The following is a 245280-nucleotide window of genomic DNA, read 5'->3' on the forward strand; positions in this document are numbered from 1 at the left end:
AGGCAGAGGTGGTGGAGTTGCATCAATTTTTATTCCTCGCTAGAATTGAGCCCTAAACCAAAAATTATCTTCAATTCATTTGAAAGTCTTAGTCTGAGCCTATCAAACCCAATCCAGAAACTACTTCAGCCCCTATTATTTGTCATCATCTATCATCCTCCTGGTCCATACAGTGACTTTCTATCCGAATTTGCCGATTTCTTAACTAGTTTAATTCTTAAAACTGCTAAGGTCATAATTGTTGGTGATTTCAATATTCACGTGGACGACAGTAATGATAGCCTCAGTAGGGCATTTATGTCATTACTAGACTCCATAGGCTTTAGTCAGTGTGTACAGGAACCTACCCACCAGTTCGAGCATACTCTGGACTTAGTCTTGATTTATGGGATTGAAATTGAGGAGTTGGTCATCTTTCCTCCTAATCCTATCCTTTCTGACCACTGCCTGATAACTTTTGACATTCGGCTATTGTGTAATTCTCTTCCTGCAAAAAGCGTTTGTACTAGAAACTTATCAGATCATACTATTTCTAAATTCAGGGAAGAAGTCCCAAGTATGCTTAATCTAATCCCACTACTGAACTACACAGCGGGTCATTTTCTGAACTCAGTTAATGCTAGCCCATCTCAAATTGATGAATTTGTTGATGTTACTTCAGACTCTCTGCGAAAAACCTTAGATTTAATTGCTCCACTAAAAAATAAGACTATAAAACAGGGGATGCGAGCTCCCTGGTTTAATTGTCATACCCACCAATTAAAGCAAGAATCCCGACAACTTGAGAGGAAATGGCGTTCTACTAAATTAGAAGAATACTGCACTGCGTGGCATGATGGTTTACATAAATACAGGAAGGCACTTCGTTCCGCTAGAGCAGCCTATTATTCATCATTAATCGAGGACAATAGAAACAATCACAGGTTCTTGTTCAGTACTGTATCCATACTGACAAAGAACCACAGTGCATTTGTGCCTAGTATTCCATCAAGTCTCCACAGCAATGATTTTATGAATTTCTTCAATAATAAGATCCTGCTCATCAGAGACAAAATTAATGGTGTCCTATCCTCAAACTCTGGTCCTTCTTTAGGTCCCTTAGATCCGGAAAACACACAGCTGACTCCGGAACCCTTTGGTTCTATGGATGTCTTTTCTCCAATACAGATCAGTCAGCTGATTAAAATAATCTCCTCAGCTAAACCATCCTCCTGTCTGTTAGATCCAATTCCAACTAAACTCATCAAAGAAGCCCTACCTTTACTTGGCAACCACTTCCTTAATATAATTAACATGTCTTTATCTACTGGATATGTACCGCGGTCCTTTAAAGTAGCTGTAATTAAGCCACTTCTCAAAAAACTTAATCTGGACCCTACTGTTCTAAATAATTATCGACCCATCTCAAATCTCCCGTTTTTATCTAAGATCTTGGAGAAAATAATTGCTATTCAGTTATGTGATTTCCTTAAATCCAACAGTTTATTCGAGAATTTCCAGTCAGGTTTCAGGGAACATCATAGTACGGAAACAGCACTTGTCAAGGTTAGCAACGACCTTCTAACCGCTTCAGACAGAGGACTTGTTTCTATACTGGTTCTCTTTGACCTTAGTGCGGCGTTTGACACAATTGACCACAATATTCTTCTGGCACGACTGGACAAAACAATTGGTATTAAGGGATCAGCACTGATGTGGTTTAAGTCCTATTTAACTGACCGTTCCCAGTTTGTTCACGTTAATAACAACTCCTCTCAGTCAACTACAGTTAGTTATGGAGTTCCCCAAGGCTCGGTTGTTGGTCCAATACTGTTTATCTTGTACATACTTCCTCTGGGTAATTTGATAAGGAAACACTCCATCAACTTCCATTGTTATGCCGATGATACGCAATTATATCTCTCGATTAAACCTGACGAAGTCAGCCAGTTGTGCAAATTACAGGCGTGTATCAAAGGGATTAAAGATTGGATGACAAATAACTTTTTGAATCTCAATTCTGATAAAACTGAGGTTGTTGTACTCGGCCAAAAAACTGTTAGGGATGTAGTGCCCAGTGATGTAATAACCTTGGATGGCATCACGTTTGAGGCCAAAACCACTGCGAGGAACCTAGGTGTCATCTTCGATCAGAATCTCTCGTTTAACACACACATTAAGCAGGTTTCTAGAACAGCCTTTTTCCATCTCCGAAACATTGCTAAAATCAGGCATATTTTAAAACGGAGTGATGCAGGGAAATTAATCCACGCTTTCATCGCTTCCAGACTTGATCACTGCAACACACTTTTTTTAGGCTGCCCCAAAAAGTCGCTGAAGAGTCTTCAACTAATTCAGAATGCTGCCGCCCGTGTTCTGACCAGGACCAGTGCCAGGGACCATATTTCTCCTGTGCTGGCTTCTCTGCACTGGCTTCCTGTGAAAGCTAGGATAGATTTTAAAATACTCCTCCTCACTTACAAAGCCCTTCGTGGCCTATCTGAAGGAACTTTTAGTTCCTTATAATCCATCTAGAGCATTACGCTCTCAACATACTGGCCTACTAGTGGTTCCTAGAATTTATAAAAGTAGGACGGGGGCTAGAGCCTTTTGCTATCAAGCCCCTCTATTGTGGAACCACCTCCCTACCTCAGTTCGGGGGGCAGACACCCTCTCACTATTTAAGACTAGACTTAAAACTTTTCTTTTTCATAAATTTTACAATTAATGGCCACTTAAGTTACTACGTTTATTTTCATATAGACCTACACTGCTGGAGACTCAACATCCAGACTCACTGAGTTCCTCTCTCCTCCCCCTTCTCTCCAACCATCTCTGTTACTCCTCCTCTTCTCTGATCTCACTTTCCAAGTCTCCAATCACATCGTACTAACTAAACTTCTTCCCTGGAGTGTCTGTGCTCTATGTTCTCCCAGGTTTTTCTCGGGTTCACCCCTCATCCACCCATCTGCTATGGACCTGCTCTTCCTATCCCACCAGTACCACCCCTAACCTAATTATCGGCTGGGGTCCGGCTTCCTTTTTCCTCCGCGCCAACATGTGTCTGTTAGTGTAGTGTATGTCTTGTGGTATGTCCTGTGATGTCACTTTCTTTTTCTTCCGGTGTTCTTCCAATATTTATTCGCTATGTAATGCCTGAGACGTGGATATGTACAATTTCCTCCGGGATTATTAAAGTATCTATCTATCTATCTATCTATCTATCTATCTATCTATCTATCTATCTATCTATCTATCTATCTATCTATCTATCTATCTATCTATCTATCTATCTATCTATCTATCTATCTATCTATCTATCTATCTATCTTTAGTATTCATTTTGATTGAGAGTCTGCTTATGTGCCTATTTGAGACTCAGCCTTATTTTATTTCTGAATTTTATTTATTTTATTTAACTTTATTTGTATTGCGTTTTTGAGAAATGCACCTGGCCTAATTGGTTTGCTGATGTGCTTGGCCTTTTTTCTTTTGAACATCATTTATAAAGCACACATAACCAATAAAAATGTGGATTTCAAATCTTCTCTTCTTGGTGCATTGTATTTATAAGTCATGCACTACAATTTTGTAATGTCCAAGAATTCAAATTCTTTATTTGGGGGCCTTTAGCAGGTATGAGATTAAAATGCGATTAATTAGATTAATTAATGCAATTTCCTCCGGGATTATTAAAGTATATCTATCTATCTATCTATCTGTCTGTCTGTCTATCTATCTATCTATCTATCTATCTATCTATCTATCTATCTATCTATCTATCTATCTATCTATCTATCTATCTATCTATCTATCTATCTATCTATCTATCTATCTATCTATCTATCTTTAGTATTCATTTTGATTGAGAGTCTGCTTATGTGCCTATTTGAGACTCAGCCTTATTTTATTTCTGAATTTTATTTATTTTATTTAACTTTATTTGTATTGCGTTTTTGAGAAATGCACCTGGCCTAATTGGTTTGCTGATGTGCTTGGCCTTTTTTCTTTTGAACATCATTTATAAAGCACACATAACCAATAAAAATGTGGATTTCAAATCTTCTCTTCTTGGTGCATTGTATTTATAAGTCATGCACTACAATTTTGTAATGTCCAAGAATTCAAATTCTTTATTTGGGGGCCTTTAGCAGGTATGAGATTAAAATGCGATTAATTAGATTAATTAATGCAATTTCCTCCGGGATTATTAAAGTATATCTATCTATCTATCTATCTGTCTGTCTATCTATCTATCTATCTATCTGTCTGTCTGTCTGTCTGTCTGTCTGTCTGTCTGTCTGTCTGTCTGTCTGTCTGTCTGTCTGTCTGTCTGTCTGTCTGTCTGTCTGTCTGTCTGTCTGTCTGTCTGTCTGTCTGTCTGTCTCTATCTATCTATCTATCTATCTATCTATCTATCTATCTATCTATCTATCTATCTATCTATCTATCTATCTATCTATCTATCTATCTATCTATCTATCTATCTATCTATCTATCTATCTAATTACAAATCGTATAATTAATTAGATTAATTTTTTTTAATCACCTGACAACACTAATTCCAATATATTGCAATATATGCATAGACCATATATGCGTATATATTGATATATATAATAAAATATATTACAAACAAACTATATTTTTTATATGTAATAGTTTATTTATATGCTCCAATATAGTGCAATATATGCATGTGCCATATATTGATATATATTGTACCGTATATTAATATATATTGTATCATATATAAAAGGTCACTATATTTTTCACATGTAAGTTTGTCTTTATATGATCCAATATACTACAATACATGCAAGTGCCATTATTGTGGTATATATTGTGTCATATATGCATATATGCATATATGCACACACACACACACACACACACACACACACACACACACACACACACACACACACACACACTCACACACACACACACACACACACACACATATATAAAAGTAGTTCCTTTTTATAATTTTTTCAACCATAAATAATGGGGGGGGGGGAAATAAAATAAAAAATAAAGTACCGTATATGGACCATACAGTACATGGCTATAAGCAAAATAGATCACAGCGAAGACATCTGAATTAAACCAATGCTTATAGTTTATTGAAGCAAACTTCCATTGTCAATCCTCCACACTGGATCTTGGGGGTGTACATGCATAGAGGCTTGCATATTTTGGCAGATCAATAAGCATACATTTGAACGTGTGTATATTCTGCTTCGTTGACTAGTTGTTCTGGTCTGATCGAACATGACTACTTCTACCAGAATGCTTAGCGCGACTCGCGCGTGTGTAGAACCAGCTTCCTATCCGAGCCAGCTAATCAGAGCCCAAACACACATCATGCGCTCATGCGCAATGCTTGACCGGGACGCTGAACGGAAGATGGGTCTGTTGGCGCCAGCAGCATGCATGCAATGTGACAGGAAAAACAAACAAGAAGACACTTATATTTTTTTCCACCGAAAAGAAACAAGCAGCCGGACAGGTTCTGTTCAGCACAACGAGGAGGCGAAACATCAAGTAACAAGTCAAGTATGAAAGAATATAGGTTTGCCCTCGTTAATTGGGCGATGGGATCAGAAAAAGATAAAACTAGCATTATTCCCGTCAGCTGGATAATCGATCTTGACCCAGAAGATAATTGCAGGACATATCTTGTTGAATGTCGAACATTTAACCGCAAGAAGCCTGCTAATGGGTGGCCTGTCGAAGATGCTGAAGTTCTTCTGTTAAGCAGGCAAGTTAGTCTATACACACACACATACAGTTTCGCGTGTTTACACCAGTTATAGCAAATATAGCAACATAATGTTTCTTAGTTGTTCTGTAATATCTATCAAAATGTGGATCCCATATTTGACTGTTAAGCAATTGCCACCCTACAACTAGCTCTACAGATATGCATGGAAAGTATTTTCAAATATTAGAGGCATAAATTGATAAAACAGCCAATCTACACTCACCGGCCACTTTATTAGGTACACCTGTCCAACTGTCCAACACTTAATTTCTAATCAGCCAATCACATGGCGGCAACTCAGTGCATTTAGGCATGTAGACATGGTCAATACATACTCCTGCAGTTCAAACTGAGCATCAGTATGGGGAAGAAAGGTGATTTGAGTGACTTTGAACGTGGCATGGTTGTTGGTCCCAGAAGGGCTGGTGTGAGTGTTTCAGAAACTGATAATCTACTGGGATTTTCACGCACAACCATCTCTAGGGTTTACAGAGAATGGTCCGAAAAAGAAAAAATATCCAGTGAGCGGCAGTTCTGTGGGCAGAAATGCCTTGTTGATGCCAGAGGTCAGAGGAGAATGGCCAGAGTGGTTCGAGCTGATAGAAAAGCAACAGTGACTCAAATAACCACCCGTTACAACCAAAGTGGGCAGAAGAGCATCTCTGAACGCACAGTACGTCAAACTTTGAGGCAGATGGGCTACAGCAACAGAAGACCACGCCGGGTGCCACTCCTTTCAGCTAAGAACAGGAAACTGAGGCTACGATTTGCACAAGCTCATCGAAATTGGACAATAGAAGATTGGAAAAATGTTGCCTGGTCTGATGAGTCTCAATTTCTGCTGCGACATTCGGATGGTAGGGTCAGAATTTGGCGTCAACAACATGAAAGCATGGATCCGTCCTGTCTTGTATCAACGGTTCAGGCTGGTGGTGGTGGTGTAATGGTGTGGGGAATATTTTCTTGGCACTCTTTGGGCCCCTTGGTACCAATTGAGCATAGCTGCAACGCCACAGCCTACCTGAGTATTGTTGCTGACCATGTCCATCCCTTTATGACCACAATGTACCCAACTTCTGATGGCTACTTTCAGCAGGATAATGCGCCATGTCATAAAGCTGGAATCATCTCAGACTGGTTTCTTGAACATGACAATGAGTTCACTGTACTCAAATGGCCTCCACAGTCACTAGATCTCAATCCAATAGAGCATCTTTGGGATGTGGTGGAACGGGAGATTCGCATCATGGAAGTGCAGCCGACAAATCTGCGCCAACTGTGTGATGCCATCATGTCAATATGGACCAATCTCTCTGAGGAATGCTTCCAGCACCTTGTTGAATCTATGCCACGAAGAATTGAGGCAGTTCTGAAGGCAAAAGGGGGTACAGCCCGTTACTAGCATGGTGTACCTAATAAAGTGGCAGGTACACCATGCTACTTTATTAATGGTGTACATGCTCACAATTATGCCTCGCATTGTGAGGTGTTGTGAGCATGTAGATTGGCTGTTTTCACAATAGAACCATGCTAAACCATTGTAATACCTCTAATCTTCCGACACCAAGTGCTCACCATGGTGGGGATTCCCCAGTTCTAATATGATTTATTTTGGGGGTAGCAGCCTGAAATGGTTGAGAAACACTGGTTTTCAGGACTAATATCAATTATATATATAAAAATAAAGGAAAAGAAACAATTTATGGCACTACCTGTCTACCGACAATTATGTTTATTTATTCTAACATGTATTCATTGTTATGGTGTTGATTTTTGGCATTAAGAAAGTATAACTTTAATTCTGATTGTACAAAAAGTGGCTCCACTCAAAGCTGCTGTAAGGGAACTCCATTCAGATGACGCCAAGCAAGAGTGTGAGAAAAGAAAAACACCTGGACTGTGGTGAAGATATGTGGGCTGAGTCTGGACTCTGTGGAGACCGTTCTAGGGAGCAGGACCATGTCTAAATACAGGGCCATCATGAACAACACCAGCCACCCCCTGCACACCACCTTCTCCCAGCAGAGGAGCACCTTCAGCGGCAGACTGCTGTCATACAGCGCCTCCACAGAGAGGCTGAGGTCCTCCTCCGTGCCCCGTGCCATCAGGGGGTACAATGACTCTCTCAGGAGGAGTGGGGGGGGGGGTGGCGAGGTCAGCACGCGGTTAAATTGATTTAATTTAATTTTATACTGTTTATATTTTAATTTTATACTGTTTATATTTTAGTTTTTTCACAGATTGAATGACTTCACTAATTGAACTCCACACTGCTAATTTTTTGAACACGCCCCTTCAATTCAATTATACAGACTCAGGCGCATACATATCATGCATTTTGGCTCTGTTGGTTTTTTATGACCCTACTACAGCGACTTGTAAATTATTTGCCATGCAATAATATAATTTCTACCCAAAACAGGTTATTCATTTTGGACTGCTATTATTTTGAACACAACTGTATAAGTTGGTACATTTAGAACAAACATTTAAACTGACAGCATTATTGGCATTTCAATTGCAATGTGCTTCATTTTTTCCCCTTCTATTCAGCCTTCAATTGCTTGTGGTATTTTTGCTTTTATCTTTTTTGTTGTGCTCCTATTCATTTAATTTTATGATTTGAAGGTGAAAATCGGGAATGATGGAACCGTCACTGTCTCGATGCATTGCTGGGAGACTGCAAAAGCTTGTACTACCGCCAATGGCATGGCACGGGTGCTACTGATGGGGCTGTTTGATGTGGATGTCCTCCTCAATTCTAACGTGAAAGGAGGGGTCAGCAAGTTGGATCCCTCTGCTGAGCGTCGGCAGGTTCTCGACCCAAGGAAACTTCAAGCTTTACAAGGTAAAAAGTTCTCAGAGCTGGTGCTTTCCCATAATAATTGCATGTGGGGGAGGGGGGCACAGGAGGTGTGAAGAGGGGAAGAGTAATTAATTTTCATCCTTTTTGTTCCACAGATGCTGTTCTAAACCAGTTTCCGGCAGCCAAAGAAGCTGATGTCAGAAAATCCATCAACAGTAGAATCTGCGAGCTAAGACACCAGGTGAAGCGCAAAAGCAAGTGAAGTTAAATAAGAAGTCCCCCTTTATTCAAGTTGTATTGTTCCGCAACATGTTTAAATCACTGAAGAACCACCAAGATGGACTGTTAACCTGGATTAATGGACTGTTCGTTTGGTAGTTTTTCTTTGCATTTCCTTCACAGTTCACAAAAAAAGAAAGGTCTTGGATGTTTGTTTTGAAAATAATTGTTCATTGAAAGTGCCAGTTAAGCTACAGAAACAGCATTTTGGAACAATGTAAAGTTGTGACGATTGTTTTAATTTATATTTTGTATATTTTCTGTTCAATGTGACATTTTAAAAAATGTTTCATCAAATTGCACTGTTAAGAAATGTTGCACTGTTAAATGTTGCACTGTTACAAAATGTCTACCTCAAATCCTCAGGGTTTAGTATCTGCCTGATAAAGAAAATAAAGGTGGCTATTGATAGATTACCCATTAGTCTGTGTTGATATGTTAAAATGTTTTGCATTGCTCATACAGGTTGTATTAATTTAATCTTACCATATAATATACAGTCAACCCTCGGGTTTTCGAACATAATCCGTTCCAGAAGATTGTTCGAAAAGCGAGTTCGAAATCTGAAACTATTTTTGCCATTATAATTAATGATAATTAATTTTAATTCGTTCCAAGTCTAAAAAAGAACTTTTTCTAAGTTTTTTTTAAACTATTTTAACCATAAACTGCGTCGCGTTCAGGTACGCTCGGCTTCTTTCGTTTTACACCATAAACTGCACTGTATACTGTTTACCATAAAGAAAAAAGGGTAGAAATAGACACTGTTTTATTTTAATAAAAGATATCCTAACGAACTTTGAACACGAATGCGCTACGGAGGAAGCATCCTGGGCATTCGAGTTCGCTTGGCTCCCGAGTGAGTCGCGTTCAGGTACGCTCGGCTTCTTTCGGTTTGGTTGAGAGCCGAATTTAAAAAACAACATCCCTGATTCAGCCCATGGACCAAGGCAACATCCGTGCTTTCAAGGCTCTCTTTACACGCAACACCCTGCATCATCTTGTTTACGCTTTGGACTCGGATCAAGATTTCTCACTAAAGGACTACTAGCGTGGATACACCATCGCATCATGTCTCCAAAACATTCAGAGGGCCATTCAGGGGATGAAAACTGAAACTTTGAATGCCTGCTGGAAAAAACTGTGGCCAGAGGCAGTGTAAAACCCAACCGGAGGCTCGCTTGAAGAGGTCCATCACTCTGCCGTAGGTACAGCTGTGAATCTTGCTAAACAGCTTGGAGAAGACGGCTTAATGACATGAGTCCGGATGACATAAATGCCCTGATTGATGCAGACGCAGATCCGCTGACCGATGCAGACCTGGCAGAAATGACAAAGCGACGATGAAAGAGAAGAGGGAGAAGAGGACACAAGTGTGGCTAAAGATGAGGAGGAAGGACTTACACTTGGTCGCTTAGCAACCATGGTGAGAATGGCCACTGAACTTCAGCGAGTAGCTCAAGAATGGGACCCTTTGATGCGCCGTTCATTACAGTTCTCCAACATAATCGATGGTGGCATGTTGGTGTTCTTTTTGCAAAGAAGAAAAAAGAGCGACAACAACTGCCCATCACTATGTTCTTCTCCCGAACAAACACACCTGCACCGCGGGCTTCAAAAGAAGAAAACACTGCAGAGCGGAGTCAGGATGCAGCGACTCAGTCTGAAGAGCAGTGAAATACACCTGAGTCACTATTTGTCCGACTGTACTTTGTATTTTTTTTCATAATCATTTAAATTTTCTTGCGTTTAATCCAATTACTTACCAATTACGTGGTGGGCGGTGCTAATCTCTGCAATTTGAAGCCTTCTGTTCACATTGATGATTAAAATTATTATTTGACAGTACAGTACAGAAGTTATTTGTTGAAAAAATATTTCTAAAGTACTTTTATTTGTGAAACAAATGTTTGAGCCTTTAAAATGGTTTGGTTTTTCTTTTCAATGTACATAGAGTATTTAATTGTATAATAATTGTAAAAAAAAAAAAAAAAGGTTTCTACTTCACAGATTTAGCCTATCACGGGTTCTTTTTGGAACATAACCCCCGAGAAAAACAGGGGATTACTGTATTACAGTACATTTCAAATAATACATCGGTACATACAGTATATTTTCCTTTCATAAGGACTCCTTCCTGATCCTATCCACTTGCAGAGAGAACCTCAGCATCTTCATCTCTGTCATCTCAGATTAAGAAGGTGGGTTCTGTCCTAGGATGCTCCCTGGACTCAGTGGGGGTGGTGGTGGAGAGGAGGATGACAAACAAGCTGTCATCAATGATGAAGAACCACTCCCACCCTCTACAGGGCACACTGAGATCACTGGAGAGCTCCTTCAGCGATAAGTTGCTTCACCCGAGATGCGTGAGGGAACGCTATCGCAGGTCCTTCCTGCCCACGGCTGTCAGACTGTACAACCAGCAGTCCTCCCAGCAGACCACTCAAAGAACTCAGGGAACTCCAAGAACTCACCAAACTCAAAGAACAAAACGTTCTAATTCTGGATGAGCAATGTAAACATCAGCCTGTAGTGTATATTCTTTTCTGGTGTGTGAATATAATGTACATTCAGATAATATGATATATGTTAATATGTTTCCAATATGTGAATATGTAAATTTCATATGTTGCAGATGTTAATATGTATGTATATTATTTAACTATTTATGTTTGACCCTCCCCCCTGCTGCCACGATCGCACAAATTTCGCACAATATCGCACAATAAAGGTCTATTATTATTATTATTATTATTATTATTATTATTATTATTATTATCTCTGCTACCTCCAGCTCTGTCTCCTGTCATTTCCTCAGTGACACTGTCTCTAGTCTAGACCAAACAACATTGCTGGTCTCACCACAGTTTTATACACCTTTCACTTTAGCTGAAACTCTTCTATCACACATCTCACCTGACACTTTCCTCCACACGTTCCATCCTGCCTGTACGCGCTTCTTCACCTCTTTTCCACACTCTCCATTGCTCTGGACTGTTGATCCTAAGTACTTAAAATCCTCCACCTTCTTGATCTCTTCTCCCTGTAACCTCACTCTTCTACTTGGGTCCCTCTTATTCACACATATGTACTCTGTCTTACTGCGTCTAACCTCCACCTCTCTAGCTTCTCCTCCACCTGTTCCCTGCTCTCACTACAGATCACAATGTCATCTGCAAATATCATAGTTGTTGTGTATGTAGATGGAGGGAAGTAGATTGCAGGACAGACACAATTCGTAAAATTCACAACGTGTTTACTTCACTTCTTCGTGCATTCATCTCTTCGTAAGTTCAAGGCTACTCATTACAATACAGTAGTGCAGTGCCACTGCTGGATGGGGAGTGTATTGCAAGATACCACAATAGTCCATGGAGATTCCTGTCTAACCTCGTCTGCCAGCCTGTCCATCACCATAGCGAACTAGAAGGGGCTCAGCGCTGATCCCTGATGCAGTCCCACCTCCACCTTGAACTCCTCTGTCACACCCACAGCACACCTCACCACTGTCTTACAGTCTTCATACATGCCCTGCACTGCTCTAACATACTTCTCTGCCACTCCAGACTTCCTCATACAATACCACAGTTCCTCGCTGGGCACCCTGTCATAAGCTTTCTCCAGATCTACAAAAACACAATGCAGCTCCCTCTGGCCTTCTCTGTACTTCACTATCGACATCCTCAAAGCAAATACTGCATCTGTTGTACTCTTTTTTGGAATGAAACCATACTACTCCTCACAAATGCTCACTTCTGCCCTTTGTCTAGCTTCAACCACTCTTTCCAATAACTTCATTGTATGACTCATCAGCTTTAGTCCTCTGTAGTTGCCACAACTCTGCACATCTCCCTTGTTCTTAAAAATGGGCACCAGCACACTTCTCCTCCATTCCTCAGGCATCTTCTCACTATCTAAGATCCTGTTGAACAACCCAGTCAGATACTCTGCTGCCACCTCTCCTAGACACTTTCATACCTCCACAGGTATATCATCAGGACCGACTGCCTTTCCAGTCTTCATCCTCTTCAATGGCCTTGTGAAAAAATCTTCGTCCACACAACGCTCTTCCTCCTGGATAACAACCTCCATCACAGAGTTCTCCCACCAGCAGACAGCGCGTCCCGGTCTGACCCAGAACTGGCGTCGGCGTCTTTGGCTAGGAATGTGAATGAATGTATAAATAAATAAATAAACTTTATGACTCATAAAGAAAACAGACGAACAAATATTAATGTGACAAGCATGTTTATCAACGCATCTTGGACGTGGAGCTGTTATATGTCACAAAATAATCAGTTTTAACCCTTGGGTACCGGGTTACATGCATGACGTCACAGCGGTTTTCGTCAAAGGAGATGCCCCTTGGATAGAAAAAGTTGCAGATGCAGAGTCCACACGACAACGCAAACACGGCGTTTTCAAAAAAATTTCACCTTGGCCAGCGTTTTCAAAAAGTTGTGTTTTCATCCTGGATATTTGCGTTGTCGTGTGGACGAAACGCAACAGAAAACTTTTGAAAACGGGGTGGCACGGTGGCGCAGTGGGTAGAGGTTCTGGGTTCGAGTCCCGCTCTGTGCAGAGTTTGCATGCTCTCCCCGAGTCTGCGTGGGTTCTCTCTGGGTTCTTCCTCCCACCTCCAAACAGCACGCGCTTCAGGTTGATTGGCCGATCCCAAATTGCCGGTAAGAGTGAGTGTGTGTGCATGGTTGTCTGTCTTTGTGTGTGGCTCCGCGGCGCACACGCCCGGAGTGTCCCACGTGTCATGCCCTATGCCAGCTGGGATAGGCTCCAGCTCCCCATGACCTGCCACTGCGGATATAGCGCAGAAAATGGAGGGATGGACCTTTTGAAAACGCCGGGTATGCTTTGGTGTGTGGACACTGTAACCAAAACTTTTTCCAACCAGGGGGCGTCTCCCTGCGACGAAAACCGTTGTGACGTCACGCGTGTGACCCGTGTCTAGATGTGCAGACAGAATGGACGGAGTTAAAACCACCTATTTTCTGACGAAAAACAGCTCCAACTCGAAGACGTGTTGAAACATGCTTGACAGTTGGATATTTGTTCGTCTGTTTCTTTCTCTATGAGTCATTCATTCATTCACCTTCCTCACCAAGACGCCAGTTCTGTGTCAGACCGGGATGCGCTGCCCCCTGGTGGGAGAACTCTGTGATGGGTGCGCTTCGTTTATAATGCCAATACATTTGTTTTCATGTTTGTTATGAAATCTGATTAATATCAGAATTCATAACAAACATGAAAACATAACAAACGTGGAAATTCTAGCGGGAACCCATGGAATTTCCACGGGTTCCCGCTAGTGTTTATTTAATATATTTAAAGGGGCCCTATTATGAAAATCACACTTTTTCAGGTCTCTACATATACATAGTGGTCCTCCCTAACCCGACCAACTCCTAGAATCTGGTAAACAAACACTTCCTGCATCAATAGATATTTGGACTTTTAGGAAGTCATGGCTCTGAACGACTCGATTGCTAGAATAGGCATCCTTGACGTCAGACTTTGCACTCTGCTATTGGACAGAGTATTGGACAATATGGATTGGTGGACATGCTCAGGGGCGTGGACGATATGGACTGGTTGACACGCCCAAGGGCGTGGTCATCCCCAAGACGGAGTTCTTGTGTCGGACGAGAGGTAGCAGTCTGTTGAAATGGCGTCTGTGACAAGGAGACAAGGTAGTCGCTCAGTTGTTGATTGTACAAATCAACACCAGTGTTTATTTTTCATCCCATCCAATGAAGAACAGAAGAGACCAGCATTTCATTTTTAATGGCTATGTGCAGCTGCATCACCTGCACGTTTGTTTGTGTGTGGAACCACTTCACTCCAGCCTGTTTTAGAAATGAGGGTCAGTCCAGACAGGGCTTTGCCTGAGACTGATCCTCATTCAAGGATCACTCCCAACCATACGGGACCAAGGAACTGCACCCTGGTTACAGGTTAAGTCTCACCATATTTATCTTTTTTGCAGTTGTCTGTTAGTATGAGTGATCGAGTGCTATTTGGCTAATTAGGTGGTACTGCTTTGTTTTGTGTTTGCGTGTGTGCGCTGCAACGTGTGTGCTAAACCTACAGTATCTAGGTACAACGCACATGAGTTGGGCTCACATTTTATCTTTTTTCTTTTTGTCGGTTAGCATGAATGAAGTCATGCTATGCTAGGCTATGTAGGGAGGTCTCCTTTGTTTCGCGTTTGCGTGCTGTGTGTGTGCGTGCACTCCCACACGTGTGTGCGTGCTGGACCTACAGTATAAAACTAAAACGCACGTAAGTTGGTCTCATATTTTCTTTTCTATTATCTGTCAGCATAAATAAAGTCAACTTATGCTAGGCTACGTAGGGAGTTGTGCTTTGTTTCGTATTGTGTGTGTGCGCGCACGTGTTAGAGTCGATTGTTTGTTGGTCGTCATAGCGACAACGCACACAGGTCTGTCCTCCTTATCCAATATCAGAACATTGGTGTCCTGAAATTAGTGTCCCTCTTCCTTGTGTATCCTTTCAGCCTACAGCTTCAAGTGTCGTGGCGTGCCAAACTGATCCAGTGGACACCCATACTGTTGGTACACAGCTGTCCTTCAGGACTCTTCATTCCCACTATTGAAGTAAAGGTATGTACAACTCATATTCCATACAATGTTTTAATAAAGTTGGTTACACTAATTTTCTAAATATAGTTGTCTATAGGTCTTAGTGAATGCACATGTGTTGATAGTAGTTCAGTAAAAAAAAAGTGTTGTGTATTAGAATATTCCAGCAAGACAGTAAGTGAAGACTTTTTAGTATAACAATTTTTGAGACAGATTCATGTATGTCATATATTGTTTTGGCTCCTTATTTCGTTACGTTTGGTGTACCCCTCTACAAGATCCACTTTTCCAAAGGCTTTTGAAGGTACAGTGCGACAATGAGTCAAACCTCACAAGACCGAGCCAACATTCTGTTAGTGTTGCAATATTTTAATATTTCAAACAAACATGTTTTGAAATTCTGTTGGTAATTGTTCGCACCAAAACAGTGAAAAGTAACCATACAAATAAATAAATTAGTATCAAGTACCAGGATGTATTTTGAACAAAATTTTTCTAAACAAAGAAATGAATCAAACAATATCAATAACAGTAAAGATCTATCTTTGTGTTTTATTGAACAGGTTTTGTAGCTGACATGTTGGACCTCATATGTGACAAAGTCTTGGTGGACCCCGTGCCATACACAAATGAGATGTTGTCCATTCCTCTCCCCGAGAATCTGTCTGCCCAGTATGAGCGTCCTGGCAAGGAGGAGGTCATTGCCAGCTACATGACCAGGTTTCAACCAAGACTCGGTCTAAATCCAGCGTAATGGCCTTTATCTTCAAGAAACTCCTGGCGTATGTGAGGGACCACACATGCTGGGATGACAACCCGGATTCTGCGTCCTAAGTAGTCCCAGCACCAGCCAACAAAGGTGCGATAGGCCAGATGTCTGCACCATCTACAGAAAAAGGACACAAATCTATTTATTTCACAATGTTTTCAATCCCGAGTATTACAACTGTTGTTGATTTCCTGATAGGATGGCCCTGTGTTCTCATTATTATTATTGGATGTATTGTTTTATGTAAATAAATGCTTGTATATGTCAACATAAATGGATTGTGAATACCAAAAAATGTTCAACATGTCTATTAATAAGATAAAAATCAAGGTATCGCAAATACAATATATTAGACATTGTACCTATATATGTCATGTTACTGCATTAATGAAGGAATGCCTAATGAAGCAAAATAAGACATAACTAGTTTTTATTCCGACATTTTTCAAAGAACGACTTACCGATGTATTGGTCTCAGACGTGAAGGGCCATACTCGGCCCTCAGTACGTGACTGGCCGTTTGTAGGGTGTACACGTTTAGGCACACAGGCTGGAACCCAGGATGTTGAGTCATGCACGGAACTTCATCAACCTCCTGCAGACGGCTCCTAACCTACAGTGCAAAACATGGTAACGGTCATTTGAATTTACAGTTGTAAAAGTAGCCAAATACCATAGAGATGTAACTTTGTGGTTTAGCTGTGAGCTTGCTACTTGTATCTCCAAACAGCAGTAGTTTTCTGCTTCTGTTGGCATACATTCAGTGTCCACCTGTACAACAGGTGAAGACACCACAAAATAGAGTATATAAAGGCATCACTGCAATATGGTTACATCATTTCACCATTAACCTGGTGTGATGGTAGCAGGTGTTAGCTTCGTGTGTCTTGTCACAGAGGACTGCCTCAAATATTTAGCAGCTTAGTAATGGGTTAAATCAATGTGATAGAAAAATAAAGTAACTTAGCCGTGAGCAGAAGCTAGCATTAGCCACATGGTAATAACTATCAGAACCACCATCAGACTTTACTGTCACTTATAGAAATACAGCAACATTTTGACAGTAAATACATCTGTTCATTTACAAAATACATAATAAGACATGACATTATTACTGTGTGATAAGAGGCGGGAGTAGAAACAAAAGTAGCTACCGGACGATGCTAACGTCCTGTGATGACGTAGGTTACACAACAAAACACAACGCAGAACCAACTAAGTAACGTTCACACGTACTAACCATTCAGAAACGTCCTGCTGCAGCCGCACAGTCGGTGTTTCTTTAGGAGCTTCTGGGTCCGACTCAGGGTCATAAATGTACAGCGACACGATGGGTCCTCCAAACGCCATAATGATAACAAATGTAATGCCGGTCAGTGTCCCGTTAGCCTAACGCTCTACTTCAGAGGGGCGTGGCCCAGGTGAAGGAGGCGTTGACCAGCGGAGCTCATTAACATACTGCAGCCGGAGGCCTGAAACGAAGCGTTTTGTGAGTAGCTCAGATGAGCGATTTTGAAAACCTGATATTTAGGACCACAGATCACTTTAGGTCAAAATATTTGGAATACAGTCTAGTTGGACATCTGGCAGCTGAATGACATTAAGTTAAAAATACATAATATGGGACCTTTAATGTTATTTATATTTCAATATGCTAATTTAGGATATGTTTCTCATTTAAGTTTCTAATTTAGTCGGCTGATGTTCTCTCTTCTGTTCCACCTGTTTCATTTCATATCTACTCTCTATTTCAGTTTGAAAGACTCAAGGAGCCATCAAGAATACCACAGTAATACACCATATTTGAGTGAGGAGGGACTTTAATACAGAGAGCAGTACCTTATAAGTATATGGAGTGTAGTGCATGGACTGGGGCCGGGGTCGGGGCGGGTATGCAGGCAGATGTTTGGCAGTGAGGGTTTTTGTTGGGGGGATGGAGTTCCTGCGAGATGCAAGTCTGATGGAACTCCTGACCTGGCTGCTGCGTGGACTGTTCTGTCGTGTCTCTCTGCAGCTGGTCACAGTGGAGAACATTGCTGAGGTCTTCAGGGTGTTGACCGTTTTTCAGACCTGGCTTCTGTTGGTGTAAGTATATTAAAAAATATCAGTTTTCAAGAACTACTGGGATTTTCTTCAACAAGTGCTAGGAAGTAATGCTGATCTTTTAGATGGTGGTGATGTCATACTACATTACTACAAGACTGAGGAATTTTATACAGGACATGTTCTGTTGCAAATTAGCAATGTGCATGTTTTGAGTTCTTCTTGAGCCTCCCAAGGATACATTTCTGCTGTGCCAGCAAATACTGCTTTCAGTGTGGCATGAGGCTTCATCAGTCAGACGTGGGCTGATCAGTATCCGTCATGCGACACTTATTACACATGAAGGGATTACCACTAAGCCTCAAAATTAATCGGAGACAGACCAAAGAGCACGATGGATTTGAAAAGATTATAGACTGCATTTGTCAAAGGTTTAGTAAAGATTTTTTGAGATAAACTGTGGAAACTCACTTCTTTCTTGTAAAAATGTTGAAGAGATAATCAATTATCTGATAAGACACAAAAGATTAAACATTTGTAGTTATAACAAGGCAAAAACATTTTCAACATTAAAGTTTTCATCCTGGGTCTTCCCTGAATTCCTGTCTATTGTAGCTGATTCAGGGACTAACCGTTTGTATGCCGTTCATTTCTAGACATGCATGTGGGGAAAAGATCTGCACATAATAAAAAAAGTTAACATGTCATTTGCTAAAGATTTTTTCTGTACTCATTGTGAGATTTCTCAGCAGGCATAGTTCTTACAACTCATTTTAAATTTAAGGTAGAAATGTATACGGACAAGCCAATCAAGTTTTATAAAACCCCATAAAAATTAAACAAGAAAAAAAAAAACAGAAAACAGGGCAACTTTTGTGTATTCAGATTATTTCTTTTTCATTGCACAGTGACTAAAATACTCTACTGCTTATGGTTAAAATGAAGTTAGCACAAGTCCTTTGTGTAGATAGAGATTTTAATAAAAATTGATGAACACATCCTGATGAAAGGATTTACTACATTTCCTCACCTTGAATGACTGTGGGACTGGTGAGAAGGCAAAACAAATATATTTACAGACATAACTTTTTAACCAAACTCTTATTTGAAAAAAATATCTGCAGATTAAACTAGAAAGAATAATCCCCAACTGTAACACTTTCTGAATTTCAGATCAGAATATGATGGTTACATTATACCGAGGTACACTGGCGTTGTGCCCGGAGTGCCCCCCCCCCTCACGCCCTGAGACTGCCGGGATAGGCACCGGCTCCCCCGCGACCTGCGTTAGCGGATTAAGCGGGTTAGAAAATGACTGACTATCATTATAACATGACACATTTCAAAGATGGAATAAAATTAGATATTCAGATGAATCCTGACCAGTATTATAATTTAAACACAGCTTGTGCTTCATTAGTTCCAATAAATCTTTCTGATTTTATATCACACTTTTAGTGAAAACATTATTGGAATTGGATATGCTGTAATTATGACATACCTGTGAAGCATAGCCCTGGTGAACACAGTTGCAGTCTGATTGGAGATGGTCCAGATGAAGAAAACGTGGAGTCAGAAGAAGCTCTGATTGTCCAGCTGCTTATCTCCTCCCTCTGCCTCAACTCAAAGCAGAGCTGGTGGCTGTTTATGTCCATAGAACAACTCTGTGTCATTACATCACTGAGAATATTATTGAATATATATATATATATATATATATATATATATATATATATATATATATATATATATATATATATATATATATATATATATATATATATATAGTATGTGTACATACACACACACACACACACACACACACACACACATACACACACACAACCCTAAATACAATAGGATTGTTTGTGTTTAATTAGCTGGCACAAGGAAACATCCACTGAGGTTCTGTCAGCATCAACTGACAAATTTCTTTATTTATGATTGAAATAACCAAAGTACATTATACAGTAAAAGAATCAAAATGACTATTGTACATGACATCTAACTCAAGTCCCTGTGATGTTTTAAGATGCAGAATGTTTTAGAAAGGTACCAACACACACTAAGATCAGTGACCAACAACATATTCATGAATAAATAACCATTTACAAAAGGTTCTGAAAAGTATTATATTTTCAATTATATCAATAAGCAATAAATACATTATAGAAGAGCTCAATTTCGGAGTGTGGATTAGTAAAGACATATACAGTAGGTGTAAGGTAGCTTTGTTAGAGTCAAATGGGTATTTAGAGATGTTTAAGTCCAGGCATACTCCCTCCTGAAGTAACATTAGTCCAGACAGGATGAGGAAGGAGGAACAGATGACGTTTAATGAACATGTGCAGCAGCCTTAACCCTTGATACGACATAATACCTCAACAGATGGCAAACCACTAATTACATGTCAGTTGGCTTTGTAGAAATAAACCACAAAGCTATACAACTGATGCTATAGGATGCTGATTTAAAGAGGACATAATCTATATAGAATGCAGTATTTTCTGCACTAAGGTGCACCAGATTACACGGCAGCGTAGAGCTGCCACACCAAGAAAATAAAAACCGGGACGTGTCACGTTATTTCGTGATACGTATCACGTTATTTTGTGATAGTATCACGTTATTTTGTGATACGTATCACGTTATTTTGTGATAGTATCTCGTTATTTCGCGATACGTATCACGTTATTTTGTGATAGTATCACGTTATTTTGTGATAGTATCACGTTATTTTGTGATAGTATCTCGTTATTTTGTGATAGTATCACGTTATTTTGTGATAGTATCACGTTATCTTGTGATAGTATCACGTTATTTTGTGATAGTATCTCGTTATTTCGTGATACGTATCACGTTATTTTGTGATAGTATCACGTTATTTCGTGATAGTATCTCGTTATTTCGTGATACGTATCACGTTATTTTGTGATACGTATCTCGAAATAACGTGATACGACTTTTTAAAGTGGTTTCATTTACTGTCTGCTGGCCATCAGTAAATCATGGCTCCTTTACATGATGCCATTGAATTATATTTCATGCTTGGCTTGAGACATGGTGAGATTTTACAGTTATTGGGCTCTGTGGATGACATTTATACAAGCATGCGTACCCTAAGACGACATTTGAAAAAGATGGTGCTATACCAGAGGAAAAACGAGTCGGACCCTCTTGAGGTAGCGTCGTTCCTCATTGATGAGCTGGAGGGACACGGCCGGCTGCATGGATACAAGCTCCATCATCTCAACATAACATTCATTCATTCATCTTCTAAACCGCTTAATCCGCAAACGCAGGTCGCGGGTCTACATAACATTTTATCACGAAATAACGTGATACTATCACGAAATAACGAGATACGTATCACGAAATAACGTGATACGTATCACGAAATAACGTGATACGTCCCGGTTTTTATTTTCTTGGTCTGGCAGCTCTACGCTTCCGTAAGATTATATGGCGCATTTAATAAAAAAAATCTGAAATAAATGTAAAAAACTATCCGTCCACTAGCTAGAGCATTCATGACTCAGTTATGAATCCTTTAAGTCGGGGCTAGTTAGCACTAGTTAGTGCTTCGCCTCACAACACGGCGGCTCCGGGTTCGAGTCGCGCTATGTGGGGAGTTTGCACGCTCCCCCCGTGTCTGCGTGGGCTCTCTCCGGCTTCCTCATCTCCAAACGCTTCAGGTTGACTGGTCTGTCTTTGTGTGTGGCTCCACAGTGCAGTGCCCAGTGTCCCCCAGCCTCACGCCCCATGCCAGCTGAGATAGGCTCCCCGTGACCCGCTACGGCGGATGAAGCGGCAGAAAACGAACGAATGAAAATGAACGGCTATTGTTATGGCAATCAAGGAAACTCGATCACTTTGCCATCTTAGAAAGAAGTCAATACTAAAAACTGGTTAATTCATTACGAGTGGATCACTCAGTTCGAACAGGGCGTTTTATTTCCTTATCTGAAGTTCGCAGCAGATATTCATATTCACTTCATTCACCTTTATGGCAGTTTCTCCGTTTTTCCACAGACTTCCAGCACAATGGCATTTTTTAGACCAATTAAGTTTAAAGTGGGTTATTTCCGGTGCAGCAGTGTTTGGGAAATACTGAGATCAGTCAGTCAAACTTTATTGATAGAATTGTTGAAAATTCCCTATGTTTTGCTACGTTACCGTAGCTGGTCACTGGAGTTCTCCGCAGGCTGCTTTGCCGTCAGACAGGTGAGAGCCGCCACTTCAGCAACGCCCCTTGACTACCGTTGTTAGGGGGCATAGGCCAGAATACCTTGTGAGGGTGCCCCTGGTGGCGTAGTGCGGCATGACTGCCGGCCAGACTGCCGGCTTTTTTTCAGTGATCTTGTTTTTAGCCAATACTAATATTAATATTAATCCATATATATGGCGCATCGGATAATCAGGCGCACAACAGGTTAATGAGAAAATTATAGGCTTTTAGGTGCGCCTTTTAATGCGGTAAATACTATACAGACTGATTATAAACAGCTTATACCCTCAACAACACCACCTCTATCAGACAGCCTCTTCACTGAGACAAATGGTTCAAAATCAAGGTATAATGGAAATGTATTAACAGATGAATGTTGTCAGGACAAAGTGTTTTAGTATCTATTTGATTTTGGTCAGAGCTACAGCTCTCCTCTCTGTGTTCTGGAACAAGGCTCGGATCAGATTCTTCATTTCCAAACTGGAGAACTCAAACGCCAGAGGACCTTTCCCATCAGCCCACCTGTGGAAAGGAATCTCAGAACAATCAGCCAATCACCACACCTCAGTGAAGTTCTTCTAATTTCTGCAGTCGTGTTTATTCATCTTAGGATGAAAGAAACGCAAGAATTGTCAGACCAATGTGCGTTCTAAAATCTACTGTTCAATAAATCACATTTTTAAATTTTGATAGTGAACAATGTCAGGATATAAGCAGAGGGCCAAATGAATTACCTGTCAACGATCTCCTGCAGGTTGGCTCGCAGCACGATGACCAGCTCCTTGAAGATGCTCCACTTCTTCATGTAGAGAGGTGCTTCCTCCTGGTACTTCTTGTTGTCTTCAGTCAGGGGAGTAAAGACCAGTGGACCTTCCTCGATGATGGTTTGGCATAGAGTGTGGAGGTGATCCCCATCCTCAGATGAAATATCCTTCAGACAGTTGAGTAAAAAACAGAATCCTTCACGGTCAGCAGTGGAATAATAACATAAACTATGAGCAAACATCAGATTATCAACAGCTTGCTTTTTGTATCATTTTTAGTGCTTGCTGCAAAAAATGTAAGCCATTCTGATTTGGATAAATTAAATATTAAGCTACTGAATCATTTAACCCCGATTTGTTTTCCTTTGCCTGTTCTTTAGCATGTCAGCCTATTTTCTGCATCCTCCTCTCTGACACCATTTGCCCTCATGTCTTCCCTCACTACATCCACCCACCTGTCGTCTCTATAAAATGTAATCCACTTGCGTGCTTCTACCTCCACTCTTGTAGGTCACCAAATGTTCCTGCCTCTTCTGGAAGGTGTTCACTATAACCATGTCCATCCTTTTAGCAAAGTCTACCAGCATCTGCCCCTCCAAGTTCCTTTCCTGATGGGTTACTGCCTTTCTACCTGCTCTCCTGCACACAGTAAATATATCTTCCTTCTGATAATCAAGTCAACCAACTCCCTACCTTTTCCTGTCATAGTCCCTGTCCCTTGTCAAAGTCACAATTTTCAGATCTTGGGGCTTTCCATTTGTTTCCTCTTTCTGTTTCCTTTTTCCCTCTTATTAGCAATCTTAATTTATTTGTTTGCGCCAGCCACTGACTCTCATTAACATTCATCTTCTGAACAGCTTTATCCACCATAGCGGGTTATGGGAAACTGAAGCCTCTCCCAGCTGTCTTAGGGCTTGAGGCGGGGCAAATCCCGGGCACAACGCCAGTACACCGCGGAGCCACACAAAGACAGACAACCATGCATGCTCACACTCACACACTACGGGAAATTTGGGACCAGTCAATTAACCTGAAACGCATGTTTTTTTGGAGGTGGGAGCCGGAGAACCCGGAGAGAACCCACGCAGACAGGAGGAGAACATGCATCAATAACATTCACTTTTTAAAAATGTTTAAATTTATAGTACCTCATAAATCCTGAGTTCTCATTAAATGTTCAGAACATGTTTTTATACTCTAATAAAAACAGTCACATTTATATCTTTAATCTAAATACATGTTAATGTAGGTCAGAATTTATAAACTAAACACAGACAAACCTCGAGTGCCATAATTTTGGCAATGATTTCTGTGATGGCAGTGTTAAGGAGGTTTCCCATCGCTTTACAATAGATGCTGACTGGTAGGACGTCCTGCCACACCGTGCCCAGCTGCTTTAACTGATGGATGACCTGTAATCAAGTCAACAGCGTCACCAGAGAGACGAAAAAGAACTGAATGATTGAAGGCAATGCAGCCAACTAAATGACCACATGACAAATAAAAAGCATTTTCTCTCACCTGTCTCACAGCTTTGCTGGCTGCAATGTAGTGGTCTTCATCATCCAGGTTGCCAAAGTTGTGAGCAGTGGAAAGTCTCTCCAACAGCTCAGCTCTCTGGATGTTCATTTGTGCCAGAAAGCACCGGGCACCTAGAGGAGAATCACAAAAGGATGTTCTGCATATTTCAGAGACAAACTGCAGATTACTGTAATTTCGACATAGAAGTGGACATTACGGGCACAAGATACATAAAATAGTCGACCAAACAAAAGGAAATACCAATGAAATGAATCCTTGAGTTATAGATTTTCAATTAGACATTTCATGGAAATCTATGTAGGAATTAAAGGGAGAGTAAAGTTAATTTTAAGTGACATATATGTTATTCATCATTGTGAAAAATAGGGCACGGTGGCGCAGTGGGTAGCGCTGTCGCCTCACAACACAGGGGTTCCGGGTTAGACTCCCGCTCTGTACGGAGTTCGCATGCTCTCCCCGTGTCTGCGTGGGTTCCCTCCGGCTTTCAGGTTGATTGGCCGGTCCCAAATTGCCCATAGGAGTGTGTGTGTGTGTGTGTGTGTGCATGATTGTCTGTCGGTGTGTGGCTCCGCAGTGCACTGGTGTCGTGCCTGGAGTGTCCCCCACCTCACGCCCTATGCCAGCTGGGATAGGCTCCAGCTCCCCGTTACAGCGGAGACAGCGGCAGAAAATGAATGAAAATAGAAGAAAAAATAAATTTTCTATGTGTAGCATCAACCGTTTGGTCAGAAAACCTTAAAGTCTGCCCTGCAGCAGCTTCCTTATTCAGTGGTCACGTGGGCATCATATGTCACTGGCGCCCAACATAGCTTTGGCAGCCATAAGAAACATTGCAATCCATGACGCGATTAACTCCACAAATATCGTGGTTACCTGCGCAGTGAACGGTTGTGTCAACAGAACATCAAGAAAACACAAAGAGAAGGGCCTATCATTCCTTAGCATATTAATTCCACACAGTAACGAATGGTGGGTAGCTCAATGCTAACATAATATGGAAAATCCCATTGACAGGCTAGCGCGTTAGCATTGGTAGCCGTCAGAGATTTTCTCAGTAAAATGACCTGTCTGTGGATATTTACTTTTCATGAGTGCCATAATCGCATGATAATCTGGTCATAAAAACATTTATACAATGCCTTCAGTAGCTCCAGACATTAATCATCCACTAAACCTTGGGAATTCAGAATAGTATGGGTTGTCTGAAAATGATCTTACCGTCAAATCTCTTTGGAAATCCTCCGAGGTAAAGTGCTCATGGCAGTTCCTCAATCCTTGGTCATTTTGACCCAGTTTATCAGTGCTCTTCATCTCCTTCCTAGCTTCCGAGAAGGTTTTCTAAAGAACGATAGGTCCTTGTCTGTGTTTTCTTGATGTTCTGTTGACACAACCGTTCACCAAGATATCTTTGGAGTTAATCGCGACGTGGATTGCATTGTTTCTTATGGGTGCCAAGTTATGTTGGGCGCCAGTGACGTATGATGCCCATGTGACCACTGAATGCAGAGGCTGCTGCAGTGCAGACTTTAAGCTTTTCTGACAAAAGAGATGATGCTACACATATAAAATTTATTTTTTCTTCTATTTTTCATAATGATGAATAACATATGTCACTTAAGATTAACTTTACTGTCCCTTTATTTGTTAGTTTACCAAGTTTCCTGAATCCGGGAACCATGTCAATAAATGTTGCAATGCCTTCATTCTGGGGTTGTGGTAGGTGTGCTTTGAAATGGTGGCCCAGGGTTAGTAGGTGGTGGGCCAGGTACATGCAATTGTTGTGCTGGATGGCAGCCAGGTGAGGGAATTTCAGCAGGTTCTCCCTGATTGGAGTAAGAGGAATAATAAAACCGTCATTTACACATTGCCTGGAAGGCAATGCTGTTTGACCTGCTGTTTTCTGGTGAAAACATCCATACTTGTGGTATGTTGGGACAACATCATAGAACAACTGGAAGATGTTTCTCACAGTGAAGAAGAGTTGCAATGCACTGTGAAGAAGAACACACAAAGAAAATCCTAGTTAGATGCTGAATAGTGTAAAATACCAGACAAGCATCACCACATGATCTCCAGACAACATACCAATATGTGGAACTTCCAACGGCTTCAGACAGGGTGCTGAGAGCAAGATCCATCAGCTGCTGCACCGACTCACTGATGCGACACGCTGGCAAACACAAACTCCATGCCGACAGCTGCTTTGTGTTCTCCATCATGACTTCCTCCTTTGTATTTTCGTGCTTCACCTTCCCCTCTGAAGCTGGAGAGTCAAGCTTTGGAAGATGCAACTTGTAGTCTGGTGTGATCTAAAGGAGGAATGAATAGAAGGAACTCTTTAAACCAGACAAAAACATCTGCTACAATCAGATAGGTTAGATCAGTGGTCCCCAACATCCGGGCTACGGACAAATACTGGTCCACGGGTCAATTGATACGGAGCCGCACAGAAAGAAAATATAATTTGCATTATTTCTGAACAATGTCTTTGTTTGGGAAAATAGCCTGATTCTTTTCTTCACATCTATGAGTCTCTCTTGATGCAGATCAAGATGCTTGCCTCAGTCACATGGCTATATTCTTGAAGGGGCCGGTCCGGCCAGTAAAAAAAAAAATCTTTAGAAAGTTACTTTGTGCAGGATAAAACAGCCAGTGAGGAGACAGAAGAAGAACCTACGACTTTAAAGAGAAAGCTACACAATACCAGTTGTTATGCTTGTATTATTTATCCGGCAACTTAAAGGCTGGTCTGTCTGACGTTAAACCAATATGTAACGCCAAAAAGGTTGGGGATCACTGGATTAGATCACACAATTATTTAGCATAACAGCATAAAAACACAGAAAGACTTGAGTTAATGCTGCAATAACAAACACATACATTGTGTTTGAACAAGTGAGGACTCTACTGTACTTGAATTACGTACAGCACCGCTATGGAAGACTTGTTCATGATAAAGACACTAAGCCCCAGCACACACATACTTTCACTGTGTTGTGCATCTTTGAAGTCATAAGTTTGCGAGCAGCTACAATGACGTCCTTGCATTTTTTGGTGATAAAGTGACAGTTGACATCTCTGGCGTATTTGAGCAGATCCGTGGAATCACTCTGTAGAAACTCCATTTCCTTCAGTGACTTCTCAAACTCCTCCGTTTCCTTGATGACCTTAACCACAAATTAAATAACATTTTAAACCTCAGTGAAACACATCAGACCCATTATTTTGTTTTAAAGAGTTCTTCTGTACGTGAGAATCACTTACAGAAGAAAACAAGTTATGTCCTGTATATTTAATTTTACTTTCTACCATACAAACTACGTCATACAGTGTTGTATTTCTCCAGCTGGCTGCTGTTGGTGGGGATGGAGTACAGCAGACATTCGTGGATGATGCACTGGGAAAGGTCCTCCCAAATCAACTCCCCTAAGATGGTAGACATTTTTTTACCACTGATGGGTACATCTGAAAAACACAGTACACGTGACATGTACAGTAGTAAGGGTTATGTAATCTTCCAAGGACAAGGGCAAAAAAAATGTCAACAATTTTTTGGAGGTAAGCAAAGACAAATCTCATTGGTCTAAGAACAACAACTCAAGTTTGACATACTGCCTCATGATGTCATGACCTCCTGTGTAAGCAGAGTGATACTGAGCAGTCCTCACAACATCATACAGTACACCCTGTCTGTACTGTCCCCACCATACTGTACCTAGGAGGTGTGTTTGCAACGTTTTGAGCACCAGCAGCAGTTTGATGTAGACCTGAGACGGAGTGCATCGGTCTTCTTGACTTTCTTCCAAACAGTGTAAGGCCAGGATGATTCCCTCATCCTGCTGCTCTGTTACTGTCACGGACAGCGATGGATACATAACGAGTGGCCTCAGTATGAATTTCAACAGCACCTGACCTGGGTAACAATGACAGACCAATGTTGAGAAACGTATGATGGGAGAAACATTGTGCTTTAAACCTAAATTGTTTAAATTAGCTGATAAGTATAAATTCAATCATCATTCAACAAGGTACAAGTAACTTACAGGTCCTTCTCATAAAATGAGAATATTGTGATAAAGTTCATTATTTTCCATAATTTAATCATCTTTTCCTTTCGGCTTTTCCATTCAGGGGCGCCACAGCAAATCAATTGCCTCCATCTAACCCTGTCTTCTGCATCCTCTTCTCTCACACCAACTACCTTCATGTCCTCTTTCACTTCATCCATAAACCTCCTCTTTGGTCTTCCCCTAGGCCTCCTGACTGGCAGTTCAAAACTCAGCATCCTTCTACCAATATATTCACTATCTCTCCTTTGGACATGTCCAAACCATCTCAGTGTGGCCTCTCTGACTTTATCTCCAAAACCTCTAAAATGTGCTGTCCCTCTGATGTACTCATTCCTGATCCTATCCAACCTGGTCACTCCCAAAAAGAACTTCAGCATCTTCATCTCTGCTACCTCCAGCTCTTTCTCCTGTCTTTTCCTCAGTGACACTGTCTCTAGACCAAACAACATCGCTGGTCTCACCACAGTTTTGTACACCTGTCCTTTCATTTTAGCTGAAACTCTTCTATCACACCTGACATTTTTCTCCACCCGTTCCATCCTGCCTGTACACGCTTCTTCACCTCTTTTCCAGACTCTCCATTGCTCTGGACTGTTGACCATGAGTACTTAAAATCCTCCACCTTCTTGATCTCTTCTCCCTGTAACCTCACTCTTCCACTTGGGTCCCTCTTATTTACACACATGTTCTCTGTCTTACTGCAGCTAACCTTCATTCCTCTCCTTTCCAGGACAAACCTCCACCTCTCTAGCTTCTCCTCCACCTGTTCCCTGCTCTCACTGCAGATTACAATGTCATCTGCAAACATCATAGTCCATGGAGATTCCTGTCTAACCTCCTCTGTCAGCCTGTCCATCACCATAGCGAACAAGAAGAGGCTCAGAGCTGATCCCTGATGCAGTCCCACCTCCACCTTGAACTCCTCTGTCACACCTACAGCACACCTCACCACTGTCTTATAGTCCTCATACATGTCCTGCACTGCTCTAACGTACTTCTCTGCCACTCCAGACTTCCTCGTACAATACCACAGTTCCTCTCTGGGCACCCTGTCATAAGCTTTCTCCAAAAACACAATGCAGCTCCCTCTGGCCTTCTCTGTACTTCTCTATCAACATCCTCAAAGCAAATACTGCATCTGCAGTACTCTTTTTGGCATGAAATCATACTGCTGCTCACAAATGCTCACTTCTGCCCTTAGTCTAGCTTCCAATACTCTTTCCCATAACTTCATTGTATGGCTCAACAGCTTTATTCCTCTGTAGTTGCCACAACTCTGCACATCTCTCTTGTTCTTAAAAATGGGCACCAGCACACTTCTCCTCCATTCCTCAGGCATCTTCTCACCATTTAAGATCCTGTTGAACAACCCAGTCAGAAACTCTACTGCCACCTCTCCTAGACACTTCCATACCTCCACAGGTATATCATCAGGACAGACTGCCTTTCCACTCTTCGTCCTCTTCAATGCCCTCCTCACTTCATCCTGACTAATCTTTGCTACTTTCAGGTGACAAGGTAACAGATATGGGTCAACTTCTAACCCTAACCCCTTCTAACCCGAACCCCTTTTATTTTATTTTTTTTATTATATCATTTTCCATAATGTAATGATAAAAATTAAACTTTCATATATTTTTGATTCATTGCACACCAACTGAAATATTTCAGATCTTTTTATTGTTTTAACACTGATGATTTTGGCATACAGCTCATGAAAACCCAAAATTCCTATCTCAAAAAATTAGCATGTCATTAAAAGGTACTCTCAATGAGCTATTAACCTAATCATTTGAATCAACGAATTAACTCTGAACACCTGCAAAAGATTCCTGAGGCTTTTAAAAACTCCCAGCCTAGTTCATTACTCAAAACCACAATCATGGATAAGACTGCCGACCTGACTGCTCTCCAGAAGGCCATCACTGACATCCTCAAGCCAGAGAAAGACGCAGAAAGAAATTTCTGAGTGAATAGTCTGTTCCCAGAGTGCTGTATCAAGGCATCTCAGTGGAAAGTCTGTGGGAAGGAAAAAGTGTGGCAGAAAACGCTGCACAACTAGAAGAGGTGACCGGACCCTGAGAAAGATTGTGGAGAAGGGCCGATTCCAGACCTTGAGGGACCTGCGGAAGCAGTGGACCGAGTCTGGAGTAGAAACATCCACAGCCACTGTGCACAGGCGTGTGCAGGAAATGGGCAACAAGTGCCACATTCCCCAGGTCAAGCCACTTTTGAACCAGAAACAGCGGCAGAAGCGCCCGACCTGGGCTACAGAAAAGCAGCACTGGACTGTTGCTCAGTGGTCCAAAGTACTTTTTTCGGATGAAAGCAAATTTTGCATGTCATTCGGAAATCAAGGTGCCAGAGTCTGGAGGAAGACTGGGGAGAAGGAAATGCCAAAATGCCTTAAGTCCAGTGTCAAGTACCCACAGTCAGTGATAGTCTGGGGTGCCATGTCAGCTGCTGTTGTTGTTCCAGTGTGTTTTATCAAGGGCAGGGTCAATGCAGCTAGCTATCAAGAGATTTTGGAGCACTTCATGCTTCCATCTGCTGAAAAGCTTTATGGAGATGAAGATTTCATTTTTCAGCATGACCTGGCACCTGCTCACAGTGCCAAAACCACCGGTAAATGGTTTACTGACAATGGTTTACTGTGCTAACCCTAACCTGAACCCAATTGAAAATCTGTGGGATATTGTGAAGAGGAAGTTGAGAGACACCAGACCCAACACTGTGGATGAGCTTAAGGCCGCTATCGAAGCATCCTGGGCCTCTAACACCTCAGCAGTGCCACACGCCGATTGCCTCCATGGCACGCCGTATTGAAGTCATTTCTGCAAAAGGATTCCCAACCAAGTATCGAGTGCGTAACTGCGCATAATTATTTGAAGGTTGACTTTTTTTGAATTAAAAACAATTTTTTGAACTACTTCAGCTGTGTGTAATGAATCTAAAATACATGAAAGTCTAATGTTTATCAGTACATTAAAATAATGAACTTTATCACAATATGCTAATTTTTTGAGAAGGACCTGTAGGTGCAAAAAAGCTACAAATGTGCTTGTGAACAACTTTCAACTGCAGCTCAGTATGTTGCTGACCATGTTCTACCAAACATGAACTGGAATTAAGTGTAATGTATGAAAACAACAGTATTCCTGGCTCTTACTGAAAAGTTTGATCTTGTACTGAAGGTCTCCCTGGATGGCGAGAGCTTGTAGGACACAGCACATCAGAGCAGAAGGTTTCTGTTCGCCGTCCTTACTGCCAGAATGAGCCAGGTTCAGCTCCACTTTCAGAAAAGATTGCACACCTGCAGGCTCTAGAGTTACACATCCATCAGTCACTGATTACAAGGCAGTTTGTGAATGAAACAACAAAACAAATTCCTGTTTATTAAAGTTACTGTAATGAATGCGGTCACTTGACAAACGGTGATAAAAAATCAGCTCTGGATCTTCATTTAATTTGGGAATGAATAAAGTTAACATCTTATCTCACCAGCTTTGACAAAGGTCTGTAGCGTTATTATCACATGACAATATATGGTAGGAATGTAAAAGTGAGTAAGGTTTGGGTACCTTTACATAAGACTTAGATAGATGTGGTATAATGAAAGTAAATGAATGATTATTTCAAACAAATCATCAGAATCCACGTCCTTCCAGAAATCAGATAGCCACAATAAGCCACCAACTGCTAGTCTATCATTACTGCGAAGACCAAAGATCTCAGATCTGATCCTTGATGTACTCCCACCTCCACTATGAAAACCTCCTTTACTTCCACAGCATACCTTACTGCTATCAGACTTTCTTTATGCATGTCCTGTGCCAGTCTGACACATTTCTCAGCCCCTCCTAACTTCCTCTAGAAAACCACACTTCCGCTTCCAGGAGCTTTTCATATGCTTCCTCCAAATCTCCGCCTGGCCTTCTATGTACTTCTACATCAGCGTTCTCAAAGCAAAAATCACATCATTACTGGCATCAAAACAGACTGATGCTCACTGATGTTCACCTGTTCTCCACAATGCTTTCCCAAAACAATCTGCCCGACTGATGACTTTACTTTAGTAGTTTTCTGGCGAAGACTTACCCTTTGTAGATGGTAATCTCCAGATAACAAGGCCTTTCCATCGATCTCCAAGGTGGTAAATTAAATTTTCTCTCTGGACTGTTAACTCAGAGTTGAGAGCACTGAGCAGTGGTAGCTGGGAGGTCTTCCATTCTTTTAGTGAATTCACACTGGCCCTTGCCTGGAATATCAATGATCAATATATTAACATGCATTTAAGACACTATGTTATTGCAATTAGCTGTATGTACACAGGATTGTGTCCTTATTTTAATTTCACAAAACTGTATAAATCATATCAACACATTTAAGCTACATTTCTCAGGTGTAAAGTTTTCACTTTTCACAGGATTGTTTGGATTTTTTTCTGGTGCCGTTTAACAGGTCACTGAAAACACATACTAATTCCAATACCAATATCCTGCTTTTGCTTTTCCAGCTTCATCTGTGCACTCCAAAACAAATTACCTCCCAAAATAACCTGGCAGGGAAAACATGACAACCACACACTATGGCTGCATCAAGATTTCAGGTGCCTGATATAATATCAGCTTTAATCTGTTGTTGCATGTCAGCCTCCACCCTGTCCCCGTTTTTTTCTTTCTGCCAGAGAAATATATAGTATATACTAAAAATAACCTTCCTTTACCGATTGTACCTATTTACCGACACAAACTGAGCCAGAGTATTCCTCAAAAGAGTCTGAAGTAGATGTATGGCTTTTAATCATTGTAGATTTGAGGCTTACTTAAGAATATAATGTTTATATGAACCTATGTGTCTGCAATACACTGACAGCAATTCGTAAGGTGAAATCCCATTTTCATTTTATGTTCTGGTTTGTTGTAGATGTAGTAGGAGTACTAGTCGTAGTCTCAAGAGATTTTCGATTGTCACACACAGGAATTTGAATAAGGTTGATTAGCATATCACACTTTATGAATTTGAGTAATTTTCACAGCCCAAGTTTAGAGAAATTCTTAGGTTGTGTAGGCATGATGTAACAAGCTCTGACCAGTTCCAGGTGTTTGGCAGCATCCACATATTTATTATCCGGTAAGGCCATGGCGAATTCTGTCATTGCGTTATGAAACTGAATGAAACAGAAGAGATAACAGCTGAAGAGATATCCCAACAGGTAAATTTTAAATACTAAAATTACCATTGTATCTCCCTGCAAATACATTTCTGAGACCAAGACTACTGTTTAATGTATGGCAAACACAAAAAAAGATATTTTTAACTTGATGTTTTCAGGTAATACAATAACTTCATGGTCTCATACAGAATCAGCAATAAAATATTAATAGCTATAATCTTCTGCAAGAAAAGTGCCATTATCCAATAAAAAATATAAAAAAACCTCCCTTTAATATTGATTATAACAGCATTACATAATGTTTCACAAATAAAAATTACATATATGTTGTACCTCTTGTAAATGTCCCAACATTTTTATGATGATAGCATTTTTTTCCAGCTGCTGCTTCAGCTTTGTATAGTCAGCCACAGCCACGTGGATATTCTGTTGAACCTGAGTTACATACACAAACCAGTACTGCTATAAATCTGTTAATCTTTCATTCTCCATAAGATTTCAAATGTTGCTTTGATTTATAAATTCAAACCTCAGTCTCAATACAGTTTTTAAGGATATCCATTTCTCTGGAAACTTCGCCAATCTGTGACATTAACTTCTCTGATCCTTGAAGACTAGGTAAGAATTCAGCATACCTTTTGTTTATCATATCACACACTTCTTCCTGTTAAAAAATTGTGAAAATAGTTATTAGAAAAAAACCCCAATGAGGTAAATACTATTTACAAATAATTATGTGCTGTTATACACATAATCACAAAGGTCTGGATACTCAATTGAAGAAAATCAACTCTTTACACCATTTTAATGAATTGATGCATGTTTTTATATTGATTGCATGCATTGTTAACGATAGAACTGAGTAAAAGGCATGCTACTGGCAATCAAACAAACAAAAATACACAAGACATTCCATGAGAGGTTGCCCATGTTATTACTGGCATCTATTTTAGAAAAATGGTTCAGCACTTGGTTGTTTATATTATAGTAGTTTATCCTACATCGGGGTTTATTTACTTATTGTGTAATACCACATACATTTAATAAGTATTATTTCAATTCTCTCTGTCAAGTGATTTTTGATGCCTCAGTGCTTAAATCACTATAACCATATCCGGTTAAATGAACGAACAGGAGGTCGAAAAGCTTTCATTGTAAGGTAAGGATTTCTTTGATTACGTTGCTGGATATAAAAGCTATTTTTTAACGTTTTTTTTCTTTAAATAAAAAGAGAAATTAAACAGAATCGTGGTGGCAGCTGTCATCATACCGAACCACATACGGCTAATGTCAGCCACTAGTTTTGATAACAAAAATGAACTTTAATACACTGAATCAAACAACTTTTGCTGGATACGCCACACTGTAGCCACGAATTATTTTATGGAGAACTGTATAAACCTCTGATCAAATAATGAGTGATCTATGTTAGCACTAACAGCTAAACATAATTCAAACTTTTTAGCGGGGCGATAGTTAGCTAGTAGCTTACCTTCGTATCTTCTACCTTGCGCGACATTTTACTTATTTTACTAGACAGATCTTCTTTCTCCAGTTTGCCAGAGCTGGCGAGCACTTCGGTCACAAATGACGCCATGCCTTAAGCTAATTCTGATTATTTTAATAACTGTAAAAACTCAGAAAAACAACACGCGAAGGACCCGCCAGGTGATCTGATTGGTTCATAATGCCATGTCAGCAAGTGGATCCGCTTCCACGGTCTTCTTCTTCTTCTCCGCCTCTTCTCTTCTTCTGTTTGGTTTAATGGCAGTTTACCCCTTCGTGTCTCGAGCATTACCGCCACCTACTGAATCTACATTGGAACTGGAGATTAGGCAGTTACAGACTAGAACCCCTTAGTGACGGATCCTCCTAAATTCTGTCCATTAACCTAGTTTCCCGCATAAAGTCCATCAGTCGCCCCAGCCTTGCATTGTTATCAACTTTTTGCAGGTTTCCTAAATTAAACGGTTCCTTATCCTTCTCCATCATTGCGTTCAAGGTCTTCCTCTCCTCTTTGTATCTCTCACATTCTATCAACACATGTTCCACTGATTCTGTTACCCCACACTGTTCACATTTCCCATTTGTGTGTTTACCAATTTTATACAATGTTTCATTCAACCTTGTATGCCCGATCCTTAACCGAGTTAATGTTGTTTCCTCCTTCCAGTTCCTTCCAATCCTTCTTCCCTCTCCCACCTGTCTCTGTATTGAAAATAAATGCCTGCCCGTTTCTGCCAACTCCCAGTATTCTTGCCACTGTTTCTGACTGTATTTTTTAATGAGTGCCTTCCCATCTGCTTTGCTTAAACTGATTTGCAAGTCTATGTCTTGTTGCCTCAATGATTGCTTTGCTAGCATGTCTGCCTCCTCATTTCCCTCTATTCCCACATGGGCTGGAACCCACACAATACTCACCCCCAGCCCTCTCTCCCAGATTTCATATAGATTACTGTGTGCCTCAAATATTAGATCTTGTCTACATGAATTCATTGCTTGTATGCTTGAAAGAGCTGCCCAGCTTTCTGATGCTATGACTGACTTTTCCTTCCCATGTGTTTTTATCCACTGTAATGCTTTTATTATCGCTACTATTTCTACTGCATACACTGATATATGATCTGAACACCTCTGCTTTATTCTAATTTTTCCTGTATGGATATATACTGCAGCCCCAGGTCGGCCAGTATCTGGGTCTTTTGATCCATCTGTGAATATCATTTGATTATTGTCATATTTCTCTTCCAAGTATTTCATGGCAATGAACCCAGCTGTGCTTTGTCCCTTCATTTCCTTAAGAAGTTTCTTAATTTCCAAATTTACTTCTGACATCACAAAAAACCACAGGGGAATCCTTGATACAGGAACCGTTTTACCTACATGAATCCGGCTTAACCCTGCCCTTTCTGCCGCTCCATTCCCAATTCTACCAAAACTGGCTGCACTGCTGTTTTCATATTCCCAACAGTCCCTCAGGATATTCTTTATGGGGTGATGCTCCCCGTGCCCCTTTATATTAATCCATGCTAACATGATTTACTTCTTCTAATTCTCAGTGGCTGTTCTCCTGCTTCAACCTGTATAGCTGTCACCGGGGAAGTTTTAAATGCACCACAACATATTCTCAACCCTTGAGCTTGCTGCACCTCTAATTTCTTCAAATGAGTATCTGCAGCCGACATACAGTATATGCTATACACCCATAGTCTAATGTGGCTCTCATCATGGCTTTGTATATCCCTAACAGTGACAATCTTGATGCTCCCCAGTCCCTTCCAGCTACACACTTTACTAAATTATTCACTTTTTTGGATTTATTAACAAGCCTGTCTATATGCTGCCTCCACGTTATTTTTTCATCTATCCACAACCTCAAAAATCGTACTGTTTCAACCTGTTCTATTTTTTGCCCATATAGATATAATTCCACTTCCATACGTCTTCTTGCAAAGCATATTGTCTGTGTGTTGCTCTCTGAGAATTTAAATCCCCAGCATTCTGCCCACCGTTCTACTCTCCCAATAGCCCTCTGCAGTTTCTGCTGTAAATATTGTATATTTCGCCCCCTAACCCACAGAGCCCCATCGTCCGCAAATAACAACTTCCCTACGTTTGGTTGTATTTGCTCAAAGATATCATTTATCATAATATTAAACAATGTTGGACTGCACACACCTCCTTGGGGAGTTCCATTCTCTACACTGTACTGTCTGGAGTAATTTGTACCCACCCGCACCTCAATCTTCCTTTCAAACAAAAAGCTCAACACCCAGTTGTACATATTTCCTGTGATTCCCAGTTTGCTCATTTTCATGAGAAGACCTTCCTTCCACATCATATCATATGCCTTTTCAATGTCAAAGAAGACTGCTAGAACTATTTCTTTATTAGCTTGGGCTTTTCTAATCTCCGACTCTAACACTAATACACTATCCATAGTCCCTCTTCCTTTGCGAAAACCACTTTGGTACTTTGACATGAGGTTTTTGTTCTCCAAATAGTAATTTAGCCGCTCCATAACCATTCGCTCCATTATTTTCCCCAACTGAGATGTCAGTGCAATGGGTCTATAACTTGCTGGGTCTGACTGGTCTTTCCCTGGTTTTGGTATAGGGACTATGATTGATTCCTTCCATTTGGCTGGGATTTTGCCTGACTCCCATACTTTATTGTACAACTTTAGCACAGTATTGAGAGCTCTCTCACTCATCTGTGCCAGCATACCATAACAGATTCCATCCTTCCCTGGTGTCGTCTGCTTTGCTTTAGCGACTGCTCTCTTTATTTCAAACATCCTAAACGGCACATTTATTCCCTCCCTAGATATTGTTTTTTTACTCTTAACACCCTGGTTTTGTTCTATCATCTTTTCTCCATTAGTTTTAGCATTCGGAGTTAAGTTTTCAGAGCTATGTACCCTGACAAACGTCTTTGCTAGAACCTCCGCTCTATCTTTCCCCACTATTATTTGGTTATCGACCCGTAGCCCTGGGATTTCGTAGTTTCTGTTTATTCCACTCATTTTCCTTATCACTCCCCATATTTCTGTTAATTTTGTTTCTCGCCCTATCGTATTACAATACTGTCTCCATTAAGTCCTCTTTGCTTGGCGTATAACTCTGCACACTACTGCCTATGCTCTCTTGTACTTAGTCAACAAGCCCTTTGCCGCCCGAGTAATGTGCTTTTTGTTTCATCTTTCTATCTGCAAACTTTGTGAAGATATTTGGTGGACTAACGGACGGATGGACAGACGGATGGATGGATGAACAGACTAATAGACGAACACACAAACACTGACAATTACAATACATCACCGCTTTAAAGCGGGATGTAATGAGAGAAAGATTCTCTCTAAACCAGGAACAGATTTTCGAATCTCTGACAGTCTAGGAAGTAGCAAAAAACAGTTTCCCTGCGAGAATAGAACGGACAGTTTTCCGACACATTTGGATTTAAATTTGAAATAAAGCTGTTGACGGCCGAGCACCATGTAAAATTCTTCATTAGAGATCTCCAACCTTCTTCGTTAACATTGTCTTGTAGAACTCCCATGAAGGGCTCACACCCGATGTCAGACCAAGGTGAACCCTCCTTAGCGTGTCAACCTGATCATTAAGTTTATCTTTGTTTAAAATCTTTACCATCAGTTTACACATATTTTTACCATTGCTGTCACTGAGACTGATTGTGTCTTTGTTGAAACAAAGAGACAAACTCTACAGGGTAGGGATCCCTATCATCTGGATTTAAAAGGCCTGTACAGTAAAAACTGATCACAGTGAGTTGCTGTGGAGTGAGTCGGCTCCTCCAGTTCCTCAACAGGCTTTCGATGAGCCTCACTGAGGTCACACCCACAGCGGAGGACAGAGCAGCAGCGTCATCCAGGGTGGGTCCAAAAATCCCCACCACAATTCCAACAGTGGATTTTAGCTGCAATGAATTTGGACTCCACTGATGCTCTTGCTATAGTTCTTATATTAAAAAGTCCTCCTCTAATAACTGGCTCCTTTAAAATCCAATAGAGTGATTCAAAAATCCTGTGGTCTCCTCTTGGATAAAAGTCCACAGATTCCAAAAACACTGATAAAAACATGGAAGATCTTTCAGTCCGTCGTTTCTCGGGTCCATTAAAAACAACGAGCAATCAAGCCCAAGGTAACTAGGTAGTAGCTTTCCTTCGTATCTTCCACCTTGTTGAGCCGCATTTTGTAATAACGGTGCATTTTGTAATAAACGTCCAAAATGTAATAACTTTTTCTTCTGCTTGTTTAGAGAGCTGCTGTGACCTGCAAATTTCTCCACTAAGATTAATTTTAAACAAATATGAAATTGCTTCAAAAGGCTAAACCAACAACAAAATTTCTATTTCCAAAATATATCCATAATTTCAAATTGTCCATGTCTAATATGTCTAATTACCAGCCAAGCCATAAACCACTTGGAATGTTTCCCTTGAGTTTTAATGCCACACCACTAAAGTGCCCTGCTGCTTTGTACAACCTTTGTACATACACTAACTGTGTGTTTTCCAACGACGTCCAATCCAAGGCTTTGGCTTAATGTTTACCTTAGATAGATTGATGGATGGAATCGATCTGCAATGTCTTTAAAATGTTGAGACACTCTGTTAAACGTCCCAAGCATTGACATGTCATTGTCAAGGGTTATTTTGATAACAGACTGAAACATTTCAGTTGGTAGGACAGGCTGGTAGTTGGTAGTCAGAACAGGGTCCTCAGGCTGAACAGGGGGTGTAATCAGAACAGGGTCCTCAGGCTCATCAGGCTGGATAGGTGGGTCAGACTCATCTGGTAAGGTAGGCTGCAGCGGTGAAAGTGTGTTGTTGTCATATAACTGTCCTACTTGAGCATCCAAAACATGTTCTATAAATGGTGTGACTGGTCCCTCCAAACTCAGATAATGTTCTCCATGCCCCTCTGCCATATGACCAAGTAGTAGTACTGGATGGTTGTGACAATACATGTTTGACTCTGATACAATAGTTGAGGCATTGATTCCCAGAGAGGAAACTACAAGAAACTGGACCTTGAAGATTTCAGATGCTCTTTGCAATGTAATGTGGTGACCATAGGTTCCAGTTTGGGCCATTCTTTCCAAGTATCCATCCCAGTCATTGCCTTCGACAAAGTTGAACAAGAGTGTTCCCTTTCCATTGTATGGATAATTCCTGAGGTCTTGGACAATTTCATCTCTTAAGCTTTCTGGTGATCTAAATATTCCAAGGGTGGATAGCTGGTCAGCCATGGCTGCAAACTGACAATTTCCATCTGGGTCAGGGTCATAGCGAATGCTTAACTCCATGGACATAAATTCCTCTAGTCTGTCTGTGTGTGTGTACTGAAACCAAAGTGGGTTTAGGCCTCTCTTTGATGGTGCTGTCTTGGGTTTTTTAGTGTGTGTCTTTTTTCACAACCGGGTAGCACTAGTTGTATCCGACACGAAGAACCATTTTTGTGTTTGTCGGAGGGTCTTTGGGTCCCTAAAACCCACTTTGTATTTTGAGAGCTTTCGATTTTTTTTTCACAATTTTACCACGCCTTACGTGATACTTTTTGGAGACTCGATGGGCACCATCCCTCATTCTGACCAAAACAGCGTCCTTAACATTGTAGCGTTGTGATAGGTTTTGTTTGACTAGTTTTGTTTGATTAGTTTAGCACAGTGCTCAGAGGCGTTCCCTGCCATTCTTCTCACCCTTTTTCGTTTATCAAATCTTTCTCGATGTCTCAAGGATGGTAAAGTTGAATGTAGATTCCTCATAGACTCCTTCCGAACAGAAGATGGAGAACCGCATAAGGGATGCCTTATGCTGTTGCTTTTTCTTCCATAGTATACTTCAAATGGAGACCTTCACCCTAAAACTTCTTTAACGTCCTTATTTAGCACTCTTAAATATACAGGTAGGTGCTTGACCCGGTTAACTCCGTTCCCTTGAAATTTCACCAGATCATACATGATCTTCTTTCTTAGCCACCTATGTGTCCTCTCAACCTTTCCCTGACTTTGTGGAAGATATGCTGAGCTTTCAATTATTTTCACTTGCAGACATCTCATTAGAATTTTCACCCCCCCTTTAAACTCAGTCCCTTTGTCGTGTTGTAACACTTTGGGTGGTCCATGTTCATGATAAATCTTGTTAAGGTGTTTGGCAATTTCAACACTACTTTTTCTTTTCAATGGTTTCAGCCACATGTAACGACTGAACACATCCATCACTGTGAGAATGTAACGGTATAAAGCCTCAGCATAACTAATTTTCATTTTTCCCATGTCCAATAGATCAATTTGGTGTCGATCTTGCACTTCTTTGGCTTGAATGGTCATCAAAGGGGGCTTATTCAGAAACTTTGCATTTTGAAGTTGGTACCACTCAGTTTTGTTTACGATTTCCTACACCTTTCTTTCACTTATGCCACTATGATGCATTTTCAGTCCTTTGCTCAACTTTCTTGCTCGGAACACTTAGTATCATCTAGACCCTTTTTAACAACACAATCAACATTAGACTGTAGCATGACTGGCTTGCCGGCACACAGCAGTGTCTGCCCATCCTCACTGAGAGAATAGACCCCTTGATTTCTCCAGAGACGCCCCAAGGCTTTTTGTTGAATTCTTGTGCGTTCAGAAACTGGAACATCAAACTCTCCTCTCAACTTACTAGCTATGACATTGTACGTTTCCTTGGTCATTGCTTGCTTTTGTCCGTGGCCTTCAATGAGCCCCAGCAGGGTGCAGGTCAGGGTTATAATTAGCAGACCTACAAGGGTGACAAAAGAGGGAAAATGTTTAACTCCCAAAACTAAACTGCATTTTGTGCCTTTTTTTTTGCACTTTTATTTTATTTGTGGAATTCCAATTCACGTACTAAAATATTTTATCTTTAATCGATATTTAAGAAGGTATTTTAATTATTACAAGTTTGATAACCCACCACCATCTGCGGCATCACAGTACCGTAATTCAAATTGCACTATGAATGTTGATCTTATGTTATAGCCCTAGATTTGTCTCAATAAAGGATGCTTTTGTAGGAATACTGAAAAACAAGGTTTTAACAAATTTATGGTTTTCACACCTGTTATAACATTTTTAGCCTTTTAATAGCTATTTCGATGCTTACTATTCATGACTGTGTTAATTCATTGCATGGAATGTTAGGTATTCAGCTTCACTCATTCAGCCAATGGTTTTCAGTGACTTCACACAGGGAAGGTATTGCTCTCTTATCCAACATTCTCCATATGGCTAAACTAAGAAGTGAATAGCTAAGTTAAACTAGGTGCTTCACCCTATAGACTTACAGTGAAGGGTGAAGCACAACTATCAAAGCTGTTGTTCACAATGAAGATCTACCTACCGAATAACACATGAGAGGGGTGAACCGAGGCAAGCTTTGAAACAGCTTGGAACTGTAAAGTTTGACATTCATCTTAAACCATTTTAGACCAAAATGACAGATCCTCAGATCCTTGGACATAATGACCCAGTTTATCCATGCTCTCGATTTCCTTCCTAGCTTCCCAGAAGGTATTCTTAAGAACGATAGGCCCTTGTCTTTGTTTTTCTTGATGTTCTGTTGACACAACTGTTCACCTTGCAGGTAACCATGATATTTATAGAGTTAATCGCATCGGGAATCGCATTGTCTTCTATGGCTGCCAAGTGAAGTTGATCACCAATGACGTATGACGCCCACGTGCCCACTGAATGCAGAGGCTGCTGCAGCGCAGATTTTAAGCTTTTCTGACCAAAAGGATGATGCTACACATATAAAATTTATTTTTTCTTCTTTTTTCATAATGATGAATAACATATTTTCTTCTTACAGTCTTTCATGCTTTCAGTGAGTGTGGGAGACTTGCAGTGCTCTTCACTCTTCTAACGAATGTTTTTAATTTGTTCAGTGAAAATTTCAGTATCAGGAAATTCATCTACGGTGCTGGATACAATAGATCGAATCAGAGAAAGTGGCAGATTTTAAATTTTATTTCTGGAGAAGCAAACTTGCAATTTATGTGACCAGGAAGAGGAGAATTGAAAACAATACTGCTCAAGAAGCAGCTACTGTTTTTTGCTGTAACATCAGATGTCGCTTAAAACTACAATATGGTTTCTATAAATTGACAAAAGACCTGAATAACTTTAGGAACATCTGGTGTTACAAAAATGTCCTATGCACTTTAGTTGATGACCACCTTCACTTTTTAAACTTCCTGTTATAATGTACTAATTTTTATATTGTATTTCCCTTTGTTTATTGGTGTTTAGTGTTTTTGTCTGTTTAGTGTTTTTGAAGTTTCATCTAATGAAAAATTGTAAAAGGTTCTAAATGTTGTAAATGTGATTGAAGTTTTTTTGCAAAAAATCTTCTTCTGAAGCACTTTAGTGCATCATCTAATGTAAAATTGCAAAATGTTTGAATGTGATTAAAGTGCTTTTGCAAAAAAAATAAAAATCTTCTCCAGGAGGGGGAGAAGCCTCCTCCTGGACTATAGTACAGGGACTGTGCCTGACAATAAAAATCCTTTCCCTGAGGTTCACATCAGTCCCCTGTTTGGACAACTGGAGGGTCCTCTCCTCGGATATGAACGACAAATCAGCCTGCACACGGCCAACAAAAAAATACTGTACAAATACTGTGTAAAAGTAAACAAGTAAGGCCTTGTGTGACAGAGCGCCCACTGCCTGGACCAACAGGATGACGGGAAATGGACCTGACCCACAGTGGAGACTTTTATACAAACCTCCCCTCAAGAAAAAACAGCCGACCTCCAGTGGAGAATTTTACACGATGCCATCGATTCCAATGCTTTTATCTCTGCTTTTAACCCTGTCATGATCACTCCGTTCCTGCAGTCTGCTCCACAGTCCATAGTGCAGCTGACCTCTGCACTGAGGTTTTGGAGTGGGGTCATTCATCCAAACTGGCGAGCCATCCAGGGGCTCTCAGGACCCTGGGACCTTCTTCACCAGCGCTTCTGGTGGCCGTCTCTGGAGAAGGACGTCAGGGACTTTGTTAAGGCCTGCCAGGTCTGCACCCAACACAAGGCGTCCCACCAGGCTCCCGCTGGTCTCCCGCAGCCTCTGCCCGTACCTCAGCGCCCCTGGTCTCACATCTCACTTGATTTTGTCACCGGCCTGCCAGCCTACGAAGGTAACACTGTCATCTGCACCATTGTAGACAGGTTCAGCAAAATGGCTCATTTTGTTCCTTTGCCGAAGCTTCCCTCTGCCAAGGAGACCGCTCAAGTGATAACGCAGCACATCTTTCGTATTCATGGACTGCCCCTGGATGTGGTGTCGGACCGTGGTCCCCAGTTTGCCTCTGCATTCTGGAGGGAGTTCTGTCGCTCAATTGGTGCCACCGTGAGCCTGTCCTCGGGTTTTCACCCACAAACCAACGGTCAGACGGTCATGAACGGTCATGAACCGTCATGAACGGTCATGAACGGTCATGAACGGTCATGGTCAGACGGTCATGAACCAGGACCTGGAGGTCGCTCTGCGCTGCATGGTCTCTCGGGAGCCCGCCTCTTGGGCTTCCCATTTGTTGTGGGTTGAGTATGCCCTCAATTCACTGACCAGCTCCGCCACCGGTCTCTCACCCTTTCACTGTGTTTATGGTTACCAACCGCCTCCGTTTCCTGCCCTGGACGCCGAGGTCTCCTGCCCCTCTGCCTCTGCTCACGTCCGCTGCTGCCGTCAGGTGTGGTCCAGGGCCCGTGACACCCTACTCCGCACCGGAGAGTGCTATGCCACCGCTGCTAACCGCTGCTGGACTCCTGCACCCAAATATCAGGTGGGCTAGAAGGTGTGGCTCTCCACCCGAGACCTTCCCCTGCGTGTAGAGTCCAAAAAGCTGGCCCCCAGGTTTGTGGGCCCATTTCCAGTCTCTAACATAATCAGCCCGACATCAGTAAGATTACTCCTACCTCGCACTATGCGGGTTCACCCCACTTTCCATGTGTCAAAACTCAAACCTGTGCATGAGAGCCCTCTGTCCCCAGCTCATCCCCCTCCGCCTCCTGCCATCCAAGTGGAAGGAGGACCAGTCTACGCGGTCCGTCGCATCATTCGTTCCCACCACCGGGGTCGCGGACTGCAGTACCTGGTGGACTGGGAGGGATACGGTCCGGAGGAGAGGTCTTGTGTCCCGGGTCGCCACATTGTGGACCCCCTGATGGTGAGCGATTTCCACCACCAACACCCGGAGCAACCAGCACCTCGGACCCGTCGGCGGCCTCGTCGAGAGGAGTCAAAGGGGGACAGGCCTGCATCCAAGGGGGAGGCACTTGACCCCGGGGGCATGGAGTCCTCGGGGTCCCAAGAATTCTAGCCCACCTTCCTGTTTTCCCCCGCCTCCCGCCACGAGTCGGTTTTTGGGACGTCAAGGGCAGTCCCTTGCGGGGGGGGACCTGTCATGATCACTCCGTTCCTGCAGTCTGCTCCAGTTTCCACTGTCCCACCTCCCAGCCTGACCACACCTCCCGCTGATCACCCACACCTACAGCCCATCTGCAATCAGTCCGGTATTTAAACCCACTTCTCACACTCAGTCTCTGCCAGATTGTATTTGACCCATGTCCTACTCTCCAGCGTTATACTCCGGATTGCCTGCCCGATCACGACCTGTTTTGTCCCTGGACTCTGCCTCTCGTCTGCCTCCCAGCCAACCTACCCGCCTTTCATCCAGGGATTCTGCCTCGTCTCTCTGTGCCGGTAAACCTGACCCTCGCCTGTCCAACAACTCTGCCTCATGTTCCAGCCCTGGTAAATTGACTAGCCTTCTGTCCCTTGACCTCGTCTCCTGCCTGCTCCCTTTCTCTGGAGGGATCCATTGTGTCTCCAGCGTGCTCCGCTGGCCCATGGGTTACCTGCCTGCCTGCTACCTGGGAGACCCAGGTTCAACTCCCACTCTGCCTGGCCTGAAAATAAACACTGTTGAACTTAACTCCTGTCTTGTCTTTTTGTGCTGCACTTGGGTCTTGTTCGCACCCCGTGACAAACTCCGCTGTGTCAAGCCAGTGTCCCTTCTGTCCCCTTCGTGAGACAGTCTTTCATGCTTTCAGTGAGTGTAAGAGACTTGCAGTGCTCTTCACTCTTCTAACAAATGTTTTTAATCTGTTCAGTGAAAATTTTAGTATCAGGAAATTAATCTACGGTGCTGGGTACAATAAAGCGAATCAAAGAAAGTGGCAGCTTTTAAATTTTATCTCTGGAGAGGCAAAACTCGCAATTTATGTGACCAGGAAGAGGAGAATAGAAAACAATACTGTTCAAGAAGCAGCTACTGTTTTTTGCTGTAACATCAGATGGTCGCTTACAACTACAATTTGGTTTTTATAAAATGACAAAAGCCCTGAATAAATTTAGGAACATCTGGTGTCACAAAAATGTCCTGTGCACTTTAGTTGATGATCATCTCACTTTTGCAAAATTCCTGAATTAATGCACTAATTTTTAAATTGTATTTAATTTATTGGTTTTTAGTATTTTTGAAGCACTTTAGTACTTACATCTTGTGAAAAATGGTAAAATGTTTGAATGTGATTTAAGTATTTTTGCAAAAAATCTTCTTCTGAAGCACTTAAGTGCTTTCATCTAATGTACAATTGTAAAATGTTTGAATGTGATTAAAGTGTTTTTGCAAAAATCAAAAATCTACTGCTTCTTCTGCTTCTGCTTCTTCTTCCCTGCAGGGGTCGCCACAGCGAATCAATTCCTCCATCTAACCCTGTCTTCTGCATCATCTTCTCTCACACCAACTACCTTCTTGTCCTCTTTCACTACATCCATGAAACTCCTCTTTGGTCTTCCTCTGGGCCTCCTGCCTGGCAGTTCAAAACTCAGCATCCCTCTACCAATATAATCACTATCTCTCCTCTGGACTTGTCCAAACTCCACACCATACGTCACTTAAAATTAACTTTACTGTCCCTTTAAGCGTCAGGTCCGTACTCCAGTTCAGTTGGTGGCAGTAAAACATTTCTGTGAAATGACGTCATGATACATTGCAAAAAAAAGAAACGAAGAAGAATTCGAATCAGAAGACGAAGAAGAAGTAGAAGAAGGGGAAGAAGAAGATAAGGACGAATACGAAGATTTTAAGGAATTCAAAGGATTCAAAGCGTTTATTGTCATACACATAGTGAAGATACAGGGTTTCCCTGTACAATGAAAAATTTACTTGGTCCGTTGCACGTAATATCACCAGGGTTTTACAAAATGTATAGTATATAAGGACAATCTCCATGGCAACAGCAACCAAACATTTCCTGTTTAGCGCTTGACTGTTCTGAACTTGTGAAAAACAAAAATCGTGCTGGCTTTGATTGTAGCTAACAAAGTGTTTTATTCAACTTCATTTCGATCAGAACAATAGTGCTTCGAATATTTATCGTTAGTAAGTAAAGAATAATGGCAGACTGTTGGAACTCAGACACCGGGGAGGCTGTGTTTCGGACCAGGGATGATGTCAAAAACATGAGAATAAAGTAAGTTGAGAAAATTGTAACGTCAACATAATTTACAAACACCCAATGAGATTTGGGATCAGGGCGCATTTCTGTTCCGAGTATGAGTCTACTTTTGCTTATTGTGTTTGTCAAATTCAGGGTCCGTATAGAGAGGGTGACGACCGCAGCTGCTCTCTCCCTGCACCTCCAACAGCAAGTTCTGTCCCAGCAGGACAGAGGAGCCATTGAACTGGAAACCCTCAAGCCACAGGGCCATACTGGTATGAGGGTTTTAACGCTGCACAGATAAGGATTGATAATGACGACCAGAGGAGGAAAATAACATCCTGAAATCACATATTTTTTATTTGTCTCTATTATATTACTATTAAACTCACCTCCTTAGGTTTTTCATTAGTGATTTTGCTCTTTTTCCTTAACTTTCATACTATTTAACTGGTCTCTTGAGCTTGTAATACATTACACAACCTACTCAAAACATACAATTTTTGCTATTGTGTGAAATACAATTTTTTGGACTGCTCAACATAGAATTGCTTTTTTATATTATTTTGTTTGTTCTGCTTTTCACAGAAAATAATGCATGGCAGAACAATACAAAAACCATTGTGAATAAATTATATTAATCATGCATAAATTTTAACGGTTTCATAGTTCCTTCTAAACATGCTTTAATAATTCAATAATTGTACATGTGTGTTTGTCTCTTAGGTGACAATGAGGAAGAGTTGGTGGTGGGCTGGCAGGAAAAACTCTTCAGTCAGGTTAGATCTTTGAGTTTTTAATATCCTCATCCAAAGGGGAAAAAAAAGATGGTAAACTTGATTCAGCACAACATGTTTTGAATTGTTATTTTTTATATTAACTTTGATATTTCTGTGCAAAAATCCTAATCCTACTGTGTCCATCTATGGTCTCAGTATGAGATGGAGCTGTTCCAGAATGAAGCAGCATGTCAGACCCCACTGGATCGACAATATCACACAGAAGTCAAATCCCTGAACAGGACCAAGGGCCGACGAAATAACAGGATTTTCACATACACTGACCATGACCGTTACACCAATTGTCCTCCATTCAATGAACTTGTAAGTGACTTGTGAGTTCCTCACATAACAATTGTGATTATGTCCATCATTATTAAAGCTCATTTTTTTCTGTTAAGAAGAAGAATGATACTTTATTGAAACTATTTTTTTAAAATGCTTTTTAACAAACATGCACATCAGTCACATTTAGGCCTGTAAGAGGATATATACTGTACATTCATTCGATTTACATATCCATGATTATTGTTGAAGTACCTTCAAATTTATATCTTGGTATGAAATCTGTTTAAATAATACATCACTGACATGTCCATATCCAAGCATACTGGATTAGTGGAGGCATCCTTGTATGTTTCGTAAAGCATTCAATGATTTGTGTATGACATTGGAACATCATCCCAGACTGACACACACATTAGAACAGTCTGAGATGAAAGTCCCAAATATTGAGAAATCTTTGTTGAATCAGAAATCGTACCATTATTTGTACCCTTTTTTAATTAGCTTGTTATATTTGATTTTGATTTTGAATCAGTATTCCGCTGAATTATTGAACACAACGAAATCCAGCCCCACTTCCCTGGCTGAAAGGATGGCAAGCATGAGACTCAGACGGCAGGACAGATGCACCATGTAAGTGAAACAGACTTGTCTGTAAGAATGAAATTATGTATTTAGTGATGGAATCACAGTATACAACTGTAACTAACTTTTACTCTGTATTAATTACAGAAATTACATTGTGTTAGAATTTTCAGATGCTCATTGATCCCCAAAAACAGACCTTGTCCTGTTTGCTGTTTTAGACAGCCAAGTAATGAGATCTTCTGGCATCTTTGCAGGGATTATAATATCTCAAAATCAAAGATCATCAACTGGGAGCCCACAGAGGAGTTTGTTAAGAATAGCCATGTGGTGAACAATGCCATGCTGACCATGCATATCATGGCAGACCTGGGTCCCCCGGGAAGGTAGGACCATTTTCACAAAGACCCTTTTTCTATTCAGTTCAGTTGTTGTCCCACATGGAAATTTAGACTAACAGCGTGGAAAAACTGACACAGCAGAACAACTCATCTACCAGTTTTCACCTGTGATTTGTATATTAATCAATAAATTGATTCAGCCAACATTGTTAATAAAACCTCAGTAAGTTATGAAGACAGAGGAGTTGAACTCAGTCAGTAAACATGATGTATCTGTATAGATGCCTTCTTTTCCTGCTCAGAGGAAGTGCTAGGTTAGTCAGCCTTTATTTCCATAAGAATGTGGTAGCACTGTGCAGTAATGTCCACCTGGCTGAGATCTCAAAACAGTGTTAAGACATCTTCCACATATGACAAGAGCAGTTCCACAGCATTAGGATTGCAATATGTCACATGAAATCTACAACTGCATTAATAACTGTCCAGAGACAGAACTTCAAAACTTGGTACTATATAAGTGTGTATTATATGTACTGTACAGAATTAAGGCTTCTATTCTGAGCCTTAGGAAGTTTACATTTTAGCATTGAAGTGGATGAAGTGAAAGAATTTTTTTATGTTAAACTTCACTGAAAAAGTAAAGGGTCTAACTGCTGTTTACCTGTGATTTTGTTTTAATGGATTTATTTTCTCAGACTGGGCCAGAAAGAGAATGAATATTTGCTGGCCACCATAAAAACAGATGGTCACAGAACAGTCATTGTAAAACCAGACTTCAACAAAGGCAAAGAGCCCTACAGGTAAGTTCACATAGTGCTTGTTTTAAAACTACTATACGACCTGTTAAAGCTGTAACACTAAATTCAAGGTCCACCTAGTCTCTCTTTGACCTGGACTGAAGAAACCACCACTGTGGAATAGATTGCAATGACACAGTTATAAGAATAAAGGGGTGTCTTGATGACAAATTTAAAGAAATAGCGTGCTGTGTGATATTGTGCAGAATAGTGACAGACGGGTACTCAGATGTTTGGCATCTCACAATGGAAAATGTATCCACTGCCATGAAACCAGAGGAAAAGGAGAGGGAGCAGAATATGTACAAAGATGTGAGTCCACTTTTGTTTCAGTTACTGCAAACCCAGAGCAGCATGACAGAGCATAGGTTTGAATGCTGATTTTGCTGACATCTCTTCTTGTCTAGCTGTATGTGCGACACAAGGAGTACCTCAGTGGTCTTGTTGGACAGGACTTTGAAATGGTAAGCTATGTAACAAATTGCCATTAATTTAATATGCAAACATAGATGCTCAGTTCTGCACTATACTTCCCCAGAGGCTGAGGTTACATAACTAAAGCAACCAATTTTCTGTTGTCTTTGACAGTGAAAAGCAACAGATTGTCATTTTTCAGAATCAGTATATTTGATGGCTATACTTGAAAAAAATCAAAATGACTGCTGAAATATTATTGTTCTTCAAAAAATATTAGCTAAGTATACTGCATATACAGTCTTCTTTTCCTGAAGGGAAAAGGCGAAAGGAAAAGAAGAAGACTGTATATTTTTTTTCTTTTCTGCTCATGAAATATTTCTCTTTTAGCCTCCTGCTGGTGTTCTGCGTTACCTGATGAATGGAGAAATAGGTGAGCATGAAGCCTGTCGTCATGACCACTGTATTCAGTTGTAAAATATCATTTCATTTAAATGTTCTTCTTCCTTTCTTTACCCAGTCTCAGGCAAAGGCTTTGAGTATGATAACTTATACATCCACTTCTTATTGGAATTACCTAAAAGTATGTCGCACAGAATCCACTGCAACTTTTACACCATGATATGTTATTGAACCATTTCAGCCCTTTATTATAAAATAAATCTAAAACTTGTATTAATATTTCTTTTAAGGTTGGTCCAGCTTGCCATTTCAGTCTGTCTCAGGAATTACCCAGACTTGTCGAACCAGAACATCAAGGACGGTGTGTATACTGGACAGTTATCAGGTGACCAGCTTTGAAATGTGCCTACTGAGATTCATTAAACCCTCGAACTTCTGTCTGCTAACAGGAGAATGTTGCTTTCTGGAGTCATCCCTTCAGCTTTGAGGCTTTCTGCATGTGTGAAAAAGAGAGCGAGGGTTAGTATCAACTATGAAATATTGTGTAAGAATTTACTTCATGTATTCGATAAATGTGTTTCATTTATTTAAACATACATTGCTCTACTCTTAAATGTGCAGAGTCAGTCCTGCAGTGGCCAGTGCTCTACTTCAGGGTTCTATCTCGGGACTGGTTGGAGTGCTATAGGACTGAAGGCTATGGCTATCTACTTTTTCCTGCAGTACCTGGTATGCCTTGCACATTACAAATGTTCTCAGATAAAATTAGTTCTGCAGCAGTTATTTTAAATGCTCATCAACTAAATGTTTGTGGTTCAAAGATTGGTTGCTTGTAATTGAAAATGACATTCAGTGACAAAGACACAAAGCAGCAGATGAACCAGAGGCTGAAAAACCAGCTTCATTTCAAATATTACAAAAAAAACCATCATCAGTTGGCATTATAATTTAAAAATGTATAATCATGTATCCTTAAATGTTTGGTCTTATCATGAACACTTTATATTTTGCATGCATGCATACTTTTGCTTGTTTGTGATAGGTAAACATACAGTAACCTGCCATACGTGGAGACCTGTTCAGACAGGGACAGTTTCTGAACTCAGACGCTTCTTCATAGGAGGCTCACCGGAGCTTGAAGACCACACCTATGTCAGAATACCAGGGACCTTCAAGGTAGGGTCAGACCTTCTGCTAATTTACCTGAATTTGATGTTTACATACACTGAATTTGCACTAGTACCTGTGGAGGGAAAAAAGGTAGAGAACACCATTAAGAGGCGGGTTCCATTTCAGTTGATCATAGCATAAACATTATTTACACTGTGAGGATACAGAATATATATAAGAAATGTTTTAGCTATTTTACCACATATCTTTCAGGGAGAGAGGTTGAGTCGATTTGGCTTTTGCACAGAGACAACAGGAAGTGTCACCTTTAATTTGCACTGTGTGCAGCAGTCCAGGTGAGTACAGAGTGAATGACACCATCACTAAATGGAAGAAAAAAAACAATATTTCTGACTTTGTACGCTTCAGATTTGATTTGTTGAAGATGAATTATTAATGCATTTAAAATCATTACAACATTAAGTCATTTTCAAAACGAGAATAATCATAAATTCATTTAACTTTCCATGCTATTTTTGAGATGATATTGTTTACCTGTGACTCTGCACAGAATGAGTAGTTATAGAAAATTGGTGGAATAGACTGATAATTCGTCCTGTAGTGGGAGATGGGGAGGTAGGTCTAGGCAGGGTGTCCTGACATTTAAATGGCTGTTGATGTAGAATATAATGAATTTAGAAACTGATCTGCCGTCAAAAGTAATCCTTAAACCAGACCTCTGAACATGGTAATTCAAAGAAGTCTCATGCTGAATTATTTTCAGAGTTCACGAAACATTTCTCATCATCATATGTCATTCCTTTAAATGTATTAATTTTCTGTGCAACTGCTGCAAAATGCATATTAATGTATGTGGTTTTGCATGTCTCAGGGTATTTGTTGATGCAGCCCGGTTGAAAAAAAGAAGGCAGAAAGTTTCTGAGCAGCTGGGAGGATTCAGTCAGCAGGGAGCTGTCAGCAACATCCTCGGTAATGACACTCAGTTAGTTATTGAAAGAAACCAGGCTTCACCTGTGTTCTGGCTTCCAAAGTCAAAATATTCAAACACATTCTTGTTTTTGACCTATTTTGTTTGAAATTAAAACTAGTGGGAACCCATTGAAATTCCACGATAAAACAATAATATCAGACTCCATACCAAACATATGAAAACAAATGTATTGGTATTATAACCCACTGTAGTCCAAAATCAACGTAGTGACGTAACGACTTTGTGTGGGTCGAATCATTGATTGCACTGGGCGGGCATTGCGAAGCCGTAGATGAATGTTAGCATTCATCTGGAGAAAGAAAGCTAACTAATCGTGAGGTTGGGAAAGGAGCTAACGTTAAAGGAAAGGGCATCTGTCAAAAGAGTAAGTGGAAAAGAAATTTTAGAGAAGCGATAGTTCTGTTAGCTGACTACATGAACAGAACTGCATGTAGTTACTTAAAGACTGTTTTTTTCAGATGCCCAAGGAGCATTTTGGGTGCTACATCGATTTTCCCATTCCAAACGGAAACCATAGCTGGACAGACTGTTAGTGCTAGCCAGCTAGTTTCACTTAGAATTCGTTGCCGTTTTCTGTGTCATTCCTGCTGTTTGTACTCTCTGCTCAAAAACATGAAAATTGTTGGAACATATATGACACTCTACAATTATGTTAACTGGGAAGCCCATGTATAGTTGGTGATGGGCAAATGAAGCCCCATGAAGCACTGAAGCTTTTCATCCCAATCTGTTCACTGCGGTTCAAAGCTTCATGAGGCTTCATTTGCTCTAGTTTGACATCTACTGGATGCTAAAATATCAGTTGGCGTGAGTGAAGTGTGTGGCATTTTGCAGAAAGCCTGTGAATAAAACTGTCAGAAAAGTAAGGAAGTATGCAAAACATGTATATTTTACGGATGGCAGTACACTCTGTGTTTGTGTTGGTGTGTGTGAATAAAAATAAAAACTTAAATAAATAAATGTATTAATAATTCCAGTAGGAAAATTACTTTTAACTCCAAATCTGTCCCTATCCCCCCCCCCCCCCCCCGTCAACTCAGGGACTGCGCACACGTCACTTCCCCTATGGGATTAGAGTGTATAGAGATGTTAACCATCCCTTGTGTTTCGTCTTATACTTCGTGCTGTACTGTCTGTGTTGTACTGCTTTTTGTCCTGCCTGTGTTGTCCTGCCTGTGTTGTCCTGCCTGTGTTGTACTGTCTGTGTTGTCCGGTGGTGTATTACCTGTGTCGTACTGTCTGTGTTGTACTGCCTGTTGTACTGTCTACCGTGGGTCAGAGAAGACTAAAATTTCATCTGTGCGGTTTGTCGTGCATATATGGTACATTTGACAATAAAGCTGACTTTGACAAACGCTTGCACACGTACAGTATACAATACACACACACACACTGGCAGTATGCAAAATGATCATTTGAGCATGATAAAAATGACTACAGTAAACATGTACAGTGAGGGGAGGGTAGTTGGGGTTTGGGTATGGACAATGATTGTGGTTTTGTAACGTTGAGGTGTAGCCAGTGATTATGCTTGGGTCATATCGTTTTTATTTGAAAACAACATTTTTGTCCATTGTATAAACTTTGACTCATAAAGAAGGAACCAGACGAACAAATATCCAACTGTCAAGCATGTTTATCAACGCCTCTTCGACGTGTAGCTGTTATACGTCGGTATAACAGCTACACGTCGGTTTTAACCGGTTTTAACTCCGTTCACTCTGTGTGTACATGTAGACACGGGTCACACACACTAATAGCGGTTTTCGTCACAGGGAGACGCCCTAGAAAAAGTTTCGGTTACAGTGTCCACACAACAACGCATACCCGGCGTTTTCCAAAAACAACACTTCGGCCAGCGTTTTCGTTACGGATATCTGTGTTGTCGTGTGGACGAAAGGCGTAACCACAACAAAAAACCTCGTGCCCGATGCCTTGCGCCATATTGTTCACGTGATTCCTTCTGGCTGGAAGTATGAAAAACATATATTTTAGGGATGGTTGGACGCCGTGATTGATTTGGTGCTTGATTGACAGGTAGTTGACCCCTGGAGTTAAAGTGTGACAGTGTGAGGCTTTCAAGTGAGCTTATTAAAATATATAGGTGGGGAGATGGCAAACGTTAATGTGAACATTTTATTCATCGTTCACATTCAGATATCCAATTGTTGATGTTTTTACTGTGGAGTTATACCAAGTTCAGTAGACATATTATTGTTTGATTTTAATGTCATCTGTTAGATGCCTTCCAGAGGGCCAGAAGAAGGATGCAAGAGGCTCGAGAATCATTTTCCAGAGATCTCATCGACACCACCTCCTAACTCAAGATCAACTCCTCTCCTTGGGTGAAAAAATTAAGGAAAGACTTTAATTCTATTAAGTTCATAAAAACGTTGAAAAGCTTTAAAATCACATTTTGCTGTTGAGAACAGAAGGAATACTACCGGAATGATGAGTTGCCATTTAAGTCACTGTTTCATATTTGATAAAATCATCTCGTTGTCTTTTAAATACAATGAAGCTTGAGAAAACTGATGTAACAGATTAGGATTGCGTTATTTTAATAATAATGATAGATTAGATTTATATAGCGCTTTTCTAGGCACTCAGTTGCGTTTTACAGTGGATCCATTATTCATTCACTCCTTATTCATACTTTGTTCATGGTAAACTACATGTGAAGTCACATACTGTATAACGTAGCAGGAAATCCACATCAATGATCTCTCCGACCACTACCGGAACAATCATACACATTCAGACAACAGCGAGTACCTCACTAGAGGCAAGGAGGGTAAAGTGTCTTGCCCACTGTATTTTAACTGTATTTTATCAGTTTTAACTTTTTTTTATCATTTATAGTCTGACAATGGTATTGTATTTGTTTGTCCATTGATAAATAATAAAATTATGCTATAATTTTGACAATTTCTTCAAACATTTATGTGCCAATCACCTCCAAAGAATACACTATCGTCTTGATGAAGTTCAAATAGTTTCTCTAAATTTTCTTGAAGAGTTGTGAACTACAAAAATGGTAAGCAAATTTACCTGAGTAAACAAATGCTGAGATGAGAGAAACGAACATCTTGATGAGAGTGTATTCTGACCAAAGCTTTTTCGTAGCTCTTTTATAGATCCGTCTTAAAGTCCTTCTCACACGTCACAGCACCATATTTAGTATAATTTCACATTTTGTAAACAGGACTTAATCGTGATTATGTGAAGCCCTATTGCAATGTATTTTTTAAAAATCCTTTTTTCAACTAACATGAGAAATGAAAGCATATACTGTGTACTGTATTTACAATGTATGATTTTGTGAAGAATTAAATAATTTGTTCAGTTCACAGCAAAGTTATAACTGACGCTGACTGAAACTGTAATACATTAGTTTTATTTATTATCATGATTATTAATATGATTATAAGTATGACCAGCGGGAACCCGTGGAAATTCCACGATATAACAATAATATCACACTTCATACCTAAACCAAAGGCACCCATCACAGAGTTGTCCCACTGGCAGGCAGCGCATCCCGGTCTGACCCAGAACTGGCGTCGGCGTCTTTGGCGAGGAACGTGAAAGAATGAATGAATAAATAAATAAATAAATAAATAAATAAACTTTATGACTCATAAAGAAAGAAACAGACGAACAAATATCCAACTGTCAAGCATGTTTATCATGTAGCTGTTACGTCAGTAAATAGCCGGTTTTAACTCCGTTCATTCTGTGTGAACATATCCAGTAGATACGGGTCACACACACTAACGTTACAGCGTTTTTCGTCGCAGGGAGAATGTAGCCGCAAGAGGACACAAGCCAGTGTCTTATTGTGCCGGTCCCAAGCCCGGATAAATACAGAGGGTTGCGTCAGGAAGGGCATCCGGCGTAAAACTTTTGCCAAATCAAAGATGCGAATCAAACCTATGACTTCCATACCGGATCGGTCGAGGCCCGGGTTAACAACGACCGCCATCGGCGCTGTTGACCTACAGGGCGCAGGTGGAAATTGGACTACTGTTGGTCGAAGAAGGAGAGGAGGAAAGTGCGTTCGCACGAAGAAAGAGAAGAGGAACACCAAGAGTATAGGACTGAGAGTAGGGACGTTGAATGTTGGAACTATGACAGGAAAAGGTAGAGAGTTGGTTGACATGATGCAGAGGAGGAAGGTAGACATACTGTGTGTCCAGGAGACCAGGTGGAAAGGTAGCAAGGCTAGAAGTTTAGGAGCAGGGTTCAAGTTGTTCTATAATGGTGTAGATGGGAAGAGAAATGGAGTAGGAGTTATCTTGAAGGAGGAGTTTGTTAGGAATGTCCTGGAGTTAAAAAGAGTGTCTGATAGAGTGATGAGTCTGAAGCTAGAAATAGAAGGTGTGATGTTCAATGTTGTTAGCGGGTATGCTCCACAGGTAGGATGTGAGCTGGAGGAGAAGGAGAAATTCTGGTCGGACCTTGATGAAGTGATGCAGAGCATGCCTAGAAGTGAGAGAGTTGTCATTGGAGCAGACTTCAATGGACATGTTGGTGCAGGAAACAGAGGTGATGAGGAGGTGATGGGCAGGTTTGGTATCCAGGAGAGGGACAGATGGTAGTTGACTTTGCAAAAAGGATGGAAATGGCTGTAGTGAATACTTTCTTCCAGAAGAGGCAGGAACATAGAGTGACCTATAAGAGTGGCGGTAGGAGCACACAGGTAGACTACATCTTGTGTAGACGGTGTAACCTGAAAGAGATCAGTGACTGCAAAGTAGTGGTAGGTGAGAGTGTAGCCAAACAGCATAGGATGGTGGTGTGTAGGATGACTCTGGTGGTGAGGAAGATGAAGAGGGCAAAGACAGAGCAGAAGACAAAATGGTGGAAGCTGAAAAAGGAAGAGTGTTGCATGACTTTTAGGAAGGAGTTAAGACAGGCTCTGGGTGGTCAGGAGGTGCTTCCAGATGACTGGACAACTACGGCTAATGTGATCAGGGAGACAGGTAGGAGAGTACTTGGTGTGTCATCTGGAAGGAAAGTAGATAAGGAGACTTGGTGGTGGAATGAGGAGGTACAGGAGTGTATACAGAGAAAGAGGTTAGCCAAGAGGAAGTGGGACACTGAGAGGACTGAGGAGAGTAGACAGGAGTACAGGGAGATGCAGCGTAAGGTGAAGGTAGAGGTAGCAAAGGCCAAACAAGAAGCTTATGATGACTTGTATGCTAGGTTGGACAGTAAGGAGGGAGAGACTGATCTATACCGGTTGGCAAGACAGAGAGATAGAGATGGGAAGGACGTGCAGCAGGTTAGGGTGATTAAGGATAGGGATGGAAGTCTATTGACAGGTGCCAGTAGTGTGATGGGATGATGGAAAGAGTACTTTGAAGAGTTGATGAATGTGGAAAATGAGAGAGAACAAAGACTAGAAGAGGTGACTGTTGTGGACCAGGATGTAGCAAAGATTAGTCAGGATGAAGTGAGGAGGGCATTGAAGAGGATGAAGAGTCGAAAGGCAGTCGGTCCTGATGATATACCTGTAGAGGTATGGAAGTGTCTAGGAGAGGTGGCGGTAGAGTTTCTGACTGGGTTGTTCAACAGGATCTTAGATAGTGAGAAGATGCCTGAGGAATGGAGAAGTGTGCTGGTGCCCATTTTTAAGAACACGGGAGATGTGCAGAGTTGTGGCAACTACAGAGGACTAAAGCTGATGAGCCATACAATGAAGTTATGGGAGAGAGTAGTGGAAGCTAGACTAAGGGCAGAATTGAACATTTGTGAGCATCAGTATGGTTTCATGCCAAAAAAGAGTACTACAGATGCAGTATTTGCTTTGAGGATGTTGATAGAGAAGTACAGAGAAGGCCAGAGGGAGCTGCATTGTGTTTTTGTAGATCTGGAGAAAGCTTATGACAGGGTGCCCAGAGAGGAACTGTGGTATTGTATGAGGAAGTCTGGAGTGGCAGAGAAGTATGTTAGAACGGTGCAGGACATGTATGAAGACTGTAAGACAGTGGTGAGGTGTGCTGTAGGTGTGACAGAGGAGTTCAAGGTGGAGGTGGGACTGCATCAGGGATCAGCTCTGAGCCCCTTCTTGTTTGCCATGGTGATGGCAAGGCTGACAGACGAGGTTAGACAGGAATCTCCATGGACTATGATGTTTGCAGATGACATTGTGATCTGTAGTGAGAGCAGGGAACAGGTGGAGGAGAAGCTAGAGAAGTGGAGGTTTGTCCTGGAAAGGAGAGGAATGAAGGTTAGCCGCAGTAAGACAGAGTACATGTGTGTGAATGAGAGGGACCCCAGTGGAATAGTGAGGTTAGAGGGAGAAGAGATCAAGAAGGTGGAGGATTTTAAGTACTTAGGCTCAACAGTCCAGAGCAATGGAGAGTGTGGAAAAGAGGTGAAGAAGCGTGTCCAGGCAGGATGGAACGGGTGGAGGAAAGTGTCAGGTGTGATGTGTGATAGAAGAGTTTCAGCTAAAATGAAGGGAAAGGTGTACAAAACTGTGGTGAGACCAGCGATGTTGTTTGGTCTAGAGACAGTGTCACTGAAGAAAAGACAGGAGACAGAGCTAGAGGTAGCAGAGATGAAGATGCTGAGGTTCTCTCTGGGAGTGACCAGGAAGGATAGGATCAGGAATGAGTACATCAGAGGGACAGCACATGTTAGAGGTCTTGGAGATAAAGTCATACGGGCCAGACTGAGATGGTTTGGACATGTCCAAAGGAGAGATAGTGAATATATTGGTAGAAAGATGCTGAGTTTTGAACTGCCAGGCAGGAGGCCTAGAGGAAGACCAAAGAGGAGGTTTATGGATGTAATGAGGGAAGACATGAAGGTAGTTGGTGTGAGAGAAGAGGATTCAAAGGACAGGGCTAGATGGAGGAAATTGATTCGCTGTGGCGACCCCTGAAGGGAAAAGCCGAAAGGAAAAGAAGAAGAAGAAGAGGAGATGCCCCCCGCCCGGATAGAAAAAGTTTACAGCGTCCTCACGACAACACAGACCCGGCGTTTTCCAAAAACTTCACTTTGGCCAGCATTTTCGTCCCGGATATCTGCGTTGTCTTAAGAACGAAAGGCGTAACAGCAACAAAAAGCCTCACTGCCCAATGCTACTTTGAGGCATATTGTTCACGTGATTCCTTCTGGCAGATGTGCCGTGAGTGGTCGGGCACTTGATTGACAGGTAGTGGGTGGAGTTAAAACGTGACTGTGAGGTTTTCAAAGCACACTTTATTGTCCACGCAAACGGGGAAATTGTCTTTACACACTCTTGTTTTACATGCATATATACGTATTAGTAGCATTAGTATTAGTATACGTTAGTATTAGTATACGTGTTAGTAGCACAGCTACTAAACAAACACTGTATACAGGCCCCTGTAAACACACTAGGGGCCTGCTGGCATGTAATTAATCAACGTGATTAATAATCACACATGACTGGGGGAGGTGGAGTGATAGGTCGCCACTTTGGGGTGCACCCCAATGAGCATCTTGTGGGGGGGACGGCGCCTTGCGCAAGGGTGCCTCGGCAGTGGCTGGGAGGTGTGCTGAAGCCCCCACTGTCAGCTAACGCCCCGAAGATGTCCGGTTGGAGTGGGATTTGAACCACCGATGGCTGGGCGATGACTGGTCTTAAGACGTTTTGCTCTACCGCTGAGCCACTGCAGCCCCAAGAGACCTTATTCAAATATTTAGGTGGCGACATTGTATTTGTTATTACAACAGTGAAAAAAGACACATGGAGGAAAATTAATTCTATTCTATAATTCTTTATTCTAGTATAAAGCCTTTTTTTGAAAAAAAAATTCAGACTCTTAACTCAGATTTCCCAGAATAAAATAAAAAACCTGGGAATAAAGTCAGAACACTAAAATATTGTTTCGTTTTTTTAAAAACTTTTGAAAAAAATATTCGGAATTCTTACTTTATTTCTTAAATACGACCTTTGTAACGTGACTAATCCTTTTCATCACTCTTGCAGTCACTTTGACACAGCCGGCGTGGAAAACCTCATCCTCAGTTCGCTACAGAGTATGCTGAATCATTCCACTCTTGTTCAACACTACAAGGATTTCGTTGCCTCTGTATGACCATCTTGGTTTACACATGTAATACTGAAAACAAAGCAACGTACATTTCCACAACACTTCAGAAGGAATCATTCATTTTCTCAACCGCTTGCGCAGATCGCGGGAGCTTATTCCAGCTTGTCTTGGGGCGGGGAAACTCCGGGCGCGACGCCCCACACACCTATGGTCAATTTGGGACCGGCCAATTAACCTGAAGCTCATGTTTTTGGAGGAAGCCTGACCCGGAGAGAACGGGACTCGAACTCGCAACCGCCTCGCTGCGACAGCGCTACCCACTGCGCCACCGTGCCGCCCCTTCAGAAGGATCTCAACACAAAAGGGAAGTTGTCTAGCTTCCGCCGACAGTGAACGCACCATTACAATCCACATTCTCCATCTTCGTCTGAGTAGGCAAGGAACCAACCTCCGTCTGGCACCAACCGCAATATTGTCTCCCAGACACACACTCAACCAGGTATTTTTAACATTGAAATCAATATTTCTGTTGCGTCATTATAATTACTTTCATTCCGTGTGAGTCAGGCGGCGTTACGTTCACTCAAACCCGGTGTAAACCTCAATGGGAAACGGGCCGCCGATCGTGATTCAGTTTTCCTGTCAAATATAACCGTTCATGCTTGTAAGACTGGAGATCACATCCAACTACAGAAGACGTCTTATGCTGCTTTCAGGACAGTTATTTACCTTTTCTTAATGAGCGAGCCAACATGTGAGTGTTCGCCTTAGCGCTAGCCCCTTATCCCCTCATTTAACCTTAGCATGCGGCAAGCTAACGTTAACATTTCGATGGTGCTGTTGGGTTGTAGCTAAACTTGCAATCAGATCCGGCACGTAATCACAAATATTACAACAGATTAGAACGACCTGTAATTTAACAAGGGTTTGAATGAGAGTAATACAGAGTTGACGGTTACAGCTGGTGTTGAAGATGTAGGCTAGTTTAGCCGATAAATTAAAATGAATTCATCTGGGCGTAAAGTCATTCTGGTAGATGAAAATTTCGTTAACGTTAGCTAACTCACTTTTATTTTACATGGATATTTTCAGTATAGATGAAGGTAATTTATAATAAACACAAAGTACTCAACACTCTGAAAGGCATTTTAAAAATAGTTTAACATTAGCGCCTTGATAGATTTTGAGGAAAACGACACCGTCTTCAAAAAGCTGTAGTTCACAACAAGCTGTTTCGTCTTTATTGCTGAATTCCCTGTGTATTGTCAATGTGTGTTGTTATTTATCTCGGATAAACTGGCAAATCTAAATTAGACGAAGCTGATTGAAACTACGGACATGGTTATGAGTCTGTATCTGTTTCTTTAGTGACAGGTTAACATGTCTTTCTCACTGCAGCAGAACAGTGTTCCCAAACTGGGACATTAGTTTGGTATAATGCCTGGCTCCCAGTTAATGTTGCCATTAATCTAGAATCATAATAAAGGTAAAGATGAGGTCACCACAAAACTCCACTAAATAGTGGAAATACGTTGAAACAGGACAATGGACCGTGAATTTGCTCACAGGCAGGTTATAACAGGTGTGTTTTAAATTTGGGCAGGAGGAGTGGGAGTGACTCAGTGTTATGGTGGTCAAAGGGAAGTGAATTCCAGAGCCGGGATTGTGTGTCGAAGGTGAAATATAAGTGAGGAGGATGGAAGAAAAAGAGCCAAGAAGACGGGCAGGTGTGGCAATGTGGAGGAGTTTAGGGAGGTGTGGAGGCGTTAGGTTAAGGATGTGTTTGTAAGATCTAATGTACTGTAGTCATTGTATGCTGTGTGTGATTGAGCCAGTGGACCTACAGCAGCACCAGCGTGTTGTAATGTGTGGATGGGGTGCTTTTAATGACACGAACTGTTGACTTCTGTACCGGTTGCAGCTTAAGAAGTGTTTTATGAGGGGAAACAAACCAAAGGGTGTTCCAGTGGTCAGTCAGAATGTGGTACGATCGTGTACCAGTATGACATCAATGTGAATTGTGAGAGCACGACATGGGCAGGATATGGTTGGGCCAGTCCTGTTGTTCCTAACTAAACTTTATTTTTATTTGTTCACAGAGCATTGCCGTGTTCAAACAAGAAAGCCCCCTCTTAAGATGATGCCGCAAAGCTGAAAACATTAACCTATACATTTTTTGTCACTATATAATGAATTTTTTGCCTTTTTGGATAAAACTGTTCAAAAACACACCCTGAGTGTAATTCTGTGTCCACTTAATGTTGTGGTTGGTGGTGGTGGTGTTGATGGCATAGAGCATTCAACCATCAAAAAGACTACCATGTGTGTGAGTTTACTCCTGAGAGATGATGATGATGTTGTTCTATAATCCACGAATAATGTATTTTACACTCCTGTAACAGACTATGCTTTGCAGTTTTCAGCCTGCATTTCTGTTCCTCACTGTGGAAACCCATGCCTGCTGATGTATAGTGCTGACACAGCTTCCTGGGGCAGTTAATACATTTAACGGTCCGATTATGCAGTCTTTTGTGTCATTCCACTTCGCAAAGAGTCTTTGCGTTGATCCACGTTCCCACTTTTTGCTTATTTGTCCAACTCGAACAGCACATGGGATCCTGTGGTAATAAATACTTGTTATTATGACACATTCCACAGCAGATGATTGTCAGTAAGGCTTACATAACTCATTCCTGTGTTAGGTCATGCACCATTGATTGAGCATTCTAATTGAATGGGGTATCCACATGCTATTAGCCATTAAGTGTTATTACCTGGTATTTATTACAGAGGTTCAGACAGGAACTAAAACACACATTCAGAACATCTGATTGAGCAGTTCTGAAAAGCAATTTTGCTCGAAATGCCATTCCTGAGAATAATCGTTGTTTCTTCTGCCCAGATTTAAAGGACTACAGTCATGACAGACTCCAAGTACTTCACAACAAACAAAAAAGGTGAGTGAGGAAGGGGTTGGTGACAACTTCAGGTTGCTCTTTCATTTTCAGTTTGTTTTGTGATTAATTTAACCATCAATCCATATATATTATTTATTTATTTATTATTTATATATTATATAGTATTTTCCGCATTATAAGGCGCACTAGACTATAAAATGCACCTTCAATGAATGGCCTGTTTTAAAACTTTTTTCATATATAAGTGCACTGGGTTATAAGGCGCACTGTCGGTTTTTGTGAAAATCAAAGGCTTTTAGGTGCGCCTCGTAGTGCGGAAAATACTGTATAGATTGTTAGATAAAATCTATTCACGTCTTGATGCTTTGTCCCTACTTTCAGGTGAGATCTTTGAACTGAAGGCCGAGTTGAATAATGAGAAGAAGGAGAAGAGAAAAGAGGCCGTGAAGAAGGTTATCGCTGCCATGACTGTTGGGAAGGATGTCAGGTATTCTTGATATTTTAAACTCTGGCATAAACTAGATTTTATTTTATGCTAGTTGTATAAATAATCCATTGACTGTTGTGTGACCAGCACACGCTACAATTATTCGGTTGATGTGATGTTCAGCATTATATATTTGCATGTATCTATTGTGTTGAGATCCACACCTTGTTTCTACATTTCTTCTCCTGCATTGGAAGTAGTTCATGGAATTTTTGTGATTAGTCAAGTAAACTAGTCATTGCAGTGGGAACACTATAGAAAAATGGTTTCCTAAGCACAAGTTTGTAAAAAATGAAAACTGAGGTGACAACAGTCAGTGGTTGAAGAAAAGATGTAAGAATAAAAAACAGTTTGGGGAGTGATGTTCTTTTTCACATTTTCTTACCTCTGGCTTCACAAATCAGACATTTATTACATCCCGCTTCAAAGTGGTGATGTACTGTAATTGTCAGCATTGTGTGTGTTCGTCCGTCCGTTAGTTAGTACACCACATATCTTCGCAACCGTTGCTGATAGAAAGATGAAACAAAAAGCACATTACTCGGTTGGCAAAGGGGATGAAAATGAGATGATGACCTTGAGAAAAGTAGGCCAGTGTAAGACTGTAGATCAAAGCTACTGCTTTGCTATATGAAAGTAGTTCAGAGCGCTAGCTTTGATCTTTGACCTATGCAAGTAGGTCAGGGTAAAATTTTGAATTCGGGTGTGTTGTGGGATGTTACAGTCTGACTGGATTTGTTTTTATTTGGGAACTGTTTTGTAAAGATAAATGTTTTTTTTTAATCGAAAAAAAATGTTCCATTGACATCTAAGTCTTCTTTTTTTCAGTTCTTTATTCCCGGATGTGGTGAACTGCATGCAGACTGATAACCTGGAGCTGAAGAAGTTGGTCTACCTCTACTTAATGAACTACGCCAAGAGCCAGCCTGACATGGCCATCATGGCCGTCAACAGCTTTGTGAAGGCAAGGCCTGAAATTAGCTTTTTAAGTGACAGGAATAAGGGAATCTGTAGCTGTAGCAACACCAACACTAGAGCTTGCTATCTTCTTTTCCTTTCGGCTTTTCCCTTCAGGGGTCGCCACAGCAAATCAATTGCCTCCATCTAACCCTGTCTTCTGCATCCTCTTTTCTCACACCAACTACCTTCATGTCCTCTTTCACTTCATCCATAAACCTCCTCTTTGGTCTTCCCCTAGGCCTCCTGCCTTGGCAGTTCAAAACTCAGCATCCTTCTACCAATATATTCACTATCTCTCCTCTGGACATGTCCAAACCATCTCAGTGTGGCCTCTCTGACTTTGTCTCCAAAACCTCTAACATGTGCTGTCCCTCTGATGTACTCATTCCTGATCCTATCCTTCCTGGTCACTCCCAGAGAGAACCTCAGCATCTTCATCTCTGCTACCTCCAGCTCTGTCTCCTGTCTTTTCCTCAGTGACACTGTCTCTAGACCAAACAACATCACTGGTCTCACCATAGTTTTGTACACCTTTCCTTTCATTTTAGCTGAAACTCTTCTATCACACATCACACCTGACACTTTCCTCCATCCGTTCCATCCTGTCTGCACACGCTTCTTCATCTGTTGTCCACACTCTCCATTGCTCTGGACTGTTGACCCTAAGTATTTCAAACCCTCCTCTTTCTTGATCTCTTCTCCCTGTAACCTCACTCTTCCACTTGGGTCCCTGTCATTCACACACATGTACTCTGTCTTACTGCAGCTAACCTTCATTCCACAAACCTCCACCTCTCAAGCTTCTCCTCCACCTATTTCCTGCTGTCACTGCAGATCACAATGTCATCTGAAAACATCATAGTCCATGGAGATTCCTGTCTAACCTCGTCTGTCCATCACCATAGCGAACAAGAAGGGGCTCAGAGCTGATCCCTGATGTAGTCTCACCTCCACCTTGAACTCCTCTATCACACCTACAGCACACCTCACCACTGTCTTACAGTCCTCATACATGTCCTGCACCGCTCTAACATACTTCTCTGCCACTCCAGACTTCCTCATACAATTCCACAGTTCCTCTCTGGGCACCCTGTCATAAGCTTTCTCCAGATCTACAAAAACACAATGCAGCTCCGTTTGGCCTTCTCTGTACTTCTCTATCAACATCCTCAAAGCAAATACTGCATCTGTAGTACTCTTTTTTGGCATGAAACCATACTGCTGCTCACAAATGTTCACTTCTGCCCTTAGTCTAGCTTCCACTACTCTTTCCCATAACTTCATTGTATTATACAGGTACTGTATATCATCAGGACCGACTGCCTTTCCACTCTTCGTCCTCTTCAACGCCCCCCCCCCCACTTCATCCTGATTAATCTTTGCTACTTCATGGTCCACAACAGTCACCTATTCTAGTCTTTGTTCTCTCATTTTCTACGTTCATCAACTCTTCAAAGTACTCTTTCCATCTTCCCATCACACTACTGGCACACTAGAGCTTGCTATACTAATTGGATTCGCTCTCTGTCTGTCTGTCTGCCTGCGTGATTGACTGACTGACCCACACAGACACATACAAGAAAGATGGGATGATGATAGTAATAAAAGAGTCTTCTGACTGGAATGATAAATACACATTTAATAATAATAATGTATTACACAGTATTATGAAGATAGACACAGAATAAAACTATGAACCAAGGCAGTCAGAAACTGAAACATCCCGCGACTTAACCTGACCTACATTCAGGGTAGGTCAGGGTACCCTGAAAGTAGTACCTAACTAGTGCATAGCTTTGACCTACCGTGAAAGGTCAAAGCTATTGTCACTAGCTTTGCACTGGCTTTCATCTACGGCCTTTGACATACGGTCTTCTTTTTATCCTATCCGGTTCCTGAATGTACAGAAGTTGAAATTTGACCGTGACCTACTTTTCTCAAGGTCATTATCTCACTTTCATTCCCTTTGTCGCTCGAGTAATGTGTTTTTTGTTTCATCTTTCTATCGGCAATGGCTACGAAGATATTTGGTGGACAAACGAACGAATGAACGAACGGACAAACACACAAACACTGAACCAATGTAGTCACAAACTGCAACAACACCCCTGCATTCCAAATTTTACCCTGACCTACTTGCATAGGTCAAATATCAAAGCTCCGGTTCCTGAGTCATAGTCACATAGTCAACTTTATTGTCAAATGTACCATACCTGTATATGCACTACATACAGCACAGATGTGTACAAAAGTTGAAATTTGACCGTGACCTACTTTTCTCAAGGTCAAGGTCATCATCTCATTTTCATCCCCTTTGCTGCCTGAGTAATGTGCTCTTTGTTTTTACATCCTGCTTTTAAGCGGTGATGTATTGTGATTTCAGGACTTCAGGATTGTGTTTGCCATGTCGCAGGATGTTGCAGTCTGTGACTGCCTTGTTACATCCTGCTTCAAAGGGATGATGTATTGTAATTGTCAGCATTTTTTGTGTGTTCGTCCGTTTGTCCATTCATCCATCCGTCCATTAGTTAGTCCACCACATATCTTTGCAACCGTTGCTGATGGAAAGATGAAATAAAACACACATTACTCGGGCAGCGAAGGGGATGAAAATGAGATGATGACCTTGACCTTGAGTAAACTAGGTCAAGTTTTCTACACTCGGGAACTGGATAAGATAGAAAGACGAGGAGATAGACGAGGAGATAGATAAGATAGAAAGACGAGAAGGCCAGTGTGACTAAGACTATAGATCAGTGGTTCGTAACCTAGGTGCGATCGAACCCTCGGGGTTCGGTGAGTCGGTCTCGGGTTCGGCGGAGACGGAGGTCAAGACATACACGAATCACTGTGTACGTTTGACACATTTTGTCAGTTCGTGATGACACTCCCCCCCTTAGCCATCACTGGCTGCAGGTAATCACGCTACATCGATTAGCCTACCTGGTCTACATGGGATTTTGCGCACTCGGGCTCCGTCCACACGATGCCGGAACTTTTTGGAAACGCAACTTTTTTCACCCCGCATCGAAAACGATTCGTGTCCACACGACAGCGTTTTCAAAAAGATCTCCGTCCACACGTATCCGCATAAATGTGTTGATCAATACGCGTATAAGCAGAACAACTCCGAGAACGACAGGAGAGAGGACTGGGATGTGTGGAAATTCACGCTGTTCCTTCTGGAGGACGACCTCCATCACAAGAGTTCTCCACCAGCGGGCAGCTGACCCAGAACTAGTGTCTGCGTCTAAGGCGAGGAACGTGAATGAATATATACATATATAAACTTTATGACACATAAATAAAGAAACAAGCAAATATTTCAGTGCAAAGCATGTTTATCAACGCATCTACGATGTGGAGCTGTTTTACATCAGAAAATAGCTGATTTTAGCTCCATTTGTACATGTAGACACGGGTCACATGCATGATGTCACAGCGGTTTTCGTCACAGTGACACCTCCCCTGCATAGAAAAAGTTGCGGATACAGCGTCCACACGACAACGCAGACCCAGCATTTTCAAAAAATTCCCCTTTGGTCAGCGTTTTCAAAAACTTGGATTTTCGTTCCGGATATCTGCATTATTGTGTGGACGGAAGGTGTAAACACAACAAAAAAGTTGCGTTTTCAAAAGTTCCGGCATCGTGTGGACAGGGCCTTATGCCTGTTATGATGATACGTCATGTGATTGCTTTCTTAATATTTTAATTCATAGTAACTATGTTGAGCAAAAAAAGAAAGTGGTCGGACATGTGCAACGTGAATTTACATGTTCCTGTGCGGTGCACTGGCGTCGTGCCTGGATTGTCCCTTTGCCTCACGCCCTGTGCCAGCTGAGATAGGCTCCGGCTCTCTGTGACCCGCTACGGCGAATGAAGCGGCAAAAAATGACTGAATGAATTTACATGTACTGTATAATGGAACGTGATGGGAGTCAGCGTTCTGCATGATTTGCAATATCAAGTTGAGCAACTCTAGTCTCACACTGGCAAAAATAAAGGAACTAATGGAAAACAAAAGAAACAGACTTTGCTGTGAAAATGACATAAGAGTGGCACTTGCCAAGGCACTTGCATATCTGAACTGGTCAGGCCCCGTCCACATGATGACGGATTATTTTAAAATGCAACTTTTCGAAAACGCCGGCTGAGGTGGATTTTTAAAAAAACGCTGGGTCTGCTTTGTCGTGTGGACGGTGTATCCGCAACTTTTTAAAAACGTTGACGTCTTGCCTGCGACGAAAACCTCTGTGATGTCATATTTATGGGCCTGGAGGCCCGGAGGATTCCTATTGGATAAAATTTGACTGAATACTGCGACCACATGGTTTGGCATGCTTATAGCCGTCTTCGAAAACGCACTGGTGCGATTACGCGTGGACGAAGATTTTTTTGAAAACGCTGTCGTGGACGCGAATCGTTTTCGATGCGTTTTTAAAAAGTTGCGTTTTCAAAAAAATCCGTCATCGTGTGGACGGGGCCTCAATAACAGCAGCAGAAGTCACACTGATTTCCAGGTAGGTCATTTCATGTGAGTTCATGCACTGTCTTGGTTTTGTTCTTTGAGAAAGGTGACATTAATGCACAATTCATTAAACACACCAGCAAAAAATATACTTATGTCTTAAATTTGAAAAAAAATAAAATATTTTTTTGCTAAAATAGGGTTCAGTGAGTGAGCATATGAAACCGGCGGGGTTCGGTACCTCCAACAAGGTTAAGAACCACTTCTATAGATCAAAGCTACTGCTATCTATGAAAGGAGAGATTTTTGGAAGGAGAGATGCTGTAAATGAGCATAAAAATAAAACGAAACAAGTTAATTATACACACCCTCAAACAAAGATGTATGTTAGCGTGTGTGCACGCGTGTGTGTAATTTAGTGCTGATTTTTTTCCATATTTATCCATTCTATTTCCTGTACTTATACAGGTTTGAGTCAGACAGAGACCAAACACACTGGTCATCTGTCAGTTGGTCATTTGTAACTTGACATGTCTTATCTTAAGATATGACTGATGCTCTTGAAGTGAAAACATCGTGTGCTCGTAATATCACAGGCCAGATAAGTGGGTCGTTTCGATCAGGCACTGCACCAAGAAATAAAAAGAAAGTACAGTAATCCAACAAACATTTTTTTCCCCACTCTGATAAGCGGAGTGGTAACAAAAATATATTTGTATGTTCATCTTAATATCTACTTTCATCTTAGTCCTAACTTGTTTGCATAGCTGCACAGTTAAAACGTCAGGTTTGAATTTTTTTGATTATATTACCCTCCAGGACTGTGAGGACCCCAACCCTCTGATCCGGGCTCTTGCTGTTCGCACCATGGGCTGCATCCGTGTGGACAAGATCACTGAGTATCTGTGTGAGCCTCTGAGGAAATGTCTGAAGGATGAGGACCCCTATGTGAGGAAGACGGCGGCTGTTTGTGTGGCTAAGCTTCACGACATCAATGCCCAGATGGTGGAGGACCAGGGCTTCCTTGACTCCTTGAGAGATCTCATTGCTGATTCAAATCCCATGGTGAGAGTCACTTTTTGTCATCTTGAACCTTTGTTAGGCTTTGGGGTTATTGTAGTGACTTGAACAGATTATAGATTAAAACTTTAGCATTGATGTTTTTTTAATCCAGTGTTCAATGCAAACCAATTAGCTAGTCTTAAATGAAACTGGAATGCATTTCGGTGTTAGGGTTAGGGTTAGACAGGCAATTCTCGGTTTCCGACCACGATTCGTTGTGGTCGAAGGCTGCTCGAATACCGATTTGTTCTAATTTCAAAAACATTTTTCCCATTTCAAATAATATAAATGGTCTTAATGCGTTCAAAGACGCTTGAAAACTACCTATTTTCAGCATTATATGTTATTTCATAATGTCATTTATACATCAAATTGTATAGTATAACATGTCCAAATAATGTATAATAAAGGAGCAAACACAAGAAAGAAAGAAAAAGAATATCGACGTAATCAGGTTAGCCTAAGGTACGAGGAGGAAGGTAAAGTGCCTTGCCCAAGGACACAACGACAAATGACTCGGCGGGAGCGGGAATCGAACCACCGATCTTAAATCATCGGATGACCTGCGATACCACTTAGCCACGGTCACCCCAAAAAGGCGTTCGTTTCGCATTCAACTTCCAAAATTTGTTCGACTTGTAAGACAAAAAAAAACCCTAGAATAATTTGGTCGAATTCCGATTTGTTCGATGTCTAACACGTTCGAAAACCAAGGTTTCCTTGTACTTCATTCAAGTTCCATGCAACCAACTGCCATCTGACATGTTCCTTTGATGTTGCACAGCACATGTGTAACTACACAGATATGCATACAGGCTGTATATGGCACCAATTTTTACATCCTGCTTCAAAGTGGTGATGTATTGTAATTGTCAGCGTTTGTGTGTTTGTCGTTAGTCTATCCGTCCGTTAGTCCACCAAATATCTTCGCAGTCGTTGCAGATAGAAAGATGAAACAAAGAACATATTACCCGGACAGAAAAAGGGGATGAAAATGAGATGATGACTTTGACCTTGAGAAAACTAGGTCAAGGTCAAATTTTAAAGCTACTGCTTTGATCTATAAAAGTAGTTCAGAGCACTAGCTTTGATCTTTGACCTATGCATGTAGGTCGGTAAAATTTTGAATTCAGGGATGTCGCGGCATCTTGCAGTCTCTGACTGCATTGGTTCTTGTTACCACTTGTGAGTATTTCGGATTTGTCCTTTCTCCAGCTTTGCACGTTGTTACACTGTGTAATTAATGCGAAGCAAATGTCCAAGTGATAGATTTGTTATTCGCCTTTGCTGGCTCTATTTTTGATGGATCTGTCAGTGATGTTTGACAGTCACACAAAAACACAGAGTAGCTTCGCTCTGTCAATTTGCAGTTTGCAGTGCCTCTTATGTGTTTTTGTGGACTGTGTTGTATCTAATAATAATAAAAATAACGGCTGGTTTTTCATCACAAAATGTCTCTCTGCTTTAGGTTGTAGCCAATGCAGTTGCTGCTCTATCTGAGATCAGTGAATCTCACCCCAATAGCAACCTCTTGGATCTGAACCCCCAAAACATCAACAAGCTGCTGACAGCCCTGAACGAGTGTACAGAGTGGGGGCAGATCTTCATCCTGGACTGTTTGTCCAACTACAACCCCAAGGATGAGCGTGAGGCACAAAGGTTACAATCTCACCCTTAAGTATAGAAATATAGTTCCCTCCAAACTCACTTGAAATGCAGATTAAACATGATGCCGACTATTCATCACTGAGGAGTTGTTTCCTGAATACTCCATTTCGTTTTGTTATTCACCCTTTTGTATGGTGGGTTAAATGGATTTGCATCTGAAAGGCCTCCTGACACAACCTGTTTCTCTTTCATCAGACTCTTTGGTCTTTAAGGCCCTATCCACACGATGAGGGATTTTTTTGAAAACGCAACTTTTAAAAACGCATCGAAAACGATTCTCGTCCACGACAGTGTTTTCAAAAAAAATCTCCGTCCACACGTAAACGGCTATAAGCATGCCAAACCATGTGGTGGCAGTATTGAGTCAAATTTTATCCAATAGGAATCCTCCATGTTTTGTTGTCACAACACACAGGCCCATAAATATGATGCACAGAGGTTTTCGTCACAGGCAAGAAGTCAGCGTTTTTAAAAAGTGCGGATACACCGACCACATGACAATACAGACCCAGCGTTTTTTTAAAAATCCATCTCGGCCAGCGTTTTCGAAAAGTTTTGTTTTTGTTCCTGATATCTGGGTTGTCGTGTGGACGGAAGGCATAAACGTAACAAAAAGTTGCGTTTTCAAAAACTTTCGGCATTGTGTGGATGACGGACACACGATGACACACGATAATTGATTTTTTTGAAAACAATTCCCGTCCACACGACAGTGTTTTCAAAAAAAATCTCCGTCCACACGTAAATGCATCAGTGCTTTTTCAAAGACGGCTATAAGCATGCCAAACCATGTGGTGGCAGTATTGAGTCAAATTTTATCCAAAAGGAATCCTCTGTGTTTTGTTGCCACAAAACGCCTGCAAGAATGCTGCCATCAACAAGGTTCGTACATCCATCATGTTTGTACACACGGGCCCATAAATATGACGTCACAGTGGTTTTCGTCGCAGGTAAGACGTCAGCGTTTTCAAGAAGTTGCGTTTTCGTTCCGGATATCTGCATTGTCGTGTGGACGGAAGGCGTAAACGCAACAAAAAAGTTGCGTTTTCAAAAAGTTCCATTATCATGTGGACGGGGCCTTAGACTGTTGTATGTTTTGGGAGTGGGGCTGTTGATCCACATACTTGTGGTTTCAGCCATCTCATCCATATCTGTAACTTTTTGAGGATGTTCCCAAATATGCACAAATGTAACACAGAGGATTTACAGAAGGCTCGAGCCAAATCCATGTGTGTCTTTAACATACATCATAAAAGGGCTCGGAGACTCCTTGTGGTCTCAAATCATTACAATTGATGACAGTGCCATTTTTCCTGCAAAAAGATCAAAGAAATTGTTATTTTATCTTTTGACAGGTAGTTGTGCATTCCTTTTAGCAAGACAAATGAATTACATTGACATGTGTTGGGATGAAGTCAAATATTTGATTGTTAACTCAAAAACTCAAGAAATTAATACTAAACTGTCTACATAGAGATTAAGAAAGAGAACTTGAAAAAAATTACTGTAAGTTTATTTTCCTTTTTTTGTGCAATAATTATTTAAACAAAAGTAGGCAGGTGCATAAATTTGGGCACCCCAACACAAAAATGACATCAGTATTTAGTAGAGCCTGTTTTTGCAGAAAGTCAAAGTTAAGTCAAAGTCAGCTTTATTGTCAAATGTACCATATACGCACGACATACAGTACAGATGAAATGGTAGTCCTCTCTGACCTACGGTGAACTGTACAACAGGCAGTACAACACAGATAGTACAACAGGCAGTACAACACAGATAGTACAACACAGGTAGTACAACATGGTAGTACAACACAAGCAGGGCAACACAAGCAGGGCAACACAGGCAGGGCAACACAGGCAGGGCAACACAGGCAGGACGACAGGCAGTACAACGCAGACAGTACATCAGACAGTACAGCACGAAGTATTATACGAAACACAAGGGAAGGTAAACATCTGTATACACTCGTTAATCCCGTAGGAGAAGTGACGTGTGCGTAGTCCCTGAGTTGACGGGGGTAGATAGAGATAGGTAGTCAGGTGCTGGGGAGAGGGCAGGGCAGTGTTCAAGGCTATGGCAGGGAGCAGAGCAGGGAGGGAATTGAGCCTCCTGACCGCCTGGTGAAAGAAACTGTCCTTGAGCCTGCTGTTTCTGGCCCGCAGACTCTGCAGTCTCCTACCTGATGACAGCAGGCTGAAAATGCTGTGAGAGGGGTGGGATCACCTGCAATGCTGATGGCTTTGCGGGTGAGGAGGGTGTTGTAAATGTCTATGAGGGAAGGGAGAGAGACACCAGTGATCTTTTCAGTTGCTCTCACGATGTGCTGCAGGGTCTTACGGCAGGAAATGGTGTAGGCGTCGTACCACACGGTGCAGCTGGTTAAGATGCTCTCAATGGTGCCTCTGTAGAAGGTGAGCATGATGGGGGGTGGGGCTCTCGCTCTCCTCAGTTTGCGGAGGAAGTAGAGGCGCTGTTGGGCTTTTTTGGCCAGCGATGAGGTGTTCTCGGTCCTCGGAGATGAGCACACCCAGGACCTTGGCGCTGCTGACCCTTTCCACTGCAGCACTGTTGATGGTTAGTGGAGCATGCTGAGTGCGTGTTCACCTGAAGTCCACAACAATCTCCTTCGTCTTCTCCACATTAAGATGGAGATTGTTGTCCTTGCACCACATAGCCAGGCGGCTCACCTCATTTCTGTAGGTTGTCTCATCATTGTTGTTGATGAGACCCACTACAGTCTGCAAACTTGATGAAGAGGTTGGAGCTGGATGTCGGTTTACAGTCATGGGTTAGCAGAGTGAAGAGGAGGGGGCTCAGGCCCCGTCCACACGATGCCGGAACTTTTTGAAAACGCAACTTTTTTGTTGCGTTTACGCCGTCCATCCACACGACAACGCAGATATCAGGAACGAAAACTCAACTTTTCGAAAATGCTGGCCGAGATGGATTTTTAAAAAAACACTGGGTCTGTTGTCGTGTGGATGTTGTATCCGCAAGTTTTTAAAAACGCTGAAGTCTTGCCTGTGACGAAAACCTTTGTGACGTCATATTTATGGGCCCGTGTGTTGTGACAACAAAACACAGAGGATTCCTATTGGATAAAATTTGACTCAATACTGCCACCATGTGGTTTGGCATGCTTATAGCCGTCTTCCAATATGCACTGGTGCGTTAATGTGTGGATGGAGATTTTTTTGAAAACGCTGTCGTGTGGACGCGAATCGTTTTCGATGCGTTTTTAAAAAGTTGCGTTTTCAAAAAAATCAGTCATCGTGTGGACAGGGCCTCAGTACGCATCCTTGGGGGGCTCTCGTGTTCAGCGTGATGGTGCTGTAGGTGCTGTTACCAACAACACCTACAAGCTGCGTTCCGACCCTTCAGGAGCCTGTGGTCTTCTCCTGTCAGCCATGGCTTCTGGTTGGCTCGAACGGAGATGGTTCTGGTGACCGTGACAACATCCTTGCATTTTTTCATGTATGCAGTGACGGTCTCCGTGTACTCTTGGAGGTCTGTGGTGGTGTTGTGGGTGGCTGCGTCTTTCAATACGCTCCAGTCTGTGGTTGAGAAGCAGTCCCGGAGTGCCTTAGAAGATCCATCAGGCCACACCCATATCTGCCTATTCACAGGTTTGACGACTCTAATGAGCGGTCTGTATGCGGGCGTTAGCATAAGAGTGGTGTGGTCTGGCACCCAAGGTGGGAGAGGGCACGGGCCTTGTAGGCATCTTTATGTGTTGTGTCGACATTGTCCAAGAAGTCAAGAAATACATCCTTTAAATGCTTTATATAGTTTCCAATGAGGGTCTGCATTTTAGTTGGTTATTTTTGAATATTTGTCTTCACAACACCCAGTTCGGTTAGTTTGATGGTTGTTAGTTTGATGGTTTGATGGTTGCCAGCTTGGTCAGCCCGCTTTAAATCGCACCAAAAAATTTTTGACCCCGGACCGGGAGTGAGATGTCTATTCCGGAACATTGTAATTGTTCCTCTACATCTACATCACATATGTAAAAGTCAGGGCCCACGGGCGAGATCTGGCCCGTGACGAATTATTTATGTCCTGCTGGATGATTTTTAATTACTATTAGAACAGGCCTGCAGGGCCACATCAGCCCACTGGTGTTTTTCATGCACCAAAAATGCATTCCCCAAAATGCAACGATAGCACGCTTTGGTTTCATTGTTTATCAGCAGTCAAAGCAGAGGTTGAAATTAGCTACTCCCCTCCTCAAAAATGGCTAAAAGGAAGGTGGGCGCTGTGAGCAGGAGGTTTCAAGCCAGGTGGGAGTCAGGATGTATGTCCAGAGAGGTAAAAGGTAAACCTGTGTGTCTTCTCCTGAGTTTGTATGTTTCATCCTCACCACAATGTCCCAGCTGGGCATCCAACTTTCTCAGATGCTCTCCGCACATATGTGTGTGAACAATATTTCTCTGATGAAGCTGAACAAAGCAGCACACAGGAGCTGCCTGATTGATAAACACCACTCCATCATGAGGATTTCCTCAGCTCAGAGTCTGACCCCGAACATTGATGAACTTGGATGAAAGATGAGACTCCATAAAATATCAGGCTCAGCCTCAGACAAGTGAGCATTACCGAGTAGTAACGTATTTTCAGTTTTAAATTCAGTTACATTTTAAATTTGTTTCTACAAGACATGATGTCTCCTTGAAGGAAGTATTGTTTTGTTTGTGTGCCATAGATTTTTGTACTTTATTTATTTATATTTATTTCAGTTGAATGGACTCAGGGAAAATTGCAGGTAAGAGCCATGAGAAAGGAGACAACTGATTTGATTTTTTTTAATTTCACTATTTGTACATTTTCAAAAAAATTTTTGCACAATAATGTTAATTATTGTGCATGCACAACATTATTATTGTTCATGCAATAAGGCATGCAAATTCATTTATACATTTTTTTTTTTTTGAAGGACATTTACAGTACTTTTTGCTGTGAAAAGTTACTGACATAGCCATAAGAAAATATTGCTTTATTTAATTATGCAATTTCCTCCGGGATTAATAAAGTATCTATCTATCTATCTATCTATCTATTAAACAATATACACTGTGTTTGCTCTTGATTCAATAGGCTATGTTTATTTCAATATGTCTTAAAAAACATTGAACCAGCCCGGCCCTCGGCTTGTAGCAGATTTGTTTTTTTGGACCTCTGCTCCAGATGAATGTCTTAGTAGAATTTGAACAGCGTTTAGGGTCGCTGTCCTGTTGACGTATCCAGCTCTGGTGTAACTTCAACTTTGTCAATGATTCTTAAACATTGTTGGCAAGAATCTACTGATACAGACTGGAATTCATGTCAGCCTCAACTTTAACAAGATTGCCAGTACCTGCACTGGACACACAACCCCACAGCATGATGGAACCACCACCAAATTTTACTGTGGGTAGCTTGTATTTGTTTTGAAATGCTGTTTTCTTCGTCTGCCATGCGCACCACCCCTTGTTATGTCCAAATAACTCAATTTTAGTTTCATAAGTCATGAATACTTCATCCCAAAATGAAGCTGGCTTGTCCAACTGTGCTTTAGCATACCTCAAGCGACTCTCTGTGTGGCTTCCTCACTATGTTCCTTACAGTGGAAACTGACAGCAGAAATCTTTGAGATAGCTTTTTGCATCCTTCCCGTAAACCATGACATTTGAACAATCTTTGTGTTTTGGTCATTTGACAGTTGTTTTTGAGGCTGCCCTGTTGCCACTCTTCATAGAATATGCAAAGAAGACAACAACTTACAATTGGCCACCGTAAATACACTTTCTCATGATTGGCTTCACCTTTGTAGATAGGTCAAGGGTCAATGAGCTTACTAAACAAATTTTGTGCTGCAGTAATTAGTGCTAAAGTTATTTAAATCAATAAAACAACAAGGATGCCCAAATTTATGCACCAGCCTACCTTTGTTTAAATAAGTATTGCACGCTTTCTGTGAATCCAATAAACTTCATTTCACTTCTCAAATATTACTATTTGCTATATAATATATTAAATGAAATTGTTGATCCAAACAATCAGTGATTTATAAACGAAAATCTGGAAAATTATCAGGGGGGCCCAAACCTTTTCATACCACCGTATAATTTTTATTATGTGATGTTCACCTCTGACTCACCTTTCTTGTGTCATTTTCAAAGCATTTGTGAGCGTGTCACTCCTCGACTGTCTCACGCCAACTCAGCCGTAGTGCTGTCTGCTGTCAAGGTGCTGATGAAGTTCTTGGAGCTGCTGCCGAAAGACTCGGACTACTATAACACCCTGTTGAAGAAGCTATCCCCACCACTGGTCACCTTACTCTCTGGAGAACCTGAGGTTCAGTATGTGGCTTTAAGGAACATCAACCTCATCGTCCAGAAAAGGTGCATGATCACAAATGATTGAAGCTGTTTTTTTATCTAGTATGAGAACTACAAACAGCCCATGTTACCAACTTCTACAGAGAACGTATTCAGATGTTATTCTGACAAAGATAAAACATTGTCAGATGTCGAGACTAGTAACAATTATGTCTTTGCTTCCTTGATAGAAATGTGCGTACATTTCACAATGTCTCTTCTGAATCATGTCTCCCAATAATCTCTTGCATATCGTGTTGTATGTATTCTGCTCAGGCCAGAGATCCTGAAGCAGGAGATCAAAGTGTTCTTTGTGAAGTACAATGACCCCATCTATGTGAAACTGGAGAAACTGGACATTATGATCCGCTTGGCCTCTCAGGCCAACATTGCTCAGGTAACTTATTTGAAACATAACTACATGTTAACTTTGTTAGTGTAATTTTTGTAACATTGGATTTTTCTGACATTAATGATAGTGGTGCATATTGACAAATATACATTGTAGCTATGTGCATAGAGGACTTGTTTGCGGAGGTGGGTCAAATATATTCATGTTCACAATTCAGCCCTTCAGGGCTCAAGTGAACCAGTATGTGATTTTATCCTTGTAAATCCACTGAGTAGTTCTACTTTCTGTTCAAATCATGTTGTCATTTGTGAATAGAATGTAAAAATAATATGTCTAACAAATTTGATTCACAACCGTCAGGTGCTGGCTGAGCTGAAGGAATACGCCACGGAGGTGGATGTTGACTTTGTGCGAAAGGCTGTACGAGCCATCGGACGCTGTGCCATCAAAGTGGAGGTCAGAAATGTTCTTGTTTTGCATGTGCATTGCGCCCAGTTTTCTGTAGAGTGCTTCTCACAACAACAGTTAAGAGCAGGTCCAGACTTCTCATATCACATCAGACTTTCATTAGAATATTGTGATGGTAGTGATATTAAAACACAAGTGACAAAGTAATTCTTCTCCACACCGGGTAAGATTAAAATGATCCAGTGAATAATTCTTTTAATGTCTCCTTAGGGTTGTGCTAGCGTCATCTCTGTCTTGTTCTTTAAGAGTCGGCTTTTGATGCAGATATCTTCTTTTCCTGATCTGTTTGGATTACTGTTTGCTAAATGCAAAGACATGGAGTGAGCCTGACTGAGAGAGTAGACTGTCATTTAACAAGAGAAGAGCAGAACTCTGTGTTGTCAACACTTGGAAGTGTCAAGACTTAGACCTTTCAATGCCTGTTCATGTAGCATTAGGATGAAGTTATGGCTCATAGCCTGAACATTTTCTACCAATGATGATAACAAGGAGTCTCTGTATTGTTCCTTTCCAGCAATCAGCTGAGCGCTGTGTCAGCACTCTGCTGGACCTTATCCAGACCAAGGTCAACTACGTGGTGCAGGAGGCCATTGTGGTTATCAGGGACATCTTCCGCAAGTATCCCAACAAGTATGTGCTTCACTGAGTGTGTTAGAACTTCTCAGTGAATGAATAAATAGACCTTGACATGAACTTCATTGGTTATGTCAATCCAGGCCTATGTACAATTTACATTGTCAATTTCTGATTTATATTCCATGTAAAATGTCTTCATTTTACATGGAAACTGGAAGCTGCTTGTTGGTTTTCATGTGGCCACTGAGGTATTGTTGTTTTTCAGGTATGAAAGCATCATTGCCACGCTGTGTGAAAATCTGGATTCTTTGGATGAGCCTGACGCTCGTGCTGCCATGATCTGGATTGTTGGCGAGTATGCTGAGAGAATTGACAATGCTGATGAGCTGCTGGAGAGCTTCTTGGAAGGCTTCCATGATGAGAGCACTCAGGTGACGTCTCCAAAAAAAACCCAAATAACAACCCCAAAAACACAAGTGCTGTTTTAATCTGTATTTTCTGGGTGTTTTTTCAGCTCACCTTAGTTTTCTGAGGCTTTACACAATTATTGTTAGTTTATTTAATCACTTCACTGAGAGTATGGCTAATCCATCAACTTGTTCAGGTCTTAACTCTCCCTTAACTGAATGACAATTTGCTAATCATTTTAATTTGCATGATTAGTCTTACATTTTTATTCTCTTAGAATGTAAACTAGGTGATTCCAAATGTTATTCCTCAAAATTGAGCTATTTCATATTCCTCTACATAATCTAGATAAAAAGATGCAGTTTATTACAGTGTGGTACTTAAATTTTATTTGTTTCAGGTTTTCCTTCCTGAAGCCAAAATGTTCATAGATAAATTAAAATTGTTTTGTTCAATATGTTTGTTTGTTTATTTATTTATTTTCTACAAAACACATGTACGTATGGCGATTTTGTACATTATGCCAGTGGATGTATAATGAAAATATAATAATACACCAAATGTCCTGTAATATCCAGGTCCAGCTCACTCTCCTGACTGCTATTGTCAAGTTGTTCCTGAAGAAGCCCTCAGAGACTCAGGAGTTGGTGCAGCAGGTTCTCAGTTTAGCCACGCAGGTGAGTCTTCTGAAGATGTCTGATGAATACCTGTTCACTGCTGAATAGTTTTACTGTCCTCTTCATCTATAAAGGTCAGGTTTGTGGCGTAGATCTTTATCCTTCACTTTCAGTTTGTCCCATTAGGGTTCGCCACTGTACATATCCTACCTGTGGGGAATAACCACTCATATTATACATAACACCCTCAATTTCAAGTTCCACCCTTATCACTCGATCTGACAATCTTTTTACCTCTAAGACACTAAACTGACTCTTACTTTGAAAGGACTCCTACACAATTTCTCTTGTCATCAACACAGTAAATCAATTTGAATCCTGCTCCTGAGCTTTTAGACTTACTGCTTGTCCACCTGCTCTCTTGCACACACAGTGCAAGTCTATCGTCCTTCTGATCATCATGTCAGCCAACTCCCTAGCTTTTCCTGTCATAGTCCCTACATTCAAAGATGCCATTTTCAGATTTTAGGACTTTCCTTTATTCTTTTTCTGTCTAAGAATCCGCTCTCCACTTCTCCTTTGTCTTCGACACACAGTATTTGAATTTCCATCAATGCCGTGTAGGGTAACGGCGCCATTGGTGGATGTTGTTAACCCGAGCCAAGTCTGATGGAATTCTTTAGATGAACGCTCATTTTTGTTTGGCAAAGTTTTACGCCAGATGCCCTTCCTTCCACAACCCTCTATATTAATCCGGGTTTGGGACCGGATTAATATAGAGGGTTGCGCCCAGTTGACACTGGCTTGTGCCCCCTTAGGGCTGCGCTATCTGTAGCATATCAAATTATTTGGGGTAATACTAATAATAATGGATTAGATTTGTATTGTGCGTTTTTGGACACTCAAAGCACTCACAATGGTTCCATTATTCTCATTCATTCATACTGTGTGATGGTAGAATACATGTGTAGCCACAGCTGCCCTGGGGCAGGCTGACGGAAATGTGGCACCCAATCCGCACCAACAGGCTCTTCAACCATCAGCAGAACATTCATACACATTCACACACCAGCAAGTCCCTCACTGGAGGCAAGGAGGGGTGAAGTGTCTTACCGAAGGACACAGCAACATAACTGGGGGAATGGGATTTGAACCACCAATCCTCCCATGATTGGACGACCTGCTCTACCACTAATCCACTGCCGCCACAACCACTTTTGTCTTAATAATAATAATAACGAGGACCAAGCCAGTCAGAGACTGCAACATCCCGGCGACACCCCTGAACTCAAAATCTTACCTTGACTTTCATAAATCAAAGCATTGGCTATGGTCTTACTCACACTGGCCTTCTCCCTTGTCCTTCTATCTTGTCCGGTTCCTGAGTGTGCCAAAGTTGAAATTTGACCTTCACTTAGTTTTCTCAAGGTCATCTCATTTTCATTCCCTCTGCTGCCCGAGTAATGTGCTTTTTGTTTCATTTTTATATCTGCAACGGTTGCCAAGATATTTGTGGACCAGGAAACAAACGTACAAACAAACGTACAAATGGACGAGCACCGACCATTACAATACATCACTGCTTTGAAGCTGAACTCTTTTGTTCCTCTGCAGGACTCGGACAACCCTGACCTGCGTGACAGGGGCTATATTTACTGGCGTCTCTTGTCTACGGACCCTGTGACCGCCAAGGAGGTGGTGCTGTCAGAGAAGCCCCTGATCTCAGAGGAGACAGACCTGATCGAGCCCACCCTACTGGATGAGCTCATCTGCCACATTGGCTCCCTGGCTTCCGTCTATCACAAACCGCCCAGCGCTTTTGTCGAGGGCAGCCATGGAATTCACCGGAAACACCTACCTGTGCAGCACAGCAGGTCAGAAATACAAACACTGTGAGTTGTGACATGGCCACATGTCATGTTTCCTCCACTTGATCATATTCAGGTGGTTCTGAAAACGTTGGGACGATTTCTTCTGTATTCTTTTACGTTCACTGTGAAAAAAATGATCTAAAACCAAAAATCTGATGTTTATCAGAGTGGTAAATATCAATGTAATATTTCTGCTTGGTTTGGGGAAAAGGAAATTTTTTGTATTTATATGTGAAGCAAGTACCCTGGCGTGAGTGCGTGATGACAAGAAGTTACACACTGGTATGGGAACCTAAAGGACTTTGATATATTAATAAGGAACAGAAAACAACCACTAAATTTTATTAGATTTTCACCCCGGTTACATATGATTTACAGAAAATACCGCAAAGTATGAAATTGCTTATTGTGATTGATGAGTTCCATGTGACCTGATTTTTTTCTAGAATTACTCTGTTTAATTGCTAACCCTAAGGCTGTCTCCTTATCATTAGACTTTCAGTTTAAAGATTTTGTGTATTTCATTGTTGATTCCATCAGTTCCTTCATGCTGTCTTATTTCAAATACATCATGTATGCGGCACAAGCAAAAAAGAACCCAAAGACAAAAATTATGTGTTCAAATCAACAAATTTATATTTCAAGGTGTCATTGAAAAGTTCCAAAATGGTATCTGTGGCTTAAACTGAGGCTTCATATTGGTGATAGATTTCAGTGTCTGACATACTTCACTGCAACTAGTATCAGCCATTGAATAGCCTGAACAGCAAAAACACATACTTGCCATTTTTGAACGGCTAGGCTACAATAGCAATAAAGAATTGCAGCTGTTATATTGAGGATGTGTTGACATTCCATTTTGTAATGGTAAGAGAATCATCCACCAGGGGTGAGCTGAAGGTGTGTATCATGTTGAAGTTGACACTTATGTGTCGGTCATGGAATTTTACGAGTACTACTATTTTACTTATGACAGCATTGACACAGGCGAGAGCCCGATGAGCAGTGGGCCAGCAGCGGCCATGGACCAGCCTCATGTGATCCCCAGCCAGGGTGACCTGCTGGGAGACCTGCTGAACCTGGATCTGGGCCCTCCAGTCAATGTTCCCCAGGTTTCCTCCATGCAAATGGGTGCGGTGGATCTTCTAGGAGGGGGCCTGGATAGTTTGGTAAGTCTGAGCACACAGAAAATAATTGTCTGTATTGTGAAAACAATGGCTAAATCAGGCCAAAAGCCATTGAGCTTTTTATGCTTAAACGATGGTAAAGTTCACAAAACAAAAATGTGAACAGCTGTTTGGCATGAATTTCATGCAACGGTATTTGCAGATGGCAATTCTTTATTTGCATTTTAATTTAATGTAATTTAATATACTTTAGTAATCCCCATAGGGAAATTAAGAGCACACTCCAGTTAGTCCAATCAAATCACATGCATATGGTAGTGTGTAGCCCTGAACAAACAAACACACACAGGGGGCCTGTACGCATGCATAGGAGGTAGAGTGGCGGGCAGCTCCTTTGTGGTGCGCCCCAAATGAGCAACTTGTAAGGGGGACTGTGCCTTGCTCAAGGGTGCCTCGGCAGTGCTCCGGAGGTGAGCTGACACCTCTCACTGTCAGCTCACCTCCGGGTGTTTCTTGTGCGGCAGCGGGAATCGAACCGCCAATCTCTGAACATTGGACGACCCGCTCTACCACGCGCTCTACGACTGAGCCACCGACGCCCCAAATTTCAATTATTTAAAATCAGGATATAGGTTTTTACCCATTGTTAAATCTCTCACTGGGAGACAGTTTGATGTACTAAGAGAGGATGTCTGTGAAGGCCGTCGGCTCTACAAGTTGTGATAGAGCTCTGTGGGACGCTAATGTCTCAACCATCATCCGGACGACTACTATGTGACTCCTGGGTGTGACTTGGCAACCTTAACCTCTCCCACTAGGTTAAATATCTTGACCCCCACTGCCAGATGTTCAAAACTGAAGCCTCTTGGACGAGAAGAAAAAGTTTCAAGCTTTCCCTATAAGTCCTGCGGACTCTTTTCGACACAAATAGAGAGCAGTCCAAAGCTCTTGCACACTTTAGGATTTGAGGTTTTCTGTGGGATTTAAAAATGACAAAAGAACAGAGCGTTATGGCAGCCTTATCCATATAATCTTTACATCTGATCAAACTCTTACTGCTTCACAATAGTGACTTTTTGCTGATTAATCCAATCCAATCCACTTTATTTATAAAGCACAATTTAAATAAACCATGTGAGGCTGTCTACGGTCATCATTACCTGTTCCTCTTTATTGCAAAGGAAGCTAAATAAGCTGAACTGTCAACTTCCATCCAAGTCTCACATAAAAAAAACAACTTCTTTGAAAATATACAGAAAGTAGGTTAATTTCTCTCATGATCTTCTTTGGGTTGCAGTGGTCGTATAAAGATGTTTGTAATTAAATTAACAAGGCAGTCAGAGACTGCAACATCCCGCGACATCATCACATTTTTGTGCCTCTGGCTCCCTGAAATTTCGCTTTTTGTTTTGTGATTATATTTCATCAGGTTGAAATATCAACCTGTTCTTAATTGCTTGCCTGGTTAAATAAAGGTTAAATAAAATAAAAGGTTCAGAGATGTTAAACTAAAAAGACATAAAAGTGAAAATTTGATCTTGATTTAGTTTTTTGAGGTCAAGGTTGTGATCTAATTTTCATCCCCTTGCCTCCCTGAATATAATGCCTTTTGTTTCGTCTTTCTATCTTATCCGGTTCCTGAGATACAGTGGTATGAAAACGTTTTGCAGAGATGGTGTAATCTGAAGGACATGAGTGACTGAAAGTAGTGGTAGGCGAGAGTGTAGCCAAACAGCATAGGATGGTGGTGTGTAGGATGACTCTTAATGGTGAGGAAGATGAAGAGGGCAAAGACAAAGCAGAGGACGAAATGGTGGAAACTGGAAAAGGAAGAGTGCTTCATGACTTTTGGGAAGGAGTTAAGACAGGCTCTGGGTGGTCAGGTGGTGCTTCCAGTTGACTGGACAACTACAGCTAATGTAATCAGAGAGACAGGTAGGAGAGTACTCGGTGTGTCATCTGGAAGAAAAGTAGATAAGGAGACTTGGTGGTGGAATGAGGGGGTACAGGAGTGTAAACAGAGAAAGAGGTTAGCTAAGAAGTGGGACACTGAGAGGACTGAGGAGAGTAGACAGGGGTACAGGGAGATGCAGCATAATGCGAAGGTAGAGGTGGCAAAGGACAAACAAGGGGCTTATGATGACTTGTATGCTAGGTTGGACAGTAAGGAGGGAGAAACTGATCTATACAGGTTGGCAAGACAGAGAGATAGAGATGGGAAGGACGTGCAGCAGGTTAGGGTGATTACGGATAGGGATGGAAGTCTATTGACAGGTGCCATTAGTGTGATGGGAAGATGGAAAGAGTACTTTGAAGAGTTGATGAACAAGGAAAATAACAGAGAACAAAGACTAGAAGAGGTGGCTGTTGTGGACCAGGATGTAGCAAAGATTAGTCAGGATGAAGTGAGGAGGGCATTAAAGAGGATGAAGAGTGGAAAAGCATTCGGTCTTGATGATATACCTGTAGAGGTATGGAAGTGTCTCGGAGAGGTGGCAGTAGAATTTGTGACTGGGTTGTTCAATAGGATCTTGGATAGTGAGAAGATGCCTGAGGAATGGAGGAGAAGTGTGCTGATGCCCATTTTTAAGAACAAGGGAGATGTGCAGAGTTGTGACAACTACAGAGAAATAAAGCTGATGAGCCATACAATGAAGTCATGGGAAAGAGTAGTTGAAGCTAGACTAAGGGCAGAAGTGAGCATTTGTGAGCAGCAGTATGGTTTCATGTCAAAAAAGAGTACTACAGATGCAGTATTTGCTTTGAGGATGTTGATAGAGAAGTACAGAGAAGGCCAAACGGAGCTGCATTGTGTTTTCGTAGATCTGGAGAAAGCTTATGACAGGGTGAACAGAGAGGAACTGTGGTATTGTATGAGGAAGTCTGGAGTGGCAGAAAAGTATGTTAGAGCGGTGCAGGACATGTATGAGGACTGTAAGACAGTGGTAAGGTGTGCTGTAGGTGTGACAGGAGTTCAGGGTAGAGTAGAGTATAACTTTATTTATCCCTTAAGGAGGTTCCGTCAGGGAAATTAATTTCTCCGTCGCACACAGCATAGTAATTACACAAAACAGAAAAACACACGGAACGCACAAGCACATAGAAAGTAATACAACACCAAATAGAAAGATTAATAAATAACCCATCAAGAACATACAAATACAAAAAACCCTTAAATAGGTATGGAAATAAAAATAAACAGGCCTAGTTAAGTATGGGTATATTGAAATGTCTATAGTGTTTGTATTGTTTTTGGTGCATTGTTTGTGTCATCCCTCAGCTCTTGTGTGGACTCTCTTCTTTATCTCTCCCATAGAGGAGTTGAGCAGTTTAATGGCTCGGGGGATGAACAAGTTCTTAAGCCTGTTTGTCCTTCATGTTGGGAGGTGCAGCCTCTGGCTGCTTAGGCTTCTCTGGTTGTTTGCTACGGTGTGGAGAGGGTGGCTGACATTGTCCATGATGTCCAGCAGTTTGTCCAAGGTTCTCTTCTCCACCGTTGCCAGAGGGTCCAGCTTCATCCCGACCACCGAGCTGGCCTGTCTGATCAGCTTTTCCAGCCTGGAGAGATCCGCCTTAGTCACGCTCCCTCCCCAACAAACCACTGCAACGACAGGATGCTGGCCACCACAGACTGATAGAACATCCAAAGGAGCTTCCTGCAGATGTTGAATATCCTCAGCCTCCTCAGAAAGTACATCCTGCTCTGTGCTTTCTTGTACAGCTGCCTCGTTTTGCTGGTCCAGTGTAGCTCGTTGTCCAGCCACAGTCCAAGATATTTATAGGTCTGCACAATCTCCACCTCCTCCGTTCCTATCAGAACTGGTCTAGGCTGGGGTATGTCCCTCCTGAAGTAAATGACCAGCTCTTTAGTTTTGGAGGTGTTGAGCTGTAGGCTGTTGCTGTGACACCAGTCAACAAAGTCCTTCAGCAGGCATCTATACTCCTCCTCCTCATTGTCCCTGATACATCCCACAATAGCTGTGTCATTTGTGTACTTCTGGATGTGACACAGTTCTGAGTTGTAGCAGAAGTCCGCAGTGTACAGGGAGAAGAGGATTGGGGACAAGACAGTCCCCTGTGGAACACCGATGCAGCTGACCACAGTATCAGACGTGGCATCCTTTAGCCTGATGAACTGTGGTCTATTGGTGAGGTAGTCTTGGATCCAATCAACTAGGCCACTCGCATTTGTAGGAGTTTTTCCTGTAGTATACAGGGCTGGATGGTGTTAAAGGCACTTGAAAAATCCAGAAAAAGGATCCTCACAGTGCCGCTTTCCTTGTCCAGATGCAAATGGGCTCGGTGTAGCATGTGGAGGATGGCGTCTTCCACGCTGACCTTTTCCCGGTAGGCAAACTGCAAAGAGTCCTCAGCATGTTTCACCTGAGGCCTGAAGAGATTGAGGAAGAGCCGCTCCAGAGTCTTAATCAAATGCGATGTGAGCGCCACCGGTCGGAAGTCGTTCAGTTTGAGCCCCTTCTTGTTTGCTATGGTGATGGACAGGCTGACAGACGAGGTTAGACAGGAATCCCCATGGACTATGATGTTTGCTGATGACATTGTGATCTGTAGTGATAGCAGGGAACATGTGGAGGAGAAGCTAGAGAGCTGGAGGTTTGTCCTGGAAAGGAGAGGAATGAACGGTAGCCGCAGTAAGACAGAGTACATGTGTGTGAATGAGAGGGACCCAAGTGGAAGAGTGAGGTTACAGGGAGAAGATATCAAGAAGGTGGAGGATTTTAAGTACTTGGGGTCAACAGTCCTGAGCAGTCCTGGAGAGTGTGGAAAAGAGGTGAAGAAGCGTGTACAGACAGGATGGAACGGGTGGAGAAAAGTGTCAGGTGTGATAGAAGAGTTTCAGCTAAAATGAAAAGAAAGGTGTACCAAACTAGTGAGACCAGCAATGTTGTTTGGTCTACAGACAGTATCACTGAGGAAAAGACAGGAGACAGAGCTGGATGTAGCAGAGATGAAGATGCCAAGGTTCTCTTTGGGAGTGACCAGGATGGATAGGATCAGGAATGAGTACATCAGAAGGACAGTACATGTTAGAGGTTGTGGAGATAACGTCAGAGAGGCCAGACTGAGATGGTTTGGACATGTCCAGAGGAGAGATAGTATTGGTAGAAGGATGCTAAGTTTTGAACTGACAGGCAGGTGGCCTAGAGGAAAACCAAAGAGGAGGTTCATAGATGTAATGAAAGAAGACATGAAGGTAGTTGGTGTGAGAGAAGAGGATGCAGAAGCCAGGGTTAGACGAAGGCAATTAATTCGCTGTAGCGACCCCTGAAGGGAAAAGCCAAAAGGAAAAGAAGAAGAGTGGTATGAAAAAGTTTTGGCAATTCAGTTAAATACTGTATATAATATAATAGCAGACAAATAGAGTGATATTTGAGAAGTCAAATGAAGTTTATAGGATTTCCAGAAAGTGTACAATAATAATTTCAACAAAAGTAGGCCGGTGCATACATTTTGGCACCCTTGTTGTTTATTGATTTGAATACCTTTGGCAGTAACTATTGAAACACAAAATTTGTTCAGTAAGCTCATTGACTCTGACCTAATAACAAAGGTGAAGCCAATCTTGAGAAAGGATATTTATGGTGGCCAATTGCTGTCGGCCACCAGTTGTTGTCCTCTGTCCATTTTCTATGAAAAGTGGCAACAGGGGAGCCTCAAAACAACTGTCAAAAACAAAGATTGTTCACTATCATGGTTTCAGGGAAGGATGCAAAAGCTATCTCAAAGATTTCAGCTGTTTCATCTTTCTATTTGCAACGGTTGTAAAGATATTTGGTGGACGGATGGACGGATACACTAACACTGACAATTACAATACATCACCGCTTCACAGGATGTAATTAAAAATCATTTGTCTTTCGCTGAATCTGTTGGTTTGTTTAACAAGACAAAAATTTATTGAAGTAGAATTAAATTTTGTGTTTTGTGTTAAATATTTTACAATCGTGAATAAATTTGGTGCTTATTGTTAACATGGAACAACACACAATGAGCCTTATGATGTTGTTTTACTTTGTAAACTGCTGGTGTTATTGGAACTCTTAAAAATCTTCTTTCAGACTTATAAAATCTTATTTTATTGTATAAGAAACCACATGGAGTTCCTATTTTCCAAGAAAGTGATGGCTGCTCCTGATGGGTTGCGGTTGCTAAGGAAGTCTCTGTCTCTGTCTATGTTTGTGTGTTTGTATGCTGTCTTTGGGGGCCTGTCTTCTCTACTGTAGCTGGGGGGAGACCTGGGCGGAGGTGTTGGGGGAAGTCCAGCAGTAAGTCAAGCCCTTCTGTTTTGCAGTCTGCTTGTCTGCATGCTGCATGCTTCCGGTTTTTAATCCACAAACCAGCTTTGCCAAGTTTTTAAACAAGGAATTCTCTGACTCATTCTTCACATTTCTTTTAGAAGACCACACTAGTGTTTTGCATGTTTTAGCCCAATTTATTACTTGGAATGTTGATCTCAGTAGAATATGCATGAACTAGATGGAGCAAATTTCAAGCAGGTCATAGAAAAGAGGATTGCAAGTCCAATTTGGACATTAATATGAACTCTTTTACACCTGGTTTATGTTTTCTTCTTCAGATTTTCTTCTTTAATTTTGTTTAATGATATCCTCAGTGTTACTTAAAGCTATCTCATTGTAAAAAATCCTATGCAGTCAGATTTAATTATTTTGATTTTATCTCTTAGAAACTATTCTTCTAAGACTTAATTAAGAAGAAGAAAGTTTATTAATTCCCTGTAGGGGACATTATTTGCCTACTCTAGCTGTAAGTTATCACACACACACACACACACACACACACACACACACACACACACACACACACACACACACACACACACACACACACACACACACACACACACACACACACAGGGCATGAGGCATGGTTGTAGAAGGCTGGATGATGGGAACTAAAGTATTAGCAAGTTGAAATTAGACTGTCATGTGATTTTGCAGAAATGTTGATGTATGACAGTTCATACAGTATCAGTTACATGACATAAATATACTAATACCACACCAGGAACTCATATCCATAAACCACCCCAAACCCAGTGTACTGTATATCTGACAGTCTGGATCGATGATTCATGGATCAGAAGCAAAGCTTACATGATCTTTTTCAGCTCTTTAATACATTTCGTATAACATAAATGATGACACGTTTGGAAAATATATCAGCATCTTATTATTGAAATGGATTTCATATCTTTTAAGTTACAGTCTTCGCTTAAAGTATTTGAATTAATTGAAGCACTATTAATGGGCTAAAACACAAAACCTACTGGTAATGGTAACGCTGTTGACCTCACATTGGATGTTCTCACACCATCTGTCTCATAAAAACTTTGACTAATCACACAGTTTGCTGTAGCTAACAAGTAGTATATTTCTATAAATGTTTGATTCATTGTTTTCTTTCTTTGGATATGCCTTTAGATCATCTTCCTATGTGTACAGTGTGCCCTTGTTCTTTGCGGTCAATGCGTTCCAGGAACCCCACGTGATTAACAAATTCTGCAATCGAGCGACAAACTATCTTATATTTACGATAATTTGAACTTTTATGAACCTCCCCATACTGATATTAAACTACCTTCTATCTGTATTACCTTTTCCCACACTCTGATAGACTGTTTAAAGCACATTTTCACTCACGTAAGTCTGAAACACACGGAACCGAGCGCACTTCCGGTTGCCGTCAGCCAATAGAATGCACGTAAGGTATCACGTGACTGCCTAACAAAAATCCCGCCATGAGGTGAAGTCGCAAGCGTTAATGCGCGAGGGCGCACTGTAGGGCAAATTGTCACCTTGCGAGCGATGCTTGCTAAAATTGTTTTGACAGAGATTGTGTGTATTTACTGTGATTGCTTTAGGTGGGGCAGAACTTCATTCCTTCTTCTGTTCCCAATACCTTTGCTCCGTCACCCACACCTGCACCGCCTGCTGTCAGCAGTGGCCTCAATGATCTGTTTGAGCTTTCCACAGGCATGGCCATCACCACTGGAGGCTATGTGGCCCCAAAAGCAGTGAGTTCACACTTCAACCATCAGCATCTGCACCAGGCGTGACTTGAATAATGGATGACATGACATCAGTCAGTATAGCATGCAGACTTCATTTAGACAGCCTCATAAATCTTGTGCTCTGATTACATGATTAATGCAGTATCCAGAAGTGAAGTACAATTGCACAATGCAGTTGCAAAGAAACACAAATTGAATAACATTTTCAACGTTGTGCAATTAGATCAACAGTGAGAGGCATTTCCAACCTTGTGTATTGATAAAATGTGTACATGTTTAAAAGTATGTACCATACTACCTGTAGAACTGACCACACCAGGACTTTTTCTAGGTGTGGCTCCCTGCGGTTAAAGCGAAGGGACTGGAGATCTCCGGTACGTTCTCTCGCCGTCAGGGCCACATGTACATGGACATGACGTTCACCAACAAGGCCCTGCAGCACATGACCGACTTTGCTGTCCAGTTCAACAAAAACAGGTCAGTGAAATGACTCCGGAAATGGTCATCATTTCATGCTTTAATTTTAAGAAGTGAAACCTCAGAATTTTGGTGTACAATAAACATTAAATAGAAACTGAACACAGGTACTGGCAGTCAGTGTTTTTTTTTTTTTTCTTTATGTAGTTTTGGGATGATCCCTACAAGTTCTCTACCCATTCACACTCCGCTGATGCCAAGCCAGAGTATTGACGTCTCTTTGCCAATCAATACGATTGGGCCAGTCATGAAGATGGACCCACTCAATAATCTGCAGGTACCGAAGTCCTCAGTTGTCATGTCGTGTAAGGTTGCGTCACGTCACTGAAGTTCAATTAAATGCAACTGTACAATCATCCATCTTTAATAAATAATACATATAAAATAATTGTGATGAAATAAGCTGATATAAGTGGAGTAATTTACTGTTCCAGTTAGTTCACATGCTTACACAAACAGTACTCCGCTTTGAGGGTTACTAAATCTGGTAGTGACACACCACTTTTTATAAAGATGGACAACACTCCTCATCCTCCCTCTGTACTAAATTTACATGAAAATACCACAGATAAGAGAATTGTCCCCTTAAACGGTGAAATTCTGAATTATTCTTAGCTCTGAGAGTCAATCCTTGTCTTTATAATTAACCACCTGCTCACAATAAGTGCCGTTTAGCAATCTTTATAATTAACGGCATAAAGAGGAACCTTTCCGAGTAACTTTCATTTAGTTTCTCAGGAGAAGAACGGAATACTTGGACAACTGCAACAATAGCACTCTAAGCAGGAAGAGCAGAAAGCTTGACTGACAGGAAAAGAGGAAATCAAATGAATGTTTTTGAAGAGTTTTTCTGTGAGACAACATACTGACTTGGTGCTGTCTCCAGAACCCTAACCACCTGTCCAAAGTGGACACTTTTCTTCAGTCCCGTGTAGTCTTAGACAGGTTTAACTGAAATTACAGTACTATTCGCTAGTTGAGAAGTACAGATAATCTGTGATCGTCCTTGTCTTTTGTTTCCTTGTCTACAGGTGGCTGTGAAGAACAGCATTGACGTCTTCTACTTCAGTGTACTCATCCCTCTCAATATATTCTTTGTCGAGGATGGAAAAATGGGTATGTCACCCTACAACTTTATATAACAGCAGCACATTGAGTTTTTTCCCTACAGTTCGTTTCAAGCCTGGTGGTACCCATCAAAGAATTTTAAACAGAGGACACCTGTGGAATGATAAATTGATGCAGTCAGTTTTGATCACATGGTGCAGCAGACAGTCAGAACTTCATATTTGTGTGACTTCACTAAGACTTAGAAGGCAGTGAGCACAAGAAGATGAAGTGCCTTTATTGTACAGAAATAACTGATCTATTAATGATGTGCACTGCGTTAGCACATCATGTACGTCATGCGTGTTCCTTGTAGTGGCTGACTTGAATGGCTGACTTGAATCTATTTTTGTCTTCCACAAACCCTAAGAGATAAATAAGTAGTAGAAGTTACAAATTGTAAAAGTGACCATAGCTGGCAGTGTTCATGTGCGCATAAATATGTGTGCATGGTGGCACCACATAAAGAGTGGTGTGTAGCAGGCACTGACAGAGGAATGTCTCTGGCAGCTGTGTGACATGAATTAAAAACAGGGTGATATGGGACCTTCAAACCAGAACTCTTTACTGTGACGGCTACATATTTCAAATGGTAACTTACATGCCATTTTTTTATGTGTGAATCGGACATTAAGTTGTGAGTAATATTGCTCCAATATTACTCACTACTTTAATTCTTGTCTTTATAACAATTTTCAGAGCGACAGGTGTTCCTGGCTACCTGGAAAGACATCCCTAATGAGAACGAGCTCCAGTACCAAATCAAGGAGTGCCACCTAAATGCAGGTACTTAGTCTTGTGAATAAACAAACACTTTTTTACAGACAAATTAGAACATATCTCTGGTTCACACAAAAAAAATGAATGTTTTATTTTTATACATTCCAATGACAAGGAAGTTTATGGAGTGACTGTACTTATACCCATTTTAATGTAGCAGGGAATTTCTTGGATTGTTCTTCTAAGGACTTGTCTTCACTAAAACTGGTCACCTAAAGACAAAAGCTTGACAGCATTAAGCAAGAAAAAAAATCTTGCCTTCCATACATGTAGTGATTTATTTGAACTTGTGATGTGTAGATGTAAACAGTGACTGTCAGGGGGGGCCGTAGAGAGTAACATTCAGACTCTGATACCAGAATCACCGCATGTTTGGACCTTCTAACTGTATATCCAGCCACAACTCATGAAATGTCCCTAAATGCCTTTCTGTTTGTTTTTCCTCCGCCAACATGTCTGTCTTGGGATACTTCAACGTTTCTTCTTCTTTGCTTGAAGGACAACAACTTTTAGAGTCTACCCACAATCATGATGCTGTTGTCCTGGCAGCAGGATGACTCATGTTGTAGAATACTTGGTGTAGTCTTCCAAACACACCTAATTTACTGCCAGTTCCCCAATAAATCTTTTTTCCCTTTAATCAATGCTGAGGTGTGCTCTAGTATTAGTACCTGTAGTTATTATGGCTTCAACAGTGATTCTAACCTCTAGGTTATGACCGTTGCTCTGACTTGACTTTGATTCTGCTCTTGCAGACACAGTGTCAGGGAAACTGCAGAATAACAACATCTACACAATTGCCAAAAGAAACGTAGAAGGACAGGATATGCTCTACCAGTCCCTCAAGCTGACCAATGGCATATGGATTTTGGCAGAGCTCCGTATCCAACCTGGCAACCCAAACTATACGGTAGAGTCCTCAACAATTGCTAACAGCTTTTATGTGTGTTTCCCCCTCCAGTTATGCATTTCTTTGCATGAACTGTCTACATATGATTCTAGGTGACAATTAGATGTCAAACCCAATCCACTGCATTCACTAAGGAAATGAAACAAAGAAACTTAGTTTTGAAAACCATGTCATATGGTCTGTATGGAGGTGAAAAAACACCAACAATTCAATATCAAATCCAGTTGACTGTGAGGTTATGTCAACTTGTTCCAAATGAATTGTTCTACGGTAACTGAAAAGTCTTCGACAAGCAGCATCTGTACATTGAATTATTGCATGTTGGCTGCAACTGGAATTTTTAAAAAAAAAATTTGATTCATAAGTTAAACCTAATTTTTTGAATGAATGTCATAACGTAGTTCCAAGATCATTTAGATATTTATGTCTTTAAATTTTGTAACACAAACATATAAAATCAAAGAAAGGCAGCAGCAGTAGTTTCGACTGTGACAGCACCAATGACTTAAAACAGAATGACATGATAATCAGTTATTACCCATATTTATTATCCATGTGTAAACCATGCATTCCATATTATCATTATTATTATTATTATTATTATCAATTGTAGTATTATTGTCAATGCTTCTTTTCTTGCTGCTATTAGCACACAGTAGTGATGATGTCTCACGGTGTAACTCTATTCCACAGCTGTCTCTCAAGTGTCGGGCCCCTGAGGTTTCTCAGTATGTCTACCAGATGTACGACTCTGTGCTGAAGAACTGACTTGCTCTCAGTGATTACTCGGCTTCATTCTAACAACAAGCAACAGTGTTTTATCTTTTCTGTTATCTACAGCGAACTGCTAAAACAGTGGATTCAAAAACCATAACGGATAAAATAATTTGGGTTATTGGATTCAGTTTGCTTCTATAAAAGCAACAAGGCAACTGACGGTAAAACAAACATTTGATATCTTGCTGTAGTTCTTTATATAGAACTGAAGGGAAATTAGTCCTTGTTTGTGTTTCCTTGATTTTGGTAGTTCAGAGCATTATTAAATCTTGTTATACACTCCTCATTTTATATTTACCACTCCAATTCCCTCCTTAACTTTGTGTCTTAATGTTATAAAAATGTGACTGATGGTTAAATAGCTTGAGTGAGATAACATTGTTTGTTTTGTACTGTTTGTGGCTCCTCTGTAGTCTTCACTTGTTTAACTCCAGTTTTAGCTACAGAATGATTCCAGTGTGATCATTTCCTTTTGCCTTCAGTGCGCAAAGAGATGTAACCAAGACTGTCTTCTCTGGCAGAATGTTGACCTGTATGGATCACATGGTGTATTCACACATGATTTTGTTATGCATGAAGAAACATTCCTTTTTCCTTCGTATGTGTGTAACATAGCGAAGCAATTAAAGAAGTGGCTGAAGAGAATGTCACGCAGAAATTACACGAGTAAACTCTGTAGTCACTGCTAAATCCTGATTCTTCACCTCATCCTCAGCTGAATGTCCTTATAATATTTGGCTCTTGCTCAAACCACGATTTCAAGTTCTTACAGGTGCATCAAACATAAAATGGATACAATGGAGGATTCTAATAGCCAAAAGAAAAACACTGCCACCATCAAACACCTTCCCATTGCCATATATTTCCTTGTTATGTAAATGATGAAGTCTGGTGTGGTGAGGAATCCATTTATTCATACACTCCGTCTAGTGAAGTGTTGATTTAAATTCCTCCATAAATAGTTTATTTCCATTATTTGAACGTTAAAGTCTTGGCTCGTGAGCTTGGAACCACTACACACACCACCTTCTTCATGCGTTAACACACCAGTGCCACTGAACGATAACTGCTTGTTCACTCCATGTGATTTCTTTTTGTTGTAGCCCTGATAACTGCAACTCCATAGTTCCACAAGGCTTTACCTTCATTCTCATTCCTGTTTAATGTGCATCTACCTCTGTGTGCTTCTTATTTTTTCAATAGTTAAAATTCTCAAGTGCGCTTGAATGTTTTTATTTTAATGCCATTGTTGTTTTTGTAATCTTTTGTAACGTCAATCCAAAATAAACCTGTGGCAAGTCAATCAAACTCATCTCACAGGACCAAGTGTCCATGTTCAACCTAAATACTGGCTTATTTCCATTTTTTAGCACCATAGGTATCAACAGAACCTTTTAATGTTGGTGTTGATAGTGTTATAGAACATTAGGGTAAATGTGCCCCCAAGCCCAGAGTTGCTTTGTACAGTGTGGTAATGTGATGGTATAGTTTGTGTACGTAAGAAATTAAAATGTATTGCTAAGATCAAGAAAATGAGTTGAAACTGTCTCTTCAACAGAAATAGCCCTTTTGAGTATCAGCTGTGTTGATGACACTATTTTCCAACATATAATTAAAATATTTATCCGTGCTTGTTTGAGATAAATTGTCATTTTATCATTTTTTTTTTCCAATTAGGGTGGGAATTTTACCCATTTAAATACTCACCTTCCAACTACATCTTTGTCATGGCTTTAAGCAGCAATGTTTTTGCACTGCATAACTTTATATACGACTAAGTATCAGTGTGTACCAAGCTGTTGCCAGCAATATGCGCAGAGCTGTCAGAGCATCATGTGAAATAGAATATTTTTGCAGCATTGCTGTTATAATTGATTGGTTATTGTCACAGTTCCACATCTTATGTCAATAAATTGTTCAACACATCATTTCTCACTGTTCTTCATATGTATGATACGTGGTATCACTGGACAGCAGTGGAGACCAAGATGTTTTCCCTTCCACATACTGTTCACCACATCACCACAGCTCTCTTTCAATAGTACTGGATGAGACGGATGTGGTTTACAGTAGTTTAATAATCTGCTTCGTTCCACACTTGTGAAATATTTAACATGACAGAATACCCAACCTGATTATTTGTGGTGATTTAGAATCAATTTTTTATGGGCCAGTCTAGAATGTACTTTTTGGAATTTATGTACCACAATAGGGCACTGGAGGGCACCAAACGAAAATAACCAAAGGCCAGTTCCACCAAATTTTATACTGGTTTCTTAATCTTTCTACTAAAATCTCTTATACTAACACGGCTCCAAATGCAAGATTAAAAAAAAGTTGTATGCACCCCCCCCCAACCCCACACATGTGCGCGTGCACACACACACACACACACCCACACACACACCCACACACACAGTCACACTAACAATTCACATTAAAGCACTTATTGAATGTTTGCTCTATTGAAAATTTGTTTCAATCAGTTGTGTACGGTTACAAAAATAAATTTTGTTGAATCATGTTTTTTTGTGCATATTTACTTCTTTTCCTTTCGGCTTTTCCCTTCAGGGGTCGCCACAGCGAATCAATTGCCTCCATCTAGCCCTGTCCTTTGCATCCTCTTCTCTCACACCAACTACCTTTATGTCCTCCCTCATTACATCCATAAACCTCCTCTTTGGTCTTCCTCTAGGCCTCCTGCCTGGCAGTTCAAAACTCAGCATCCTTCTACCAATATATTCACTATCTCTCCTTTGGACATGTCCAAACCATCTCAGTCTGGCCCGTATGACTTTATCTCCAAAACCTCTAACATGTGCTGTCCCTCTGATGTACTCATTCCTGACCCTATCCTTGGTCACTCCCAAAGAGAACCTCAGCATCTTTATCTCTGCTACCTCCAGCTCTGTCTCCTGTCTTTTCTTCAGTGACACTGTCTCTTGACCAAACAACATCGCTGGTCTCACCAGAAGTTTTGTACACCTTTCCTTTCATTTTAGCTGAAACTCTTCTATCACACATCACACCTGACACTTTTCTCCACCCGTTCCATCCTGCCTGTACACGCTTCTTCTCTTTTCCACACTCTCCATTGCTCTGGACCGTTGATCCTAAGTACTTAAAATCCTCCACCTTCTTGATCTCCCTGTAACCTCACTCTTCCACTTGGGTCCCTGTCATTCACACACATGTACTCTGTCTTACTGCGGCAATCCTTCATTCCTCTCCTTTCCAGGACAAACCTCCACCTCTCTAGCTTCTCCTCCACCTCTTCCCTGCTCTCACTGCAGATCACAATGTCATCTGCAAACATCATAGTCCATGGAGATTACTGTCTAACCTCGTCTGTCAGCCTGTCCATCACCATGGCAAACAAGAAGGGGCTCAGAGCTGATCCCTGATGCAGTCCCACCTCCACCTTGAACTCCTCTGTGACACCTACAGCACACCTCACCACTGTCTTACAGTCCTCACACATGTCCTGCACCGCTCTAACATACTTTTTTGCCACTCCAGACTTCCTCATACAATACCACAGTTCCTCTCTGTTCACCCTGTCATAAGCTTTCTCCAGATCTACGAAAACACAATGCAGCTCCGTTTAGCCTTCTCTGTACTTCTCTATCAACATCATCAAAGCAAATACTGCATCTGTAGTACTCTTTTTTGGCATGAAACCATACTACTGCTCACAAATGTTCACTTCTGCCCTTAGTCTAGCTTCCACTACTATTTCCCATAACTTCATTGTATGGCTCAACAGCTTTATTCCTTTGTAGTTGCCACAACTCTGCACATTTCCCGTGTTCTTAAAAATGGGCACCAGCACACTTCTCCATTCCTCAGGCATCTTCTCACTATCTAAGAGCCTGTTGAACAACCCAGTCAGAAACTCTACCGCCACCTCTCCTAGACACTTCCATACCTCTACAGGTATATCATCAGGACCGACTGCCTTTCGACTCTTCATCCTCTTCAATGCCCTCCTCACTTCATCCTGACTAATCTTTGCTACATCCTGGTCCACAACAGTCACCTCTTCTAGTCTTTGTTCTCTCTCATTTTCCACATTCATCAACTCTTCAAAGTACTCTTTCCATCATCCCATCACACTACTGGCACCTGTCAATAGACTTCCGTCCCTATCCTTAATCATCCTAACCTGCTGCACGTCCTTCCCATCTCTGTCTTGCCAACCGGTATAGATCAGTTTCTCCCTCTGTACTCTCCAACCTAGCATACAAGTCATCATAAGCCTCTTGTTTATCCTTTGCTACCTCTACCTTCACCTTATGCTGCATCTCCCTGTACTAATCTCTTCAGTCCTCTCAGTGTTCCACTTCCTCTTAGCTAACCTCTTTCTCTGTATACACTCCTGTACCTCCTCATTCCACCACCAAGTCTCCTTATCTACTTTCCTTCCAGATGACACACCAAGTACTCTCCTACCTGTCTCCCTGATCACATTAGCTGCAGTTGTCCAGTCATCTGGAGGCACCTCCTGACCACCCAGAGCCTGTCTTAACTCCTTCCTAAAAGTCATGCAACACTCTTCCTTCTTCAGCTTCCACCATTTCGTCTTTTGCTCTGTTTTTGTCCTCTTCATCTTCCTCACCACCAGAGTCATCCTGCACACCACCATCCTATGCTGTTTGGCTACACTCTCACCTACCACTACTTTGCAGTCACTGATCTCCTTCAGGTTACACTGTCTATACAAGATGTAGGCTACCTGTGTGCTCCTGCCTCCACTCTTACAGGTCACCCTATGTTCCTGCCTCTTCTGGAAGGAAGTATTCACTAAAGCCATTTCCATCCTTTTTGCAAAATCAACTACCATCTGTCCTTCTGCATTCCTCTCCTGGATACCAAACTTGCCCATCACTTCCTCATCACCTCTTACCTGCACCAACATGTCCATTGAAGTCTGCACCAATGACAAGTCTCTCACTTCTAGGCATGCTCTGCATCACTTCTTTTGTGCATATTTACTTAAAGCTGTATATTTATTCAGACCCACCATGTTTGATAATTATTTGAGAGGGAAGCATTAATATTGTTCTAAATTAATGTAATGATCGAAAGAACGAGATTGCAGATACAAGCGGCTGAAATGGACTTTCTCAGGCGGATAGCTGGTGTCTCTATTAGAGATAAGGTGAGAAACACTGCTGTTCGCGAGGGGCTCAGAGTGGACCTCTGTTCTTCCGCATGGAGAGGAGTCAGTTGAGGTGGTTTGGGCATCTGGTGCTGAGGCCTCTGGAGCGCCTCCCTAGGGAGGTGTTTCTGGCACGTCCAGCTGGGAGGAGACCTCGGGGTAGACCCAGGACCAGGTGGAGGGATTATATCTCAACACTGGCCTGGGAACGCCTTGGGATCCCCCAGTCAGAGCTGGTGGATGTGGCCGGGGAAAGGGAAGTTTGGGGCTCCCTGTTGAAGCTGCTGCCCCCGCGACCCGACTACGGATAAGCGGTGGAAGATGGATAGATGGATAAATTAATATAAAATGATCACCACACCAATCAGGTTGAGTATTTTCTTGCCAGTTTTAGTTTACAAAATACTTCACTGTATGGGCATGACAAACCCTAAGGTGTTACGGGGAATTTTTACTCCAGAAATCCAACTCCAGAGTTGAAGTATTATTTAACTCACTCTTTGTTTTATAAGTGTTCTGAGATCAAATGGTTCATTCTCCACAGAACTTACGTTCCTATTTATACACAACACTCCTATTTACATAATTTCACCATAAACCCGTGCACCTACAGGCTAGATTTCTCCATAACATTTGTTAGACAGGAAACACCTTATTCAAGATAGTTTCATGTTCAGCTTAGACTCCTCTCACAATGTGATCACCTGTTTTGAGCCAATCTCTGGTTTAGGTTTCATATAAAACTTTCTTCACATCTACTAGAAAGCAGATTTGGTTATCAACAGTTTCTATTTAAATTCAAATTTATTTAATTCAAACTAAATTATTTAAAGTTAATGCAGGACAAAATCATTAGAACCACTCAAGCAATTCAGTTAAAAAACAAAAGGTACTGTTTGGCCCATTTTTTTGTTTACTTGCCCTGGGATTTTTATGATGACATCCAGGTTTTCAACTTCAACATGTTGTAGTGGTTTACACAGGAGTTTCATCCATACGTACATGTACTCATAAAGGAAGTGAAACAGGCCCCACTGGATCTGAGTCTATGAACAGGGACAGATTCTTTGTTTAGCAACTGATATTCTGAGGCCAGATTTAAAAAAATTTTTTTTTGATACTTATGATGTATTGTAATTGTCAGGGTTTGTGTGTTCATCCGTCCACCAAGTATCTTCACGACCGTTGCAGATAAAACGATGAAAGAAGAAGCATTACTTGGGCGGCAAAGGGGATGAAAATGAGATGATGACCTTGACCTTAAAACTAGGTCAAGGTAAATTTCAACTTTTGTAAAAAAAATTTTGCAAAACCAAATAAAATAGAAGAAACAAAAAGGTTTTATATTCAGGGAGGCAAGGGGATGAAAATTAGATCACAACCTTGACCTTGAAAAACTAGGTTAAGGTCAATTTTTCACTTTTATACCTTTTTAGGTACACATGTCTGAAATCTGATGAGATATAATCACAAAACAAAATGCAAAATTTCCAGAAAGCCACAGGCACAAATGAATTCATTGCTGCGACCATTATGAAAGTAGGCATGAGTAAAATCTTGAATTCAGGGGTGTCGCGGGATGTTGCAGTCTCTGACTGCCTTGTTAACATTGTGATTCAAGGCCTGAGTGAGGTGGACACCTGGTGGTGGTGGTGATTTAAAAAAATTCTACCAGGGTGGATGTTTTATGACAAAGACAAAATCAACTGTAGTGTGATTATAGTAGTGTGAAATCCAGTGGGACATCATGGAGACAACCAGGGTACTTATCTTGTTAATGCATTTCTCAGTTTATTCAGATTCTAGAAAGAAAAGTAAATAATAGCATGTTTTTAGAAAAATAAGTTAAAATTAAGAAGAAAAAGGAAGAAATCAAAGTATGCATAGACATGCACGTAGCATGTTGTACACTATGTTAAACCAAGATAAAACAAATATATACAATAAACAACGTGGTAGCAAGAATTTGTTCATATAATTTACAAGATATTTAATATCGATGACATGTCAGCAGCTACACATTACTGTTGAGATCGAAGGAAAGTTATGGTTATCAGGAATGCAAAATTTACTTCCTCATTCCCATTTCTATTTCAAATCTTTGTTAGAAATATTCCTAAAAGTAAGAATTAGCACTATTATCTCCACCCAGGTTACATCACTATTCACAACAAGCCAACAGGACATGCTTCACACTGATCTGACCAAACTGATAAGGTCCTATGATGATGTGTCCAACATATTAGTTAGAGATCTGCTTATAAAGTAATTTATAATGATTTACTACTTGTGTCACATAACTGAAAAGTGAGCGCAGAGTGAACATCAGACAGAGATGCCTACCAGTTGCACGCTGAGAGAATGTAAAATGCAAAATGAGAATGTTTATGTGACAAGTTTAAAAACAATGAAATCTCAAACCGCCAAAGTAAAGCTTAAACAACTATTGTACTTAAATGACTCTACACAATAAAGACTGACATATTGTGGTGTGTTGTATTGAAAGACAACAAGACATAGCATTCAGAAGACGGAAAACCAAAGCAACTCCTCCCTTTGCACAATTCATCACAGAGAACACACTGGCCAACCACACACACACGGCTCATGTGGTCTTCTTTATATCGAAGACTAGTACTACCATGTTCTCTGGATAGGAAGATGCATTTGAACACATGTTCTCAGCGTGACCATTTTTCTTGTATTTAGAAGCAAATGTTAACAGTGATTGAAGGATGAGGCCTGCCTAGTTGGAACAAAGCACAGAATGTCTGCTTTTTAATGGTCTCGACTTATGGGATACTCATAGGATCTTGTTTTGCATACATATTTCAATATTCTAAATATATATAGCATTTATCGTGTCTAACAGTTTAAAAAAAATGCTGATCTTGGATCAGTGAAAGACAAATTTCATCCCTATCAAAAGCAGAACTGATCCAAAATCAGCATTCCAGCCTAACAGAAAGCCGATAAATGTAGGCTAAAATACTCAATAGCCAAATTCTCCAAGATGTTACTTTCTGTGTTGGTACCCTATTGTATCGCAAGCGCCATCGCCATCTCAGACTATTTCTACTTTAGAATTGGGGTAAACCGCCACAACATCATAGCCCTCTGGGGGCCGGACACGTGCCTTGGCATGGGTCTCACAATACAGATTGTCCTCAATGAAGAAGTAGCCTCTCTGTTTGAGGTTGATGCCGCAGTCGTCGCACATGAAGCACTCGGGATGGTAGAGTTTGTCCCTGGCCTTAACAATGGTACCACTGGAGGGAGAGACAAGGAGATGCAGATTGGTTTTAAACAATTCAAGGACATTTCAACTTCATGTGAATCATAGTTTAATCAACCTTTAAGATTCACAAGAAGTTGTCTCACCCTTGGGCTGCCTTTCACACTGAATTTGATGCACATTTTTCACACAGTGCATCACATGCATATAGAGAGAACACAGCTTTATGCTTCAGGCAAAAGTGAAATAAAGATAAAGGTCAGCCTTACAGTGGAAGATGAAAGGGCTGCATGAATGAGAAGAAATATATAACACATGGCAAGAAGTTTCAAGAGGCTTGTCATTGAAGATGAAAACATTGCACTTCTTCGAAAAGAAAAAAATGACCATGAAAAGCTCATGACTCATCAAGTTAGTTATTAGTCTTTCCATTACTTGTGTAAACCAGCAATTTATCATACTATGTAGGGACTGTAACTATGTGAGCATTTGAGTATATATAATCTTATGTACAGAACACACATTATGAAGGATAACTAGCGTACCACTCCAAGCAGAATAAATATAGTTAATATTATGCTTGCTTTCCTCTCCAGGGATGAAGCAGCTGTAAGTTGCAAATTACTCAGTCATACAGTGACAGCAGTTATTAAGAGTGTTGTTTCCTCCCTGCTCCAAATACGTTTCCTTTGTGGTCAATATTCAGTCAGAATTCTTCTTGTTCTCTTTTTACTGCTTTCAGATCCCATCGATTGAAATGCAAACTCCTACACAATTCTCCAAGCATATTTAAAATGGATAAAATCCTCCAGGTCACAACTGCCTTCTTGTACCCTCCACGCTCCCACAATGCACCCTTGTTAACAAGTAAGCCAATGACATTACTGTTCACCTGCGGCTGTTTTTATAGAGGAGGGATTACTGATGCATGTGGTTACTTTGACAGTGTGTGTGATTATCCCTAGGTTTATATTGCATCTAAGAATGCGTGTCTAGCATTTGTGAATAGAAAAGGGTGTAGCAAATGGATTGATTTAACAATTATACTTTCAAATGGAGGTTTTTTTTTTTTCTGTATTCTGAGAAAAACTTGTTGGTTCAGGTTGACCTGTGTGAGTTCACCTCCATTTGAGTCAGAACAACTTTTGACTCACCTCTTATATAAAAATCTTTTGTGATCACGCGAGGTGTGGTAAAACTAGACAGAGGCTTATTTCTTCCACATGGAAATTGAAATGCATCGAATGTGAGAATAAATTATGTTAAAGGTATGTCAACGCACTGTAAGTGCATGAAAGAATGTAAGCAAATGAAAAGCTAACATGCAAAGGATTAAACCCAACCTATTTAATCAGGATTTCTTATCAAAAAGAGAAAGGTAGCCTTACATTCTTATTGTATCATATTTTATAATGTCATGCAGTCCACTGCAGCTAATGTAGCCGCAAGAGGACACAAGCCAGTGTCTTATTGTGCCGGTCCCAAGCCCGGATAAATACAGAGGGTTGCGTCAGGAAGGGCATCCGGCGTAAAACTTTTGCCAAATCAAAGATTGCAAATCAAACCTATGACTTCCATACCGGATCGGTTGAGGCCCGGGTTAACAACGACCGCCATCGGCGCTGTTGACCTACAGGGCGCCGGTGGAAATTGGATTACTGTTGGTCGAAGAAGGAGAGGAGGAAAGTGCGTTCGCTCGAAGAAAGAGAAGAGGAACACCAAGAGTATAGGACTAAGAGTAGGGACGTTGAATGTTGGAACTATGACAGGAAAAGGTAGAGAGTTGGTTGACATGATGCAGAGAAGGAAGGTAGACATAATGTGTGTGCAGGAGACCAGGTGGAAAGGTAGCAAGGCTAGAAGTTTAGGAGCAGGGTTCAAGTTGTTCTATCATGGTATAGATGGGAAGAGAAATGGAGTAGGAGTTATCTTGAAGGAAGAGTTTGTTAGGAATGTCCTGGAGGTAAAAAGAGTGTCGGATAGAGTGATGAGTCTGAAGCTAGAAATAGAAGGTGTGATGTTTAATGTTGTTAGCGGGTATGCTCCACAGGTAGGATGTGAGGTGGAGGAGAAGGAGAAATTCTGGTCGGACTTTGATGAAGTGATGCAGAGCATGCCTAGAAGTGAGAGAGTTGTCATTGGAGCAGACTTCAAAGGACATGTTGGTGCAGGAAACAGATGTGATGAGGATGTGATGGGCAGGTTTGGTATCCAGGAGAGGAACGCAGAAGGACAGATGGTAGTTGACTTTGCAAAAAGGATGGAAATGGCTGTAGTGAATACTTTCTTCCAGAAGAGGCAGGAACATAGAGTGACCTATAAGAGTGGCGGTAGGAGCACACAGGTAGACTACATCTTGTGTAGACGGTGTAACCTGAAAGAGATCAGTGACTGCAAAGTAGTGGTAGGTGAGAGTGTAGCCAAACAGCATAGGATGGTGGTGTGTAGGATGACTCTGTTGGTGAGGAAGATCAAGAGGGCAAAGGCAGAGCAGAAGACGAAATGGTGGAAGCTGAAGAAGGAAGAGTGTTGCATGACTTTCAGGAGGGAGTTAAGACAGGCTCTGGGTGGTCAGGAGGTGCTTCCAGATGACTGGACAACTACGGCTAATGTGATCAGGGAGACAGGTAAGAGAGTACTTGGTGTGTCATCTGGAAAGAAAGTAGATAAGGAGACTTGGTGTTGGAATGAGGAGGTACAGGAGTGTATACAGAGAAAGAGGTTAGCTAAGAAGAAGTGGGACACTGAGAGGACTGAGGAGAGTAGACAGGAGTACAGGGAGATGCAGCGTAAGGTGAAGGTCGAGGTAGCAAAGGCCAAACAAGAAGCTTAAGATGACTTGTATGCTAGGTTGGACAGTAAGGAGGGAGAGACTGATCTATACCGGTTGGCAAGACAGAGAGACAGCGATGGGAAGGACGTGCAGCAGGTTAGGGTGATTAAGGATTGGGATGGAAGTCTATTGACAGGTGCCAGTAGTGTGATGGGAAGATGGAAAGAGTACTTTTAAGAGTTGATGAACGTGGAAAATGAGAGAGAACAAAGACTAGAAGAGGTGACTGTTGTGGACCAGGATGTAGCAACGATTAGTCAGGATGAAGTGAGGAGGGCATTGAAGAGGATGAAGAGTCGAAAGGCAGTCGGTCCTGATGATATACCTGTAGAGGTATGGAAGTGTCTAGGAGAGGTGGCGGTAGAGTTTCTGACTGGGTTGTTCAACAGGATCTTAGATAGTGAGAAGATGCCTGAGGAATGGAGAAGTGTGCTGGTGCCCATTTTTAAGAACACGGGAGATGTGCAGAGTTGTGGCAACTACAGAGGAATAAAGCTGATGAGCCATACAATGAAGTTATGGGAAAGAGTAGTGGAAGCTAGACTAAGGGCAGAAGTGAACATTTGTGAGCAGCAGTATGGTTTCATGCCAAAAAAGAGTACTACAGATGCAGTATTTGCTTTGAGGATGTTGATAGAGAAGTACAGAGAAGGCTAAACGGAGCTGCATTGTGTTTTTGTAGATATGGAGAAAGCATACAGAGAGGAACTGTGGTATTGTATGAGGAAGTCTGGAGTGGCAGAGAAGTATGTTAGAGCAGTGCAGGACATGTATGAGGACTGTAAGACAGTGGTGAGGTGTGCTGTAGGTGTGACAGAGGAGTTCAAGGTGGAGGTGGGACTGCATCAGGGATCAGCTCTGAGCCCCTTCTTGTTCGCTATGGTGATGGACAGGCTGACAGACGAGGTTAGACAGGAATCCCCATGGACTATGATGTTTGCAGATGACATTGTGATCTGTAGTGAGAGCAGGGAACAGGTGGAGGAGAAGCTAGAGAGGTGGAGGTTTGTCCTGGAAAGGAGAGGAATGAAGGTTAGCCGCAGTAAGACAGAGTACATGTGTGTGAATGAGAGGGACCCAAGTGGAAGAGTGAGGTTACAGGGAGAAGAGATCAAGAAGGTGGAGGATTTTAAGTACTTAGGGTCAACAGTCCAGAGCAATGGAGAGTGTGGAAAAGAGGTGAAGAAGCGTGTACAGGCAGGATAAAATGGGTGGAGGAAAGTGTCAGGTGTGATGTGTGATAGAAGAGTTTCAGCTAAAATGAAAGGAAAGGTGTACAAAACTGTGGTGAGACCTGCGATGTTGTTTGGTCTAGAGACAGTGTCACTGAAGAAAAGACAGGAGAAAGAGCTGGAGGTAGCAGAGATGAAGATGCTGAGGTTCTCTCTGGGAGTGACCAGGAAGGATAGGATCAGGAATGAGTACATCAGAGAGACAGCACATGTTAGAGGTTTTGGAGATAAAGTCATACGGGCCAGACTGAGATGGTTTGGACATGTCCAAAGGAGAGATAGTGAATATATTGGTCGAAGGATGCTGAGTTTTGAACTGCCAGGCCGCAAGGCTAATGGGAGACCAAAGAGGAGGTTTATGGATGTAATGAGGGAAGACATGAAGGTAGTTGGTGTGAGAGAAGAGGATTCAAAGGACAGGGCTAGATGGAGGAAATTGATTCGCTGTGGCGACCCCTGAAGGGAAAAGCCGAAAGGAAAAGAAGAGAAGATGCAGTCCACTGTTTGTTTGTTTTTTAAGCAAATCCTTAAAATTCTGACAAATATAAGTAAAATACTCACACAATGCCATTACAGCAGCGCATGCACTGGGGAAGCTTCTGAAGACCAGACATGGGACCGGGAATGGGGCTGCCCAGTTTTGGGATTGGAGATCTGACTGGCGACTTAAGGTTTCTCATTCTGTCTGTCGGGGACACACCTATAAAAAAATTCCAGAATAAACGTAGGAACTAGGAAACACAGTTTTAACAAAAGCCTTACTAACAGCCTGTATCCTCCAATATATTTGTTCAGTATTCTCATGGATATACTTCTTGTGAATGAGTCGATTGCGATCTACAGCTACTTACTCTCCTTGTGGGTCTCAGCTGGCTACAGGCGTATTATTCGGTGTACATTATTGAACATAATCGTGAGTTCTACTGTTAATTCCTTACAATCTGATTTCACCAAATTTTGAATATTTATACTTTGGAAGGCTCGTGTCTATTTCGTTTAGTGAAAACGATTGGATTTTGCTGGAGTGTATTTGTTACGTTACAAATGGCGCTCTGTGATTGGACAGAGTGATTGACGATACTGATTGGCTGACATGCCCAAGGGCGTGGCAATCCCGAGGGGGGAGTTCATTCAGGCTACTGCAGCATTGTGCGGTAATGTCCTAGCTCAGAGCTACACACTGAAAGTTCCTCACAAACTGTTGAACTCAGTTAGCATTTGGCTAACTAGTTAGATCCACTTCAGTCATGTGTGTGACTTTGTGTGTGTGTGCGCGCTTGTGTGGTTCGTGATCAGGCTACGTAGCGGTGTGTGGTAACGATCTGGCTTAGAGCTACACAATAAAAGTTCCTCACAGGCTGTGAATTCGGCTAGCATTTGGCAACACACACACACACACACACACACACACACACACACACACACACACACACACACACACACACACACACACACACACACACACACACACACAAGAATACAAGAGAAAAACTTGGTCTTACCAGTAAAATTCTGTGTTTTATTAGTTTGCTTTAGATTAGCTCCTGTTTTATCCATGATCTGTCATTGTCCATGACGATTTTTGGAAAACACAGCTTTAACAATCACAATACATTACCACTTTAAAGCGGTATGTAATTATCTCACTGGCCGGTCTAATCGTGTTTACACAATGAGCCACGAGTCTTTGTTCAGCAAAGACTTGAGAAAAATCAACCGTTATATCATGAAAAAAAAGAGTGGAAAACATGAGAAGAATTAGAGCGAAATACAGTGCGCCCTCATTCTTGGCAGTTAATGCGATTGAGGAATCCGTGATTGAGTTCATGATCTATTTATCTTATTATTTAAGGAAATTTAAGCATTTATGACCGTCCCCATACTGATATTAAACCACCTTCTATCTGCATTACCTTTTCCCACAGTCTTATCAACTGTTTAAGGCACTTTTGTGTCTAACAAAAGTCAGAGTCTGACGGAACAAGCTCACTTCCGGATGCTGTCAGCCAATAGAATGGGCGGACAATATCATGTGACTGCCGACCAAAAATTTTAAATGAGGTGGTATCGCAATCATTAATGTACGATAGTGCGAGGGCACACTGTACATAGCAGTGAAGTTACTGAAAGTTAAAAAGACTATGTCGATCGATCTGTAATGCAGGCGTGTTCGAGTGGCGCAAGTAAACAAACGTACATGAACGCGCGGGGCAAGGCAGTGTTGATTGGACAGCTCAAAGGGGGGAGGGAAATAGGGAAGGCTCAGAGGGGGGAGAGGTGGAGATAGGGAGCTGAGAGCTACGCCTAATTAAAACAGACCTTTAGAGAGCGGAAGAGGATTTATCAATATTCAATCAAAGATATTGAGGACCACGGATCACTTTGGGGCAAGACATTTCAAATACAGTGTAGTTGGACATCTGGCAGCTGACTGACATGTATTAAAAAAAGCATAATATGGGACCTTTAACTGACATTCTTTGCTTTACCTTTAAAAGACCTTGAAAGTCAACATGCTTTCGACGGGGGATTCAACTTCAAATGGACACCAACTACAGTCATTTCAAAGTCTGACAACAAGTTATGTGTTGAAAAACAGCAATTACACTTTAAATTTCGAATGCCTTCGATTGCCAGTTTGCTTTATTGAGCAATAAACAAACAAAAGGTAAATGATTGACTTCAGGAGTATCTGTGTCCGGGTTACGCTCTCACACAGATTAATACAGAGGCCAAACATCAACAGAGAGAAGTAGCTATTAACGTGATCCCAGTGTAAACGGTGGGTGTCTTCATGGATCATCAAAGGCTTAGCCTGTCAGTCAAACTCTGGGTCTCACAAGGAGCAACAGATAAAAAGAAAACACAGTGAACCTCCTAAATCCAACAGCGGAACCTCATTCCCACTAACCCTCTGTGCGCCCTCTGTGTGTATCACCTGTCATGTATGTACTATATGTATGTATGAATATGTATATATACTGTGTGTGTGTGTGTGTGTGTGTGTGTGTGTGTGTGTATTTATGTACTGTATATGTATGTGTGTATGTATACTGTATACCAATCCATTACAAATAAACATTGCTAAGTGAAAAGTGAATAACACTTTTACACTGTGTTTAAAAAAATACAGCGTCTGTTTAATCCTCAAAGCATCTTCAAAGACAGTCAACAATAAACTGAATGAGTGGTGGAGTCACCTCCATATTTGAGTTCTAATCTAGTCTAGCAACACTGACTTTTGATACTTCTTCAATGTTCTGAATGCCTGTTTAACACCAGGTTACTACAGTCTTCTTCTTCGATCTAGGAGTTGTTTTGGGTTGCAGTGGTGTTGACAACTCTAATAGTGATCCTCTCCTCTTTAAGGAGTGTTTTCTGCATGGCTGTTGAGCTTATGATGAAGGGTTTTTTGGGTTCAGGTTCAGGTTAAGGTCATTCTGAACCCATACGTAACAAAAATAGAAACTTTGACAATGAACGAATGACTCCATCAAAAAAGAACGAAAATCATTTCAAGACACAGTGTGAAAAGGTGCTGCTTAAGAAATAGTATTTTTCATTCATTCATCAACCACTTCATCCACTGTGGCAGGTCACGTGGAGCTGGAGCTTATCCCAGCTGACTAAGGGCATGAGGCGGGGGAAACTCTGGGCACGATGCCAATGCACCGCAGAGCAAAATAAGATTTGTGTTTATTTTTAAAAAAAAGTGGAATGACTGTATTACAGTCAATTATTTTTATTATTACTATCCAAAGTAAAAATCAAATGGAAAAGCTAACTATGGCATCTTATTTTGTCAGGAAAATAATAAAATCAGCATGAGTACTTCGTCATCATAAGACAAGACAGATAGACGTGCCTTATTGACCCCCAAGTAAATTAACAAAACCATTTCAACCAATATTGGTATCTAAGACCAAGTCCAAGAGTTTCCCAAGAGCATTTCAGATTGATTACTTTATGACAAATCACAATGATTAAAAAATAACTTTACCATAGCAATGTTTATGAGCATCCATGCAGACTTTTACTAAAAATTCAAATATTCACAGCTGGTAACACTCCGCTAACAGCAATAAACTTTTTGAAGGAATGAATGAGAACATCAACACTGAGGTTTTCTCAACACTGAGGTTGAGAAAAATATTAATCCTTATTGATCCAGTGCTAACAGGTCATAATCCAGCTTCACACATGTTGAGGCTAGTGTTGTTCTTAGCTAACAGCTGTGACTAAAGTTGTGACTTCCACAGCTTCCACCCAGCTTTCTTTCTTCTTTGGTGATAAATATGGAACCTGAAAAGGATTAGCTCTACTCCATTTCAAGACTTTTTTTCAAAAGTTAAAATGTGGAGCTTAAAAGGCAGACAGAAAACCCATTTTTCTCACTTTATTTTGCGATGTGAAGTTATTGCAGTAAACTTCCCTCACTTGCTCATCCATGTGTGAGCTATTTAAAGCACCTCATCCTTGTTTCTTGTTTTTCTTTGGCTGTTCCTCCCTCAGTTTTCCTCTCTAGCCTCTGACTGCACTGTCTGTGTCTTTCTATAAAAGGAAAACTATGCCAGTGAGACAAGGGAGCTCAAAACACTCCAACAGAAATTTGTGGTAGACAAGATGTTCTTCTTTGGATTCACAAGTCTCATTTCAGCATAATATGAAAAAACAGATTGCATAGATGCATAAAACCAGTTATAAATTTCTCATGTTACATCTGTCCACAGTGAAGCAGTGTAGTTAGCCTTTTCTTCCATCACACAACATTCTCAGAAAAACTCATACAGACCACATACTTCCATCCTCAGCCTCCAGGATTCCTTGGAGGTATTTGAAGGAGCCAGACTGTTTGGGTTCAGATACAGGCTCCTTGTAATCCTGCAGCATTTTGTAGACATCTGACTGGGTGTTGAAATCATTACGACCCCCCGGAAGTGAAAGAGGCTCTGGGCTGAAGGAGACAAGGGAGACAGGATGTAGTATTAATGCATTGCAGTATAATTAATGACGATTAGATGAAAGGCAACAAAAAAAAGCATATCGCTTTTCTCTAGTTATGAGTGAAGCCAAAAAGGAAGATCATAGCCCACGAAGGAAAAAGACTAATGGACACAAAATATGCTTAGTACCACAATGTGTAGGCAATGTGTTTTAGTTACTCAAAACTAGAAAACGAAACCAAAAAAACAGAAATTTGAAAAGAACAGTAGTCTAGAAAATTAAATTCTACCATTATCCAGTATTCTCGTTTGTGTGTGTCAGGGACTCACAATCATCAGACAATGTATGTCCCTGGGACGCAAGCTTTAAATGCTTACAATAAAAAAAACAATTGATGCTACCTTTTTCCGCGATATCATATTGGGAAAAAATGCACTTCCATTCAACAAAAATATTTACAATTTATCCATTTCTCCACTTAAATTTCGAACTCGTAAATCACCATTGTGTTTTAATCTCACGCGAGCTTCTGATTCAGCCTTATTAGAATCGACCAGGGGCGGCACGGTGGCGCAGTGGGTAGCGCTGTGACCGCATAGCTAGGCGGTTCCGGGTTTGCAACCCACTCTGTGTGGAGTTTGTATGTTCTCCCCGTGTCAGCGTGTTTCTCTTTGGGTTTCCCGGCTTCCACCCATCTCCAAAAACATGTGCTTCAGGTTAATTGGCTGTTCCAAATTTACCGTAGGTGTGAGTGTGTGTTTATCTGACTCTCAGTGTGGCTCCCCAGTGCACTGGCACCCGTTTTCCCCGCCTCAAGCCCTAAGCCAGCTGGGATAGACTGATGGAGCTTTTGTGACAATGAATGAATAAATAAAATCGAACAAACGGCAGCACGACTTCTGCTCATTTTACATGCTGCAATGAGAGAGCGACGAGTTAGTCTCAAATTATCTCCATACTTCCGATAAAGATGCAAAAGTTGGAGAAAACCGAAGTGACAAATGAGTGCTTTCCTGAATAAAAAACAAAAGTTAATGAAAAGATAGAGACAGATATTACTGTGGACAGTACGAAAAAAGATGCACAAGAAGCCAAGCAAAAACCAGGAAAAATCCAAACATTTGTACTGCAATACACCCAATTTTTTCCATGGGTGAGGCATGGCTAAATGTCAGCACCCAAGACGAATTGAAGCCTACAAAAATTGTGTGTGGAAAAGGCTCAGTCAGCTTGGTGCAGTGTCTACAGGAGAATATATGAATTAAAGGCAAAGAAAACTGTTGAGTGAAAAGCAAAAGAGAAAAAAACTGTATTACATCTTTCCTTATTTCTTAAACTGTTTTTTTAAAGAATGACCATCAGGCTGTAACATTTTGATAAAAATAATATGTAATTTTCCTGCATACTCCTTTTTAATGAAAGTTATGTCATTAATAAAATTGGTAAAATTAACAGTTTTAGTTTTTATATTGTACTATTGGCAATACTCAATCCTTGCGTAAAGTCTACCATAAAATCTGTTATTACTTTTGTGATGCATGTACATCATGCTGGGATGCACAAAGTTTTGTTGAAGCACATCCCAGTGATGCACTTGTTTCTTGAGCTAAAATGAACTTTGATTATCTAACCCCTTATAAATATTAATTTAACTGAGATTAATGCATTACAGGAAGCTTTAATTATGACAGCTCTGTGGTAATGTTCTACATGTTCAAACATCCATCAAGAAATTCAACAAACCAACAAGATATTTCCCATTCATTTCATATATTTAAACCTCTGGAATATGAACAGTGCTGCTGACAGATAAGGTTAGAATCTGACAAACTCAAGTGCAAGTTACCCTGTGGGCTCCCCTCCAAGAATCTAAGAAAAGCAGTTCACTGCAGACGGTATGTGTTCATGAATGTGTCTGAGAAAGCAAACCTGAGAACGTAAAAGTTGACTGACTGACAACCTTAAAGAAAGATATAAACTGGAGTGCAGAATTTTAATAAAAAATATGTTAGAGAAAGTGAGTGATGGTTGATAGTGAGCAACATCAACTTCAGTTCAGAGGTTTCTTCAGGTCTGAGAGCTGGAGGAGCCTCTTTGATGAGAGGCAAAACAACTTCAAGATTTTCCTACAACTCCAGTTGACTTTATTCAACACAGAGATCACAAACAGTATGAAACATGCGGTGAGGAATTGGGTTCCCCAAGGTCCAGAATTTGAAACAAAGAAAGGGGTAGACCAAGGGTGGGCAAACGTTTTAATGGTGGGCCACACAGACAGACAGGTCTGATGAGGAGCAGATAGATGGAGTGTTTATTTGTACTGCTGGGACGGCAGTGGCTGAGGGGTACAGGGGGCCGTAGAGCGGATCGCTCCAAGATCAGTGGTTCGATTCCCGCTACTGCCCAAAAACACCTGGAGTGTGAGCTGACAGTGGGAGGTTTCAGCTCACCTCCGGAGCACTGCTGAGGCGCCCTTGAGCATGGTGCCGTCCCCCTCACAAACTGCTCATTTGGGCGCTCCAAAAAGGGGCTGCCTGCCACTCTACCTCCAATTGCATGCTTACAAGGCCCCCTTGTGTGTGGTTGTGTGTATTACAGGGGCCTGTACACACTAATATGCATGCGTGTCATTGACTAACATACTAGAGTATGCATTCTTAATTTCCCTTTGGGGATTATAACAGTATATAAAATAAGAAAAAAATGCATGTGACATGTAAAAACCATTATATGAAAGCTTTTGGCCTTAAACAGGCAGCAAAGCATAAGCAAGCACGACTTGTAAAACATTCTTTTAAAACTGCATTTATTTCATAAAATTAATTTTATAGTTAGAACATTTGGTGGGCCGGATTACAAAGCCCAACAAGCTGTATGTGGGGCTGTAGTTTGTCCATGCCTTGACTCAACTTTCACTCTTTGAATAGCAATCAAATGTACCCTTTTGTAGCCCAAAAAACTGGTTCACAGTAGAATTAATAACATGAACAATATTTTTTTTTATTAACAAGAACCAATGCAGTCAGACACTGCTACATCCTGCAACACCCCTGAATTCAAAATTTTATCCTGACCTACTTGCATAGGTCAAAGATCAAAGCTAGTGCTCTGACTTACTTTCATAGATCAAAGCAGTAGTTTTGATCTATGGTCTTACTCACACAGGCCTTTTCCCTCATCTTTCTATCTTATCCAGTGCCTGAGTGTACAAATGTTAAAATTTGACCTTGACCTAGTTTTCTCAAGGTCAAGGTCATCATCTCATTTTCATACCCTTTTCCGCCAGAGTACTGGGCTTTTTATTTCATCTTTCTATCTGCAACGGTTGCAAAGATATGTGGTGGACTAATAACGGACGGACAGACGAAAGGACGAACACACAAACGCTGACAATTACAATACATCACCGCTTTCAAGCCGGATGTAATGATGGTTTTTTAATAATCAGTAATCATATTTTAAGAATCAATACAACCATCAAATTCCCTCAGTAAACTCAATATGTCTCTAAGTAGCCTATATTAACACATGATTACAGTCATACAGAGTAAGACAAAAAATAAATGAATTAATGTCATTAGTTCTCTGAGAACTGAAAAAGCCTCTTGGATGACAAGTGAAACTTCTTACAGCTTTTTATACGTTCAGAGATGTACCATGACCTAGATGACTGAGAATCTTCAGACATTTTAAGGTTCATTAAAAAAAAATCACAAATAGCCCTTTCCCTACCAGAAAACTCGGTAGTATTTTTTTTCCTCAAAACCAATACAAATAAAGTGCAGCGGTGAATGCTGTGTGTGAAGGTGAATGTGTGTTCAAATATTTACAGTCGCTGTTATTTTTGTACAACGAATGCACTTTTTAGACTATATCTATGAACCAAACTTTGAACACATAATTTGAATGCTGCGCCATCTAATTAGATCCAACCACATCATGTTGCCATTCAGTGCACCTTATCAGTTTAAGGATTTTTTGGTGGGGAGCACCAGATCTGGTGAACATTGACAACACTGACAAGAAACGGCTTTTCCAAACTGTGTGGCCAGAGGTACCATGAGACACAAGTATGTTAATCAGTGCCTTCACGGGACTCGGCACATAGAGAAGTACCAAATGTGCGAACATAAATCCTCGCATAAGGTTGAAAAAAGGTCAATGGGAACAGTTCTTTTGGTGTCATCACTATCTCTTACATAGTAACTGTTTGACAGAGCAACAGCTCAGCTTACAAAGAGCTGAGCTGTTGCTGAGCTGTTGTTGAGGACTGAAGTGTGGCTGGTTCAAGAGCAGCGTGGACCAAAGTCTGTAAACTGGTATCTGTAAAGGTGTCAGCTCATCCATTGAGCACTGCCAAGGTGCCCTTGAGCAAGGCATCAAACCCACAAGCTCCTCCTGGAGCATTGTGACACGCTGCCCTTAATTCTACCATCTTTCTCCCTCCATTGCATATTTACAGGCCCTTGTGTGTGTGTGTGTGTGTGTGTGTGTGTGTGTGTGTGTGTGTGTGTGTGTGTGTGTGTGTGTGTGCGTGTGTGTAATATTTAGAGTAAAAAAAATAATTTAACCACTAACATAGGAACTTCTTAAATGAAATTTACCCTTGCTGAAGTCCTGGAGAAATAAAATTTGTCTCAATAGCCTCTACTTTTACATGAATTTTGCAAGAACTATTAAAACACATTTTTTCTGTTGCTGTACACTTTTTCATCTCCTCACCTGTGAGTGGCACTGAGGCTCAGGCCTCCCATCTTGCTTGGAAGAGGTCTGTCCACATTGCTGCCATTGTGAGCATAAAGTCCTGCTGGATTGTTATAATGAACATGGCCAGTTCCATTCTTGTACAGGTTGCTGTGGCCATTGTTGGGTCTAGAATGGTCATTATTCGGGTTAGTGGCCTGAGGAGACAGCAGGGACTGGGTTTCGGAGGTGTGAGGTTTACGACTGTAACCGCTGATGGGATGGAAATTCTGGTAAGAAAGGAAAAAATCAAGGATACTTTTAAGGAACTGAAAAAGTAAATTAAACATAACATAATATTAACATTTTCAGTCAAGAACTATTGCAAAAGCAATAAAACAGTGTATTTTGAAAGAATACCAGCATTACATGTAAGAATAAATGAGCAACAGAGTCATTACAGCAAAGCCCACACGTTTTGATTTAGGATGTGAAACCAGTGGTTCCCTCAGTAGAAAACCAAAACTTCTAACTGTTGCTCCCAAATGAGTGTTTGGTGAGGTAAGGATTAAGAGATAAGTATATTCATCTTAATTTGTCCGTTTACATCTGTTACTTTAAATCCTGCATCGGATTTCTTGCAGATGTTCCTGTCAAAATAAATTAACTTGTGTAAAGTAAGTATTGACAAAATTTAGTCTCCTTATGGCAGTTTCTTCAAGTCAGTTTAGATAAGCTAAAAGAGCTCAGAAACTCCCCCCCCCCCATCGCAGAGTTTCTCTATTATCCGTTAGCAGTTTGTAAAAATTGACTGGACAAATGTAGGACCAACACCTACGCAAACACCTACACCTATATCGCTACATGCCCAGGTATGAGTGTATGCTGAGGTCAATGCCCTAATCATGTATTTGCACAAACCCTGCGGAGACATCACTGAGTCTTTCAGTGTTTACCACAGATATCAGCACACAACGATAACACTCACAAACAACCCAGAGAGTCCATCCTGCAGGCTGAACTTGCAGATAAAGTTTAATAACACAGCAGTGATGTCACCCCTCTGTCTGTAATGTAGCACTTTGAGTTTGAAGTAACGAAATAGACAATATCTTCCAGTGACCAAATGGGCCTGAGTGTTATCATAACTTCAGAATCTAAGTATTTCAGCTGAAACAAATCGACTTGTTCACAAGTGAAGCAATCCGATAGAATGGGAGACATTTATGGGTCAGTTTAAAGTGCCTCAGCCACAGAAGATTCGCAGCTATAAGACACAGGATTCCAGTCATTTCAGCACATGGTTCCACTGGACGTCATCGTGTCCTCAGCCCTCATTTGGACCACACATGCACTCAGACCTACATGCTCACAGGTCTCCTATAATCAGCACTTTTCGAGAGACCTCCTCTCTTGAACCTTGAAAAAACTGCTGTCATCGTCATGCATTCTGCAATTAAGTTGAATGACTTTCAAGAAGTTCAAACCCGCTGCTTCCTACTCTCCCCGAAAAGCTTGGGTAGTAAAGATGAAAATCTTTTAAGTGAAATGTTGATAGTCATTCATGGTTAGAATGTTAAAAAGAGGGCTGGGAGTCAGTACTCAATGTAGCCTCTATCCCAAAGCCAAACCATATATGGGCAGGATGTAACAAACACCCGTCTCTCTGCAACTCCCTTCCAAAGTAAGCCTGAAACTCTGTGGCAAGGATTATACTTCAACATTGCCCAAACCAGATCATACTCGTTATCTTTAGCCCTTTGCATCAACAATGACAGTCATCAATATGGTGAATGTATTACATCCAAATTCTTCTAGTAAATGTATGCCGCTTTCCCAGTGTTGTCAGAACAGTTTAAAAGTTAAGCTTATGTGTGATTTTTCTGGCCAGTGGTAATGGTTTGGGTTGGCTGGTCATAAATGATTGTATGAGCACACCAATCATCTTCTTCTCCTTTCGGCTTGCCACAATGAATCAGTTGCCTCTATCTAACCCTGTCTTCTGCATCCTCTTCTCACACCAACTACCTTCATGCCCTCTTTCACTACATCCATAAACCTCCTCTTTGGTCTTCCAGGGCTCCTGCCTGGCAGTTCAAAACTCAACATCCTTCTACCAATATATTCATTATCTCTCCTCTGGACATGTCCAAACCATCTCAGTCTGGCCTGTCTGACTTTATCTCCAAAACCTCTAACATGTGCTGTTCTTCTGTTGTACTCATTCCTGATCCTATCCTTCCTGGTCACTCCCAGAGATAATCTCAGCATCTTCATCTCTGCTACCTCCAGCTCTGTGTCCTGTCTTTTCCTCAATAAAAAAGCATGAGAAAAAATAAATGCGAGAAAACATGCACCATAAGTTCATGTACAAGCGCTTGTATGCTGTATTATGTTTAATCAAGGGGCATTTGGGACCAGATATCACATTTCTCCAGGGAATGCAGCTTTCAGCTCTGGTACTTCAGGTACCAGAGTTTGGTGAAAAAGCGGAGGAGGGGTTAAAGGGGGAGGAAAAGGTGGAAGCCATTAATTGAAAGCATATGTTTTTTTCTGAAGACTGAGACCTCAGTCTGCCCGGCTAACAAATTTTTGGCTTCCAAAGTCATGATAACAAACAACATGCACACCAGCTCCTTCATTCCTGCCTCCTGCATCATTTAATCCCCATAGGCATTCGAAATAAAGCTTTTCACTCGATGCTCTGCTCCACTAAACAGACACAACCAAGCCCTTTATGGCTACCTAGGCCTGGTTCTGTGTATCTCGCCATCAGGGACAAATAGACAAGCCACAGAGAAAGCAGCAGGGAGCTGATTTAGGGGATATAGGAAAATGGTTGGGTTGTTTTGGTTCCTGGCCATGAGACTGCCCATGGATCGCTCCAACAAAAAAGGATGTCACAACCGAAAGTCATGAATATGACAGATTATGAATTTTGTCAATTGGCTCAAACTTTAAGGACAGTTTTTTGTCTCCATGCAAATTGGGCCAGATCTCTACAGGTTAAATCATGTTGTTTGTCTCTTACTGTCTGTCTTTCAATCTGTCTGACTCTCTCACTCGCTTTCCTTCCTCCATCACACACCCACATATTCATTCTGCAATTGTAAAATATTTGTAATTATTATTATCTATTATCATTAATCCTAATTTTATAATTCAGTCGTCTATGATAGATGCTATTACACAATTATCAGTAACTATCTTTGATCTTTTGAACAGAAAACAAAGGTGATCGTGACACAGCTGTTACCCATTTTACTACTACCATTTACAATTATTAAAACAAAACACTTGCATTTACAAAAGTGGAACTTAAAACAAATGCTATTGCTAACGCCTTCACCATTGAGGTGGTCTTCCTTTCAGTGACAGATAATTCTGACTAATTTTTTAATTTGGTATACCTTACCATTTTCTCCCTCAAGTACTCCTAAAGAACGTACATACCGAATAATGGTTATTATAATTTGCAACGATAATTAACCACATGTGCAGAGCATAAACAATTATGAATCCTTGCATAGGCCAAACATGTTTTTTGAATTATTTTTTATGTCCAAACTAGTCATGAGTATTTTTGTTAATCAGTCTAAGCCTTCAAGCCACATTGGAACACTACAGAAAAAAAAGAAAGGGAGTCAGTCTTTCATGGGGCCTCTGGGAATATATGCTTCCTCTTTTTATGCTCGAAGGAGTTTACCTGACCATGATCATAAAGTGGCCTTGACTTGATAGTTTCCAACTGTCCTGGTTCACTTCATTAAATCAGACACCAGGGGACATTTTAGGCTTTTGTGAGGGAAAGGAATGACTGGAGAAGACGTTAGAGATACAGACAGGAGGAGGGGAGACCCAGAGAAAGATGAGCACAAGGGAGAAAGATGTGTTATTGTCATGTTACCCAAAGTCCTCCTGTCACAATCACCTGCCTGAACAATCCTCACCATCAGGTTTATTATGTCTTCATGTTCATGAAAGTGAGGCTTGAGCTGGTGCTGAGATTGTCAAAAGATGAATGTTGCAGCAATTTCAACAACAATGTTGGGCGAAGAGTGATAATTTATGCGGGTAAATAATTTATACCTCAAATCCTGCTTTATCCCCTTTTAGCCTCAAATTCAATAACCTGCAAAATCTTGTATCATTGACAAAGTAAATTATTAGTTGCATAAATAAGGTGAAATGTATAAAGTCAAACTTGAAACTCATTAGTTTCCTAACATTCCCACTATGAAATCAATGCATGTGCTTTTTCAAAATAGGCTTTATTGGTCAAATTTGCACACACAAACAAGGATACAGACTCCAACCTATTGTTGCAGACTATGTACAAAGTAAGGTTTGTACAGTTTTTTGTCATTTCATCATCATACATTACGACAAATAGTCCAAGAGTTAATTCATCAATAGAAAAAAGTTTATTGGTTACTTGTAATTAGGCAGTTTGTCACATTACAACTCATAGGAAACAAGCATATTCTGCAAGTAGGATTTTTGTAAAACAAAGAAAGTATGTGCTTACAATTCTGATTCTCCAAGTATATTAATAAAAAGTATATTTCCTTTTAGTTTTCTCCCATTGATGGAATGGCAGGTAAATTTCACTTCTTTGTGTCTGTTCCACCCTCTTCAGAAAACAATCTCCAGCCACAGTGGGGGCTGGAGAGATGCACACATCAGTCCTGACTACCCAACAATGGCAACCCAATACTCTCACATGTCTGAGTCACAATATGTTCATTGTCTGTCACATGGTCTTCTTATTTACACCATATCGGACATTCACCTCTTATTCTCTACTTTCAGAAATGTTGGCTTGCACGAACTGGAAACTTTAGGCTCAACTCATCATGCCTTCAATTTCCATTTTCCATTCATCTACACCAAGACAATACACTATTTCTAAACCAGCCAAATAAACAGTGGGACACATTATCTCATCTATATTCATGTAATGATAATGATCATGTTGTTTATGGATTTTGTGTTGTTCCTGTTTTCATGGATACTATTTCTGATTCATACAAACAGAAGAGATGTGTCTCACACACAGAAGAGGATATTTTTATTGTATATTTTTTAAAGTGTCCTCTTATTACCAACGGTCTCCATCTTCTTTATTAATTTGTTGCAATAGACAACAGAACACATCTCAGCATAAGAGTTCCAAAACAATACTGCACTTTTGAGTTCTTACTGTTGCAGACTTTGCCAAAGCTGCTGTGCAAGCAATATCTCCAACTGCAATTTCTTGTAGGCTATTTTCTTTTGCAGGAAATTATTTGTTTGATCCTGGCTCCATCAACAGGAAGATTGCAAAAAAACAAAAGAAAAAATCTCCCAGACTGAATATATTGTACATATGAGCAACTGAGTCTTTTTGCTAATCCAGTTTTGTTCAGTTTTCTTGTTTATCAACACATGTTTTAAAAATCATTCAGATTTGCATGAAATAATTTAGAACTTTGAAATCAAGTGTTATTTTAAAAATATATTCAACCCAGAACTGGAAACAAATGTATGTGCAAGAGCTAAAAATAAAGACTTTTTAAAAATACTGTATTTTTCCTCATTTGTGAGGTTGTGAGTTATTATTTTCACCTAAGGAATGATCAGAGTCCTGAAACTGTGTAAGCAGCATGACAAATTCAGACAGCAGACATTACAGTGGGAATGAATTTGAATGTTAAGAAACACTTGTGACTTGAGCTGCAGTTAAATCTCATGTAAACAGTATTTACCTGTAAGTCAGGGTCCATGTAACAGCTTGTCTTGCCATCTTCACTAAATTTTGGTGACCACACTCTATCACCAGCCTCTGAGCTGAAAGACAAGACCCACAAGAGAAAGAGAGGGTAAGAAAAGCACTGTGCCATTTAACAGCCAAGTGTAGAACCATGCAGGATTTCTGCTGAAGGGCATATGTTCTTCTTTCTTGAGAAAACCCCACGACCGAGTCTAATTATCTCTAATATTTAGACAGAAACTGAAAGAGAATAACAGTTTTATTTAGTGTTCTTAGAATTACTGTTAGCCAGGAGAGATGTCAACAGTCTCATATCAGTAGATAACAAATCATACACTGTACAGGGAGTGTTGGAAGACTAACTGAATGTCAGTCTGTGCATTTGTGAGGATAAGGTTTGCATATGTGGAATGCGATAAAAGCTCTGACCAAAAGCCTCCTGTACAAAGATCAAGTCATCGGTACATATAATTTCAAGATGGACTATGCCCTGTTTGGAAGTTCCCATTAACATTACTTGCTATTTATTTATTCACAAAAAAAGTATCATTTACTGAAAGAAATCATATCTGTAGCACTTACTGTGAATTGACATCCTGCATTTCCTTCATTAAAGGGCAGGTAAATACAAGCTTCAGTGGAACTAATTGTTTCATAAAACGCGATTAAAATTCACTGGCATCACAGGCATTCCTCCTTTACTTTCAAGTTATACAGCGAACAAGCGGCAGGTTGTTTTTATTTTTTCCGTTGCCATATCATTAAGTAGGCAAACATCCAGCTTCCAAAAGGGCAACACCATGACATCAGACAGAGCAACAAAAAGAGAGCATATCTTTATGAATGTGCTTCTGTTCACCCACTGATTATTCCTTCACATTTCCAGTCTTAACCACAAGTGTGTGCGCGTGGGTTTCTAAAGCCCACAGCAGAAAGTTGACATTTAAAGAGGTGACATCATTGGGCTGCGGCTGGCTCAACATTAGTTGAGGTGAAGTAAGGCAGAAGATATGAACCATAAATGTGTCGCAATTGAGCATGTTCTTAAGAGGTGGCGAGTGTCTGGTGGATGAGCAACAGCTACCGTGTGGGATAGTCTTGGAGGAATTGTCTTGTGCCAGATCCTCCACAACCCTGGGACCAGGCTTCATGATCTTAAAGGTTTTAGTTTAGATGGAAAACTGAATGAGCGGAATGGAATTTAAATGAGTGAAAGTTAAATCAGAAGGGACTTATTTGAATTGACATTTGGAAGCACTAAAAATAAACATGGAATTCGCCCTTCATCCACAATAGGAGTTGTGAAGGATGAAGCATGAATGGAAACTGTGAAACACAGGCCATCTTGGGGTTTACCACATGACTGCACAGTACAGTAACAGCAGCAGTCATTCAGCAGTAGAATGTGATAGTTTTATCTGTAATTTGAACTTTGTTCACACAACCCATCTGACCTTATAAATTCCATGGATGGTCGTTAAAGACAACAACACTGAGGAGTAGCGGTGTACTTCTTTATAAGAGGGACAAGCTGCTTGTGCTCTGTAACATCCACCTGGTGGTAAACGTGGTAAACATGATCCCTATCCCACAGGAACTACAGTGGACTGACCACAGCTGCTAAAGGCTAAGTTATAGAGCTATAAGCTCCTTGTTCCTCCTATTGAGATTGGACACATGAAGTTACTGTGAAGGAGGTGATAGGGAGGCAGAACATTGAATTGGCTGATGATGGTTTGTCTTCAACCATACTCCTGGCCATTGTTGAGTGTGTTTGAATCCCGCCTAACAGTATGGTTTTCTCTGCTTAAGGCAATACACACAACTACAGTGAAGCTACAGACTCAAAATCCAAATGCCTTCAACAGGATCTCTGATGGCTTCAATCACGTCACATCTGACAACAGGCTGACAGATTGCTCTAAGTGAGTAGTTAGCTTCACCAGAAATAACAGCAACATCAACGTCTTTGCCAATGTAATGGACACACACACACACGCACGCACACACACACACACACGATACCGCTATACTTGTCAACCCCTTTATCATTTCAACAGCTTCTTTCATCTCTCTTCCACCTCAGTCTCTCCGTACTTCTCATTTCTACTTTACTCGATCCTGCGTTCTGTCTCCTCCAAAGTTTATTCCAGCCTGAAACGTAAAACCTTTCCTAACCTGGATACCCGATGTTATGCTAACCACATAAGCATGGATTGCAAGGTTCCCAGTTCTTGTTTCTGATCTACAACGCTGGAGTCTGGAATCTGAAGCACTGCCATAACTGTGTTAGTGATCTTGAGTTTAAATATCTGTGCTTTCAATAAGTCAGAAGTGAAGAAGCATCTTGGGTGATAAATTAACACTCATTAAAACTCTTCAAAACTTAAACAGAGATCCAGTTGCTTCAGATTCAGCCGTTAAGGAGTAGAGCATCTATCCATATTCTCATTTTAGCAAAACACAGGTTTGTTTCAACATAGCTCCAATGTGATATCTTTCTTTATTTGTGACAACAGAATCATAAAAACTACAAAAGATTAAGGGCAATATCTATAAAATTACTTTCAGAACTTTGAATGTAAAGTGTAAGGACCATTACACAGAATATAAATGCGTAAATGAAAGAGTTCAAACACTTCAAATTAAAGAACAACAAACAGAAGGGAAATAGGAAACTCTCAGTCCATTTGTTTGGTCATGCATTACCTTCCGTCCCCTTTTTTGGTTCCTGGGCTTCACCTATTTTGGATCAATAGACTGGACCTACATCTTCAATTCCATGCTCTTGGACTTAGTTCACATGGATTTTCATTGTTAATGACTGCCACAGCTGTTGTACTCTAACATCTACTTCACATGTATTGTGCATCTATCTGTCCATCCTAAGGATAGAGATCTGTCATCTGTGGTTAATCCCAAAGGTTTTCTTCACTCTGTCTGAGATTCCAATGGCAGAGGGTGTTGCTCTGTGACGATTGTAAAGCCCTCCAGAAGCAAATAGTGAATCTGAGTTAAGCAAATAAAATTTAAATGATTGATGGTCACCTGCCTTCCTCCATGCAATTAAGTTCCACAAATACTCTTAATGTCACAGCTACAAAGAAATACCTTTGGTAACTGGGATTCTTAGTGGGGGTCTCTGTGTGTGTGGGTCCAGAACTTTGGAGGTTTTGTTTTGATTTGGCCCAGCTGGAGTCCTGCATTCCTTTGGTCCCACACAACCTTGTGTATAATTCTTTATGTGTGAGTCACAGGTACTTGAGTCAAATCATGAAAGAGGAGGCAAAATCCTCCACCAGAATGGCTCCTCTAACTGCCATTTCTCTGTCAGATTCCACCTGAATCTCCTGCTTTGTGTTGTGTTCATATGTATTTCGATCTCCAGACCAAGATCATATTTTTTCTTACTCTGCAGGACATGCATTGCAAATATTGCAAGTACAAATCTACGCTCAAGTCCTCCAATATGAAAAAACAACATTAATGCATATTGAGATCTTAATCCAGAATCTTACCTTCTGTACAAATTGCCTTTTTCAATTTTCTGAATACGACAAAGCTGACAACCACCGTTTATTATGTGACCAACCTTTAACAGCCTCATAGGCTTATGTAAGCTCAATGTGAAAGCCAGGTTCAATCATGGATGACTGAAATGTGGATGACAGTTCGGAGAAAATCTAGTACGTGAACCATGGGACCTAATTTCCACTTAAATTCAACAAGTAAAATGATATTTCTGATTAACCTAACCTGCACTAAAGATGACAAACAAGATATACTCTCAGTATACATATTTATTAGTGCTGTCAGGCGATTAAAGAAATTAATCTAATTAATTACAGGATTTGTAATTAATTAATCTAATTAATCACATTTTAATCTCATACCTGCTAAAGGCCCCCAAATAAAGAATTAGAATTCTAGCACATTACAAAATTGTAGTGTAGAATGCACCAAGAAGAGAAGCTAAGAAATCCACATTTTTACTGGTTAAGTGTGCTTTATAAATTAAATTCAAAAGAAAAAAGGCCAAGCACATCAGCAAACCAATTAGGCCAGGTTTATTTCTCAAAAATGCAATACGGATACAGTTAAATAAAATTTAAAAAATTCAGAAAGAAAATAAGGCTGAGTCTCAAATAGTCTCAAAAGCAGACTCTCAATCAAAATGAATACTAAAGCTGACTCAACACAGCAATTCAAAATGAATAATATAACATGCCTCTAAATAAGGCAACTAAATAGCAAGATGCCAACAGGCTTTTCCTTTAAAAGGGTAAGCTAACGTTCAACTCTGTGTCCTTGACATGTTTTGGATTTAAATGATACACTATGCTGGAGCTGCTTCGGTGATATGAAAATTCTTTTTTACAAAAGGTACAAATAATAATAATAATAATGGATTATATTTATATAGCGCTTTTCTGGACACTCAAAGACGCAATACATCGAATATGAATTTGATGTCTTACCACACCATACATGAATGGATTGTCGACTATTGGGACGCAGCACATTTCGACAAACAAGATGGAATCAAGACTAATTCTGAAAATACTTTTTTTTTGGAGTGAACCGTGTTTGTTTTATTGGGAATTTGTGATGAAGGCTATTGGATGTACCCTTTATTCATTGTTTTTCCTCTTTTCATTTGTAATTTAAAAGTTCTGGAAATAAAACAGCACAGATGTTACATCGGATCTATTAATTCACTCCTTATTCATACTTGGTGATGGTAAGCCGCGTTTGGAGCTACAGCTGCCCTGGGGCAGACTGACGGAGGTGTCTACAGTGCAGACTGGCAGTGTAGAATCACTGTGTTTTTGTTGATAGTCCCGTCTTTGTTCTTTTTAGAAATAAACTTTCCGCCCAAAGGTCCGAGTGGGCTTGCCTCGCTCTCCTGTGTCGCGTCCATCTCTGTTGTCAGTCACTCTGCTTTTGACTAGTGGCGCAGGTAGGAAGTGACGTCACTACAGCCTACGGGTCTCTCAATCGGCCAAATTTAAAATGCTTGCGCATTGACTTGCCACTCGCAATCAATTGCGTTAATTTTTATAGCGAGTTAATTTGCAGCGAAATAACCCATATATATATATATTTATTTTATTTTAGGCAGCACGGTGGCGCAGTGGCTGTCGCCTCACAACACGGCGGGTCCGGGTTGATGTCCCGCTGTGTGGGGAGTTTGCATGCTCTCCCCGTGTCTGTAACGTAATTTTCTACTTACGTAATTTCTTCCGGAACCAATTAACTTCATAAGTAGAGGTACCACTGTATGTCTACCTTCCTCCTCCGCATCATGTCAACCAACTCGCTACCTTTTCTTGTCATAGTCCCAACATTCAATGTCCCTACTCTCAGTCCTATACTCTTGGCGTTCCTCTTCTCTCTCTTCCTATGAGCACAGTTTCCTCCTCACCTTTGACCAACGGTAGTCCAATTTCCACCGGCACCCTGTAGGTCAACAGTACAGATGGCGGTCATTGTTAACGCGGGCCTCGACCAATCCGGTATGGAAGTCATAGGTTTGATTTGTATGTTTGGTTTGGCAAAAGTTTTACGTCGGCTGCCCTTCCTTACACAACTCTGTATTTATTCGGGCTTGGGACCGGCACAATAAGACACTGGCTTGTGCGCTCTTGCGGCTACATTGCGTCTTTCTGACATTTAAAACTCAAAATTATCAACAGTGCAAACTTTATTCAGTTTGAACCTAAAACCACACTTTCTGTACAACAGTAAAACTGACACAAGGCCATCAGCGTCCCCTTTAACAATATATTTTTTTTGTAAAAGAACATGACACAAAGTAACACACAGGCACCATGACTCATGTTCTGCAAATTTAACTTGCCACCCTAGCAGGACTCTTTCCGAGTAGCCAGACTAGCACTGGAAACACACATCCATCCAACTTCATCGTTCTTCAGGCATCTGCAACCATATGTCTTTCTCCAGCAGGCGCTGGCAGAAAGGGGGAAGGAAATGGGTATAAAAAAACCCATAAAGAGAAGACATGTAAAGAAGAAACGGTACATGAGTTGGGTTTAGGGATTTAGGGAAATTGCTGAACCGTAAAAGGGCTTTAAGATTAAAAGAGGCAAAAGGAAGATGATGAAAAGAAGCACAAGGTGGAGAAAGGGAGCACATTTAGTTTATGTGTTCAAAGACTCTGTTTTGATATTCAGACTGTACGTCCACCTGTCCAGAGTCTCTCACATAATAGTGAACTAGGACAGTGTGTAGGTTTGTCTGTAAGATGGGGTGGTGGCTGCATTTCCTCTTTAGATGACATAACTCCATTAGATTCCTGATGTTAGCAACAAACACCAACAAGGGTGTGTCACTTCACAGCACAGAAGTGAGACACTTCTGTCAGGCTCACAGCACTGTCAGGCCTGTGTCAGTGGGAAGGCCTATTGAAAAATTATGGGAAAGACAAGGTCACTTTTTTATTTCCCTATGTTTGTCTGGCCTTCACAATTTTCTTTTTCTTTTTTTCCGCTCACAAATGTAATTGTTCTGTCAGGCTCACAGGGACATAAAATGTAAAACTTTCAGGGGCAGTATATTTTCCTTAGCCGTAGTTAACCAGAACATTGCACTCAAATTGTGACATTTGTATGAGCCTAAAAGATTTTTTTAAATGTATGGAACTAGAAATAAGATTTATGTAATTTAAAAAAATAGATGAGGAAATGTAATTAGAATTTTTTAGCCCATGCTGTTATGTTAGGAATGAAGGAGCAACACTGTGTTTGAGTTAAACAAGACCTTAATCTCAGATGTAGTCCTTTCACTTCTGGTTCAACATGTGGACACATATTTATTCAGCGACCACAAGACAAAGTGGTAAATCTCTTGTTATGACACTAACTGCTTGGAATATTTTACAGCTTTATGTCCAGATTTTTTACAGCTTTATGTTTTTTTGTCTGTCTACATGGGTTTCTTGCCTCTACAGTCAATAATAATCTTGATTTATTCCTGCAGCCAATGACTGAAGAGTGTTTTCAAGGAAACTCTAAATTTTATATTTCACATTAGCTAATAATCCTCTTTTACAAATAAACTTGACATCTAAATTATCCAGATAATTCACACCATATACACTTGGACTTAGGTCACCAGCTAGAGAAGACAGTACCATATGTCTGCTTCAAAACTCACAGCAGGTCAGTATTATGTTTTACTATTATCCTGAATAACTGTATGGAAACTGTGGCCTCTTTGATCCTTCCAATGTGAGTCAGTACACATTTTTGGACTACCAAGTCATAGTGACTGGTATCATTTGTCAACCCAGCATCTTGTGCAGCAATCTTTTTTTTAAAAAAAGCCAAGCTTATGGTGGACATCCAAGACACAAATGCGGTGCCAGTCGTAAACAGGTAAGTTTCTGGACACCCAGGGTATGAGACAGCATTGACTGGCAGTAGCAATACATCAAAACCTGAATATTAAAGGTATCTGCTCTCAGGTGTCGGAACACAAAATTAACTTGTATGCGGATGACATTTTACTTCATCTAGAAAATCCAAATACATCAGTGAAGGAAGTATGTACACTAATTACAACTTTCTCTGGTCTTTCAGATTATTCCATTAACTGGTCAAAGTCAATCACACTTCCAACAACAGAGAACTCGTGGAATCCTGCAGTCCACAACTCACTTTATTCTTTTCCCATTAGATATCTGGGTTTAAATATTTCTAATAAACTCTCTGATTTAGTTAGATTCACCCCACTTTTAGAAAAAAATCTCTGGCGATTTAAGACGTCCCTTACTTGAGTGGTCACCTTATCGTGGTGGAGGGGTTTGTGTGTCGTAATGATCCTAGGAGCTAAGTTGTCTGGGGCTTTCTGCCCCTGGTAGGGTCACCCATGGCAAACAGGTCCTAGGTGAGGGACCAGACAAAGTACTGCTCAAAGACCCCACATGATGATTAAAAACATTGGAACACGTTTTCCCTTGCCCGGATGCGGGTCACCGGGGCCCCCCTCTGGAGCCAGGCCTGGAGGTGGGGCTCGAAGGCGAGCGCCTGGTGGCCGGGCCTGCACCCATGGGGCCCGGTCGGGCGCAGCCCGAAAGGACATCGTGGGTCCCTCTTCCCATGGGCTCACCGCCTGTCGGGTGCATTGTGAGCTGGGCGGTGGCCAAAGGCAGGGACCTTGGCGATCTGATCCCCGGCTACAGAAGCTGGCTCTTGGAACGTGAAATGTCACCTCCCTGGCAGGGAAGAAGCCTGAGCTGGTGTGTGAGGTCGAGAAGTTCCGACCAGATATAGTCGGGCTCACCTCCACACACGGCTTGGGCTCTGGTACCAGTCCTCTCCAGAGGGGTTGGACTCTCTTTCACTCTGGAGTTGCCCATGGTGAGAGACGCCGAGCAGGTATACTTATAGCCTCCCCGGCTTGGCGCCTGTACATTGGGGTTCACCCCGGTGGACGAGAGGGTAGCCTCCCTCCGCCTCCGGGTGGGGGGCCGGGTCCTGACTGTTGTTTGTGCGTATGCACCAAACAGCAATTCAGAGTACCCACCCTTTTTGGAGTCCTTGGAGGGGGTGCTGGAGAGCGCTCCCACTGGGGACTCCATTGTTCTGCTGGGGGACTTCAATGCTCACATGGGCAATGACAGTGAGACCTGGAAGGGTGTGATTGGGAGGAACGGCCCCCCGATCAGAAGCCGAGTGGTGTTCAGTTATTGGACTTCTGTGCTTGTCACGGACTGTCCATAACTAACACCATGTTCAGACATAAGGGTGTCCATATGTGCACTTGGCACCAGGACACCCTAGGCCGCAGTTCGATGATCGACTTTGTGGTCGTGTCATCGGACTTGCGGCCGCATGTCTTGGACACTTGGGTGAAGAGAGGGGCGGAGCTGTCAACCGATCACCAACTGGTGGTGTGTTGGCTCCGATGGTGGGGGAAGATGCCGGTCCGACATGGCAAACCCAAACGTATTGTGAGGGTCTGCTGGGAATGCATGGCGGAATCCCCTGTCAGAGGGAGTTTCAACTCCCACCTCCGGCAGAACTTCACTCACGTTCCGGGGGAGGCGGGGGACATTGAGTCTGAGTGGACCATGTTCCGCGCCTCCATTGTCGAGGCGGCCGACCGCAGCTGCGGCCGTAAGGTGGTCAGTGCCTGTCGTGGCAGCAACCCCAGAACCCGTTGGTGGACATCAGCGGTAAGGGATGCTGTCAAGCTGAAGAAGGAGTGCTATCAGAGCTTTTTGGCCTGTGGGACTCCTGAAGCAGCTGATAGGTACCGGCTGGCCAAGCGGAATGCAGCTTTGGTGGTTGCTGAGGCAAAAACCCGGGCATGGGAGGAGTTCGGTGAGGCCTTGGAGGACGACTTCAAGACAGCTTCGAAGAAACTCGGGTCCACCATCAGGCGTCTCAGGAGGGGGAAGCAGTGCAGCATCCACACTGTATATAGTGGGGATGGGGCACTGCTGACCTCAACTTGGGACGTTGTGACTCGGTGGGGAGAATACTTTGAAGACCTCCTCAATCCCTCAGACATGCCTTCCCATGAGGAAGCAGAGTCTGGGTTCTCTGAGGCGGGCTCTCCTATCTCTGGGTTTGAGGTCACCGAGGTAGTTAAAAAGCTCCTCGGTGGCATGGCCCTGGGGGTGGATGAAATCCGCCCAGAGTTCCTAAAGGCTCTGGATGTTGTGGGGCTGTCCTGGTTGACACGCCTCTGCAACATCGCGTGGACATCGGGGACAGGATTGGCAGACTGGGGTGGTGGTCCCCCTTTTTAAGAAGGGGGACAGGAGGGTGTGCTCCAACTACAGGGGCATCACACTCCTCAGCCTCCCTGGCAAGGTCTATTCAAGGGTTCTGGAGAGGAGGGTCCGTCAGGAAGTCGAATCTCGGATTCAGGAGGAGCAGTGTGGTTTTCGTCCTGGCCGTGGAACAGTGGACCAGCTCTACACCCTCCGCAGGGTCCTTGAGGGGGCATGGGAGTTCGCCCAACCAGTCTACATGTGTTTTGTGGACTTCGAGAAGGCATTCGACCGTGTTCCTCGGGGGTTTCTGTTGGGGGTGCTTCGGGAGTATGGGGTACCGGACCCCTTGATAAGGGCTGTTCGGTCCCTGTACGACCAATGTCAGAGTTTGGTCCGCATTGCCGGCAGTAAGTCGGATTCGTTTCCAGTGAGGGTTGGACTCCGCCAAGGCTGCCCTTTGTCACCAATTCTGTTCATAACTTTTATGGACAGAATTTCTAGGCGCAGCCAAGGCGTTGAGGGTGTCCAGTTTGGTGGCCTCAGTATTGCGTCTCTGCTTTTTGCAGATGACGTGGTGCTGTTGGCTTCATCAAGCCGTGATCTCAAACTCTCACTGGAGCGGTTCGCAGCCGAGTGTGAGGCGGTTGGGATGAGACTCAGCACCTCCAAATCTGAGACCATGGTCCTCAGTCGGAAAAGGGTGGAGTGCCCTCTCCAGGTTGGGGATGAGATCCTGCCCCAGGTGGAGGACTTAAAGTATCTTGGGGTCTCGTTCACGAGTGAGGGTACAATGGAACGGGAGATCGACAGGCGGATCGGTGCAGCGTCTGCAGTGATGCGGACTCTGTATCGGTCCGTCGTGGTGAAGGAGCTGAGCCGAAAGGCAAAGCTCTCAATTTACCGGTCGATCTACGTTCCTGCCCTCACCTATGGTCACGAGCTATGGGTCGTGACCGAAAGAACGAGATCCCGGATACAAGCGGCCGAAATGAGTTTCCTCCGCAGGGTGTCCGGGCTCTCCCTTAGAGATAGGGTGAGAAGTTCGGTCATCCAGGAGGGACTCAAGAGTCGAGCCGCTGCGCCTCCGCATCGAGAGGAGCCAGATGAGGTGGCTCGGGCATCTGGTCAGGATGCCTCCTGGACGCCTCCCTGGTGAAGTGTTCCGGGCATGTCCTACCGGGAGGAGGCCCCGGGGACGACCCAGGACACGCTGGAGAGACTATGTCTCCCGGCTGGCCTGGGAACGCCTTGGGATTCTCCCGGAGGAGCTGGACGAAGTGGCTAGGGAGAGGGAAGTCTGGGCTTCCCTGCTTAAGCTGCTGCCCCCGCGACCCTACCTTGGATAAGCGGAAGAGAATGGATGGATGGATGGATGGATTTAAGACGTTGGAATAACCTCCCCATCTCCCTTCTGGGTAGAATAGCTACTGTTAAAATGAAAATATTACCTCAAATCAACTACCTTTTTACGATGATCCCATTTAAACCGACATCAAAGTGGTTCCAATCATTAGATTCTGCCATTGGTAAATTTTATTCAAAAAACAAAACAGCTAAAATTAGCCTGACAACGCTCCAAAAAAAGAAATCTGAAGGTGGTCTGGAGGTGCCCAACTTTATGCATTACTACTTAGCGAACCAACTACAGTATCTGATCAAGTGGATCCATCCACATGAGGACTATAACTCCTGGCTGGAGCTAGAACAGAGAGACTGTAATCACATCAATCTCTCTGATCTTCCTTTTATAACCACAACCCTTAAACAACATCCTTGCTTTAAGAATCCTTTGATTGCCTCCACCTTGTCTGTTTGGTGGAAAACCCTTGATATTACAGGAACTCAGTAACACCCTGGTATACCCTCTCCCCAATTTGGCATAACCCAGACTTTATTAACAATAAAACACCTCTTTATTTTAGCACTTGGGCAAAGAAAGGGATCACCCACCTCCATCACTTTCTTCAAGATAATAGACTAATGACATATACAAAACTATTCGAAACATTTGAAATAAGAAATGGAAATTTTCTCCATTATATCTGCAAATAAAAAAGACAATCATAAAAAGTATTCCGAAGCTTCAACCATCCTCATCGCCACCTGATTTACAGCTACCTGAATTCACGAAATACATTACAAAGTTGTTCCCACAACTTAAAAAAAATCTCTCAATATATAATTCACTCTCAAAAACTGGCTCGATACATCTACCAACCGCAAAATGGGAAATAGATTTAAACATATCATTAGACTATGACTCTTGGACCGAGATTTGCGGAAATACATTTAAGATAACAAAGAACTCTAACTTACAACTAATTCAATTTAAAGTACTTCATAGAGCACATATAACACAACACAGATTATTTAAAATGGGTTTCTGTCAATCAGATATATGCACCCAATGCACACAAAACACAATCGACACTTACTTTCATGCCCTTTGACTATGTTCACCCGTCTATCAATTTTGGGTATCAGTTACTCAGATTTTATCCTCTATGATAGACTGCAGGATTCCACAATCTCCAAACATCTGCCTTATTGGTGATCTAACAGAAACGGCCTTACCTCACACTCAGTTACAGCCCACACTTGTAGCTCTTGCCATTGCCAAGAAAACCATTTTGGTCAATTGGAAAGATAAAAGAACCCTAAACATCATCCACTGGTTGAATCTCCTCCTTGATCACATTTCGCTTGAGAAAAAATATCTGCTGCTCGAAAAAAACAATTGGCATTTTTTACAGAAAAATGGTCTCCATTTATTAGATCTTGAAATAGAAATCTATAGCTTTCTTTTGTCTGTCAGCGTATGCCTCCATTCTCACACATCTGATATGTTTCTGAACATGCTGTCTGAGGTCATGATCTGATGAATAACATGTCTCTTTGCCACCTTATAGTGCAATGATGGATCTGGGACCCCATGGATGTGTGCATGCACTAGGGGACCCCTCTCCATCTTACGCCTGGGTTTGCTCTCTGGATCTCCGGGGCCTGCCTGGCCCTGGCACCTCGCCCTGGCGGCTGTTGTATCTGTTGTCTCGCCTTTTGGGCTCTGGGGGTGCCGAATTCCTGGGGTCACTGGGGATTTGGGGGTGGCTGTGCCTGTCTCCTCTGGGGCGCTCTGGGTTGGCCTATGGGATGTGGGGTGGGTGGCCCATCCTGTTGCTCCCTTCTCCCATCTCTGCTCCGCTTCCTCCTTGTCTCTCCTTTCCTTTCTGCCCGCCCCTTCTCGTCCCTCTCCTGCCTCATGGGTTCTTGGGGTTGGCTGGGGGGCTGGGTGTTCCCTCTTGGGGTGGTGGGCGGGGTTGGGGTGGGGTTGGGCGGAGGGATGACACACCCTATCACGCACTATCCGGGTGCGGCGGGGATTCCGGGTGGGCCGTGGGTTCAGTGTCCGTGTCGCTGTTTACGGTGGGGGGTCTACTGGGGGCTGCTGGGGCTGTCATGCTGCTGGCTGGTGTGGCTGGCTGGAGGTCGGGCCAGCCATCTTCTGTCTGCTGATGGGGCTGTTTCGTTGGGACTACGCTTGACCTTTGGTCTGGTTGGTGGACCGGTGGTGGCGCTGGAAAACGCCTCAGTGCGTCGGGGATGAGCTGACTACTGGCTGTTGGCCAGCGGTGTCCGGCTGGCGGTGGTTGGTGGGCATGTGTTGCGATGCCGAGATGCCCGGCCTGGTGTGGGTGGCTGGCTCTATCGGTTTCCTGTTGGACCTGGGCTATGGGCGGGGCTCGGCGTAGGGGTGCCTGTGGGCGGGTTGGCTGCGCTGGGCCTCTGATAGGGCCAGGCATGGGCTGCCTGGGATGGCCAGCGGTGTGCGGGGGCTGGCGACTTCTGGTTGGCTTTCCTCTGTGGGTGGCAGCGCGGGGGGGTTTGCGGCCCGCTGGGGATCTCTGCCGTATATGGAGGGTTGATGTGGCCCCTATCTCTGGTCTGCCCGTGCTTGCGGGAGGCATGACGGGCATGTGGGGTTGCAAGACCCTACACTCGGACTGGGGGGGCTATGTAGGGGGGTGGGTCATATGTCGCTAAGTCACTGCAGCTGACCCCTGGGGTTGTGGGGGGCATTCCTGTCTCCTGGGGTTAGGGGGGTGGGCGGGATGTGGGCGGGACGGATGAGGATGGGGGGTTGGGGGGTGTGGTGGTGGGGGGCCTCCTTGACCCGTGCCCCTTGGGCCTGTCCCGTGCGCCCTGGAGGTGGAGGCCGGTCTCCTCTGGGTCCCTGGGACTACGTGGTTCTCGGTGCCCCCGGTGGCTCTTTGGGTGATGGCTTCTGGGTGCTCCTGGCTGCTGGGGTTGGGAATGCTCGGCTAGCGTGGCCCTGTTGAGTTCTGGTAGCCTATCTGGGTGTTGGTTCCATCACACATGCATGTTGGGTCAGGGCTTACCAGCTCCTGTCGAGTTCAATTATTGAGAACCATTGAGTCCCGTCAGCATGTGATGGGTCTCACTTCAGTCATCACAATCTTATGCCCTCTATCTTCCTCCTCCACTGGTTTCCTCTGGTGGCCTATTCTATACTATCAGGACCTCCACTAATCTGATGTTTTGTAACGTTGGTGTTGAGATATCAGTTCTAAGATAGGATAAAACAGCCTAAACCGTTTTCACTCCAACAGCACTGCCTGTCTATCCACTACTTTTGTTTGTGTTTTCTCTCCCCGTCTCCTTTTGCTTTTCCCCTTAACTCACAGGGATGCAGCACTTCCCTCTCTGGCTTACAATAGGAAATTCTAATAACTGACAATTTAGTTCCCAGAGAGGACTGGTGACAGTCACATGCACGCATTAAAATTTGTAAAAGATTTTACTGCAAGACTAAAATAAGCATTGATCTCATAAAAGGTTGACCCCCTTTTATGGGGTTAAACTATGAGAATACATGCAGACAAGACAAAAAAAAAAGACAGCATTGACTGACTGAATGTGGGAAACATGGAATACCCATTCATCTAATTTTCCTGCATATAAATGAGGTTGTTTTGCTTTCCTGTCTCTTGACAAAACTCTAGATCTTCACATCCATGCAATTCAAGAGTCGTAAAATTAATTCTCCCCTTCCCCTTCCCCAGGGGAGGATTTCACATCTGTGCTCTTAAGTCAAAGGTGAATGCCTTGTCACGACCCAGCTCGGGGTCTGCCCCCAGCCTCATGCTGGGTTTCCCGCGGCACAGATCCCACGACTGCATCCAATCATTCCAGACACAACTGCAACCGTTTGACCCCTTATCACTGACTATAAAGACCCGGCTTGAACACATACCCAGCGTCACATCCTCTGTGTTGATGCCGTGTTTGTCGCCAGTTCATCCTGACTCCTGCCTTGACCCCGGATTGCATTTGGAACCCTAACCTGCCTGCCTGGACCCGTATCAGAACTCTGCTTTGTCCCCAACCACAAACTCTGCCTCTCGGACTTGTACCTCCTGGCTGCCTGCCTGTTTCCCCGTAAGTCCTGTCTGTATCCTCCTGTATTTACACGCCGCCAGCCCCACTCTGTTTCCCTGGACTTGTGCACCGGTTTTTCCCGTACTTCCCTCTTGTGCCTTTACTGTAAATAAAGACTTTAGTTCAACCGCACCTGGTCTCCGCTCCTGTCTCGGTCCTGACAGTAGGATCTGACCAAAAATGGAGCCAGCGTCTGAACTCTCCGCAAAGGACCGCCTTCTGCGCGCCGAGGGCCGCCTGGACCAAGTCTCCGCTGAGATCTCTGCTCTGCTCCAGCATGTCCAATGCCAGAACAACCAGATCCAGGCGCTGCTGCAGCGGGAGCCTCCGGCACAGCCCGCGCCCAGCGCCTCCGCTGCCTTGGGGCTTTACCCCGGCGCCATGGCCCTGCCCCCCGGGGATTTCCCTGCTGCGTCACCGGAGCCGCGTTTCGGCAACCCTGAAAGGTTTGACAGAGATTCTGCTCGACTCCGCCCCTTTCTGACAAATTGCAGACTTTAATTCGCCCTTCAACTCCGGACTTTTGCCTCTGAACCAGTGCGGGTGGCCTACATCATCACCCACCTCACGGACCATGCTCAGCTCTGGGCGACAGCTGAGTACGAGTGTCAGTCTCCCGCCTGTTCCTCCTTCCACCTGCTCTCGGCGGAGATGATCAAGGTGTTTGATCTCGGGTCTTCAACGGCGGAGGCATCCAGAGAACTCATGTCTTTTCGGCAGGGGCGGAGCACGGTGGCAGGTCATGCCATACACTTCAGGACTTTAGCAGCGCGCAGTTCGTGGAATAATGAGGCGTTGGTGGACGCTTTTTACCACAGTCTGGCGGATTATATTAAAGACGAGCTGGTCTCCCACGTACCCCAGACCACTCTCGACGGAGCCATTTCCTTGGCGACACGGATCGATCAGCGGGTCCAGAGTCGTCGACGGGAGAGAGGACGCCAGGCCCCTACGCTTCCCAGCCCTCGCCGATTCAGCGCGCCCAGCTCTGCCACACCCGAACCTGCCGAGAGACCTGATAAACCCATGGAGGTGGGCCAGTCCTCACTCAGCACTGCGGATTGTCAACGCCGGTTCACCGCCAACCTGTGTCTGTACTGCGGGGAGGAGGGGCATCGAGTAGCGACATGTCCACTAAAAGCCAGAGCTCTCCGGCAGTAGGAGGGGTCCGGATGAGCTCAGTTACAGCTCGACCCTCCCAGACACCTAACCCCCGCAAGCCCCTCGTCCAGGTCCGTATTCACCTCCCTGATAAGCTCCACAGCCTCTCCGCCCTGGTGGACTCCGGGGCCGAGGAGAACATTATGGACTCTGAGCTGGCCCACCAGTGGAACCTGAAATGCCAGCCTCTACCCTCTCCTGATCCTGCCCGGGCACTGGACGGCCACACCCAGGGCACCGTCACCCATGTCACCGCACCGGTCCAGATGTCCATTCTTGGAAATCACCAGGAGGCCATACAGTTTCATCTGCTCCGGTCGCTTGGCCTGGCTATTATTCTCAGGTACCCCTGGCTCCGCCGGCACAATCCTCATATAGACTGGGTAACGGGCTCCATTCTGGAATGGAGTTAAGACTGCCACCAGACCTCTTTAAAGGCAGCAATACCAGACTCCTGCGGACCTCCAGCTGGACCACCCGCCGACATCTCCAAGGTCCCTGGCACGTCCCTGGCATGACCGCTTGTTCGTGCCAGAGGACCTGAGGACTCCAGTCATCCAGTGGGGTCATGAATCCCGTCTGGCCTGACACCCTGGTTCCACTCGTACAGCCTCTCTGGTCAGCCAAAGGTTCTGGTGGCCCAGCCTGAAGAGGGATGTCCTGGACTATGTACGAGCCTGCCCTATCTGCACCCGGACTAAATCCGTGTGTCGCCCCCCAGCAGGACTTTTACAACCCCTGCCGGTGCCGGTCCCATATTGCCCTCGACTTTGTTAAGGGACTCTGACAGCATGACCACCATCCCCAAGGTGGTTAACCAGTTCAGCAAGATGGCACATATTATATTCCCCTGCCCAAAAATTGCCATCGGCAAAAGAGACTGCCCAACTGGTCCTCCTGCATGTCTTCCGACTACATGTACTTCCTAAGGATGTAGTGTCAGACCGTGGGCCGCAATTCGTCTCCTCCTTCTGGAAACAGTTTTGTCAGCAGCTGGGAGCCACAGTTAGCCTCACCTCCGGTTTCCATCCCCAGTCCAATAGCCAGTCTGAGAGGGCTAACCAGGAGCTGGAGAAGGCGCTCCAGTGCATGGCGTAGCTGAACCAACGCTCCTGGCATGACCAACTCCTGTGGGTGGAGTACGCCCACAACTCTCTCACCTGCCACCGGACTCTCCCCATTCCAGTGTGTGTATGGGTACCAACCACCGATGTTCTCCAGCCAGGAGGGAGAGGTCACCTGTCCGTCAGCGTTCGCCTATGCCCGACGATGTCGCCGCACCTGGGTTCGCACCCTCTCCGCCCTGCTGAGGTCATCGGCCAGCTACGCTATGCCGGAGAACCCCCGCATATGCCTACTGAGAGGGCCAGAAGGTCTGGCTCTCCACCAGGGACCTTCCGCTCCAGGTGGAGTCCCTCAAGTTGGCTCCACGGTTCATCGGTCCATTCCCCATCCAGCGGGTCATCTCGCCGACTGCCGTCCAACTCCAGCTCTCTCCGACCATGAGAGTGCACCCGACCTTCCATGTCTCCAAGGTTAGGCCAGTACACACCGGTTCCTGCAGCCCCCCCCCCCCTCGTCTGCTTGAGGACGGGCCTGTCTACTCCGTCCCCTTCCGTAGGAACGGGTCTACAGTACCTCGTGGACTGGGAGGGTTATGGTCCTGAGGAGAGGACATGGGTTCCTGCAAGGTGGATCCTGGACAGGACTCTCGTCACAGATTTCCACCGCCTGCATCCTGACCAGCCTGCTATTCGCCGTGGCCGCCCGAGGGGGGCTGGCCGCGACTCACCGGCCCCTGCCGTTCCTACCTCCGTGGGTCCTAGGGATTCTCGGCAGGACTACGACGGTGGCCTGGATTCGGACCGGTCGGAGGAATATTAGACTGTTCTGGTTGCTTCCCCCCCACCCACCTGGCACTATGGATTCTGTTTTTCGGACTTCAGGAGACGTCCCTTGGGGGGGGGGGGGGTTCTGTCACGACCCAGCTTGGGGTCTGCCCCCAGCCTCGCGCTGGGTTTCCCATGGCGCAGATCCCACACTTGAACCAACCATTACAGACACACCTGCCACCGTTTGACCCCTAATCACTGACTATGAAGACCCGGCTTGAACATGGACCCAGCGTCAGATCCTCTGTGTTGATGCCGTGTTTGTCGCCAGTTCATCCTGACTCCTGCCTTGACCCCGGATTGTATTTGGCACCCGACCTGCCAGCATGGACCCGTATCAGGACTTGTGCACCGGTTTTTCCCATGCTTCCCTCGTGTGCCTTTGCTTTAAATAAAGACTTTAGTTCAGCCGCACCTGGTCTCCGCTCCTGTCTCGGTTCTGACATACCTATACCCCAAACCTGCCCTACCCTCCCGCTGTCCAGCAGCAGGGCAGCCCAGACTGAAATTATTCAACTGATGTGGAAAGGTCAAATCCTAGCCACTAGCTTTGCTCTGCCATTGCTGAGTTGCTTTGCTCAGAGACATATCAGGTAGAGATATCAATCCAATGCACTTTGAGACCACTTATTACATTGTTTTGACTATGAGCATTTCTCAGACCCACTGAAATTATGGTCAGGATCCAAGCGTTTCCAAAACTATCAAGCATGTCTGCCTAGACTTTTGTGTGTGTGTGTGTGTGTATGTATAAACTCCGATGAAGTGATAAAGCTAAAGATTTAATGCATTGCAAAGCATAGGTTTATGGAATCCATTATATGTCTAAGCCCATATCTATCACTCTAGAGAGCTCCTGGTTTTCATCACACTAAATTACATCTCACATTCTCTAATGTGTTTGACAACTTAAGGGAAACTTAAGCTGAATTTAAATCCATTGTGGTCGAAGTGGTGAAGTATAGAACTTTCTTTTTTCATGCTCCTGCAGCTGCACAGGGGCTTCCCTGGTCACTGAGCAGAATACTTCTTTATGTGTCCTTGACTAGATTTACTTTTCCTTTGTGAGCGCATCACTTCGCACTCAGCAACTCAGATTGATGTTTAATGTATGGTTTCTGCTGCAGGCTGAGAGGAAAAGAGTTGTTTCACACTTGAGCGCATACAATATAACAAAACTAAAGAACAGAGAGAGAGGAAAAGGAAAAAAAATGTTTTTCTGACTTTAGAGATTAGTTTAGAACCTTGTCTGACAGGACTGATTACTATTAGTGGGAGTGATTCTTACTTTAAATGCATCCGCAAGTCCTGTTAATCCTGTTAACTATCAGCAGAAACAGACAAGACAGCAATGAAACAGATTGTGCTTTTCAGTTACAGACAAGGCTGAAACAGCAGTTTCAGAGTTCTTCATTTGAGAGGCCAGAATTCAACGAAGTTCCAGAATTTTTGTGCAGTTTCAAACAAAAACTCTCCAAATGTGGGAAGAAACTGATATTTTCAATCTTTCCTTGGTTTTCTTGTGTGTCTGCATCTCTATGTTCTCTCTTTCTTTGTGAGCATCTGTCTCTCTGCTCCTCTGCCTGTTCCATCTATCTGCTCCATCCATATGTCCACTTATCTGTGCCTCTGACTGTCTGTCAGCTTTCCACCATTACATAATGAAATTGTTATCATCAAATAAACCCCTCATAATTCTGATACTGTTTTCATACCAAGATCAGAAAATTCCCCTTTAAAATCATGGAGGGAAGTCTTTATTATTCCTAATTGGAGTCAAATACAACAAGAATTTTCTTCACCTAAACAGAACGTGTCATAGCTTTCCAAGCTGTAATTGAATATGAAATGATCAAATAATTTACCAATCCAGGGTGTGGTTTTTGGAGATTTATATGTACAGTATATATCCAAAATACCTGTTCAACATGAATTGTGATATATTTATTTCACATCAGACGACTCTTGTATACAGTGACAGGGCAATGCCATGTGCACTTAAAAACTACTTAAAAGTTAAAGTTTACGAGTAACTGTACTAGTCACTCGTAAAATAAAAAGCCGAAATCACTTCTGAAAACAGATCCAGAGTTCTCAAACATTCAAAAAAGAAGAGCAGAAACCTCCTTTTACTATTAAATTGCGCGGTAAGAGAGTGAAAACTTGGCTGTCCACTCTGAGGGTCATGGAGGGAGTGACGACCTTGAACCTTTCACTGTGACATCATTGTCTAAATCTTCTCAATATTCTTTTTATTTCTGAACTTGTATTCCTGCACTGCAACTGATGTCTCATGTCACATCCTTTGAAACACTTTCTCAGATTACTTCACGCTCACTCTGGAGCCAACAAAGGCTATGTGCAACTTCTTATTTTTATGCAGTAGTTGTCTACAATAACAAAATCATTGGAGCACCACTTTCTTAACATGCAAAAAGATTTGAGTCATATTTCAAAGAAACCAACAATGATCTATGCCTCTGGAATCACACCTAACACGCAACAGGAAACCACTCGTATTTCCCAGCATAGTTTAGGAGTTTCATCAAACAACCAAAATCTGATATTTACAGTACATACCTCCTGATGTAAAGAGTGAGGTGCTGAGTGCAGAGTTTGATCCTGTTCTGAGCCTCCATGTGTGTCATGAGCTCTGTGCTTTCCCCATTGATAGCCAGGATGGTGTCCCCCGGACAAAGGTCACCTTGAGCGGCCTTGCTGCCTGGTGTTACCTGAAGACACGCACGCACGCATGCATGCAGAGAGAGAGAGAGAGAGAGAGAGAGAGAGAGAGAAAAGACAGCGCCATTATAAGTGGTGTCAAACAGTAAGTGAGGAAGAAAGAAAAGTTAAAAAGAAGGTGAAATTCCCCGAGGGAACACGTCACTGGAGGTTTACATTTTCAAAAGTCATCAGAAATAACCCTAGGAATTGAAAGAGCTCTCAGGGTTATGGAAGAGGAGAAATATTCAGAAATAAAAAGGATCATTTTACAAGCCAGGCCTTTATAAATTACGTTTAATTGTCTCATCACCCAAAAACACTAAATGAGGACGAGCTATCCCTAAAAACCATATGCCAGATTTTACATCCAGGAGTGTGCCAAATCGAACCTTAATTGTTAACAACAAACTTGCTTTAATGTTTTTGCAAACTTTTTCTCTGTGGCTTTTCCTGGTTTATCATTGTTCAGAAATCGCCTTAATTTTGAAGATGATCTTCTAGCTAATCTTCTAATTCCTCTCTGTGATCCCTAATTCTGAAAAAACAAAAAAACAAAAACAACACTGGTCTACGGACATTTATGTGGAGGAAGGGAGTGTGTCTGTTCATTTCACCTTCACAGACACACTAACATCTGATAACAATTTTCCATTCTTAAACCAAAAAATTACGGTTCAGGTGTCTTCAGGCCTGCCTCTGACTGACTCTAAAGGCTTTGTCGCCATAAAAAAGAAAAATCTAATTTTTCAGCATCATATCAGGACTCAAAGAAGAACAATGTCATATGACATTGTGAATAACTGCAATCAAAGTGAAGAATTGCAACTCTGTCTTCTTTTTGTCCTCTATGTTCTCTCACACCATCGTATACTGTACATGAGTATTAGTCCAAGTTTAAATATTCCTATTGTTATATCAAGAGATTTTTGGCAACTAAATGCAATTTGGTCACAATATTTATAACCGGATTTGGTTCGAAAATATGTGTACTCCCTGATGATTCTCCTTATCTAATTGAACATGATCGAACATGATGAAAGCGCCTGGAAACAATGTTTAGTCTCAGAAATCAGGATCCAGATCCTTGGGTAATTTTGACATTGTGAACAGCTTCATGTGGGACGTATTTTCTATCTACATGAATATATCTACCAGCAGTCTCACATTTATGAAGCTAGGTAGGGTAGTTAAGGATACAGCTCTGTGAGGGGAAACACCAACAAGGAATGCAGTCAAAAGTCTCTCTTCCATGCTTAAATGTATTCGAATGACGATGTAATGGAAAGAAAAACAGTCCTCCATTAAACCAAAAACACCCAGGTCTGTGCGATACCCAGCAGAACCAGGTCAGGGTTTTCTAGAAGAAGACAAATGTTGAGTTTTTCATTATCATTTTTTGGCCCTGTCTCATTTCTTTATCTATAGCACCTCAAAAACTCCAACACAAATGTCTAGACAATTAAATACCTCTGCAAGCAAGGAGCATAATACATATTTTTGAAATGAAGGTTAACTGTTTCTTTAAATAACACTGATCAATTAATAGGATGTGGATATGCGACTCTTTTCTGCAAACCAAACAACCACTACAGGACTAATGGATTGCTTCATACATATGAGTCCGGTTTACATATTGCAGCTGCCTGCAGTGATAAGCATCTGGCTGAAAGCACAAAGAATTGAAACATGCCTAAAGCTGTGAAAATTGATTTTATTATCTCCCCACCTATATATTTGAATAAACTCACTTGAAAACCTCAGACTGTCACGCTTTAACTGCACCCACTACCTGTCAATAGAGCACCCAACCAATCAAGGGCCCAACCAATCACGGCGCCCAACCAATCATGGCGCATCTGCCAGAAAGAATCAGGCTTTTTGTTGAGGTTACGCCTTTCATCCACATGACAAAGCAGATATTCAGAATGAAAAGGCTGGCTAAAGCGAACTTCTTTGTAAACGCCGGGTCTGCGTTGTCGTGTCGACGCTGTAAACGAATCTTTTTCTATCAGGGGGGCGTCTCCCTGCGACGAAAACCGTGGTGACGTTAGTGAGTGTGACCTGTGTCTACATGTACACATAGAAAGGACGGAGTTGAAACCAGCTATTTTCTGATGTATAACAGCCCCACGTCGAAGATAAACATGCTTGACAGTTGGACATTTGTTCGTCTGGTTCTTTCTTTATGTGTTATAAAATTTATACAGTGGACAAAAATGTTGTTTTTAAATAAAAAGCAATGATATGACCCACGCATAATCACTGGCTATACCTCAATGTTACAAAAGCACAATCATATCCATACCCCAACCACCCTCCCCTCACTGTACGTGTTTACTTTATTTTCATTTTCGTCATGTCTAAATGATCATTTTCCATATTGCCAGTGTGTGTGTGTGTGTGTGTGTACTGGGCTTGGACTAGCCATTTGCCACTTCGCCATAGTCGAAGTAAATTCCAGATTGGCTTCAAGGTTTTTAGACTGTGTAGTCACAGTGGCATTCTTATTTTTACGGAAAAAAGGCTAAAACTTACAACTTTTTCGCTCGCGACCGGCGCTCGCTATTTCCGTTAGGCTATTTCCGCTGGCAAGTGGCACTAGCGCCGCTACTTCCACTAGCGAGCGCCACTACTTCCGCTAGCGAGCACCGCTATTTCCTTTAGCGAGCGGCGCCAGCACCGCTACTTCCGCTAGCGAACGGCACTAGCCCCGCTATTTCTGCATGTCGACGGAATTTAGCCGAAGCATCCCGACGGAAATAGCCGAAGTGACCCGAACGCTCCCGATCATCAAATATGCACTCGGGTCATGACCTCCTTTCGTCCAATGAAAAACAAAAAGATTGGTTTTTTCCAAGCTGAACCCGCGAATTGTTGTAAGACAAGGCGAGGACGATCGATGAGAAGAATCCAGTGTTTTATAGTAGAGTTTGTGTTAAAGTCCTCATTAATAAACAAATGGTGAATGCTGAGAGGGGGGAGCAGTGGTGACAGACCGATCAGAAGGTAAATGAAAGATATTATCAATACTTGTTTGTAGTCTTAGACTTTTGTTTTCTATGACCGGCAGGAATAACCAGCGATGCATGTAAATGTGTATTCACCTTGCTTGCTATTTTATATGCATTTTTAAATTGAAATGAAAACTCATGTTATTGAATTTAAAAAAAACAAACAAACTATGGCATATCAATGGTGTTGGTGGTGGTTAAAGTTGAAATGTCTTCTAGTCTAAGTAAAACTTACAAGTAAACCTTGAGTAATATTTTGTATGACTGTCTCTTCACATAGTGAATGCAAGTTTTCAATTGTTGAATCTCACATTCATACCTGCATAAAGTAGGACAAAAATAAATATAGTTCAGCTTGAACTGATGACTTTAGTGTATTTTTGTAGGTAAACTGAACAGAAGATTTTGCCCTCAGAATGCAGGAAAACAACTCCATTTTCTAAAAAATTTCCCGGGGGAGGCCCCCACGCGACGAAAGTTGGTCGTCCGCCCGTGCGCCACCGTCTTGGACACAGAGTGTGGCTTTTTGTGGTTTGCTCAATTCGTTTACACTGAGCCACAGTGGCTTAGTCATACTAGCTCCTAGTGCAAGCCCAGGTGTATACTGTATACGTGTGCAAGCATTGCATTTGGATTTAAAAGTAATTTCCCTACGGGGATTATTAATAGATATATTTATTTATTATACACACACACACACACACACACACACACACACACATACACACTGTGCTGCCATCACTAAAATATGCATGTTTTGCATACTTCCTTATTTTGCTGACATTTTTATTACAAAATGCCACACACTTCAAACTCACGCCAACTGATATTTTAGCATCCAGCAGATGTTGTACTAGAGCAAATGAAGCCTCATGAAGCTTCGAACCGCAGTGAACCGATCGGGATGAAAAGCTTCAATGCTTCATTGGTGTTCATCTGCACATCACTAACTATACATGGACTTCCCAATTAACATAATTTTAGAGTGTCGGAACAGTTCCAACAATTTTCATATTTTTGATCAGAGACTCCAAACAGCAGGAACGACACAGAAACTGGCAACAAATAAGTGAAACTAGCTGGCTAGCACGAACATTTTGTCCAGCAATGTTTTCCATTTGAAATTGGACAATCGATGTAGTATCCAAAATGCTCCTCAGGCATTTGACAAAAACACTCTTGAAGTAACTACATACAGTTCTGTTCATGTAGTCAGCTAACAGAACTATCACTTCTCATTATCTTTTCCACTTGCTCTTTTGATAGGTGCCTTTTTCTTTAATGTTAGCTCCTTTCCCAATCCCACGATTAGTTAGCTTTCTTTCTCCAGTTAGCCTGCTAACATTCATCTACAGCTTCACAATGCCCGCAATCCATAATTTGCCAACACAAAGTCGTTATTTCACCACGTTGATTTTAGACTAAGTTGGGTGCACTTGGTTTATATATGAGTCTGATATTATTGTTTCATCTTGGAATTTCCATGGGTTCCCGCCAGTGATTATATAATGAATTTATCAGTTAATCATAATGCAATGTAAATTACTCTGAATTTTATTATTTTGCTGTTGATTAAGAACACACTAAAATGAGCAACTATGTGAAATCTTTCCTTGATTTGGACTAAAGTTCAGCACCTTTAACCCAGACAGAATGAGTTATGTGACTTTAATGACAAACACTCCTTTTATTACAGAAACACCAGAATAATCAACAGACTTGATGACTTATTTTACAATAAGGTTTTTCTACTGATTGGCTAAATGGAAAAAAAGGTTAGACCAGTGTTTTATTTTTGTCTTTCTATTTGCATTAGAGTACTGGCAGTAAAAAAGCATTCGGTCATCAAAAGCTACTGGAATATTTTTTTTCTATTACGATTCAGGATCAAACTCATAATAGGGAATGGCAGCCATTCACAAGCAAACAGGATTTCTGACCTCAGCTGGAAACAGACCTGAAGCAAAAGATGGCGCAAAGCTGATTAGAATGATGACAAAGCGGTTTCTAGACCACTGTGGATGGAACAAAAAAACACATTTCAAGAAAAATATCCAGTGTTACAAGAAATGGCATCTTAGGCTCACATGATACAAATTAAACCCCCTTTTCATTCGGTAACCTACTGTTGGCATCAGCAGATGGGTGGAATTTCTTCACAGCGATAACTTGTCCATGTATGCTGTTTATAATTTCACATACATTGAATGCATTTATAGTAGGAACCATCTCTCAGCAGCACACACTGTTTGCATGAGCTGTTCTCCAACTTGTGGCCATAACAGATTTTATGGTAATGATACCAGTGATTACACTGCCCGGAAATCTCAACACTGACTTACTTCCATAGAAGGCAGCGCCAACAACTAACACCTAATACTAATGCTGGTAGAAATTTTTGGAGATTAACTCTGGAATTCACATTTTCTTCCTATCTTTCTCATCTGGATCAGGACATACACATGGAGTCTGGTCCATGAGGTCAAAGTAGTTGACAGGCCAAACAAAATTTCAGTGTTTATTTAAACTATGAGTGAACAGTCAAAACACTTGTTTAACGTTAAAGTTACATAATAACTTCAGTTACACAATGTTTTGATCATGAAGTAGTCAGAGACAAAGTATAGACAAAGAAGTCACGACCTGGAAATATAAACATCTCTAAAACCTCCTGATACAGAGAGGTTTTTTAAAGCCAAACCAGATCCAACACCTTGCTCATGAATGGATTGTACAGACAGGCTTCTGCTGGGTGGGAACAGTGACTCTTATCCCTGGAAACGTGACAAACACCTTTGTTTGCTTGCTGGACCTGGAATGGAACCACAGCTATCACCTTTGTGGTGGAAGTGTGTTTCTATAGTCTGGATGTTGAGGTTCTGACTGTTGTGTGATCATCGCACTATAATAAACAGACTAATTCAATTAACAATACAGTAACAAATGAGTAAACATGTGAGATTCAATGAGAACACAAGGACATGAGAGAAATGCATGTGACTAATGACATTAGTCATTGTTATTAGTCTTTATTCTGTCTAAATCGGATCTGTAAACAGATTAATTAGAGTTCTGTCTGGTTCAGCTGTCTGATGGTTTCCGTCTATGTTGTCTATACTCAGAGTGCCACAACAACACAATATAAATAAAATAACTAAAACTATTATTATACATTGGACAAAAATGGTATTAAAAGATAATAATCTGAAAGCTGTAGAGACATTTCACCAGCTGGGACACACAAGGTAGAAAAGAGGTTGAAGATGAGACGATTATGGTCATCTACTCTTCAAGAAGATGGATGGATGGGAGGATGACAGACAGACAGACAGATAGAAAGAAAGATAGAAAGATGAATGAAAGACCATTTGAATGAAGATCAAATGGACTTCTAGGAAAAACCTGAAGACGTTTTGCTTCTCATCCAAGAGGTTTCTTCAGTTCATGCATCAGGTTACGGGTTTGGTAATTCCTGTCCAGAAAAGTGGCTGTTTGCCATTTGGGAAGTCCTACGTCACTTTCTGTCTGCCCATAGGTTTGATATTGTGTCACAAAATGTCTTACACCACAGCTGCTATATTCAACATATTCCCTCTAAATGCTTCTGTAGTTATGCCACTGCCACTGATTTGCACACACACACACACACACACACACACACACACACACACACACACACACACACACACACACACACACACACACACACACACACACACACACACACACACACACACACACACACACACACACACACCTCATTATCACCTTCAGCAAATGAACAGCTTCTATGAATCAGAAATTGCTTACTACTTTCACTGACTTTAACTACAGGTTCAGGAAAAGAGGAAGAAAGAGCTTTAATTGAATCGTTTGAATAAATAGACACAACAATTCCCCAAAAGATGCATTTTGGATACAATAAGACGTCAGTATTGTCACTTTCCCTCACTCTATTTCTTTCTGTGTCACCATTCAGCACATTGGAATTGCATTTGATGAAGTGAGTTTAGGAGATGCTATCAATTATATCAGGAGCAACTGGTCTTATTTCGGCTCAAATGAAGCACAAAACCATCTACCACATGTAAAGTGCATTTCTTTTCCACTTTTCTGCTTTTTAGTCACTTCTCCATAAATTTAATTCTTATTCGTCCACTCCAGTAAAGTGGCATCAGACACTAGGTTAAAACAAATGTCTCGTTCTGCCTATTCCAGATGTTATATACTGTCAAAGGAGGTTTCAAAGATTGCAATGGCTGGCAGAAAGGAAGGAGTCTTGAAGAGGAAGTGGAGATACAGACCTACTGCCAAGAGACTGAGTATTTACTCCTATGCCATTACATATTTTGGTAAATATGCGTGCATCTAACCAGCTGTTTCTTCCTCTATGCCAAGATTTAAAAATGATCCAGTACTCCCTCTGTTTAATGGGAGTGCTGCTTTTATAGCAATTTTAACTATGCACTGCAACTGTCTGTAAAGTGCAACATGTAATTACAGTGATTTAAATGATGCCATCAGCACTGTGTTGCCCAATCTTCCAACTACAAAAGACGTCCCTGACACTGACTAGAATTTGATTTGAGTGTGGATTGTTTTTCCACCTTTTTTCCCCCAAGTAAAGCCTGGAATTGGTGGAAGTGGAAACTGGGAACAGTGAGACAAACTGAACCCGAAAGATCAAGGCTGAAGAGTGCTTCACTAAAAAAGTGGATTTGCCAACAATATTTCAACTTGCAGCAAAAGACGTTAACATACAAGGAGTTTGGGGTTTTCTGATGTCCTGCTTAATTTTTGCCTATATTTCACTGTGGTTAAGAGAAGCAAAGGTGCCTAGCATGAAAGTTTTCAAATTGCACACAGACCCACAACTGTGAAGCCTTGCACGCACACCATGAGTCAAAGTATGCCTCACCATTGCATCACAATTCCTTTTAAAGGCTGTAGTGAAGACTTGATATAGAGAGCACTTCAGGTGACCTTCAGGGGCTTGTCAGTGCCTCTCAGAGTTGTTAATCACTTGCTGTAAAACGTAAAAATTACACCTCTAGTTTGAAGCGCGAGAACCCTGTAGTTAAAGGGATGGTTGGGGACTTCAGCATAACACCTGGAATCCTTCAGCTGCACCAATAAGCTCTGATGAAAAACAAATGTTGGTACCTCTTCCACCCCTCCACTTGCTGCACACTGACAGGCCTGCAGCAGAACTGTGCTGTGTTTATCCTGGCATAGACAAAGTATTGGCTACTGCCAGATCCACTGCCAGCACACTGACTTTTGACCCAAATTCTGAGGGCCAGGAAAGTTCACAAATCTTTATGAATACCACCAGTTTTCATCAGCACTACTAGCAGTAGTACTAACAGTAAAAATAATATATTAAGGAATGATCATGATCATAATGCAATGTCCTGGACTAGTTTTGACCTACTGCAGTCTGGCCATCTGTTGTCTCAGTTATTTCAACATTAACTTCAGAACCATGGGGAATAAGGTGGATTTATCTAACATATGAATCTGCATATTAGTTTTCTTCTGTCTCCTGATGCTTACAGTATGACTGACAAATCATAATGAAGGGCTCAATTAAACTGGCAACTTAAGTCACAAGTAACTCGATTCTACTGTCCCTCAGCTTTTACTTTCATACATAAGCACTGCTGTTAGAGATACACATTTCCTTCAAAATTGAGTTATAAGTACTTAGATATTTCGGCTTTTCTCCTCTCGAATCCCAAATCAATACCACAGGAATGTTTGTAAAAAGTATTATTATCCAAGATCCTGAAGCACAAAAACATTTCGCCAGGATTGCACACGGCTCAATGGATGATTACGCACCCAGACTACGCACAGCAGTCTCTACTTACCCTAGAGATGGTTAACGGTGTGCTGAAATCCCGTCCTCCGACCAGTCGGAAACCCCACGGAGAGGGTCCCTTCAGTGTGACGATGTGGGACATGTTTGTCGAGAGGGAAGGAGATGGGAGACAGACCGATGACAGGCAGGGCCGAGAAGCGGTCGCAGTTCCTCGGTATGGGCGTACAAACAAAACGAGGAAACGCACAGCAGCGAGAGTCTCCCAACCGGCTGCTAGGCAACGATACTTCGTCTGAGAAAACTTTGCTTTCCCCTTGAATCAAGTTTAAATAAAGAAACCGCCTCTGACGTGAGATACCCCGCCCCTCCCCCTCCTCGCCCCTCCCCCTCCTCGCCCCGCTTTCCTGCCGGAACAAAGTGGGAGGGGCCAAAACCTGACCGAGAGATGGACCAGGCTGTGACATGTCATCAACCAGCAGTGCTGGAGGGAACACTTCCATACTTTACTGCATTAGCTCCCTAGAAAAATACTTCCTTACAAACAAAAGTCGTTTTTTGAAAAAGCTACTTTTATGTAAGTATAATGATGAGAATGTCTGAAAAAAAGAAAACCAACTATTATTAATGAAAACGGTGCTAATGGTTAAGTAATTAAGCATATTTACTCAAGGCCAAGTTCTGAGCAGTAATACACTTCAACTTTTACACCATTACATTTCAGAGGAGGAGGAGGATGTACTTTTTAATTCTTTACATTTAAACGCCTAGTTAATTTGGATCAAAAGATCCCCACCTACATATTTGAATAAGCTCACTTCAAAAAGTCTCACAGTGTCACGCTGTCACCAACTCCACCCACTACCTGTCAATCAAGCACGTAACCAATCATAGATAGATAGATAGATAGATAGATACTTTATTAATCCCGGAGGAAATTGCATAATGGCTCCCAACCAATCACAGCGCATCTGCAATGTGGCATTAGGCATCTGCTATGTTAGGAGAAGAAATAACTATATATGAACTTCCCAGGGCGGCACGGTGGCGCAGTGGTTTGCGCTGCTGCGCGCTGCTGCCTCACAACACGGCGGACCCGGGTTCGAGTCCCCCTCTGTGCGGAGTTCGCATGCTCTCCCCATGTCTGCGTGGGTTCTCTCCGGGTTCTCCGGCTTCCTCCCACCTCCAAAAACATGCGCTTCAGGCTGATTGGCCATTGGCCATTCCAAATTGCCCGTAGGAATGAGTGTGTGTGTGCATGGTCGTATGTCTTTGTGTATGTCTTTGTGTGTGGCTCCGCGGTGCACTGGCGTCGTGCCCAGAGTGTCCCCCGCCTAATGCCCTATGCTGCCGAGATAGGCTCCGGCTCCCCGTGACCTGCTGCGTCGGATACAGCGGTGGTAATCTGAAGATGACTGACTGACTGACTCAACTTCCCAGTTAACATAATTTTAGAGTGTCATAACTGTTCCCACAATTTTCATATTTTTGATCAGAGACACCAAACAACAGGAACGACAAAGAAAACGACAACAAATTCTGAGTGAAACTAGCTGACGAGCACGAACAATCTGTCCAGCTATGGTTTCCGTTTGAAATGGGACGATTGATGTAGTATCCAAAATGCCTCTCAGGCATCTGACAAGAACAGTCTTTAAGTAACTACATACAGTTCTGTTCATGTCTCTAAATTATCTTGTCCACTTGCACTTTCGACAGGTGCCTTTTCCTTTAACGTTAGCTCCTTTCCCAATCTCATGATTAGTTAGCTTTCTCCAGTTAGCCTGCTAACATTCATCTACAGCTTCGCAAGGCCCCATGATTTGCCAACACAAAGTCGTTATTTCACCACGTTGATTTTGACTACGTTGGGTGCACTGGTTTATAATACCCATACATTTGTTTTCATATCTTTGGTATAAAGTCTGATATTATAGTTTTATCGTGGAATTTCCACGGCTTCCCACTAGTGAATGTATATAATAAAATCTAAAATGTACATAAAATATACAATATACAGTATTTATATTTTATACAATCAAGATGAGGTATCACGATGCAGCTACATTATCATATCAGTAATAAAATATTGTGACAACACTTTAAATAGTTTAAGTATGTTTTATGTTTTGGTGTTAACATATCTGTTTCATAGCTCACGTAAAATGTTTCTTAGATGCCTTAATAAATTCTACACTGCATTATCGACACTTTCACTTGAGTATAAAACAGATGATATGTTTCATGGGATTGTTTTGTTTACCATTATATCATCACAGCTCATGTATAAAAGTTTATCGAAAATTTTAATAATCTAGTTGGTTGAGACAAAGTTTATTTTCAACTATTACTGATGAAAAAATGTACAGGTTCATTGACTGTAGAAATATTTCAAGAAAGAAAGAAAGACAGAAATAAAATACAAAGACTTTTTAATTTCTCGTGTTTTAAAATAATCGGGAAATGCACCTTGGTACGTAGCTGGTAGAAAAAACTTCTTCCCTTTTCTTTTTTTGATTTTTCCTCAGCCAGTAGAAGAGTGAGTCATTGGGCTTGACTTTAAAATTTCTACTACAGGAATGACCTCACAGAATTTGCCGAGACTTTGTCTTTCCAACGTCTTAAGGCACGCTGAGCTCTGTCTGAGTCAGACGCTAACTTATGCCAGTTACTGTGTAAAAACAGTGGCACTGATGTCAAACCAGATGGATCCCAACATCAGGAGACATCAGTGCATCATGATAGTGGTTTCACAGTCTTAGATAAACATTGCACAATGAGCTGTTATGACATCATCTAGAGACAAAATAATGACGCAACTGGAAAACTGAAACCTGTGTGATTTGACAAACTAAAAAAAACAAGCGACCAATTCAATATCACATACATTCTCAGACTTTAGACAAACTGGAAAATAATCCTACACCATCATGGAATATAACTCAAGTGCTTCATTATCCCATCATACTTCAGTGCATCAAACTTTATGTGCTGGTCCCAAGCTTAATGCAAATGTTCATGAACAATGTTAACAAATTAAGAGAAAACAAACAAATAATCCGAATTTATTGAATTTTTTGAAAGCATGTTTCAGAAATTGTCATTAAATACTATTTACAGACTGTCCCTTTATTTTAAACATCAAAGTATGACCCACAGTAGACCCACAACGGATGAGAGGGCCATAGAGATTTATTGAACAGATGAGCAGGTTGACAGTCCTGATATACATGCACTTCAAGCCAATTCCCAGCACATACCTGGAACTACAGAGCTCCCATGTCCCTACCCTTTCCTCCCTGGTAGGTGCTTTTGGATTCCTGTTTATGCTTATTTTATCTGTGTCACATTGCAGAGAACATGAAGGGAAGCAAGTAAAACAAGTGGTGTTGCAATCACAAGCTGTCTGACTCTGTCTGGATGATCTGTGTTAGGAGAATGATGTCATGTAAGCTGTTGCACAAATATCAACTTCTCCTGCTGTAAAGGGTGGCACTACCTAATATTTATATATGTTGTCAGAAAATATTCAGTCATTTCCAACCATGTCATGAGGATTGTTGATGGAATGTATTTACTAAATAGAAACCAAAGCAAAGATCACAGTGAAATAAGTAATAAATTGAAGAGTATAACCCAATGCTTAAAAGCCTAATAAAGGTAAGACTGACATTATGGTCTATATAAAATAATATGGATTCAGATTCGATCATTGTCTTGTTAGTGTTTTAGTCAGCAAACTTTTTATTCAGTCACAGCTTTTATCAACCCACTGTGCTACAGACAAACAATATGAAATATGACTGAGAAGACTGGATAGCAGCGAATGAGGCAATGAGTCCGACATGAGCTAGATTAACTCTCTTTGTTGAAATGCCAGTATTTGTTTACCTTTGTTCTACTGTTCTACTCTGCATGCTTTTTTTGTTAGCACATTGTTAGCACATTTCCATTCATATCACCTCCACAGGTAATAGCAACAATAGAATCGGGTATCAGGCACCAGGTTTGCCAGTGTAAACTCAGAAAAAGCGAGTAGAGACAGGATAAAATGAGTCAATCCCATCAGTATAAAACAGATTGACCATGAAAACATACCTCTAGAATCTGGAATCACATTGTCATGATTATTACTTTGATTGCTAGATTCAAGAAAAATGATATTTCCATAATGTCAGTTTCCCTTGGCTAGAGTTCAGGAACATTTGATAAGAAATTGAATTTGACACATTGCTGAATCAGATAAAGATTAAGACAGAGTCTGATCTTCAAATCAAGTCAAAATGAAACATTCTGTTGTGGTAATTTGGATCCAAATCTCATGTTTCTACAGTTTTCTCTGTTCTTTCGTTTTGTCTGTGGGTGTGTCACTGCATGCCGTGGCTTGGCTGGAAGATCTGCTGATTCATCTCATTTCTTCCTTCTCAAATTTGAAAGTGATTTTTGTCCTGACCTTTCTCTCTTGTGCCTCAGGTCCATTCATCTGCCATTTTCTCTATTGTACCCTGTATGGTTGTCCACTCTCTAAGTTGATTTTTTGAGGGACAGTTATTACTTACCTGTGCTGCTTTTTCCTGAGTCTAATCCACTTATATTTTATTCAGTATTTGCACACTTTTCAAGCCTGGGACAATGACGTTTTGGATGATCTTTCATCTGAGCGTGGCATTTTAGATTCAGCACTTCAAAAAACACAACACAGGAAAGGTAAGACGGATCTTTTTCCCTTAGAGTTAGACCATAAACAACTGCTCTAAGAAATAAAATCTAAATAAAATCATAGTATTTTGAGTAAGCCTATTTACAAATAAAAAACTTATTTCTACGATTGAAGTAAAAAAAATGTTCCCTCATATGTTCCCTCTTTTGGAAATTGTTAGTCCTTTGTGATAGTACAAGCTGGAAACAATGGTGCCCCAGCTGCACAGTGTTATGCCTGGAGTGCTCCATGTGGAAGCAAATAGATGCAGGGAAATAATGAATGTTAAGTTATGTGGTTGCAATATTGCAGGGTCAAAAATTAAAAACAGATGATTTCATAGAATAATACGAGGGAGGAATAAGAATTTGGCAGACTTTAGCACATACCATCAGCAACGCATTTTTATTTACAGAGCATATTTCTGTGTCCCTTATATTTCATAAAGAATTTTAAAACCTAAATGTTCCAGTCAAACAGCCAAATGACAGATGGTATGTTTGTACTCTCCATTTCTTACATTGGAAACCTCAGTTTCTTCATAGTGCAGTTTCTTATAGCACATGAGGATAAAATGCGTTTTACCCTCAAAATTTTACGGCAGAGGTTATTGCTTTTGGTTTTTATTTCATTCAGTTTCCAAATGGCTTTATCCACCATAGTGGGTCACAGGGAGCTGGAGCGTATCCCAGCTGTCTTAGGGCGTGAGGTAGGGGAAACTTGGGGCATGACGCCAGTGTGCTGCAGAACCACACAAAGAGAGCACGCACACGCTCACACACTACAATTTGGAACGGCAAATTAACCTGAAGCGCATGTTTTATTGAGGTGAGAGGAAGCTGGAGAACCCGGAGGGAACCCATGCAAACATGGCAAGAACATGCAAACTCCACACAGAGCAAGACTTCAACCTGGAACCACCTTGCTGTGCGGCGACAGCGCTATCCACTGCTCGACCGTTATTGTTTTATTTATTTTTTAAATTTATATGTGACCATGCTGGTACGAATATTATTCTTCTCCTTTCGGTTTTACCCCTTAACTCTTCATTTCAAAATAGAACACATCTTTTTCTGTACACACGGTTTACCAAAACACTGGATATTCGACTCAAAATGAAATTACTGTGTCAAACAATAATGCTTGTTTTCACTTCATAAGGTACATGCAGTCAATCAAAGTACACCAGGTTTCAAATTACTTGGTATCGTTGACATTTGAAAAATTACATACACTTTTATGTTTCAGTTTTAATGGTCTTTGCCTGCAAAATGTACACAAAATGTCTTGGTTGGGAACTTTATGTCCACATGCAATTTTTACATTCAAAAGCATTCCAGTAAAGAGCAAATCTTTTTTTTCCTTTACAGTTTATTACAGGAGGTACAGTAAAAATACTGTTTACAATATGATAGATCAGAAAAAGCTTACAGTGAACAAAATAGCCATGAAACCCACAAGAGCATTCTGAACAAAAAAAAACGGCAACAGCAAATAGCCAGGAAAAAGTGTGTGTGTGTGTGTGTGTGTGTGTGTGTGTGTGGGGGGGGGGGGGGGGGGGGGGGCTTATGTAAAAAAAACACAAAATTACTGTTTCTAATCTCTATGATCTCTGATATCATCCAAGGTGATGCACCTGGGATAGAACCGCTTGGTATGCCGGATCCACCGTTGGCAATGATCAGCTATGTGTCAATGGGGGGGCAGTGACTCACTGGTAGAGTGGGTCGTCCAATGTTCCAAGATTGGCGGTTCGATTTCCCCTCCCACCCAAAAATACCCGGAGGTGAGCTGACAGTGGGAGGTGTCAGCTCACCTCCGGAGCACTGCTGGTGCGCCCTTGAGCAAGGCGCCGTCACCCTTACATGTTGGTCATTTGGGCGCACCATATAGGAGCTGCCCGCCACTCTACCCCCCCCCCCCCCCGCATGCATACAGGACTCTTGTGTGTGTGAGTGTGTGTACAGGGCCTGTACACACTGATATATGCACGTATGAATTACTAACAATAAAGTGTGCCACTAATTTCCCTTTCAGGATTAATTGAGTAAATAAAATTAAAGAAAATATCTACGATTCTGTTGAACAACCCAGTCAGAAACTCTACTGTCACCTCTCCTACACACTTCCATACCTCCACAGTAATATCATCAGGACTGATTGCCTTTCCACTCTTCATCCTTCAATGCCCTCCTCACTTCATCCTGACTAATCTTTGCTACTTCCTGGTCCACAACAGCCACCTCTTCTAGTCTTTGTTCTCTCTCATTTTCCTTGTTCATCAACTCTTCAAAGTACTCTTTCCATCTTCCCATCACACTACTGGCAACTGTCAATAGACTTCCACATCCTGCTGCACGTCCTTCCCATCTCTGTCTCTCTGTCTTGCCAACCTGTATAGATCAGTCACTCTCTCCTTATTGTCCAACCTAGCATACAAGTCATCACAAGCCTCTTGTTTGGCCTTTGCTACCTCTACCTTCACCTTATGCTGAATCTCCCTGTACTCCTGTCTACTCTCCTCACTCCTCTCAGTGTCCCACTTCTTCTTAGCTAACCTCTTTCTCTGTATACACTCATGTACCTCCTAAGTCCACCATCAAGTCTCCTTATCTACTTTCCTTGTTTTTCTGATTTATACACCTACTTATTAGCCAACCTTCGATCTATTAAGGCAAACATAATCTTACAAACACTATAGTCACCCACTGTAGAGATGAATCTTTGTTAAGCATGGAGCATCACATGGCTTACCCCACCTTAACCACATGTTTACCTTTTCAGTGATACCAATGTTATTTGTCTACTCCAAATAGAACCAGAGATATGAAGTAATATGTATTGGATGCATTTATACAGCACCACCCTTGAGAGCAGATAGAATTAAACCAGTAAAAAAAAGAAACACTGGCTTGTGCTTGATTTGAGACAGGAGTGGAAAGGCCCATGGGACTCTTAATGATAACATGTTAAAAGTTCATAAATTCATGCCATAAAGTGACAATATGGTGATGTATTAATATTTCACACGTGGCATGTAGGTTTCTGGGTTTGTCTACCTGGAACATTGCTTAGTTTTATTAGCAATGTAGCCACTATGACTTCGACTTCAGTTGTGTTTTGTTATGTTGGTCATTGTTCCTGTGGATCATGTGGTCATGCTAAATACGAGTGTTGATGTTATTGTGTCTTCGTATTATTGTGTCTGTGCCATTTGTGTTATTATGTATTTGTCTGCTTCCAGCCTTGTTATATTAACACTCTTGAAGTTCTTGTCCTCCCATTGGTCTGTACTCTTCACCTTGTCTGTTTAATTATAATTGCTCATATGAGGTCAGGCATTGTTTCTAGCCTCCTGTAACATCTACAGTGCTACACAAATAACTATGATGAAACTATTACATGTGTTATATTTTTATGTGCCAGAATGTTGTCATCTTAAGTCTCAGCTATGTACGTTTTAGTCTACCTTGCAGAGTTGTGTAAACAACAACAAAATAATGCACATGCTCAAACATCTGTCCTACCCTTGAAGGCTTAACCCTGGAACCGCCCCTGTTACATGGGGTAACAAGCCAAGGCAGGACATTTTGGCGCAGTAATAGATGATCAATCAATAAGTGGTTCGTGACAAAACAATGCCAAACACGCGAGAATATAAAGGCGTTTATTTAATGCTTTGAACACGGCTGACATCTAGTGGTCATTGTTGAAACGTGCAGCGACACGTTGACAGCTGCAGTTTGTTTCGCAGTGGTATTTCTTCGTCACCTAGGGAAAGGCAAATGACTTCATAAAAAGTTTTTTGTGTAGTAATAATACTAAAACTAAAAATTACATGTGTAAAAAAACAATAGTCCCCAGTAAACAGACGGTAGAACACATTTCATGAAGAATAGCAGTAAAGTCAACTCCTGTTTAGGAATGAACCCTTGAAACACGCATAGCGGATCGCGCTTTTTATTGTACAGTACATACTAATTTATGGTCGAAGCCCCCCAGGGCTCTCCTGTTCTGCTTTTTGTCTTGAAGGAATTTCATGATATTTTTTTCGCAGCTTTCATACATTGTCATGTTTTTGGGATAATGAAGTATAATACATAACGGTCTGATTTACATTTGGAATAATCATTTCATCAAGTTGTATGTTTTGTGTATTTTATTATGAGTTAAATACTTGGATCAGCTTGAATATAACTGTTTTCTCTTGTTGTGAGCAATCAGTCAAGAAGTGAAATACAGTAGTCAGAAATAGAGCACGCTATACTTGAATGCATTTACCACCCTAGAAAACAAGGCATGTGCAATCGACGATAACAGAAAAAAATAAAAATTTTGAACATCATTCAGCTGGCTTGTGTAATGGATGATTGAATCAGTAGTGGATAGGTTGAACACTCCATCACAAATGATGTTATGTTGTATTACAATAGTTTGTCAGTAATACAAATAGAAGGTTTGGACTACATTGCCAATCCGACATTATATAATCTGCGTTCGTGTTGTGTTGTATAAGATTACTGTATTTTGAAAGGTTAAATATATCTAATGTGTCACAGCTTGTGCTGATAATGATCTACTAAAATATATCACTGATGACCAAGAAGGAAACTAAAGCACTTATGATAACTCACCCATTCACTTCCGTTTCCAGTTAAAACATATTTTAATATTGTCAAGTCTTTGCAACGTGTAATGCAATCACAAGGGTCGTTTCATTAGATATGCCTCAAGAAGCTTTAGGTTGCCAAACGTGTATCAACACGCCACAACAGAACATAAAATCGTTTCTCCCAATGAAATCACACTGACTTCAAATTTTTAAAGATTTGATTTGGATTGGTTTTATAATAACTTTAAGCAAGTTGTCGTATACTGCTTGCGTTTAATAGAGAAAGCTCATACACAGTGAAACCATATCCACATGTCTTTTTTCTCCAGATGTTGTTCAGTCTATCAATAGAACATACTCTGTAAACCCAGTTCCAGATTGGAAATTTGACAAACTGCATGGATTAAATTACCGTAAGAACCCTAAAAGAGTGGGCAGTTGAAAGAAGAAGCTTCTGATCGCTCACTCAGGGGCCTTGTTGGACAGAAATCTCTACTAGGTCAGTTTTTTAATGCTTACTGTTTGTACGAAAAATTCCACATAAGTTTTTTAAAAAACCAAATTCTTCCAGCACATCATTACCACTTCTGCCATAAAACATCATCACTAATGATGTTGGAAAATATCTATTTCAGCATTTGAACATTATCCAATAATTTTATGCAAAAATCAAACTTTGTAAATACGGGTTAATGTTAGGGTAGGTAGGTAGTTAGGTAGGTTGAAAATTCCTTTCGGTTTGGTCCGTTAAGTGTTGTCACAGCGTATCATTCTTTTTTCCATTTCAGATAAACGCTCATATTTGTTTGGCCAAATTTTTATGCAAGATGCCCTTCTTGCCGAAGAGAATACATTAAAATTGCTGTTTAGTCCCCGAATCATAGATTGTCTTTTTTTAGTTGCAGTAATGTTTTAAAAAAAAAAAAAATCATTATTGTCTTCTGCTGTCCAACCCACTGCTGAGAATTACAGGAGAACCACGGATTATTTTCTTGTGCGGATCTATTCTGAGTTTTACTGCCATCTGGACGGAGGTTCTGTACGTGGCAGCGACGACCCTCTCCTGTCCGACTCCTAACCTAAGGAGCGTGAAGTGAAACTCCGTTTTCACACACGAGTGTGACGTTACTCCGTGATACATTAAACACTGAAGGTAAGATGACGTCAAGTATTAAGTGTTATTAAAACCGTAGTTAATATTTTTCATTTTTAAATTGGTTAAATCGTGTTGTCGCCTTTCCACTTTCCTTCCTGACCCAACATGATTGGATGGTCGCCAGTCGCCGGGTTTATTTTGATGAAGGGACGCGTTTCCAGACACTGTGGTGTGCAAATAGTGAGAGACACGTCTTGTTTTGTAAGGTGCGTGTTCGTCTCCGACATGTTTCGTTTCGATACAGACTTCCATGAGATAGCGAGGTCACAACGTTTTTAAAGACTAAATAAGTTTCGAAACTTCGTCTGGGAATATTTCAGACGGTGTTAACTCCGTGTCACTGTTCGTCGCGCACATTCTGAATAGCGGCAGGGGTGCGTGAAGTGTGGCGCAGTGGCCCGCAGTATCACAATGTTCCGGTGATCGTCAGAGCTCAAGTGTTGGGAATTTCTAGAAACAACTACGTCGACGTCAGAGACTCGGAGTGAGCCAAGCCAGACGTCCTCTGTTAACGGTCCGCACTCGACGTTCAAACAGGTGACGTCACAGAGGGAAGTTTATGTTTCAATTAAAATCACGCCTTCCATTGACTCGCTATAGAAAATCCTTCAGCCTCCTGAATATCATCAATCCATGTTTCTTGTGATAATAAAAGCTCCTTTTTTTAATTTAAAAAAAAAAGGAATGCTGATCTGCAGAATTTCAAATCGGACCAGAATCAGTTTGTTGCATCTGGATCAACATTTATTTACCTTCTCAGAGCTGTGCAGCAAACGAAGTCTGGTAATTGCGCTGCACGTTCCTCTGAAGTAAATAGCAAGTCCCTGGAGTTTAGTAGACTGAGAAGGCTAATTACTCCAGGGCTCATAAAATGTTTCACAGGTGAATACGTCTCAAAATAGTTGAGGTTGAATTATTTTACTTCTTGTTTACATCGTCAGCAAAAAATAAAAGATTATGTGAGAAGCTACTTTGACTTATTGAAATGTTTTTGCAGGCATATACCGTATGCTTGGTCAAGTGTCAGGAGTGTTTGGGCAGCAATGATTAAATCTTGATCCAGATATGTTCACAAAGACTGGAGAATGATGAAACCTGATTCTCACCTATACATGTACTGTATACAGGAAGTTTTATTCAATACAGAAGATGCTGGTCAGAAGGACAGACATATTGAACTTTACAGACCTACAGTATGTTAAGAAGTCGTGCCCTCATCACATGTTCGTGTCACATCCTGGTCTGGCCTCAGTGATGTTTCATTCCTTTGCAGAAGTGCCAGACGAGGGTCAGTCCTCAGCAGCTTTGGGTTGTTCTTGTAACAAGCCTCTTTTAAGGAACGTTGTATTCAGACAAGACCACTATAGGGTTGCATGACCTTAGTTGTTCCTAAAAGTAAAATAATTGGTCATTTAATTTGTAGTATAGGGCTTTAATAAAGCAACAACTAATATAAACACTAGGAGAAAGGTTAATTTTAGAAACTAAGAGACCTGATATTTCTCTGTGCCATTCTATTTATATTACTGAATGATATTATTAGTTTATTGACAAAATGCTTTTTTGTACAAAGTATGTTATCATTTTTTGCCTTGTTTTATAGAATTTGGTGTTATTTGCAAGGACGTTGACAAGCAAGCAGTTCTTTCTTTGAGAGAGTCAAATCTGTGACACACTGAGAGAGACACACTTTTAATCCACTCCTTAAGTGTCAGAGAAGAACATATTTTATTCTGAATGTGGCATTTAGTATTTCTACATCTGTGTAGAACATAGGCATGTGTGGAGACAAGTTAGGACAGCTATGTGTCTGCTCCCTACGCAGTCAAGGCAGAAGTTCTCTGGGTTTCGGAAATTCATCAAATTCTTATACTCTCAAGACATGTTTGATGAAAAGGCACTGACTGATGCACCAAATGTGGTGCAACATTGGTGATTTTAAATGTTAAAACTAAGCTAAAGAACTGTACCTTTCTGAGATGAAAACTCCACTTCATTTGTTTTTTCAAAAAAAGACGGTGAGATGGTTGGTAAAATTCTTGTCAAGTTTTTTTTTTTCTTGATTAAACTCAATAAAGCTTGATTTTATTTCACTAGTCTTCTGTCAATTCTTTTGTATTTTTTTAAATCTGGGCTTGCACTAGGAGGTAGTATGACTAAGCCACTGTGGCTCTGTATAAAATAATTGAGTAAGCTACAAAAAGCCACATTCTGTGTCCAAGACAGCGGCGCACAAGCGTTGGAAAGATCAAGAGAAAAGAGCGAGAGAAAAAGTTTGTTTTCTTATGTTATCGCTCGGGGATTTTCACAAGTCCCAAAAAGTTGTAAGTTTTAGCCTTTTTTTCCCTAAAAATAAGAACGCCACTGTGGCTGCACAGGCTAAAAACCTTGTAGCCAAACTGGAATTTACTCCGCCTATGTCATCGTGGCGATCGGCCAGCGCAAGCCCAGTAAATTGGATGACATGGTGATGAAGACAGAAATGTGAACGTGCTTTCATTTATAAGTGTGTGTAGACTTAACACAAGTGGCAAGCTGTCATCACTTTCTGTTAATGTGATGAGGCAGAATTAGATGAACTCCAGTTGGGAAGGATCTCCTTTCTCTCGAACAACCTTAATAAGGCTGTTATTAGTGTTTTTGCAGACAACCCAGTCTTGATAAACCAAAGTTTCTTTCCCTATTTAATCCATTGTTTACTCTATGAAAGGAGAAAGTCCACACAACTTCTGTTGCTGAAAAATGTGGTAACATCTGACAAGAAAGTCATTACAGTAAAGCTAGAAATACTTGAGAAGTGTGTTCAGCATCAAAGGACAGCGAGTGATGGTTAGCAGATCGGAAAATGCCTACAGACCACTGGACTAAATGAGTTTTGTTTCTAAAGTGTGAACAGAAGTGTGACCCTTACAGAAACTTTCATTATGTTCCATTCTAAATTGATAGGCTTTGATATGAAGTTATTCCCCTTCTGCAGCTCCTTCTCTGCAAGATTTTGGAGTTTGTGTTAATTTTAATGAAACCATAAGACCATTTGCAAGGTTAGGAACTGACGTTGGAAAAGATATCCAGGCTTACAGTCTCGGTTTCAGTTCATCCCAAAAGTGTTTGATGAGTTTGAGTACAGGCCTCTGTGCAGTCCAGTCAAGTTCTTCCACATCGTATATTTATGGACCATGTTCTGTGCACTAGGGTACAGTCATGACGGAATAGATAAGAGCCTTCCTCAAGCTGGTCCCTGAAATTCAGAAGCATAGATATCTCACTACGCTAAAGCGTTAAGATCTGCCTTTTGTCAAGGGCCTAGCCTAACCCCTCAAAACAACACCCTACTGTATGAATGTTCCCCCTCCACAAGATTTCACATTTGGTTCAATGCAATCTGGCAGGGAATGAGCTTTAGCATCTGCTAAACTTTGACTTGCCCATCAGGCTTCTAGAAAGAGAAATGTGATTTGACTTTCAATAGAAAAAGGTTTCCTGTGTGCCAAAATTCAGTGGCAATGTTTCACCACTCCGTCAAATGTCAGACATCCATACAGCAGCTGGGCTCTGGGAAGCCAACCCATGAAGCTCCTGCCACACACTTTATGTACTGCAGTTAATGCCAGAGGATGTTTGAAGGGTTCAATGACTTTATGTACTCAGTGGCTCATTTACTATATTTCTTTTGTTCCTAAATATCTTCACTTTTCAATGATACCACTTATAGTTGACTGTGGAATTTCTAGAAAGGAAGACAATACTGTGCCTGAATCCACTGAGCTCTTCAGTACAAAGCATCCTTCCACAAATATTTGCAATGCAGACTGTTTGGCTCGGTGATGGATTTTACTATATACTCTACACCTGTGCCTGTGGATCTGAATGAAAGCCCTGAATCCAGTGATTCGGAGGTGTGTGCTCATCTTTTTGTCCATGAGGTGTATATTCTTGATAATCTGTTTATTGTGAGTGATAAATTACATCAAATATATGGTTTCAATTTAGCTCTTCCTTTGCTTAGTAAATAATGGTGATAGAACCTGTGACAGCATGTCTCTTTGGAGATGATTTATTTACAGTGTACTAAAAACATTGGATGTCTTTGTACCATTATGTAATGTATGGCAGAAACAAAGGATGAGTTTTTTTTATTTTGTTCTAATAATGTCTAATATCAAACTGGCATCATATTTGTCATGGCTGATACTGTTAAGATAGTAATGAAGCTGAAGAAGTGAATCTTACGCAACCAGTTCTACATGCATACCTCAGGAAAAAAAGCAAAAAAGAAGTTAGCAGTGCTTCCTGCACTGTAACAAAAAGTATAAATAGTATTTAGGGTTTATTCTCATGTCACCATTTTTTAAGTCGTTTCTCACAAATATACTGGTATGCCTATTTTTTATCTGCTATAGTTTTTTTTGTGGTCTAAGAATACCGGCAGTTAGCCATAACCATGTATTCCATTTGTTTCAGCACGATCTATACAGAGACCCCTCTAAAGTATATAAGACTTATGTTATATGAGAATAATTTGCTGGATGGCATTTGGCGGCAGCAGCTCAGTCCACAACGACTTGGTTTGGAGACTGGAGGGTGGCTGGTTCAGAGCCAGTATAGACATAAGTATGGAGTGTAAAGAGGTAGCTGTAGAGGTGTCAGTTCACCGCCAGAGCTCTGCCGGGGGCCCTTGAGCAATGCGCCAAACCCCACAGCTCCTTCTAGGATACTATTATTTCTCCCTTAATTGCATGTTGTACAGGCTATCTGTCTTGTGTGTGTGTGTGTGTGTGTGTGTGTGTGTGTGTGTGTGTGTGTGTGTGTGTGTGTGTGTGTGTGTGTGTGTGTGTGTGTGTGTGTGTGTGTGTGTGTGTGTCTTTCCTAAGCGAAGGATTAATAAAAGAACTTTCTTCTTCTTAAACTAGAGTATCATAATATGATGTGGTTTCTCCTTACAGGTTATTAAAGTACACAGAATGGGGAAGCGCCTGTCTTATACCCTCTGGGCTTTGCTGTGGTTCTGCTGCTGTGCACAAGCAGATGTCTTCTCTTCCATAAGTAGGTTTTAAGAAAGCTTTTTCACTTTCTCATTGCCAAAGGAAATATACGATCACTGTCTGCAGTATGACTGGTTTTAGACAACACCCACCCCCTTTTTACCATTCCAATAATACCAATGTTATATTTCTATGTCAGATAGAACCAGAGATATGAACTTACACACTCCCACCATGCCAGTAGAAATATGAAATACTGACTTGTGCTTGGCATTTCCTGTAGGTGTATGTTTAACATTTCACATGATGCTACTAGGTTGGTGCTAGGTCACATCGAAGGGAGGAGCTAGCCTTAAAGCTAACAGTACAGTCATTTGAAAATTAGAATATTGTTGAGCCCATTAGGAAGTGATCACTCTGATTGGTGACAGTTATGAATTAGGAAAGCAAAGGTTGTCATGTTTAGGTTAAAAATGGATGTTTTAGTGATGTTTTGTTAATCTTTTAAAAGATTATACACCATAATTTCAATGGTCGTCATTGTAATATTTTTGCTATTATTATTATTGTTATTATCATTATTTTGAATTTCTCATCTTTAAATGCATAGTAAAATCCTGAATGTGACCTTAAAACCCAAAGTATGCGTTCTCAGAAGCATGTCTTATTGTAGCAACATAATAATGGTGAATTAGATAAGAGGCTGAAATTAAGTCAAAATTTATGTCAAAAATATTTTAAGGTTTTTTTTTTGCTTCTGTCTGAGAAGCATCAGTAAACATCATCGTCAATGGTCATTACTAGCGTCAGCCTCAATGTTCAATGTTATTTTTCTTTCTTCTAACAAACACAAAGGGAGAGTGTAAAGGAAATTAAACAATAAAGACAAGCCCCAAAGAAGTAAGAAGAGTGTTGCTAAAGCAGTGTTTGATGTAGTTACAGATAATTAAAAATAGATTGAACCTATGAACAGTAAATAAAGAAATTCATGCGCTTTTTGTCACTTCATGACAGATATGAAAAAATGTCAGTTGTTTATGTAACATGTGATGCTGATTTTATCAGCAGTGACCCTTTTCTCTCATCTACATTATCTTTGTTTTACTGCAGGCCAAATGACAGACTTAATCTATACAGAAAAAGACCTGGTCCATTCACTGAGGGAATACATCCAAGCGGAGGAGTCCAAACTTGCTGCTGTCAAGAGGTAAGGCTTCAAAACTGCAGGTTAATGTATCGTACTGATAATTCATGTCAGTAGTAAAAAGACTGTTTTTTTGCTAGTTGGGCCAACAGACTGGATGCCCTTACCAGAGTATCCACCTCTGACCCTGAAGGCTACCTGGGCCACCCAGTAAATGCTTACAAACTAATGAAGAGGCTGAATACAGAGTGGCTTGAACTGGAGAGCCTGGTGCTACAGAATCCCTCTGATGGTAAGGAAAGTATAAAAAAGGATAGGGGGAGGTGCTTATCTCTTGGTTTGATGCTTGGAGAGACAATAAGTACATTTACTGTGATTGTGCTACAAAAGGTACTTCATCACATGTAAAGTTCCGTTTTGCTGCTTTCCCTTTTAAGTATTTGAACCCTTTGCTGTACTGTAAGTGTGATGCTGTGATGAGAACCAGCCTGACCTTCCACTTCGGAAAAGAGGACAGGCTGATAGTTGGGGCATTCCCAGTATAATGCACCTGAAGGGCATTGCGTTTCTATGGAGTTTCTTTTAGTATTATCAGAAAGTGAGATTACTGATTTAACTAATAGTCCAACCCTGGAGGCCTGTTTTTGTCTCTCCAATTGTGTGTGTGTGTGTGTGTGTGTGTGTGTGTGTGTGTGTGTGTGTGTGTGTGTGTGTGTGTGTGTGTGTGTGTGTGTGTGTGTGTGTGTGTGTGTGTGTGTGTGTGTGTGTGTGTGTGTGTTTGTGTGTGTGTGTTTGCGTGTGTGTATAATGGAGTGTATCTGTGTTTGGGTCATGACCAATGTTCCCTCTAATTTTTCATGTATCTGCAGCATCAGATGTGCGTGCTGTGGTCTCACACCAGTATCACACTTGTACAAAACCCTGGATCATAGAAAGATACATGGCTTATTAAAAGAATCAAAAAACAGCAGCAATTTTCATTACAGTATTTTCCGCACTCTTAGGCGCACCTAAAAGCCTTTAATTTTCTATATTTTATTTTCAATATAAGTGATTTGGCCCAGATAAAAATCTTGTTCATCATCAGATGTGTAGTATGTACTGTAATATGTGAGGGTCCTGCTTTGGCCCCGGTGAGGTCCAGTTATGGCCTGGCTTATGGCCTGATACATACTGTATACACCTTTCAGACATAACATTTTGTTCAAATTAAAACATTCACACTTTGCACAATGATGTGTGCTGTTGCTTGTGATACAGTGTAAATGCCTGTAACTCTTTGTATGTAAAATATCTAATTACTTTTTTTATTAGCATTTCGACTGCCCATAAATTATCTAGTAGTAGTCATTAGAATATGCACAAATCTGACTTGAATTTTACGTTATGTTTCACGTGGTTGTGCACTTTATCCAGGTTAATGGCTTTGTCTTGCTTCTTGCTTTTAACTTTCTCAAAAGGAAAAAACGTCACCCAGTTTCATCGCTTGTTTTTCTATTTGTATATACTCAAACAGCCATTCCATTTTAGCATTTGTTTCAATTTTGTAAACAGAAAGAGAAATACATACTATAAACTACAAAGACAAGAGCCCCCGTATATGGAGGGGGCTTGTTAGTATGTAATTGTTGTGTATTAGAGCTATTGTCAGTAGACATGAATAGCTTTTGTTTCAATCTTGTAAACAGAAAGAGAAATACATACTGTAAACTACAAAGATAAGAGCCCTTTTAGATGGAGTGGGCTTGTTAGTATTTAATAGAAGTGCAATGAAAAAAAATCAAATCTATTCTTCCACTTACTTTAAGAAGAGAATTATGGTGTTCTTAAAACAGGCTTTAATTGTGTTTTGTTAAAGTTGTATGTAAAATCAGTCACATTGAAGAAAAGTATTCCAATAATGCAGTTTTTTGTCATATTTACTTGATTTTAATGAAGATTGTGACCACTGTGTGAATTTGAAAATGTAAAACATTTAATTGGCTGTCCATTGAAGAACCGTAATTTTGTTCCAGCATGTAGGAATGTAAAAGAAAATAGAAAAAAAAGTACATTCCATGAATGTAATCAGAGTATTAATTTGGTTAGTCATTAATTGAGTGACTTTTTTCACTCTCAATGTCTTCCTTATATTCCTGGGAATGTTTCCCTGCATCCCCTCCAGGTTTCATTTCCAACATGTCCACACACAGACAGTACTTCCCAGATGAAGAGGACAAGATGGGTGCAGCCAAGGCCTTGATGCGTCTTCAGGATACGTACAAACTGGATTCTGAGGCTTTCTCCAAAGGAAAACTACCAGGTAAAACTGTGAAGTAATTACTTCAAAGAAAATGTATACATTAAGACACCTCCACTTGTGTGTGGATTTGTTACAGAAGGAAAAGTAAATGCACCCAAAGAGATTTTTAAATATTGTGTTGGGCTATGTTTGTACTGATCCTTAGTTTGATCAGCAGTTTGGAGTTTTTAGCCTCCTGATAAATTTCTCAGCTTTTTAATTTTTTCAGACTTATGTTTAAATATTAGCCACTGTAAGATTAAGAATAAGTTGAAGTTAAATGTAATCATATTTCAGCAGTTGTTTTAACTGATGATTAGATCCAGAATTATATGAATGACTGTTTCAAGTCAAAATACTTAAAATTCCACACCTAAAGTACAGCTTTATCTCTTTATCATTGCACCTGTTAGTGGTTGGGATACATGAGGCAGTAAGTAACAATTTGCTGATGTGTTAGAAGCAAAAAAATGGGCCCTGTGGCCCTGTCCAGGTGTGATTGAGTTTATCCAGAACGCTTGGCCTCCCTCAAAGAGGTCCCTTTAAAAGAGCGAGTGGTACATTATTGAGAAATGGTGTTCAAGCTCACAGTAAATTTCCCTTGAGTGTTCTGTAGCAGAACCTCCCTGTCATTAATGTGGTTAGTTCCAGATAATCCTGGCTGGCAGAATGCAGTAGGAGTTTCTGATGAGGTCACGCCGAAGGCGTTCCGAGTGTGAAACACTCACTCATGCTAATCAGAGAACCAGGGTTATTCAAGTAACCTATAGGATTCAAAGCTGAAAACTGGCACAGGTCCTCACTGTGTCCCTACACCCAGAATGCCTAATAGAGAATGTCTCTAGTTGAGCTCCAGTTTATATGTCCTTGGTATCTCCACAAGGAAGGAGAGGGTTTTTAGAGGCTCTCACCCAATGAGGGCAAATAGTTTCGGTGAAAGAATTTGTCCAGGGGCAACACAGCTGTCTGGGAGATGGACTCCCATTGTTCTTTCTTTTTGGTTTTATCAGGCTTTCAATCTTTTTGCAGGCCTCTGAGGCTCAGTGAAGCAGGCTAGGCCTTGCATTATTTCTTGGACCATGAGGTCCAACAACACCTACAACCTAGACATACCTAGACATTGTTGCAGACCATGAACACCCTTTCATGAAAATGGTCTTTCTGAAAGCAGTGGTCTCTCTCAAGATAATATGCCATTCCAGAAAGAGAAATGGTTCAGGAACCAGCAACGGTTAAGGTACACAGTAACAAGTTTGAGCTGCCCAATTAACAAATTAACGCTGCCGTCCCCCACGCTTTCACGTGCGTTTGTTCACACGCGCCACTCAAACGCACCTGCATTACAGATTGATCGATCGTCATAGTCTGGAACTTTTTTAACTTTTAGTAACGTTGCTGCTATGTTTTTCACTATAATTCAAGTGTTTTCTACTCTTGTTTTCCATGATATAGCGGTTGATTTTTTGGCGCTAAGCGTGGACCTGCTTCCTCAGTCTTTGCTGAACAAGAACTCATGGCTCATTGTCTAAATATGAGACCGGTCGGTGAGATAATTACATCCTTCTTCAAAGCGGTGATGTATTGTGATTGTTAAAAATGTGTTTTCCAAAATCGTCATGGACAATAACAGATCGTGGATAAAGCGGAAGCTAAGCTAACGCAAACTAATGAAACATGGGATTTTACCGGTAAAACCAAGTGTCTCTCTTGTATTCTCGCGCGTGCGTGCATGCGTGTGTGTGTGTGTATACACGCAGTTGTCTGATCACTCAGAAGAGCTAAAGCTGCTTTCATTCACCAAAAATCAGACAATTGTTCTAAATTAGTAATTGATGTGCAACTGGTTATGTGTTCGCTGTGATGCTGGGGATAGCCTCGGGCGCACTCACATACACGTAACCGCTAAGTAGTTAGCTAAAAGCTAGCTGAATTCAACAGCTTGTGAGGAACTTTCAATGTGTAGCTCTGAGCCAGGTCATTACCACACACCGTTACGTAGCCTGATCACGAACCACACACACGCGTGCGCGCACACACACGCAATCACACACATGTCTGAAGTGGACTTAACTAGTCAGCCAATTGCTACTGAGTTCAACAGTTTGTGAGGAACTTTCAGTGTGTAGTTCTGAGCTACAGCATTATCACACAATGCTACCGTAGCCTGAATGAACTCCCCCCTCGGGGATGGCCATGCCCTTGGGCATGTCAGCCAGTCAATATCGTCAATCACTCTGTCCAATCACTGAGCGCCATATGTGATGTAACAAATGGCCATTCTAGCAAAATCCAATCATTTTGATTCAAACTAGGCCATGAATTCCTAAAACTCCAAAAATCTATTGATGCAGGAAGCATTTATTTACCAGATTCTAGGAGTTGGTTGGGTTAGGGAGAACCACTATGTATATGTAGAGACCTGAAAAAGTGTGATTTTCAAAATAGGACCCCTTTAAGTGATTTGTTTAAGCCGTGGTAAGTCGAATTACATCAGTTGAGTGACACAATGTTTTGGCAACAATAACATTATGAACATGTCATGAAAAGAATATTTTTCACATGTAAATTCAGTTGGTCAGTATTTAAATGCTGTATATCCTGCCCGCAGGTTTTCACTCCAATGCCCTGCTGACAGTGGACGACTGTTTTGACCTGGGAAAGACAGCTTACAATGATGCAGATTATTACCATGCTGTTCTGTGGATGCAGCAGTCTTTAAAACAGCTGGATTCTGGGGAGGAAGCTATGGTTTCCAAAGTAGATATTTTAGACTACCTCAGTTACTCTGTTTACCAAATGGGAGACCTCCCACGAGCGATTGAACTGACACGGCGGCTTGTGGCTATTGGTAAGATATACCATAAGATATTCCTTTATTAGTCCCACAGTGGGGAAATCTCCATTTAAGGAGCTTTGTGTTCTCTTGCCTCCCGTAACTCATACACAGACCAATCAGATGAGCAATACAGGCAGCTAGGTTGGGAATACAACTGCATTCTTTAACTTTTGGTATAGTTAGTGAACCTGTGCTCTCTTGTTGTTTGACCAATTACTGCAGCCTTCACTGCTGTTGTGCGACTAAAATGGTTTTCAAGAGAAGCAGGGTGTATCCATTTTAAATTAGGAGTCAGTGATGTGTGACTGTCATTTTAGTTTCTATATCAAGGACGTTATTCACAGCTGGAGGCCATTTTAGAGCAATACTATGCTTGGCTTGCTGTGAAACAGTTTAAATTAATGAGGAAGAGTAAATGGAGCAAATGTAATTTAACAACTAATAGTTTACACGTATATTAATAAAATGATCAATGTATGGTCCAGATTAAACAACAAAATCTAACTTGAAATAGACAGATTAAAACATCAAGAGCAGAAATTAATAGAACAGCAGAGGGTGAAACAAAGTGTTCTGTTGTTAGAGACAATAATAACAGCAAAAATTTTATACATTAGAATTAAAGAACGTCAACAGATGGTTACTGAAGAATGTAGAGGAACAACGTAATTGGAGCATGTCTGAATGAATGTAAAATGAGTAACCACTGTTGTGGAGTATTTTATTTTACTGAAGTTTTAAGTTTCCCAGAATAAATGAACTTAGTCTATCTCCACCACTGAGGGAAGATTTAATTGACTCTGAGGTGGCATGTGATGCCATTAATGGTTTTATTTTTAATGAAATCACACACTATCAGTAAGTATGTGAAAAAATAAGCCAGTTATTTAAAACATAAAGATTGACATTGTGGTGTTTAAATTAATTTTTGTTAACTTGTGTTGAACAAAAAAGACTCAAATAATAACTAGCTGTATTTATATATTTGTCATTAAGCATCAGTGGAACACCATGAGTTAGTTACAGAAATATTTGGTGATTTATTACCTTAGCTATAAAAGTTATCCTGCCTATCAGGCTGAGGTTTGGAAGTGCTAACTAACGCTTCTATTACTGACAGACCCCAGCCACCAGAGGGCAGGAGGGAATCTCCGTTATTTTGAGAAGTTACTTTCCAAGCAAATCGATGAGATGGGCCAGGCCTACGAGCCTGCCTCAGAGGAGCCAATCCAACTGGGAACGTACACTAGACCTAAAGACCATCTCCCAGAGAGAGAGACCTACGAAGCTCTCTGTAGAGGAGAGGGGCTCAAAATGGTGAGACGCAAGGAGGGAAACACTTCTTCTATTCCTTTCGGCTTTTCCCTTCAGGGGTCTCCACAGCGAATCAAATGCCTCCATCTAACCCTGTCTTCTGCATCCTCTTCTCTCACACCAACTACTTTCATGTCCTCTTTCACTACATCCATAAACAACCTATTTGGTCTTCCTCTAGGCCTCCTGCCTGGTAATTCAAAACTCAGCATCCTTCTACCAATACATTCACTATCTCTCCTCTGGACATGTCCAAACCATGTCAGTCTGGCCTCTCTGACTTTATCTCCAAAATCTCTAACATGTGCTGTCCCTCTGATGTACTCATTCTTTATCCTGTCCATCCTGGTCACTCCCAGAGAGAACCGCAGCATCTTCATCTCTGCCACCTCCAGCTCCATCTGCTGTCTTTTCCTCAGTGACACTGTCTTTAGACCAGTGGTTCTTAACCTTGTTGGAGGTACCGAACCCTGCCGGTTTCATATGCTCACTCACCGAACCGTTCTTTGGTTAAAAAAATATTATTTTTTTTGTGTATATTTTTTTTTCAAATTTAAGACATAAGTATATGTTTTACTGGTGTATTGAATGAATTGTGCATTAATGTAACCTTTTTCAAAGAACAAAACCAAGAGTCATGCATGAACTCACGTGAAATGACCTACCTGCAAATCAGTGTTTTTATTGAGAGACCAATTCAGATGTGTGTGGCTTCAACTTGGCAAGTGCTACTCTTATGTCATTTTCACAGCGAAGTCTTTCTTTTGTTTTCCATGCAGCTTAAGGAAGTGTTCCTTTAATTTTGCCAGTGCAAGACTAGAGTTGCTCAACTTGACATTAGAAATCATACAGAACGCTGACTCCCATCACGCTCTGTTCTACAGTACATGTAAATTCACGTTGCACATATTCGTCTGACCACTTTCTTTTTTTGCTCAACATAGTTACTATGAATTAAAATATTAAGAAAGCAATCAGATGACGTACCATCACGACAGACATAAATCGACTTCTGAGTGCGCAAAATCCCATGTAGCACAGGTAGGCCAGTCGATGTAGTGTGATCACCTGCAGCCAGTGATGGCTAAGGGGGGTGTGTCATCACAAATTGACACGATGTGTCAAACGTACACAGTGATTCGTGTATGTTCAGCAAAAACACCCGACACATCGTGTCGGGTGTTTTCTCTTGCCGTCCGTCTCCGCCGAACCCCTGTGACCGACTCACCGAACCCCTAGGGTTCCATCAAACCCCGGTTAAGAACCACTGGTTTAAACCAAACAACATCGCTGGTCTCACCATAGTTTTGTACACCTTTCCCTTCATTTTAGCTGAAACTCTTCTGTCACACCTGACAGTTTTCTCCACCCGTTCCATCCTGCCCGTACACGCTTCTTCACCTGTTTTCCACACTCTTCATTGCTCTGGACTGTTGACTCTAAGTATTTATAATCCTCCACCTTCTTGATCTCTTCTCCCTGTAACCTCACTCTTCTACTTGGGTCCCTCTCATTCACACACTTGTACTCTGTCTTACTGCGGCTAACTTTCATTTCTCTCCTTTCCAGGACAAACCTCCACCTCTGTAGCTTCTCCTCCACCTGTTCCCTGCTCTCACTACAGATCATACTGTCATGTTCAAACATCATAGTTCATGGAGATTCCTGTCTAGGAATATCAGCCTTTCCATCACCATAGCGAACAAGAAGGGGCTCAGAGCTGATCCCTGATGCAGTCCCACCCCCACCTTGAACTCCTCTGTCACACCTACAGCACACCTCACCACTGTCTTACAGTCCTGATACATGTCCTGCACCGCTCTAACATCTCTGTAACTCCAGACTTCCTTATACAATACCACAATTCATCTCTGGGCACCCTGTCACCCTGTCTTTCTCCAGATCTACAAAAACACAATGCAGCTCCCTCTGGCCTTCTCTGTACTTCTCTATCAACATCCTCAAAGCAAATACTGCATCTTTTTTCATCATTTTTTTTGGCAAGAAACCATGCTACTGCTCACAAATGCTCACTTCTGCCCTTAATCTAGCTTCAACTACTCTTTCCCATAACTTCATTGTATGGCTCATCAGCTTTATACCTCTGCAGTTGCCACAACTCTGCACATCTCCCGTGTTCTTAAAAATGGGCACCAGCACACTTCTCCTTCATTCCATCCAGCCCAGTCAGCAACTCTACTGTCAGGTTCAAATAACCTAGAACATTTAAAACACGGACAAAAAAGGAGAAGACAACAGTTTATATTTTTTACTCGCGAGGAGAATGGACAGAGATGTGCTTGCTACAAATGTCTATCCGCTCTAAAGATTTCTCTGCCGAACCCTCTTTTTATTTAGGGCAGTCCCTGTTTACATTTATTTTTTCTAAGGGATGGGGGGCAGAAAAACAACAGTAAAACAACATCTGGCATGATGCAATAAAAAAGTGACAGTCATTCTAATCTGTTTTAGGGCATCCTCTCCTTTGAAGATAACAACCATTGTCATTCTTATTGTCATTCAGAGGTCGCATCCTGCTCAAATGGCTCCCACTAACACTCTGGTGATCCCCCTGCTGATTTTGTCTGCCTGGAAAAGAACTTAAAACATAGCAGTACACTTACACACAGATATAAGAATTAATATGGTCATGCTACAAAGAATAAAGGAATATAAAAAGAGTAAATATTAGATAATTTATATACATTATTGTAACATTTCCCTCCTGTTTATCACATATTTGCTCAAATCCTCACATTACTATATAATGATTTTCAGCTGCCAGTTCATTTTTATGAGCACAAACATGCTTACACTCAGAGATCATGTTTACACGTCTAAGTCATAATCCTCACTGTCATCGTTGTTGTAGCCATCAGGAGCGAGTAAAGGGTACATTTGAGACATGTTTTCTCCCATAGGCAAAATAGCTGTGGTGATCAAACGGTTAACAAGAGAACATAGACAAGGTATACAACAACATCCACACAAAATCATAATTGCGGTTAGAACTCCAATTCAAACTGAAACTGAGGTCACTAACGCTCTATACTTGCCAAAGACATTCATCCATGAATCCCACATGGACGTGTCGACACCAGAGTGTTCCTTCATTTTGCTATTGAGAGTCATAAGTCCCTCTATAGCTTTGGTGAGGCTTCCGTCAGCAGCTGTGTTCTTGGGGATGAAAGTGCAACACCTCTCCCCAAACATAGAGCAAACCCCTCCCTTCTCCGCCATGTCCACGGCTATTCTATTCTGAAATGTCATTAGGGGGGGTTGCTGATAGCTGATTGTAAACAGCCTCAAACCCACTCTGTGTTCAGTTCCCCAGTTTTTGAAAATTATAGTGGATGTATCTGATCCTGTCTACGTTCTTGTCAATCGTACACCACCAACAAAAGAAGGACTCAAATCCTTCTGCTACCTGATCAGCTAATTTATGGCACTAATGGCATCAATATAAGTAAGTTCATTATAATAAAGTGAATGTTTTTGCATATATATAATTGGAAATATCAGCTCTTACACCAGCTTGTTGTGTGTAATTATTCATCCTAGTTGACTATGTTGTTTCCATAGTACTATTTACACACAGCAACAGGGAAATAAGGGTCAGATCCCTGGGACCAGGCCCACAGCAGTAATCCCCAACAGGATGTGTTAAATAATGTAGCATTTGGGGGCCATATTTTACCAACGGGAAGAGAAAAGGTCAATCTAAGTTTTTTGCCTAGATGGCTGAGGGTTATCCTATCTTTAAAGAATGTGGCCTCTTCACTATGACCAGGCGGCCAGTACTGCCCATCTTGGGTTGTAATAAAAGCGCTCCAATCAAGTCGTAGAATGTGACCCGTTAAGTACCACCAATAGCCTGTCCAATGTTTACCCAAAGTTTCTGTTCTACTCCAGAATCCTTTCAATGCTGTTATAGGAATATTCACAGAGGTTGTAGTATTAGGAGGCACATAAGGGTTATTGAGTTGTTATACACCCAGGATGTTATCCACGGAATGTAATTTGTTAGTGCAACATTTCTTTTTGCACACTTGATGTCTTGCAACTGAAATGTGTGAGGTTTTGACGCCTCACATAGATACCATATCATTAGAAACACTAACAATAAAAAGAAAATCAATACCCAACATCTTATAACTTGTTTTAAACACTTAGGGGTCATTTTGGCTGAAATGCGAAACCCTCTACCAGGATTGGTGTCTTGTAAGATCTTCACTGACTTTCGGATCTCACCAGTCTCTATACGTCTGGATCCACCCTATTATCAGGCTTTTGCTCACCTCTCCTATAGGGCCTTTCAGCTGAAATGACCTTTTTTACAATGTGTTAAATGAACCCAGGTTGAGCTCTCTGCTACTTTCACAGCGGTGGGGGTTGTCAGCAATACCTGATATGGTCCTTCCCACCTTGTTGAATACCAGTGCTTCTTCTTTATACTTATTATCAATACCCAATCTCCTGGTTAAACTAAATGGACTTCCTGCTGGGAGACAAAATGTTTCTCATCAATTTGTTTTTCTTTTTCAATATATTCCTCATATAATCAGCTAAATTAGCTTCATTATCGAGTTCCCATTGACTTTTAAATTGGGGCAACCTATAAGATCTTCCAAAAAGCGTTTCGTAGGGTGTTAATCCTGAAGTGCATGTAATATTAATAGTTTTACCAAGTCTACACATTGTGTCCATGGTCTTCCTGTTTCTCACTACACTTTCTCATCTGTTTTTGATCGTTCCATTCATTCTTTACACTAGACCAGCACTTTGAGGGTGGTAAAATTGATATATAGCATTACTCCGATCTTTTTCACAACTTGATTAACAAAGTGAGCGCCATTATCACTATAAATTGTCTCAGTAATACTGTATCTGGGAATTATGTCTTTACAAAGCTCTTTCGCCACCATCAAAGCATCTGGGTGTTTGGTTGTAAAGAATTCTATCTATCTTAAAAGGCATCTATTATTACCAAGCAGTACTCTTTACCTTCACTTTTATTTAACTCTATAAAGTCCATATGGATAATTTGAAATAAATATAAAGGTGTAGGGACTCATCCTCTATATAGTCTTAAATTCTCTTGTAAGTTGTATTTAGTGCATATTAAGCATGCTCTCGAAAAAATTTTTTTTGAATATGAGGTGTCTGTCCTACCATCCCTCTTGTTGAGACATGTGTAACACCATGGCTCAAAATAGCCGCCCATTTGTATAGGTTTTTGGGTAGGATAGGTTTATTGCTGGATCATAAATAGATGCCTTCTCGCAAAATTGCTCCATTCTTTTTCCAAATTTCTTGTTCGCATTCAGGACTTTGTTGTTGCATTTCTTTTGGTATTTTATCATCTAAAGTTGATTTTTCTTCTATAATTAACACATTTATATGTTCTGTTGCGGCTGCTTTAGCTGTTTTATCTGCAAACGCATTACCTCGAGATACACTGTCTTTCCCTGAGGTGTGTGCTGCACACTTACAAATGGCTAAGGTTTTTGGCAATTGTACTGCTTTTAAAAGATTAGATAAAAGTTCTGCATGTGTCACTGGTTTACCTGTAGATGTTATCATGCCTTGGTTTTTCCAATATCGAGCAAAAGTGTGAACTGTAGCAAATGCGTACTGACTATCTGTATAAATTGTCACGTCCTTATCTTTCATTAATTTACATGCTTCAGTTCATGCTACTAATTCAGCTGCTTGAGCTGAATAATTGGACGGTAAAAATTTAGCCTTTATTACAGTTTTTGTGTTACTACTGCATATCCTGTTTGTGTTTTTCCTGCATAATTTTTCTTAGAGGAACCATCTACAAATAACACTTCTCCTGTTTTGAGTGGTTGATCTTTTAAATCATTTCTGCTTTTAGCTGTCTTTTCTGCTATTTCCTGACAATCATGTTTAGTCCCATCTTCAGGAAGTGGTAACAAGGTAGCTGGATTTAACGTGAGGTTAAGATAACAATGTTGTCATGCAAGACAGATGTCTTTCAGGTGATAAAAACGTCATATTAGTCTGCAGGAACAGAGCAGAGACAGCATGTGGTACTCTCAAAATCAAAGGATGAAACAAGACTTTCGTAGTGCTTGTTTCTACAGCCATAGATACAATGACTACTTTAACACAGTGTGGCAATGCACATGTCACACTTTCCAATTTAGATGAGGCATACGGTATTGGCTTCATTTTATCTCCACATTGTTGTACTAAAACTGAGGTTATAAAATGACCTTTACAATCTACCATTTGAATAAAAGGTTTACTGTAATCTGGCAAGGCTAGATTCCAGTACTAGATACCAGAGTTTGCTTTATTTTACAAAAGGCATCTTCAGCCTCTACTGTCTATTTTAGATGTGCTCTTATTTTAAGGTCTTCGTCATACATCATTTTACTAAAAGGTGAGGTTATTTCTGCATAATTTGGCACCCAGTTTCTACAATAATTTGTCAAGCCTAAAAATGACATTATCTGCTTTTTAGTTTGTGGTTTAGGCGATTGAAGAATTGCAGTTTTCCTGTCTTCTACTATTGTTCTTCCTCCTGCACTCAGATTATGTCCCAAGTATTTCACTTGCTGTTCGCACATCTGTAACCTATTTTTACTCACTTTATGTCCTTCCTCAGCCAAATGTTTTAATAAGGCCACTGTATCACTTTTACATGTTTCAATATCAGGTGATGCTAGCAAAACATCATCCACATAAATCAAAATTTGGCTATTTTTTTGGAGGTTGGAATTTTGCCATGCTGGCATTCATTGCCGAGAGTAAATGATTAAAATCTCTCTATGCCCATGAGGCAGTTGAAATGCAAACCAAAACTGACTATTTTTATCAACAGGTATAGAGAAAAATGCATTACTGATGTCTACAACATGGAACACTTCGGTATCTGGTCTGAGTGAATATGGCAAGGTGTAAGGGTCTAGGACGCATGGTGCTCTCTGAAAGACAGCCTTAAATCTTGAACCATGCGCCATCCTACGGACACTGCTTGCTTTTTTTTTACTAGGAAAACTGGAGTATTGTATGGTGAATCATTACATTTCCTTATCAAACCTGCAGCTAATAAATTATTAATTACTTGTTTTATACCTTCATATGAATCCTGTTTCAATGACAGTAAGTCTCTGCTAATAACAGCTTTACTGCTGCAGCTGCATTAGCTTCTCCATCTGAATAGACATATCTTACAGTGACTCTTGCTGGTGTGGCTTTAGTTAAACTCTTTTCATATTTTTCATCAGGGCCTGGTGTGGCTTTGTACAAGAGTGTGATGTGCAAATCCTTCTCTGACATTTTTGTCCTGTGGTTTTGGTACCATCTTTTCTCTCTCTATCATCAGAGCTGTGGCTATCTCATATGGTTTTTTATTTGGAACATCAAGGGAGTAATAATAAGACAGTTCACCTGTTCCCTGGAGAACAGAAATGTCTCCTTTTTGCAGCTCTGCTTTTCTCTTTAGTACAATATTTCCCCCAAAACTTGGCACTAATGCTAATCCTAGCAATAGCAGACCATCATGGCGTAGTAGGTTTACAGGACAATCAGAAAACATTAATATGGACATCTGACAAGACTGTCCTTGGGGATCTCTCAACCAAACAGGTTCTGATTGTGGTACAGCGGACATTTTGCCATTAGCAGATCTCACAATCACACTCTGGTTACTCTGTCTGGAGCCTGGAATAGACTCCTTACGTATCATTCTTCACGCACCAGTGTCGCAGAAGAAAGTCACAGGTTTTCCATTTACCTTTAGCAATGTTTCTGGTTTTACTCCATCCATCAAGAACAAATTTTGTAAGTTTATAATTAAGAACTTCTTTTGTCTCACATTCCACTTTAAAGTCTTCCTCTATTTATTTATTTATATTTTCTGTCAACGAATCACATTCTTTTAGTCAATCTTAATCTTCTCTTTCCTTATCAGGACAATCTTTAGCTATGTGACATTCCTTACCACAACATCAACATCCTGACATGTTCTATATAGCTCCACCTCTTCCATCTCCTCCTCCATGTCTCCTGCCTCCAAAGCTGCCTCTAAAACCACCCTGATAGAATATTTCTTCTCCTTTCTGATTAAAGGCTTCTGCTGACTTCCTGTTTCTTTTCTTTCACTACTTTCTCTTATCAACATGCTCAAACTTTCTAAAGAATTCCTGTTCAATAATCCCATTAATGTAAACCCCTTTTTATGATACGGTGCCAAAATAAAACATTTATAACCACATATTTACCACATAATTTGAATTGACTCAATGGTTAATATAAATTTAATACTTATTCTTTCAATGGGCTTATCAGTCACACTCACACTGATCTTCCCATACGTATATGGTTGGATCTTATCAAACACACCGTAACTATTTCAGCCAGGTGGCTGGTATGACACTTTCATACTGAGCAGCTCACCCCCATAGTATACAGAGAATATATACCAGACACTGAAAGACTCACCACAAAGTTTATATCAATTACTTATATAATTTGTACATTCATATGCCCATTTTATTTCAATGGGATATACAGTATGTGCTAATTCTTTCCCTTTCTTACTTTGTGTTCATACTTTTCTTTTGTTATTTCTTTTATCTATTTTTATTTTTTCCCCATTATGGTGTAGCTACCCTTTATTATTATTATTATTATTATTATTATTATTATTGGTATTGTTATTATTATCATTATTATTATCATTATTTCATGAAGCGCTGCTATTTTTATGTGTTTAATTGACCTCCAATTTATACTATCCTCTATTATCATCTGTCTTATATTTTAAACTTTTTTAGGATCCTGTTTTTCAATAAGTTTCCAATCTTAACACTGCAGTGTATCTTTGGCCTTTATTTTACTTGTTCCTTTCCCCATTTTTAAAAATTTAGTCCAGTCTGTCAACACCTAGGGTATTCTAAAAACTGGTTTTCTGTCAGTAGGGCAGCAAATCAATTTCCTGTTGTGGTAATTCTCACTTCAACTCTTTCAAATGGAGAATTCTAGCCTTTGCATCCACACCAGTCTGCTGCTTACAATCCGACTGTTTTGGTATGAAATAAAAATACCTAGTGGTATTTTATTTCCATTCACACTCTCACTCTCTCACAAACGTTTTTTTAACGGAATTTAAGCACCTATTTTGCAGGACTCCGCCATCCTCTCATTTACACGGAATTTGTCGGACTCCGCCGTCCCTCAATTTGCACGGAATTTGTCGGACTCCGCCGTCCCTCGTTACCTGCTAGTGACTAGTATTTTCAGGGTTTTTCTTTTTACTTCGCGCGATGACCCTCAGTCATTCATTTCTTTCTTAAACAAACTTCAACTCACCACTGTTGTCTTCCCTCTCTCGAAATGCCATCAACCCGTGGATCCCAGCTGGTGATTTGGAGGCCGGTCCTGGAAAGGATCTGCTGTGGCCACGGTCTTTCCGGTGTCCTCGTCACCCGCTGGAATCCTTAGGTATATTGGCATCCGGCTCGAAGGACCAAATTAATGTCAGGTTCAAACAACCTAGAACATTTAAAACACAGACAAAAAAGGAGAAGACAACAATTTATATTTTTTACTCGCGAGGAGAACGGACAGAGATGTGCTTGCTACAAATGTCTATCCGCTCTAAAGATTTCTCTGCCGAACCCTCTTTTTATTTAGGGCAGTCCCTGTTTACATTTATTTTTTCTAAGGGATGGGGGGCAGAAAAACAACAGTAAAACAACATCTGGCATGATGCAATAAAAAAGTGACACAGTCATTCTAATCTGTTTTAGGGCATCCTCTCCTTTGAAGATAACAACCATTGTCATTCTTATTGTCATTCAGAGGTCGCATCCTGCTCAAAAGGCTCCCACTAACACTCTGGTGATCCCCCTGCTGATTTTGTCTGCCTGGAAAAGAACTTAAAACATAGCAGTACACTTACACACAGATATAAGAATTGATATGGTCATGCTACAAAGAATAAAGGAATATAAAAAGAGTAAATATGAGATAATTTATATACATTATTCTAACATCTACTGCCACCTCTCCTAAACACTTCCATACCTCCACACGTATATCATCAAGACCGAGTGCCTTTCCACACTTCATCATCTTCAATGCCCTCCTCACTTCATCTTGACTAATCTTTACTACTTCCTGGTCCACAACAACCACGTCTTCTAGTCTTTGTTGGCTCTCATTTTCCTCTTTCATCAACTCTTCAAAGTACTCTTTCCATCTTCCCATCACACTACTGGCACCTGTCAATAGACTTCCATCCCTATCCTTAATCACCCTAACCTGCTGCACGTCCTTCCCATCTCTGTCTCCCTGTCTTGCCAACCTGTATAGATCAGTCACTCCCTCTTTACTGTCCAACCTAGCATACAAGTCATCATAAGCCCTTTGTTTGGCCTTTGCTACCTCTAATTTCAACTTACGCTGCATCTCCTTGTACTCCTGTCTACTCTCTTCAATCCTCTCAGTGTCCCACTTTTTCTTAGCTAACCTCTTTCTCTGTATACACTCCTGTACCTCCTCATCCCACCACCAAGTCTCCTTATCTACTTTCCTTCCAGATGACACACCAAGTACTCTCCTACCTTTCTCCCTGATCACATTAGCTGTAGTTGTCCAGTCATCTTGAAGCACCTCCTGACCACCCAGAGCCTCTCTTAACTCCTTCCTAAAAGTCATGCAACACTCTTCCTTTTTCAGCTTCCACCATTTCGTCTTCTGCTCTGTTTTTGTACTCTTCATCTTCCTCACCACCAGAGTCATCCTACACACCACTATCCTATGCTGTTTGGCTAGTCTTGCCTACCACTACTTTGCAATCACTGATCTCCTACAAATTACACCGCCTACACAAGCTGTAGTCTACCTGTGTGCTCCTACCTCCACTCTTTTAGGTCACCCTGTGTTCCTGCCTCTTTTGGAAGAAAGTATTCACTAATGCCTCCTCATCACTATTGTGTTCAAAATTAGGTTGTTCTTAACTGCTTTTGTTTAGAGGAGAAAGGAAGTTTTACATTTCGTTAAACTAAATTGTGAAGGTTTTTTTCCCTGTTTTCATTCGACCTTTTATACTGGTCTGATTGAAATGAATATTTATGTATAAATGATTCAAAAGATTTTTTAGTCTTGTCTTTATTACTTTACTTCTTTAGAACGAAGCAAGGCGCAGCCGTTTGTTTTGTCGCTACCAGAATGGGAAGATGAATCCTCGTCTCCTGCTGAAGCCCATGAAGGAGGAAGATGAGTGGGATAGTCCCCACATAGTCCGCTATCAAGATGCCCTGACAGACACTGAGATCGAGAAGATTAAGGAACTGGCAAGACCAAAGGTGAGAGAAGCAAGAAGCAATAAAAACAAATCAAAACTGTCCTTCAGCACTACATAGTATGTCTGTACACGTGTGGAAGGATTTGAAGTGTAATATTGGCAAGTGGTGTGCCAGCTATCCAATAAAAATGATAATATAAAAAAATACAATGTAGAGGGTATCTGTGGATTGATTTTTTTTATAATTTTCAATTTCATGAACGTAGTTACTTAATTTTATCTGGGCTCAAAGAAAAAACAGAAGTATTTTTTTGTTCAGCTTTTCCAGTTTTACTCTTTTAGTATTTCAGTCTGTATCCCAGAACTATTACAACAATGTCCTATTTTTTTGTATGTTAATATGGTAATGCACCCTATCCAAGTGCTGCAATAAGCACGTTCTAGCATGTGTAAAACATTAAAGTTCAGGGGAGGTTGTTAGAGGGGGAGAGATATCGTAACAATCCAATAATTAACACTATGGTTGCAAAATCTTAAAACAAATGAAGGCCTCCAACTCTAGCTCTCAAGAACACTATTCTGAGGTGAAGTCCTTCACTGCTCTATGTACTCCTTTGGTGGTTGCTGCATCTGCTGCATGAGGCTTCAGGAACCATGACCACAGGCAGCAGGACAGAGTGAGGAGCAGCTTACTCCACTGAATGTGGACATGTTCAGATATAATTGGTCGATGTCTAGTGGTTAGACAGAGAGGAATTTGGGTATTCTTTTCTGAGCTTGCTGAGTCTTTCCCCAAATGTAGTTTGCAAGGTTTGGAAGGGAAATGAAAGGGCGTGCCTCATGTCTCTGGGAGACACTGTCATCTGGTGCTGGAATGTAAAAACATCTTCCAGAATCTCCAGAGTCATGTTTCCTTTTTCTGGAGACTTTAGTGTATTTAAGTGACTTGACACCAAGAAATGCAACCTTTTCAGCCAATCTTCAGTTTGGGATAGGTGAGTCCTTTGCCTATCAAGACGTGGTCCAGATGTGCAGTTGAAATTGAAATGTGTTTGTTTTGCATTTTAATGGCACTAATGGTCCTTGATTGTCTTTGCAGATGAAGTCATATCTTTGATGAACAATTTTGCTTTTTGTTTTTTTAAGTCCAAGAATTGTTGTTCAGATATTTTTATGAAAAATTCTTTCTTGTATTCTCCATCAATGAAAGGTTTTCCACACTTTTCCATGCCATACTATCTCCCCCTATCTCTGGAAACCCGACAGCTACACCACCCTTGATATCCTCCACCATGCAGGAATGGATCAGTCCAAACTCTACACAGTAAAAATTTAGCCTGGCATCCATAAGCATACACTCATCTCTAATGCAGTATGCCCAACTGAAGCCTCACACAGAATGTTTAAAGTGTATGATTGATGATGAATGTCGGCATCAGGAAATGTCTACACAACCATCTTCAACAGGGGTCCTAATTGCCCAACCATTGTCTCGGTTATTGTCATCTGAAGCATTTATGAATGCTGATGACACATTCACTTTCACCAACTTGGTGATGGAGTTGAGCTCCTAGATAACTGTCCATTTTCTCCATCCTTTAAGAGGACCCTTTACCCATAAAATTAAATCAGCCAATGCTGCTTGTTCTATCAAAAACACAGTGAAAATACATTATATTTTGTATGTGTTGAACCTAGTAATGGGGCAAATGGACTGATGTTTTGCTGAGGTAGGTTCATTCACTAGTTACTCTATTGTCTGTGAGGAGTCTCAGTCATGCAGGTCATTGTAGTTCTTTGTTAAATATAGTCCGCTGGATTTGTAGGAAAAGCCCTAAGACATTTTGTCTCCCATCTAAGAGTCTTCTTTAGCTCTCCAAAGCTTGTTGGAAGTGCGGTATTTACGATGACAAAAATTAATATGTATTGTGTTTTTTTCTTTTCTCAAGCTTGCCAGAGCTACTGTCCGTGACCCCAAAACAGGTGTCCTGACTACAGCCAACTACAGAGTTTCAAAAAGGTAGTTCAAAAGAAAGGTTCATTGGTTACATCTATTACAATTATTAGTGACAACAAAATTTGTTGCTTAAACCACAATACTCAAAGCATTTATAGGGAGTATTTATGATTGTTGAGCTTTGCTTTTTTTTTAAATCCAATTCTTAATTTTTAACTACAGAAGCTTTTTCTGAGCCGCCTTGCTAAAAGATATCTATTCATTGTAAATCACTGTAAAACACTGCCTGTGTTGCTCAAATGTCCTTCGAAAAATGATCATTGTTAAGATCTTCCTCATGTCTGTCAGTGAAGTCATAAGTTTAGTTTTGTCAAAACTTAATTTATTCTTTTAAAGGTTCATTGTCTTCAGAACAAGTCTGGTTTGACAAAATACTCAGGGAGTCATTTAAAAATGTAAATATATTGCATATACATCCAGATCTGCCAACAGGAGATTAGCCAATGGCAGCTGCAGTATGACACAGTAAAAAACTAATTTGTGTCAATCATCTTTTTTGTTAAAGGAATACAAAATTTGGAATGCACTTCCAAAAGAAATTACATTTGAAATATTAATTAAAAAACATTTGTTGAAACAAAACCAAAGCTGTGATCGTCATTGATCATGGATCATGTACATATGCGTGCATACAAGCACAAGGACGCTCACATAAAACAGACATACTGTACATAAACATTATGCAAGTATACTCATAACGGCCACCAGGATGGATGTGCAAAAAATATCTATAACCATAAACATGATGCACATACACATGCATTACTATGACTTAAGGAGAACACACACAGGGGCTCACACTGCAGCTGCTGCTAAGTGGGAGAGTGATCTTCTACTTATCAAGATAAGTATACACCAAATTCCTCTCACTGAATGGTAAATTTAAAACAAACGTATTCACTCTATGATGTGATAATTTTCACGATGTGATGATAACCACATGATTTCATTTTGACAGTGCCTGGTTGGAAGGAGAGGATGACCCTGTCATTGCCAGAGTCAATCAGAGAATAGAAGACATCTCTGGACTCACAGTAGATACTGCAGAGTTGCTTCAGGTAATGGAAGATATACTATAAAATTACACAATATCAAGATACAAACTACTAGGATATTTGATAACATTATTTAAAGGGTCAAGCTAAAAATGTAAAAAAATCATAATTAAAGATGATAAATAAATAAAAGGAATGCCACAAAAATCCCAGATGCTTGATTACATAATTTCAGGTCTGCAGCAGCAAATCATCTGAAGAGAACAACATGATTTAGCATGATCTGACTGGAATAAGCATTCCTACATTGTACTGAATAATTTGTTTCTATTCATGTCACCTTTTTTTCTCTCCAAATCACCCAACTGGCCAGGTTGCTAATTATGGAGTTGGAGGACAGTATGAACCACATTATGACTTCTCAAGGGTGAGTTCACTTAAATGAGGAAAAGGAAACAGAATGAGACACAGACATAAAGCTGTGCTTATTGGACAATCCTATGCGATCCTTGTCAACCGAACACATGGGCGAGAATTACAAGATCCACGTCAAAGGAACGTAATGACTGTCCAATAATGTAATAAAAGTCCTGAACTGATAATGTAAATAACTTTTGGCTGGTTACATAATAATAAGGGGTTAGGGACTTTTGGCAAAAGTCCCTATGTAAGTCCCTATGTCTTCTTCTTTTCCTTTCGACTTTTCCCTTCAGGGGTCGCCACAGAGAATCAATTGCCTCCATCTAGCCCTGTCCTTTGCATCCTCTTGTCTCACACCAACGACCTTCATGTCCTCCCTCATTACATCCATAAACCTCCTCTTTGGTCTTCCTCTAGGCCTCCTCCCTGGCATTTCAAAACTCAGCATCCTTCTGCCAATATATTCACTATCTCTCCTCTGGACATGTCCAAACCATCTCAGTCTGGCCTCTCTGACTTTATCTCTAAAAACCTCTAACATGTGCTGTGTCCCTCTGATGTACTCATTCCTGATCCTATCCTTCCTGGTCACTCCCAAAGAGAATCTCAGCATCTTCATCTCTGCTACCTCCAGCTCTGTCTCCTGTCTTTTCCTCAGTGACACTGTCTCTAGACCAAACAACATTGCTGGTCTCACCACAATTTTGTACACCTTTCATTTTAGCTGAAACTCTTCTATCACACATCACACCTGACACTTTTCTCCACCTGCTCCATCCTGCCCGTACACACTTCTTCACCTTTTTTCCAGACTCTACATTGCTCTGGACTGTTGACCCTAAGTACTTAAAATCCTCATCCTTCTTGATCTCTTCTCCCTGTAACCTCACTCTTCCACTTGGGTCCCTCTCATTCACACACATGTACTCTGTCTTACTGCTGCTAACCTTCATTCCTCTCCTTTCCAAGACAAACCTCCACCTCTCTAGCTTCTCCTCCACCTTTTCCCTGCTCTCACTGCAGATCACAATGTCATCTGCAAACATCATAGTCCATGGAGATTCCTGTCTAACCTCGCCTGTCAGCCTGTCCATCACCATAGCGAACAAGAAGGGGCTCAGAGCTGATCCCTGATGCAGTGCCACCTCCACCTTGAACTCCTGTCACACGTACAGCACACCTCACCACTGTCTTACAGTCCTCATACATGTCCTGCACCGCCACTCCAGACTTTTTCATACAATACCACAGTTCCTCTCTGGGCACCCTGTCATAAGCTTTCTCCAGATCTACAAAAACACAATGCAGCTCCGTTTGGCTTTCTCTGTACTTCTCTATCAACATCCTCAAACCAAATACTGCATCTGTAGTACTCTTTTTTGGCATGAAACCATACTGCTGCTCACAAATGTTCTCTTCTGCCCTTAGTCTAGCTTCAACGACTCTTTCCCATAACTTCATTGTATGGCTCATCAGCTTTATTCCTCTGTAGTTGCCACAACTCTGCACATCTCCCTTGTTCTTAAAAATGGGCACCAGCACACTTCTCCTCCATTCCTCAGTCATCTTCTCAAGAAAATATCTAAGATCCTGTTGAACAACCCAGTCAGAAACTCTACTGCCACCTCTCCTAGACACTTCCAAACCTCTACAGGTATATCATCAGGACTGACTGCCTTTCCATTCTTCATCCTCTTCAATGCCCTCCTCACTTCATCCTCACTAATCTTTACTACATCCTGGCCCACAACACTCCCCTCTTCTAGTCTTATTTCTCTCTCATTTTCCACTTTCATCAACTCTTCAAAGTACTCTTTCTATCTTCCCATCACACTACTGGCACCTGTCAATAGACTTCCATCCCTATCCTTAATCACCCTAACCTACTGCACGTCCTTCCCATCTCTATCTCTCTGTCTTGCCAACCGGTATAGATCAGTCTCTCCCTCCTTACTGTCCAACCTAGCATACAAGTCAACATAAGCCCCTTGTTTGTCCTTTACTACCTCTACCTTCACCTTACGCTACATCTCCCTGTACTCCTGTCTACTCTCCTCAGTCCTCTCAGTGTCCCACTTCCTCTTAGCTAACCTCTTTCTCTGTATACACTCCTGTACCTCCTCATTCCACCACCAAGTCTCCTTATCTACTTCCAGATGACACACCAAGTACTCTCCTACCTGTCTCCCTGATCACAATAGCTGTAGTTGTCCAGTCATCTGGAGGCACCTCCTTGTCACCCAGAAACTGTCTTAACTCCTTCCTAAAAGTCATGCAACACTCTTCCTTCTTCAGCTTCCACCATTTCATCTTCTGCTCTGTTTTTGTCCTCTTCATCTTCCTCACCATCAGAGTCACCCTGCACACCACCATCCTATGCTGTTTGGCTACACTCTCACCTACCATGACTTTGCAGTCACCAATCTCCTTCAGGTTACACCGCCTACACAAGATGTAGTCTACCTGTGTGCTCCTACCACCACTCCTGTAGGTCACCCTATGTTCCTGCCTCTTCCCGAAGAAAGTATTCATTCACTTGGGGCGGCAGTGGCTCAGCGGTAGAGCAATCGTCTTGAAGACAGGATCGCCCAGCCATCGGGGGCTCGAAACCCGCTCACACCAGAACATCCAACCGAGTGTCAGTCGACGGTGGGAGGTGTCGGCTCACCTCCTAGCCACTGCCGAGGTGCCCTTGAGCAAGGCGCCATCCCCCCTACAAGCTCCTCAATTTGGGGCGCGTTCCAGAAGCCGCTGCCCGTCACTCTGCCTCCTAATGTATGTGGTTTAATGTGTACCTGTTTGTACTAACTGCATACTTACAGGCCCCCTTGTGTGCTGTATTCAGGGGGCCTGTATACTATACTAAGCTGAGTAACCTGAGATAAATAAAGTATACTTCTTCTTCTTCTTCTTCTACAGCCATGTCCATCCTTTTTGCAAAGTCAACTACCATCTGTCCTTCTGCGTTCCTCTCCTGGATACCAAACCTGCCCATCACTTCCTCATCACCTCTGTTACCTGCACCAACATGTCCATTGAAATCTGCACCAATGACAACTCTCTCACTTCTAGGCATGCTCTGCATCACTTCATCAAAGTCCAACCAGAATTTCTCCTTTTCCTCCAGCTCAAATCCTGCCTGTGGAGCATACCCACTAACAACATTGAACATCACACCTTCTATTTCAAGCTTCAGACTCATCACTCTATCCGACACTCTTTTTACCTCCAGGACATTCCTAACAAACTCCTCCTTCAAGATAACTCCTACTCCATTTCTCTTCCCATCTATACCATGATAGAACAACTTGAACCCTGCTCCTAAACTTCTAGCCTTGCTACCTTTCCACCTGGTCTCCTGGACACACAGTATGTCTACCTTCTCTGCATCATGTCAACCAACTCTCTGCTTTTTCCTGTCATAGTTCCAACATTCAACGTCCCTACTCTTAGTCCTATAGTCTTGGCTCTCCTCTTTCTTCGTGCAAATGCACTTTCCTCCTCTCCTTCTTCGACCAACAGTAATCTAATTTCCATCAGCGCCCTGTAGGTCAACAGCGCCGATGGCGGTCGTTGTTAACCTGGGCCTCGACCGATCTGGTATGGAAGTCAAAGGTTTGATTCGCATCTTTGATTTGGCAAAAGTTTTATGCGGGATGCCCTTCCTGAAGCAACCCTCTGTATTTATCTGGGCTTGGGAGCGACACTTGCTTGTGCCCTCTTGTGGCTACATTCCTATGTAAGTCCCAATGTAATAATTATTATTTACGGGTAAGTTTAGTAATAAATTATTATGTTATCATCCATCTATCATCTACCACTTATCCGGTGCCGGGTCGCGGGGGCAACAGTCTCAGCAGGGATGCCCATACTTCCCTCTCCCCAGACAGCTCCTCCGGGGGGAGCCCGAGGTGTTCCCAGTCCAGTTAAGAGACATAGTCCCTCCAGCATGTCCTAGGTCTTCCTCGAGGTCTCCTCCCGGTAGAACATTCCCGAAACACCTCCCCAGGGAGGCGTCTAGGAAGCATCCAGAACAGATGCCTGAGCCACCTCAGCTGGCTCCGCTCGAGGCGGAGGAGCAGCGACTCTACTCTGAGCTCCTTCCTGGTGACTGAGCTCCTCACCCTATCACTAAGGGTGCGCCCAGCCACTCTACGGAGGAAACTCATTTCAGTTGCTTGTATCCGGGATCTTGTCCTTTCCGTCATGACCCAAAGCTCATGACCATAGGTGAGAGTAGGAACGTAGATTGACCAGTAAATCGAGAGCTTTGTCTTGCGACTCAGTTCCTTCGTCACCACGACAGACCTAAACAGCGACTGCATCACTAAGGAAGCTGCACCGATCCATCTGTCAATCTCACGTTCCATCTTTCCCTCACTCGTGAACAAGACCCCAGGATACTTAAACTCCTCCACTTGGGCACACCACCCTTTTCCGGTCGGTAACCATGGCCTCGGATTTAGAGGTGCTGATTCTCATCCCACTCGCGTCACTCAGTTGCAAACAGTCCCAGTGCACGTTACCAGTTCAGGACTTTTATTACGTTATTGGGCAGTTATTACATTATTGGTCTATTATATATCAAAAATGGGCAAATTTATCATGTCATCACCTATTATTACTTTATTGGCTGATAATACCTTACTGGCGTCAACAAAGCTCTTAAAAATCCCATATTATGCTTTTTTTAAATTCATGTCATTCAGCTGCCAGATATTCAACTACTCTGTATTTGAAATGTATTACCCCAAAGTAAATCCTCTTCCGCTCTCTAAAGGTCTGTTTTAATTGGGCGTAGCTCTCAGCTCCCTATCTCCACCCCTCCCCCTTCTGAGCCTTCCCTATTTCCCTCCCCCCTCTGAGCTGCACAAACACTGCCCTCCCCTGCGCGTTCACATGCGTTTGTTTACTTGCGCCACTTGAACGCGCCTGCATTACAGATCGATCAATTGCCATAGTCTGGAACTTTTTTAACTTTTAGTGACTTTGCTGCTACGTATTTTTCTCTAATTCTTCTCGTGTTTTCTACTCTTGTTTTTCATGATATAATGATTGATTTTTCTGCGCTAAGCGTGGACCTGCTTCATCATGTTCCCTAGTCTTTGCTGAACAAAGACTTGTGGCTCGTTGTGTAAACACGATGAGACTGGCCGGTGAGATAATTACATCCCACTTCAAACCGGTGATGTATTGTGATTGTTAAAGCTGTGTTTTTCAAAAATCGTCAATGGACAATGACAGATTGTCGATAACTCGGGAGCTAATCTAAACCAAACTAATGAAACATGGGATTTTACCAGTAAGACCAAGTTTTGCTCGTGCACACGTGTATGTGTGTGTGTGTGTGTGTGTGTGTGGATACACCTAGCTCTCTGATCACTTGGAAGAGCTAAAGCTGCATTCATTCAACCGTTATATCATTAAAAAATGGACAATTGATCTGAATTACTAATTAATGTGCAACTGACTATGTGTTCGCTTTGCTGCTGGTGATAGCCTCGGACACACACACACACACACACTGACACACACACAGACACACACACCTGACTGATAACTAATTAGCTAAATGCTAGCTGAATTCAACAGCTTGTGAGGAACTTTCAGTGTGTAGATCTGAGCCAGGTCATTTCCACACACCGCTACTTAGCCTGATCAAGAACCACACGCGCGCGCACGCACGCGCGCACACACACACACACACACGTCTGAAGTGCATCTAACTAGTCAGCCAAATGCTACTGAGTTTAACAGTTTGTGAGGAACTTTCAGTGTGTAGCTCTGAGCTAGGACAATACCGCACAATGTTACCGTAGCCTGAATGAACTCCCCCCTCGGGGATTGCCACACCCTTAGTCATGTCAACCAATCAATACTGTCAATCACCCTGTCCAGTCACAAGCACGATTTGTGACGTAACAAATACACTCCAGCAAAATCCGATTGTTTTAATTTGGTCCGGGCCATGAATTCCTAAAACTCCAAATATCTATTGATGCAGGAAGCGTATTTACCAGATTCTAGGAGTTGGTCAGGTTAGGGATGACCACTATGTATATGTAGAGACCTGAAAAATAATAGGACCCCTTACATAGTTAAGTCCGGGTGGTACTTTGCATTACATGTGCAGCTGTCAGAAATTGTGAGGCGGAATCTAAATGTATTTCAAACGGTAATTAAAGGAAAACTTTGCTGTTACTATATCACTGACCCAAGGTTGAGAACATACATAATGCCACAGATGATGAACAGTCTTTGACATCTGCAGACACCCCTGGAAGAAATATCTTCTTGTCCTGCCTGACTTTTTTAAAATACAAATAAATGCTTCATGCTCTTTTTTATTATTTGTAACTGAACAATGTGCTTTTATTTGAATTGAACTTAGTCTAAAACAACAAAAATATCTATTTTCAGAAGAAATGATGTTCCTGACACATAATGGCTAGTATTCTTTTCCCTTTATGGCGGGTTCCTATTGTCTTTGTTATCAAGGGTTAAATGTCTTAAACATCTGTTGCAGCGTCCTCTTGACAGCAACCTCAAGATCGATGGAAATAGACTTGCCACATTCTTAAACTATGTAAGTACACGTTTGTCTGGCAATGTCATGTATTTTCACCGCTGAATTTTATCTTCATAGAAAGATGAGCCTGATGCTTTCAAAAGATTAGGCACTGGAAATCGTGCAGCAACTTTTTTGAATTACGTAAGTATGTGGATCCAGTCGCCGGTAGTTGAAGGCTGGTTGTACAGCAATTTCCTGAAATCTCAACCCCTTCCCTCTTTTGTTGAGTGTTGGACTTGAATTGATTCACTTTAATAGTCAAAATGTAGAAGTGGAGATGAAATTATACCATTAAAACAGTACGTATTAAATAGCCCATCATGTGGATGACAGAGAGACTTCATACATAAATATCATCGAATAATCCCGTCAGTCTGTTCTGGTGCATGTTGTGACTTGTGTTGAAAATCTCTTGTCAACTTTCTATTTAGAATCAGCAGTTTTATACTAACACTGAAGGATCAAAACTTATACTTCTCATAATAAATTAGGGAAATTGTTATTTACATAGTTCTTTTCCTATTTGGTCTGAATTTTAATAAAATAAGTAAAATTTTACTTTGATATTACTAATAATGAATGAGAAGAAACACCATTTTTATTAGTTTAATATTTATTACCCCCAAAATTTAGACAACAACAAGGATAGCCCCAAATAACAAAAATTGACAATGTCAGTAGTGGGTGTTTCCACCATTTGCCGCAATGACAGCTTGACAGTGATGTGTTGTGCTCCTCACTAGCCTCATGATCACTCTTCCACAAGTGCTACACACAGCACACAGTTCTGCCAGGTCACTGGGGGGTGGGGTAAGATCATCCAGTCTCTGCTTCAGCTGGTCCCAGACGTGCTCTATGGAGTTCAGGTCAAGGGACATTGCTAGCCATACCATATGAGGTACTCTGACTTCCTGAAATCGAGCTGTGACAATTCTGGCACCATGTGGTGGAGCATTATCATGCATGAACAGAGAGTTGAGGGTGTGCTGGCGGAATTGGGGGATGATGGTGGGTTCTATGATGTCTCTAAGGTAAGAACGTGCAGTGACTGAGCCATCTACAATAACCAAATCTGTTTTGCGCTGGCTGATGATGCCTGCGCAGACCTGTTGCACCTCCTCCACCAAAGCGAACCCTGGGGACCATGTTGACGTCGGCATGTCGCTCACCTTGCCTTCTCCAGCAACGCTAACGACCATCATTTCTGTGCAAGGTGACCTTACACTCATCAGTGAACAGGCCGGTGGACCACTGCTACATTGTCCAGGTCACATGGTCTGGTGCCCACTACAAACGTTCACGGCAGTATCTTGGTGTAATTGGAATCACCTGCAACGGTCATCTGGCATTCAAGCCAAAGCAATGGATTTGGTTACGAATGGTTTGTCTGGAAACCTGAGTGACCCTCACATTTCAAAAACGGGCCTGCAGCTTTGTGGCAGTTGCATAACAATGTCTGAGTGCGTAGGTCCTTAGGTCATCATTGCAGACTGTCACTCATGGGGCTCCACTCCTGGGTCTGTCACAAAATCTGCCAGTAGTTCTGTGTCTTAATGCAAGTCTGCTAATGACACTTTGAGACACACCAAGTTCACAAGCAATATCTGACTGCCTGCCACTGACCCTAAGGCGCACTATGGACAGGTGGCGCTGCTCGTCTGTTAAGTGACGTCGGGTGTTCATGGCTGTTTGATTGACAAACTTGGAATGACACCGACAATACCAGCTTTTTATACCCACAGAATGTTGAAATTGATGTTACATTGAAAAGGGCTGTCTTTTTGTACTTTTTGGTATTGGCCCCAATATGTAAGGAACACTACACAGTGAGGCCGATGCGTGGAAAACACAAAATGAGGTGTGTCTATCACCCCAATACAATTGCCTCCCTATCTCAGAAAAACATTGTATGTATGACACCCACTGAATCTCTCAAAATATTCCTAACTTATTGTGAGTAGTATTAATCTTAGCAAAAACAAAACATTTTTGGTAAATGGTGAGATATACACCTAAATAGTTCTACCCATATCACCATGTTTAAGTTCATTTTTAGCATGAAACATGATGCTGATGTGCTCCATCACAATGTTGTGTCTGTCTTGATCATACAATGTGGAAAGTATTAAAAGGGGCATAACTCAAAACCTCCATTAGAAATTATGGCGGAATCACAGAAAATATAACAGTGGTACCTCTACTTACGAAATTAATTGGTTCCGGAAGAAATTACATAAGTAGAGACGAGTTTTCCATGCAAATGCCCTAATCCAATCCAAGCCCACAAAAATTCCGACATAAATGTTTTATAAAGCATACAAATGCATCAAAATATGTAACAAATACATGTTACAATTAGATTATTACACAATAAATCAGAGTCGTGCATAACGTAAAAAACAAAGAATAAAGAATAATAATGACGGTCATTTACCTTTTAACAGCTGTCCCTATTGTTTTTTGCCCTCTTTGGTACATGCGCGCCTATCTCACCATGAGTGAATTCCAGTCCTCCTTTTGAACTTCTCCAACCACCCACGCGATGCCTTAAAGTCCTTAAACTTCCTTTTGTTTTCATATCGTGGCGATTGTAGATGCATTACGGCCATATTTTTTGGCGAGATCAACCAAACGCATCACTTTCTCATGCTTTTCTATGATCTCTTGCTTAGTATGGACAAAAAAACTATTTTCTTCGTCTTTTGTTTTCCTCTTTTCTCCGTCACTTTCATTGGGTCCATAGTGAATACGTACTCAAAAATTTATTGTATTTGCGCAAAACTATCAGACTACCTGACGGGTCGAGTGCTGAATGGCGAACACTCCATAAGCACCGATCTAGCTCCACACAGAGGTGGAATGGCATCCCTCTTAGCCAATGGGATGCCAGGAAGATACGTAATAGGTAATAGCCAATGGCAGAGCAGCTATGAGAATGTTGCGCTCAGGAATCAGCCGATACTGTGTTTTTACATTACGTAAGTCGAAATTTCTTTCGTAAGTAGAGGTAATATTTTCCTGGTGATACATTTCGTAAGTAGAAAATTTCGTAAGTAGAGACATTCGTAAGGAGAGGTATCTCTGTAGTAATAAAATAAAAGATAAATTATACTCGCGGTGCACTGGCGTCGTGCCCGGAGTTTGCCCCCGTCTCACGCCCTGTGCTAGCTGGGATAGGCTCCAGCTTCCTGTGACCCGCGTAAGCAGGTGAAGCAGGTAGGAAGATGAATAAATGCTTATACGTGTTACATCAAGACGCAACTCTGTAATTCTGCAAAGTTGTGTAAAGCTATCTAATAGGCATCTGTGTGCATCTTGACAGTTCAGTATGTTGTGTGCCATCAAGCAATTGTGCACAACATACAGAACTTTAACATTTTAAATCTGCAGTTATTTATTAGCTGCTAGTCATAAAGAATTTAAAATTCATTATTACTACATTCTTGTCACATGAATGCAAACTTGTACTTTGAATGTTGACTCACACTATACTTTGAAAAACTTCTGAAGTTTTTGGAGTTTTGAATACCAGAGTATATTCTAACAGGAAAGTACAGATGGTCTTTGTTTGTTCTCAGATGAGCGATGTCGAGGCTGGAGGCGCAACTGTCTTCCCTGACTTCGGTGCAGCAATCTGGCCTAAAAAGGTAAAAGGAGAACGAGTTTCTGTGTGCGTCTGAGAAAGAAAGTGATTGAATGAGTTATGAAATGTGATAGGAACCATTTCCGCATGGCCAGTGGGTGTTTAGTTTGTACTGAGGCTCGTTCTGTTTACCAGTGGGAAGCAGATGTAATTCTAGCAGTGTTGGTCTCCATCCGACCATCTTCTTATTTTTATTTTTTTTATTTATACTGATTTTAATCTCTGAAGCGAAATTAGTGGCACACTCTAGTCAGTTGAATCATGCATATATACTGTATATATGCGTGTGTACAGGCCCTGAGTGCACAAACACACACAAGGGGGCCTGTACGCATGTAAGGGAGGTAGAGTGGCGGGCACCTCCTTTGTGGTGCGCCCAAATGAGCAACTTGTAAGGGGGACTGCACCTTGCTCAAGGGCGCCTCGCTCAAGGGTGCCTCGGCAGTGCTCCGGAGGTGAACTGACACCTCCCACTGTTAGCTCACACTCCGGGTGTTTTTTTGTTTTGGGCGGGAGCAGTAATCGAACCACTGATCTTGGAACATTGGACGACCCGCTCTACCGCCTGCCCTACCACTGAGCCACTGCCACCCCAAAAAACCACTGCCGCCCCACAGCTTTATCCCCTGTTGTGGATCTTAGTGAGCTATGCAATGCGGAGCCACACAGACACAGACAACCGCGCATGCACACAGTCATTTTGACCGGCCGATTAATCTGAAGCGCATGTTTTTGGAGGTGGGAGGAAGCCGGAGAACCCACGTAGACACGGGGTGAACATGCAAAATCCGCACTGAGGGGGACTCGAATCCGGAACCACCTTGCTGTGCTGCGACAGCACTACCCACTGCAGCACGGTGGCGCAGTTTTGGTCTCATTATGAGTTTTCTACTGAGATTTCTTTAGTTTCACTAATAAGTTAGTTGTCATTGTGAGGTTCCTTGTACAATATACTGTTTCTTGTAAACTTACCTGATGCCACTTTCCATGAACTCTACTTCACTGCTGTCTTGTGATTATAGATACTGTGATGGTATGTACAATATTTCTGCTAGTGTTATATATATATTTGGGGCGGCAGTGGCTCAGTGGTAAAGCGGGCGGTAGAGCGGGTCGTCCTATGATTTAAGATCGGCGGTTCGATTCCCGCTCCCGCCCCCCCAAAAATACCCGGAGGTGAGCTAACAGTGGGAGGTGTCAGCTCATCTCCGGAGCACTGCCGAGGCACCCTTGAGCAAGGTGCCGTCCCCTTTACAAATTGCTCATCTGAGGCGCACCAAGAAGGAGCTGCCTGCCACTCTACCTCCCCTGCATGCCTACAGGCCCCTTTGTGTGTGTGTGATACAGGGGCCTGTACTCACAAATATGTATGCATGCATTTGTAATCAGTAGCTAGAGTGTGCTTTCTTAATTTCCCTTTGGGGATCAAACCAGTATATAAAATTTAAAAAAAATAAAATAAAAAAAATCCCATATTTCCTCAATATAGTTTATATTTCTTAATATTGTAATACAGTGATACCTCTTTACTCGACCATAATCCGTTCTGAGGTGGTGGTTGAGCACCGATTTGTTCGACCACCGAAACCAATTTTCCCATAAGAAATAATGGAAAGTATTTTAATCCGTTCTTACCATTTAGAAAAATACCTAAAATATTATAAGAACGTGTATCTAAACAATGAATACGTAAATGTGCACAAGCAGTACATGATAAAGATAAAGCATTATGAACTATTTTGTATAATTTACTTTACGTTTTAGAGAGTGGTTGATGGCACTAGCGTCATCATGGAAGGGGAACCCCTTCCATGATGACGCTAGGTAACGCGCCTCCAGGGGTTTTCTCCCTTCTCTCTCTCTTCCGTGGAGGTGAATCTGGCTGGGCAGTAGCCTTCCTCTTTTTTTTAAGAAGGAACCTGTCCATTGTCAGTTGCTTCTGCTTCAACATAGTGGAAATGGTTGACTTTCATTTCGTACTGCGACGCGAGGTCGGACACTCGTATACCACTTTCATATTTTGCTATAATTTCCGTACGTCTTTGCGTACGTAATTTGCGTACGTAATTTGCGTACATGTTACTCCACTGGCGGTCTGAGTCGAACTGACGCTTACCCGCTGGCCGAGGAGCGCAGCCGAGGAGCGCGTTCGGGTCGACTTGGCTCGTCGAGTACCGAAAATTGGTTCGGGGTCCGATACATTTTCTACTCGAATTTTTTGGTCGAGCACCGATTTGGTCGAGTATAGAGGCGGTCGAGTACAGAGGTATCACTGTATAGGATTCCTTCTTTCATCATCATTTCATGGTCAAAGCATTTCATAATCCTCATATTATTTAATTTAATAAATATTATTGTTCTGCATCTTATAGTCCTAAATTTTATGAAATGTATTCTTTTCACATGCAGTCATTGAATGGGAGATCCTAATCTGAAGATTTTAGGACTGTTGTCGTCTTTGTTCTTGTAGAGGCTTTTAATGCTTTTTAACATTTCTTAAATTGTACAATAAATTCTGTCTTCACAGGGTACAGCAGTGTTTTGGTACAATCTGTTCAAGAGTGGGGAGGGAGACTATAGGACTAGACACGCAGCCTGTCCGGTCTTGGTAGGCAGTAAATGGGGTGAGTTCATGTTCACGTTTACCACTCATATCATGAATGGCACTACATTCTAATCACATAAATGTAAGTAATATATGACAGATTAACCGTACAATGAATGTGTTTAAAAAACAAAACAAAAAAAAAACTTGAGTTGAGGGCGGCAGTGGCTCAGTGGTAGAGGGCACAGTAGAGCGGGTTGTCCAATGTTTCAAAGATCGATGGTTCAATTCCCGCTCCTGCCCAAAAAGAACACCTGGAGGTGAGCTGACAGTGGGAGGTGTCACTATGGAGCACTGCCGCGGCGCCCTTGAGCAAGGCGCCGTCCCCCTTACAAGTTGCTCATTTGGGGCGCACCACAAATGAGCTGCCCGCCACTCTACCTCCTCTGCATGCGTACAGGCCCCATGTGTGTGTTTCTATGTTCAGGGCCTGTACACACATATATATGCATGATTGGAGCTAACTAGAGTGTGCCACTAATTTCCCTATGGGGATTATAATCCGTATATAAAATTTTTAAAATAAATAAATATTGTTATTCATTAAATATCCATGAGATTACACTCTCACACAAGCCTAACAAATCTTGTTTCATTTATTGTTTAAAATCTTGCTGTAAGCCATTTAAATCATTGCTGTGTCATTTAGTTCAGTGGTCCCCAACGCCCAGGCCGCGGACCGGTACCGGTCCGTGGGTCATTTGGTACCGGGCCGCTCAGAAAGAAGAACTTATTTACATTACTTCCGTTTCATTTATTTCTGAGTCTGAAAGACGTTAAATTTGAAAAGTGACGTCTGTTGGAATGACGCACTGACAAATTCATAACTCTGTCCCGCTTGACGGGTCTCGGTCATGTGACAGGTTATCAACACACACACAAGAAGCGCCCATAAACGCACCAGTGTTCTGGATTAAAGTCAAGGCAGATTATCCTGACATCGCCCAAAAAGTATCGAAAACCCTGCTTCCATTTCCAACCTCCTGTCTTTGTGAAGCGATTTTCTGCTGTGACCGAAAACCAAACCAAACTGCGGAGTAGACCGGACGTATGGTAAACACTTCAGGTGTCATTGTCTCCCGTTACCCCTTGATCAGTGGTCTCCATCCACTAATTCTAATTATTGTAATTACTATTATTTGATTGACTTGTTCACCTTTCTATTGGAAATCACAAGCCAATGGCTTCTACCCGTCAACCCTTTTTTTCTTTTCGGTCGCCTGGAAAGAAGAAAATTTACTGAATAAATAAATAAATAAATCATGAAAAAAAAAAAAAGATCAATATTTCTCCTGCGTTGAATGCACTGATTGTAAGTCGCGAAATTTCAAAATAAACCTCATCAGTGCAGTCACTTGAATCAAGTTTTTAATGTAATTATTTCTTATAATTATTTCGTTTACAGAGACAAAATAGAAATGTTGATTATCAATTTATGAAAAAAAGTTTATTTATTGTCTGTTGATGTCTACATTTTACATAAAACCACTGCGGACAATTTATTATTAGACTACAGCTGTCCTGGCGTCATTAACTATTATCGAGCAAATGAAGACCGGTCCGTCTTAGATGAAACCGGTCCGTGGCGCAAAAAAGGTCAGGGACCGCTGATTTAGATGACAGTACTTTATAGATTTATATGATCATATTGACAGAACTACATTCCATCCAAAATCAATGCTCTTTCTCTGTTTAAATTTTTACATTGTAAATCAAGAAAACTATATAGTTTGAAAAAATTATCACCGTTATTATGTGACTTTGGTCCCGTCTGCACGGTGCTGGATCTTTTCGAAAACGGAAGTTTTTGTTGCGGTTACGCCTTCCGTTCACATTTCAACGCAGATATCTGAGACGAAAATGCAACTTTTTGAAAACGCTAGCCAAAGTGCAGTTTTTGAAAACGCAGAGTCTGCGTTGTTTTGTGGACACTGTATCCGCAACTTTTTCTATCTGGGGGCGTGTCCCTGTGACGAAAACTGCTGTGACGTCATGCATGTGAACCGTGTCTACATGTACACACAGAATGGACGGAGTTAAAAGCGGTTATTTTCTGATGTATAACAGTTCGACGTCCAAGAGACATTGATAAATATGCATGACACTTAAATATTTGTTGGTCTGTTTCTTTCCTTATGAGTCATAAAGTTTATATATTTATTTATTCATTCATTCATTCACGTTCCTCGCCAAAGACACCAACGCCAGTTCTGGGTCAGACCAGGAGGGGCTGTCAGCTAGTGGGAGAAATCTGTGATGGAGGTCGTCCTCCAGGAGGAATGCCGTGAATTTCCACTCGTCCCGGTCCTCTTTCTCATCGTTTTCGGAGTTGTTCTTCTTATAAATGTGCTGATGTGGATACATGTGGATGAAGATTTTTTTGAAAACACTGTCGAGTGGACGCAAATCTTTTTCTATGCAGAGTGAAAAAAGTTGCCTTTTCAAAAAGATCCGTCACCGTCTTGATGGAGCCTTCGTCTTCCTTCTAGCAGTTTTATTATAAGAATAGAGTTAAATACTTTTTACAATTAAATCGTCACCCTAAAATAGACTGGAGGAACGTTTTGTCTCTGTGAAAGAATAAAAAACACCCAGAGACAGTGATTCACTTCTTCATGTGTTTTTGTTTCCTCAGTGTCAAATAAGTGGATTCATGAGCGTGGTCAAGAGTTCAGAAGACCCTGTGGCCTGACAGAAGTGGATTAAAGTCTTAATCACACCAAAGGGACATGCAAAAGCTCACATGTACTCAGCTCAAAGGTGCCTACATTCGGGAAATGATGAGACGGACACTCAAGCATTCTTCAAAACATAACCGTTTCTCTGAATTTCTTTGTCTCCCCTCCCTCCCCCCTCATGACAAGATTGAGCAAGGATGTGTCAGATCTCGATTATCCTCACTTTTCTATCCTTTGTTTCACCACAAGATAGCGAACTGAGTTCTCTATAATGCATTTCCCCACCACCCCAATCAAAAGATGGAATTAGGTTAAGGATTTAGATTGCGTACTGTGAATAGGAACTAATGGACATAATATTACCCAAAAAAAATGCATCAATGCAATCATGGCCTCAGTACAAAAATTATACAGTGTAACTATTCAAATGAATTTAATCTAATTCATTCAAAATTTAATATTTCATTGCTGGAAGGACAAAATGTTTGAACCAAATAGTCTAAGTGTTAAAAAAATTTTTAAAAATGTTTTAGCTTAGTGTTCTGAACCCAAATTTATCTTAATTTTTACAATTTTATTGTGATAAAATGGCTGTACACTTCCATCACACAGTTCTTATCATCTGCACCGAAATTTTTTAGTTTATTTCCTCCAAGTCAAGTCCATGTTTTTATTTGTATGTAGTGTTTAAGTTATTACACTCTTGTTACGCTTTGTGCTTCTACAAGATTGTAACCAAGTAAGTCATTAAACAGTGCCTTCTATTTGTTGTTTTGATTCACAATTTTACGCTTTTTCTTTCTCTCATAACCACACACACTAAACTAAAAGCAGACATTAGTAAACTGGGTCACACCAGCATGTCAGCAAATACAACATAGCATTGTGAACTCACTTGGAACTGACAATAATAGCTCAGCAGAACTGAAGAAGGGTTGGGTTGGATAATCAGCGAAACATCTTTAAGCTTTTTCTAGAATTCTGATTGACTTGGCAGAGATCTCCCATGACCTGGATGACAGAATCTCCACTGCTATTTAACCAAACAGGTAAAGGGTAAATAAAAATGTTATCAATGTTTTGCATATTGTTGAAACCTCATATGTGATTAAAAATAGCATTTCAAATGTTGAAACAATTTTTTAAAATTTTGATTATAAATATATCCTATTTAGAATTTCATGCAAGCAGCAAAGTTAAAATGGTATCATGTGCAATTTGTTTCATCACCTGTTCTTTGAACAAGGTTTTTAGGTGCTTGAGTGTTTGGTGTCTGTTGTTTAGCACCCTCACTATTATAGTATAGAGCTGTTGTAGTATTAGGAGAATGGGGTCTTGCTGAAACAAGTTATTTCTTGGGAAAAAAAGTGTGCTTTATATCAGCTTATGTCACAGGGTCACCAAATTCATTCATTGTTTTAGCCATTTCATCCTTCTGGTGAATGACCTGGCAGGACATGTTCCTGTTTGTGACATCACAGCAGTTTATTTCTTTCTTTCCTTCCTTATAAGAACAGTTTGAATTAATGTACAACTGCTTTAATATGTTATGCTGAATATGAGAGCAGGGCAGTGAGAAGGACCAGTCCTTTTGGGTGAAAATAAGCTTTTTGTTAGAGCCAGTATTGAAGGGGAAGAAGCTAGCTGTGCACTCCCAAAAACCTTACACTTTGCATAAAGAACCTATTACACAGCAGTCACTCATCCCACAGGGAGTTGTCTTGGTAACCAGACGGGAGCTGGTTCAATACCAGTGAGGACCACAGTATGGAATGTAGACCGGTAAATGGAGAGGTATCAGTTCACCTCCTGTGCACTGCAAAGATGCTGTCCAGCAAAAAAATGAAACAAAAAAAACTGCTCCCACCTTTTCTCACATTACTTGTGGGTAATCTAAATAGACAAAGAGTCTTTATTGATCTTTTACAAGTTTCTACTGGGGAATAATATAACACTCAAAATCATATAATATGCAACTTGGATCATTACAGAGCAGAATTAGAAGCAGGAATGTACCCTTTAAGATATGGTAAGGAATTACTCTGTGAAAAATAAAGAGTAATTATGCTCTGAACCCGTAGTTCACAAAATGACGACTTTTGTCCACTATATGTTGCTGTGCACCAGCCAGGTGAACACCTTATTTGTGTTCAGTGACTTCCTCGGTCTTGCATAAAGGATTAACCTCTGTGTGGACAGTGGAGACACTGGTTCCTGTTGGTGGAAGGCAATTTTGTTGGATATGTAGGTGGTCCACGGGCTGGCAGTGCAACAGGAATCGCTGAGAGTGACCAACAGAAAGAAAAAGAGTACGGAAGTGAAATTTACTCTGTGGTTCAAAAAATAAAACACATTTCTGTATTTTTGCAAACCAAAAGCCATTCTGTTGCATTATTACTCCTGCACAATTTTTGAACTTCAATTCTTTTTTTTTTAGCAGGATGTACTATCAAGGAATGTATTTTTATGGGATTTGTTCACGAAAATATTTCCACATCACCAGATATATCCTCCAAGAAGGAAAATTTCTGTAGCCAAAAGTTTGAGAACATTTTGTTTTGTGAGTCTTCTTCTTTTCCTTTTGGCTTTTCCCTTCAGGGGTCGGCACGGCGAATCAATTGCCTCCATCTAACCCTGTCTTCTGTATCCTCTTCTCTCACACCAACTACCTTCATGTCCTCTTTCATTACATCCATAAACCTCCTCTTTGGTCTTCCTCTAGGCCTCCTGCCTGGCAGTTCAAATTTCAGCATCATTCTACCAATATATTCACTAAATCTCTGGACATGTCCAGACTGTCTCAGTCTGGCCTCTCTGACTTTATCTCCAAAACCTCTAAGGTGTGCTGTTCCTCTGATGTACTCATTCCTGATCCTATCCATCCTGGTCACTCCCAAAGAGAACCTCAGCATCTTCATCTCTGCTACCTCCAGCTCGGTCTCCTGTCTTTTCTCTGGGACTTGTGTTTTGCAAATAATACATCATAAATCCCAGAGAAACATTTGAATGGAAGTGTACTACCAAGCTGTGCATATACTGCACCAAAATCAGGCTGTCATAAAAAGTTGAGTGCTGCCAAAAAAAAAAAACTTCCATCAGAATAACCTCTTAAAAAATCACGTGAGTTTTGGACATTGTTTAATAAAAAGCTTACAGCAGAACTATTTTCCAGTATGCAAGAGGTTATAAGCTTGACCGACTACTACAACATCAGCTAGGGCTATATCATCATACAAAGTCTGCTTACCAAGATGAATCAGCTGAGCTGGTCACTTTAACGCGATCAACAGAATTTTTTCCACCAGACCTGTCGGAACTGGTGAGCGCCATTGTCCAGATGGGACTTTTTTGGCTGGCAACATGCTGGACAGCTGGGATACTTTCAAAACTATGTGTCTGGCCCCACTGGATGTGGAGGACGTCGAGGATGTGTACATCTTCACCACAATGACAATCGGGATAGAAGCACTGGGTTTTGGTGTTTTCATGCTGCACCGCAAGCTGAGAAAATGGGATTACAACAGACCAAAGCACAAGAGGATACCGACCGAGCAGCAGAGGCAACAGCCAGGGTGTATAAGGAGGCTATGGCCATCATGCTGAATGAAGCCATAGCCAGGATGAGTGACCGGCATGAGGAGTCCAATGCTCGGCTCAAGGAGGATATCACCCAAAAGCTGGAGAAATGGGGAAAACGTTTGGATATGAAGGCCAGAAACCGTGATGCTGACGCCAGTGATTAGGAGTGTGGAAGGCACAGAAAGCAACGTCAACTCAACCACACAAAGCAGGTCTTTCCAACGGAGATTAACAATAAATTTGACCAAAAACAACCCTTGAAAGGAATAACAAAATAAACATTAATAAAATTCGTACTCTTCTCAAGAACTGATAAAGAGGTGTGCAAAGATGCATGCCTATTGGACTAAATGGACGGATCAAAACAACAATGTACCAGAATAAATAATTGAAATTGATTTGTGACATGCAAAGTATGTATTGGTTGACAATGTGCTGTAATGAGAGAGGTGTTGTTGATTTAGGGGACAGGAACCTTACAAGCCAATGGCTTCTACCCGTCAACCCTTTTTTTTCTTTTCGGATGATGTTGCTGATTTCTCAACACTGATGAGAGTAAAATCTGTTGTAATAACATGTCTGGAAAGAAGAAAATAAACTGAATAAATAAAATAAAAATAGTTGAATTATCTTATGGATGGTTTTTCCAAACAAAAAAGCTTAACAATGGTAGAACAACTTAGAAAGAATCATACTCACCTGCCGTAGGGTGCCTTCTCCCTGTATTATCTTATACAGCACAAACAGCGGGATGAGGGAGAGGGAGACACTGGCAATAAACCAGCCCAAGATGTTGGCCCAGAGTGGATAAATGTAAGTGTTACTAAACTTCAGTGGGGAGTATTTGATAATAGAAAAAATGAAGGTGCCCTGTGGAGGAAACAGTGGATTCACATTAAAACATTTCCATTTTTCGCTGAGCTCACTTATTTGAGCCATCTCCTATACCCAAATTATTGTCTATAAAGCCTTCACATAATGGACTTCTGAAAATGAGAGATAGCACTTAGAGGACATATCAGCAGAAGATACGGACAAATCATTTTAAGACAACAACCACCTATTGGCATGCATGTAGAGTGGAGTGTGTGTCTGGGGTTTGAAGTTCACTTAGAAAGGAAAGTGTAAAAACTACTGCTTCACACAGAGAAACTAGATGTGTACTACAATTTAGTTGTTAGCTGATGTACATAGCTGAGAGGACACTGTAATTGATTTGCTTATATTTGTACCATGGGAGGTCATCCGGTTCCAGCACACACCTGACAAATCATACATCCATCAAATGCGATGTCAAAGCAATGACAAAAAAATATTTGCCATCAATCACATGATGTAACCTATTCTTACAAAGCACATGAAGGGAGTGATGTAAGTCCAGCAGTACTTCATAAATGGGAGTGGACGATAGCCAATCATGTCTGCAATGTTGCCATAAAAACGGTCTGCACCTTTAGGGAAAAGAAAGATGAAGGCCAAATTTATCTTTGAAAAGAGAAGCACATGTGCATTCAGTGGTTTTCATTTGTTTTGTGAAGATGGTACTGTATTGTTTTTGTATGATTGCATCTCACCATAAACCCAGCCGATGCTGACAGACTGGCAGAAGGAGAGGATCAGGAGGGCAGTACCACTGCAGACATGATGATCTAACAGCTGGAGCAGATACATTCCTCCCTGTGTGCAATAAATGGACAATATCAATAGTAATACAATTACCTACTGATATTCAATCTTTCTGCACCAGAACTTTATATTTCAGGCATTTTTCATCACACTGATAAAACAACTGATTCCTCTATCTCTTGAATATGGCACCATGGTACCAGGCTAGCTGTCTCCAGCCATTCAATCATCTTAACTTCCTCCTAACTAGGTTGGCTTAGTTTTAGTTGATTTTATGCCTCTTAACTGTTTTACTTTGAACAACACTTGACCAGTTTGTTAAGTACTGTGAACAAAAAACATTAAGCTTTTGAAACCTGTCTGTACAGTACAAACCTCAGTGACCAGAGATAATCCTAGCAGACAGCATATGCTGCAGATACTCAGCAGAGCCAGCTCACGCCTACAGCCTTGACGCAAATAATTTGGAAAAAGATCGACCAGTGACGTCATCAGGCACTCCAGACCAACAAACTAGAAAGAACCAAAATGATGAAACACAGTGAGGGCCTGTTCATTCACTCAGACACTAAATAATTAATTTCAGGAGGGTCAGCTGGTACCTGACTGTCCAATCCCAGCAAAATTATCATGATGAAGAAACACACTGACCACACCTGAGGCATAGGCATCATGGCTACAGCACGAGGGTAGACAATGAAAGCCAACCCTGGACCTACCCACATAAAATCAAGTGAGATATAATACAAACATATTCACTACCGAGGTGCATTTGAGCAAGACACTAAACCCCTCACTGCTCTGAGGCTGTGTGTGTGTGTGTGTGTGTGTGTGTGTGTGTGTGTGTGTGTGTGTGTGTGTGTGTGTGTGTGCGTGCGTGCGTGCGTGCGTGCGTGCGTGTGTGTGTTAATCTCTGTTCTCTACCAGTGACCCCTCTTCACTCTTAAAGAAGTTTTACTTTGTTAAGTTCAACTTAAGCAAATTCAAATAACAAAGTAAATGTAATAAAATTTGAAAAAGTGGCAGCTTTAAAACATCATTTGTGGTGAAGCTAAATTATCTGTTCATGTAATCAGAAAGAACAAATTTGAAGACAAAGCAGGTCAAGCAGCAGCCGCAGTTTGTACTGCAGCATTAAATATTGACTGAGATTAGACTTCAATTTTATAAAATGACAAAAGATTGAGACAATTTTAAAAGAATGTGGTGTCAAAACAATATGCTTTGTACTTAGTTGAAGATCAACTTACATTTGCCAATGATGGTTACTTAATAAGGTTTTTACTAATGATTTTTGTACTTAAAGCACTTTAGCACTTTCCCATTGATAAATGTGTAACTGTACCATTGTGAATGTGACTAAAGTGTGTTTTTTTTCTACTACAACCATTCCCACTCACATTTATACCCACAGTCAGATAAAAATAAGCATTTAGTTTGTTCTTTTCAAATGAGAATCTGGTCTGCAATGCAGTTCAAAATGTTAACACACATCATTGTAATCAAGCAACCTTAGCTTAGAATGTAAATTTATAATGTATGATAAAAAAAGGATAAAAAAAGAGTATCCTCCTGATTCGAAAATAGAGATAGGGCGACACACTGGTGTCAATATGAAGATAAATATAAATTACAGAATTGGCATTAAAGCAGTTTCTCACTCTCATGATCATTGTTTAGACACACTAATTCAGAACTTGCCTGATTCAGCAACCTCTGAAATATCTACTCCTTGTTCGTAGGTCATGAATCCCAAAACAGAAAAAATGGCAAACCCTGCTACCACACTGGTGGCACTGTTCAGTAAACACAGGTAGAAGGAATCTCTAAGGGAAAAATGAAAGAAATAAAAATTGATTACATTGATTTGATCTCCTTCTGAAGGACGTTTTGCCACTACAGGAAGATATTTTAAGAAACATGACAGGAAGTGTTTTTATTGTATAATCAAACAGCACAGGAAAAATTAAAATATGACAATACTTTTTCTTTTTGCGGTTCGCACAGATTTATGTTATTACTGACATATCTGTCCTGCTCTCACCTGTAGCAGTCGTTGTGATAAGGATTGTAACTTCCAAGAGAAGTTAGGAACCCAAATCCAATTGCATAAGAAAAGAAGATCTGGGTTCCAGCATCCATCCATACCTGAGAAGGTAAAGCAGAACATGTGTTGTTGTCAGACCATCTGGAACTTTTCATTCATTCATTCATTCATTCATTCATTTGTTCATTTATTCATTCATTCTTTCATTCATTCATTCATTTTCCTGAAAACTAGATGATCATAATCATAATGGGTTGTGGGTTACACTCGAACGATCCCAGCTGACCACAGGCGAGACCTGGTGTAGCTGTTAGTCCTTTTATCACATTTAAGCTGTGACCAAGTTTCTTTGCACTCACAAAATCCGGCTAACAGCTCTTTTTCAATATCAGGTAATTTAAATAATTATTCCTTTTAGACAAATTGAATTTTTAAATCATATTTTTATTGTGACATGATTAAACAAAGATACTGGTGTAGGTACACCAACAGTTTCATCTCCAAAATACAAGTTTCAACAGTCAGACTGAAAACAGGAAGAATGGACATTTTGTACTTAAGGACTTTGACCTGGGTGAATTTACTACATTGGATTATCTTGTTCTAGAGCTGAAAGCAACATTACCAGTGCCCATCATTGCAATGTTCAGTTCATCAAGCTATTCACTACTGTTAACACAGGAATTCTAAGAATTGGCATTTCTTAGTATCACTAGTATCACATACTGTACATAAGATTCACCCTAACTAGATCTCTTAACATTTTGCTTTTAACAAAAGAATAGTTTGAAAAGCAATGTAGAAAATGAATTAACTTGACTGCTTTGAAGTTAAATGTAATTGAAGCAATTCATCTGCACTGTGACATTAGATTTGTTGTAATACAGAAATCTGGAATGAATCTGACAGCTTTAGATGTAATCAAGTTGTCTTGTTTCGTGCAAAAAAAAGAAGAAGTTTTGCTTGGGAACTTTTGCTTTTGTTTTCAAATGAGCATGAAATCCAATATTCTATAATGGGTCTTAAAGTCAGACAGGAATGTTTGTCCTAAATGAATTGATTACTCAAAGATCAAACGATTGTAAACAGTACAAAACTGTGGAGAGTCCAGCGATGTTGTTTGTTCCAGAGACAGTGTCACTGAGGAAAAGACAGGAGACCGGGCTGGAGGTAGCAGAGATGAAGATGCTGAGGTTCTCTCTGGGAGTTACCAGGACAGATAGGATCAGGAATGAGTACATCAGAGGGACAGCACATGTTAGAAGTTTTGGAGATAAAGTCAGAGAGGCCAGACTGAGACAGTCTGGACATGTCCAGAGGAGATTTAGTGAATATATTGGTAGAATGATGCTGAATTTTGAACTGCCAGGCAGGAGGCCTAGAGGAAGACCAAAGAGGAGATTTATGGATGCAATGAAAGAGGACATGAGTGTAGTTGGTGTGAGAGAAGAGGATGGAGAAGACAGGATTAGATGGAGGCAACTGATTTGCTGTAGCGACCCCTGAAGGGCAAAGCCGAAAGAAGAAGAAGAAGAAGAAGAAGAAGAAGAAGAAGAGAAACAATTGTAAACAGCAGATGGAAAAGAGCCAGGTCCTTGACTAGATTTGAACCCATAACTTCTTCACTGTGAGCCAACTGTTCTACCTCAACCTAACTTCTGGCAGAAAATTTAGGGTTCCCACATGCACTTATTATTAACATACATTGCCTATGAAGGAATCATCAAGCTTCTCAATAAACTGTCTTAACTCTAGACTTGTCAGTTTAATATACGATATCCTATGTTCTGCTCATAAACTGGGGGCCTCAGTGGCAGTGCACGGTAGAGCGAGTCGTGCTATGATTCAAGATCGGCGGTTCGATTCCCGCTCCCGCCCAAAAAAACCCGGAGTGTGAGCTGACAGTGGGAGATGTCAGCTCACCCCGGGAGCACAGCCAAGGCGCTTGAGCAAGGCGCCGCCCCCTTTACAAACTGGTCATGAGGGGTGCAGCAAGAAGGAGCTGCCCGCTACTCTACCTCCCCTTGCATACCTACAGGCCCCCTTGTGTGTGTGTGCGTGTGCTACATTGGCCTGTACTCACTAACATGTATGCATGCGTTTTGAACTAGAGTGTGCTGTCTTAACTTCACTTCGGGAATCAAATTAGTATAAAAAATTTAAATTAAAAATTAAACTGCTCTGAAGGGCTGCGCTTGTTGTCATCTGTTCAATAGATAGACCACAAAGATGGTGCAACATTCATATTACTGTGACATGCATGTGTGAACTGTTGTAAAAGCGAAACCATGTGTATATGATGCCTGACACCTTGAGAGACTGGTCTCTCAGTTTTTAACAGATGGTTTTATTACCGATTTTTGTGAAACTGTAGTAAATGGAGTTCAAATTAAATTTCTCTGTAGGCACAATACACATATTTCTTATTTTGTTTCATATTTTTGCTGGTTTCCTGGATTTAGCCTGTTTGTCTGCTTTTTGTATGATGTTCTACCAGACTGTTGTAGCGTCTAGGATTGTTAAAACTATAAATGTGGACTTATCTCTGTGTGTACTGCATTTGGGTCCTAACCACATTAATACATTAATAACCCTTTTACAGTGAAACTTCGACTTGTCCTTTTGCACCACCATCAGGCGAAACTTTAGAATCAGTCAGTTATTAGAATCAATTTATCTTACAACTTTTCTATCCAAAGCTTTTCCAATTTACTGACATTACTGACTACAAAAATATGAAAAATATTGATTTTTGTGATTATATAACCTTGCCTGCGATGCCACCATCATGTCAAAGTTTTATATTGTCAGATTGGACAGCTCCCACAAAATGCAAAAAAGCACTCATATTTTGTACTGTATACTGTACGTATATGTCAACACTCATTCTCATCTGATGAGAGTGCCTCAAAATCACAATCCTTCTCAACACAATTCTCTGTCTATGACGCATACTACTCTTCATGTTAACTGTGTGTGACAACCTGTGGATTGCAGAATACACAGAGCCCAATGAGGAATACGTTGGCTAGAGGGCTGCTGTGTAGGCTTTTATGTTTGCTTCTTCCTTATTTTGCATGAACTACTAATGTCCTTGGGGAAATACTCTGCTCTCTACAACACGGGAAATATCAGTTGTACTTTGGCTAGAGAAAGTAATATGTCACACATATACACACAGAAACACAAAAACAATCATGTTCATGGGGTGGGAAAGTTCTCGTTAGAATATTGCTTTCTCTCTTCATGTCATGTTTCAACTCAAAAGTACAAACTCTGCACGTGGAGATGTGGCGATGTTAGGTCATGGGCCTGACATATACAAACATGTTTTACACAACCAAAACAGCTTGGTGTCAACATAACCTCAGAGGAACACCAATGCATACAATTTGTATTCAGCACATTGACAAAATGTTATCATGATCATGATTTATGCTTATTCCATTGCACCCATTAAACAAGGAAAAGTAAAAGAAAAAGTTACCTATTATATTTTGATATTCAAACATTGATTAGGGTCAAATTTAGCAAGGTTAAAACATTAACACATCACTAAAACTAAAGATAAAACATTATTTTTTCACTTAAACATTAACAGACTCTGTATTCCTTACTCAGAACTGTCACCAACAACTCTACTATGTTGTAATTCTGTTAATAGTCAGAATGTGAAAGGAATTAAACTAAAAAACAAGGTGAACAAGCCTAAATTAATTTTTGACCAATTTATGGCCAATCTAGTGGTTGTCAAGACAATTAGACGCATTTTTCAGAAACAGTGGTTTTAAGGTTTGTGAAATTCCTTTCAATGCGATGTTAATACTTAATGTGACTCATTGATGTGACTGTCAGAAGGTAAGATGTTATTCAAAACCCCAAAGATATCTCCCATATATCCTCTCATGTGAAACTTCCCAGTTGCCTTCAGAAGACCTTTGTAAAGTTTTTGAAAGAAAATTGACAAAGATGCTAATGAACTGTTAATGTTAACTGTTAACTTTTTGTGTGAGGCAACTGGTGCATGGAGTTTCGTCTCATTTATTCACAAATCAATTTTTTTAATATTATCATCGTATTTATGTATATTTCTGTCTATGTGTACTGGAGACAATATAGGAGCAGTGCTCCTAATGTGCACATGTGCTCTTACCTGGGGATCTGAAAGGCGAGAGAAATCAGGGTACATGTAATAAATGATACCATCCTTTGCCCCTGGGAGAGTAACAGCACGTATGAGTAAAATAATCAGCATGAGGTACGGGAAGGTAGCTGTGAAGTATGCTGCCTGAAAAAAAGGGAAAAGAAAGAAAATCATAATCTAGAACCGTCTTTGTATAAATGTGTCTGTCCATCAGTCTGTCCGTCCACATCTATCTATCTATATATTAGAATGTGCAATGTTTAATTTGCCACAATTTTCTGCCTTAATTTATAGTCTGCCTCATACAATCTTGCCAGTAATGAACCAAACCTCTAAAAGTCTAGCCCCAGGTGAAAGAGAAAGATTGGTCGTACTATGTGTGGAATAGGTACGTAACCTGTCCACAGTGCATCCTTCCTGTCAACCCTGTGTCAACCGGGATAGGGATCAGACCCTATGACCCATGTATATGTTGACAGACAATGAATGGATACATATTGTGTTAATCTTGAAGCCTCATGCTAAGAAAGTAGCTCATATGCTCTCCTTATAAAACTACAGATAGCAAATGGATGTGGTAGACATACCACTAACCCAGTAAAAAAGGTTTATAAATAAGGTCCACTGTTCTATATCCTATACAAGGATTTCATTGCTTTATCGAAGTTTATTTATTTCTTGTAATAACTCTCTTATAAACTGAAAGGAAAAATCATACCAAAAAATATCACGATTTTCTGAAAGACATTTTCATCCATAATGTCACTTGATGCCAGATGTGCCACAGATAACAAGTGAGTGAAATGTTTCAAAGTTAGGCCAGTGAGCTAATGGATTCAGCTTCCACTGGAGCTGTGGAAATCAAGGTAATTAGGACTCATTATCAGGTGCTTATCCAAATCCAAGTCACTGGTTATGCTGGAGTCTATCCCAGATGACTACGGGCAGCACGCAGGGTACAACCTGATCAAGTTTTCAGTTCATTGCAGGGCCACAATGAAAAACACTCATTCACTCACAGAGACACAGACACTCTACCTATGGACAATATTAGACTGAGCAGTTCATTTCAATTTTTGATGGTGGAAGGAAGATGGAGTACCTGGAGAGAAGCCACACAGACATAAACATACAGAACATGCGAACTGCACACAAGGGCCCCAGGGGGGGAATTGATCCAAGGATCTTACGGTGAGGCAATCCATGTGCCACTGTGTTGCGCAGTGATGACTAATACACAGTAAAATGATAGTCTATAGGGCAACAGATTGGTCTGTTAAATCTCTCATAGAAACATCAACTTACAACCACCTTTGCCCAATCGCTAAAACCCACCATAGTACGTCATATTCACTTTTGTCCTTAGTATCAATAGATAACAAATAGATAACCAAGATCAATAGCCAACATAATGCATCAACCTGTATGTCTAGCATGTAACATATTATTAAGTTTTGGGGGGTTTTCGGACATGTTAATATAACAGACTTCACACCTTTGTCACATTTACAACATCAACAACAACATCCAAAAAAAGGGCAGACGGTAGAGGCAAATAGGCTTGTGAAATTCCCGTCCCCTAGAATCAACAAACATCTCTCTCATTAGAATATGTAAACATCAAACTCAGACATAAAGTTTTCAGCTAGTTCATACATTGAATTTTGACAGACGTTCATACTCTTATCCACTTCCAGATATTAGCCTTTTACCCTAAAGTATAACCATGTTTACATTCTTCCAAGGAATACAAGGTTTGTTAACATCATAAATAGTCAAAACTAGAAGTTGACTTTGCCAGTGTTCTCCAAAGGAATATAATGATCATATTAACGTCTTTCAGCAGACAGTTTTTATACAAGAATTAACCAGTTTGTTGCAGACACTTTAACAGTTTCACATGGTATTATATTATCAAAAGATATCAACATGCTCTTAAAGTCTCAAATTTAATGTTATCCTATGTTACCACATATCCATGGGGTTTTTGTGTGTGTTTTTTTTGGTTTTGTTCATTAATACATGTTTCTGACATTGATAATGTTGATTTTTTTCAACTCTTCCATGTAATACTTGATGTGTCCAAAATTGTAGCGCTCCCAATATTGAAATGACTCTTTTGTATTGATCTTTTGTGCAGTAACAAGTCTTGTCCGTCTTTATTGGTCATATTTCACCAACTCCTCTGCACTCCTGATCACCATTGTTTTCATCTGTTCTGGGGAAAGCCCCTTTGTTTTGATGAAATTTCCCTGTTTAGGAGGAAAACCGGTCTGCACTACAGGAGTCTGCACACTTGGGGTTCAACTTTCACAGAATTGATTCTATGGGGGCTTTTGAAAAACAAAAAAAGTTTAGAATATACGAAAATATGGTAGAAAAAAAAAACCTTTTGAAAGGGAGCTTACAAGTGGGCGGCAGTGGCTCAGTGGTAAAGCGGGCGGTAGAGCAGGTCGTCCTATGATTTAAGATCAAGCGGTTCGATTCCCGCTGCTGCCCAAAAAAAATACCCGGAGGTGAGCTGATGGTGGGAGGTGTCAGCTCACCTCCAGAGCACTGCCGAGGCACCCTTGAGCAAGGTGCTGTCCCCTTTACAAAATTGCTCATTTTTGAGGAGCTGCCTGCCACTCTACCTCCCTTGCATGCCTACAGGCCCCCTTGTGTGTGTGTGTGTGTGTGTGTGTGTGCTACAGGGGCCTGTACTCACAAATATACATGTATGCATGTGTTTGAATCATTAGCTAGAGTATGCGTTCTTATTTTCCCTTCGGGGATCAAACCACTATATATATATATATATATATATATATATATATATATATATATATATATATATATATATATATATATATATATATGTGTGTGTATATATATATATATGTGTGTGTATATATATATATATGTGTGTGTATATATATATATATAAAGTTGTTACAGTGAACTAAAGTCAGGATTAAATGTTTTGCAATTACTAAATATGTTTAATACAACAGGAAATCTTTATCTACAGTGTGATTAATGTATTGTACAGGTGCCAAATACAGGAAACTATTCTGATCAATATTACATTATGCAATACTACTCTAAATCCCATTATAATTTACCTTTGAACAATCAGTTTCGAAGCTTTCTAACAGAAATAAGTGAAACATTACTGAAGGGTTTTCGATTTGAGTTGCTGACCTTCCCAGTTGATTTGATACCCTTCCAAACACAGAAGTAGCAGATTACCCAGGACAAGATGAGACACAGGACTAGTTCCCATCTCAAGCTCCCCATCTCCTCAATGCCATGAGAGACTTTTAGAACCCGGTGCCTAAAAAAGAAAATGGTACAAAGTGGAAGAAAAATCACAACTTAATATGTAAGGGAGGAAGTAGTTTTATGGGAGGACAAACTGCGTGCAAAATGAAAACATGTACATTAAATAAAGGAGAAAATCAAAGGGATGACTGGAGAAGTAGGAAAGAGGATCTGAAGTGACTCAGAAGGCTTAGACAAAAAGAATCAAGAAGAAAATGTGAGGAGGCATTGAAAAACAAATAAAAATTGGCATTCAGTTGAGCTTGTGTAAGTTGATGCCTCGTTTACTTCCAAAACTCCACAACAGGAAGGGTTGTGTTCACTCTGGAGATGATGGTGCGGCTGTCATTTGGATGGCTGAAGTCCAAGCATGAGTCTAGTGTGAGAACATACAACACTTAAATCTTTTTTTTCATTCATTCATTAATTTTCTTCCGCTGTATCCGCCGCAGCAGGTCACGGGGAGCTGGAGCCTATCTCAGCTGGCATACGGTAGGGCGTGAGGCAGGGGAAACTCCGGGCACAATGTCAGTGCGCAGCGGAGCCACACACAAAGACAGACAACCACACACACACACACACTCACTCCTACGGGCAATTTGGAACCGGCCAATCAACCTGAAGCCGGAGAACCCAGAGAGAACCCACACAGACATGGGTAGAGCATGCAAACTCTGCACAGAGAGGGACTCGAACCCGGAACCGCCTTGGCGGCGGCAACGCTACCCACTACGCCACCGTGCCGCTCATAATCTTTTTTTGTTTTTTTTAAATTTCATATTAAAATGTAAACATACAACATGTCCTGACATATTACATCACATTCAACAGTGCTGGAATACATAAGACATGTTTCTGTTCCACTGACATTAAGAGTTTTTGAAATGTTCCTTGCCTGCCAAACTGCAGTATATGTGATTTCACACATGCTTGCCTCTCCATGTCAGTAAATTTAAAAAAAAAAATTTTTTTAAAAAGTGATGAATTGGGGATGAAGGGGGTAAAATTCTGCAATCATACTAGATCATAATTTTAGCAATTATAGTATGATGTAGAGCAAAGTATGTGAATCTTGTACAGTACAGTGTGGTTGTCTGGTGCATATGTTTAGGGGAAGAAAAGGTAGTTATACTTGAGAGAATAAATGATGAGATAGGCTTTTAAGCAAAATCCGACAGCCTTTCCGTGTGTGCCACTAAAGGGCATTCAGTCTGCCTACTTGGTATATAATATCGTACACATGTGTAGGACTTTGGAGATGAAAATCTATCTCCTGAAAATTAGTAATGCTAATTCGCACCCCCCTCTATATTATCCCTGTGTCTCCGTGGGTTCTCTCCAGGTTCTCCGACTTCCTCCCACCTCCAATGCGCTTTAAGTTAATTGGCCATTCCAAATTGCCGTAGGAGTGAGCATCTTGTCTGTGTCTCTGTGTAGCTCCATGGTGCACTGGCGTCCCACCTGGAGTTTTGTCCGCCTCAAGTCCTCAGTCAGCTGGGATAGATTCCAGCTCCCCGCGACCTGCTACAGCAGATGAAGCAGTAGACGATGAATGAATAATACTAATACTAATAATGGTAAATATAACAGTGATAACACACACACACACACACACACACACACGCACACACACACACACACACACACACAAATATAATTATGTAATTTTGTTGTCATTCTTAGAATGACAAAAGTCCACCATAATTATTAATAATAAGAGCTATAATAACAGTTATAGTGCTAATTTTTTGTCCTACATTGATGTACATATTTATCATTGTACGGAACCCCTAGTCAGGAGCTGAAGGACCCCCTACCTGTGTTCCAGTAGTTACCACACGTGGCCCAGGGCAGGTCTGCGCTGAAGGACGAGAACATGTAAAAGAACGCCCACGCAATTATTATTACGTAGGAGGTCCCACTAAAAGCGATGATTAGGTGGCTGGCATAACCCATGCCTGGAAGCAAGCAAGCAAACAAACAAACAAGTAAACAAACGTGCAGAAAAAAAGCGAATTACTGTATTTAGAGATAAAGATAAGCATCGTCTGTTCCGAACTAATCCAGTGATTGACAAGTTACTCACTTCTCATTCAATTAGTCTGGAAAAAGATATGAATAGAAATCCAATAAAATAAATTAAAAAATTCCGTACAACTTTTCATGTACCTTTGAAAAGCGGACAGATGTGGGTCCAGCACGTGATCCCCCCCTGGCTCGTGTACTGTCCTATGGCAGTCTCAAGGAAAAATAACGGGACTCCACATGTGAAGATGAACAAAACGTAAGGGATAAAAAACACACCTGCAAAAAGACAAGAACGCCTTAACTCTCTAGACTGGGGAGTTTTCTCAGACGTAAACGTGGGACTGCAGTTCCTCAGTGAAATTGCTCACCTCCACCGTTCTTGTAGCACAGGTAGGGGAACCTCCACACGTTCCCAGGGCCGATGATCGCTCCCATCACAGTCAGGATGTACTCGGCTTTGGTCCCCCAGTAACCTCGACCCTCCAACTTTTTACTCCGATGTTGACATTCCCTTGTCACCGAACTTGTGTGCGCATCATTGCCTCCATCCATGGTTATTTTGTCCCTGTCAAGTCAGTGAGCTGCTTGTCTTTTGGAAAATTTCCCAAGGGGTCGGTTTTCTTTCTTCAGTGAGTTTCACTTACCGATACCTCACTGCGTATTCTGGCACTTTAAAAATGTGTTTCAAGTGAAGCCCTGGTAAAATAATGCTGCTGGAAGAAACTGTCCAGGCTTTATGAATTGCTGGCATATACACGAACACGATGGGCGGTGCAAACTCAAGTGTAACGCCTGAATTGTTAGGTGGCTGTGTCAAATTATGAATTTGCCAAAATGAAACTCGTGAACAGATAAGACATTTTAAACATAAATGACACAATAAATGCGTCAGTCACAAGGAGAACAATCAGTACACAAAATGTGATCAACAGCGTAAAGTCATGCGCTTTTTTCCAATCTTGAAATTTAAACCAAACTAAAAAGCCGTTTCACTTTTGTCTATAACAGATAATGACAATTAGGAAATGTGATTGTTAACATTCACTTTCTATCTCACGCTGTTGGGATGGGACTGAATGAATAGACAACAGCTCGGCGTTCAGTGCGCACTTGCGGAACAAAATGTATGTCCTTGCTGCTTGTCTGTGTAGGTTCTCAGTCATCCAGGTCATGGTTATCCAAAAGCTGTTTGGTCAATCCACTGGACGTTAAGAAAGTTCGTGAAGACGTTTCGTCTCTCATCCAAGAGACTTCCTCAGTTCAGAGAGTGGCTGATAATGTCCCAGCTTATAAACCCTGTGCGGTGTGGTCAGTGCTTTTCACATTCCAACGACCGTTGTTAAAACCCGTCTGGCTCCTCAAGGATTGTTAGTGGGGGTGTCACAGGGGGTCCTTCAGATGTGAGTTACACCTTTGTATGCTAATGAGGGCCATTAGCATGAGACACACCACCTGGGCCAATCTGCTGAGAAAATCTTTGTGGGAGTTTCGAAAGGACATGATTATAAATGGCAGAAAGGTGATGTCGCAGACCACCCCCTCTATTCGGAGATGGCTTCTCCACTTTGACGTCGATGGCCTCTTTCACTCCTCTCTCAAACCATTTATCTTCCCTGTCCAAGATTTGAACATAAGTGTCCTGAAATGAGTGTCCCTCTTCCTTGAAGGAAGACTGCCGAGTCCTGTCCTGATGTGTTGGCTCTTCTGTGTTGAGCCATGCGCCTGTGTAGTGGTTGTTTGGTTTCCCCTATGTAGACATCTGAGCATTCCTCGCTGCATTTAACTGCATACACCAGATAGCTCTTCTGGCTGTGTGGTGCTGGGTCTTTTGGGTGGACCAGTCTTTGTCGGAGGGTGTTGCCCGGCTTAAAATACACAGGGACCTTGTGTTTGTTAAAGAGCCTCCTCAGCTTTTCAGACACTCCAGACACATATGGGATCACTATACCACTGCGCTTGCTCTCTTCCGTCCTCACTGGGTTGTACTGTGTGGATTACAGGAAATTGAACCTCCAAACCATCAACGATGCTAAAATATCAGTTGGCATGAGTTGGAAGTGTGTGGCATTTTGTATAAAGCCTGTGAATAAAGATGTCAGCAAAATAAGTATGCAAAACACATATATATATAATATATATATAATATATATATAATATTATATTATAATATATATAATATTATATAATATATAATATATATATTATAATATATATATATAATATTATACATTGTGACAGCCTCCTGCATAGCAGGGTCTGCTGCTGTGTGTTTGGTGGGTGTGTCTGTCTGTGATTGTGATCCGCAGGTGACCTGCACGTAGGCAGAGCCCTCTAACTGGGAGCACCTGGCCAGTCTGCCAGTGAACGTATTTGAGATCAGTTACCTTAGACCTTCCCTGTTGTTGGTTCCATCTCTGCTTGCTCTTCTCACCTGATCCAGACAAAACTGATTTACTCACCTTATAATTGAGACTTTTGTTTTGCAGTTATTTTTTGTAAAATAATTTTTTTTTCCTTTAAAGGACTGTGTATCTCTACGTTTTGTCATGGCTCACGAGCCGGGTTGTGACGAAAGTGGGGGCTCGTCGGTGTGTTTTTGGAATTGGGAGTTCGTCATCTCTGGGTTAGTGAACGGACTCCTAATTTGTGACTGAGTTGACGTCATCAGGGTTACTACGGAGCTGTGTTGATTTCAGTGCGTAGTTTTGGGTAACCTTGACTGGTTTGTTTATATTCTGGTTGGGGAAATGCAGTCATTTGTACGCTACTGTTTGGGTCTATTAACTGTTTTTGTGTGTTTTGAGGTTGTTGGGGTTTTTTGTTGTTGTTGTTTTTTGTTTGTTTCTCAGCGTGGTGCCGCAGGTGCGGGTGAGTGTCAGCTGATGCTGAAGTCTGATGAGTGCATACTTCCTTGGTTAGGCATAGCGGCGTTACCCCTTTGGGTTCGTCGTTTTGTTTTTTTTTCCATAGTGTTGCAGTAAACGTGGTTAGAGCAATTGCTCGGGAGCGCAGCCGTAGTTTCGGGGAGGTTGCCATTATATGGTCGCCTTTTCTGTGCTATCGGTATTGAGTGCATAAGTACCCGCCATTATCACTGCATGAAGACTAGGGGTGAGTGGAGTGAGGTAAGAACTGGATAGGTAGGTTAGATAGAGGGGATTGTGCGCTCTGTTTGTGTGTAGGCACCGAGTTGGCACTTGCTTTGGCCTGTGGTATCAGTTTGTGTAATGAATATTCATTCTCTGGCTGTATGATGGCAGAGGTATCGGACTTCGTCAACGCTCCGGCAGAGGAGTTTTTCGACAGGTGCACGAAAGAGCAGTTGTTAAGCATAGCAGGGCACTATGACATAAATGTTCCTGACAATCGGTTAAAGAATAATATTAGAGATATTTTGAAAGCAAATCTGAGGGAAATGGGTGTTTTGGCCGGAGGTCCAGAGCAACCACCCGGTCTAGTTAACTCTGCTGGTTTGTCTCTGCCATTGGCAGCCGGTAGTTTAACATTTGAGCAGCAAAAGGAAATACTGATGTTGCAATTGGAACATGATAAAATTAAGTATAATGCAGAAATTGAAAAGCAACTGGCGGTGGAGAAACTGGAATTTCAGTCTGAACAGGCGAGGTTGGCTTTGGAGCAGTATAAGCTTGATTTAATTAGAAGTGGGAATTTGTCAGCTGATGGTTCTGTCGAGAATAACGGTTCCTCCAGATGTCCTGTGCCTACAGAGGAGAGGTTTGACATTTTGGGTGACTTGAAATTATTGCCTAAATTTAGTGAGAGGGGCACGGAGACATTTTTTGTAGTGTTTGAGCGTGTGGCAGGCACGAGGAAGTGGCCGGAGTCGGCGCACACATTGATTCTGCAGTGCGCACTGACAGGTAGGGTGCAGGAGGCCTACTCGTCATTGTCTTCTGCAGATAGTCAAAACTATTCGGCAATTAAATCAGCTGTGTTGAAAGCTTATGAACCGGTCCCGGAGGCTTATCGCCAGCGGTTTCGGACGTGGAGGAAGAGAGTTGAGCAGACGCACCTTGAATTTTCCCGTGATCTGACCGTGCATTTTACGTGCTGGTGTTCTGCATTGGGGGTGAACACGTTTGACCAGCTGCGTGACTTGGTAGTGTTGGAGCAGTTCAAGAATTCTGTGCCTGAGAATATTGCCACATATATCGGCGAACAGAAGGAGAGAAATCTGTACATGCGGTATCTATTGCTTCGTCTGTCCACTCCTGGAAGAGGGGTCCCTCCTCTGCAGTCTTCCTGAGGTTTCTCCCATCCATTTTTTCCCCTGTTAAAAGGGTTTTGGGGGGAGTTGTTCCTTATCCGATGCGAGGGTCGCACTGCTTGCAGTGCACAAAGGTCAGAGGGATATCGTCCATGTGCAGATTGTAAAGCCCTTTGAGACATTGTTTGTGAATCTGGGCTATATAAAAATAAATAAACTTGAAACTTGAAACTAGAGGACTGCTGCTGCAGCGGCTGCTCTTGCGGATGATTTTGTTTTAACGCACAAGCGTAATTTGGGGGGATTACGCACTCGCGGTTCCGTTGTTGGGGAGAGTGCTGATGCAGGTGGTGCGTACTCTTTTGTAACTCCAGGCGCGTATTCTGCTGTTCCTCCAAATAGATCTGATTTGAAAAATCACGGCATGCAGAGTTCAGATAAGATCTGTAACTATTGTCATAAAAAAGGGCATTGGAAAGCAGACTGTTATGCTTTTAAAAATAGATCTAAACAGAATGGTCCTGCTGGGCAGGAGGAGGGTGTGTGTCTGGCTGTGTCCATGCCTACATTGTCTGCTGTGGATGTGGTGAGTGAGATGCAGGTAAAAGCTGGTGAGCTTGACTCTTTTCTGCCTTTTATGTCCGATGGGTTTGCTTCCCTGGTGGGTAGTGATGTCAAGGTGCCGGTTAAGGTACTGCGGGATACTGCTACTTTCCACTCTTTCATCCAGGCTTCAGTGCTGCCATTACGCTGTATTCCGGCCTGTTTGAGGGCCAGATGGCTGTTGGCGTGCGTCCGGCACTGCCAATTGGGGGCATCACACTAATTTTGGGGAATGGTGTGGCAGGAGGGCGTGTGTGGGCTGGCGTTCCGCCGCCTCCTGTGGTTTCAGTGGTTCCGCTGGTAAGGAGCCTGATGACAGCGAAGTGAACTTCCCAGAGGTCTTTCCTGCATGTGCGGTAACGCGCTCCATGGCGTGTAACAACCTGGATTCTGTGTCTGCTTCTGTGAAGTTGGAGTCTAGTGCTTCAGAGTTGTGTGCATTTTCACTATCTGATACCCCCCTCTCAGTTTCGCAGGAGGATCTGAGGGTTGAACAGCAAGCTGATCCGTCTCTGAGGGGTTTGTTTGAGCGGGTGATTCCTGCGGACGAGGTAAAAAACAACTCTTGGGGTTATTTAATGCACAATGCGCTGTTGGTTAGGAAATGGGTGCCCCATGGGGACTCTTTCATTGGAGATCCTGTTATCCAGTTTGTGTTGCCATCTAAATACCTTGAATCTGTTCTGAAGCTGGCTCATGATGATTCTGGGCACTTGGTTGTTAGGAAAACTTATGATCAGGTCCTGCGACATTTCTTCTGGCCGAAATTGAAGAGATGTTGCTGCGTATATTAAAATGTGTCACACCTGTCAACTTACTGGCAAACCTAATCAGAGTATACCACCTGCTCCTTTGACTCCGATTCCCGCCCTAGGTCAGATGTTTGAACATTTGATCATTGATTGTGTTGGCCCGCTGCCTCGTTCCAGATCTGGCGCAGTCTACCTCCTCACAGTGATGTGTCAAAGTACCCGTCACCCAGCTGCGTACCCATTGCGCACAATAACCGCTAGGTCTGTGGTTCGTGCTCTCCCTCAATTTATTTCTATTCTTGGTATTCCAAAAATCATCCAGACTGACCAGGGTTCGAATTTCTCATCCTGTCTATTCTCTCAGGTCCTGAGACAACTTAATGTCAGGCACAATAGAGCGTCTGCTTACCATGCGCAAAGTTAGGGGGCGCTAGGGCGTTTCTATCAAACCATGAAATCACTGCTGCGGGCTTATTGTGTTCAGATGGAGTCGGATTGGGAGGAGGGGTTGCCCTGGTTGATGCTGGCAGCTAGAGAGGTAACATAGGAGAGCACTGGATTCAGTCCAAGTGATTTGGTGTTTGGGCACTCAGTACGTGGTCCGCTGACTCTGTTGTGTGATCAGTGGAAAGAAGCTGACCTGCCCAAGAATGTAATTGATTACGTGAATGGTTTTCGGCATAGGCTTTATGCGGCTGGGGAGTTGGCCAAACAGAACCTGTCATCCGTACAAGACAAAATGAAAACCCTGTACGACAGACGGGTTGATCGTCGTGTGTTTAAGGTGGGGGACCAGGTATTGGCGCTGTTGCCCGTTGTCACTTTGCCGTTCCAAGCTAAGTTTACTGGTCCATACAAGGTTTTGAAGCAGGTGTCTGAGAATAACTACATAATAGCCACTCCTAAACGCAGAAAGGCCACTCAGCTTTGCCATGTCAATCTGTTAAAGCCATATTATGGTCGTGCGTCTGGTCCGGTTGCTGCTGAGGCTCAGTCTCATCCAGAGCCCGTGCACCCGGCATGTTCGGTGGGGAGAGTGTCTGTGGTTTCAACCCCTCAAACTGTGACAGGGGAGCTGGAGGATGGTCTGCCTTGTCTTGATTCGGATGCATTGCATGGACGCCTAAAGAACTCTGAGTCACTGGGCAGACTACAGGACCTGCTGGGACATCTACCTGAGTCGAGGCAGGCGGATTTGTCTGAGCTCATCCATGCTTTTCTTTGCCTATTTGGAGATACCCCCACCCAAACGCACCTCATTGAGCACGATATCGATGTCAGAGATGCCCAGCCAGTTCGGCAGAGATTTTATTGTGTGAATCCTGAAAAACGGAAATGTCTAGATGCTGAAGTGAGGTATATGGTAGATAATGATATTGCTGAGCCATTGTTTTCCAGTAGGGCTTCACCTTGCATTATGGTTCCTAAAATTGACAACACCCCCAGGTTCTGTACATATTTTCATAAGGTGAACGCTGTGACGAAACCAGACTCCTTTCCACTCCCGCGAACGGAAGACTGTGTTGACCAGGTTGGCCATGCTAAGTAGGTCAGCAAGTTCGACTTGTTAAAAGTCTATTGGCAGGTCCCGCTGTCAGAGCGAGCGCGTGAGCTTTCGGCATTTATAACACAGAATGGTTTGTATTCTTGTAGAGTCATGCCCTTTGGGTTGCGTAATGTCCTGGCAACATTTCAGAGACTGATGACGAAAGTCCTTGGGGACTTGGAGGGTTGTACAGTCTACTTAGATGACATGGTGGTTTGCTCTGACACCTGGGCCTCTCACTTGGAGCGCATCCAGGCACTGTTTGGCCGCCTGGCTGAGGCACGTCTCACTGTGAACCTTGCTAAGTGTGAGTTTGCGAGGGCGACAGTGACGTACTTGGGTCGGGTGGTTGGCCAGGGTTCTGTTCGCCCAGTGAGGGAAAAAGTGCAGGCTGTTGAAAGTTATCCTGTACCCGCTACGAAGAAAGACCTGATGGGCTTCCTGGTTCTAGTGGGATACTATCGGAGTTTTTGCAGAAACTTTTCCGAGGTAGTAGCTCCGCTGACTGACCTGTTGAAGATGAAAGTGACTTTTGTGTGGTCCATTGCTTTCCAACATGCATTTGAAAGGATAAAGGCACTGTTGGTTAATGCACTGGTTCTGTCTGCCCCGTGTTTTGATCGTCCGTTTTCCCTTCAGGTGGATGCTAGTCACGTGGGGGTGGGTGCTGTTCTTTTGCAGGCTGATGACTCGGGTTTTGATAAACTTGTGAGTTTCTTCTCAAAAAAGTTCAACTCATACCAACTGAATTATTCAACGATAGAAAAGGAAGCACTTGCAATTATATGGGCATTAAAACATTTCGATGTATATGTGGGTTCTGGTGTTGTGCCTGTGGTGGTCTAAACTGACCACAACCCCTTAACTTTTCTTATCTCCCTACAGTGTCCAAACTAGAGACTTATCAGGTGGTCGCTAATGTTGCAGTCATATCGGCTGGACATTAGACATATTAAGGGTTCAGACAATGTGGTGACGGACGCATTGTACAGAGCGCCTTACCAGTAATCCTCCATGTCAAGAGTGGATGACAAGCGTCAGGTCAGTTTTGTTTTCCTTTGGTGTAACACATTTTTTTTGCTAAAATAATTTTCTGTTTGTAGTTTTATTAGTTAAAACTAATTTGGTATGGTGGGTAGTTTGTGGTTCCGGGGTTGGGACCTCGTTCTTATGGAGGGGTGTGTGACGGCCTCCTGCATAGCAGGGCCTGCTGCTGTGTGTTTGGTGGGTGTCTGTCTGTGATTGTGATCCGCAGGTGACCGGCACGTACGCGGAGCCCTCTAACTGGGAGCACCTGGCCAGTCTCCTAGTGAGAGTATTTGAGATCAGCTACCTCAGACCTTCTCTGTTGTTGGTTCCATCTCTGCTCGCTCTTCTCACCTGATCCAGACAAAACTGATTTACTCACCTTATAATTCAGACTTTTGTTTTGCAGTTATTTTTAGTAAAATAAATGTATTTTTTTAAAGGACTGTGTATCTCTACGTTTTGTCATGGCTCAAGAGCCGGGTTGTGACAAAATATGTAGACAAAATATATATTTTAGTGTGTGTGTGTGTGTGTGTGTGTGTGTGTGTGTGTGTGTGTGTGTGTGTGTGTGTGTGATTGTTCAAATGTGTACAGACTTCAAGGGTGAGAAAAGAGGGTGAGAAAAGGTTAGATGAGTTCTGTGAGCTCTTTGTGTACTGGGATAGGGTTCAACTGTCTGCAAAGATTAAATGAGAATGTGATTAAAGTTGACTACTGTGAAGCTAGCAAAATAGCAAATAGCATTAGCATATAACACGTGTATAATGTCTAAATCTCTTCAATCACCACCTGTTGTATCAGAGTGCATAATGTATCAGGCAGGTCCATTCATGGGTCGAGGTGCGCCCCCTGGCAGTCGCAATGTATGCTTCAATTGTGGACAGTCTGGGCACTGGGCCAGGAACTGCAGACAACGCCCTTATCAGTCTGGATGGGGAGGGCGTGGCAGAGGACAGTCACCAGGTCGGGGAATGGTCAGAGGCACTTTCAACAGGCCTCAGGGACGCGGTTTTCAGCCAAACCGCCAGCAGCAACACGATCCACCGGTGCCCAACCAGCAGTATTTGCCACCGGGTTGACACTTTTCCACAATGAAGATGTCCTGAATCTACGTGCCTAGGCCTGCAGGAGCCTATAATGAACTTGACGGTAGGAGGCGTTTCAATACCTTTTATGGTAGACACTGGCGATAGTCACTCCACCGTGCGGACCCTGCCGCCTGGTGCCCACCTCACCAGACGCAACATCCCGCTCATTGGATTCAAGGTTGAGGACATATCCCTGCAATTGACTTCTCCAGCGACTGTACACTGTTTTTCTCAAGTTTTGATCACTGCTTGTTCCTTGCGCCTAACTGCCCTGTCAACTTGTTAGGAAGAGACCTTTTGATTGCCACATGTCCTCTCATCAAGTGTGGCCCTAATGGACTAACGTTGAGTTTCCAGGATGGAAGCTCATGTCTCTGCTCTGTGACTGATTCTCCTGTGCAGACGGCTCTCATGCAAGGTCCTCCTGTGGTGTGAGCCACTGCTGACATCTACTGGGCGAAAGTGAACACTGACTCTGACGGCTAACGTCTAGCTGAAAAGTTTTGGGCATCATGGTCATCATGGGTGCGTAACCTCAGGCCTTATGATATGGTATCTGACTCATTGCATTGCACCCTCTATTATGACAGGCATGGTGATGAAGTCTACCAAAATGGATTTCAGAATATTTAAGGCGACATGTGGGAATTGTGCATAGGTGACCTCTTTGCAGGTAAACCTGGTGTTGCATTCTCTGTGGAACTGCATTCGGACCAATCCAAATGGTACATGATGAAGGATCCCCCTGATCCCACCATGCCTCCATGTCATCCTCATGTCTCACTGATGGTTTCTCCTCAGCACATGCAGAAGGATCCTGGTCCTTTTGTAAAGAGTTGTATCGACACTACTGATTGGCAAACTACATTTCACCCTGAATTACTTTTCTCACCTTCTTTGGAGGCCTATTGGATTCAATCTCAACCATTTGTTTTATTGTCCACTCTCGAACACCAGTTACTTGACAGACATCATGGACATGAGACCACTGACAGTGAACATGCTTCCAAACTGACTGATTCCCTTCCCGCGTCCCTATGGACTGTTGATCCTACAGATGTTGGACGATGTGATGTCCCACCGGTTATGTTTCAAATTGAACCTGGTGCGATCTATGTTTCCCAGTACCCCGTTAAAGAGGTTGGAGCGCTTGGTGTCTCTGAAACAATTGATTCCCAGATCGGAGTTTAATACTCCTATCCTTCCAGTTGAAAAGAAAGGTACAGGCAAATTTAGGATGGTCCATGATTTGCGAGCGATTAATGCAGCTGTCCGAACATCAACTCTTCCGGTCCCGAATCCGCATTCTGCACTGTCCCAAATAACCTCCTCTCTCCTCTACTTTACCTGCATTGATCTGGCCAATTCATTTTTCTGCATTCCACTTGATCCTTCCATGCAACAATTCTTTGCCTTTACCTGGAATGACAAATGCTATTCCTACACTCGTCTCCCTCAAGGCTTTCTTCTTTCACCTGGATCGTTCAATGCCTACTTGAAATGACTCTTATCAACTATAGAGTTGCCACCTGGTGTTCTTTTGGTGCAGTATGTAGATGATCTCCTGCTGGCCGCACCCTCTGAATTATCCTGTCTTGATGCAACACATGCTCTCCTGCTCCATTTGGCCAAGGTTGGATTGAAATGCTCTTTGTTGTGTCAAGAAGGTTCTGGACGAAAATTCCCTCAGAGCTGAATTGTATGAAATGTCTCTTGCAGATCCAGACATGATCCTATTCACTGATGGATGCTGTTTCAAAGGAACTGACGGACTGCAATCTGGATTCTCAGTGGTTCAACAAACAGAAACTGGATTTGAAGAGGTTTGTGCTGAACAAATCACAGGTCCACAGTCAGCACAACAAGCAGAAATAAAGGCAGTTACCGCAGTTACCTGATTGAGTGAGTGGCAGCGGAATGACTTCCAGACAGTGGCTGGAGGTCCAATCAAACATCGTAAAGATATGATGAATCTAAGAGAAGCGTTGATGTTTCCAAAAACGGTAGCAATCATCAAATGTAAAGGACATTCACAATTGAATGATTTTATCTCGGCAGGAAACGAAGCTGCCGATCGTGCAGCAAAACATGTCACGGGCTATCAGCCGGCATTCCAACTTTTGTTGAGCGAGCTTGAAGGTAATGAACAACAGGTAACAGCCGAGAGTACGAGAGTGGCAGAGACAGGCAAGTCCAGAAGAAAGGAGTATCTGGAAATCGAAAGGGGGTGTTAGAGATAAAATGGGGGTGTGGAGAAAAGAAGGTAAACCAATCCCGCCACAAAAGAATTTGAAACAATTGATACTTGAGGCCCATGGAACATGCCATGTAGGATTAGATGAACACTGACACAACTCCAATCCTGGTGGCATCCTTTCATGAGACAGATTGTGAAAAGTGAACTGCAGGACTGCAGTGTTTGCTGTCAGTATAACAGTATGCCTACGACGAAACCACCACAGGGAGTTCACAATCCGGATGTGAATGCAGGTGATTTCAATGGATTTTACTGACATGATTAAACTAGTGTCAGGATGCAGGTATTTGCTAGTCATCGTAGATTCTTTCTCGGGCTGGCCTGAAGCCTACCCTTATAAGACAGAGACAGCTAGTGTAGTGGTCAAACATCTGATGAACCACTATATTACAACTCATGGGTTTCCTAGGAAGGTTTGATCAGATAACGGGTCCCATTTCAAAAATAAACATCTCCAGCATGTGGAACAAATGTTGGGTTTGAAGCATCCTTTTGGCTCTGTATATCATTAACAAACAGCCTCAGCCTGTATTTACAGCCTAGTAGATATTCACTGTCACCTGTCAAGGGTTACATTCAACTGACCTAAACCCTGCAGAAATAATCCAGGCAGAAATCAAGAGGGTAAATCTATTACTTATTCCCAGCCTTGTGAGAGACAAAGGGTGGATACGTTCTCTCTCTAACACACACACACACACACACACACACACACACACACACACACACACACACACACACACACACACACACACACACACACACACACACAAGCACACACGCATGGATGCACGCACACACACACACACAGCGAGCGAGAGCATGTTTTTTTCCCATCCATCCATCCATCAATCATCTGATAATAAATCTTTATTGTCCACCAGGGTTGGGTCGCGGAGGCAACAGTCTCAGCAGGGATGCCCATACTTCCCTCTCCCCAGACAGCTCCTCTGGGGGGAGCCCGAGGTGTTCCCAGGCCAGCCGAGAGACATAGTCCCTCCAGCGTGTCCTAGGTCTTCCTCGAGGTCTCCTCCCGAACACCTCCCCAGGGAGGCATCCAGGAGGCATCTGGAAGAGATGCCTGAGCCACCTCAGCTGGCTCCACTCCAGGGGGAGGGGCAGCGCCTCCACTCCGAGCTCCTCCCTGGTGACTGAGCTCCTCACCCTAACTCTAAGGGTGCGCCCAGCCACTCTACAGAGGAAACTCAATTCAGCCGCTTGTATCAGGGATCTTGTTCTTTCGGTCATGACCCAAAGCCCATGACCATAGGTGAAAGAAGGATTGACCGGTAAATCGAGAGCTTTGTTCTTCACCACGACAGACCTATGCAGCGAATGCATCACTGCAGAAGCTGCATCGATCTGTCTGTCAATCTCACATTCAATCCTTCCCTCACTCATGAACAAGACCCCAAGATACTTAAACTCCTCCACTTGGGGCAAGGACTCTCCACTGACCTGATGAGGGCACACCCCCCTTTTCCGGTCGACAACCATGGCCTCGGATTTAGAGGTGCTGATCCTCATTCCACTTGCGTCACACTCAGCTGCAAACCGTCCCAGCTGAAGGTCCAGGTTTGATGAGGCCAACAGGACAACATCATCTGCAAAAAGCAGAGATGAAATCCTTTGGTCCCCAAACCAGACACCCTCCGGATCCTGGCTGTGCCTGGAAATTCTGTTCATAAAGATGATGAACAGAACCGGTGATTGAAGGCAGCCCTGCCGGAGTCCAACATGCACTTGGAACAGGTCTGACTTACTGCCAGCAAGGTGAACCAAGCTCTGGCTTTGGTCATACAGGGACCCGACTGCCCTCAGCAAAGTGCCCCAGAACCCATACTCCCAAAGCATTCCCCGCAGATACCACGAGGGACAAGATTGAATGCCTTCTCCAGATCCACAAAACACATGTGGACTGGTTGGGCCAACTCCCATGAACCCTCGAGCACTCGATGAAGAGTGTGGAGCTGGTCCAGTGTTCCAAGACCAGGACGAAAACCGCATTGTTCCTCCCGAATCTTGACTATAGGTCTAATCCTCCTCTCCAGTACCCTGGAATAGACTTTCCCTGGGAGGAGTGTGATTCCCCTAAAGTTGGAACACACTCTCTGGTCCCCCTTTTTGAAAAGAGGGACCACCGCCCCGGTCTGCCAATCCAGCGGTACTGTCCCTGACTGCCATGTGATGTTACAGAGACGTGTCAACCATGACAGTTCCTGCACATCCAGAGACTTGAGGTACTCAGGACGAATCTCATCCATCCCCGGTGCTTTGCCATCAAGGAGTTTGGCAACCACCTTGGTGACTTCAGCTTGGGTGATGGACGAGTCCACCTCTGAGACCTCAGCCTCTGCTTTCTCTGTGTAAGACATGGCAGCGGGATTGAGGAGATCCTCAAAGTATTCTTTCCACCTCCTGACAATATCCCCAGTCGAGGTCAGCAGCTCTCTGCCTTTACTGTAAAAAGTGTTGGCTGTGCACCGCTTTCCCCGCCGATTTCCCCCCTGGATGGTTTGCCAGAATTTCTTCGAGGCTGACCAATAGTCTTCCTCCATGGCCTCTCCAAACTCCTCCAAGACCCAAGTTTTTGTTTCTGCGACTATTCGAGTTGCAGTACGCCTGGCCTGCCTGTACCTGTCAGCTATCTCCGGAGTCCCACAATTCAACAAGATTTGATCGGATTCCACCGGGTTCAAGGGTTACTGCCGCGACAGGCACCAGAGACCTTGCGACCACAGCTCTGAGCAACTGCTTTGACAATGGAGGTGGAGAACATGGTCCACTCTGACTCAATGTCCCCAGCCTCCTGTGGGATCTGGGAGAAGCTCTCCCAGAGGTGGGAGTTGAAGAACTCACTGACAGAGGGTTCTGCCAGATGTTCCCAACAGACTCTCAAAACGCGTTTGGGCCCGCCGAGTCTGTCTGGCCCCCTGCTCTGCCAGCGGATCCAGCTCACCATCAGGTGGTGATGGGTTGACAGCTCTGCCCCTCTCTTCACCCGAGTGTCCAACACACGCAGTCGGAGGCCTGATGATACGACAACAAAGTTGATCATTGACCTCTGGCCAAGGGTGTCCTGGTGCCATATGCACTTAGGGACATCCCTGTGGTTGAACAAGGTGTTCGTTATGGACAAACTGTGACTAGCACAGAAGTCCAATAACAGACACCGCTTGTGTTCAGATCAAGGAGGCCATTCATCCCAATCACACCTTTCTAGGTCTCACTGTCATTGCCCACATGAGCGCTGAAGTCCCCAAGGAGAACAATGGAGTCCCCAGTCGGAGCACTATTCAGTAGTCCTCCCAGGAACTCCAAGAAGGTCGGGTATTCCGCACTGCCATTTGGCCCGTAGGCCAAAACGACAGTGAGACACTTGTCCCTAACCCTGGGGTGAATTCTAACACATGACGGCTAAGCTGTGGGGCCACAAGCAAGCCCACACCAGTCCACTGCCTCTCACCTTGGGCAACACCAGAAAAGTGGGGAGTCCAGCCCCTGTCAAGCCCAGGCTGTGGGTGGAGGTGAGCCCGACTATATCTAGTCAGTACCTCTCAACCTCCCTCACAAGCTCTGGCTCCTTTCCCCCCAGCAAGGTGACATTCCATGTCCCTAGAGCTAGACTCTTTGTTTGGGGATTGAGTTGTCGAGCCCCATGCTGACGACCACCAGCGATCTCACATTGTCCGTGATGATTGTCGGGAAACAGATTTAATTATGTCCTGTCAAACATCGGTTGACGTCTCCATTGATTTTTGTCCCATTTGCAAACACAAGGGTCTTTAAATTGTTTGCGATGTTTAATGGTGGTCTCAGTAGGATCAGCCATGTCCTGTTCACACAATGAGGCACTGAGTTACGTTCAACTGACTGAGAAAGCAGCTCCACGCTCAGCACAGAGAAATCAACAGTTATTAACAAGAGAGACAAACACAAGAAAAATAAGAGCGAAATACGTAGTAACAAAGCTACTGAAATTTAAAAAAGTTCCAGACGATTGATCGGTAGTGCGTGCACATTCACGTGGCGCATATAAACAAAACGCTTGCAAACCCAAGGAGGGAGGCAGGTGTTGATAAAGGGAGCTCAGAGGGAGGACGGGGTTGTTGATAGAGAGCGCTCAGAGACACGCCCATTAACACGGAGCGTGTTAATGGTGATTAGACATTTCAAGTAATAATCAATAAGAATAATCAATAAAAATGTTTCATTTCAAATCTTCTCTTCTCGGTGTATTCTATTGATTAGTCATGTACTACAATTTTATAATGTCCTAGAATTCAAATTCTTTATGTGGGGGCCTTTAGCAGGCATGAGATTAAAATGTGATTAATTACATTAATTAATTGCAAGTCCTGTAATTAATTACAATAATTTTCTAAATCACCTGACAGCACTAGTTTTTAATGTTATTATTGTTTGTGCGATGCTACGCAGTTGATTGTTGCTGAGTTTAACAATTTAACGAATTGGTCTGAGTAAATTTTCAAATCCCGCTTGGAAAAAATAAACCAAATGGGTCAGGACAGAGGACAGACTAAGGAATACTTCTGGATCCAGTCTTATTGATGGCGAGCCTCCCAGCACGATTCGACTTGGACTCCACAAACTCATCGAAAACTCCACATGGGGGTAGGGTAGTGCCAGTTATCTGGACCATCAACCACATAATGAAAAGAGTGCACTCTATTTCAAGAAGAATTAAAGATAATTGATAATCTACGGAGAGTGGATTATAAAGTGATCACAAAACAAGCATAGAGATGTATGTAAGAGCCAGTTGTTATTTTATTTATGTATTGTATGTTGCTGTTTACCGTTTGTTCCAGTAAAAAGAAAGTTTGAAATTTATCTTGTCTGTGTACTTTCATGTATGTTTGTTATAGTTTACATCCTCAGTTCCTTATTACTGTTGAAGTGGAGCCAAATAATATGGTCCTAAAGACCCTTGGTCCTCCAACTTCGTGTTCGTTTTCTCTTGGTTGTGGACAATTTCTGAACAGAGTTAAATAAACAAAACACTCAGTGAAATGTCGAAGCTTCAAAGTTTATTTTTCAATTGCAAAGAGAATATTCTCGGCACTTTGTCTCATGGGAGATTACTCCCTGCAGAGTGCGAGGATGCACTTGCAGCACATGGATTTTATGCACATCAGAAGGCGGGGTTCACCTGGTATCACAACAGCTGCAAGATAGCAGGCAAGACAGTGGGTTACATTCAGGTGATGTCATGGTGCGCCAATTATCTGAGAAGAAAGAGGAAGACGGCCTTGCAGACGGCCTGGCAAGAGGTGATAAGCAGACAGGTCATGAAAACTATCGTAGCTATACGCCAATTATCTAAGAAGATATACGCCAGTTATCAGAGAAGAAAGAGGAAGACGGCCTTGCAAGAGTTTCTGCTCGACTAGCTGTGCAATTATTTAGCATAAGTCAGCAGTTCTAACTGTCACGTGATGTGACCTAAGATGAACTTTAAGCTCAGTAACTTTCCACAGCAAAATAACATAAAAAGATATAATTCCAACATAACATAAAAAGATATAATTCCAACAATCCCCCTTTTGGACTCGAAAGAGTCCAACACCTAAAATTAAATGTAGAAAATCTGTAGAGCAAAACCTGCTGCCGGGAGAGAACCTTCCGCAGGGTTCCATAACACTAGCATGACATTGAGATGTTGGGAAAAATAGGGGTTTAATGGACAGAGTTAAAGGATTACTTGTGGGGGAGTAATCCCTTTGCAGAGAAAAGAAGGAGCCCAATCCAGAAGTGGGGGGCTGGAACCCATGTTCTGTGGAATACCAAACAGAGGACCAAGAAGCACACCACGGGTCATTAAGGGAGTTGTCACTGTGACCGCAGATGTAAACATCATAGTGTCGCCATGGTGCGCCAGGACCCCTGCAGTTAATTACTTTGCAGAGATCAAAGGTATAAGAAGCTGTAGCCCCCTCAGTGTAGCTAAGCGTTAACCCACCATACTGTTGTAAACATTTGTCAGGAGAGGATGCAGCAGTGACAGCCAAAAGACTAAAAACAAGGAAATACAGCATGTTTTTTTTTAGTTTTTTTTTTTTAGACTGAAGATAACGGTTATTGCTTGTAGAGAGGGAGGTCTTGCACCTTTTCCTCTGGGTTGACCCCTCTGGATACTGGCTCGTCCGGACGCTGGTTGAGAGCGATGCTCGGGAACGCTGCACCGTGACCGCTGGGGTCTCTTCAAAAGCTTAGGTCAGTTACTGAACGTAATTGCCTGCTCTCGGGTTGCTTTGTGACTTTACGCCACGTTGAACAACCACTCACTCGATGTCCTCAGTTGGAGCCGTTGCTCGATGTCCTCAGTTGGGGCGGATGCCCTAGTGGTCGTCACCACTATTAGCAGCTTTTGGAGAGGGGAGAGCGACTCCCGTTGGGGTCTTTGCAGGCCTGGTGGACGTCAGATGAAACCACGTGTCCCCTCTTCCTAGAAGCCGAACTGCGGTTCCGGTTCTCTCAATGACTTGATGGGGACCTGTCCACCTAGGTTCAGACCATTTTCGTTTGATTACTCTCAGCCACACCCATTCACACACATTCACACTTTTTGGTGGTTTCTCCTGTGGTTCTGTGAGATGGGAAAAATTGACTGTTAGTTCGCGGAGGCCTTTTGGGCCTTGGAATCCGGGAACTGGTTCCAATGGAGCTGTGGGAGCTGGAAAAGGTCTGTTAGTGTGTGCCTCAAATGGGGTCCAACCTGTGGATGAATTCAATGACATTCTGACATTCAACAGAGCCACAGGGAGGGCCTGTAGCCAATTCATCTTTGACGAGGCCATGGATTTTGACAATTTTTCTTTGATGTTGCGATTCATTCGTTCGACCTTTCCCTGTGACTGAGGGTGATACACAGCGCCAAAAGTGTGTCTCAATCCCAACATACTTTCCACCTGTTGTAGATGTTTGTTTTTGAAATGAGTTCCATTGTCTGACCTGATTTTTCTCGGAAAACCATGAGTTGGAATGTAATGGTTAACCAAATGTTTCACTACAGAAGCTGCTGTCTCTGCTCTGCATGGATAAGCCTCAGGCCATCCTGAAAAAGAGTCAACAATCACTAACAGGTATCGATACCCATTAACCGATTGGATCATGTCGGTAAAATCCATTGAAATTACCTGACCAGGTGCTGTCACTTCCTGGTCCTGCACCCCTGGAGGTGGTTTAGTTGTTGGCAGGCAATTATGCCTATTGCAAACACTGCAGTCCTGCAGTTCACTTTTCACAATTGTTCTCATGAACGGATGCCACCAGCCACAGAGACGTCTCAGTGTTTCGTCCGTGCCTACGTGGCATGGTCCATGGGCTTCTTGAATCAAAACTTTCAATTGTTTTTGAGGCGGCACAGGTTTACCTTCTTTGTTCCAGATTCCTTCATCATTCTTTTCACCCCCTTTTGCCTTCCACAAACTCCTTTCTTCTGGGCTAGCTTTCACCTGCCACTCTCGGATCACATCATTCGTTATTTTGCAATCAATTTCTTTGTCACTCACCGAGAGTTGGAGTGCTGGCTGATAACCTGCCACCTTTTTAGCAGCTGCATCTGCTGCGGCGTTTCCATTTGCAATCAGGTCATTTTTTCTGGAATGACCTGGACACTTGATAACAGCAACAGCTTTTGGCAACATCAGCATTTCCTGGAGATGCATTACCTCTTTCAGGTGTTTAATTGGACTTCCTGTTGCTGTCTGATAATTGTTCCGTTGCCATTCACTTAATGCAGTATGTACAACCAAATGAGCATAAGCAGAATCAGTGTAGATATTTACAGTTTGGTCTTTTGCGAGTCCTAGAGCTTCTGCGACTGCTAGGATTTCAGCTCTCTGTGCTGACTGTGGTCCGTCCAGTCTGACTTCCTTAACTGTCTCAAAATCGTCGTTTTGATGTTGAACTATGGCAAAACCTGATTGCAGGCCATCCATGCCTTTAAAACAACATCCGTCGGTGAACAACGTCATGTCGGGGTTAGTCAATGGCTGTTCGTACAAGTCATCTCTGAGTTTTGTGTCGTCTTGGACTTTTTCTGTACAAAAGTGTGGGGTACCTTCAATCAGACCATCAGCCATATTGATCCCTTCATGGATGAAGATGATGTGTGGTTGAGTGATGACCGATTCTAGTGCTGAGGCAAAAGATGAACAGGGCGTTTGGCGTTTTTCATAATTGTCCAATGGTGTTGAGACATACATACAGACGTTTCGTTCTCCTCTATCCCCCTTTTGAAAAAGCACAGCAGAAACACTGCTTGCTTTTTCAGCCACATCGAGGAAAAACATCTTATTGTAGTCAGGAATGGAAAGAGATGTAGCAGAGGCCAAACATGCCTTAAGGTGAGAAAAGGCAGCATCAGCGTCCGGAGTCCAGGCCAAAGCGGCTGAAAGGTTCCGCATGCCGACTTCCTTGACCATAGCACGGAGAGGATGCGTGCACTCTGAGAAGTCAACAACATGATGGCGAGAGTAGTTACACAACCCCAGAAAAGCTAGCATTTGCTTCACGGTAGATGGACGAGCAGAGTGTAAAATGTCTTCTCTGTGCGAGGAGGAGAGGCCTGTGCCCATCCGGGATACACAGCGACCAAGGAAAGAGACTTGAGTTCTGGCAACTTGAATTTTGGATTTAGAAACTTTAAGGCCTACTTCATGGAGACGAAGGAGCAGAGAGTGAGTCGTGTCCAGACAGGATTGCTCTGATGGAGCCGCAACCAGGAGGTCATCGACGTACTGGACGAGGAGCACACCGGGCGGAAGAGACAAAGGTTTCAGAAGCTCACGAAGATGGACGTTGAAGAGACCAGGAGAAAGGAGGAACCCCATGGGCAGACAGTTGTAGGAGTATCTCCTTCCATCCCAGGTGAAGGCCAGATAAGGTTTCATGGATGGATGAAG

At 41.8% G+C, this 245280-nt stretch overlaps 6 protein-coding genes and 2 long non-coding RNA genes across 22 annotated transcripts; 4 read left to right on the forward strand and 4 right to left on the reverse strand.

Annotated features, from left to right (window-relative positions):
* The first annotated feature begins 14538 nt into the window (after nucleotides 1-14538).
* LOC137606721 (uncharacterized) lies at nucleotides 14539-16145 on the forward strand. The gene is made up of 3 exons (XR_011037909.1): nucleotides 14539-14800; nucleotides 15364-15469; nucleotides 16012-16145. It is a non-coding gene; the product is annotated as an uncharacterized lncRNA (long non-coding RNA).
* A 51-nt stretch (nucleotides 16146-16196) lies between these two features.
* On the reverse strand, nucleotides 16197-17568 carry LOC137606722 (uncharacterized). The gene is made up of 3 exons (XR_011037910.1): nucleotides 17458-17568; nucleotides 16679-16830; nucleotides 16197-16334 (listed from the first exon to the last, which is right to left on the reverse strand). It is a non-coding gene; the product is annotated as an uncharacterized lncRNA (long non-coding RNA).
* A 5261-nt stretch (nucleotides 17569-22829) lies between these two features.
* Nucleotides 22830-35759, reverse strand: zw10 (zw10 kinetochore protein). The gene is made up of 16 exons (XM_068332043.1): nucleotides 35533-35759; nucleotides 34570-34704; nucleotides 34374-34475; nucleotides 33957-34034; nucleotides 32963-33122; nucleotides 32034-32186; nucleotides 28510-28707; nucleotides 28123-28259; nucleotides 27779-27961; nucleotides 26880-27103; nucleotides 26714-26785; nucleotides 26448-26617; nucleotides 24774-24904; nucleotides 24533-24664; nucleotides 23223-23419; nucleotides 22830-23010 (listed from the first exon to the last, which is right to left on the reverse strand). The coding sequence occupies exons 1-16, from the start codon at nucleotides 35635-35637 to the stop codon at nucleotides 22890-22892; spliced, it is 2298 nt and encodes a 765-aa protein (XP_068188144.1). The 5' UTR covers nucleotides 35638-35759; the 3' UTR covers nucleotides 22830-22889.
* An 11872-nt stretch (nucleotides 35760-47631) lies between these two features.
* On the forward strand, nucleotides 47632-57047 carry mks1 (MKS transition zone complex subunit 1). The gene is made up of 18 exons (XM_068331292.1): nucleotides 47632-48061; nucleotides 48182-48303; nucleotides 48755-48807; nucleotides 48964-49131; nucleotides 49628-49725; nucleotides 49935-50063; nucleotides 50714-50818; nucleotides 51022-51127; nucleotides 51223-51279; nucleotides 51620-51662; nucleotides 51750-51812; nucleotides 51922-51992; nucleotides 52081-52150; nucleotides 52253-52360; nucleotides 52674-52807; nucleotides 53015-53097; nucleotides 53634-53731; nucleotides 55995-57047. Exons 1-18 carry the CDS (start codon nucleotides 47985-47987, stop codon nucleotides 56072-56074), a joined length of 1665 nt encoding a protein of 554 aa, XP_068187393.1. The 5' UTR covers nucleotides 47632-47984; the 3' UTR covers nucleotides 56075-57047.
* A 4961-nt stretch (nucleotides 57048-62008) lies between these two features.
* On the forward strand, nucleotides 62009-98544 carry ap2b1 (adaptor related protein complex 2 subunit beta 1). 3 transcript variants are annotated; one of them, XM_068330769.1, is made up of 22 exons: nucleotides 62009-62285; nucleotides 64689-64743; nucleotides 65086-65191; nucleotides 66020-66155; nucleotides 71440-71685; nucleotides 73151-73341; nucleotides 79512-79733; nucleotides 79986-80106; nucleotides 80422-80517; nucleotides 81044-81159; nucleotides 81371-81536; nucleotides 82092-82190; nucleotides 83745-84004; nucleotides 84978-85170; nucleotides 91374-91415; nucleotides 93032-93184; nucleotides 93513-93658; nucleotides 93806-93935; nucleotides 94690-94774; nucleotides 95465-95551; nucleotides 96301-96455; nucleotides 97149-98544. In XM_068330769.1, the coding sequence occupies exons 2-22, from the start codon at nucleotides 64707-64709 to the stop codon at nucleotides 97221-97223; spliced, it is 2862 nt and encodes a 953-aa protein (XP_068186870.1). In that variant the 5' UTR covers nucleotides 62009-62285; nucleotides 64689-64706; the 3' UTR covers nucleotides 97224-98544. The 3 variants fall into 3 exon arrangements, with proteins under 3 accessions (XP_068186870.1, XP_068186871.1, XP_068186873.1); XM_068330770.1 differs by lacking the exon at nucleotides 91374-91415; XM_068330772.1 differs by lacking the exons at nucleotides 96301-96455; nucleotides 97149-98544 and adding an exon at nucleotides 96044-96289.
* A 5615-nt stretch (nucleotides 98545-104159) lies between these two features.
* Nucleotides 104160-155234, reverse strand: pdlim4 (PDZ and LIM domain 4). The gene is made up of 7 exons (XM_068331919.1): nucleotides 154936-155234; nucleotides 145908-146059; nucleotides 125068-125149; nucleotides 119360-119610; nucleotides 114493-114647; nucleotides 110255-110393; nucleotides 104160-105662 (listed from the first exon to the last, which is right to left on the reverse strand). Exons 1-7 carry the CDS (start codon nucleotides 155026-155028, stop codon nucleotides 105458-105460), a joined length of 1077 nt encoding a protein of 358 aa, XP_068188020.1. The 5' UTR covers nucleotides 155029-155234; the 3' UTR covers nucleotides 104160-105457.
* Nucleotides 155235-165210: 9976 nt separating this feature from the next.
* Nucleotides 165211-208904, forward strand: LOC137606224 (prolyl 4-hydroxylase subunit alpha-2-like). Of its 10 annotated transcripts, XM_068331376.1 has the most exons (16): nucleotides 165211-165347; nucleotides 170294-170393; nucleotides 171443-171539; nucleotides 171617-171768; nucleotides 173641-173778; nucleotides 176366-176605; nucleotides 177714-177910; nucleotides 189076-189252; nucleotides 191141-191211; nucleotides 192167-192266; nucleotides 192577-192630; nucleotides 199150-199209; nucleotides 199270-199335; nucleotides 202773-202841; nucleotides 205365-205461; nucleotides 208078-208904. In XM_068331376.1, the coding sequence occupies exons 2-16, from the start codon at nucleotides 170312-170314 to the stop codon at nucleotides 208146-208148; spliced, it is 1671 nt and encodes a 556-aa protein (XP_068187477.1). In that variant the 5' UTR covers nucleotides 165211-165347; nucleotides 170294-170311; the 3' UTR covers nucleotides 208149-208904. The 10 variants fall into 10 exon arrangements, 9 of the variants coding, with proteins under 9 accessions (XP_068187477.1, XP_068187480.1, XP_068187478.1 ...); XM_068331379.1 differs by lacking the exon at nucleotides 199270-199335; XM_068331377.1 differs by lacking the exon at nucleotides 199150-199209.
* Nucleotides 208055-225547, reverse strand: LOC137606225 (sodium- and chloride-dependent GABA transporter 2-like). 4 transcript variants are annotated; one of them, XM_068331387.1, is made up of 14 exons: nucleotides 225216-225547; nucleotides 224989-225078; nucleotides 224637-224675; nucleotides 223108-223195; nucleotides 222700-222832; nucleotides 219526-219660; nucleotides 215370-215473; nucleotides 215027-215151; nucleotides 213928-214040; nucleotides 213701-213838; nucleotides 213274-213376; nucleotides 213050-213150; nucleotides 212399-212569; nucleotides 208055-210401 (listed from the first exon to the last, which is right to left on the reverse strand). In XM_068331387.1, the coding sequence occupies exons 1-14, from the start codon at nucleotides 225397-225399 to the stop codon at nucleotides 210261-210263; spliced, it is 1665 nt and encodes a 554-aa protein (XP_068187488.1). In that variant the 5' UTR covers nucleotides 225400-225547; the 3' UTR covers nucleotides 208055-210260. The 4 variants fall into 4 exon arrangements, with proteins under 4 accessions (XP_068187488.1, XP_068187486.1, XP_068187487.1 ...); XM_068331385.1 differs by having other exon boundaries at nucleotides 224637-224777; XM_068331386.1 differs by having other exon boundaries at nucleotides 224989-225123.
* Between the last annotated feature and the right edge of the window lie 19733 nt (nucleotides 225548-245280).

The sequence above is a fragment of the Antennarius striatus genome, chromosome 13 (genome assembly GCF_040054535.1).
Source record: "Antennarius striatus isolate MH-2024 chromosome 13, ASM4005453v1, whole genome shotgun sequence".
Taxonomy (NCBI): domain Eukaryota; kingdom Metazoa; phylum Chordata; class Actinopteri; order Lophiiformes; family Antennariidae; genus Antennarius; species Antennarius striatus.

Bases quoted from the DNA above. Each gene is read 5' to 3' on its own strand.
- pdlim4 (XM_068331919.1), bottom strand. From the start codon at position 155,028: ATGTCCCACATCGTCACACTGAAGGGACCCTCTCCGTGGGGTTTCCGA. The intron at 119,611-125,067 runs GTAAATACTGTT...CTTTCTTACCAG, and splicing joins ACATGGACCCTGACTTACAG to AATTTCCATCCCATCAGCGG. The intron at 114,648-119,359 runs GTGAGGAGATGA...TGTCTCCTTCAG, and splicing joins AGCCTCAGTGCCACTCACAG to CCCAGAGCCTCTTTCACTTC.
- ap2b1 (XM_068330769.1), top strand. From the start codon at position 64,707: ATGACAGACTCCAAGTACTTCACAACAAACAAAAAAG. The intron at 71,686-73,150 runs GTGAGAGTCACT...TCTCTGCTTTAG, and splicing joins TTGCTGATTCAAATCCCATG to GTTGTAGCCAATGCAGTTGC. The intron at 80,107-80,421 runs GTAACTTATTTG...CACAACCGTCAG, and splicing joins CTCAGGCCAACATTGCTCAG to GTGCTGGCTGAGCTGAAGGA.
- LOC137606225 (XM_068331383.1), bottom strand. From the start codon at position 225,399: ATGGATGGAGGCAATGATGCGCACACAAGTTCGGTGACAAGGGAATGT. The intron at 223,196-224,636 runs GTAGGGGGTCCT...TTCTCACACTAG, and splicing joins TGGTAACTACTGGAACACAG to ACTCATGCTTGGACTTCAGC. The intron at 213,151-213,273 runs GTGAGATGCAAT...TTTTCCCTAAAG, and splicing joins CAGCATCGGCTGGGTTTATG to GTGCAGACCGTTTTTATGGC.
- LOC137606224 (XM_068331373.1), top strand. From the start codon at position 170,312: ATGGGGAAGCGCCTGTCTTATACCCTCTGGGCTTTGCTGTGGTTCTGC. The intron at 171,540-171,616 runs GTAAGGCTTCAA...TTTTTTTGCTAG, and splicing joins AAACTTGCTGCTGTCAAGAG to TTGGGCCAACAGACTGGATG. The intron at 171,769-173,640 runs GTAAGGAAAGTA...CATCCCCTCCAG, and splicing joins GCTACAGAATCCCTCTGATG to GTTTCATTTCCAACATGTCC.
- zw10 (XM_068332043.1), bottom strand. From the start codon at position 35,637: ATGGCGTCATTTGTGACCGAAGTGCTCGCCAGCTCTGGCAAACTGGAG. The intron at 32,187-32,962 runs GTAAGTCTTCGC...GTGTAACTCTAG, and splicing joins GAGATTACCATCTACAAAGG to AGCCTGCAGGTGTGCAATCT. The intron at 23,420-24,532 runs GTTTGTCTGTGT...AACTGTCTGAAG, and splicing joins CCAAAATTATGGCACTCGAG to GATATTTCATCTGAGGATGG.
- mks1 (XM_068331292.1), top strand. From the start codon at position 47,985: ATGGCAGACTGTTGGAACTCAGACACCGGGGAGGCTGTGTTTCGGACC. The intron at 50,819-51,021 runs GTAAGTTCACAT...GATATTGTGCAG, and splicing joins AAAGGCAAAGAGCCCTACAG to AATAGTGACAGACGGGTACT. The intron at 52,151-52,252 runs GTTAGTATCAAC...TTAAATGTGCAG, and splicing joins GTGTGAAAAAGAGAGCGAGG to AGTCAGTCCTGCAGTGGCCA.